We start from the raw sequence: 288,358 nt of genomic DNA on the forward strand, positions 1-288,358 counted from the left end.
AATGTAACTCGCATGTTTGTCGTCAGCTGAAGGTTCTTCACATAGCGCCACAGAGTCAATGATTTGAGGCAAGCATTTATTTCATCGGCAGCGGTCGATCTTGGAATGACTGGTAGTGTTTGGCAGAAATCGCCAGATAGTAGAATCATTGCGCCTCCAAAACATCTCTCACAATGCGCGTTTGTGCGCCATTCTAAATTCATCCCCGGTGATGATTTTACTTGCTACCAAAACTGTGGCCATTGCTGAATGTTTCGCAATATTGCATATCAGTTTTTCAGTCGTTTAAAGGTTTAACGGCAATTTCAACTCTGAATGAGCCGTTCGGCATCCTTTTAGCAACGTGGCCGCTATCCCGGAAGAAGCAACTGCTACAGCAATTTCGGATCTCGCACGAACAGTGGCCAAAATCAATGACATGAGGAATGTCTTCCCAGTTCCACTGGGCGCATAGAGGAAAAATAAGCCACCATTTCCATCATCAATTGCCTTCATTAACGTATCGTACACTACCTTCTGTTGGGGGTTCAACATTAGTACATTCGTTCGAACTAATTAGTTCAATGCATCTCGATCATTTTCACGTTCACGTTCCAATTCTAGATTGAAAGCGTAATTCACTCCACGATGTGGCATTGGCATTCCTAACTTGACTAACAAACTGCCGCACATGAGGTAACACATGTCTTCGATCAAAAGGAAAACCTGGTTATGTATCTCCTTATTCACCTCGAGATCAGGATTCCCTGAAATGACACGAATTCGATGTAAAATGTCTTCTGACATGTCATCCTTGTAGTTTTTCTACAGTTCAGGTGGATTCGATGGGAAGCATGTCGAAATAATGATAGCAAATAATGTGCGTATCTGACTTGGAGATGCAGAAACAAATGCTTTAGCGATTGTCATGTCCCAATGAGTATCGTTTTCAAGCAAATTGAGCTTTTGACATGCAGCACGAAATGTTGGCCACACTACACCATTGACAGTTCGAAGTGATTCAAATGATGTCGGCCCACGAACATTTACCAGCAACAACCGCAAGTAGAATCATTCGCCATTCTTCGGATGAACTGTGTAAATGCGACCAAGAGCATCAGTAGAATGCACATCCGGATGATCAGGAACCGTATCACCTTGCTTCTGACGTTGAAATTTCTTCGATGAAGCGTTCCAAGTGTAATAACGTGGCATCTTAGAGTAGAACAACGTTCGTGCAAACGGATCGCTTTGGCAAATCGAAAAGAAACTGGTCAATGTTGGCGCTGGAGATATTTCAGCACGTTGAGCAACATTCAATGCGTTGAAATAAACTTGTTGACCATTCTCCAGATGCACCGCCAAATGTACAGCAGTGGGATGACGTTCATGAATGGGGAATGAGAGAATACGCCAAATTGCTTCATTGCAGCTCACATATCGACCAACTTGATAGTGCGTGATTTCATCGTTGTATTGGGAGTTTGAACGCCAAAAACTACAATATCGCTGCCTTTGCTGACATATTTGCAGATGTATTTGATGGATTTCACTGAATTGCAAAACTCCACGTTGCAATGCGCCTTGAATGTTTTGGAAAAAAGTGGCGAATACGGAACAATCCAAGTGTTGTCGACCACGTATTGTTTCACTTCATTTTCGTTGTGATAGTTCTACCGTTATCATTGGGTGATCTTCGCCGATACAGTGGATAACCATCATTGGCAGTGATAGTTTCCACCGTTAAACTTCATGGATAACGCTTGGAACACTTGCCGTCGACAATGCACGCTGATTGGGGGGGGTTGATGGCGCCACACTGTCCATGAATCATTTAAGTAATTACAACATCATGCAGGTCTGGATCGGTTTCGGGATTAGGAATCTCGGCACATATGATGTCATCTTTTTGCTCTGGTCGAATTCTTTCGTCTAACCAAATAAGAATGTGTGTATGCGCAAGCTTCGTTTTTGTCATTCAATCGAATACATCCAGCATCGAGTTTCCCAAAGACGCGATGCTTAACAATGTAGTTCATCAGCGACAGGATTTTTTGTTTGAAGACACGTGCCGATCACTTGATGTTTGTCCGGGGGTAGCAGTTGAACAATTTCTATTCATTTCGGATTTCATGTAAAGGTGATGAATAGATCTGGACGACCGTAATGACGAACATATGTCATTGCATCTTGCGCATATTCATGCATATGACGTGGGCTGCCAATGTACATCGCCGATAGAATAGTCAATCGACCAACATTAGCTGCATCTCCTACGGTGCTGATTGCATCGCGTAAATGAATATACTCCTCCGATCGTAGTTTGGCTTGGGTCAACCGAATGAAAGTGATGCGCTCCGTCTCGATTTTAAGCAATCGACGAAATCGCAGCAAATAGTTGTCAGCATTTTGACGAATCATCAAATGATAAACAGTGGAAAATTAATCACATAATTCAAAATTACATAATGAAGCAGTTATCGATGCACACACAATCATAAATTTGATAACTTCACAAAGTGAACATCTTCGAAGGCAACTTACCGTTTGAAAATCACGATCGAAATAGCTATTTGCGCACCTAGCTGGTAATCGGCTCGATTATTCACGTAGATCGATTGTCGAATGAAGTTCGAAGGATGGATTTTGAAATTGGTAGGTAAATAATGAGCAATACCAGCAATGAGATCATGTAATTTTATCCTTGGCTTTATTTTTGGACGCTGTCGAAGAAGTAAAAGAGATTCAGGCAAGACAACTTCCTCCAAAATTCACCGGAGTATACAACAAAGTCTTTCGGGATTGTCTGAGGCTAAACTGAATCAACTGTCAAAGGATAGATAATGCACACAACGCCTTTCATTTGTTTCTTGTTTATTCTTTCTGTCATGTATCGTTGTATATGGATTTAAATTTTTTGTGATTTTCTTTTATTTTCGAATGCGCGAGGTCATTTTTCAAAATGTCAAAATGTATGAGAAAATGAATTGTCTTCATAATGTATTTTTTCCGTGATTTATCTGATATTTTAACAGTTATTCTGCTATTCGGGGCGGAGACAAATCTAACAAATCAAAGATCATAAAAATCGGTCCAGCCGTTCTCGAGTTATAAATGGTGTAACTAACCCGACTTTGTTTTATATATATATATAGATAGTAATCTATGGAAATTAGTAGCCTTTAGGTAATTATTCAATAAAAAAAAGTGTGTGAACAGCCACAAAGTATTTAAAAAAAATCAAATTTGGAATACAATTATGTTATCTATGGAATTAAACCAGTGACAGTGCTGGCAGACTATGCGAGGATTTAGAATCGTTCCATAATTATAGTTTTTTCACCGCAAAAAAATTAAGTGCGCCAATGTGTACATGAATAAAAATAATTAGTCTGTAGTAGTAATCTGTCAATAAAGGATTAGAAGGTATTAAGCAACGAAGATGTAATTTTTTTAGGCGTGAACAGTAAATATGGCGATCGTATACGGTATGTAAGAAAATATCAGATATAAACGTCACGTACCTGTAAAATCATGGAAAATTTCTGAAATGTGTTCAATTCAAACAGTAGATAATTCGGTAGCGCACATAGCGAAGTAAAGATGTAAAAATAACAATAAAATGTTGCTTAAATGAGCAGTTGGTGCGTTCCACTTCTCGCAACTGTCAGCGGCGCCAAATTATAGCTGTTATTAGTATATCCAGGGCTTTTTTTTAAAAAAACAAAGGTGCCGGAACTCACTTCTTGAGAAACTTCTTACCTACTAAAGAAAATTATATTCAAATATCATTTAAAGCAACTTTTCCTATGCCACTAAGCGCATAAAAAATTAAACAAACAAACATATACAAATAAACAACTAAAGTTGTAAAAAATTAAATTGTGAAAACACTATGTAAGCGTGAACATTATATCGTCTAATTGCTTTTAAAATGTTAAAAATACCATGAAAGAAGGTGCCAGAATGCCGTTCCACCGCGTTACATTACAAAAAAAGCCCTGAGTATATCTTTAGAAGTACATAGTTATATATATTATATATAGTTATATTGCCAAGAAACCGATCCATGTGGTGACATGAAATACTCGGCAAAATATGTTCGATTACCCTGATCTAATTGAGAAGCACGTTGATTCGTTGGGGGGATATTCAAAAAAGGATTATTGCGATCAATGTTCTCATTGTCTTCTAGTTGTTTGCCGTCATGATACCTTACAAAGTTATGGAGCACAGAACAAGCTTTTATAATGCTATCACAAAATTCTGGATTTGTGTCTAGTGGTCGGTGAAATATTCTCCACTCATTGGCTAAAATGCCAAAGGTACACTCTACCATTCTACGAGCTCTAGACAAGCGATAATTAAAAATTCTTTTCAGATACATAAATTTTTTTTTTGCATAAGGCCGTAATACATGTTCTGATAAACTGAACACTTCGTCGCCAACAAACATATATGGCATTGCAGTTCCATCCATGTCACCTGGTAAACGTCTTTTCTCTGGAATAAGTAAAAGATTACGCTGAAGTAATTTTGAAAAATTGGAATTTTTAAATATTTGCGAATCACTGGCACATCCATATGCTCCTATATCTACTGCTGAAAAACAATAGTTACAATCTACAACTGCCATTAACACTATTGAACAATATTGCTTGTAATTATAATATAATGATCCTGTGTTATTGGGTTTTTTTATTCGTATATGTTTTCCGTCTATAGCCCCAATACAATTTGGGAAGTTACATCGTTGATAAAAATCTTCTGCAATTTTCAACCAATCGTCTGTTGTTTTCTCTTTCATATAAATAGGTTGAAGACATTTCCACAATTTGTCGCACATATCTCTTACTATTTCTCTTATAGCAATAGCACCAAGTAGATATTCGAAATGTAGAGACTGAAAGCTGTTTCCCGTAGCCAAATATCTGAAAAATAAGACTTTTATAGAATAACATTGCTCGGGCGGGCTCCTACCATACCATTCTAATGATAAAAAATATTGACTAATGTGGCAATTTGCTCCAGGCACGAAAATCCAGAAACGGTGGCAGAATTTGAGAACTTCTTTCAAAAAAGAATATAATTTACAAAGAGATGTCAAGTCAGGGTAAGCTGTTAAGAAACATAAGTACGAATTTTTTCATCAGCTACTTTTTCTTATACCGACTATCATGACATGTCAGTCATGTTCGATTGCTCGCTTCAGGGCTTGCGCAGACAGAGAGCGGTCGGAGTTCTGCGTTCAACCGACCGTTGACCGCTAACGTTCAGGGACAGCAGACAGGTGGCGGTCAACAATAAGCAAACGTTGTACTGACACAAGCGCTGCATAATGCGAGACCGCTATATTCCGACTGCGAGTGGAAGTGAGAAAGCACCGCTGTTGCGTACTCACTCCCCCGTGTGGTTTCGCTCGATGTTGTGTGACTGCTCAAATTCCTATGACGGGACTGGACGGGAGGTACGGCGTTCTTTGTAATTCCGGGCATAGAACTCCAGAACTCTAGCGTTCCAATTGACCGGCGCGGTCTGACCGCCGGCTGTGTACCCATACAGTATGAAGTCCATACAGTACAAAGAACGCCGAACTCCGAACGCGGAACGCAGACCGCCTGACCGCGCTCTGTCTGCGCAAGCCCTCAATGAGGCAAATTGAGCATAGAGTACAAGATTATATACTAATATTAGGTCCACTGCGAAATCACTTCATTTATTTAAAAAAAATGTGAGGTGGCTGCTTGTACAAAAAAATGCAAAATTATAGGTACTCAGTAGGCGTAATAACTCCATTTGACGGTACACAAACAAACATACATTACATATTCTAATATTTTTACTAACCTTAACGTTACTAAAAGCCTTTCTCTACTTGGGATAGACTCGCGTACGATGTTTTGGTATGTTATGTGTGGCGACATTATAACGTCATGGAGTTTGTCAAAGCTGTCAACAGACATTCTCGCATAATTAAAAAAAATCTCAGGGTATGTTCTCAAATCCTCGTAGGATTTGTGGAATTGACCCTTTGATAGTCGACCACTAATCAGTGGATGTACCCAGTATCTTCGTTTCCGATTGTTTTAGCGCAATTTTAGAAGAAGGGCACATATGCACGCAACCTCGACGAAATCAATTTTGAGTTTTGAATTTTGACCATAGACTAATATTATGTTTTGACGTTTGTTCGCGTCGCAGTGTTGCTATATTTTGAAAGTGGAAATAGTAAAGTGCCTTCAAAATTATAGTATTTCGGCAAAAAATATAGTACGCTTTGAGTGACCAATAATTTGCTGCATTTTCAAAAAATTAAACGTGGAGTAATTAACGTCTTGTTTTTTTAGACAAAATATCCATGAAGGGTAATTAACGTCTCGTTTTTTTAGACAAAATTCAAATGTTAAGTCAGTGGTTTCCAAACTTTATGTTACTACACCTCCCTTTAAAAAAAATCTAATCTAGCCGCCCCCCCCCCCCTTATTTCATTAAATAATAAAGACACCTTTTTAAATAGTCATCAATGTACCTACTTACGAATACAAAAATGAAAAAAAATGAACAAGATTTTACTACTTACATTACATTAATTTTTGACGAATGTGCCAATTTCAATAGTAGTCAATCCAAATTTATCTTCGTTCATTGACAAATGGATTCTATCATGGACCCCACATCCCGAAGCGGACCCCTTTAATAAAATACCTAATGTGAAAAGTGCATTAGCAAACTAACCAAGAACTCAGTAAATAGATTTTTGTTTGCTTCATTATATCTGGCGTAGAAATCATTTAAAAGTGGAGACATGGCGAATTTTTTTTGTCATTTTGATTTCCTAAGCTCCAATTTTTTATGAATGCCTTCACTTTGTCGTTTTAAATCAGTGAATGCATTAGTGATCCTTGGATTGATTTATTCACTCAATTTTTTTTAAAATTTCAACCAAATAGACCAGTTTAACAACAAAATTATCGTTCCTAAACAAATTTGCCTCAAATTTCAACATTATGATTAATTTGACCCTTTTATTTCATTTTTTACGGGATAGCCATTGCGCACAATAGTATAGAAGTGAGGGATTATAAAATTAGTTAGTCTCCATATTCGCAGAAAGGTTTGCAAACAACCTTTTATAGGACTGTTTTTTTGTGTAGTTTATAACAAGCGGCCGTTTTATAAACTATGCATTTGCAAACTGCAAACCTGTGGCTACATTAATTGTGTTAAACTTTTCGCGCCTCCCTTTGCAACACTCCCCGCCTCCCAGTTTGTAAATCGCTGTGTTAGGTAATTAACGTCACCTTTTTTTAGACATTGGGATTTTTTTTTGCTTCTTACGGATTATTTTGGCGTTGTTTTTCTTCTATTGGCAACTTTTTTTCTGATTTCTCAAAATTATAGTATTTTGGGCGTACTATACCTGTTTTATATCGTACATAGTACGCAGACGAAAATTATAGTACAAATACTATAATTATAGTACGGTTGGCAACACTGTCGCGTCGGCAATAATTTATTCGGTGCGCACGCATACCAAGCGATGCGTGCGCATTGCCTCCGATTTGCCTCCGATATAAATCGGGCCATGCGCGCTCAACATGCCGGCCAGTAAAAAATTGGATCATGCGCGAGCAAACCAACGATTGTCCGAATGCGACCGGCCGGTTATGTAATCGTTCATGCGCGGTAGGCCTAATACTATCGACCAACTTAGTGGAATTTGAATTGATATTCTAATTGATTTAAGTTTTATACTTTTCCATTTGAGTTGTTTTTTGAGAATGGGTTTCGTATTTTGGCATCTTCAGGCGCAATGTGCACTCACCAAGGGTAAATGCACACTGTCAACGAATACAGAGGTTTTTTTTTTTTTTGACCATGTCCGATCCTAATAGGATCATATGGGCCTCCACAGAGTAGAGGTTTGTATTAACAGATTTTGTTTTTTACGATAAATGGATGTCAGCCACTTGCTCAACCTATTAGGTCCATACCCTGACTCACACACAAACTGAAAAACAATATGTGTACTTGCCAGACCCAGGATTCGAACCTGAGACCCACAGCGTGATAGTCCAACGCTTATGCCGCGCGGCCACTACCGATCGACTGAAATCCACAAGAACTTGTAGATGGAAATGGCCCATAACGTGACCTCGAGGTGTGACAAAGGATATCTCCAAAAGGCCACCTTCCGGTGATGGCTGGATATACTGACAGCGTCACCGTACAGGAGATCTGCCGACGCCAGCGACAGGAGGTAGGTAGTGGTTGATAATTTAATTTCCAAGACCTAGACCTGAACGAAAACAATATGTTTACATATTGTTTGTGTTAAATTTTCTCCCAGAACACACTTTAGAAGGTGTATTGCATTCCTTGCGTTTGCCACAAAACCTATAATAAAAAGTAATTAATACCATGACCGATCGTGTTCTTGATTTCGTGAATTGAAAGCACGACGGAGAAACAAAAACGAGCGAGAGCCCACTCATAATACATTCCATTGAATTGGGCCGCCTTAGATGGCTGGACCATGTACATAGAAGGAGTTATGCATACCAAAAAAAACTGTTAATTACGAAGCTGGAAGGGAAATGAAGTTTTGAGTTAACGTCGCCGTCCATTATGTAGGTATATGCAACCATGAATACAAACAAAGAGTTGGATGTCTACTTTAATTTAAAGTTGGTGCCAAGTCGGATTTGAAAATCTTGGAAGTCAAAAAGGATGGCCAAAATCATCGTCAACATCTGAGATAACACACAAAAAGAAGAAGGGAGTCTCGAAATGTTTGGACATAAATGAATGTAGGCAGATGCCGGAGGAGGCCAAGACCATGGCCCCCACAAGGGAGGGGCTGATAAGGCTCTAGCCTGGGGGCCCGGGCTAAGAGGAGCCCGGCGTGGCAGGTCGACAAGTTAAGTGACATAAACATGCATCACAAATTTTTTCCAACAGTAAAAAAGTTTTACTTGACAACCTATTAATATTTACAAATATGTGTCTATGTGATATGATGATTGATATAACCAAATGATAAATCATCTGCAGAAATTTATTTTAAGTATTTTTAGTGTGTTTCCAGACTAATAAAAATGGCTATTTATCGAATATATTGAAGGGTCGCATGTTACTTGACTACCACAAAAAGGGATCGCGATCAGTGCTTCATAATAGAATGCCGAGTGCTGACAATTCAATAATTCAAGTAGATTTATTTAAAAATACTAAAAATCGCTAAAAATAACGCCTGTAATTTTACCTTTTGGAACCCTGGGGTTCGATTGGAGACTACCATTTAGGGTACACTACTGTAGAACATAACGCTGTCCTTAACTTTAGCGATATGTATGGGGGCCCACTAAACAGCCTAGCCTGGGGGCTCGCTTCAGGATGTGGGGGCCATGGCCAAGACACACATAGAGTAACAGCGCCAAAAAAGATTAATTTACCATTTTCGCTCCTAAGAGGAGTATATTGGAGTCCACAAAGTAATCGTTATATTAACATAATGATTTACGGGAAATGGCTGCAGGCCATTCATCCAAAAGATTGGGTCATTCCACTGGATCGAAAACAAGATACATTTGTTTTGCTAGCATTGGAATCAGATGGCTATTCTTATTCTAGCACTACTCCATTAGTTTATGGAATATTTTTAATAAACTATTTCTTTCATTCATTGAATAAGACACGATTTCAGAATGTAACATTCTATATACCTACTGAATATACATAATTTGAAAACATCTCATGCATTTATACACAAAAAATTGTTTTGTAGAAAGAAAAAAAATACGACACACGACGTGTCTTTTGTTTTTTCATATTGTAATCGATATACAAAAAGAACATATTACTTCCTCTTCCTCTTGTATGGTAATCTTATATTCTTACTCTGATTTGAGTTTTTATGTTCCTACCTGGACTAGTATGTATACTTGCTATAGGATAGAAGCCGAATATTAATTATTCCTATTCTTTGTCGAGACCTCATGGCTGAGGATCGTGACCTGGACAATTTGGTCGCAGAGCAGCCTTCACCACCACTTCTGGGTCCATCTCTCTTGGCATTTTGTGGCATGCAAGCCCTGTGTCGGTAGAAAACTTATAACATTCTTAATTTATCATCATTCTCATTGAATTAATAAATCCACCTAGTTTTTCCTCGTCCTCTCCGATCTTTGACCTGGCCAAATGCCATTAGATTAAAACTCTTTGTTCATTTGACCATCCACGGGACCCTCGGCATCGCCTCCAGGCAGTATCTCCAGCTATCTCCAGTATCTATTAGCCTCTCCCCCTTAAACCTATAGCCCGACAGATCATGGCTTGTCGACTCGCATACGAAAGAAAGCCACTGTATAGCGACAGACTGCTATTAACGTTAATGATAGGTAGGGGGGCCCGCTTCAAGATGTGGGGGCCATGGTCCCAACCATAGATTTAATATAACTGTCCCAATGTAAAACCCCCTACTTAGCGTGTTACAATATCGTTAAAATTTACCACTAATCCTGTATTAAGAATCACAAATCAAACACTTAGATACATGCCTACTATTACTATTTCATCCTTTACACACAATAATAATCATCGAAATAATTGGATTTTTCACTGCTATTTAATTAAATACCTATTATGTAGAATGAAAAATATCTTGACAGAAAATAAAAGAACACTAATTTAAATTTGAATCCAAATAATAATGTAAACTCTATCTGCCGCAAAAAATCAAATTCGGCTTTGAGCAGGAAATATGATTTGAACAAACAAATTTTGTTTTTTTTATACTCATGTCCATAGATTTAACTCGTGTCACGTGGGGTCAAGTAGGGAAAAGAAATCAATCAATCAATCAAACAAACATACTTTGACATTTATTAATTTTTTTTTTTTTCAATTTCAATTTATTTATTTTACATATTGTGGACATTACAAATTATAAGTTTAAGACGTTCACAACATGACATTTAGAAACAAAGAAATATTATTAAAACAGTTTTATGTACATAACACAAGAGATAGATCAGTATTCAGTTATTCTACAGTATAAATGTGTAAATACAAAAAATATTAAGTATATAGGTACAAGGAAGTACACCGGATGAGTTAAGCAGACCCAAAGAGATTGGACTAGTCTTTCAATCTCTTTGAGCAGACCCTATTTTAAGAATTTAAAAAACAACGTCCACCTAAATTCACCCTCACGTAATTATATCCTCATATAATTATTAATTAGTATATTAACATATTTTGGTATGTTTAGGTACTATTATATTATGATTAATAATTGATTACACAGAGAATCATTATCATATCGTCGTTGATTCTACAATACCTGCTATGAGTACAAAGCCAAATTGTTCAGGAGACAAATAAAACTGCTTTAAAAAATAGGTAAATATCACAGAACAAATAATAAATAGAATACCGATAGTCTATATTCAATATGCCGCATCTTGATGCAGGGTTTTGAATGTGTGAGTGTCCTACGAAAATGAAGCACGCATTATGCACGTGCAATAGTGTGTGTAATACACCAACATTAAATGAGCGTTAATGCATAAACCAAGAGCAGTTTTAAGTATTCGACGTAAAACGTATTCTTAACACGTGTGTAAGTTTAACCCGGATTCTTCCTTACTCGAGTCGGTTACCTGCTTCGCCTTACCCGTTATGTATTTCAGTTCCCATTATTTCTGAGTTCCCTGGTAAATATGTTTGAAGTCGGTTGACTATACAATTTGATGACATTAATAGTTTTACATTGATTGAATAATAGAAAAAACATTAAAAAGGAAAGAAATAAACAATAAACCTTGTATTTCTTGTGAACAAATTTTTATAATCAATTTTAGAAAAATGAAAATATTATACATAGTATTTTATAATTAAGTTTATAGAATATAAAATGAATCAATTAAAGAAAATATGTATGACAATCAAAATTATTTTTATAATAATACTAGCTGACGCGGCAAACATTGTTCTGCCATATAAATTATTTCTAGTGAATATTTTGGTTGTTAAATAAAAAATAACGAATGTATCGTAAGTGTGTGGGGATGGGAGCTATGACAGAAAGAGGAATGGAGCGCTGTAGACGATGACCGCCGATAAAAACAAAAAAACACCAACCATTCATTTTCTCAATTCAAAATGAGTAATGATGTTCATAATTTTCAATTTCAATTTATTTATTTTTACATAATTTGGACATTACAAATTGTAAGTTTAAGACGTTCACAACATGACATAAAAAAAGAGATAGGTAATATGTTATTAAACAAATATGTACATACAAAAATATTAATTATATGGGTACATGGAAATACACCGGATGAGTTAAGCAGACCCTATTTTAAAAATTTATAAAATAACGTCCACCTATACTCATCCTCACGTAGGTGGAATATATCAACACCCGAAGCAATTTCGTTGAACATAGTTAACGCCCTCCCAATTGGCATTACCAGTGGCAAGTTGGTTCTGCACCTTGGGAGAATAAACAACTGATGTTCTCTATTGCTAAGATAGTTATCAAGGACACACAGGTCAACACTGCCCAGAATGGCAGAGTTATCATTTATACCTCGTATAAGTCGAAAAAAATACATAGCTAAATAAAGATTTCTTCTAAATTGCAAACTGCAGTATGTAAGCATGCCTAAGAGAAAGTCAGTTGGATAAAGCCACGGATAGTATCCGTACAACCTCAAATAAAGGAGTCTCAAGAATTTCTTCTGAACCCTCTCCACCATAAGGCCATACTTCAACTGATGCGGTGCCCAAACAATAGACCCACTCTCAAGTCTGCTTCGAACTAAAGAATTAAATAAAAGTTTTAATACCGTAACATCCGAAAAGACCCGGGAAGTACGCATGACGAAGCCCAACATTTTAAGCGCCTTGTTACAAATGGTAACTATATGGCTAATAAATGTCAGTTTACTCTCAAACGTAATGCCAAGATCCCTTACAGATGATATTCGTGACAGAACTCTGCCATGCATCGTGTATTGGAAAAACAACACTTTTGAGGCTCTGGTAAACGACAAAAGATTGCATTTATCAATATTGAATTCTAGTTTGTTACGCCTGCCCCAATCTAATATATTATATATATCAAGTTGGAGCTGACGACAATCGTCCAAGGTGACAACTTCCAAAAAGAGTTTCAAGTCATCAGCGAACAACAAAAACATAGCATTTTTTATTACCAATGCTATGTCATTTATAAAAATCGTGAACAGCAACGGCCCTAAGTTTGAGCCCTGAGGGACACCAGAAAATGTGTTAAAGGTCTGTGACTGATAAAGGCCGTACGATACGTATTGTTGACGGTTCCTAAAATAACTCCCGAATAGCTTCAAAAATCGATCAGACAATCCAATAAGTTGGAGTTTTTCCATCAGGACATCATGATCGACTTTGTCAAATGCTTTCGAGAAGTCATTGTAAGAACAGTCAACCTGGTGACCTCTATCCAGGGCCGATGACACATAATTGGTAAATACCATCAGGTTAGTTTCCGTTGATCGGCCTGCTCTAAATCCATGCTGTTCATTTATTATAAATGACTCAATTTTTGGAGAAATCATGTTGTGCATGATATCTCAAGAACTTTTGCTGGTGCAGAGAGAACAGCTACCGGCCTGTAATTTTCCACTGATGACTCTGTACCACTCTTATGGATTGGAGTAACCTTCGACATCTTCCACGTTTCCGGAAAGATACCTGTCTCCATTGTAAGATTATAAATATATGCAAGTGGGCCTTTGACAAAATCAACACTCCCCTTCAAAAAAAATGTAGGGACGTTATCAGGTCCCAAAGAGTGAGTATTTTTTAGTTTTTAATAAATTTTAACACATCACTCTCATCAACTGGAAAAATATCAATGGACTGGGCACCGCATGATGGCTGTCTTGACGCAGAGGCAACATCCAAATAAGGAATACTACTTGCGTAGACAGACCTGAAGTGACCAGCAAATGCTTCTGCCACTCCATGTCCGGTCACCTTTTCGCCTTTCCAACTCATCGAATCGGCATACCCGCCATCCCTTCTTAATGATTTAATATAATCCCAAAACGATTTGGGATTTTCACGAATGCAATCTTCTACCGATTCCATATATGTTCGATAGGCCATTCGAACAGCTTGCCTCACTCTCAAGCGATAAAGGCTAAACATTTCATAGTCGCGTTGACCATGCTCAGCCTTCCAAGCTTTGTGATAGCAATGCTTGATCTGAATGTCCCCAATAATCTCTCGAGAAAACCACCTCGGGTATCGCCTTCCACCACGACATGGCGACTTCCTTGAAAACATTCATCAAACACATTATATACAGTATTATAAAAGAATTGTACCGCCTCATTTACATCACAAATCCCGAGCAACTCACTCCAATCTACTTCACTCATTAATGAGTAAAGTAGCTCGAAGTTTCATAATGAATGAATTACCTGAGATAGGATCTCGTTGTTTAATGTTTATGCAATAACCGTCTTGTCCCTTCCAGAAAATTAGCGGATATTGGAGAGCGTCGTATGAACGGTGTGTGTCAGCGATGAACTCCATATTATTGTTTCTTCTTCGAATCACGATTTCTCGCGTCGATGTGCTGTCGCCAACCATGATTCCAGCAATGTTGTCAACACCAGGCGCATTGAATCGACGCACGTGCTCTCCAGCTGGTGTTTTATCAGGATTGATGACAATAGCGTGATTGTCACTTTGCAATTCGTGCATGTGTGCTTTGAAGAATTTCAATAATTCATTGTGCTCATTCAATACGGCGTCCAGTTTGCCGACGATTCGCCTGGCATTAGGCGAATTGAGGTTATTGTAGCCGCAACGTGCATCCACACGATTGATGTCCTCACCGCCCATGAAGTAGATTTGTATAAATTTATGTGGTTCATTTGGCATTGGCAGCAATGAGCCTACTTTGTGGTATACTTGGCCTTTGATTTTGAATGTAGAATGGAATTGTTGACCATTTGCCGCAGTATTGTGAACTATTTCTGTTGCTCCAAACGAAGTCATTTGGTAGTATGAATTGAATGTGCGAATGGACTTCAGGAGCAGGTTTGAATCTGGAACCGTGCCGATGAGCAAGCCGTTCAATGGTTCTGGTGGTATCTCAATTTCTGGTAGTTGCACTTTTCCTGATGCGCAACACATCCCGGCTGACTCATGTTTGAATTTGAGCGCATGACAATGGGGACATTCTTTGTCCATAGCATCAATCAGCACTTTCAGATGAGCGGAATATTCAATATCTGGCTCGTACTCGAATGCGAGATGAAGGAACGAAGCGGATGTAAATGCTCGATGTACTTGTTGGCGTTGTCGGTCATTTGCTCTGCGTGTGTTAACTACGAACCGGCGTGCTTGGCTCCGTTCCAATTGTCGTTGTTGATTTCGTTCAGCTCGTGCCTCTTGTGATTGAGATGCACGCAATTGCGACATGCTCACACGCACGTTTTTGTTATCTTGTTGGATTTGTTCGTCTGTTTTTTCTGCTCTACTATTTCGCATGTTTGTTGCTTTATTCGTTCGACGGCCTAAATGGCCCCCTTGCGTCTTGCTGGCATTGTGCACTGTAGTACACACACACAAAAATAGATAAATGTAAATTAATCATACAAAATTTTTCACACACTGCATTGTGATATGCCGAATGAAATGTCAAAATGATGTGACGCTTCTCTTGAATTCTTCTCGGACGTAGCACCATCAGAATCTGTCATTCAACAACATAAATAATTTCGTTCTGTTTGAAATACGAACGACGGTTAAATTTGTTCATACAAAAATAAGAAAATCGCGATTAAAAAATGGGAGGGTGGGGGTAGTGAGATCCCCGGGGTTCCAGCGGCTAGCTCAGGTGTCCATCGAACCCCGGATTCACAAAAGAAAAGTACGATATATTTGAGGGTGGAATTAAATAAAACCACGTCTGTCTCGTGTAACTTGGTAATCCTTATATTTTACACTTTCTTTACATGTTTAGGTTTTGCAATTAGTTACGCAGGTCCGTATATGTCGGAAAGGGGACGCTTACTTACTTCCTTTTCTTTTTTAAATTTCGCGTACCGACGCCGTCCAGCAAAAACGACTCTCGTGATTGGCCAAATTTTTTCGCATGATCTTTGATTCGGCGAATCACGAGCCTGACCCTGGCGCCGGCGCGCGAGGATTTCACGCACAATGCGCGGCAAAATTTATTATATTTAAATACTTATATTTAGTCTTAAAATTATCGCTTTCATCCATCATCATTTATACTTTTTAAATTAAATTAAATTTATCTTAATTACACCTCCGCCCAATATGCGATTTTCACACACCGGACGAAGGCCTTTACTTATGATTAAAAAATACTTACGTGGTTGAGCAAGGAATCAGATTAGATGTTTTATGAAGCCGTTTCTAGAGGTCAGGGTTACGTTTCGACTTATAGCTACTAAATGATTATTTTACACCGAGAGAAGCCCGCCTGTAACAGGGGTGTATCAGTAGGAGGGTGAAAATTTGGGGTTATAGGTATTTTTTGATGCAAAATAATAAAAAAAATACAAAAAGAAATTTTCAAAAAAATAAAAGAAAAATTTTTCTGGATAGAGATACCCTAATCACCTTGCGGTATGAAATATACTTGTTGACCTATTCTCATACCTAAGAAATATACATAAAAAAATTCATAAAAATCGGTCGAGCCATTTCGGAGGAGTGCGACCACAAACATCGTGACACGAGATTTTTATATAATATATAGAGATGTTAATCAATTCTTGGAATCTGACGTAAACTGCAAATTGTCAAAGAATAAGTGATTGATCCTTTTCAGTAACGTTTTTTAGCTCTTGAAGGTGACGATATTTGGATGCAGAAATCGGTATATCCTCGATGTATATTTTTTTAGGCACACTATTGCTCATAGACATATTATCGCCTGATTTTTTTCGTTGCAAAAAAGGTAGCCATTCACTTGAATAGCACAGACAATAGTTGATAATATCACCATTCGGTAAATATTTAAATTAACGAATATCATTGATAGTAGGGTCTCCGGCTTTCTTGCCTGGTCTGAGTGATGTGAGATTTGTTTGTAACTGATCATATTGTAAAAAAAAAATTGTACTTTCACCTTATATGATTGCTTCTGTCGTGCTAATCTCATCCGTGCTATGTAATCCGATGGTGAATTTATTGGTGGTTTAAAATAATGTTCCAACGTCGCATGAACACTGTCGGCCTCCATCATAGTGTGTCCTTTTTCCAAAATCTGTTGATAAATTATTGTTATCGATTTTTTCTTAGCCATATCGCTAAGAGCACTGGCTAACACCTTATTGTGATTCTGGTAATTACATCCATCAGATATAAGTACCACTTCTTTATAGCTAGGGGGTAGATTTTCTAAGTAATCCATAATGCATGACGTAAACTCATTACTTGATACACCCCCATTTGCTTCATGCCATACGTATACTTCTTATTATTCAATTCATATATGGTGAAGTTATGAACTTGGAGTTTTTGCTTGTAATGCATGGCAGAAGCATCTGTTCTGGGGCACAAAAGTATACTTTGGAGATCCATTGTCAATACCAGTTTTTCAGAACTAGCACTCTCTTTAGAAGCATTTTGTGCAGCCCTCACTTGGTTTTTTTTATTTCATGGATTTTATATTCTTCAGCATTTACCATACCAGTTTTAAAGCTACAACACGCGTCGCAGTGGTCTTTTCTTGGATGATGTAAATAGAAATGTTTAGATTTTTTAAAACGCGTGTAAAAAGAGCTCTTCCAGCGTATGGTACTGTCATATCATTGCACCACTCTTTATATATATGTTGTACATAATATGTAGATACGAGAGAAATAAAGACTAAACATAATTTTTTTTAGAAGATATTCGACAATAATGACTGGGAACTTTTGGCAATAAATAAGCCATTCTTTAATCTTCTCGACTTTATTCCCAGATTTATTCTGTTGAGAAGAGACTTCAAATTCCTTTACTTCTTCAATGTCATTCATAGTGACATTCAATGTTATTTATCCAACCCAACGAAGATACGTGTCACGAGCGAGATCCAATGTATTAAGGAAAAGGGTGCGACAAACCCTTAATTTCTCATTGTCTTCGTTCATCAAAAATATGGAATGACTTTGATTTTTTTTGAAAGTTGTTCCATTATTTTTCTTTCTTCTTGTAATCGTATTAGGAACAGCAAGTAGTCCAATAATATATGGTTTTTTCTCCTTCCAAGAGGGTAGATTCAAGCAAAAATTATTACAAATGGTTGTTCTGACAGAATCAGAAAATTTCCCGTACATAAAAAATTCGTCAGATTTTTAAAATAGAGAATATGTATGAGCACAGCGATCTCCCACTTTTCTAGAGTTTTTTTCGCGTTATGTGTAATTTTCCCGCTTGAACTTATTCTGTTATAACCAGCATAACAATCGCACCTGGGGAATAATAGTGGCACAAGTCCAAATTTGTTATTTTTGAGCTAAGTATGCAGAAATGTTCCAAGATATCATTTCCATCTGCACAAATAGCGGCATAATTATTAAAAATATAATGGTGGCCTTAAAAGCATTTTTATCATTATCATATTATAACATTCTACTTGAATTAGCAGAAATAGTGGCACAATGATCATTGTGCCATTGTTATTGTGGATAACATTCAAAATGAGATGACTCAAGTGTGCCAACTTCATGCTATTATAAATTAAATTTTAAAAAAAAACTGATTTAACATACCAAAATAAAATATTTAAACTGCTCTCCTGCAAAAACAAGTTTTTCAAGTTGTGCCACTATTATTCCCCGGGTGCGACATATACCTTGAGCTACTCTTGAAGATGCTTCCTTTCTTTTCCCTAAAAGGGTTTTTTTCGAAGAGTTTCAACTGAAGGTTCCAACAACTCAGCTTGTTCTATAATATCTGAAGACACGAATGTCGTTCCAACATGTCGTTCTTGGATTCCAATATATTTTTCATTGACGACCGTAGACGGATCATTATGTGTGTATAATATCATGTTGTTCACCTGAACGGAATGTTCTATTTAAAATATGAGTAAGTCCGTCGTCAGGGGGTAGCAATGTAATAGTATAATAGTCTTAAAATTCAACAGTATCTGCATCTGAATTTGTGAATTCATTTAAATTTCTATGAACATCTACGAGAGTTAAAATAAGATCTCTAACATCGCTGTTATCAATGACATTAATATGGACGAATCATCTGGGAATAAAAATGACACTCACTTTTTTGTCGGGTCTGCCGAATGGCATAATCTGTTCTAACGCCACTGCAATAAAGGTGATACTTCTATAAACTCCCGATGCTTTAAGTCGGGTCTGCCGAACGGTTCGGTTCGAACGAGTTCGCTCGAATGAACATTGGCACTAGAAACACTATTCTAACGCCACTACAATAAAGGTGATATTGCTATAAATTCCCGATGCGTGATATCACTGATATCGCATAATGGAAATTGCGTGACGTCTACCTATACATGCAAATGCGCAAATTTACTTGCTAGCTACTGTATTGAGTGCGTCGTCCATTAAAAATGTCATTGGCTGTTATCCGATGGAAGAGCTTCATTAAAAATCTGAAGGAGCTTCTTATCAGAGCCAGAAGCTGTAAAATTATCTAAAGATACAGAAGCATCAGATTCTTGACACTTTTTTTTAGTGCTACAATGGATAATTACTGCCATGCGACTGATAAGTATTAACTTGAGTCATATCAATGTTTGTTTGAATTGCACATAACTGTTATTTCATTTAGTAATATCTGCCATGTGATTGATGTCATGAAGGTGATCTCAAGTTAATTACTGCTATGTGCACTTATATCACATAGCAGATATTACCATCACTGTATTCAACACCGACAGATGACAGCTTTCATTTTTATTTATTTAGAATATTTTGGTAATTTCAATCACATAGCAGTTATTACAGATGGGTGGAGAAAAAAATAACCTATCCAACAATGTAAATAACTCAAAACTGACAAAATGTGCGTATAGCAGGTATTGAAGAATCAACGACGAATTATAAATAATTACATTGAAATTCCAATGGATTTAAGTTTTGTACTATTCTATTTGAGTCGTTTTTTTGCGACCCGGGCTTCGCCTTTCGGCATCTTCAGGCGCTGTGTACACTCACCAAAGGCAAACATACATTGACAACAAAAACACTCTTAACTCTAGCTTATCTTATAATAAATCAATACAATAAAGTAGAAAAAAACTCCATTACCCACTGAGATATCCTGGGTTCTGTAGCTAGCTCAAGATGTATTAGAACCCGAGATTCACAAAATAAATTGAATAAAATAGTCTTTTTTTTGGTAGCACGTGGCCTTATTGCAATAAGGCGAGAGAAATACAGGGGTAAATTACACAGAAGTATAATACAGGTTATATAATGGCAATGGAACATCAAATATTTATTAACAAGTTCTTAGTCTTATAAAAATTATACTACAATTCAAACTTATTCACTAGTGGTAATATATGGCTCTGCTTGAGGTTATTGGGTCAGAGAGACCCAGTATAACAACCACTGGTTGAAACTTTACCGTCTTACCTACCCAAAACCACTTCTTAACCCCTGAATATGCCACTCACCAAGGAGAGTGAAGCCTTCAGGTGTTCTGTGAGATATATTTTTGTATAGGAAGGCGCTATGTTCAATGTTGCTAAAGTGAGCAACAGATGGCAGTAGTGTTTTCGAATAACTTTCTATTAATTTAAAATGAGAGTTAAGAAGCCGTGGAAAGCTTTCTAGTCATGCAAGCGTGGTTGTATTGATTATTAATACAATCTGCAGCAAACAGAGGCATATATCTTACAATATTCAGTACTAAAATTACGCGAGAAGACTTAAAAATAATTGGTCAATTTATTCTATTATTTGACAGTTTGCCGAGTGAGACGCGGGTTGCAGTCTCTCACAAATCTCTTTAATATCAAAATCATATTTCTTCACTTAATAAATAAACAATAACATGTAAATAATTCACTTAAATATATCATATGTATAAAAATATATGTATGGCTCTCGAAAAAAAATTTTACCGTCATGCTACTCCTATTTGGCTCTTTTGGTTCAAGAGTTTGCCGACCCCTGCCTTATACTAACATATTTCATTAATAAACGAAAGTGACGATAATAATAATTATTTAAGCCAACCAAAAGGATCGAAACTCAATTGACTACTCAGACTAGAAAGAAACTAATTAATCTCTCTCCCACAAAGGTTGCCAATCCAATTTTATGAACATGTTAAAATAGGTAATAAATTATATAAAATAATCAATACAAAAAATTGCAATCACGATATTATTATATTATTATGAAATCAGGAACTTCTTTGTGTATTTTTATCTTTATGTACTCAGGTTTACTTAGGTTTAGTACCTAGTATATAAAATACTTGTGTACCATTAGAGAAAGATAAAAGAATCCTTTATTTTTAAGTGAGACGAAGCTTACTGCTGGCATTTACTGCATGTGACGTTGCAGACGTCACCAACGGCCTAATTAGTATTTTAATTAGTGCAGAGGTTTTTCTCTCGCTAGCAACATTCAGATGCTGCGGTTGGTACTTCCAGAAAGCGTTCGGGTTTGATAATAGTGGTGGGGGGATCTATTGTTTTCTGATCGATATCCGCTCAGATTCTTTCTTCTTTCCTGTTGAACTTCGACACGAGCGGACGTGGGATCGCTGACCCCGGTTTGTAAATATGTTTAGTTTTATTGTTAATAATTATAAGTTGTTTGTTTAATTATAGCCTCACTCACATGTGGATGTTAAGTTTAAGTAAGGTTAATTGCTGAGGATTTATTGTATAAATATTTTAGATTGCAGACGGTAATGCGACATTTGTCTAACGTAATTATTCGTTTTTATGATATAAAACAAATTGTAATTGTAGATTTGCAAATTCTCCTCGGCATTTGTCGAATTCAAATGATTCTGATGTTTTTCCGTAATAGGATGGGCTTTCACCCATCATTTTTCATCACCCGGCATTTCACACACAATTTTTTTCAATTATTTCACTATTTCCATTTGGTGAGGGTCAGGCTTTCTTTCATTTCCTAAAGTTTACGTTCCCAGTGGGTGGTTTAATATTTATTCATCATTTGATAGTTTTGAAATTTAATCTCACATCAATAACAATTTTTTTGGTCGATGGCGCTCAGCTCTAGTTTTTCGCTCAAAAGACGTGATAAATCGTTCAACATTCAATTTCTCGCTTGACAGAATTCACTGCAGTGACACATTAGATGGTAACACGAAATATTTTGTAATTAATTTCTGTTAGTTTATAGTTCATTTATGCCATGACTATTTCTATTTGAAATTAAGTCATAGTATTTTATAAATAGTTAATTTCGTTTCTGATTCGTGAATAATTCAGATTCAATTTCTATTTAAATATAGCTCATTTCACTACTAGATAGTTGAGAGTTAAATTTTTCACAGCTAAATCTGTGGAATGTTCATCTAACTATTATTGTGGTGACCTAGCAAGCATTACATTTTTGAGATGTTAAGCTCTTTCAATTTAAGATTTTCCAGTAACGTCTGTTCTCGACTTTTTCACACGAACTGAGATATTGGAGATTCGGGATCTTCCGTTTTCCAACATGTTAGTTTACTTTTTAAAGTCCTAGAAAGATGGAGCGCTCAGGTGGTTTCGTTTTATTAAAAGGGAGGATAACACTTGAGTACAATTCGAAGAGGCGTTATACGTTCAATTTGAGTTTAACTGCTTCTCTAGTTGAAGACTTATTAGTCTGGCGGTCAATTTTAGAATGGCCCCACAGTTCTCTTAACCTACAAAAGTATAAAGGCTTACACAATCATTCAGTGTAAGTCATTCTGTAGCTTTCCTGAATGCATTTCAATTCACATCAGGATACCGTTTAACATGCTAAGAGGATTCTTGTAATTTGTTAAGACTTAGGTCTACACCCGTTTATATTTTCTACTATTTAAGGACTTTGTGTTTGTCACTCCTTAAGTATAGTCTTCTAGTAATATTAAGTCAACAGACTGATTAATTCCACTCCTTTAACTGTTATCATTTTGACATAAGTCCTTGGACGTTCAGTTATGATCAAGGAGGCATTTATTTTAACATTTCTTCCTCCTTAGCATGTATGTTCCATAAATGTGGAATACCTCATTCCTGTGAGAACAAGGTGTTTGCACGGCTCAATGATTCCATGTGGACAGCGCATGCAAGATTACTTCTGCATTCAGCTGTTTACGTCCATGGTTGGTGTGATTTTCCAATCATCTGACAGATGTTTTCCTTATACAGGAATGCCTGCGAGTTATAACGGAGTAATCATGGTGTCTTTTCATAATCATAGTGCGCAAACACTGATTTGATTTTCTTTCTTACCATCGATTGCTTCATTTATACACCATTGAACGGTATACTCAGATTGTACCTTTGTCTTGTGTCTTGTCTTTGCAAATCGGCATCGCAGCCACAATTCGCAGCTGATTTCTGATTTGTAAAAGCAAGATAAATGTATTCCTTACACAGGAATTCCTGTGAGATAAGCGCTAGTTCTGCTTATCTTTTGACGACTGAAGGGGTGATACGTGATATGTGATATCACATATGCTAGATGATTATATCAACCAGTGTTTCCTTTTGCGCTCTGTGTCACACTGACATACGCAAACTTCGACATGTTAGTACATATTTTTGTAAGTACAACCATTACATTTCTGTGATAATCAATGTGATATAATATCATGTTAGATTAAAATGTGTAATTTATTTAAGATTACATTAGGTTAACTTGTGCTGTCTCTCTAATACACCACACTATGTTAAAATTAAGCTATTTGTTATATTAATAAGCAGTCAAATAATTAAATGTTATATTAAAATCTTTCACTGTGAAAGTATATTGACACATGTCAATTAGTTAACAATTGCCAAAGCTTATAAATGCAAGATGCATTGATCTATTTGCAATATAGAAAAATGTGTTTGATTAAATAATTGTCAAATACAAGAAAACAATCTATTGATTTCGATTCATATGGGATCGTGATAGATTTATCACCTACATTGTTGTAAAGCAGGTTCACTACTGTCTTTGTATACATAAAATTGTTTTAAGTTTCAGTCGCTGTATTCTATTGTACGTGTTGTCTGATGCTGGGACGCCGTGCGGAGTGCAGTTGCTGTCGAGGTCAACAGGAGTTTGTCTGCAAGTGACCATCGGCATGGCAGCCACATTTGTACGCTCCACCTCCTGGTGACTTCGGCACACTGCAATCCGAAGCGGTGGTGCACGAGCCTATTAGAGTTAAGTGTTTTGAATTGTAATGTTACCTAGTTATTGTAAGCAGTGAGCTTATGTGTGGACCTCCACAACAATGTTTTCAGTTACTTCTGAAAAAGAATATCCGTTTCTTCCTTATGAGAAACGTGTAACTGTTTGATACACCCCTGTTACAGGCGGGCTTCTCCCGGTGTAAAATAATCATTTAGTAGCTATAAGTCGAAACGTAACCCTGACCTCTAGAAACGGCTTCATAAAACATCTAATCTGATTCCTTGCTCAACCACGTAAGTATTTTTTAATCATAAGTAAAGGCCTTCGTCCGGTGTGTGAAAATCGCATATTGGGCGGAGGTGTAATTAAGATAAATTTAATTTAATTTAAAAAGTATAAATGATGATGGATGAAAGAGATAATTTTAAGACTAAATATAAGTACTTATTCAAATCTAATAAATTTTGCCGGCAACGTTGAAGTCTCCGCGCGCCTGCGCCGAGGTGGTCCTCGTGATTCGTCAAATCGTAAGGATCACGCGATAAAATTTGGCCAATCACGAGAGTCCTTTTTGCTGGACGGCGTAGGTACGAGGAATTTAAAAAGAGAGAAAAAAAGAAGTGAGCGTCCCTTTTTCAACATGTACGGACCTGCGAAACTTATTGTTAAAACAAAATATGTGAACGTTTAAAGAAAATGTAAAATATAAACAATATCACGTTACGAGCACGAAGGACTGTGTTTTATTTACACTCCAATCGTTTATATCTTTTTTTTGTGAATCCGGGGTTCGATGGACACCTGAGCTAGCCGCTGGAACCCCGGGTATCTCAAATGGCGCCCAACGTGGGGCGTGAAGAATCGCATTAATTCTTCCGAACCCGCGAAATAAAATTTACGCCCGCGAACGCTAAATAAAAGTTTATGATCCAGGAGCCGGAACAACCATGAAATGGTTAACTAAAAAGCGGACTCCGATGTGACCCTTATCGAAGAAGAAGTGCTGTCTCCAACATCAAACCGGGAGAGCCCTCTGGTGTTCGAAGACAGTCCACATACGGAGCTGACCGCGCCTAGCGTCGTGCTGGAGACCGTAGCACCAGCGCGTCTCCAGTACGACGAATGGCTGCACAAATCCCACCTATGGAGACCAGACACATCATCGACGGTATCCAGCGAGGAGGGCTCGTAGAGGCCACGGCCCACTCGCGACGAAAAACGGCGAGCAAAATGCCGATTTTCCTAGGGTATCACTAACATGTCGTGTACCCTAGTCGACCACGGGATGTTCGGTGAGGAGAGAAAAAGGAAACGCGAGGCCAGGGAGCCTCACAAGAGGGCTGAAAAGGCGCGCAAGCTGAGACGAATCGAAGCTGTGCGGGCGCAGGCTCGACCACGAGGAGATGAAGCAGGACCAGTCGCCAACCCTCGAGTCAAGGGTGAACGCCGAGTTGCTGTTGGAAGTGAAATGTGTAGATTATACGAATAAAACATCCGGAAATTCTTCTAATTACGGATACAATGTTAATTAAGGACCAACTTTCTGAGCCTTGTAATCTTAAGTTCATTAGTACGAAAAATGTACATTCTAGTTTTAAAAATAACGCTTCGCAAAGTGACGCCAATTCTTTCCGTTCAAATAAAGTAAATATGAATGAATTAGAAAACATTAACATTGAAAATCGTAAACAATTTTATAAACGGGAAAGAAAGGATATTTTACAGTAGCGCGAAACCTGTTTCAAAGTTACGCCGTGTTAATAATTTGAATCCAAAGAGAAACGAAGAAAATAGTATACGACCGTCACTATTATTTCTTTACAAATTACCAATCGTAAATTTAACACAGCGAAAACGGAACGGGAATAATACGGCATCACTCGACGAAGTGTATATTATAGTTGATAAGTGAAATTTTAATAATAAGTTAAAATTAGGTATAAGAGGATGAAAGTAGAGATTGTATGCTTGTGATAAAAAAAAAAAATGTTAATAATAAAACGTGAGAGGCACCGCAAATCGGCGCGCCTTTGGAATCGGATGACATGAGACTTAATGCGATAACGCCGGGATCGGGCGCGTAAAACGAAACAACATTTTTTTTTTTTTTAAATAAAACGGGTTTCACTAAAAATAAAGTTAATTACACAGTTTTAAGTTTACTGATTCAGAAATAAATATAATGAGAGGGTGGAATATTTCAATTTTTAATATCAATGTTATTTATACAGTCAATACAATGTTGCAAAATATTTATGGGTATTAGGGTAAAATATTAAATGTGATAGTAAGTACCATAAGTACAATGGGAAGATTTTATATAAGATTAGTAGCTATTTAATGTATGGGGTAGGAGTAATTAATAAAGTAAATTCGAATAAATTTAAAGTACAGGAAGTCTAATGAACGAATAAATTACTAAAGAAAGAAAAATAATAAATACAGATGAAGACAATTTGGAAGCACAAAGGGAGCCACCTCTCGAAGTAAGCGCATCCAAAGGCAGCGTAGCCGAAAATTCATGATACCAAAGCTTGATGGTGTGGAGAGTGCGCACTCTCCTTTCTCGCGCAGGTTCATGGAGAGACTAGGGACGTGACGCCTGAAAGATATCGTGAAACAACAAGAGGTACCTCCGAAGTGTAACCATCTACAAAGAAAAGAAAGGGAAAAAGATACTTATTGTGAAAATCCATCCTAGTACCTGTGAGAAAGCCGTGCCGCCGTCAGCGAGCCTAGCCGTTGTACCGCTATACGATGCCTTGCCCGCAGTAATAGGAACAGATGGAGACACAGTATCTGTCCGTGAGGTGATACTCCAGAGACCAGCAGATGAGTGGAAAACTTTCCACAGAAGGATATCCGCTGCTCGAAACGAGCCTGGCTCAATAGTAACGCCACTACCACGCCCTGGTTGCAAAGGCAGACGACGCCAAACGAGGTACGCTCCTATTGCACCAGAAGAAGAAAAACGTAACACGAAATAATAATTCCGAACGAGGGCCAAACGTCTACGAATATAGCCCCTAGGAATACAAAAGAAAGATTGGAAAGCGCGAGAGTCAAAGACTGCAGCTTCGCGACCCCTCCGCTGACTAATAAAAACGAATAAAATAACAAGAAAACATTACGAAAACAAAATAAACGCACGACATTACAGGAGAAAAATAAAATAATAATAAATTATGACAAATGATAATAAGAAAGGAAAATAAATCAAACTCTGACTTATTCAGGAGCATTGCTTTGAGCAGGAAAATAGTAATTAAAATAAATATAGAAACAATACGTAAAGTTAGTTGTGTAGAGTTTTTTTTTTTTTGTTAGAATAGTTAGATTGTAGTTGAATTTTTTTATAAACTGTTATCATGCCATGTACTTAACGGATGAACAAGGAATTGGATGGGTGGCCGATGAGATCAGGGCGTACCTTTCGACTTTAATCCAGATGGGGCGAATTGATACACCCCTGTTACAGGCGGGCTTCTCCCGGTGTAAAATAATCATTTAGTAGCTATAAGTCGAAACGTAACCCTGACCTCTAGAAACGGCTTCATAAAACATCTAATCTGATTCCTTGCTCAACCACGTAAGTATTTTTTAATCATAAGTAAAGGCCTTCGTCCGGTGTGTGAAAATCGCATATTGGGCGGAGGTGTAATTAAGATAAATTTAATTTAATTTAAAAAGTATAAATGATGATGGATGAAAGAGATAATTTTAAGACTAAATATAAGTACTTATTCAAATCTAATAAATTTTGCCGGCAACGTTGAAGTCTCCGCGCGCCTGCGCCGAGGTGGTCCTCGTGATTCGTCAAATCGTAAGGATCACGCGATAAAATTTGGCCAATCACGAGAGTCCTTTTTGCTGGACGGCGTAGGTACGAGGAATTTAAAAAGAGAGAAAAAAAGAAGTGAGCGTCCCTTTTTCAACATGTACGGACCTGCGAAACTTATTGTTAAAACAAAATATGTAAACGTTTAAAGAAAATGTAAAATATAAACAATATCACGTTACGAGCACAAATGACTGTGTTTTATTTACACTCCAATCGTTTATATCTTTTTTTTGTGAATCCGGGGTTCGATGGACACCTGAGCTAGCCGCTGGAACCCCGGGTATCTCATGTTGCTACCTTGCGACACATCTTACATAGCCACTGAGGGCGACATACAGTCTCTCAGTTGTGCGTGTCAGATCTTGATAAGTCTGATACATCCAGTTCAAAATGGATGGATAGATGCGGTGATTATCTACAGACTCACGCAGAGTGAAGTACCTTGCATTGGCCAAGAACTCTAGTAGAGTCTGGTTTGTGAGTGGAGATGACCGCAAATTAGATGTTTATTTTATTTTAAACATAATAAAGCTAAGAGAATTGCAGTTGTGCGAAAGCCAACGAAATGGGATTCATGCTTATAAATCATGCTTGGTAATTTTATAATCGTATGCATGGCGTTGGACTTTGGTTCATGCATACGATTGACAGACGATCCAGCTGGGAAAAGCAGTGTCCTGCGCTTCGGTATGAATTTTGTCGTGTTTCTTGTTTTTTTTGTGGTGATAGAGACCATCAAGTACTCGTTTATTGTGGTATCTTGACGGATTTCATACCAGCAGCTCTGAGTAGCGGTCCCAGATGCAATCTCTAATATAGCATAGTAAATTAAGTTTGGTTCAACGGGACTTGAACAAACGGGGGTACCTAACCTGCATTTTCTGGAGGCATGTAGTGTCATTTATTTCAGAAAACAGCTTGGCATAAAGATCGGGCAATAAGATGATGTCAATCGACACATCGCAAAATTTTATCCTAAATTCAGATGCACATCTGAAGGAGGCTCACGTCAGTGGCAAACCTGACCAATCTCTGTTTAAATTCTTGGTAATGTCATGTTGTTCACAGGTAGTGCGCAACCCTTGCGCATTAGTATAAGATCATTTTAGTTTTAAGAAGCGCCAGGGGAGCGTACGCTCGAAGAACGCATGAAGAACTCTCAGCTTGTCTGGAGGGACTTTGCAGCGTTTGGGGCGGAGTAATTTATAAAACTAGCATGTAAGCACACACATCACACAGGAGTAGCGTAGTTTCGAATAAAGAGCCTTGGGTGCTGTCGGAGTCCCCACCATACAACGCTGATTCATAGGGTATAGAGTCATGCGATTAAAATAACAATATAAAGCTTCCGCGCGATTAATCGGAGGTACCTTTTCAGGTGTAAAATATTTAAGCCTACGTGGCAATAGGATTTTATTGTAATGTAGTTTTCTTGCAGGGAAAGGTTTGAAAGAGTCGCCCGCGACCGCCATCTCCAGCTGCATCATATTTCATATGTTTCTCTAGAACAAACCCCTCTTACTGTTATTGCTTAGGGGCAACAGTAAGAAAGCATGATGAGTTAACAACATCTTGCATATTTCAGTATTTAATATTAAGAATTAAGGTAAGCTTGGGCTTTGCCCATGCAGCAATACCAAGGAAAGGTCACTCCACGAGCAAACGAGAATGATTTGATGTAGCTTGCTTAGGCTTAGAAGTCTAAGACGGGGAGCCAATGCTCTCAAATGATCAATTTAGTGCGTGGGATCAATTTAGTCCGACACTTTTGCCTGAGAGGAGTTCTATCATCCGATGTGGGATGACATTTTCAGGCAGTCGGATTGATGCGCGAACATAAATCCTATTGACTGCCATCTGAAACAATTTGGTCATTCGATCGGCTAAATTTCTTGGAGATGTTTGGGAGAATTATATCCCAGGTATTGTAAAGCTATACTTTTGTTTAACAATATTAATAATTTATCTTGTTTTAAAAGAAAAACATTATTCATTTAGACTCAGTAATAGGGGTTCACATACAAGGCCAGCGCAAGGTGACAATAGCATAAGCGATATTGTATTTAGGTGTTAGTAAACCCTCATTGTTCGAGGATGCGCAATAAGTTTCTTGTATGCTCAATATTGTGTGAGCACCTCATTATTGAGAACACTCACATCCAAGCATGTACCTGAATGGTCATGTGAGCTTTATTAATTATATATTAATATGGGGTATTGTGACGTTGCAGACGTCACCAACGGCCTAATTAGTATTTTAATTAGTGCAGAGGTTTTTCTCTCGCTAGCAACATTCAGATGCTGCAGTTGGTACTTCCAGAAAGCGTTTGGGTTTGATAAGTGGTGGGGGGATCTATTGTTTTCTGATCGATATCCGCTCAGATTCTTTCTTCTTTCCTGTTGAACTTCGACACGAGCGGACGTGGGATCGCTGACCCCGATTTGTAAATATGTTTAGTTTTATTGTTAATAATTTTAAGTTGTTTGTTTAATTATAGCCTCACTCACATGTGGATGTTAAGTTTAAGTTAAGGTTAATTGCTGAGGATTTATTGTATAAATATTTTAGATTGCAGACGGTAATGCGTCATTTGTCTAACGTAATTATTCGTTTATATGTTATAATACCATTGTGTATGTACAATGGTAAATTCTCTTCGGCGTTGTATCGCTGTTTTTGTAGGTACTTACGTAACTATTTGTTGTTATGTTACAGTACCATTGACTATTAATTATATTTTGTATTAAATGCAGTGAGGTTAAGTTATCACGGTGTTTCATTTAATTTAATTGTTCCCTATATTATGTTCCTTTACGTTCTTTTTCTTTCAGAAATTCAGATCGTGTGGCGCCCAGGACTTTATCATGTACATCTTTAACCATAGATTTCACGCGCCTTCAGCCGTGTAATTCCTTCTTGTTTTCTAACTTAATTTTTACAGTTGTCAGTTGCGAGGTTGCGGAAGTAATTATTGGTCGTCTTGAAAGGGATGCAGGTAACCCATGGCCCTTCCTTGTTTGCTTATGTCTCATGTTCTCTCTTCTCTTTAACTTTACTCTATTTTAATCCTATTTAGAAACTTTCTCTTTTATTTTGTAGTTGTGACGATAATGTTCACAACTACAAAATACTAATATATCATTGGCAGATATCCTATTTTTTTAATGAATAATGAATGCATATAAGTACTTACACGTACTTTAATTTTTATTTTATTGTTAGAAGTAATATTAAAATAGGTTAATCTAATTAAAATAGTCTAAAATAATATTAAAAGAAATAGTTGTTGCGAATTGTAGTGTATCATTTTACGTAGAAAATTTTACATAATGATCGTTACCTATTCAATTGACTATTATATTTTTTAGCGTGGTATTGGATAATATATTTTATGTTATTTAAACTTTACTTGATTTACCATTTTGATTTTTGGCTCTTATTTGCTATGGTGAAGAGGGTTCAGAATAAATTTATTAAACTTTTTACGTTAATCTGTATTGACACTTTACATGCCTTTATTCTGTTCATAAATGAGAAAATGTTTTTGTTTGGGAACATATTTACGCTTACGATGGCCGAGCGGCTTAATCATCGGCCTACAGCATCGTGGGTCCTAGCTTCGAATCCTGGGTCTGGCAAAGTACACATTGTTTTTCAATTTGTGCATGAGTCCAGAGTAAGTATGTACCTAATAAGTTGAGCAAGTGGCTGACATCCATTTCTCGTAAAAACAAAATCTTTTAATACAAATCTCCACCCTGTGGAGGCTCATAAATGATACTATTAGGATCGAGCATGGTCGGAAAAAAATAAATAAGAACATATTTATTTACTTATCCATGGTGGAAATAAAACCCCCAATATTCTTTATAGTATTGATTTGTGTGTCATTGATAACTATCTAACAACAAAATTATAGATTATTATAATATCATCTGTTGTGTGTTCTCTTAAGTTGTAGTATTCTGCTATCGGTGATGTCAATAAGATGCAAAAAAACTGTGTTCAACCAAACCGCTTCGGATATTGATATATTTTGCTTGCGTGAAAGTAGGATTAGAAGGATGTTTTGGAGTCTCAAAAATGTTTTTGAAATGCACTATGCCGTTTTTTTGGATAAGTACATTATTTAGCGCGGACTAGATGACTGGTGAAACAGGTGGTTTTGGACAGCCTCTAGAAAAGCTAGAACTGAGGAATAGCGTCGGCGTGTTGGAGTGACCAAGTGTAGATGATTACGGATCCCTGAGAGTAGCAGAGGACCGTGAAGGGTGGAGAGCTTGATTCGGTTAGAAGATGACTTTATTTTGTGATGCTCATGATCCTTACCCATGACGAAATGACCATAAATAGTGGGAAGATGTATTTACTTAGTTAAAATAGTGTATATTTAGCCAACTTGACTCTTACTTCATTGTTTTACTGTGTTGTACTTCTATTTTTTAATAATAATTACAGGTAGGTACCCAATATTTTAATGTTTTCATTGTGTAACCTATTTTGGTAATTGTGCCGCAGAGGTAGCCATGAGCTTTTATAATTTTTTTTACGAAAACATTAAGTTTATTCCATGTACCTAGATAATTATAATAAATACTTTTTTCTGTCGGCGCGTCGGCTTTTCGATCCAATAATCGTTAATTGAAAATTTGAAATTTTCATACATTTTGATGCACCATTATCACAAACTAAGATTATATGAGGTAATATTAGGTTGGGGTAGGTTAGATTAGAATAGGTCAGGTTTGGTTTGGTCTAAAAAGAAAGTTGTAAAATCTCATGGCCACCTCTGCGGCACATTTACCCCTATTTTTTATAATGAGTTGTATGTCATTTGGTGAACGTATAACGGTTCGATTGTTATTTTTTATTTTCAATTTATATGTATTATTCATTCATTAAAATAATAATATCTAGATTGGTAAGTATTAGATAAATATGCAAATTAAACACATATCTGCAAACTCCCGAATCTAAAAAGTGAAAAGTTAATTACATAAAAGCAAAACCACGTCACGGCTGAAAAATTTCACAATACATTTCGAACACTTTAGCCTTTTAGTATGAGATAGTAGTATGCGAATTGTCAAATCGGGTTTTTCCTCGCAAAATTCGTGAGACACGAATGTCTCGTAAGGGACATCTCGCCAGCACTTTTCCTTGAATCTTCGTTACAAAACCAGGGTATTGTCGAAACAAAACATGACATACTTTGTACTAATCAAACACTGACACGAATAAATAAAACAAAAGCACTTTGCATGTAGCTGTATACTTATCACACAGAACTAAAACACAACAACTTAGGTATAACGATGTATATTTCTTTTAAAAGTTTTAATGAATACTTGATTCAGCTAACACTTGTATGATTTTACTTCACTGTAAGTTGGTGAACCTGACACACGCGTTCATGTCTAAGACAACTTTCACAAAGTATCATAAATACTTTTCTACAATAATCACTACATTTCAGTTATTTAAATGGTAGTAAATTGAAAACGGTTAATATATATGTCAATTAATAATAGTTCTGTATTCACGATTGTCTCAATTCGCGTGGTGAGGTTAGGTTGAAATTCAGCTAATTGACTTCAATTCGCTCCGATTTCAAAACTGCATCACGTCTCTATTAGCCATTTTCCATGCACATTTTCGACGTCGCGTAAATTAAAAAAGTGTACTTTTCGAAAATGGACCAAAAGTATCCCGGAAACGGCGATCGCGCATGCGCAGTGAACGGCCGTCTGATTCAACTTACGACCGAGCTATACTGAGACCGCAAAACAATGTGCCCTCTCTTTCGCGCCTCGAACTGACAACGGAAAATCTTGAGGCAACTTTAATACCGGCTACTATAACAATCACCGACATTTTATCTTCTTACCCACTTTATTACCCACCCACCTATTATTCCTACCCACTTGCTTTATATCATTGCGCTGCATCATAACATTAGAATCTTACTCTTAATATATTTTTTTCCTCTCTTTAAAATCCTAAATTGATTATAATTAATTATACCGTCTCATACCTATACGTTACATATACTTACCTTTTTTTATATTTTTATATTTTAAACTTTTTTCCTTCGTATAAATAACTAACTGACTTTGATTTAAAATTTGAATTTGCTTATAATTTTGAAATTAGTAACACATAAATTTCACTAAATCTTAGCTGCATCACTATTCTCTTTACTTTCCTATTATTTTCCTTTGTATAACTGACTAACAAATCTTGATTGTATTTGAATTTTTTCTTATAATTTGAAGTTAGTAACTTTCTAATTTCACTAAATCTAACGCATAGTTGTATCACAAAATTATAACTTTATTCTTAAAAAAAAAAATCCTTTTAAAATATTTACCTCTCTTTAAAAATCCTAAATTGATTATAATTAATTATACCGTCTCTTACGTATACGCTATATATACCTTTTTAAAATATAACTAGCTAACAGACTTTGATTTAAATTTAAATTTTTTTTTATTCACTTATAATTGAAATTGTTGATAATTTTGAAGTTAGTGACTTCAAATCTCACTAAATCTAACTCAAATTGCATCATAATATTAGAATTTGACTCCGTACAGAATTTTTTATTTTCTTACTATTTTCTTTTGTATAATTGACTAACAAATCTGGATTGAATTTTGTACATTCTCTTAAACTTTTTGAATTTGATAGCTCGGATTGATACGAATTGATACCTAACATTAATCTTATATCTACTTACTCTACTAACTCTAACTATACCTAATAACTAAAACTAAAATTCTGACCCCAATCATTAAAATCTTCTAATCACCACGGCAATGGCATCCCCAAAAACCACCCTCTCCTTGAGGAAATGCACGGAAGTACTGGCCCTCATTTCCAGCCCCAATTTCACTGAGGATCTGCTAAACACAGACACTGAATTTCACAGAATAATCTCAGACCTCCAAACCTATGCCGACAAGTATATGGCCGTCAACAAGGAATACGTCATCCTAGAGGACACGACAACAAGAATTCAAACAAGAAGCATCTCGCGGACAAGACAACCTCCCAAATCCAAGCAGATCCCGGCCTCTCAACAGGCCATCGCTCCCGAAGTCTCCAGCTCGGACTCAGAAGACGACTGCGACCTTCTGGACTCCTCCACGTTATCCAGCCATTCCACTACAATACTCGACAAGACACGCCAACCGTTTGGCAAGAACATCCTTAACACGGTAGATGAAGACGAGACTCCCATCCCGTCCAATCAATCAACACCGAAATTCCAGGAGTTCACTCTTGTGCCAATAAAAAGCCAACGAGCAAGGGCCCATAACATAAGCAGGAGCAACTCGTCAAGATCCTCGCAACCCTCGCCCACAGGCCCCAAGAGTCTCGGAACCCTCCAAAAACCGCCCACAAGGATCTCCAACGCCCCCACACCGACGATCTCGCAACCAAAATCACAGCCGGGGACACCCAACACCACTAGACCAAATCCGCCCATTCCTTTGTGCTCCAGCTCCAGCACAAATTCATCTCCTCCAAACTCTCCACCAACGGTAACCTCAAAATTGCCCAAAATCCCGCCCATCATCATCCACGATAAAAAGGCATACCGCACGCTAATCAATGGCCTCCAAATCGGCGGCGTTTTTGACGTATCGTCATCTGACCAGCGAGACGGGATAAAAGTCGCATTCCCAACCATCGCAGGTTACCGCATGGCCCAAGACTATCTCGAAAAACAAAATGCGTAATATCACACCTACCTACTCTCCGAGCAGAAGACTTACAAAATAGTGATCTGAGGCATCCCACACGAATTCTCCGAATCTGATATTCTCGAAGAACTTACGACGACACTCGATTACTCCGTTCTAAGAGTGCAGAGAATGCGCAAAGGACAAAACCGGACCCCCATGCCCCTGGTCCTGTTGGATGTGGAGAAATTTGAACGAACACAGGAAGTTTACAACCTGAAATTGATCTGCCAACTCCGCATCCAAGTCGAGCCTCTCCGACGAAAACCTTCCGCTGGGCAATATCATAATTGCCAAGGGTTCGGTTACTCGGCCATGAACTTCCACGCCTCTCTGAGATGCGTCAGATACGGTGAAGGACATATCACTGCTTCTTGCACACATACAAAACAGATGGGACCGGCAACATGCACCAATTGCAATGGTCCGCACCCCGCTAATTTCAAGGGATGCAGTTGCAGACCCGGAAACCAAAACCACAGATTCGCCCATCGCCAGCCCCCGCAACCTCTGATGAGCTTGCCGGTGCAACGCTCCAACGCTTGAGCCACACGAAGAACAGCACCCCCGAAAACCAGCGCCCCCCAAGCCCAGGACCTCCTCGGCAAGAAGCAATTGCCGACGCAACCCGCCAAAAAGGTCGCTGAACCTCACCCCTCCTTCATCACCCTCCCTCAAAAGTATCCAGGTACAGCACTTATTGATGCTATCCCAAAGGATGAAGGCCCTGATGGAGGACATCCATTCCACTCTTGAGATGATTTTCCCCACCTTATATGGCCGGTAAAATCAAACCAACATCACTTCAGACCGCATTCTGGAACACACGAGGATCCCTCCTCAATGACAAACACGAAGTCCGACATTTCCTTCAAAAGCACGACATTGACTTACTTTTTGTCAATTAGATGTGGCTCAAACCTTCTCATCAATTTAACATACCAAACTACACTACCCATGGGACCGACAGACTTACTAAAGCTGGCGGAACAGCCATCCTCGTAAAATCTCATATCGAGCACTGTTCAACACACTTACAGCCACCCGCGCGCACCACACGTCCAGCAATAGAATCAACCTCGATATTAGTCACCACTAAGAATTACAGCTTAGTTAAATTCATAGCTATCTACTATCTTCCGAAACAGAAACCCACCAGGTCAGATTACGATAATTTACTGGACACAAATAATACTCCCACAGTCATAGCCGGCGACTTCAACGCCAAGCACTCCGCTTGGAACAACCGTAAGTCAACAGCTCGCGGAGTATTACTACTAGATTTCATTCAATCTAGCCAATCAGTTATAGTCGCACCTCTAAAGCCCAAATTCCATTGGCAGATTGCGTCTGGCCCGATCGTCTGCCACGACTGTCAAACTCTATTCTCTTTGGTTTTCAAGGATCGTGAGCAATCGGGACGAAAGTGGAAAATTTTCTATTATTCCATCGTGCGATCCATTCATTATCAAGCGAAGATTGCCGAAAGCGTACGAAAATAGCCGAATACGCGCCTGCTCGCGAGTCATGCAAACGGTCGTTCATTTCATTCTACTGGTCGATTTCAACTGAACAACTACAAGATGGCGAAAACTCAAAAAATATATAATTATGGAGTATCACCGAGGACACAGTCCTCGCCCAATTAATACACGCCAAAGATATAGTGTGGAACGTAAAAAACCCGCTATAGTCAATGGCGATCACGCTGTTCTTCAGTTAGCCAACTTTTGACCCAGTGTTTTCGTTTACGGCGAATCCTGACCGCCTGAGCCAGTTGAAATATAGCCATACTCGCTACAATAAATTAGTCTTTGGATTATTCGATTTTGATACTCGAATTACTCAATTGGCTTGGAGATTCAAGCTCGCCTAGTTATTCATGATGTAAATATTGTAAATTAACAATAAGTATACAAAATTTATATAAAAATGTCAAACGGCCGCGTAAATTTTAACAGATGCTCGCTAGGTTTGACAGCTGACAGCTCAGTTTTTTTGACGTAAAATTGCGCGGGAATGCGTTCAGTGTAGCTACTAAAGTAATATCTAGTTTTCGGTCAACCTACATTTTTAATAATAGCAACACTATGTTTATTTTAAACCAATCAAAAGTAAGGACAACGCGATTGAATCGTTGCGTGTAATTGCAAATAGTGTAAAAACGTTGGCGACGACGGTCAGCGTAGATCGATGGATCGGGTTGGGTCTGCGCGTCTGTCAATGTAATTAAGCCATAACGCCCACCAATTTCCCGACCAGACGTATGCATAGTATTTTGACTTCGCCATCATCCGCAATACAAACTATATACGCATCATTCGCACGGTAGATGAACTAAACTTAGATCACAAACCAGTCCTAATGTTCCTCGGGGATGCATTGGGCCCGCTAGTAACGTCACCTGACACCCAAAGATACAAAGTATCTTTGGAGGATTTTTCAACTCACTTGGAGGAACACCTCTCAATTCTATTAGATCTCTCGTCCACACCTATAATATAGATTCCGCAATAAGGGACTTAACAGCCTCCATAAATGAGGCTGTCAAAGCCGCCTCCACGCTGATCAGCACGCCTGACACTCATAGATTAGACATACCAAAATCCACCATACTAAAAATCATGGAGAGAAACTGAGCTAGAAAGATCGCCCAAATCCTGGGAGTCAGCCTTCTATTTCCAAGTTTAAGAAACTAAGGAAAAATATTAGGAAATTAAACGCAGAACACGCTGCTGAGAACTGGAAAATCAAACTCACAGAGCTACTTAAAGGTACTGACCACTTCTGGAAACTCTCTAAAGCGCTGAAGACAAAGAAATGTCTAATAAAAATAAAAATGGCAGTACCTAAGTCATAGTGTACTCCGAAAGAATGTCGATGGAAACAAAACAGTATATTAAGAAATTTAACCATTAAAAAGTATGCTGGAATCAATAAAAAAAATTGAAATTTTTTCGAAACTGAAATTAATTCTCCTGCAAAATGCCAAATTTTGACTTACTTCCGTCTCACTTGGAGCAGTCGATTTGTTAAATGAAAACTTTACCGGCATCATGGCACCATTTTCATTCCGAATCACGGAGATGGTATGTTTTTTCCCCATATCGACTGATACGAAATGTGTATTTACTTTTATAACCTTTGCAATAATATGTAATCCTTTTAGTCGTGCACTTCCCACAATTGTTTCAATAATAACTATAGGTACTTACTTGTGTGCGTATGTCGCGGAGTAGATAAATAGATGCATTCCTCAAAGTTACACTGGCAGCGTAGCGTTATGTAAAGCATTTTCCACGACTCTTGTGTATAGTTTGACTTAATTATGTGTACCTAATATAATATATTATTGTTGCTTCGTTTGAGATTACAATATGAGACCATTTGCTTTGTTTTCTCTAGTAAGACGAGACTTTCTATATATATAATATATATATATATATATATAGTTAGTGAATCAAACCGTCCACAAATTACCGGAGTTACCTGATCATTTCGACTTATTGGCTCATTTGTCACTTACTTGATCATTGTCAGGTATAGATTTATATGCAGTTGTGACCAGCTTGACGAGCTGGTACCGTAGGTACCTATAACTCAATTTGATAAGGTAAGTGATAATTTCGAAGGCAGTAAATAGGCTCCTATATACTTTTTTATCCCTGAATATAGAACGTGACTTCGTTGATTATTTCCGTTCATTATTAATCGCCTTTAGCTGATCGGAAAGTGCGACGTTGCCACTGCAAGGAAGAGGTGATAGGAAGGTGAGACGGAACGGGAACGGTGCGTGAAATTTTATAATTTCAATGATATGCGAAAATATCCTTTGCGTAAACTGCATAAGAAATATTTTTTACTGTAGGTACAGGTGCTGGAGACGGGTCCATTGTTTACATCTGAATAAAGTGACACCATTATCAAGACTATTCAGATAGGCCGTTTGCCTTTGCTTAAATACTATACGTATAGATGAAGACAGAATACATTTTCTTATTCGTTGAAACAATATTATGACTTTGTATACTTATTATTAATTGTAATATTATAAATACTTTGAAAACCCTAAGTAGGTTTTTAATGGATATCAAAATACTTTTAGTATTTTGATACTTTTTTGCTTAGTATTTGGACTAGAAGTCATTTCAAGCAACGTTTTGATTCTGAATTGTTGTCTTTCACGATATTGAGAGTATCCACCGCTCCGGAACTTGCCGCAAGTATACTATACTATATTATTTTATAGTAATTAAACGTAAAATAATACATATGAATCAAATAAAATTGACTTAGCACGCCGCGTTCGAACACGCGATCTCCGGATTCGTAGACGAGAATCTTAACCGTTCGTCCACGGAGGTCGTCAAATGATTTGAATAGCAAAAAAAGTGCGTAATAATTGTATAGACTACATTTTAGTAGATATGTGCTTAACTATAAGCATACTATTAAAGTTGAAATAAATGGCACGACCTACCAGATGTTTTATTTTTTGCTTGCTTGTATTGATCCAATATGAATACACAAATACACTCAATAAATAAACATCTTTGAATTAACCATTTCTTTTATTCAATGAATAATTCACAAGATTTTGAGAATGTAACATTCCATATATTGAACATACATAACTTGAAAACACCTCAGATATATACCCACTAGAAAAAATCATATTTGAAAACAAATACGAAACTCGACGAGATTTGAACCCGTATAACCATTGGTTAATGGATTTAATGCAACTTGGCGCGACATGGAAATTTCGAAAATTATTTCCGACGAAAATAATTATATATTTGTAATCAAAATAATACCAATCACTTTACTTACACACACGCATCACTAAAAAGGTATTTTGTTTTTCACTTGAAAAAACAAAAATTTTACAGTTCGTGCAATATTGAAAAATGATGTGAAAAATGTTTTGTTTTGGTACCTGTAAATTTGACTGTATTTAGGGTTTTTAAGAAATTTTGGCTCTCATGTTTTTTCAAATATTGCATATTGGTTAAAATAACAAAAAATATAACTATTGATAAATAATATTATAATCTCTTGTTTTTTAATGATTTGGGTTCTGTAGGTAGATACATAAGCTAGATAACATTAAGATCTTCGTTGTTTTTTTAGGTTTGCATTTATCAACAAAATAATAGTACAAAACAGGCATAATCGTCACTGTCTGGAAAGCCCACGAAAATACTCTTGGTATTCCTCTGGTATGTATTTAGCGTTGTCACTAAATCACGATATTTTAATTTAGAAATAGGATTTCTTTGGATTCTTAATTATTATAGGTATATCTGGAACAATAACAGGAATTCTTTCTATATTTCGTCGTTAACCAACTACCATAAAATCATTTTCTTCAAATGATGTTTATATAAAAAGAGTCTCTCAAAATCATCTCTTCAAACGTGAAACCACGCCATATTGTATATGGGAACTATTTTACCACACAATGTTTTTTTGTAATATAAATTAAATGGTGCGTTGGGTTATCATATTTAGATGCGAATGATTTAAAAACCTGAAACGTCATTGATACAATGAATTTCCGCATTCTTTGACAAAATTACACCAGTCATTGAATGTGAAAATTCTCATCGTAGACAGTTTTTTTGCTTTATTATGCTTTGGCCATGGTCCCCACATCCCGAACCGGGGCCCCATGCCAGGATGTTTGGCGTGCCCCTTTACCTATCACTGAGGTTAAGGGTAGTATGATGTTCTACAGTAGTATTCCCCATATTATCCCCAAATGATATTCCGTAGAATCCCTGGGTTTGGCGAGGTAAAATGAATGGTATTCTGTGTATTTTTTGTAATTTTCAAATAAATCCACTTGAATTATTGAGTTGTTGGCTTATTATGAATCGTATATCGCGACCCCCTTTCATGGTAACATAGTAACATGCGACCCTTCTACATATTGGATAAATAGCCATTTATATTAGTCAGGAAACACACTACAGATAACTATAAAATAAAATTCCAAATGTGAATTATCATCAAATTTACATAATTTATTATATCACATAAAATTGCATCACATACATACACATATTATAAAATCTTGGGTCAAGTTGACGCTAAGGTACAGATTTGGATTTCGCGTTATACACATTTTTATTTATCTAAAAAATCAAAAAAATGAATTATTCAAAATCATTTGAATTTGTGCTGCACAAGAGAAAAATCAATAATCATAGGGTGAAAAACATAACCATAAAATAAAAATTAATAATAAGATGGTATCATTTCACAAATTCAAATTGTATGGTTATTTTATTAATATGTACCTTTTAGGTGGAGAATTTATATTAATAAGTAAATAGTTGGGGTGCATCGAAAAGATTAACAGTAGGCATAATAACAGAATGATTTAAAAAACGCCAAATATAAAATTTAATACAGTTCTAAAATCTAAAAAGTTTTTATGAATAAACACGGTATAAAATGAGAATCTCGTAAAATGAGTAATTTTTCAATTATTAGTAAACAAAAAAAGGTAGCCATTGTTTAGTGGAAAAAAAATAAGCCCAAGCAGTACAGTGGTCATAATGCTATGTATTGTTTTTACATGCACTTCACAAGATAATTTTATTCATACAAAATATTATTTGGTAGTATGGGTGCCACTGGCACTGGAGACATATTTATAATTGCCGAAAAACTAATTAGAATTATTACAGTTCACACCTTCATCTGTCTTCTCCAATAGTATGTACATATCCCTGGTGTGGACGAATTATTTTTTTGCATGTACCTACTTACCTTAATAATTAAGGTACACCACACCGTACACCACGCATGTAAATCATTCATTTAGGTACAATACCTATCGTCTTAATCATTTCTAAATACTTTTATTCATGATTTTATCAAGATACCGACTAAACAGATATTTTTCTTATCGATAGTCAAATTTCATTTTTCAAAGCAACAAACTCATTCCAAAATAATATATCAACTTGATTTTTTTTGTAATTGTCAAAATACTTATAATGTTAGTACACAAATTTTAATTTTATTTATTTTTCTAATATTATTATCTTGTAATTTACATTCAAATATAAAATGGTCTTAAAAACTCTCATCATAACAATACAACAGCTGTAAACATTAGTTGAACAAAGCTAGCTCTCAGTTCTGTGTATTCTGAATTCAAGATAATTTGGCAACGTTGCATGAACGATTAAGTGTGTTGATCAAAATGATCAATGTAGCGACATTAAAAATAGATGATATTTTTTTGGGTATAAACATAATATTTATAGTTAAGTGATAGCTGACCATGTTTTAAATATAACGAAAAAGACAGCAAGTTGCTACCTCATCCATGTCATTATATATGACATGTGAAATAGTGATCGACGAAGGTCGTCTATTCACACATGAGCCGCTAAATGTGGTCGGATATAAATATATATATATATATATATATTCCAGTTAAAAACGAGTTGTTGTATGGTAAGGAGAGATCCCCATTAAAAAGGCGTCGTCAATAATTTTAATTAGGTACATACTCTAACTCTTAAACCCCATCCGTTGATTACCATATAACCGGCTCTCATGAAAGAACCTTACACACCGCGCATATGGCATACCCATAATTATTAATGTTAACATGTTGTCAAGTTTTTTGACGAGATAGGGGACTTTAACAGATGCTGGCATCTCCCATATGGACTGTAGATAGCCGCTGTATTATTTATTAGTCTACCGAATTCTTTCAAAACATTGGTTTCTATTTTAGTTAGTAAAAATGACAATAACTTAAATAAAATAAAAACCGTAAATTTTAAGTGGTACATATTTAAGGCTTTGAAAACAGTAGTCTCAACCTTTGCCCTGCTGTTATCGTTGACCAACGTCAATGCGTTGTCAGCGCCGTAAACTGATATTTCAATCTGTTGGAAACGAGATTTTAGGTAATCCTGAAAATAGACATCACAAAGAAGTAGTCTGAGCTAGTTAGTAGTCGACAGCTAAATTATCAATCAAGAAAGCGTTTCTAAAGTAAGAAATTTCTTGTACCTATCTATTTTTAGTAGGTACATACGTACATTATTATGGTAATATATCCTATTTTGTTCACCAATTATCTCCGATCAAGGATCCAATGATTATAATATAAGTAACTAAAAAAATCAAATACTCTCATAACCGAATTAATAATCATGTCTAAAATTTAAATCCTTCCTTTGTGAAGGTCAAAATGACCCTTCGTAGACATAACTTGTATACAATGATAACATAAATTGTATTAAATTCTACAAATTAATTATATTACTATTCGATAGCTATTTCTTTTGATACTGAATTATTATACAGGGTGGGGCGGGGGAACTTCCTTTTTTGAAAATAAAATAAAAAAAACTGTACGTTTCAAAATGTTTTATTCTTTTTTTGCCTGTCATATGACACATGATATTTGTTTTGACACCATTTTAAAAATAATATCTTGTAAATATCGCCCTCCATTGTCAATACACCGATTGATTCCACCGAAGTCGGAAGATTCAGTTCACTCTTACAAGCATGCCGACCAGGACCAGTACATTGGCAATTTCAGCTCGGATGTTGTTATGTAGGTCTTTCTGAGTCCATGGACGATCTTTATAAAACTAAGGATTTCAGATAAACCCACAGAAAATAATCACAGAGGGCTATATCAAGTGAGCGCACTGGCCAGTTTACGGCCCCTCTCAGGGAGACCAGCCGCCCGGGGAAGGCTTGTCTCAAAAAATCTATTGAAACCCTGGCGGTGTGAGCTGTAGCCCCATATTGCTGAAACCAGACATTGTCCAGTTCCATTTCTTCAAGACCAGGCAAAAAAAAAATCCTGGATCGTTGTCAAATAACGGTCTGAATTCACGGTAACATCACAACCGTCTTCCTGAAAATCTAAGGGCTGATGATGATCCCTACTATTGAAATTGCACACCGTACCGTGACACGATCCGAATGAAGGGGTCTCTCATGAAGAACCCTGGAATTTGTTTCACTCCAGTACCGCATATTCAGTTTGTTAACACACCCACTAAGGTAAAAATGTGTCTCGTCAGAGAAGAACACAAGTACTTCGTTAGGTAAGGTGTCAACAAGCAGCTTACACGATGTTTGTCGGGTTACATAATCACACAAATACAAACCTTAAATCCAGCCCCTCTCATTGAGACCTTCCTCTCCCCTCTGTGACTCCACTAACTTCATCATGCCGTAAATGGAATTATAGTAATTAAAAAAGACAAGCGATTAATAAAGATTGGAGTGAATAACCTAATTAAAAAAATTTGTATTATATCAATAATATATAAATAATAATTAATATAATAATCAATGGCCGTGTTCGTTTGAAATATGTACACTAATAAAGAAATAATTTTATTATTAAGTATTGTAAAAGGAATGACTACTTGTAACACCAATTATTCTGCATAGCTATATTATAGTAAGTATACAGACTTTGACACAGCGTACAAATAACTGTGATCATTTATGGTGTTTATTGTAAGTTTACATTCAAATTATATACTTATAGAATTATTTCAATTTATCTCATTCTAAAATAGTGGTCATACCCTTCGACTCAATGATCTTAGATTAGCAGAATTAGAAAATTGTATATTTCTTCTTACTTATAAAATTGGTGCACATATAATATAATTATGGATAGTTTTCTTCATAACGAATATTGAATTTTATTTTTGAAGAGCTAATTCTGTAGCTAAATATAACGTAGTAAAAGTGTAACTTCACAAATGTATAATGTTTGGTCATTTATATACGTACATAAACCAATTTGAAAACTAAAATAATATGAAGTCAACAATAATAAAGATAAGATTTACATAAAATATATATAAATTCCATGTACAACCTAGCCAAGTAAATAGTTACTTTAAAGCACTATAACAAACATTAAATATTAGTACCGCGAGGACATAGCACACATAGGGTAGTTTTATACCGTAAGAAGAGCTTAGCGTAACACGAAGCTTCACTACTGGCTTTAACACGATATATCTTTTGAAAATAGCGGCATATGACGTAGAAATAACGCTAATTAATGCTAAGTACGCGTTTATGGAAAACATCTAAAAATAGTGAAATAAAAAGTTAAATACCCACTCGTGTATTTTCCAAAGTACGCTACAATAGATACTCGTGTTGAATCTCAGCTTCCTTTCAGATATATGAAGGTAGTGTAGGTATAGAATAATTAATACATAGTTACACTTTATTTATTTTAGTTTAATGTTTATATTTTGTGAGTTACCAGCAAAGTACATGATTTCACAATAAATTTTAAATTACAATGAATTATATAAAAATTATCAACATTATTTCAGCAGAATTAAGGCTTGCCTCATGAAAATGGAGTACGCAGATGACCCAGTCGTTCTTGACACGATGATTGGATGTGTAGTTTGAGGTTACCAAGAACAGTCTCGCCGGAAACTCGAACTCTTTGGTTTTCATTTGAATGCGGTAAAACCCGTAGGTATCTATGATGTTCAGTGCCGCAAGCATTCCTGAATACACTCCTTGAAAGGTTATGTATTCAGCCAACTTAGTGTCGTCGTGGTCGATCATTCCGTACCCTTACTACAAAATCGATCTATGCGCTGCAGGTTTCATATTGCAGGTACTTAACACTATGCTAGCCATATGCTCTGATATTGGAGCTTGATAGTGTTAAGGAGTAGTACCTACCTATATAGGAATAATTTCAAGTTTGCAGACAAATTTAGACAAGACATTTCTACTAGTATTCTGGGAAACAAGGGCGACAGACTGCTAAAAAATAATTTAAAAAAATAGTGTATCTAATTATTTTAACAATCTTTATAAACAGTGTTTTTGACTCCAAACCATAAAATAATACCGACCACATATGAGAATTCTTTCGGACTTCCCTGATTGACCAAAATACATACGCTCAGGGATTACTAAGATCATAAGCTTGTATTTTTTCATATTTTGTCCCCAAATTTAGCATACCGATTTTCTATAACCAGAAGATGGCTCAATTTTTTTTTAAACTATTTGACTAGCTCTGACTTGGGAGGAAATGTCAAACAGAGATTAGTTAAAAAGGATCCAAAACATTCGAAAGGAACATTTATTATAATATATTATATTTTACAATGTAAGAACCATTAGTTAAAATTCATGGCAATTAGATTATATACATATAGCATAGTTGTCAGTGCACGTGGGCGCGATTGCCGAGAGACTCAGATTCGAATCTTGCTGGATGTCGTTTTTTTCAAAAAAATGGTTATAGACTCTCAGAAGTGTTATCAAATTATGTATATTTTTATTAACTGTTTCGGACAATAAGCCCATCTTCGGAACGGACGATAATTTGCGAACTATAACTTTACTAAAGTTTACCATAAAGATATTTATTTGAATCCCACTCGATCCAATATTTTTTCTAGGCTGAGGCTTTTCAATGTTCTGTATTTTCTATTAAAGAATTATACAATCTTAAATGTTGTTTCAAGTTTTAAGTCTTAAGCCAAGAATAAAAAAAGAATTTACTCTAAAACGTCGGTTGGCCGAATCTCGATTATCCAGACTATATTCATCCCCAATTCACCGAGATTTTAATAGAATTAAAAAATACACTTTTTATTTACTAAATTCTCCGTTCTTAATCACAAAATGAAATTTCTATAAGTAATAACTTTTAAACTAGTTTGTAACTTTTAAAGGGTAAAACGTCTGTAAAATTCACCTGATCTCGTTTCAATAATATCTCTTTATGAATTAATTAGAGATTTAGATGTCAAAAACTAAAAGTTCCGTCGTTATCGACGCCAGAGAAGTAGCTAAAGCTTTACTTACGATTACAAGCAAACTTTTGTCAGAAGTATCGTCTTACTTTGAACTTTTATTTAAGTAAACCGCGCCGGACAGCCTTAAATTATTGGGTAATTACAAGGTGAGCACACAAAAACCAGATCTCTATGTCTTGACATGCGCTTCATCTTGGTACAATTTATTATTTACTGATAACGTTTCGTTAAGTGTAATATTGCGATACTCTTAAACACTTTTTTGTAGGCGTTTTGTTATTACACTTAGTAAAAAAGTCACAATATAATATATAAGGATATTTTATAAATACATTTTTATCATTTTTTTCTTAAACTTCAACAGGTCATTATGTCTATATCATAATTAATAATGATTAAATCATAGAAAACACGCAAGCATTTAGAAAATCACGTAGATATATTGTGATTTCGCTGGAAGTGGAACCCAGAGAACTTGGATGAGAAGCAAAATAGCATACGAATTCTATGACAAGAGCCGCCAATAACGCCATGGCACAAATAGCTAAATTACAATATAAGACATGAAATATTATTTTTTCTGATAATATGTAAAGAAAGAATGTATAAAAATTAAAAGACGTCTAAATAAAGCTCATAAAAATCCATTTTGAATTAGATGACCAATACTTTTCAATTTGTATCATTTCGCCCCTAAGAAGATCGTATGGGCCTCCACAGAGTGGAGATTGTACTAACAGATTTTTTGTTTTTACAAAAAATGGATATTAGTTACTTACTCAACCTATTTGGTCCATACTTTGGGTTCAAATGCACATGTGAAAAATAATAATGTAACATTTAATACTAATAAGAATTTTATCAATACCTACAGCTTGAAATTTGAATGTTCGATCGACTTTTCTACTATCCTTGATAATTTAAATAGTATTATTAAATTAAATAACCAAAACTTTGATATTTTTCACTTAGGTTTTTATTATACATTTCTAAGTAACTTTTACATTTAATCAAATAGTTGGTGCAAAAACAATATTTAAAAGTTTAGTTCAATTCATCAAAATTTACTGATAATATTAAAAAAATGTTAAATAAACGTAACAACTCTTCTATTCAATTTAAATGTTTAAAATTTTATGAAAGTAAGAAAATATTATTTGGATATAATTACACATAAATGTTACATGAATATTTTAATAACTGTCAACGTGGTGGAGAGATTAACTCGTTTTACCGTTGATTAATCCTTCTGGTTATGTAAAACTCACATGTATTTTTAATCCCTACTATAAGCTATGTATGATTTAACTCAATTTATTTTATATATACGTTATAGAAAGTCTCAATAATCAGTTTGCTACAAAAGTCACCAGATAAGATACAATAAATACTTATAGATAATTAGAGTTTAGTTTTTATTACAGGGAAAGTAAATGATCATAACCAACCGGATTGATATAATATGCGGCGGAATGTGGTAATGTATATAGACCAAGAGAAAAAGGAGCTAATCCTCACGTGGATACCAAGAAGTAGAACGACCCTGACTGATAATGATGGTGAATTTTTACATTGTCACACTCATATTGATTCGATAAAATATTCATTATATTGAGTGCTATACATAATATTACCCAGTTGTATTGTAAACTTCTTCAACACGCAAAATTTATTGTCCGTGGTCATCTCAAATACAAATAACCGGATCGAAAATTTCTATATTTATCCTGTATTCCTAGCAGTGTTTACAAATATTTTTTCCATCGGGACCTAAATAAACATATTATGTTTACAGTGATAAGTTTTTGCGCTTTAGCTGATTACTCTTACCTCTTTTATCATGTAGTGACACTCATGTGGGTAGACAATGTCTACTAGACATTGAACATTTATTACTAAGTTTGCCACCCCATTTTTATTTGTAATCAAAGCTACTTTATTCGATGTATTCTGTGTCTAACATTCTATAGTATTATTAACCATTTATTAGTAAGCGAATCTAATTTTATTTCTAATTTTATTTCATGTTTCATTTCACTCATTGAATTCATGTAAAAATCAACGTATTACTTTTAGGGCATTTTATTGTATTATTTCCACCCCATCGAAATCAATAAATCGATTTCGATATTTTATTGTATTGATCAACCCTAATGTAATCCCATAACCTAACACTTGTGATATCTAACATACACGTGTTCAACCGCATCACTGATACTTACAAGTGTAATTATTATATAAAGAGAGTAACCCCTCTTATCAGGGACATTCATTCTTGACATTTAATTCAAACACCATCTGATCTCTGAGTCTGTATTCCTGTATTTCATACTTCATAATTGTGCACTTTAGTGATGAATAAAATATAAGTTCTTAATAATCTTCAAAAGCCTTTGATTGATACACCTACCACTCCTGTTGCTAAGATAACCACATAACAAATTAATTGACGCAGCCGGGTAGGATATTGTCGGTGTGACTGATCATCACATTAAGTTCCAACTTTTAACTGACAACTGTCTAACAGCAACGTGGTAGAAATCAATCTGATTTGGACGGCGACGTGCTTCCAAAATCACCGATTTGAATAATCTGGAAAGGACAAGATCTTCAGGATCAGGACTTCAGAAATCATCACATCATCACAGTAAGAGCAGTGAAGACCTCGTGCGTAGCAGCCGAAGACTTCGCCGCATATTTAAGTAAGAGCAGTGAAGACCTCGTGCATAGCAGCCCGAAGACTTCGCCGTGCATATTCAAGTAGGAGCAGTAAAGACCTCTTCCCCGTGCAGCTACTTCTATCGGAGCAGCAAGGTCCTCATCTTGGCAGCAGACGTCATCAGTAAACTCCACGTCCGTGTGAGTAGCAGCCAGAAGACTCTTCGCCCGCATATTTGGTCGTCACGATGTTCCAGCTCATAATCATCATAAAACTGTAAGTTTTTACATAAATTGTCTTTTGTGCCATTTGTTTTTTTTTATTTATTTATTTATTTGAAAAAGACACGTTGAGTACATAACTGAGGGTGGAAGTAGTCCGCAGACAGTGCAATGTGTAGATAGCAGTTAAAACCTAAAAATTACAACATTTTAATAATTCAATATTTTAATAATCAGCAAAACACTGCCGTGCGAACGGACATATGATCGCCTCCCGCCGGCTGAAGAAATGCTTACGTGCCGGGTGTCAGTTGTCGCATCACAGGAATGAACGAGTAAACAGTGCATTCCTGTCATTGTGTCGTGTGAAATCCATTGTTGGATTGATAACGTTTGTACCTTAATCAAATTTCGCAGACAAAATCCCAGGAATCAATCCGCAGTGTGGGAACAAAAACAATAATTTACCCACGCTGTGGATAGCATTTTCTTTGTCTACTTTCAATATAAAACAGACGTGGCAATCCAACAAGAGAATCAGTACCTTAAATTCGTTCGTCTTAATCACACGCTTCTCGCTTCAACGTTAAAATAATTTGTATTACAAACACTATCGTCGTAAATCTAGTTTATAAACTTTATATTGTACAAGCTGTAAATTGAATTTGTAATTTGTGTTAAGGGATAATAAATTTGGGGAATTACTTTTATACGCATCAAAACCTTCTGATTCTATTCATTACCTACCCCTCATCACACCATCCCTTGCCTTAATTCCTTAATTCCTTAATTCAGAACGTTCACAACATGACATTTAGAATAAAAATTACAAGTAATCAGTTCGGAAAAAAAGAAAGCAAAAATAGTTGTATACAAAAGAAATAAAATTTAAAAAAAACAACAATGATTCAAAAAGTAAAATTTAAACAATAAAATAGAATTTAAAAAACAGAATATATAATGGATCGCCAAAAATATCTACATCTCTAGGGAGTGCATTGACCAACCGCACAGCCCTCGCTATTGGTGCCTGGTGAGCCTGACATGGGGAAACAGCTTTCACCCAAAATAGGTCATGGCTGCGACCACGCATGTAATTGACGGGTGTGTAAAAATTTAAATTTTCTAGAATATCGGGATTGAAAATGATACCACGTGAGAGCAGGGAAAAATGCTTTAAGAGCAGAAGTGACCTACGAGCTTCAAGAGAATGAAAAGCGAGCATGCCTTGAAGAAAGTTAGTCGGAAAATACTCGTTTGAGAAGGTGTCAAAAGGAAAATATTTATAAACTTTAAAATAGAGATGACGAAGAAATTTTTTCTGAACACGCTCTAAAACAAGCTTATAGGAAACTTCATAAGGACTCCAGATGATGGAGCCATACTCAAGAATACTCCGTACTAACGATACATAGAGTGTACGTAAAACAGTTGGATTCTTGAATGACTTGACTTGTCTCATGACGAATCCTAGAAGCTTGCTCGCACGCAATGCAGTAGAAGTGATGTGCGAGCGAAATGATAAACGTGAGTCAAACAATATGCCAAGGTCTTTAATTTCTGATTGACGCTTCAGTAATCTATTTGACATATTGTAGTTGAAAATAATTGGAGATCTTGATTTCGAAAAGCTAATACACACACATTTATCAGTATTAAATTCGAGTTTATTTTTTTTCCCCCAAATTTCAATTGAGTTGAGATTATTTTGTAATATGTGACAATCTCATTCACTGTGAATTGAGGCATATAATTTTAAATCGTCTGCAAAAAGTAAAAACTGGATTCCATTTATAACATTCACAATGTCATTAATGAATATAAGAAACATAATTGGACCAAGATTTGATCCTTGGGGAACACCTGAATAAGTTTGAAAGACGTCGGATCTACACCTTGCATACTCCACATATTGACAGCGATGCGAAAAGTAAGATTTGAAAAAGTTGATAAAATTTATAGATCCACCTACTGCACTTAATTAATTGTTAATGAGAATATCATGATCTACCCGATCAAAAGCCTCTGACATATCTGTATAAATTGCGTCCACTTGACAATTTACGTTCAGCGAATGAGATATGTACTCAGTATACGTCATAAGGTTTGTAACTGTTGATCGAGCTGATCGAAATCCATGCTGAGCGTCAGTCAGTTGACCGTCTACATGTTTATAAATATACCTATGCAAAATAGACTCAAATAATTTAGCTGGTGCAGATAGAACAGCCACCGGGCGAAAATTTATTATTTCAGAGCGCGAGCCTTTTTTGTGCACCGGACGAATACAGGTTAGGCTCCAACAATCTGGGAAGACAGAAGTACTTAGGCTGAGATTAAATAAATATAGTAGGGGGTCAGTTAACAACTTATGACAGCCCTTTAAAATCCAAGGGGGGATACCATCAGGACCTACTGAGGATTTTGGATATAGTCGAGAGAAAGCATACACCATGTTAGTCTCATCCAGAAGACCAATATCTAGTACTGGCCAGGAAGATGAAATACTATCCGGGTGAGGTGTGGGCAATATCGAAGGAGCTTTAGAATATGCAGACATAAAATATTGAGCGAAACCGTTAGCAATGGACTAGGAGCCACTCAAAACACTCCCTTCCAGAGACATAAATGATAATTGAGCAGTAGAGTCGCGCGTACTTCTAACGTAATTCCAAAATGATTTAGGATCTGACGCTAACTTCCCCCCGATACCATCAATGTATAACTTATACGCAGCACCGATGGAACGATGCACACTCCTACGCAGATTAGAAAATAAAAAACGTGTTACACAGTTTAGGTACACATCACACACAATTAAATATGTCTACTCCACAACTTGACGGAAACAATTTGTCGTTAGACACGTTAATGAAGTTTATCCCTATATTCAATGGAGAGATAAAAAATTTATATCCTTTCATTAGAGATTGCGACTTTGCAATCCAATTAGCAAACGAGGCATTAAAGCCTATTTTATTGAGGTACATTATGAAAAATATAATAGATAAAGCTCAACATACTGTAGTTAATTTTTTTTTTGACACTTGGTTAGAGTTAAGAACATTTCTCATTAAAACTTATTCGGAAAATAAGCATACTTCGCAGTTAGAACTAGAACTAAGGTCATGTAAACAACGCTTTAATGAACCAGTTATCAATTTTTTGCAAAGAATAGAAACTTGTATGAAAAATTTATTAGATTCTAATAGGTATACAACAGAAAATAAGTCAGAATTAAAAGGACGTAATGACGCGATTCAAGAAAGCGCACTTAATACTTTTATATTAGTTTCTATGCCAAGAATTTCTTCTGCTATCAGGTATTCGAAAGCCTCTACATTAACCAAAGCTGGTCATGTAGCTATGCAAGAAGAGAAAACTCTTAAGGCAATGGATGAATTAAGTAATTCGTTTTCCAAAATGAATAGACCAAGTCACACGTTATCTAATTATTTTCCAAACAATAGTCAGAATCGTTCAGCAGGTAATCCAAATAAATTCATTAAGAAAAATGAAGGTAGAGTTAGTAATTTTAATTCAAGTAAAAATAAGCCGAATCACAATAATAAATTTTGTGAATATTGTAAGCGAGCAGGTCATGTAGTTAATGATTGTCGTTATCGACAGTGGGATAATAGGCCTCAGGTTAAGAGGGGGCTCAAGAGAAGGAGATTGAAATATAATCTAGTATCAAAAGGACATCGGCGTCGTTAGGACGTTAATTTAAATCGATATTTTCGCAAAAATCACTAATCATCGGAGATTTTATTAAAAAAAAAAATATTATTGGCATTGTCAGCCTTCTTACACATTATTATTTGATAAACAACTGCACGTGTCCGCTGATCAGAAAACAGGGTTGTCAAAATATTATATGGATTAATATTTTTAAAATGTTAATTTCGTCATAGTTCTTAATCAAACCTGTAAGTACATACTGATAACTTGGGTGGATATCGTAGCAAACATACTATTGATATATCTACGGGTATATTATTATTATTACCTAATTCAAATTGAGCATAGGTTGATACTCAAATACTATTATAGTATGTTTATGATTTCGAGAAAATAATACGATGGTATATTATAATCCATATCAATTATTTGAAAACATTACATTTGCATGTAGGTACATGTATAATATAGTGAAAAGGTCAGATACCTGTTTAATTTGCAAGATAACATCAAAATTTGTATATACTTACCTAAATGAAGAATGACATTCATGAGTGAGCACGGCTCAAAGCTAGGAAAATGTGTTTTTTTCAATTTGAAAATATTTTAATTGTGTATTATTTTATTACTGATTCATAATACATTATATAACTAATAGAACATACTGTTTTTTTCTATGAATAAAAAAGACTGGAAGGAACATATTGTGTCACGGCAATCACGAAAGACCGGAAAATATGGCCAACACATGATACACAAACATAATAAAAAAAAAATTACCTATTTAAGTTTACCGCACACGTGCAGACCACGCGATATTTGTTTACGCAAAGTCGTCGCTTTCCAAAATGGCGAATTTGGTTGCCAGTTTTTATGGCGATGAATCAGTATGTTCCTTCCTGTCTTTTTTTATTCGTAGGTTTGTTTACTATATACACCGAGAAATTTCCATTTATAAAATCGGAAATGAGTTTTGGAATATAATGCAACTAAAACTGGAAAAATTCTATCATGGGTGTTTACTTCTTGAATTAGTTGACCCCAGAAACAACAGGTCCATTCCACTACGTGAACCACAGTGGATATTATGCCGGGTCCACATTGGCAACATGTCGCCGGCAACCTCGTTAAATTTTACGATAAGTATGATAATTATCGTAAAATTTCTTAAGCCATTATGATAATTATCGTAAAATTTATCGAGGTTGTCGCGCGACATGTTGCCAGTGTGGACCCGGCATTAGATGCACAAAACTTGAATAAAATATATTATAAATAAAATTTAAAAAGTACAATTGCGTCGACAGCCCTGGCGTCGCCCGCCAGTCGGATGGACTAATAAATAAATGATGTGTCTAGTGACTGTATGTTAATAATTATTTTTAGGCACTCATGATATAAATTATTTCGCCCATTGGCTTTACATACAATAATGCTTCTTCCTACCACTTGTTTCACTAGTATAAAAGTGAAGTTGCGCAGCCAATAAAAAGTCACTTTCTTTTTATAATAGGCAGACACTAAATTCTACGTTTTAAAAAATATGCATTAGAATTAAACAATACCTATTATTTTTAATACGTAGGTCCTAAACATTACAAATAAACGCTATTCATTAGTAATGTTTTTTGGATAGCACATGAAATAAAAATGTAGGTAGATATGTATGTCAACATCCTTCGTATATTTAGTTCTCGGACAATTTCAGGTTAAAAAGTTATTAATATATTATTAAGTTTATATCGTGGCTAACACATAATCAAAAAAGTTATCATATCAATCATATCAGTTGCAATACTTCACACCAAAGAACTGATAAACATATTGAATTTAGTAACAGTTATTAGAAAGTACTATTTTTTGGTCACCCCATAGCTTCACTTCACAAGCTTCACTTGGAGGGATTTTATTGAGACAAACATTGGCGGCAACCTTTTTATATTAACTAGTAGACCAGTTATTATGGACCACATGTAAAAAAATCATATTTTCAAATCTCAAGGCCGATTCTGTAGAGCTTCCCCTTAACACAGCGGTTTCCAACCTGGGAGGCGCGCCTCCCAGGGGAGGCGCGATCTATTGCCAGGGGAGGCGCCAAAATTTTTGAATAAATTATTTTTTATACCATAATATCTACAAATAAATAAAAGTTCATATCTTAACGTAACAGTGAAAATTCAGTGCATGAATGTTTATTTTAATATATAATACATATATTTAAATCCTATTAAAAAAATATTTGGAGCGGAGAAATTTAAAAATGGCGCTTTTGCAAACGCTCTGCTTCGGTAATGCACAAAACGACCGCTGGTTGCATGAAAACAATAACCTCAAATTTAAATGTCACTCGTAGCTAAAGTGTCAACTGAAGCGTGTAGGCAGGGTGTGATATTTTTTTTTTAAATTGTTTTTGACGTGATTTCTTTAATATAATATAACAATAATACATGTCTCCACTTTTAAATGATTTCTACGCCAGATATATTGAAACAAACAAAAATCTATTTCCTGAGTTCTTGGTTAGTTTGCTAATGCATTTTTCATATAATTTTATTAATAGTAAAAAAAGTCGCCTGCGGCGCTGCTTTGTTTCAGAGCTATTAAATATTTTTAATATATGGGTGAAAGATCCTGGCCTGTGGGCCCTATTCACTATGAGGAGCTCATGATAGAATCCATTAATTTTTGTCAATGAACGATGATGAATTTGGTTGACTTCTTTTAAAATTGATTGTGGTAATAAACAAGCTCATTCGTCGCATGAAAAAAAAATTAATTAAAAAATGAATTTGATATAAGTAAGTAGTAAAAACTTGTGTGTTAAAAAAGTGTCTCTATTATTTAATGAAATAAAGGGGGGGGGAGGCGCCAAGATTAGATTTTTTTTAAAGGGAGGCGTAGTAACATAAAGGTTGGAGACCACTGCCTTAACAGGAATAATCTTGTTTCTAAAGATTCTTTAAACGGAGTGAATTCCGGAACAACTGCCGTGTCTCGGAAAATAAGCCTAGCAATGGCAGAATATTAAATACTCAGTTAACCAGTGCTTATATAAATATATCCGCAATAGAATCGAAAAATAATTCGTTAAAATTATTAATCAATTCCGGAGCAGACGTGTCATTAATTAATTGTGATTGTTTATGTTCTAATGTACTAATATATAACGAAGAGCAAATTAATTTAAAAGTAATTAATACTTGCGATACATCATTAACAACATTAGGTTATTGTTTTATAAATCTTAAATTTAACAATTTCAATTACATTCATAAAATGCATGTTCTACCAAAAGAACATAATGTCCCTTTAGATGGAATCTTAGGTGAAGATTTCCTTAACAAGGTTGAAGCCGAAATTAGTTATAAAACTAAATGTTTATCATTTCAAGAATTAAGCATTCCATTTTATGTTAGAGACGAATCTTCTAATACAAATAATGGATATATTTTTATGCTTCAACCTAGCTCAGAAACATTCGTCGAATTTACTGTTTTAAATCCTGAAATTAAGGAAGGATTCGTTCCGGACGTAAAAATATTAAACGGTGTTTATATATCTAGATGTATGACGTCAGTCAACTCTAGTTCGAAAGCTTTTGCAAGCATTTTAAATACTACAGAAAAAGTAGTGAAAGTAAAACATTTATCTCTTAATCTCGAGCCAATAAATAAACATTCTATATTTAGAATAGAAAATTGTCATAGGAATATTCGTAAGTCAGTAGATATTTCCAGAAATGATAAATTAAAAGAGGTCCTTAGGACGGATCATCTAAATAAGGAGGAGGCCAGATCTGTATTAGAATTGTGTTATAAATTTAATCAAATATTTTTATTAGAAAATGATGCACTGACTTTCGCGAGGTCAGTACAACATGAAATAAATACTGGTGACCATCCTCCAATCTTTACCAAATCGTATAGGTATCCTGAAATACATAAGGCTGAGGTTTCTAAACAAATTGATAAAATGTTACAGGACAAAATAATAAGTCGATCTATTTCGAGTTGGAGTTCTCCATTATGGATAGTAGCGAAAAAATCGGATTCATCCGGGAATAAAAAATGGCGTATAGTTATAGACTATAGAAAACTTAATAGTATTACGGCAGGTGACTCGTATCCACTGCCTCTTATCGCCGATATTTTAGACCAATTAGGCCACTCAAAGTATTTTACTACTCTAGATCTCGCATCCGGATTTCACCAAATCCCAATGAGAAAAGAAGATGCACATAAGACGGCATTTTCTACGCCTTTTGGTCATTTTCAATATAATAGACTTCCATTTGGTTTGCATACAGGACCAGTGAAATTCCAGCGTTATATGAATAACGTCTTGTCAGGTTTACAAGGACTAAGTGCTTTTGTATATATGGACAACATCGTAGTATATGCAGATAATATTGAAACGCACACTCAAAAATTAAATGAGATTTTTAAAAGGTTAGATAAGTTTAATTTGAAACTTCAACCAGATAAGTGTGAATTTATGAGACGTGAGGTAGTTTATCTAGAAAATATTATTTCCAGTGAAGGATTGAAAACCAATCCCGATACAGTTAAAGCGGTTAAAGAATATCCACAACCGAAAAATGAAAGGCAAATAAAATCATTTTTAGGTCTCACCGGTTATTATCGTAAATTTATTGACAATTTCGGTGACATTGCAAGACCGTTAACTTCGCTTTTAAAAAAAGATGTTAAGTTTGTTTGGACGGACAAACAAGACTATGCATTTAAAACTCTTAAAGAAAAGCTCACATCAGATCCCATATTACAATTTCCAGACTTTACAAAACAATTTACTTTAACAACAGATGCTAGTAATTATGCAATTGGAGCAATTTTATCGCAAGGTCCATCTGATCTTCCAATTTTTTATAGTAGTGGTACATTAAATAAAGCAGAAATGAACTATTCTACAATCGAAAAGGAACTTTTAGGAATCGTCTGGAGCGTTTGACACTATAGACCATATTTGTTTGGTAAGAAATTTAAAATCGTTACAGATCATAAACCGTTAACATGGCTATTTAATGTTAAAGATCCAGGATCGCGCCTTCAATTTCAATTCAATTTCAATTTATTTATTTTTACATATTGTGGACATTACAAATTATAAGTTTAAGACGTTCACAACATGACATAAAAAGAGAGATAGATAGTATGTTATTAAACAATAGAAATAAATGTACATACAAAAATATTAATTATATAGGTACATGGAAATACACCGGATGAGTTAAGCAGCCCCTATTTTAAAAATTTATAAAATAACGTCCACCTATACTCATCCTCACGTAGGTGGAATATATCAACACCCGAAGCAATTTCGTTGAACATAGTTATCGCCCTCCCAATTGGCATTACCAGTGGCAGGTTGGTTCTGCACCTTGGGAGAATAAACAACTGATGTTGTCTATTTCTAAGATAGTTATCAGGGACACAAAGGTCAACACTGTTCAGAATGGAAGAGTTATCATTTATACCTCGTATAAGTCGAAAAAAATACATAGCCAAATAAAGATTTCTTCTAAATTGCAAACTGCAGTATGCAAGCATGCCTAAGAGAAAGCCAGTTAGATAAAGCCACGGATAGTATCCGTACAACCTCAAATAAAGGAGTCTCAAGAATTTATTCTGAACCCTCTCCACCATAAGGCCATACTTCAACTGATGCGGTGCCCAAACAATAGACCCACTCTCAAGTCTGCTTCGAACTAAAGAATTAAATAAAAGTTTTAATACCGTAACATCCGAAAAGACCCGGGAAGTACGCATGACGAAGCCCAACATTTTAAGCGCCTTGTTACAAATGGTAACCATATGGCTAATAAATGTCAGTTTACTCTCAAACGTAATGCCAAGATCCCTTACAGATGATATTCGTGACAGAACTCTGCCATGCATCGAGTATTGGAAAAACAACACTTTTGAGGCTCTGGTAAACGACAAAAGATTGCATTTATCAATTATGAATTCTAGTTTGTTACGCCTGCCCCAATCTAATATATTATCTATATCAAGTTGGAGCTGACGACAATCGTCCAAGGTGACAACTTCCAAAAAGAGTTTCAAGTCATCAGCGAACAACAAAAACATAGCATTTTTTATTACCAATGCTATGTCATTTATAAAAATCGTGAACAGCAACGGCCCTAAGTTTGAGCCTTGAGGGACACCAGAAAACGTGTAAAAGGTCTGTGACTGATAAAAGCCGTACGATACGTATTGTTGACGGTTCCTTAAATAGCTCCCGAATAGCTTCAAAAATCGGTCAGACAATCCAATAAGTTGGAGTTTTTCCATCAGGACATCATGATCGACTTTGTCAAATGCTTTCGAGAAGTCATTGTAAGAACAGTCAACCTGGTGGCCTCTATCCAGGGCCGATGACACATAATTGGTAAATACCATCAGGTTAGTTTCCGTTGATCGGCCTGCTCTAAATCCATGCTGTTCATTTATTATAAATGACTCAATTTTTGGAGAAATCATGTTGTGCATGATCATCTCAAGAACTTTTGCTGGTGCAGAGAGAACAGCTACCGGCCTGTTATTTTCAGCTGATGACTCTGTACCACTCTTATGGATTGGAGTAACCTTCGACATCTTCCACGTTTCCGGAAAGATACCTGTCTCCATTGTAAGATTATATATATATGCAAGTGGGCCTTTGACAAAATCAACACACCCCTTTAAAAAAAATCGAGGGCTTAGTGTCAAACAACACTATCTACAAAAGTGCAACTTAACAGGAGAGCCAAAAATCATTATTTTAGATTCTTGTAACTCAACAAGGGAAATGTTTATTTAAAACCTAATGTTAATATTTTATAATTTATTGTGTATTGTACATTTATCTTGCTTGTGATGATGTTAAAATTTATAGGGATAGTTTTAAAAAAATATGAAAACAAGGGTAACTTATATAGTTAGCGTTAAACTTTACTGACGATTTAATAAGAAATTAGAAAAGATTGACATAACGTTGTTTGATTATCATGTAGCCGTAAATGTATAATAACGTTATCTCAAAAAAAAAAAAAAACACTTTTTTGTAGATAACGTTGTCTGACTTTAAGCACTCGAAATGTAGGGACGTTATCAGGTCCCAAAGAGTGAATATTTTTTAGTTTTTTAATAAATTTTAACACATCACTCTCATCAACTGGAAAAATATCAATGGACTGGGCACCGCATGATGGCTGTCTCGACGTGGAGGCAACATCCAAATAAGGAATACTACTTGCGTAGACAGACCTGAAGTGACCAGCAAATGCTTCTGCCACTCCATGTCCGGTCACCTCTTTGCCTTTCCAACTCATCAAATCGGCATACCCGCCATCCCTTCTTAATGATTTAATATAATCCCAAAACGATTTGGGATTTTCACGAACGCAATCTTCTACCGATTCCATATATGTTCGATAGGCCATTCGAACAGCTTGCCTCACTCTCAAGCGATAAAGGCTAAACATTTCATAGTCACGTTGACCATGCTCAGCCTTCCAAGCTTTGTGATAGCAATGCTTGATCTGAATGTCCTCAATAATATCTCGAGAAAACCACCTCGGGTATCGCCTTCCACCACGACATGGCGACCTCCTTGAAAAACATTCATCAAACACATTAAATACAGTATTATAAAAGAATTGTACCGCCTCATTTATATCACAAATCCCGAGCAACTCACTCCAATCCACTTCACTCATTAATGAGTAAAGTAACTTGAAGTTTCCACCTTCAAACTTCCATCCTCTGCACCAATCGGTTTCATGTGAGGGTATTTCAGTTCGAAGCGGGCAAATCGACCGAAACCTGAGCACAAAAACCAAAGTAGGATGATAGTCATCCTCCCGTACAAGAGGGGATATGCATCGGGAAACTGACAAATTGATGTTGCTGAATACCCTATCCAGAAGACCATTACTAGAGTTAGAAATATCATTGTACTGAGAAAATCCAAAAACAGCGCACATAAATTCCAGGTCACTATTGACCCTTTCACCGTTGCGCGCTGAAGTTATATTAAAGTCTCCCGTCACAATAATACTTCTGTCTCCAATCAAGTTGACACTAGATAGCATATTCTCAACAAAACATACACCTCCACGTCACTGGCTGGAGGAAAATATACAACACAAACGTAAATAGTGACTCCATCACAGGTTAGTTTCACCCAAAGGTCCTCATTTGGAGTCTCTAAAGCATGGACACGTTCGGCCTTCAACCCCTCCATGCTTCTAACCCCCAAAAGACAGCCTCCACCCTGCCTGTGGCCTGCGCCGGAATCTCGATCCCTCCTAAAGACTAAGTACTCACTTCCAAAATATTCGCGATTAAAAACACTGACATTAAGCCATGTTTCAGTTAACCCTATGACATCATAGTCGTCAGCCAAAACATTTCTCAAAAAATCGACAGCTTTTGTCTTTAAGCCACGTACATTTTGGTAGTAGAACAATAGTTGCCTTGGGCAATTATTATTTTCATTGTTAAGTCAGCTGGTTGGCAGCCGTGGTGTTTCAATTTTTGACACCCATTCTTTAATGAATGAGTAACGTGGCCAATTATCAGGCTTTAGAATCAACGTACTCAGTTTAACAGGGATCCCTATCTTAAAAGATGCGTAGTCCCCTTTTGACTTTAGCTTTGCAATTGTAAATTCGGCGTTACAATTTGCAAGTTTTTTTTAAATAATTAGACATATCCGCAGCAGACGTCTCTGGGTGAAATGGGTAGAAGTGGTAGTTTTTAACTACATCGCTCCCCTTCACTCCTCCGCCTAAGATGCCACGGACAGCCGCTGGTCGCTTCTTCTTCGCTACTGTAGACCATTTTCCGTCTTCAGTAGATCGTCCAACAGCCGAAATGTCTATGACGTCACGCTCTGGATTAGAAGTACTTTCCCGCGTTTTTGGGATCTCGGTCGTAGACTTTTTATTGATGTTATCTAAAACCTTCTGTGACCTGGTTATTCGGGACGTCATCGTATTAGATAGAGTCGCAGTTATTGTTGTTGATTTCTGTTTGACACTCGATTCCTTAATTGGCGTATTACCGCTAATTACCAATTTGGATTTTGGCTTGCTCGGTAAAGCGGCGGGCGGTGCATCGCGCGAGGCCGGAGGGGGGCACACCATTTGCCAGGTACACGTTTTATTCAACCGTTCTTCTAATTTTTCAACTTTTTTTAGCAATAACTCCACAATCACTAACACACGATTTGGTGCAGCAGACACGAGATCTTCACCATTGCACTGAACTGCTTTGCTTACAGTCGACATTTCTAAATTTAAATGAATTAAATTCAGTCAATTTTAAGGATAAGAGGAGAGCACACAAAAACAGTCGTCTCACGTCGGCGGTTGAAGAAGTGATTTTAGATGGCGTTTAAAATTAGAAGAATTTGATTATGAAATTGTTTATAAACCAAGATAAACTCGAATGCAGATGCACTGTCACGTATCCAATTAGAAAACAATATTTTACAAGTTTACTCGTCCAAAGACACATATAAAGATTTTATAGAAAATTATTATATGAAAAATAAGTTAAATAATTCTAATATTAATGAGATTGATAAATCTATATTTAGTCAAAATAATCATTTGGCACATTGTATTTCAAATGTCACAGAAAATAGCGTTTGAAGTTAAGGAATTAATTGATAATTATGACGAAATTATAGCGTCTGATTCTAAAGTAGGCGATGTTTTAACATCCCCACATAAAGATAATATAACCATATATCATGTTATAGTTAAGCAAAATTATTGGGAAAAAACAGTTATCACGAGATATTTCTAGGTTTAAGAAATTTACGAAATGAGTTATTAAAAAACTCACATATTGAGGTATCATTACCACGAATAGGGAGTGGTTATGATAATTTGAATTGGAATAAGGTTAAAGAAATAATCGAATACGTATTTAATAATACCAACATAAAGGTATTTATTTGTCATAATATTATTATCAATCCGAGTATTGATCAAATACCTCAGATATTAAGAGAAAATCATGATCTGCCAACAGGCGGACATTCAGGGCTACATAGGACAATTAATCGTATTAAACTTAAATATAGATGGTCTCATATGCATAGAGATATTAAAAAGTATGTACGTGAATGTGAATCATGTCAGAAAAATAAGGTTAACCGTCAATTAACACGTCAACCGTTAGAAATAACTACGACAAGTACCACAGCTTTCCAGCGTATAGCTTTGGATATAGTAGGTCCACTTAATATGTCAGAAAATGGAAACAGGTATACCCTAAGCATACCCTATACCTTATCATGAAGCGCAGAAACTATTGCAAAACAATTGACAGAAAAATTTATATGTAACTTTGGTATTCCAACTAGTATACTTACCGATCAAGGAAAAGATTTCACATCAAATTTACTAAAGAATGTAGCAAAACTATTTAAAATTAAGCAGATCCAAACAACAGCATATCGACCACAGTCTAATGGCGGAATGAAAAATTTCACGCTTGCTTAGCTGATTATTTAAAACATTTTATTTCAGATAAGCTAAATAATTGGGATGAATGGGTCCCATTTGCTATTTTTTCATATAATTCAACCCCACACACATCTACAAAATTTTCACCGCATGAATTAATATTTGGACAAAAACCTGAATTACCAACAGCATTAAAGCATACAGAATTTAAATATACTTATGATTCTTTTCTCGATAATCTCAAGCTTCGATTAACCAGATCACACGAAATTGCTAGCAATAATTTGATTAATCAAAAGCATATATCTAAAAAATATTATGATAAGAAGGCAAAAGTTATTAAATTTAATAAAGGAGACTCAGTATATTTGTACAATAACAGTATTACTAAGTCTAAAAAATTAAGCCCTAATTACCAAGGACCTAATGAAGTTATGCAAGTACATTCTCCTGTGAATGTTAGTATTAAGATAAAAAATAAGTTAATAAGAGTGCATACTAATAGGTTAAAACATGCTTTTTCAGATTGATAGCATCTGCGTGCACTGTGCAGTCAGCATGCCGACTACGAAATTGAAACGATTTCTACGTCACCAGGTATATATTTCGATAGTTTAGGATTTCTCAAATTTTATGATTCTTCATGGAAACTTGTGACATTTTATGACTATATATCAACACTTAGTGCAGAAATTAAAATGGTAGACAATATTTACAAAAAGACTTCTTACGTTTGCTACTTAACAACTAAGAAAATGGAAACTCATATATGTAAACAAAATATAAAAATACCTAACCAAAAGGCGTTAGAAAAATCTTTGTATAATTTAGTGGGTCATAGTGACCAAAATCAAGTTAAGTCTAGACAGAAAAGAGGATTGATTAATGCTATTGGAGCAATTTAAAAAACATTATTTGGAACTCTGGATCAAAGCGATGGAGAGTATTATGAAAAAGTAATAGATAAAGTAATATCTGACGATAAAAATATTCTAAATGTAGTTAGAGATCAAACTCAAATCCTGAAAACTACGATAGGCAATTTTAATCATTCCATTACACACATTAAGATAATTGAAGATGCATTTAATAAAAATATTGCATCGTTTAATTCGTATTCTTCAAAATTAGGAGATCGAGTAAACACTATCACTCTAGTTGAAGCCGTTTTAGAACACATTTCTTCTTTGTTTTATTATGTTTCTCAATTAGAGATAAACACAGTTATTGATTGTATTTTATTTGCGAAACAAAATATATTGCACCCTTCAGTTATTACGCCTACTCAGTTTATAGAAGCATTGAAAGAAACAATTTCTAAACTTCCGACATCGACCTCTTATCCTGTCACCGTAGATATAAAAAACGCTCACGAGTTGTTTTCTATTGTAGACATTAAGACTCTATATAGTAACTCTAGACTAATTTATATTATTTCTATTCCTTTAATTAGTAATACTATATTCAGATTGTTTCACGTTATTCCATTACCAATAAAAAAAAATGATGCATTTATCGATTCACCCAAATATAAAATATTTCTTCTTCTTCTTCTTTGCCCATATCCGCCCCTTAACTGGAGCATATGGACACCACGCGGCGCCTCCAAGAATCCCTGTCGCTCGCCAGTCTTCTTGCTTCGTTCCAGGTCAAACCAGCATCCCGTAGCTCCGCCGTATACACTCTGTAGATTGTATTTAGCGGCCTTCCAGGACGCCGGAATCCGGTCGGCTTGAAGAACAGGTAAGCCAGGTTAAAGTTCTCTTCTGGCATCCGCAGCACGTGGCCGAGCCAGGTCCAACGTCGCCTCTTCACTTTCAGCGTGATGAGAGGCTGCTTGGTACGTTCTCTTATCTCCTCGTAATCCTCGTAAAATATTTAGCGATCTCTAAATCAAAACTCGAGTATTGCAGTCTTCCAGACTTAAGCAATTACAAAATACTAAGCGATAAATCGAGATTGTGTGAACAAAAACATATTATTTATTCGACACACTCTAAACCGACATATGAAACAGAATTATTGTCAAATACCAATGTAATACCTTCAATATGTAACACCCAAAAAACACTCAAGACACTAAACATATGGCATAAATAACAATCACCGTCAGAATGGATATATGTTCTTCATAATAAGGATATGTTAACTTTAAATTGTAATGGTAAGATTTATGATGAAAATTTAATTGGAACAGGTATTTTAAAGTTATTGTCAAATTGTAAGGGTTATTCTTCGAATGCAATATTTACGTCAAGTATCGAACAAAAAAGTAATTTTACTGCAATTATTCCAAAAATTGATATAATTAATGACAATTGTTGCAACGAAGAAAAACTCAATGACAGCATTCATATTCCATTGTTAGAAAACATTCATTTTTAAAATACTGGTTTAGAAGATATAAATATAATATCTCATAAGATTACTTCTTTTACTAAAAATATTGATGAATTGCTTGAAAAGCCACAAATGAAAAGGCATATAACATTTTATCAATATCTCATTTATATTATAAGTACTTCGGTTGTAATTTACGTACTTTATAAATGTATAAGAATGTATTTTTACCTTAGGTTAAGAATGCCAAGAGCTAATAGATCCGACGCAGATTTATCAAATGTATTTAATATGTGTTCGGGAAATGTTAACCGAAATAATCAAACTGAAAATGTTGAAATGTCTTTAACTCAAGAAACCGAAAGCGCTGCCCCACTGAGAAAGAGCGCGAGATTGTCAACACTTGCTAATAATTAAGAAAATTATCTATGACTAGCTGAGCCAGCTGGCTCTCGCCAGTCTGTCTCACTAGGTCTTGCAGACGGCTTGGCGGTATTGTATATTAATATAATTGTGAAGTATGCATAAACGGCGCCATAGTTTTCCCTTCGGGATGGATTTTCATTTACGTCAGACATTTTGACATTTCGCTGATTTGTCAGTTTTACGATTTGCATCTCGTCACTGCCAATACAAATTTGGAGTCATATGCGTAGTCTATTCTGGAGTCAGGCCTTCACAATATCACCTGACACCACTTCAGGCTGCTAGGCCTAGCAGAACAGCTAACAATCGCCGATTTCTACCAATGACATATTAATTTTAATACAATATATGTGTAGGTATGTGCATTTAAATATGATAAATAATTATACATCTCATTCATTCCAATATACAGCAATATTATGTGATTATCATAAAAAGCGACCCATTATATCCAAATATTAATCTCTTTCGGGTCCTATTTTCATAATAGAAAAAGATTAGCAGCATAAAAAACAAATTTTTGTTTTGTTTCATTGTCTATAAAAAATAAATGTATGTAAAAAATAGAATATTATTTACAAATCAAATTTTGAATTCAAAATTAACCTTAGCCAATATAGTTTCCCGGTGCGGGACATTCATATTGAGACAAATGTTAATAAATAATAAAGCAATACATATTATATCTGAGAGGAATAGACCAATTCTGATAAAAACAGGAATTTATAAAACCTAAAAATGTGGAATCAGCTTAAAGAGGCCTTCATTCAGCAGTGGATTGATACAGGTTGATGACGATATAAATAGGTAGGTATATACTCGTAAAATCACAAATTTAAAAAAATTTGGCAGTTTATGTGACTAAGAAGAGTAGAATTAGGTTGGGATAACCTTCATCCAGCAGTGGATTGATCGTGGTTGATGATGATAATGACGATATTATGAATGGGTAAATATAATATCAGCAATTTTGATAAATATAGCAATTCATATGATCGACAGAAATACAAACAAATTAGTTCTAGGCCTTCATCCATCAGTGGATTGATTCAGGCTCATGATGCTAATTGCAATATAAATATATAAAATATCACCAATTTTGATACATACGGCAATTCAAATGACATAAAAGAGTAGAATCAGGCTAGGGAGGCCTTTATCCAGCAGTGGATTGGTTCAGGTCGATGATGATAAGGACGATAGAAATATGTATAATATCACAAATTCGTTAAACCTATAGTAGTAGAATCAGGTAGCGGAACCCTTCATCCAGCAGTGGATTGATTGTGGTTGATGATGGTGACGATATGAATATGTCGATAAATATAATATCACCGATTTTGATAAATACAGCAATTCATATGACAGAAAGGAGTATAATCAGGCTATGGGAGGCCTTTATCCAGCAGTGGATTGGTTCAAGTCGATGATGATAAGGATGATAGAAATAAGTATAATATCACAAATTCGTTAAACCGATAGTAGTAGAATCACGTTACGGAACCTTTCATCCAGCAGTGGATTGATGATGATGATGAAATTCAAGACTGTCAAGAATACAATCAACGTAGAGAAGCCATTATCCAGCAGTGGATTTATTGAGGCTCGAGATAATAATGGCATTATAATAATATAGATAGGTAGATAATATAATATTACTGGTTTTGATAAATATAATAATTCATGTGTAAATAAGGAGTAGAATAAGGCTAAGGAGGCCTTCATCCAGCCATGGATAGGTCCAGATTGATGATGCTAAGGATGATAAAAATAGGTAGATATTATACAATATCACAAATTTTGTTAACTATAACAATTCGTATTAATTTATTTCATTGTTTGCAATGGCTACTTAATATGACTATATTACAATCTATGGAAATTAGTAGCCTATGTAATTATTCAATTAAAAAGAGTGCATGAACAGCCACAAAGAAGTATTAAAAAAAAAACAAATTTGGAATACAATAACGTTATCTATGGAATAATTGCATATCATCATACCATATAATCAATAAAATTCTCTATGATTATTAATTAATAGAAAACTCATCTTACAATAAAAATGTCTTGATTGAAATTGATTATTTAATATGCTAATAGAAATGTCACATTTTTTCGACTATTTCTGCAAATTCTAAATTTGAATTCTGATACGTCAAATGAACTTGTTTATATCACAAAAGAAAACAATTGAAAATCAATCAGTTTGACAGATAAATAGCAGTGACATGGTTTTAGATTATATTTTCGTAGTAATTAGTGAGGAAATATGTATTTATTTCTTGTTCGTACGCCAATGTGCCGCTTATAGATTTGAATAGTTTTATGGAATATTAATTTAGATATTTTGCAATATTGATTATATAGAAATAATTAAGCGACATTATAATCGATTTGCGGTAGACGAAAGGCAAGATGCAAAAATGTATGGTGACGGATATAAAACGCGATTTAAAAATGATTTTATCTGTGATTGTGTCGAGTTTTATCAGATTGTGTCCGATTCAAATGGAAGTAGATTCGGGACTCTAAAAATTGAAGTGAATTCCTTTAATAATCAACAAAGTGGTATTTAAATAAAAAAGTTGACGTATTTTCCAAAATTTCTTAGGATAATAATATATAGGAGACTAGCTGAGCCAGCTGGCTCTCGCCAGTCTGTCTCGCTAGGTCTTGCAGACAGCTTTTCGTTATAATGACATGGTGTTGGATTTTAATATAATTGTAAAATATGTATAGACGGCGCTATAGTTTTCTCTTCGGGATGGATTTTCATTCACGTTAGACAGTTTAACATTTTGCTGATTTGTCAGTTTTACGATTTACATGTCGTCACTGCCATACAAATTTGGAGTCGTATGCGTAGTCTATTCTGGAGTCTGGCCTTCACAATATCGTCTGACACCACTTCAGGCTGCTAGGCCTAGCAGAATCGCCGATTGCTACCAATGACATTTTAATTTTAATACAATATATGTGTAGGTATGTGCATATAAAATGATAAATATTTATACATCTCATTCGTTCGAATATACAGCAATAATATGTGATTATCTTTAAAAGCGATCCATTATATCAAAATATTAATCTCTTTTGGGTCCCATTTACATATTAAAAAAAGGTTAGCAGCATAAAAAACAAATGTAAACATTGTTTTATTTCATTTTCTATAAAAAATAAATGCCTGCTGCCATAGAATAATATTTACAAAATCAAATTTTGAATTCAAAATTAACCTTAACCAATATAGTTTTCCAGTGCGGGACATTCATATTGAGACAAATGTTAATAAATAATAAAACAATACATATTATATCTGAGAGGAATAGACCAATTCTGATAAAAACAGGAATTTATAAAACCTAAAAATGTGAAATCAGCTTAAAGAGGCCTTCATCCAGCAGTGATACAGGTTGATGACGATAATGACGATATAAATGGGTAGGTATATAAAATCACAAATTCAAAAAAATATAGCAGTTTATATGACTAAGAAGAGTAGAATTAGGTTGGGATAACCTTCATCCAGCAGTGGATTGATCTTGGTTGATGATGATAATGACAATATTATGAATGGGTGAATATAATATCAGCAATTTTGATAAATACAGCAATTCATATGACCGTATGACTGACAGAAATACAAACAAATTAGAAAGGCCTTCATCCATCAGTGCATTGATTCAGGCTCATGATATAATATAAATAGATATAATATAATATCACCAATTTTGATAAATACAGTAATTCAAATGACATAAAGGAGTAGAATCAGGCTAGGGAGGCCTTTATCCAGCAGTGGATTGGTTCAGGTCGATGATGATAAGGACGATAGAAATAGGTATAATATCACAAATTCGTTAAACCTATAGTAGTAGAATCAGGTTGCGGAACCCTTCATCCATCAGTGGATTAATTCAGGCTCATGATATAATATAAATATATATAATATCACCAATTTCCATAAATACAGCAATTCATATGACAGAAAGGAGTATAATCAGGCTGTGGGAGGCCTTTATCCAGCAGTAGATTGGTTCAGGTCGATGATGATAAGGATGATAGAAATAAGTATAATATCACAAATTCGTTAAAACAAATCCTTCATCCAGCAGTGGATTGATGATGATGATGAAATTCAAGACTATCAAGAATACAATCAACGTAGAGAAGCCGTCATCCAGCAGTGGATTTATTAAGGCTCGTGATAATAATGGCATTATACTCGTAAATATAGATAGGTAGATAGTATAATATCACTGATTTTGATAAATATAATAATTCATGTGTAAGTAAGGAGTATAATAAGGCTGAGAAGGCCTTCATCCAGTAGTGGACAGGTCCAGATTGATGATGATAAGGATGGTAAAAATAGGTAGCTATCGAAATTAGTAGCCTAATTATTCAATAAAAAAGAGTTCGTAAAAAGAAGTATTTAAAAAAATCAAATTTGTTATTAATTAATAGAAAACTCATCTTACAATAAAAATGTCTTGATTGAAATTGATTATTTAACATGCTAATAGAAATGTCACATTTTTCGATTGTTTCTGCAAATTCTAAATTTGAATTCTGACACGTCAAATGAACTTGTTATAGGCGAAAACAATTGAAAATCAATCATATATTTTAGTTTGACGGATAAGTGGCAGTGAAGTAGTTTAAGATTATATTTTTGTAGTAATTAGTGAGGAAAGATGTATTTATTTCTAGTTAAAACTCAATAGTACGCCAATGTGCTACTTACAGATTTGAATAGATTTGTGGAATATTAATTTAGATTTATGAAATTTCGATTATATAGAAAGTATTAAGCAACGTTATAATCAATTTGCGGTAGATAGACAGTAAAGTAGCGAAACTGTATGGTGACGGATGTAAAACGCGATTTAAAAATGATTTTATCTGTGATTGTGTCGAGTTTTATCAGATTGTGCCCGATTCAAATGGAAGTAGATTCGGGACTCCAAAAATTGAAGTGACTTCCTTTAATAATCAACAAAGTGGTATTTAAATAAAAAAGTTGACGTATTTTCCAAAATCTCTTAGGATAATAATATATAGGAGATAATTATTCTTAAATCTTAGGGGTGAGATGTCATGTAGTGACGACACTCATGTGGGTAGACACCCTATTGTATTGAACATTTATTACTAAGTTTGCCACCCCATTTTTATTTGTTATCAAAGCTACTTTATTCGATGTATTGTGTGTCTAACATTCTATTGTATTATTAACCATTTATTAGTAAGCGAATCTAATTTTATTTCTAATTTTATTGCATGTTTCATTTCACTCATTGAATTCATGTGAAAATCAACGTATTACTTTTAGGGCATTTTATTGTATTATTTCCACCCCATCGAAATCAATAAATCGATTTCGATATTTTATTGTATTGAGCAACCCTAATGTAATCCCCTAACCCAGGGGTTCCCAACCCCGTGCCCGCGGGCACCATGGCGCCCGCGGAACGATTCGTATGTGCCCGCCACTATTCGACAGAGACAGAATTTTCACGATATATTTTCACGGTATTTTTAAACGATAAAAAGGATAATTATGATGAACTAGCTGACTCTCGCTGGCTGATTGATTTGGGATTTCTCACAGACATCATGGAAAAATTGAATTCTTTAAATTTGGAGCTGCAGGTGAAAGACAAAAACATGGCAAAAATGATAAGCTCTGTAAAGTCATTTAAAGCTAAATTGGATTTGTTGATATCACATCTGCAGATCAATTCTCTCGTGCATTTTCCACATATGAATAAAATGCTAGGTAACAATGAATTAAACGGGTCAATATTTTTTAAGCATCTTCAAGTGTTAAAAAAACAATTTGAAGAGAGATTTTTGCAATTTACAGATATCGAGCCAATTGTTTCCTTCTGTATCAATCCTTTTACTTGCCAAATAAATGTAATGGAAATGGCCGCATGTATTGCAGATTTTGTTCAAGGTAAGACAGAAGAACTAGAGTTAGAAATTTTGGAGCTTAACAATGATATTTTGCTTAAATCCTTAATATCAGAGGACTTTTGGAATACAGTGGACAGAGAAAAGTTCCCATTTTTGAAAAAAGCGGCATATAAAATTGAATCATTTTTCGGTTCGACATATTTATGCGAATCATTGTTTTCAAACATGAATTTAATAAAATCAACATGTAGATCTCGACTCACCGATAAGCATCTTTATGATTGTTTGCTAATAGGATTATCGCCATACTCTCCTAATTATGAAGCACTGGCCAATGATATGCAATGCCAAAGATCACATTGACATATTGATATTCTATTTTTTTATAAAATGTTTTCTTTGTATTTGTGTTTTTTGTTCACTTTGTTTACGTTTTGTAAATACATTTCTCTGTGTGTATGCAATTTGAATAATAGTTTTATTATTTTGAAACATTTTTGTTTATTATTTATTAATAAATTATGAATATAAGAAAATAAATTATGGGAAAATGAGAAGTTATGGAAGGAGTTTGTCGATTAAAAATAGGTGATGCCCGCCACCCTACCGATATTTTAGAATGTGCTCTAGAGTACAAAAGGTTGGGAACCCCTACATTAAAGAAACATTATGCTTATTTGACCAGTCTTGGAGTTAAACTCGTGACGCACTGCATCGTATTTATACATAGACTAACGCTTTTTTGCATAAAATAATAATTATTGCATAATTTCAATTGTGTTGTATTGTCATTATTTTTTGACTTGATCACCAATTTGGTTTGGAAATGACGACAAAGGCCTGAACAAAAACGAATCATAAGGGCGAGTGAGAAAGCATTTGGCGAGCTTATCTGCAATATGCGTTAAAGTAAGATATAATTTCTACGGCGAATTAAATATCTTTTGTAAACGTAAAATTTATTATTTTTGTGTTAAATAGGTATAAAGTTAGTTGTATTTATGATTTATGTTTAGTTAATTTAGTAGAAAATACAGTTAACTATGTTGTGTTTAATTAAATTAGTAGTCTTGCTGAGAAGCAACATGATGGTATAACGTTTCATAGTTAAGTCAATAATAATTATAAAATTGAGGTTCTATTGTGCGATATAGGTACGCAAGAAACACGGCTTCATTTTGCTGGACAATAACTAGGTACTCTCTTCAGTCTTAATAATATTATTACTCTGAGCTCATGAAAGTTTTTTAAGTGGCACAGGTGTCCATATGGACACATAAATTTTGTTGTTGGTGTGACATGAATTTTTATTTGTTTTAAAAATTGTTTATTTACATTTTTATGTATCTGTAATATAACAGAGAATTAATAGTGAAAATAAATTTTTCATATCGTTTTTGAGTTTTGAGATAATAGCCGTGTCCATGTGGACACGGGTGACACTAACGTGAGCAATTGGGTCTGGCACTAAAGAGTTACACCAAAAACCAATAACGTTATTACATAGATGAGGTGAAAAATAAAATGATCCCTAACCGCATACATTTTAGGCTGTCAGATTTTTTCCTAGAAAATAAAAATAAATCCATAAATCTACATGAAAATGATTAAAAAATTGAGCTATAGTATATTTTTATAACTGTATTGTAATAATGGTATATGTATTTGTAAACAGCATTAAGCCATGTGTTTATTGTATAAATTGTATGTACTTAAAACTGAATTTTATCTATACTTATTGCCAGTCTTGACGACTTTCTGGGTTGTGGGATTTGGTCATTCATTATTAAATATACATACCTACCTACTTTCTCATATTATACATTATGTGCCAAGCTACTTATAATTATCCGAGTCTTTACTTAATCACATCTAAAAAGTGTATGGACTTTCCATTATCAGTTTTGAACGACGACATACAGCGAGCGTTTTTAATCACCATGTGGTTATTTGATTATTTGATATGGGCTCCCCAGTATGCGTATACTAACGTTAGTGCATTCACATCTTTACAGAACGAGATTTATATCGTGGCGACGGGTTGGGGCTGAGTGACCCCGGTAAGCTTTCTTAATTTGTACATAGGTGTCAAAGTGAAATAGGGTGTATTTAATTAAATCATTTATTTTAATACGCCATAATCATCATTATGTTATGTATTACATTATTTACAATAATATATTTATTTATTTTTATAATAATAATAAATAACTCTATAAAATTTCGACGGGTTTAGATGGATAAAATAAATTAAATAGTTTATAATCATGTTGTTGGTATATTATAACAATTATACAAATATCGTACGTGTATTTTTGAGATTATAACGATGTGGGGATGGTCTCTACGAACCCTTAAGGTAGAGCTGCCCCTGCTTATTGCAATAATATGATCGATTCTTAAAGATTGTTGTCTATATAAAAAGTACTTTCTCACTTTTTGTTGAGAAATTATATATTTGTATAAATAAGTTGCTGAATTACCGGGCTTCGCTTAAGGTCGCTTTGATAAATTTAAGTACATATATTTATTTCTTGTAATTACGAAATCTTTATTAAGTTTGTCAGAAGAGTTAACTCTGCACTGTTTTGTAAGAATCCTAACTAATGCATACTATTATTTTAAAACTTCTGTTAGTATATATTATACAACAATGTTCTAATGGATCTCGTCGAGATATGGTGAGTGGGTCGGAGCACGCTGCGTTGCAGCGTTGGTGACCCGGGCTGGACACATTACCATCACGTTACATGCTGTCACACTGAGATAGAGATAGAAACGTTAATATTTAATAATTTAGTGAATTGAGTCCGAACCATAAACGTCATCAATCACGTGAATTAAAAAAAATACGTCGTTGTTGTTTAGGAATATATTAAACAGCGAGATGTACTATTTTATTTAAACTGTGGGAACGAGAAAAGAATAAATTCAATATTAATTGTTCCACTTAGGTAGGTCCCATCTGCTCGATATAAATGCTATCATTATTCATTAGTATGCGGATCATTATCTGACTTGGTGACTGGCATCTCCAAATGTTTGTCTTTGATGCCATTGTCAAAAAATTCCATGCTATGATTACCATCATAATTCACGAAGAGTATAATAATTGCCATCTACTGGTTATGTGGCAATGTGTGCCTTTTCAACATTTTATAAAAAAGACATAATATATTCAACATCAGCTATATAAAATAGTTCTAAATTGTATACTTACTGCATCATTTGCAAAAAATAAAATAATATAGCTCTACCCGATGTATCTATAGTCAATGCTCTACCCTCAACTGCCTACAAAAAGATTTTTTAAGTACCCAGAAGAATCGTTGCTTCGCACGTGTCTATCCTTAAATAATAGGGAAATGGTCTGTTTTTAAACAATAATTATTCCGACCGTAATAATGCGTTGGATCACAAATCTCTCTTTATGTATTTCTGAGGGGTATTATTTTTCTGACAGAGTTGTCTGCCTTGGCAACGCCCTACTCAAGAGCATTTCCGTAGTTACCTATATACTTTTACCTGCCTCAATGTAATCGATGCGATGCGAAAACAAACAAAAATAAATAATATGATAAAATTTTACTTGGAATTTGTATCTTTTCATTATAATATTAATTTGTACGATATAGGTACCTACCTAGAATATTATCATAAATAAAATAAATGTATACTTAACATAAAATTGGCCTTTGACTACAGAACAAAATAATAAGATTGAACTGTGAAAGTGAGTCGCCATGGACCAAGGCTTTGAAGTCAAATTCGATATAGGTACTACCTTTTCTAAGTTCCCTGGGTACTACTTTAGTTAAGGTGCCTTAGGGTAAGGCGGTGGGTTTTTAAACAGAACGAACACAAAGCGCGTTAAGTATCATCAAATATTACCAATATTAAATGCGTGTTTCGCATACGTAACAAACTCTAATGAATATTAATATGATATATAGGTAATTATGGAAAATAACATATTAATTTATTCTTACAACATGTTTCAATTTATTCCATATTTCTCTACACTCGAGAATTATACTTTCTTACAGTCTTACACAGAAGGTAACCCGATTCCCTTATTTTCGTGTTATCTGGTTGGGACATTGTAACTGGAGATCGTGACCCGGAGCCGCTGGAGGATGGCTTAGATTTAGCCGGTGAACAGTAACAGTCACCACCACCTGGCACCACCTATTTCAGTATCCAGCACCCGGTTTACCCGCCCATCCGTGTGTCATTCGTTATTAAACGGCAATCAATTAATACCATTTTGAAATGTTTATTTTTTGGATCTTTTATTGTTTATCGTGTTCATTATTTTAAAATGTGAACAGTGCATGAAAGCAATGCAATGCATTATGTAATTCTTAAGCTTAGTACCCACGCAAGTTCTTTCTCGACGGTTTTGCTCGATCGAGCATGATGACTTGGAAGCATGCTCGTCGTTGCATTCATACAGTCGAGCAACTCGACACAGGACGCTGTGAGACATGTTGGAAATGAAGTAAAACCACCGAGCAAGAACGTGCGTATGTACTTACCAGGGAACTCAGAAATAATAGGAACTGAAATACATAACGGGTAAGGCGAAGCAGGTAACCGACTCGAGTAAGGAAGAATCCGGGTTAAACTTACACACGTGTTAAGAATACGTTTTACGTCGAATACTTAAAACTGCTCTTGGTTTATGCATTAACGCTCATTTAATGTTGGTGTATTACACACACTATTGCACGTGCATAATGCGTGCTTCATTTTCGTAGGACACTCACACATTCAAAACCCTGCATCAAGATGCGGCATATTGAATATAGACTATCGGTATTCTATTTATTATTGGTTCTGTGGTACTTACCATTAGGCACAATGTACACTCAAAATCTATTCGACTCCAAGATGTCCATAAATCATAGCGATCCATAATACATAGTACATTATTGCCTTCTGCGTACACAGCCCAATAGCGATGTGACGCGATATACTGTCAAAACGGATAAACTCCATTGTAATACATTCGACAAAGAAACAGCGATTTTGTATTGGCGGAAAATAACAAGGCGTAAATATACATTCATTTTATTGTCAATTAGAAATATACAATAATACAATGCAGGGCCTTCCAATTTTTGGTAGGTATTTTGTAACCTGAAATCTGATTTCTTTATGATCGCCGCGCCGCGGTTACATGTAAATTGTACGTAAAACATTTCACCGTGGTACATTTTGTCGTGAGCTTTCTATCGTAAAGACATTACCGTATACTATACGCCACAGTCTCTAATTTAATTAGATTCACAAATAACAAATAATCCAGTATAAGTATTGGCAATTTTCAAAATTTGTTTGCTGCTGGCTTCCTGTAAAGCGTAAACCAACAAGAACCGTGTTTTATTTATGCATACATTTTATGTCAGTACTATACGACTCAAAAATGTTAGACGGTCTTTAATATACGGCCATATATTTCCGATAGACCATTTCACGGTGAAGTGTAATACGGCAAACTGCATACGTACAAGTTTCCGGACACGGTGTGTAGGTACTAGGTTGGAAAGTGACTGACGCATTGTAAAATAGTATGGAACTGGCGTGATAGCCAGTGGCGCGTTTAGTGGCGTAGAGGCCCAACGCACTGACCGGTTTTGAGGCCCACTACGAAAAAATAAGCAATGTCATGTTCACGCTATACTATAAAATTTTATTACGCATCGGCTTTTAGTGTCGTGAGTTCCAGGTTCGAATCCACTCTGTGGAGGCCCATGTGATTTTATAAGGATCGGACATGGTCCAAAAAAATTTAATATTATCAATCACTTTTTTAATTTTCTGCTCTTTTAGCAACGCGAGATCTGCCTAGCATTTGTTCTGTGAAATTAAAATCAATAATATTTTTAAAATATGATCATCAATATGTAAGAAATACGCATTTTTATAAATTTTGGTATAATTTTATATTTTTATATCCCGTGTTTTTGCGTAAAAAGTCGCCACATCCAAATGTATTTATTACATCTGACAATAGACGTTCTTTTCAACCAAATAGTATTTTATGTACTTGTGAGATTAAAAATCATTGAGGGCTAAGATTCTTCGGGACACTTAGTTTATTTATTAGCGCAGCTAACCGTTCTGCCAATTTTGGCAACTGTCGTTAAACTGACAAGACTTGTCAGCCGGTCAGTTAAAGACAATATACCTACCCCATCTTTTTCATGCGCACGGTGTGAGAAAATATGGTCCTCCGTTTGTACCTAGATAATAGCTTCCACATCCCGAAGCGGGCCCCCAGTCTTTGGTGGGCCCCCTACTTATTGCTAAGGTTAAAGGCAATGTGACAATCTGCAGCTGCATATACCAAATGGTGTTCGAGGTAAAATTAAGGGTATTTTTAGCGATTTTTTGTATTTTTTATACACCCACTTTTACGTTGATATGCACAATTATGTATATGTTAAATATCGACAATACTCAAACATTTTAAGTATGGCAAACCTCATATTTTTAAATGTTAGTATGGTTGAAGCGAAACAGCGCCGCAGACGACAGTTTTTACTATTGGTGCATGTTTGTGATGTGTGTTTATCTCATTTGGCTGGTCGATCTCTCACGCCGGGCCCCCCGTAAGCCCAGGCCCCCAGGCTAGAGGCCCGTCAGCCCCCCCCCCCCCTTGTGGGAGCCATTACCTATCTAGATACTTGACGTCATAAACATCAGTGGAGATTGATCATCACTCGCCTTTCAATATGAAGTAGATTCTTTAATTATTTTAGTTTTACTTCTACTTAGCAGAAAATATTTAAATGTGTTGCAGTGTATAAAATCTTTCCAAATGGTCGCGGAACACTTATTTAGGTTCAGCAGAACACTGGTGTTCCGCGGAACATAGTTTGGGAAACCCTGGAATAGACCATGGCCCCACATCTTGAACCGGGCCCCCAGGATAGGATTTTTGGCAGGCCCCCTACCTATCACTAAGGATAAAGGCAGTGTAAATGGTGTATGCGATAAAATTAATGTGTAGGTATATTTATTGTGTTTTTGTATATTTTAATACATCTATTTAAATTATTGAGTAGTCGAGTATTGATTAAAAATTGTATCACTACTACATAATTTTAAATAAATAATTGTAAAAAAAGTCACATGTGGTGCTATTGTGGCTGTGGGGTTTGATGTGATATGATTATTGATATAATTAAACGATAATTCACGTCTAGAATTTTGTTTTATAATTACTTTAAATGTGCTTCTTACTTACAAATGGCTATTGTTATCCAATATGGCGAAGGGTGGCTACAACAAAGTCACAAGGTCGCGATCACTGCTTCATATTTTTATGCCGAGTGCCGACAACTCGATAAATCAACTGGATTTATTTAAAATTCGCTAAATATACATGGAATACCCCCATAAATATGGGTTCCGTGGAAACCACTTGGGGAACACTGCTGGAGAAAATCACACCACCCTTAACCTTAGTGATAGGTAGGGGGGCCGCCATAGATCCTGGCCTGGAGGCCCGCTACAGGATGTGGGGGCCATGACCACCACTGTTCAATATATTACTATGTCGATGTAGCATATTTTTTCAAACATAATTAATTTTTATGGTTTATTAAATTAAATTACTTATCCAGTGATTACACAAATTTGGCTGTAGGTACACGACGTGAAATGATTTGAAAAAATTGTTTAAATAAAACACGGTCCACAGCAAACAAATTTTGAAAATTGACAATTGACAAAACCGAAATTCTGGATTATTTGTTAGGTTAGGTTAGGTTTTCATTCTTAAATTCATGAATTTTGCCAAAATCAGCTATGAAAATTGAATTAATGTTCATATTGAATCTAATAAAATTGGATACCGTATAATATGGTCATCTCTTTCCGATAGAAAGCTCACGGCGAACTGTCCCACGGTGAAATGTTTTACGTACAATTTACATGTAACCAGAGTGTTAAGCTCAAACAAGTCTCTTAACCAGGACGCTCTTCTGTTGCCAGGGCTTTACTTGCCGGAAAATTTATTTTGAAAATAAATTTGCCTCATTAGGATTTTATGAAAAAAAATTATCCAAAAATAGAATATAGCTAAAAAATCTTGAATGTTTTCTTTATATTTTATCAGGCATGCGTAGGCGGGGTAAATAATAATAGACATAGATAAAATAATAAATTGTTTACACCAAACCTGTCACTTGTCTCATTAAAACATTACTGTAGTCACTATTAATATTATAGTGTTCGCCGAGCTTTCACATAAAAAAACACGATTATGTTTACATGCGTTGTGTAGCGTCACTGTCTCCCCTCATTAATGGATTAATGCAAATTTTGTGGAATATTTAATGTTGAATAAATCCATAACTAAGTCAGCGTCTGACGTTAACAGCATATACTTATATGGAAATGTATAGATACCGCTAAAAAAGAAGTGTCGAGTGTTTTTCTCGATGGGATACTTAAGTCGTAATAAAGTAATAAATTGTAAATTGATGAGATGTAATGTGAAGTTTAATGTAAGATTTTAAATAAACAAAATAACAAATACATATTTTGAAAATATCTCATGCACACTACTATAGAAAATCATTTTGACTTAAACCTGTAATTAAAATCGTCGTAATTAAGTAGAATACCCGTAACTTAATTGGAAAAACACACTGTTGCAAATCCAGCGGTTACAGATTCAAGTTCCGTCGGGTGCCGGAGATTTTTTCTATTAGGGATATAGATGAGATGTTTTCAAATTATGTATGTTCAATACATAGAATGTTACATTATCAAAACTTGTGAATTGTTTAATTTGTTTTCGTATTTATAGATTTCTGAGTTTTCATCGTGTGTAGGTACTTCTATTTTCTTTCCTCGTTTCGGGCTCGTTTCAGAGGAATTCAAAAATATTTCAGAATTATTAACATAAAATAACTTATAAAATGAATGCGGGTAAGAAATTTAATTCAGTCATCATTTTGTATGTAGCTTTCATTTCATCTGTACAATGCATAAATGGACAGCATGTTGATTTTCAAAGAAATCTCGTATAATATTCTAGCTCTATTTATTATACGAAGTTTTTAACTATGTGCGGTGTCGAAAAATGATAGATATTCCATACGCCAGATGCAGATTACAAGCTATTAAAATGCTAGATCTGGCAAAAAAACGCTAATGCTGATGCCATTGACTTAAGATTTGCTATGTTATAATTTAAAAAATGAAAGCTTACAAAAAAGAAATTTTGGTAGGTACCTATTCATATTCAATTTTTTGATTCATGCATGCAATCTTGCAACTGCAGGATAATACATGTCATGTTTACACGCACATTTCCTTGTTACAGCCGCGATAATACGTATTTTCAGCAGTAAATCCATGCACGTGTAAACGGGGTATTATGCTACCTCTTAATATACTATAATATTACATTTGGAGTTTGAATAAATTTTAATTATCGCATTATTTTCCTTCTGTAGAAAGTACTACACTGGTGCTGAGTGACATAACAATATTGCCACTGAAGCTAAAAAGTTTATACTTTACAGCACCCTTACTCTATTCTATGAATATCATTAGCATTTTTTAAGTCCTAGACTTGAAAAGTCTCTTACCACCGGGGACAAAATAAAAATAAATATCGATTATATTGTATTACTTACATAAATAAATCTATTAACATGACGGTTTCAAGTTATGTGTAGTTTTTTATCGCAGGTTTTTGCCTAATTCCGTAGAACCCCAGTTAGAAACTACTGTTCTAAAGATACATTGCCAACTAATGAAAAATACAAATTGGTTGTATCATAATACCGTTAATTGATACGCCGTGAGTATCATACTACATTTTAATTGATACATCCTGTAATTGGCATTATATTTAAATGATTTTATTCCATGTAATTATTTGAAAGGTCGACGTAGTGTTTAAGTAATTACCCATTTAATTCGTTATTAATACCAGTAACCAGTAATAAATAGTAAAGTTAGTCAAATATTTTTAGATAAGTAATCTCATCAGATGAAGAGATTAGTTGATTAGTATATCGTTGATGTGCGATTTGTATTTTCAATCTTAATTTCAATTTATTTTTAATAACATATTAAGGTATACATAGAGTTTGCTAAGGAGACTCTATTTTAAGAATTTATAAAATAGCGTCCACCTAAACTCACCATCACGCAAGTTGAATATATCAATACCCAAAGCAATTTGGTTGAACATAGTTATCGCCTAATTGGCATTACCAGTGGCAGGTTGGTTCTGCACCTTGGGAGAGTAAACAAATGATGCTTTCTATTTATAAGAAAGTTATCAGGGATACACAGATCAACACTGCCCAGAATAGCAGAGTTCTTATTATTTATACCTCGTTTAAGTTGAAAAAAATACGTAGCTAAATAAAGATCTCTTCTAAATTGCAGACTGCAGTATGTAAGCATATCTAAGAGAAAGTCAGTTGGATAAAGCCACGAATAGTATCCATACAACCTCAAGTAAAGGAGTCTCAAAAATTTCTTCTGAACCGTCTCCACCATAAGGCAATACTTCAACTGATGCGGTGCCCAAACAATATACCCATCTAGTAACGAATTACTAAATACGTTGCTTTTAAAATTTATTATGTTTTGTGTAAAGCTCTACTTGATTTATGAAGCTATCACGGCCACTTATAACGTATGCTTTATCAACTATCTTGCTATAATTAAATCTTTAATATGAAATTATTCACGGGTTATTTAATTATTTTCATTGTAACACTTTTTTTCCATATATAATCTCTGAATCTGAAAAATTTTATAGCCCCGCAGTTTTAAGCTCATTTTTGTATTCTTAATAAGCAGCGTAATAAATAATGTCTGGTGAAGCATTTGATAAAGATTTGCTTTATCGCCCTTTATTCTTATTAATCTAAACGTCTAATATGCAACACATCTATATAGCTCATTGTCTCAAACCTTTTTTCCAACGGATATTGTTTTATATTCACTTTCATTATAAAAATAAACGTCTGAGAATGCCATGCGTAATATTTATAAAGTTTGTTGCATATAGAATCAAAATAGCTTTTCAAATCAGTATTACGTCAACCTTAAAAATGGACGCATCGACTGCATTCAATCAGACTGTTAACTAGTTATTGTCTAAAATATAATATAATATTATTTCCTATATATTATCGTCACTGTTCTGGCAGAAGACACTAATTCGAAAAAATGACATATTGAGTTAGTTATACCAAAATGTTCCTTATTTCAAACTTTACCGTCTGGAAACCTTCTTAATAAATATACAGTCTTTATTTTAAAGTCATTCTTTTTACGTTTACTTAATAAACTCACATAATAGACCATTTCAAACATTTTAACAACTTCAAAGTCAAATCACTCAAAACTAGTATTCTCCAGTTAGTGTGTTCTGCTAGAACAGAGACGTTATTATCCTAAGAGATTTTGGAAAACGCACCAATTTTCTTATTTAAATACCATTTTGTTGATTTTTATTATTTATATTACTATTTTAATTCATTTTTTAGAGTCCCGGATCTAATTCCATTTGAATCCGGCACAATCTGATAAAACTCGACACAATCACAGATAAACGCACGCTTTTTAACACGCGTTTTATATCCGTCACTATACATTTTTGCGTCTTGCTGTCCGTCTACCGCAAATTAATTATAATGTCACTTAATACTTTCTATATAATCGATATTTCACAAACCACAATGATAATTCTAGAAAACTATTGAAATCTGTAAGAGGCACATTGGCGTACTATGAGTTTTAACAAAAAATAAATGCGTATTTCCTCACTAATATGTATTACGAAAATATAATCTAAAACCACTTCACTGTTTTTATCTGTCAAACTAATAGACTATTGATTGTCATTTGTTTTCTTTCGCGAACCGCCTATAACAAGTTCATTTGACGCGTCAGAATTCAAATTTAGAATTTGCAGGAATTATCGAAAAAATGTGACATTTCTATTAGCACCCATAAATAATCAATTTCAATCAAGACATTTATTGTAAGATGATTATGTTATTGTAAATTACGAATATTGTAAAAAATAACATTACGTATCATTTATTCCTTATCACCTGTAATATCGCTGACTGGCAAATAATATTAAAATAGTCAATTATTACTATGTTACGCCAGAATTAGGTAGGTACTATAATTAAGTAGTTAATACTTTTCCATTTTTGTACGTGATAAAAATAATATCATTTTTATTTCCTCACCCAGATAATTTGTTAAATAATAAATTAAGCATGTTGGAATTTATTCAGTAGTATTTTAAGAACCTACTAATTTTAAAATAAAATGCCATGTTTGCTCCTAAGCAAAGCATGTTAACATATCCCTTCAGAGTGGTTATAATTATGAGTATCTTGAAAGACTTATTATATCAATCTAATGGGATCTTCCCCCATTGAATAAATAAAACGTATTGTAACGCAATAATCTAAATTTATGAAAAATTAGACTATCCTGCTGTGGCGATGGGTGGAGGTAGGGTGGAGCCACCATAGATAGTACACACTTAGTCTAAGCTTTGTCAATTATACGTATTTTTTACATTCAAACAAGAAAACAATTTACAGATGTTGTCAGTTAGTTTTTAAAATTTAAATAAACCCTGGGAAAACGAAACCATAATACGCATATGTCCATAAAATATTTAAAATAATGCCATTAAATCATACATCATTTTGGATTTTTAAAACTCATTCACCGCGGAGTATTTAATTACCATTATTAATTACCACATTTAAATAACATGCTAATTATATCGAATGGCCAACTAATGTGGACACAACAGTTGTGCCGTCAGCGCTGTAAGGATTTTAACTCATTTTCTGACTATGTCCGATCCTAATAGCATCATATGGACCTCCACAGAGTAGAGGTTTGTTTTAACAGATTTGTGTTTTTTACGAGAAATGGATGTCAGCCACTTGCTCAACCTATGAGGTCCATACCCTGACTCACACACAAATTGAAAAACAATGTGTGTACTTGCCAGATCCAGGATTCGAACCTGGGACCCACGGCGTTATAGTCCAACGCTTAAACCGCACGGCCACCGTGGGCGTGACTCATTTACGGGGTGTTTTACATTGGTGAAGTCGGCGCGCGCAACTCAAACGTATGACCGTGTGTGAAAATGTTCGTAGACAGTGTTTTTTTCGTTATACGTTTATACGGTTATATGTAGTTGTGAGCGCCACTTCGCTCCGCGCCGACTTCGCCTACGTAAGACATTGCGTTAGTGCTAACACCGCGACTGGCACGTTTGGAGTACTTGGCCATTAGATATAATTAACGTGTTATTTAAATGTGGTAATTAAAAGGTATTTAAAAATTAAGCAGTGATTGTGTTAATAGATAGAAGAATATTTTTAATTACTATTGTTTGGTTTAGGCAGTGTTTAATGAATTATAAAAAACTAACCAACAACATATTGTGTTCTTAATTCAACGAAAACAAATAAATATGAATGAAAAAGTGCAATATATAAACCTATTATATTCTATTAAAATGTCATTGGTAGGAATCGGCAATTGCCAGCTGTTCTGCTATGCCTATCAGTCTGAAATGGTGTGAGACGATATTGTGAAGGCCAGACTCCAAAATAGACTACCCATATGACCCCAAATTTATATTGGCGGTGACGACTTGCAAATCGTAAAACTGACAAATCAGCGAAATGTCAAACTGTCTGAGATGAATGAAAATCCCGAAGGGAAAACTATGGCGCCGTCTATGCATTCTTCACAATTATATTAATATTCAACACCGCCAAGCCGTCTGCAAGACCTAGCGAGACAGATTGGCGGCCGCCAACTGGCCCTGCTAGTATATATTAATACATTCTAATAAAGCCAGTTTCAATATAAAATGTATTTATATGAAGTTGATCCAGCCGTTCCATAACAACAAAAATAAAGGTATTTTTTCATTATATTTCATAGAGATTTATTAGTAGGTATATGGAGCATGGCCTCCATATCCCGAAGCTGGGCCCCAGGCTAGGATTTTTGACGGGCCCCTCTACCTATCGCTAAGGTTAAAGGCAGTGTAATGATATACAGTGGCATATTATTGCAAATAGTGTTCGAGATAAAATTAAGGCTATTTTTAGCGATTTTTTGTATTTTTAATACCTACACCTACTTTTATGTTGTTATGCACAATTATGAACTTGTCAAATACCGGCAATAATCAAAAGTTGCATCGCACAACCACATATTATTAAATTTTAGTATGCCTGAAGTGAAATAGCGCCACAGGCGACATTTTTTGCTTAAATTGTGATGTGTCTTTATCTCACTTGGCTAGTCGATCTGCCACGCCGGGCTCCCTTGTGGGGGCCATGGAATAGACCCATATGAACATTTGGCGCCGGCACAATAATAGGGCGCTACGCAATTAAACGAAATTCGAAAATAAATAGACTTTCAAGAATTATAGGTACCTAGGTGATTTAAAAATATAATGTATTTAGTATTTATTTATCGTATTTAATACTTTTATTTAAATATCCACACGTAAATAATGATTTAATTGTGCATTTCGTCACCGTACTGGCAGAAGTTGGTAGGTGACAAAATTGAGAAAAATGAGTTAAGGTGACGCATCAGTGAAACGGCAAATAATTTTCAACTGTAAGCGCGACGAAATTTTGGACTCGCTCGCATTCACTGAGAGAACGTCGAGCTAGAAACACGTCACTTTGTTTCGTGATGGCGACGGGCCAATTAATTCTTAAATCGTGTAAAGATGACTAAAAACGTTACCCATTTACTTTAAAAAGAAAACATGTCAATGAATATATTATTATTGTTACTAATATAACAATAAACAGAACATAAAATGGACGTATGTTGGATTTATATGACAAATAATATTTCGTTTGACAGGCGTCATTTGCACCCGCGACCCGCAATCCGCGCATCGCCTAGCAACGATCTTTTTAGACCGTGCCTCAACTGATGTACGCTCTTAAGTGTACAGCGAGATTTTTGTGTATCAAGTCTTCGTCTGGAATAACTCAGTAGGTGCAATTTTTATTCCAGTTTGTCAAAAATAGCAATTTATTTTATCAGTAAGTACATTAATGCAAATTATACACAAACAATTGTTGGTAAAGTCACTTCCCGTTAAAAGCAATCATAATTTTCTTTATTATCAAAAAAATAGACTGGAAGAACTTAGTAAGTGTGCACTTACTGATTTGTGCCTGGCAGTAATGTGTCGAATGTTAATCTTACGTAGATGTCAGTTAGCTGTAATTGTCAGTAATTGGGCAGTCAACATTAATAAATCCCTCCGTAAAAATGAATTACCATACAAAACTAAGAAAGGAAGAGATCATGAAATGCCAGGCAAATTGCCTAAAGAAGTTAATTGTGATACATGTAGATTTCGATGCACAAATATATTTTCTGGAGATGAGATTTGTCGATCATTTTGGAGTTTAGATTATTCAAGACAAAAGGATTACCTTAATAATATTAATGAAAATTCTCCTATTTGAAAAAAAATTGCGGATATTAGACTGAATCATAAATTATCCGGATCGACTTATCGGAAGTATCAACTTCGAAAAAATATTTGGATGCGTCACTCTCTATCGCTAAAGTGAACGAGTTCTAAATGTTGCTGAATGTAAGGACGAGAAAGTTGTCTCTCCTATCAAAATCTCTCGTTTTATAAACCAAAAAAAGATATCTGTACTCTTTGTCAAAGGTATCAAAATGCAATTGGCACAAAAAGAGCTTCTTTAGAGGTTGAATATCAATGTCATAAGCAGAAATAGGTGGAATGTAATGAAGCAAAAGAAATTGATAAAAGGCGATGCGAGACAGATCGTTATTCCATGTCTGCTACATTTATTTTGACATGCAAAGTGTTTTGCAAATTCCTTCTGATTCAACATCCCAAATATATTATTCAAGGAAAATTAATGTTTATAACTTGACTATCTATGAAGCTGTTTCACCAAACGATGCATATTGCACCTCTTGGACTAAATTGAATGGAAAAAGAGGATGTAATGAAGTTGGAAGTGCTCTATTTTATTGGATTAAGCAGCTGCTTTCTGAAATTCACTACTTGAGGTTATTCTATGACACATGCGGCGGACAGAACAGAAATCATAATATTGCAGCACTTCTCCTACATATCGTAACTACCACAGAAATATCCATGATCGAGCAAATATTCCTAGAATCAGGTCATACACATGATATTATGGAGGTAGATTCTGTAGACAGCGCAATCGAACATAGAAAAAACACTGGGTATTCCATGATTGATTTGCTGAATATTTTCCGCTCTGCCCGTTCCACGAGAAATCGTAAATCTGCTCGCCCTCATAATTAAGACAAAGCAGTTAGATTTTTCTGAAATTTTCGATTTTGCCAGCGAACCAGTGAGCTGGATTTTATTAAAGGAAAGATCTTTGTTGTTGAGTACTCAGCTTAGGTAGGTATTTATATATATATACCGAATGATTCACCTTGATTTGCCGCCCTTCGAGTAACTGCCGCCCCCAAGCGACGTTCGATCTGCCTACCCTCACGGGACGTCACTGTTTTTATAGGTGTTATATACAGGTAGATATTATATGAGAGTATAAGATTTTATTTAAGTATTGCGTAAACATATTTAATACTGCCCTGGGCGCTAAAATATTGGGTTCCGCCCCTTCGTTTTTCGATCCATTACATCTTACTTGCGACTACCGCGTATGCCGTATGCCGTATACGATGATCACTTCAACTATGGCTAGGGACGTGCAACAATTAATATTAATACTTGTTAACCAATACTTTTTTTCTGATACAATGTTAATATTGATACTTTTTTATCAATATTGGACAATATGACACCTTTTCTCTTGTTGAAGTTTTTAAATGTCGATTGATAACCTGCAAACCTTACAATTTTTGATATTTTCCACGTAGTATATTATTTCGTAGTGTATCATCTTTAATCCAGGTGGAGCCAGGGCTCGAAATGGAACGAAACGCACCGTAGCGCCGTTCCGGCTGGTGAAATTTGTAAAATTATCGCTCCGTCTCGTGGAAAAAATATGTTGACCGTCTGATCTAGATAGGCCATAGAATAAAAAATCTGACACACATATTTTTATAAAATACACATACGATTTGATGACTATGTAAATATCTTCAGAAAATTTGTCGAGCGCTCCGGTTCGTAAACTTTTGCATTTCAAGCGCTGGGTGGAGCATAGTAGGTGGTGAAAGTGAAATGTCTTCTTGAAATTTCATCTTGGGTTACCTACCTATTCCCCTCGAATTTTGGAAATTCGATTAAAAACCTATTTTTTAATAAATCATTTCTTTTATACAACGACTACCTAATTCGCAAGATTTGAGAATGTAACATTCTATATTATATTGAATACTATTTATCATTTGAAAATACATACCTTTTTAATAAAATATGACACCCAACGCTACTTGAATCTGTAGGAACTGGATTCGCGCCAATGTGCTTTAACCATCTAAGGTACGGTTATCCTATTTTTTTCAAAATTTAATTAGTAGTTATTCTATGGCATGCTTATCTAATTGCAGTATTGTTGACCATCGCTTTTTGTTTTTAACTTAAGGTAGGTAGATATCAATAATTGCCCTAAGTACTAACCGCCGGCTGTCTTATTTTTGATAATAATAATAATAATAATAATTCCCTGTGCTTATTTAAATACTTTCTCATTTATTATTTGAATACTTACCATTGAGCATTTTTTACTTGCTGCTGATTTTAAATTATTCCCAAAGATTAATAAAATACTTTTATTTAGCTAATAATTTTGAGATATCTATGTTTATATATTTTTTCCATGAAAATATGAGCTGACAAAATGTTAGAATAAGAAGTAATTTTCTTTTTTCTCTTCCAATTCTTAAAAACTGTGTGAAAAGAAATCAGTCACATCGTGTCATATTAACGAAATCTTTAAATTTTAAATAAGAAAGGCGAAGTTGTACTCAAATTATGAGAAAACTCATAAAGTGGCGTTGAATAAGAAAGTTCAAATTACAAAATAAAGTATTTTTTACCAGATAATATCAAGACAACACAATGAATGAGTTATTTGATCATAATAAATAATATTGCTTATAACATATAATTGTTTTATTATTAAATTATTAATAAATAATATAATAATTAAGAATAATATTTTTTGTATCTTTATTGTATTGAGTGAATTCAGGAGAATTTTAGGTAATTGATTCATTTGAAATTTTGGTATCAAAGCCAAATACTTTGATTTTCTTGGACAAAACACGAGAAGTACCAATTAATTAACTCAGAGTCTGGATATTATAATGAAGTGGCTGTTGACTTTCTACAATATTTCTAGAAAGTTTCTTGTCGTGAACAAAATATCTGTATTGAGTATTCTTCAGGAAAATGGGACGGTGTCAACGCCTGGAGCAACAACAAGTGGAGTACCTAGTTTACTGATGACAGCATTCATTTTACCATGAGATTACTGAGAAAAGATAATTATTCTAATAGTAGTCTTTTACAATATTTTTGTTTGATCTCTAGTAAGGATTTATACATATTATAAGTAATCGATATTTAAGTACAAATATATTTTAACATTTTTGAAAAGAATACATTTCACTGACTTAAAAATATATAACATAGTGTGTTTATTACGATAATAATTTGTTAATGGCTTTGATTTAATTTTAATCTATGAAAGTGATACCCAATATAGGAAAAATAATATACATTTTTATTGTCAATCCACCGAATTAAAATTGTATATATCATTAAATATTTTTTATTTCTCAAAAATTATTGTAGTCATTGATACCACCATTTTATAGATATCATGAATGGCACTGCTTAAATTATTAAAAATATTTTAAACTTATTTTTGATACTTTTATTCTCATTAAGTTTTATTTCAAATAATTGAAATAGAAACGATGTTTTTTTATTATTATTCATGACTAAATTTTCTTTGCATGATTGCTGCTCGGTGAATATTGTAGTGATTGCCAAGAATAATTAATGCTTGATGAATATTCAATTTTAAAATTCAGCAGCAAAAATGTTTCGCACTGAATTTTGAGCCGAAGAAGACACACACATATGTATACATATTCTAAAATGGTATTCATTTCGCAGTTTCGCAGTTCAACACGTAATGTTCTAGCGGGTACAACGTATTCCTACTGTAATATAAATTATATGGCGAAGCGAGATTAGAGTTAGACAACAATATACCCTATCTGTAAGGTATTTTAGCTATTCAGGGCGCCACCAAACTTTTAAAACTTAAAAGCCAATTTTAGACTTATTATTATTTTAACTATTAAACCTAGATAAGTTTATTTTTGCTGTATTTTTTTACCTTTATATTTATTATTATTTCCAAAAAATCTTAATAATAAAAACAAACTTTATGTAAACATACAAATTAGAGTGAATTATAATTATTTATTTGCCTTGTTAAAAAAACAAATTTACAAACAAAGAGTACCTTTTTGTTTTTATAAAAATAGCAAATATTTTTATAAAAGCATGTTTTTGTAAGTGTTGTTCTTTAAATATATCAAAATTATATTTAACCTCAACGATTATTTAAAATAAATAGCGTTGTTCGGATTAATTAATAATAAATGATATTTATAGTGATAGTGAGTACCATTGTCCAATATTCTACAATCTACATGCACCAAAAAAAATCTTCGAGCTATGTAAGTCAAAACACCTTATATTTAACGAACAAGGAATAAAATGAGTTTATACTCTTAGAGAATAAAGTAGTCGATTTAAAAAAACGTATCATTTTTGTTAATGTTCATGTCCGTCACTTATGAGGACCGTGACTTCTCTCAAATTTATTTGTATGTCTCTCCAACTATCCCTGCATTTTGCTATCTGCGTAGCTAAGGTATTGAGAGACCGGTAGCATCCTTCACTTAGTTAGACCACCATATAGGTGACCTCCCTCTTCAATCTTCGATGTTTCCGTTAAAGGTAAGCTTTTAAAATATACTGTTTTCAATCGGGCTACATGCGAAATAACTGCAAAACTATTTAGAGAGCCATTGTATTACTTCTTTTATTCATAATTAAGACATTAATAATTGTCGACCTTACCTTCCACGACATTTTAACATGGAAGATGTTTTACTGGTGGCCTCCAACGCAAAACCGTTACGAAAAATAAACCTAGAAAAACCTCGCCTCGATTACTTACGCGCGCCGATTATTTTTCATTTTACGTTCAGTACTTAGCCCATCGGTCCCCAACCGGTGGTCCGTGAGAAATTTTGGTGGTCCGCAGGGTAATTTGAATATATTATTTGCAATTTTCGTATTTATTAAAAAGTTTCAGTATATTCTTATACTAAATATTTTTTTTGCAATTTTAGCCTTATTATATCGTCAATCCATATTCAATGTGTTAAAGAAGAAATAAATTGAAAATCAAGTTTGTTATTCGGGTTAAAATAAAATGCAACGACCAAGCGATACTTCGGCGGAAGTAACGTTGGCGCAGTTTGTATCCAAGTAAGTATTACAAAACTAAAAAACTAAACAAGGTCATTATGCACTGAGAGATGCCCCTCGAGTGATGATATCGCGGCAGTATGACATGGGGGATGTGACGAAATACAAACGAGAAATGATTACTTAACACTATCCTTTCTTCAACGAGGAGATTGATATTCTAGATGGGAACATATTCTTGAGTATTTACAACGCCGTCGAAGATGCCATTTTAAATCGACGAAAAGCGTTTGAATCCGGTATAGATATTGATAAAACAATGGAATATTGTAAACAATAATTGTGTACCGGAACTGACGAGAAAAATGAGGCTTAAGAACAACAAGACAATTACGTGAAAAGCTTCGACTTACGGACTTACGACTTACGTGAAAGCGAACAACTTCTTGCAGTCTCTTTCGGCCAACAACGATGAGATAAAATTACTGCGGATGTCAGACTTATCCTCCGTTATTCGAAAACGAGAGAATGTACGGTCGTCCGAAGAGTACTACCGAGAGATGAGAATGATAAATAAAGAGCAACGAGAGTTGATATTGGAAGCGATTCATAGATTGCACAACAATGCCGATTTGGACCCCTTCAGATATTTTTAACTGGGCCTGTGGGTTGTGGAAAAACGTTCACAGTGAAACTATAGATGGAGACGTACAACAAATTCAGTCAACACCATAATTCTGCTTACAATTCGTATGTTGCTTGTGCATCCACTGGTAAAGCGGCTACTGCATAATGAAATATCTGTACATTCGGCTTTTCAAATCTCTTTGTCCAGAAAGAATCACGGGTTGTCTATCGAATCTTTGAATTCATTTCGCAGTGGTTTCAAAAACATCGATATTGATTTCATTGTTGAGGTTAGTATGATTGGAGCTGAGCTCTTGGAAATTCTCAATTTGCGGCTTCAACAAATTCTTATGGAATTCGATAAGGTTGATAACGAATCCGGCTCTCTCGACTACTCGTGGTGGGTCGTGATGATTTGATCTTTGCTCGCCACATCGACAAAATTCTTTTTTAAAATTACATAACTTATTTCAGCTATAAACCCATATTCTCCACTACTTGTTCATAGATTTTAATTTTCAGAAAAATTAAATTGTTTTAATCCTTTGGATTCGATTACTTTCACCAATATTTTTTTTTTCGAATTTGAAAAACCAGCATTCAGAGATTCAGAGATTCAGTAGGTAGAAAATCAAATATTTGGCAGCCAACACGCTAAAGTATATTCCATGTTTCATAATTTTAGCCGTCAGGGTTTAAGTAACCATCATCTGTGGGGTTTGGGGGGCGGAGCGGAGAGTTTTCTTGAATGAAAATCTAATAACAGATCACAATAAAATTTACTTTAACTTATGTATTTTGTAGACCAAAGCTAATTTATAAAATTAATGTTGATACACCATTTTAATTGGTTGTTGAGATAAAGTGGAAAATTTGTCTGTAGCTCACTCGGTAAAAATAATTAGTAACGTCATGCTTATGCCTATTGCTTTTACCGGGATTCAATGAGCAAATTTAGCCGTATTGTAAATTGTATGATGTTGTTAGCTTGAACCGGGCTACTAAGTGCACTGTGTTAATTAAAATTGAAATAAAGGCAGTATGTGGTACTCATTTCACTTTATTTATTAATTATCACAACCAGTTCAGGCTTCAATACGTCATTATCAACTGACAGTTGACAAGTCTTATTTTAACGGATGAAACTCATCTTGATGATTAATCAACAATTAGTGGGTACCTAGTACCTAATACATAGAATTGACTGGTATACAAGTGGAGTAAAAAATACGATGGACCAATTTAACATTGAACGTACGCAGATGAAATTTCTTCTAATTCGCAGGATATTGGCAAGGCAAATGTGCTTGTTGTTACGGTTGCACTTTTTGACTGCACTTATAACATGCCATTGCATCGCTTTCTCTCGTTTATTATCACTGTGTCTTGATTTCTGACTAAATTATCAATCCGCACGTCCGTCATTTTTAACCCCTATGGTGATTTATTTTATTTATTCTCTACTGAATTTTTTTTAAATACTATTATTTGTAGTAATCCTTTCGTAAATCTTAATTTACTCTTATTATGGGTTTGTGGAGAAAAATATACTTACTTCGTAATATGTTATTTTTAAGATATTAATAAAGACTTGATGATAATTAGTATTAAATGTAAATTAGTCAAAATATATCTGCACATTTTTTTATGTAGAAATAATATGTCCACTATAGCAAAAATTGTCGTACCATCGCATAAAAAATAGAAGTTGCCATTATGTAAAAAAAATACAAAATAACCTAATTGTTAATAATTATTGTTTTTTGTTTTAATTTAAGATTCTGTGTGTTCTATTTTTTTAGATACGAAGTCTCATCTAAGACTTATATAGCTTTACGTTTATATAGTTATATAACATACACTGTTATTACATAAATACTATCATCAACTAGAGACATCAGGATGCCGCGACATTACAAATATGGTTTTAGCTGGTAACGCGCTTTCTCCATTCATCATAACGCTCCATCTTTAACTCTGCAATCTGAAGAAACTTCTTCAGACATTCGGACATCCTTTCCTTCACGGGTCGCTTCCGTTTGCAGGATCCACCAGCGGATATAGATAATTTATCATAGTACTTAATAATTTTAACTCAACAATTTTTGTAACTTTTATTACGTCAAGTAAATGAATAAACCATGCCCACCCTGCTAAATATCGTGTCTTGATTCTATTATTATACGTTTTCTTAAAAAAAATTGCAAACTACCATGGCAATGTGATAACACTACCTCAACCTGTTCTCTTTAGGAGTATCTAGGAAGAGAATTATGTATAGAATATATACATGCTATGCTGGTAAACATAATTTATTATATTACTGTTTAGTAGTAGTTAGTAAAACTATTTCTCAACCAATAATCGACTAACCATACCATTTAAAAATATTTTTTTTAAATAATACACAATGATATTAGTATGTAGCTGCATGAGATTTTAAAAATATCTTGGTGATAAGTTTAGTATTGGAGTGGAAACGAACTTTAGTATACGACCTGCCCTCAGGGCTCGATATAATAATTAATATAATATTATAAGAATACTGATTTTCCTATATTTAAAGCTAGACCCTCTTGTGAAAAGCTACGCTTGAGAATTCGGACTAAGTATTGACTCGTGTAATATGGTTTGCCCTAGGACTTTGAAAAACAGTGACACGTGCCGTGCATTTGGGAAGTTATTAACGTTGCTGTCCAAAATAAAAAGGAGGACAATTCACCATATAATTTATATTACAGTAGGCATACGTTGTACCAAGGTTGTGATCTATGGTCTCGACAGGGCTCGAAATGGACCGGAACGCACCGGAGCGCCGTTCCTGTTCGTTAAATCGGTAAAATTATCGCTCCGTCTCGTGGAATAAATAATTTGACCGTCTGAGCTGGATAGGTCATGTAATAGAAAATCTAACACACTTATTTTTATGAAAAAACACATATACTTTGATAACTTTACTATGTAAAAATCTTCAGAAAACTGTCGAGCGCTCCGGTTCGTATTTTTTTCCATTTTGAGCGCTGTGCGTATTGCAAAAAAGATTAAATATTCAAACCCATAAGGATAAGCCAACAATCATGGACCGATTACGCTAACATAATAAATGTTTTTCAATATGCGAAAATAATGTTGTGAATATAAAAGCAAATATACCTACCTAGCGGGGCGTATTCCTGGGAGAAGACATAAAATCCGGCCGTCTCGAAGGCGACATCGTAAGTGGTGATGATATTTTTGTGGGCACCGAGATGCAGGCCGTAGTGGAACTCTCTGTAGAAGTCTCTGAGGGCGATGTAGGGCTTGGGGAGAGCTTTGAGGACCATCTCCGTGTCGGTTCCTCTGTGCTCCACGAGCAGGATCTTGCCGAACTATCCTTCCCTGACTATCTGAAGAATGTCGAACTCCTCTGCAAGACATACCTTTAATTTTTAAAGAAAAAATAAAATCATCGAATATCATTTTAATGGCGTTAACTTTTGTTTACAAAACTTTGATATTATATTCATAAGACGCTGATCTGATCAATATTGACCAGCGGGTCGAAACTTTTGACTATCACCAAGGTCAAGAGTAAGGTGCAGTGCAAGATATATGGGTCCATATTAGAAGGAGAAGAATCGCGACAACATAACCCGAAACAGTGACGTCCCTAGACAAAATACCGCCCCTAGGCAGCGCCAAAATGCCGCCCCATTTTTTTTAAATACAGTATTTAGAATTCTTTCACGACTCCAATATCTAAGAAATGTGTTCTACAGGGCTCGAAATGGACCGGAACGCACCAGAGCGCCGTTCCTGTTCGTGAAATCGCTAAAAGTATCGCTCCGTCTCGTGGAATAAATAATTTGACCGTCTGAGCTGGATAGGCCATATAATAGAAAATCTAACACACTTATTTTTATGAAAAAAAAACAGAAACTTTGCAATGTAAAAATCCTCAGAAAACTGTCGAGCGCTCCGGTTCGTAAATTTTTCCATTTCGAGCGCTGGGTCTCGAACATTTGTAGACGAATGCGTTTGCTCGCCCACAAACCAAACGCACGGCACGCGGCTTCATTTAGCAATGCAACGGGTGGCGTCTAGATGTATCTATAGTCTATGGTTGTACCCGCTAGAACATTACGTGTTTGCTATAATATGGCAAAGTAATAATTACTAATAGGATGGCCAAATACAATATCAATATTTAAATAATTTAAAATAAATTTTAATATTAATGCCGATATAAAGTAAAAATATGGTAGCGAATATTAACAAAATTACAGACTACGCCTCGGACGTATTTATAGTGGACGTCATTTAGTAATTACAAATGGCGTATTTCATCAACTACATTAACCGGAAATTGATAAGACTTTAAAATCGTCAAGAGAAATGAAAAGAGCTTGAAGAGGCATTCGTCCAGCAGTGGATTGATATCGATTAAAGACTGATAATAATAATAAATCATCACCCTCAAAGGTTATGAAACTCAAAAGAAATGAAGAAAATTGTTATTGAATTATATAGGAAACAATTGGGAGAATATTGGTAAAAAATATAAAAATATAGATGACATTGCTACAACACGAAAAGAGACCTCTCCAAACCAACCTACCCCACATTACACTCTTAATCGAACTTAGTGAAGTGGGAATAAATAATCAGTAGTTTTTTTCGCATGTGAATGTCTCAGGAGCAGATACCCTAGACTGAGGTCATAACGCACTCAAGTGTTTTTTGACTAATTTTACTGCGAGACATTCTAATAAAAATTGGTGAGAATAGAACGGTGAACTAAAAACAAATAAAATATGACTTTATTTAATAAATATATATAATTCAAAAAAACAAAGATAAAACAATACCGACAGCCATAGCTATGCGAAGAGATCTTCATGTCCTCAGTAAGACACCGCATTTTTTTAAAATCCATAAAGTTGGCCTTTGTGTGGCCACCGAGTCGGACGGTCTGATGGGCCCAACAGCTGGTTGGACCGACTTGGGTATCTCTTTCCTTCTTGTACATATTTTTGGAGATTTTCAGGGCATATTATAAGAAGAATTTTGTTGGTGACTTGAATGGTGGACTTTGGTGATGCTGAAAAACTATCACAGAGAAAATGGAGCGGCATCAAACAACTGGCAGCAAAAGTGGGATGACTCCGCCAAGGACAGAAACACACAATTTCTTTTTTCTAATGTGCAATGGCGAATGGAGATTACCGCTTTTACTCCTGACTAATATATTGTATACTACTAAAGTAAAAAATTGAAAACCCAAGTTTTAAACTACCCTTTCTCTTATATTATGTAAATTTATTGTATTGTTTTGACTTTAACTCTAAATAGACAATGTATATTATTTTAGAATAAGTAAAAATACTGTCTTTTTACTTAGCTGGGCAGTATATCAGTCAATTTGATGTAGGTAGCTACTGCAATAAGTAAGTTATTAATTAAGGTTATACCTCAGTTGAGGCATGGTCTAAAAATATAGTGACTAGGCGATGCGCGAAATGTGCAAATGACGCGTGCCGAACGAAATATAATTTGTCATATAAATCCAACATGCGTCCATTTAATGTTCTGTTTATTGTTCTATTAGTAACAATAATAATATATTCATTGACATGTTTTCTTTTTAATTAAGTAAATGGGTAACGTTTTTTAGTCATCTTTACACGATTTAAGAATCAATACCCCCGTCGCCATCACGAAACAAATTGACGTGTTCACAGTTCGACTTTCGCTCTCCAATTTCCGGCGAGTCCAAAATTGTGTCGTATCTATAGTAGAAACCTTTTTGCTGTTTCACTGAAGTATGCTCTTAATGTAGTGCAATAATATGTGAGTAAGTTTCTACTGAATACTTTTTTTTGTTTAAAAATGTTTCTGTTATTTTGAGAACAGTAATCTAAAAGGCTTGCTAAAAACAAAACTTGAAGTACACTTATAAAAAATATACCATCGTTAAAAAAACCACATCCATACTTACGCACGTAGGCTTTTGTCGTATTTGAATAAAATCAGCAAAATACGCAAACCATACAACACCCGCCTGCGAAAATTTGCTAAGTAGGCAAAAGGAAAAATCTCGCATAAAAAAGACGAAAGGTAAAGAGCGCACTTTTTAAGCCGTGCACTGTACGTGGAAACTTTTTAACACCAGTATAATAATAATAGAAAGATGTTATATTATAAAGACTTGTTCTTCTCATTTACGTAGGTAAGGTATTTAATAAAATTGTGAATGTTAAAAACCCACTCTATTAAATTTCCCTCCAGAATCGATCAAGCAAACGAATAAAAAAACTAAAAATTTATATGTTTGCGTAACACATTATTATTATATCGAATAATATAACTCAAAATAATTAAGAAAAAAAAAAAAAAAAAAACACGTTTAAATAGTATAAACCAGTGCTCCGCAACCGGTATGCCACGGTACATCACTGTGCCGTGAGACGATGCTAGGTGTGCCGCGGAGCATTACTTCAAAAAAATACAAATACTTTTGTATATTATACAATTACAAATAGCCAAATTTGCGTTTGGCTGGTAATATATTTGAGCACCTGTATATACTTAATAAAACAATGCAAGGTAAGAATGAAAATATATTGACGTGTTCTGATAAATTAAAAAGAGTTAAGACAAGGATTTCTACAAATGTACCAAAGCACCTACCAGACCACCATTGAAAACAAACAATTAATATTGCATCCGTCTCAAAAACATTTAACTTTGCTGTAAAAGAAATTTCATCATTACTTTCATACAATCAATACGACTGGATTTGAAACCCTTTTACAACCAATGCCGAAAATTCTATAGAATCGCTTTCCCTATAAATTTGAGAGCACTTGGTTGAATTTAGAAACTAGAAAGGTCGCTAAAACTGAACTTCGCCGATGTTCCATTGGCTATTTTCTGGATTTCGCTTAATAAAGAATATCCTCGGATTTCCGGCAAGGCTATCGCAGTTCAGCTCCCATTTTATACGACATATCTAGGTGAGAAAAGTTTTTCAACTCAAAGTTATAATTAAAAATAATAAGCAGTCTTGCTTGAAGAATCTTGACCGAGAACTTCGTGTTGCTCTTTCAAATATCAAGTCAAAATATTTAAAACTTTTACGTTCATTGAAACAAGCTCAGTTATCACATTAATTAGTTATTATATTGATAATACAAATACATGGAAAGATGTACATTTAGTTCTTCGTCGTGTGTTATGTTGTTTGTATCTAGCCTGGGGACCCAGGCTCAGGGGGAGCGGCGTGGCAGGTCAACCAGATAAGTGAGATAAAGAGAAATTACAATTTTGCTCTAATAGTAAAAAAAAGTCGCCTGTGGCGCTATATTACTACGCTGATATTGATACTTTCAAACATGCAATTGTAGGATACAATTATTTAATATTATTATGTCAATACTCGACAAATAATTATTCGTAACCCGATAACTAACCATAATTCAAGTGGATATATTAATAAATACAAAATATCGCTAAACATACAATCAGTACCATTCATTTGACCTCTAAGACCATTTAAAAAACGCTTTTTTAGAGTATGTGGGGTCCATGTTTTGGTTTATAAATTGACGTAAATTGAAGTAAATAATGCTTTTTCGGTAACATATAATATTCATGTAAAATTAAAATACTTAAACCATCGGAGTATATGGGAAAGACGGAAGAAAATAAGTAGGTAACTAAATTATAAATACTTTCATATTGTAATTATATTTATGTAGTTTCAACATTAAATTATTTAAAACCAATAAAGACATCTCATAAAATTCGTATTGAATCTAATTGGAAAAGCAAACTAGCGCCACATGTTGTAGAATACGTATTCCATGGTGAAATGTTCAACGAAGAACTCGTCATTTGATAAAATGTTATACGAACTCATGTTTCACGTACTGCGGCGCACGAATAAGTGTCCCACGAAGAACTGCATACGTACAACTTACATGTAACCTTGCTGGTCGGGGATCTGATCAAATAGCATCGTGCTTTGTACAGCATTTGCAGAATCTTCCAGAAACAGTAACTAATATAGTAGCCTATTCAGACTCCTGTCCAGGGCAAAACAAAAACATAAACTTTTCTTCAGCATTGTCTTATTTTGTCAGTGAATCTGAACACGTGCATTCTATATACCACAAATTCTTGGAAGTGGGACACACCAGAATGAAATGCGACACGGATCATGCCCGCATAGAAAAAGCTAAAAAATCTATTGAACTTAACATTAACATCCCACAAGACTGGTACCAATTCGTACGAACTGTACGAGGCAAACATCCGTTTAATGTGGTGGAAATGTCAGCAGAAACTTTTCTCTCTTATTCAGACTTACTGAAAACCACTTTTATTAAGAAGTTAAAGTGTGCTGAAGGGCAACCGATCAATTGGCACAGTATAAAGTGGCTACGGTATGAAAAACAAGTCGGTTATATAAAATTCAAATACTCTCTGAATGATGAGGAGCCCTTCAGAACAATGCAGTTATTACGGAATTCCAGAGGGCGTCCACATATTCCTATAATACCAAGGACTCATATGGCACCTGCCCCAATAAATCCTCAAAAAAGGAAGGACTTACTGAGCATGATGTATTTGATAGATCCCGTGTATAATACTTTCTATAATTTACTTGAAACGCAACCTTCTGTACCCAATTATGGTGATGCTGGAACCAACGAAGACGATTAAAACCTGGATGTTATTTTTAAGCTACCTGTAACTTTAAAATAATAATATGCCTAACCTAGATATGTGTGAGATATGGTACATTATTTTTAATATTGAATTTGCCAAAACCTGATATGTTCTTTAAAGTGATTTTTAAGAAAAACTGTACTATTTAAATACACATGCTTATAAGTGATTAAGACTCAGTTCATGTCTTCATAATATTTCATTAACTTTCCTTCATAATTAAATACATAGGATTTATCACAAGACACACAACATTCAAATTGCTCCCCTGAAAAATAGGTGAAATGGTCATATCTGCTTCTGCCAAATAGCCACAGAATTAATAATATATTTTAATAATTCCAACCCATAACATAAAATTGTTGTCAGGAAGTGTGGATAAAGCTAAATAACGTGAAATAAATTAACGGTGAATTCAAATTCTTTAAAAATAGCAAGAATCCTAAAAATAAAACACATAATAATATTACGTATAAACTAATTGTTTTTTTTAAAGTAGGTACATCGTTGTGAAAAACGAACGGAAATTAAAAATCTAATTAATAATATAAAGTTGTATATTCTCCTAAATCTTCAAAATCATTAAATCAAGAATCTTCTATATCTTCAAATCTACAAGAGAAGTCCAACAAACTCCTGTCTCCAAGAGTCTTCAAATATCTTCAAATTCCTAAATTCGACGAATAATCTCCAATTCTTCAAAATCAAAACTCGAATTCTTCAAGCTCCAACTCCAATTCTACAAACTCAAATCTTCAATTCTTCGAACTCCAATCTCGAATTCTTCAAGCTCTAACTCCAATTCTTCAAGTTCCAGCTTCAAATGCTTTAAGCTTCAAGCATCCATCAGATCTACAAGTCTCCAAGTCTTCAAATCTTCAAAATCTTCAAAACATAATCTCCGAGTGTCAAGTGCTTAGTGTCTGTAACAGTGACAGTGTAAAGTGTAGGTATTTATTCTCCACAACAGAACGGTAAATTAATTATTCCTTCATTTATATGAAAATTATCAATCACTACAATAATACTATGTCGTCACTAAGTTTAGATACCCTGATGAAATTTATTTCAACCTTCGATGGAGAAAAGAAAAATCTTTATCCATTTCTTAATGACTGTGATACGGCTTTTGAGATATGTCCGAGTGAATTAAAACCCGTCCTGTTAAAATACATGATTCACTGCGTAGTAGGTAACGCCAAATATACAATTTCAAATTATAAATTTGAATTATATGAAAATTTCAAATCTTTCCTAAACACTACTTACGGTGAAAATAAACATACATCTCAATTAGAATTAAAATTGCAAACAGAATTATAAATAACCTATTATTAAATTTATTCAGCGTGTAGAGAATTGCAGAAATAACCTCATCAACGCAATTACACTTATACATAAGGATGACGACGAGTTAAAATGTCGCATTAAACAAATTGAGGATAGCGCTCTAAATACCTTCATGCTAGGAATCCATCTTCAAACGTCTATGAACAACATTAACAGAAGCAGCAAACGTGGCTATAGATGAGTATAAGATTTTAAACGATTTCAAAAGTATGCACATAAACTCTAAAAATAATTATCATAATCAGTCGCATCATTTCAATTACAATAATCAAAACATAAATCAGTTCAAAACTTCAGTAAATAAAGTGTGCAGATATTGCAAAAAATCAGGACACTTAATCGAAGAGTGCAAAAAACGACAGTACAATAATCGTTTTAAAAATAATTCAAATCCTTCTCAGCTTCAAACTAATCAAGCAAATCCAAATGTTTCTTTCCATCAATCTCCGCAAAATTCGCAAGATTCACAAAATTCTCAAAATTATCAACTCCCACCACTCCAGGAGACCTGCCTCCTCCTGGTACGTGCAAAGCATTCAGGCAGAATATTTTCATTAGAATCAAATACAGCATATTATGTTGAATTTCCGTATACAGAGAAAAAAAATCTAAAATTGTTGATTGATACGGGCGCCGACATTACATTAGTAAAAATAAGTTCCCTAGATGGAAACGAACTTGTTAATGAAACTGAATTTGTCATGCTCAAAGGTATCGATAACTCTCCGAATCCAGTAAAAACTATCGGAACAGTTAATCTGACATTTCCTTTAAAATGTAAGCAACTTCATCATACTATCCATGTCATTTCAAACCATGTCACTAATATTCCTTTCGACGGATTACTAGGTCATGACTTTTTCGTCAATAATAATGCAAAGATTGACTACGAAACAAATACATTACATATATATAATGAAATTATTCCTATATTCACTAAAATCAATCCTATCTATACTTTAAAGCCTAGATCTAAAACTAGTGTCATATGCATAGATATAGTAAAGAAACCAATTTAGGTGATTCTATACAAAAATGCTACTAAATAAAATAATTTAAGCCAAGGAGTATCCTAAGAATCGATAATTTTGAACACATTGCACTACCCGCTATTTTATTTTTTTCAAACGGGACGAACCGTTCTACGACCATGCCGACGGCATGGTACAATTATTGCATTTTCAATCAATCCCTGATTCGGTCATGGTTTTATTGAAGAACTCAGAACAATTTTTGGTGGGTTATAAGAAAAAAAATTAAAACCTAAATAAAAAAAAATTGACCACTAATATCGTCTAGCAACATCGACTTTATATATCTTTGTGACCCCTAAAACCTATTCCAATTGTCAGAATGCGTTCCGCATATTATGTATACGAAAAGTCTATGGGATCCTGCACTAATTCATACAATGACTTCATCGAGAAACAAAATGAAAATGTCAATGTCAAAACAATCGATTGGACACTGTATTTTAATTTATATTCAAGGAAATAGCTTCAGAAATAAGTACGATAACTAACCCTAATCACAATGAAATTCCACAAATACTTAAAGAATATCATGAGTCTCCCATAAACGAACATTCCGGATATCACATAACCTTAAATCGCGTACGTCTAAAATACAAATGGACGAATATGAAAAAAGACATCAAAGATTACATTAAGCAATGTGAATCTTGTCGGAAAAATAAAATCTCTCGACAGAACCTTAATCAGAACTTAAGAACAGTTGAAATCGATGATAAAATATATTTAACCAATAACGCCTCTAAAATAAATAAATCACAAAAATTATCTCTCAATTTCCGAGGACCTTACGAAATTGTCAAGGTTAACAGTCCGTTAAATGTTAAAATTAAGGTTCAGAATAAGTTAGTTAAGGTTCACACAATTAGAATTAAGCAAGCTAATTTAGATCCCTCACAATAAATAATCTCATTCAAAGGATTATGTTATTATTTACTTTATTATAATATGTATTAATATTAAGAATTGTTTTTTCTATATGTAATATGACTTCATTAATTGTTCTATATCTATTTGTCACACATCACAATCTATTGTTCACAACAAAATCTATTTTCGAAAACCAATGTACTAATATGATTATAATTTCTCTCTCTAACCAAACTCATGGTATAAATTGTATACCATAAGTTTATTTTTTTGAAGGGAGGTGTTATGTGCCATTCAAATTTGTAACTATTAGTGAGTCAGCCAGTGGATTCGACTGGCTGAAACAATGAGTTCATTATTATTTTTACATGTTAAATCTTGTTCATTTCTTAAGTTTGTTGCATCATCTTTATTGTTCCTTTTTAGTAGTATTCCAGTATATAAAACACTCTTCAGCCGGACTTCTAACAAGAAACACATATTGTACTTAGTAATATTCAACCTTATATTAGTATACCAGTAATAATATGTTATGTGATTTTGTGTTATAAATCGGAAATAAAGGACAACATTAAATATAATTAATAATATCTTTTAATAATTCCAACCCATAACATTGTAACCTAACAGAAAAACAACTCATAAATTTAAAATATTATAATAAATGGGACTTTTCGACAAGCGAAGCTCAGCGTATACACAGTCTGAGTTCCCTGAGCCGATACGTATTTAAAAAAAATAATAATATGGAGTTGGTTTTAGTTTCAGTCGAGTATGAAACTTTTATCGCATACGCACGCCAAACGATCTATATAGTATTCCAAATAGGTACTAGTAAGTATTTTGGAACAAGTTATATACTAAGTATTTTTTTATATATACTTAGTAAGTATTAGTATACTCTCATCGACCGTCAATTAATTATTGGTACCAATTTTTAATTAAACACAACTATTCTATAATTAATAAATAATAATATATTCTATAACACGATATTCTTATTTGAAACATACTGCTTTCCAATCTTGATCTTGTCCACTTTACTTACGCTACTCCAACTACTTATCGTGGGTACTGAGCAATGACTTAGTATACTTGTCTTGAAGTAGACTAAAAACTATATGCTATAGTGTAAAGCAGAACGTTAACTCAGCAACGTTAATTAATTAATATAAACTAAGGAAGTATAGAAAAGAGATTAAAAATACTAAGACAAAGAAAGTGCCGTAAATACAAGTTAAAGTTCGATTGCATGTCTTGTCATAATAATATACAAGAGCCATCTTTATAAGTTCAGTGGCAGCCTATCGCCTTTCTGTTACTTCACTGTACCATATTTACATGTGATCTTAATTACACCCTATCCCACATAGTGTAGGTACTTGCTTTTCTATTAAATTTTGCTATTAAATATATCAGATCAAATCCGACGAACTAAGGTTTTAATCAAATGTGTTATCATCATCGTCAGCCTGAATCTATCCACTGCTGGATGAAGACCTTTCTTAGCTAATTATCCAAGGAAATATGTTATACCTAACGTAAATATTGTTTATTGTCACTTTATTACAGTGATTATTTTATGTTGAAAATAGCAACTGTTTTTTTTCGTTTTATTTTCTCATTTTGGTATTGTTGACTACTTGAGTTTTTGGTAGTCTCTTCTTCTTCTTCCACGGCGCTACATCCCGGGGTGGGATTTGGCCTCCTCCACAACCGCTCTCCACTTACTCCGGTCTCTCGCCACACTTCTACAGTTAGAGTTTTTGGTAGTATATTCTGCTTATACCTAATTAAAATAATTGGCGGCCTTTTTGAATTAGTGCCAGTTTTTCATACTATTTAGATATTTCCAACTGTGCGTTTTACCAAGAAAATAACTAACTGTTATTTAGAAATGACGGGTTTTTATAACAAAAAAAGATAACGACATTTTTGATATAGTTACATAGATACTATTTCGAAATGAAAAAGCCTATAATATAAATTAAATAATCTGGATACCTTTTGCTTATATTTTATTATGTTTGAATAATTCATTCTTGTTACTTTCTATAAGACTGTAAATATAAAAACATAAGCATACATATTATAAAACAAAGAAAACACAAGTTAATTGGAAATAGCATTAGGCTGAGATTTAGTAGGTATATAGGTACACAGCTGTTTTATATTGAATATATTTTTAAAGTAAGATTACTTATATTAAATTTAATAAAAAATGTCTTTACACAATAATTTAAACTAAGTAAATACAAAACATAGATTATCTACAGGAAACCAAAAATACGCCCGTCTAGACTCTAAATTTCTGAATATTTTTTATTTATTTCGTAATTTTATGTTAGCCAGTTTTAATTCAATTCCAATTTCATATATAAATAATGAAACAGACTATCTACGTTTCAAAAAAATATATACTACTTATACTAAAAGATGTCTTGTTTTATAAATAATATAATACAATATAAGTTGCTACTTGTATTATCATTAACAAACAATGTGCACATAATATTATGTATCAATATTTTTATACATAAAACACGTTGATTTACGTCGACTATTATTACTACTTTTATTAAAAATGCTACCTACGTAACCACAAACTATTATATCATTTATATCAAATTGAGCTTAAATATTGGGACCATACCTAAATAAGATTTCATACAAATAAGAAGGATTTCAAGTTATACACATTTATATTTTTATAAAAATTAATGTTTTTTTAAAATAAATATAAAAAAATATTTAAACTATAAATTAGTCAAAAATGTGTATGATTAAAAATAGAAACCTTAATAAACTAAATTTTAATAATAAATATAACCATAAAATATAATGTAATAATAAGATGTGGTCATGATTCACATTTCATAACATTTTTTTACAATTGTAAGTTTATTGTTGACTTAAAAAAAACATATAAATTAATAAAGTTGAAGTCTTAAATTATCAAAAAAAAATTCTCAAATTGCGAGCTTCGTATTTTTTTCACTAGGTGCCTCTGCTGATATAAGCATCCCCCTTAAGCGTCGGTCTATAGCGTCGTGGGTCCCAGGTTCGAATCCTGGGTGTGGCAAGTACACATATTGTTTTTCAATTTGTGTATGAGTCAGAGTATGGGCCTAATACGTTAAGCAAGTGGCTGACATCCATTTCTCGTAAAAGACAAAATCTGTTAATACAAACCTCCAGTCTGCGGAGGCCCATATGATCCTATTAGGATCAGACATGGTTGGAAAATAAAACACTGAAGCGTATTCAAAGTTGGTTCCTCTAAGCCTAAGCCAATCCGTTCCTTTCTATACCCGATTTTCATCGATGTCACTAATCAATTACTGAGTTGCTGTGAGTTACTGAGGTTTCTATGTACTGGTTCTTATGCATATGCTTTGATTGAGTTAAAATAGACAATTACTATAAAAATTATAAAATATTATTCAAATTTTCTTGTTAGCTGTATTAGGCGATTTTTTTCGCTGAAGTAATAACATTGGTCTTTGTAGCAACCTAATAGCTGGAATTGCTGACTTGAGCAACTCTTTTCTTTCAATACGTATTGCAGGACCTGTGTTTTACATCTTGCACATAATATCCACTACATGAAAATATTGATCGGGTAACAGGTCTAGCACTCATAAAGCTTGTCAGTGAAGCTTCCAAGCTCAGTAAAAATATTCTGGTTTAATATTTAGGTGTCACTGCAATTTTTGCCAATCGCTATTGTATGTACATTACGGAAATATAAATAAGTTTGTGTACCATTGGTGACATCCCACCAAGTGTATAATATTCGTATTACTTTGAAACTATAAGTTTCGTAATGTGTTTTCAATTAATAAGAGTATTTTTATTTTTTTAATATATACCTTGTCAGTACAGCACGCCAACAGTTGTACTACATTTGGATGAGGACGATGAGGTTGAAGAGTCTTCATTACTTGCAACTCGGATATTAAATCAATTAGTTCTTTCTCGCTTACGTTTTCCTTCAAAGTTTTCACAGCAACTGTAGATGCACCAACTTTACCTGGAAACGTAATTGAATGCTGAGTAAACAAATAAATAAATAACTTAATCGATATTTCAATTTGTAATTTCATTAATAACATAACATTATTGTGCCAGAAAAATAATTGTATGACATATAAAATCAAAATTTCCTAAACACCCACAATGGAATTTGGTAATAACGGTTGTCTATAAATAAAGGAAACGGGTATTTTGTATCACAAATCTTTATTTTTTAATAACTGTGTATTAAAACTACTGTCTGTTTATTACTACTGAAATTTCAACCATAAACATTATTTTTTCAATCTTCTTCATGCAAAAAAAATAAGTCCGAATTTCGCGTTATCTCAATAATTGTGTTATATAATAAGATAACAATTATTGTAAAATCTCTTTTTGACCGGCTATTGATTGTTGTTTGAACCTGTTGATTATTTTATCTACTAAGCTCTAAATCAATTATCACAAATGTCTCAATGATAGCAAAACATTGTCACATCGTGAACTCGTTATTTTCAATTTAACACAAATTATATTCATAACATTGTATTTGTATTTTAAATCAGTCAAGAAATTAACCAAATAATAAGGGCGGACGTGCTCAGCGTGGGTCAAAATGGAGCTTTTATTCTATTTTCAAAGCATTATCATGGACATTCCTTGAACGTTGTAGATAATCTATTTATATAATTTTGAAGCCTTATTATCCTTTATATTTATTTTGAACATTTGATGACTGCATAAAGTATTTTTATTACATAAAATAGTATTCTTTTAGACCTCTCGCTCTATTTTTTTTAGAATATAGTCATATTTCAGTATATAAATGTGCAGTGGTGTTTTTTACATTTATTAATTTTTAAACGCATTTATAAAACCATCAGTATAATTTATGTCGACATTATTATAGTGAAATATTTACGATAAAAAATTATATTGATAATCTCTGTGATCCCAAATTGGACAAGAATTAGGTAATTTATTATTCAAAAAATGGGCAAGATTAACACATTTGAAGATACTTCTAAAGATATTAATTATAAGCTATATCTTTGACCATTCAAATGTGATAAACATCTTACGAATAATGATTGCTGTATAATAATTATTGACCTAAGAATAAGGTAGTGTTTCTTTTAAATACGCCATTTTTTTTGGCATTCCCCAGTGGTTAAGCTACAACATACGGCCGTAGCCATAAATCAACAAACTAAAACTAAAGTAGGGAGTAATATCATGATAACGCGCGTGTTTAAACATGTACCGTTTAAAAAAAATCTGGTTAGGTACATGTTCAAACACACGCGTTAATAATGTGTTATTTTTTGACGTGAGGGGTGCATATTTTTTGATACAACAATTTGAAAAGTAACATTTTAATTAGTCTCGAATCTGATAGGTAGGTACGTAAACATTTTATTTTTTAATATCATTCAATCAATTACATCACTACCTATCTCTCGCTACGAACTATTGCACAACTTATTTCGGTCATCATATTATTTGGCTTTTCAACTACTGTTCTTTTTCTTCAGTTTTTCATTGCCACCGACCGTTGTTTTTGAGTACAGTTATATGACTTTTTCCAATTTTTTTAATTTTCTAAAAATATTTCCACCCAAAAGCCATGCTTTTGGTTAATTACGAAATTTCTTCAATACACAAAGTTGGCGTTTTCTAAAAATAGTTATATAAAATATTTTTTTAAACTCGTAATTCGTTTGCACGTTGGATAGCTGTGTATTAAATTTTAACGCGTAACAATTACGAAAAATGCTTTTATGAATTATTTTTAAAAAATACGTTGGTTTTTAAGAGAAAAAGTAAGTATGACACAATGAGGTATACGAAAAAGTTTCAACAAGAAATACGTTGTATAATATACATTTTTTTACTTTTGACTTTTCTATTATTAACAGAAAGTTCGTTTGATTTGGTCACGCAGAAGTTTGACAAAAAATTTTATGGACATAAAATAAGTACGTGTTCCTAGATAGTAAAAACAAGCATTTGTTTGTGGTAACAAATGTGAAAATATTTTCAAATGTTTTCTAAAAGAAAATAACAAGAAATTATTACGAGCTGTGAAAAATTTTCCATGTAGGTACCTACACACTTATTTTTGCAAAGCTTTCATTCAACGGATAATAAATATTATTACAAACACGAGCTGACACGCTGTCAACAATATGCTATAAGGTCTTTGCATATTATTTTAGAATTTTAAAAGGATTATAAAATATTTTTTAATGTATCAATAATAATTATTCTTGTATTTTAGTTAGGTACTTTAGTTCAATATATTTATTTAATACAACTTTATTGATTCAACTAGTGTTTAAGGAGTAGAATTCCACTATAAATATAATAAAACCTTACTTTGTGAAACATTAAAAATAAAATAAAAACTAAGCAAATATTCTAAAATTACCTAAGATATTATTTTACATAAATAACTTAATATAGCATCACTTCACAGCATTAACCACCACTATCTTGTGTAATAAATCTTTGTACCAAATTATTTATAAGTAAGTACGTATACCTACTACGAAAAAGGATAAAACCATTTGATTAGTTTCTTGTTGTTTGCCTGATTAATAATTTATTTATATTTATTTATAATATTAACTCATAACAATATGTTAATATCAGTCTATTACATTATTTATTTTACTATCCAGTATAAGGGCTTGTTTCAGGTAATTATAGTTGCTTTACTAAATTTTACAAACAGTTATATACAAATCTTCTTCTTTCGACCATGTCCGATCCTAATAGGATAATATGGGCCTCCACAGAGTAGAGGTTTGTATTGACAGATTTTGTTTTTTTACGAAAAATGGATGTCAGCTACTTGCTCAACCTATTAGGTCCATACCCTGACACCAGGGAACTCAGAAATAATGGGAACTGAAATACCCAACCGGTAAGGCTACGCAAACAACCGATCTCGAGTAAGGTAAACTTAAAACGCGTGTTCAGAAAACGTCACTCTAAGCTTGTGCGTCGGCCTGACAACTGCTTTCGGTTTTATATTCATTTAAAATTGAAAATGGCAATCTGTTCAGTAAAAGGTTGTAGTAATGATACAAATATGGAAAATAAAACAAATAGTGCAACTGCATTTCACAATTAAGCATATTTTTATTGTTATTTTGAATATATATGTCAATATCGTAACATGCATTAAAATTTATTTTACGCTTGGAATTTGACATTACGCGCACACAATATTAGATGTATTTGGAAAGTGCTACGCACACCATCGGATGTATATAATACGTGTGTTTTGTTTCAATAACAGGGCCGCATTTCAGACAGGAAATATTAGATAATATTTATAACTGTTTTCGTTTATCATTATGATTTATACAGTTGCATATGCAATATGCATAGGTAAATGTGCATTTATTTACTGTCAATATTCATTTTAATCATAAAATGAAGAGATAAACACAAATTACATAGTACAAAGTTTAAGGATTTCAAATAATTAATGATAGATATTATAGTATTGACTGTTGGCATAATAAATTTCCACGAGACCAAGTACGGCGTACGACTTGGACAACAGCAATTGGTCGTTCGAATTGGAAGCCATCAAATTTCCATATCGTCTGTTCGGTACATTTTGACGATGCGTCATTTATATATATTAAGAGCGGTCTGAGGAGGGTAACTAGCACGGCGATTCCGTCAGTTGCGGAGAATTCTTCGCAGTCGTCAGACTCAACGGTAAATAAATATAAATAACACCAATATAGCATGTAATAGGTATATTGAAATAATTTAAACATTTTTATCAATATCTACTTACCTATGTAATATTTCAGAATGTCTTCAATACCGAACACACCCCAATCAAAAAGCTGAAAATGACTTGTTTCCGATCGCCAACTAAAAAAGATGATGCCCTGGTTTCGGAATTTGAAACTCCGCGTAAAAGGCAGCTGAGGAAACAGGTTGAAAAATTTAAAAAACTGGCAGAAGCGAGAAGAAAAATATTAATTACATCTAATCAGAGAGTTCGACGGTATATGAACTAAAGAGACAAACAGCGAAAATAGCTTGTGAAAGCTTTTTCAAAAACGTCGCGTCGTAACAAATAATCAGCAACTCAGTCTTACACTCAAGTAGTAAAATCGCCTGCCTAAATTACTTTATTAATTACTTACTCTTTAAATGGTTTACTTTTATTGTTATTGATATAGTGTGCGTCAAATTCTATAGAATAAATAATAGCGCGGCAGTCTTTAAGGATTACGCGTGGCTCAGATATGCCACGGCAAATCTATACAGCTGTGGGATATCGACAACTGCCTTTGGTTTTTTGCTTAATCCCCTAAATGGAGTAGGTACTTGTCTTGTCTTGCCCGTAAATAATTTTGTTTGTATAAAAATATATTGTAAATATGTCAATGAGCAAACTAACCGCTAACTGGATAGTAAGTAATTTTCCTCTGGTTAATAATAATTGGAAGCCCTTCTTGGGTCCCATCATTTTTGTTAATTAGATTGATTTTTTCAACCCACACCATTAATAAAATGTGTATTTGATGGATGACAGTAAGTTAGGTATAAGATAAAAATGTATACTTTCTGTTAATATATTATTATAAATGCGATTAATGTTATACCTATTTAGAATTACCTGTTGTTTGTAAATATTGCTGTACTTATCTTGTTAATACCTAATCTTATATATTATGTGACGTATAAGTTTAATGAGATTTTTATAATTATATTTAATATTTTTCATAATTATTCTGTAAAATGTGTTATTTATGTTCATTCATTTCATATAAATATACTTTCTACAAAATCCAGTTAATATCCTTTTTTCGATTTCTAGAAAGTATATTCCTAACTAATTGTGTGTGAAAGTGTAAGTTAAATTAATAATTATGTTTGTTAATTTAAAAAATGCGTCAAAACACCAATATTAGTAATATGTATTTATAATATGTTTCGTATGAAATGTTTCTAATGAAAAGTAGTCATCAATTAATAATGCGGCTCTGTGCGTGATTCGAAGGTCATTTTTTGTGCGCCCACTTATTTACTCACACTTATATAATCCTGCTTCAGTTTGAAACGTTTCCAGGATAGGGGATGAGAGTTCTATTTATTTTTCTTTTCTGTGTCTGACACACACAAATTGAAAAACAGTATGTGTACTTGCAAGTACCACAATATTAAAACAGGAAATACACGATGATAGGTAATAATAGTTATATATAATGGTCGTTCCAGACAACTCAAAATTTCTAGCATTGATTCCTAACTGCATACTGAGGAACCCTTGGGTTCCGCAAGTAGTACCAGATGCATCACGATAATTTGCATTAACTTTTTGATAATACTTGTACAAACAATTCATGTAATATACTGATATTAAATACTTTGTTTACAAGTAACAGTTTAAGATAGCCTTGCAAAAATAAAATACATAATGAAATTACTTTACATAAAATTTTACGCTATCGGGCGGCAATTTTAGTTTGCGTATGAGTATGTGGTTCTTTGCTTATGTAGGTATATCACCGGTTACAAATTTACACAATTTTTTTTAAATTTATTTCTTTGGATCGAGTCATCTAGCTATATTGTGTTTCTTTAGATTATGCCAAATGCTCTGAGGGTTACGCCAACCAAAAAAACTTAAAAAAAAGCTTTAGATTGTCAAGAAATATGAACTACTGCGAATATATTAATTATTGCAGATACCAGTTTATTAAACAATGATAAAATTGTAATACATTCCAAAAACGTAGGCATGCAATTAGTGATTCCCAGGAGTTAAACATATTTCAGTATGGAAAATTCAGACAAATGAAATGGCACCGGACAGCACTAGTAAAGTAAGTTGATTTATTTGTAATTAGGTAGAACGCAGAGGACTAAATTGGTACAAACCATTGGTCAGAATCCGATGGTATCCACAACCATCTAGTTTTTTTCTAATGGGTACGTGGGTGTTCTGCGAAAAAGCACTAAGTCAAAATTTTGCTAGAACAGATTTTTGACTAATATAGTTTTAATATTTTTTATATTTATTTTAAAAACATCAATTTTTATAAAAATATATATGTGTATAACTTGAAATCCTTTGAAATTTTAAATTATCAAAAAATGTCTCAAATTGCAATCTTCGTATTTTTCCGCTAAATGTCTCTGCTGGCATAAGCATCACCTTAAAATGCTTAAACCAAGCTTAAACCAAGCTTAATTACCCGAATAGCTGCAAATAAGATATTAGATAAAGAATTTTGTCTTTTGAAGAAGAAAAACTACCATGAGTCGCCTCACTAAGATATTATGGAAAACGGCAGCATCCCAAAATGTGAATCATGGTCTTTTTTTCTGGGAATTGGACTTTCAGAAACTCGGATAGTGTGTTGCTAGTTGATGATGCTCAGCATTCTATTGACTGATATGGTTATTTGTGTACATAATATGGAAAAGCTTTTCACCAAATTGCTAATAGGTACCTCTTAAGGCCATTGGACCCGTTTTTTCCTGTCTTCTCGGAATCGCGGAAATGATAAGCATGTTTAAAACGAATTGATACACAATAAACTCTTTATTTATTTAAAATCTAATAAATAGTATTCAACTAAAACGTTCTGTGTCATTAAAATTTTTCGAATCGCTTTACTTTTAAAATAAATGACAAATAGTAAGTCCTGTTTTCGAAATTGGTCAAAACGACTGTCACGCCACAATGAATGTTGAACTTAATAATAGTTTTTCAGGTATATATTGTATGAGAGAAATGGGCAAAACAATACATTTCATTGATTAACTCAAGTACTTTTTTTAATTTCAGAAAAATAAAGATTTTAAAGCCATTTTAGTTTGAGTATACATCAGCCAATTTTGAATGATTTTTTCTCACAAAATAATATATACTGCACAATAAAAATATTTTTTTATTATAATATAACATTTCCGTAATACTATAAATAATAATTTATAATAAAAAAATAAATAAAACCCCATAAATTCGGTACAATTAGTGACGCTATTACCAAAACACGTCGTACATTTTCATGTATTTAACCTGTTTTCAGACAATTTAGAAATATAATTATTTTGCAAAATTAACAAAAAGAGACCATTTGATCGATTAATCCATACAGTTTTTCTAATTTCTTATTTCTAACGTTAGTACATGGTTACGTACGATCTGGAATATCAACGGGTAAGGACGTCTTTTATTTCCCAAAATTTAGTCCGAAGCAATATTATTTGACTCATGGAAAAATGACCTCTACTCTCTTTGCAGTAACAATCAAATTGGCAAGTCGCAATTATTTGTATCGTTCTATTCCGAACACAGGACGCATGCCAGGTGTTATAATTTGTGTTGACTAAAATATCAAACATCATTATAGTACCACTGAATGTCAAACTGAAAAAAATGTAGTTTTATTATATTTATTATCTTGTAATTGAAATGGTTGCAGCATGTGAGATATTGTAAGATAATTGAATCTAACAACCACGATGGCTACAAGGAAGTACTGAAGGTATTCGTTCGGTGACCCATTTATAAAAAAAAAATATTTTGGTCTTGAGCAGTTTAGATAAAATATAGGTGGACTTTAATTGTTTTGATAAATATGTACCTACTTGGTTAGGCTTTAAGCGATTTGAAAAACTTTGCATGTACTTAACCTTTTCAATACCGGCAAAAAATAAATAGAAAACCCTCCCACACCGGCATGATTTCAGAAAAATCTTTCAATACATAGTGTTGTACTGAAATGATTACAAAAGATATATTTATGAAGACATTGGAATAAAACTCAGATTTTTTGACAATGCAATCAATATTTATTTATTGTGTGGTATTTTTGCCAGCATGATCCTTTGTGAAGAGGCACATTGCACTCTTGATAAAGGTATCTGGTCTCTCCTCGCCTCTTATGCGCAGCACATACTTGGCAGACTCGCGATGGATACTGTTTTTTTGCAATCTGTGGAATCACCTTCAGAGTATGTCTGCACATTATTCCAGACAATCTATTATTGCGGGTGAATTCATTTAATTCGGGATTCGGAGTATCCGAACTGTCTCCAAGTGTCTCCAACTCTCGCCAACTGTCTGCAACTATCTCCAACTCTCGCTAACTGTCTCCAACTCTCGCCAAATGTCTCCAACTGAGTAAAACTGTCTTCAACTCTCTCCAACTTTCGTCACCTGTCTCCAACTGTCTCCAACTCTCGCCATCTGTCTCCAACTGTTTAAAACTATTTCCAACTATCTTCAACTGTCTCCAACTGTCCCCAACTCTCGCCAACTGTCTCCAAATGTTTCCAACTGTCTTCAATTGTCTCCAATTGTCTAAAACTGTCTCCAACTCTCGTCAACTGTCTTTAACTCTCGCCAACTATCTCCAACTATCTCCAACTGTCTGCAACTGTCTCCAACTCTCGCCAACTGTCTTCAACTGTCCCCAACTCTCGCCAACTGTTTCCAAATGTTTCAAACTGTCTTCAACTGTCTGAAATTGTCTAAAACTGTCTCCAACTGTCTTCAACTGTCTCCAACTGTCCCCAACTCTCGCCAACTGTCTCCAACTGTCTGCAACTGTCTTCAACTGTCTCCAACTGTCCCCAACTCTCGCCAACTATCTCCAAATGTTTCCAACTGTCTTCAACTGTCTCCAATTGTCTAAAACTGTCTCCAGCTGTCTTCAACTCTCGTCAACTGTCTCCAACTCTCGCCAACTGTTTCCAAATGTTTCCAACTGTCTTCAACTGTCTCCAACTCACGTTAACTGTCTCCAACTCTTGCCAACTGTCTCCAACTGTCCCCAACTCTCGCCAGCTGTCTCCAACTTTCGCTAACTGTCTCCAATATCTCCGATTCGGAATTCTCCGAATTTTTCAGAAAACAAAATTTTTCAAAAAATTCTATAGATAGCTGAAAATATTAAATTAATTACGGCCAGGAAAAAAACCGGAAATTTCCGGGTCCAGTATTAAAAGAAATAAACATTAATCACGGAAATTTCCGGGTCCGGTATGATAAGGGTTAATACAGTTTTTATGTACCTGGGTGGCCATGTTTTGTTATTTTCAAAGGGACGTACGTATCCAGGAGTATGTTTATTGGCATTATCAAAATGCGTTTTTTAAAGTAAATTAGTAAATTTAAGTAGTAATTTAAGTAATTAGTAAAAAAAAGTAAATTTAATTTAAAGTAAAATACGTTTTCGAATGCTGTCATCGTAATGGCCACTGAAACATGTGTCACAATTTTATTAATCGTTAAAATAATAATAAAAAAAGTCTTTTGGGGCACAAAATCACGTATATGTTTTATGATATATGTATTTTTCAGATGGTTTGTGGTAAAATCTTTTTTTTCATACTGCCACAATTCAACTATTCATAATTAATTGTTTGTTAAATTTTTCATAGTGATCTTTGACTTAATAGGTAGGTGATAAAGTTTTTACCTTACTTTATTGTATTAATTTATTGTTAAGTGAGAATTAGCTGCTTTCGTTGTCAGTGTGTATTTGATGAGTGCGCATAGTGCCTGACGATGTCGAAAGGCAAAACCAGGATCGCATAAAACGACTCAAATGAAATAGTACAAAACTTAAATCCATTAGAATTTAATATTTTAATGTCGAGTTGAATTGAATGGAATCACCTTAGGCATTTATTAGTAATTATTTAACACAAGTAAAAAATATAATGAGGTAAGAACCTAGTTCATTGAATAATAAAAACAATATTACTCTTAACATCACAACTGACAAGATTTATATGAATTGTATATTGCCTGAACTCGTTGATCCTAGACTAACACGGTTGATGGATATAAGAAACCCTCAATATAATAATTATATTAGATGCTATCAATAGAGAAGAAAAAAAATTTAAAAAATAATAATTTATAATAGTTATTCTAATACATTACATACCGTTAAGCCTGTACACTAATTAAAGAACCAATTATCAATTTTCTATACACTAATGCTCCGAAATCCTCCGCGGCGACCAAAACCTACTGCCGTCAAATACACGTTATTATAATAATGGTTTCTTAAATCTTGATTGTTGCGTACTAAATTTTAAAAAAATTGTGCCTCGACAAATATTCATTGAATTGCTTTCTTTTATGAGTCATGTTTTTATAATTCAATAAAAACGCAATAATAACAGACATCTTTTATGCCATCTTGTGAATGTTTTAAACTTATAATTTGTAATGTTAGCTCATGAAAAAATGAATAACTTTTGTATTCATACACACCGATATATATAAATAATATACCAATTTGAAACACCTCAGAAACATACATAAGTATTAGATTTTTTTTTGAAAAATATTTGGACTGAATTTGAACCTACAATATGATAGGTTCAAGAAAAGGTGTCACTTCACAAATTCAGCATATCAATAATATGAGGTTTTTATTTGGAGGTCTACTATTTTTATTATTATAATTTATTCTACCTACCACAAAAATGTTTATAAAATATGTTAGAAAAAAAAATATTATTAATTCAACACTTTTAAAACCTCTGATTTCGTATCTACTCCCGGAGACGCCGAGCGAAGCATTTTTGTTTTTTTGCTTTGATATGCGCTGAAGCTTATGGCTAATTGTTGAGGCGCTTACGTCAAATTTGATTCTTACGAATGAACCTACACTCAAATAATTCGTTTATTCTTTCATCGGCCGTATTGCTAAAATAAATATGGGCAGTGTATTACTGGTAATGTTAAAATAATGAGCTCAAAAGATCGTGCGCTCACGTGTAATCGCAAGAGGATTTTGCTGCGGCCACCAGTGCTTTATAGAATAATATTTCAAAAATTTATTTATAAAATTATGAAATTGGTCGCATACATATGACTTGTCTTAAATTTCTTTCCACACTCAAATGATCCATAATGTGTTTTTATGATGAGGTGATGTGTGAAATAGTCCGTTTCTGACTTCTGCTGGTATACAATTTCACGCATTTGTTTTTTGTATCAGAATTGTGTCAGAAGTTGAAAATTACTGTGAAATTGTTCTATTTTATCATCTTTTAGCGATTTCGTAGATAAAATTACGAACACAACCTCTAAATTAAAATTAAGCCTAAAATAATAGTGTCTTCAATCTCTGAATCTGGATGAATCAAAGATGAATTGAATTTTTTTAAACTCTTTATTTCGTAACTTCGCCTTTTCAGATGATGCCAAATGAAAACTTCATAGGACTATAAAACGAGATTAATATCATTTTCAGTATTTAATTATATAACTGGGCTAACGTTAAATATTCGTTATTGGAAATGAGTCATGACCAAGTACTTAAAAACCATTTTAATAATACCACGGTTGAAAAATTATCGTCGAAGTTATACGTTGACCAAGAATCAAGTCAATTCAATGAATGTGCAACAATTGCTTTATAAATATTGTCGAATTTTCCTACCACTGTTTACTGTGAAAGATCATTCAGTGTAATTCTATTCATAAAAAACGAATATCGAAGCCAGTTCACAGTTGTAAACTTAGAAGCACCCATGCGGCTCGCATTGAAAAAACGGTGTATTGAGGAATTTCCACTTGCATTATTTAAATAGATATATACTAAAATGTTCAAATGTATTTTATTAATTGGACTTGCCTATAAATAAATTGATCCATTTTTTTCGTATGTAAGTAAACATCACAACAAAAGTGAAATTTGGTGCGGCCACCAGAAATTTTCATAGAACTGTAAATGTCAATTGTGCGGCCATAGTTAAATTTCACGTGACAACCACTGCTCTAGAGTCAAGATGGTGCAGCATCATTAAGAGAGCGACTAAATTAAATAAACAAATCAGCACACGATTGCTCCACATTAAAATTATTTGTTGTCAATGCCTATGAGTCCTATGACTCTTTTGTTGTCAATGCCTATGCCTATGACTCAGTAATGAAACAAAGACATGAAACATAATTAAGTTTTAGTACCAGAGCCGTAACAGGAGCATCAAAAATCCGAAGAGTTCAGGAAGAAATGACGGAGGCTCTTTAAAATTGTTTTAACTAATCAATACACACATAAATTAATAATATTTTATATATGAAATATTAATTCTAATGTTAACTCATAATAAAAAATTGATAAAAAAGAAATAAGCTCAAATGATTATAATTGCTTTATTCTTTTTTGTCTACAACCTGTAATTTTATAAATGGTCTACACTATAATATAATCGTCCTATTAGCTTATAATATTAGGTATATTAATGTATTTTATGTAACTAAAAACATTGGTTTCACATATTTTAAGCATGCAATCATATTGTGCTGAGTGAAATAATATTAATACACTTTTTATTGGTCCAATACTTTAATAGTACATAATATTATTATTCTTGAATCTCTTAGGACGTAACATACTAAATTCTTATCTAAGCGACACTTTTAACACTTTTGTATATGAAAAAACATTACTAATGAGATAAGCGAATAAACAGAGTGCCAAAGTGGGCCAAAGGCATAGATATATTATTCGAAATAAAATAAGGCACCAGTTGCAAAGTCAGTTAAATTCAAAAAGTCTTATTTACAATAATCGCTTAAAATATTATTTATTAAGCAATAATAATTATAACTGTAAATATCGAAATAGAAGAAATTCAATTTATGGGCGATTATCCGCTCATATTAATTTAAATAATAAAGGTACCTACCGAATATAAATAAAATATATAAATTTCATTAAGGGCATATAATTAAAATCAGGGTTCATATATTATATTGAAAATATTGTCATAGTACCTACTATCGAAACTGAGAAGGACTCGAATTAAATAATCAAGATTTTCAACAAATATGCGTGTGATATGTCAATTCATTAATATTGGCCATCATCTTCGGATCAATGTATTTAAAAAATATTGGATTACCGTGAGGTTCGATAGTTTTAAAACAAAACAGAACGATGTCGAAATCGATGATTGTTAATTCAAGTAAGTATAGAGAGCCATGTTAATTCAAGTACCTAAGTATAGAGAGCCATGTTAATTCAAGTACCTAAGTATAGAGAGCCATGTTAATTCAAGTACCTAAGTATAGAGAGCCATGTTAATTCAAGTACCTAAGTATAGAGAGCCATGTTAATTCAAGTACCTAAGTATAGAGAGCCATGTTCTAGTATATAGTATAGTAACTAGGACTAAATAAAAATATAAAAATGATCAATACATTATTAGAACAATCCGAAGATGACAGCCGGTTTGGTGTATTTGAAAATAATTAAATATACTTGCCCAAAACATTGACAATAATAATTTATTCTCATCAGAAGAAAATATACCCAACATCTGAATAGAATAGACCCATATCTGCTGGGACTCAAAACAGTACGTCGAATTTGTTGATAATTTGTTTTGTTTGGCATTCACAAAACATAATAATAATAATAGGTATGTAGGCAGACACACTGCAGGGTTTATTTGAAACGCATCCGTCAGTCGCGCAGGTACCTATAATAATAATCCCAAAATTTACCTACCTACTTGGGTCATTGAAATTTATTTTGTCATGTCATTGGCTTAATATGTCATTGCTGGCTGCCATCAATGCTGGCTGAATTGGCTCGGACAGGGAACTCAGAAATATTTTTTTTTCTGTGGTCTCGGACCATCGCAAACATGCAATGTTTTGATTTGTGACTAGGTATAAATATGCCAGTCGAGATTATTTTTGGTAGGTAAATACTTCTGATTACTTATACAAATATTAGAAACTGGTTAAGTAAAACCAAATAAGGGCTGATCTAATTAATTAAATCTGAATATGTATATCCTAAATTAATTTTGACATTATGTCAATAATTTTTAACAAAGTTACAAACATTGTGTCAATTTTATTTTCGATGAATATATATTAAGTATGTTAATTACTTATTAACACATTGACTGCTGACTAGATCATTGCTTTTTAATTACCACATTTAAATAGTATGCTAATTATATCGATTGGCCACCTAATCGTTATGCGCTAGGTGCGTATTTAGTGTCCAAGTTGATATGCCTACCCAGGGTTTAAAACGGGAAAATCCCGAAGGCCGAAATCCCGAATGCTGAAATGGTATGCCAGATTTAATCAAGCTACAGTTAAAGTTTTTTTTGATAAACTTCAGACATCTATGGATATGCATAACATTAACGATCTCGAAGAAGATCCCTCATCTACGAATTCAGAACTATCGGGAGTTGAAGAAACGGCACATATTCTGCCAGTACACAATAACATTAATTCAACAGAAATAGTTGCTATGTTGGAGCCAGTTGTGGAGTCTAGTAAAGATCAAACTAATGTTCACCAGAACCAACTCCAGGCACCAGTGTTGAGTTTCACTTAGGTGATATAATATCTCCAGGCGCTAAAAATATAGTACAAAAATTACGAGAAATAAGTCGTAAAACACAACGCACAACGGAATTGACATCATCACCGTCAAGACACCGAAACAAAAGGCGAAAAAGTTAAAAAAGACTTCAAATCAAAAATGCAATAAAGATATTGAGAAATGGTTTTGCAAAATCTGCCTCCAGTGTTCTGTAGAAGATATGATACAATGCCTAATGTGTCAAGCCTGGATCCACGAAGTCTGCGCTTGCGTTAGTAAACGTGTAAAAATATATCTGTCCTTTATGCAAAACATAAATAATAATTATCTACATGTATTATTAATGCAATTATAATATACGATACCTTACATTATTAAAATGTGCTTTTGTTTCATTTTTATAAAATATTATTATAAAGTACCTTGATTGGACCACGTGTGTAAATTATTATTATTTTTTCAAAGCCCAATGATGGAAACCTAGTAGTCCAATCAAGGAGCATGAGGTCCAAAGACGGCAACAAACAAAAATTTTGTTTTCCTGTTAAATCTCGAAAATGGTTCATTTTATTGGACTGATGATAAGTGTATACATAATAAAGTAAATAATACATTGAAATGAACAATTTGCTTATTTTATCAGTAATATTTGATGAATTACCCCATCACAAAGTTAAGTGGTCCAATCATAGCAATCTTACCCTAATTTAATAATGAATTATAATGAATTTCTATGCGTCTCCCCCTTAAAATACAGATTTCCCGCTAGTAGTGTAATAGGTCTCTTGAGAGGGCCTTTATTTTTCCTTTTGTAGCACAACTTGTGTCGACCCGCTTGAATAGAGTTATTTTCGAAAAATGAGGGTATCAGAGCTACATTATCCAAATTCAATTTAACAAATTGCCAAAACAGCGTCCGTATAAAAAGTAGATAGTATTTCTTGGAAAATTAACCTGAATCTCTGATTAGGTAGCTATTCACGAACTCGTTAGGTGTGCAAACGGTATTATTTATACAAATAAATTGCAATAAGAAGGTTAAAAAAATATATACATATCTGTATAATATATAGATATCCAACATGTTACAAAACCAAATGTCATTTGGATCAAATATTTTATCAAATGTTCGTAAATGTTCGGATAGAAAATATTCGGAAACAATTTTGTTATAGTTTTCTTAAACTTTCTATACATTATTCAATATTCAGATGCGATTTATTCTGCTGCGTACGAATTACATAGGGTAAATTTAATTATTTTTACTGTTATTATTTCCGACTGCTCTTACTTGAAATCTATTTCATCGATTTCTCCCACTCGGTGTCGCTCTAACTACGTCATATTTTCTGTTAAAAATATCAAATTTCAAGCGTATGTTTATAGGTATTAGTAGTTTCAATTAGATTAGATTGTCTTACATTCTATAATACTTTTTATATACTGGTTACTTATAATTATAAAGCATCAGTCCATTAAAATGTACAATAGTTTAACGAACATAATATTATTATAGTTGTGTTTTCAAAAATATTTTATCAATTGCATTAATTTTGTTTTCTCAAATCGCTCATTAATACATCACAGTTAACAGAGTAAATCACTGGCATTTAATTAAAAAAAGTGTTCAAATCTCCAATATGCAGAAATATTTATTTAAGCATAACCTATGGAATGCAACATTTGTCTGCTTTAAAACTATTCTCATTCTACGAAATTATGAAAAGCGTTATGGAAAACCTGTTGTAATAAATGTTAAGTATTTAAAATGTTACATGGTTATAATATTACATTTTAAATATTGTTATATTTAAAATACCGACGCAAACACAGTAATATGCAATATTTAGTTAGACAAAAATTAATATTATATTCTCATTAAATTTGTACAATAACCTCATAGTGCTTGGTATAATATTTATTACATAATACTATATTCCGAATGTAATGGAAAAGGTAATTAACATGCAGGTTAATTATTATTATAATACAATAATAGTGTGCTGTAACAATCCAATAATAATATATAATAATATTGTATTATAATCGAGATGTATAAGTTCCATTTTGACATCATCGGTGTATTATTAGATAAAAATGAATTGATCAATATGCACAAATAGTTTAAGTTAAAAACTATATTACCATTTTTTTCTTAAACTGAAAGCGTCTGTATACATGCATGGATTTACTGGCACCAATAGTTTGTAAATTCAACTTTCGCGATATTAACTCTTTACGTGTTAAAGTGCCGACTGTTTCGCCAATTTTGGAGATTTTATGAACCGGAACGGCGCTCCGTTCCATTTAGAACCCTGCACGCACCCTATCTATCGCAAAGATTAGGGGCAATATGATATTCTATACTGTAGTCTTTCCCAAATGGTATTACGTGGAACCCTGATGATATGCGAGGTAGAATTAGAGGTATTTTATGTGTTCTTAGCGATTTTTTGTATTTTTAAATATTTCTTGAATTATTGGAGTTGTTATGGGTTGGAATTATTAAAAGATATTATTAATTGTATTTAATGTTGTCCTTTATTTCCGGTTAATAACACAAAATCACATAACATATTATTACTGGTATACTAATATAAGGTTGAATATTACTAGGTACAATATGTGTTTTCTGTTGGAAGTCCGACTGAAGAGTGTTTTATATATTGGAATACTACTAGAAAGGAACAATAAAGATGATGCAACAAACTTACGAAATGAACAAGATTTAACATGTAAAAGAAACAATGAACTCATTTCAGCCGGTCGAATTCGACTGGCTGACTCACTAACAGTTACAATTTTGAATGGCACATAACAGAGAGTTTCTTTGCATAATAATACTATGAAACACTGATCACGACCCCCTATTATATTAGTCAAGTAACATGTGACCGTACGTCATATTAGATATAAAGCCATTTTCATAAGTCAAGAAATACACTAAAAATATTTAAAAAAAATATTTTTTTATACTCGAATATTTAACTATATCAATCATCATAGCCACATATTTTTAATTGAAAATATGTGGGGTGTGTTTATCTCAATTAACTGGTCGAATCGTCATACCGGGCACCCTTTAAGCCCAGGCACACAAGCCAAAGCTCTTTTAGCCTCCCCCTCCCCTCTTTGTAGGGCCATGGTGATATTAACACAATGCTTACGGGCCCTTTTAATTAATTTTGTAATTAACGTTTTAATTTGCATTTGAAAAGTAATTAGCAAAAGCACAATTTTGTGCGGCCCGTAAGCTATGGGTTAACATTATTTTGACAAGTAATGCTTGTTAGCTAATAACTCAACAAATTGATTCCTTGCTTTGTATCAAACTACATAATGTGAATTCGTGAAATGCGTACAATAGTATGTGTAATACACCAACATTAAATGAGCGTAAATGCATAAACCGAGAGCAGTTTTCAGTATTCGACGAAAAACGTTTTCTTGACACGTGTGTAAGTTTAACCCGGATTCTTCCTTACTCGAGTCGGTTACCTGCTATCGCCTTACCCGTTATGTATTTCACTTCCCATTATTTCTGAGCTCCCTGGCACTTACCCTGTAGAAAATATTACACATTCTGTAGCGTAAAATGAGACAGCGTTGGATTGATTGTGTAGGCTGGCCCAAAAATATTGAAGAAAAACATTTTATTTCTTCCCTTGTCGTTTATTGGTCGAAATGTTAGGAGCATACTCCTCCCACTATACGTACCGACGTGTAGTGGGAAGACACTAGCTTTGAAATGGCCCAGCGTAGCGCTATCAAGATAAAGATTTACTTTGCCGTTGCCGACTCAAGTAGAAAGCCAATACATTCACAACGACTGGTCCTACTTTTTCCGCCCTTTCCATTGTTGTCTAAGGATGACCTGTCATTGCCAGTCATTTTTTTATAGAGTGCTCATACTGACGCGTCTGTCGTGTTTACACAGGGAATGGTTTGATTTGAATAGATAAGTTACATGATAAAAATAATACACTAGCATTGACACACCTTCTACAAATGTAATGCATAGATCAAAATTACATATTTTTTGGAAATCGATATTACCACCGGTTTGGTACTGTTTGGTATCAGGAATATAGCGGAAAACACATTTTGAAAATAGCCGATAAACTGGATTATTTGTTAGGTTAACCTAACCAAACCTAACCTAACCTAAACTAACCCAAACTAACAAATAATCCAGTATATCGGGTATTTTAAAAATGTGTTTTCCGCTGTACTCCTGATAACCGAACAGTACCGTATATTATTTATTAATTAATTTGATTTGAGAATTTTTTATTATTCAATTTGAAACGAGAAAGGGCGAATCAATATGTCAAGCAATCTGGGATCTGATTTTGACAGCTGAACAGTGGACCACTCGTTGCTTGTGCAAAAAGATATGCTCGGGCTTTATTTATCTAAAAATGGCTTTGCCCAACGCCATCTCGGCTTTGAACGCCCACATTAAAATTACACCTACATTTGAAACAAACTCATTCTAGTAACGTGCGTTGAACAGGCAACATGCTTTACAATAATTATCAAAGAGATAATATAATGCTGTATTACAATTTTATTAAAAACCGTACCTAAATAGATATCGTGCGATCATAAAACCAATTTTTTCGTTGTTTCAAACAATGCTTTATAATATTTTCCGTCGCAATAAGTAATTAATTTTATAAATTAAATTAAAAGTGCCGTGACAAACCTAAGCATAATACACGCCGATATCTGCATTTAGTAAGTTATCTTTTAACTTAATAAAATATATTGTATTTTATTTATTGTAAGGAATCTAATCTTGATTATTTAGATAGATACGTATATTGTAAAATATCTTGTTGGGAGCCGGTATTATTTTCAAACTTTTATATTTCCTACTGTTTATTTAAATACGGGATACGATATAATAAAATCATTTCTACTCATTCGTGTTGAATTTTCCCTGCACCTGCACACTGTAATATTACATAGCTACTACTTACATCAAAGAGATTAAAAGACTGGGGAGAGGGAACACGTCATCATTTATGTACTAAAAATACGAATCGGAGAAAGACAGTTGGTAATGTTGGCATTCTGGAGCTAGTACTTCAAGTTCGTTTGGTAAAACAACATGGCGGATATAATATTGTTATATCTCGATTTTGAAAGAAGTAAGATATTTTCGTCGACATTTTAAGTAAAAAAACCATGGCCTGTTGCAGTGCAATAGGATGCAAAGCCAAGAGGAATGCCGGCGTATCTTTTCACAGGTATTTATAATAATAATATTACATTTTTCTCTACGTTTATTGACAAATAAGTGTTGTATTATATGTCATTGGTTGTATTACTATACGTTATTATTCGGTAAAAAAATGTTTATTAATGGAAGAATACAAATGAGTAACAGCATTTCGGAACAATATGCATACTATTAATTATTTATACATTGATAGTTTTTCCTAAAAGATCTTTTACAATAACAATTCACACTTTTACATCAAACGTCAAATGGTTGTTTATTGCGAAAAATCCAGGGCCGTTGCATAATATTATTTTGAACCCAAAATATACGATGTGTTTTTCAAAGTAAAAACTGTTAGTGCTAGTTAATGACATTCATTATTTGCATAGATTTTATATTTCATTTCAGAGTTAAATATATTTTTAAGAATACCAAACAAAAAATTGTATTTATATGAAGTATGTAATGGAGTATGTGTAGCAATTTTATAATGTTATATAAATTAAATTGTTTCAGATTTCCGAAAAATGAAGTTCTTCGGAAATCGTGGATTAATGCAGTCGGGCGGGAGAGCTGGGTGCCATCCAAATATTATACTTAGGAATCAATAGTTTTTCAAAATATTATTTTCTCAACGCTGACTTTCATACATTATATTTCAAATAAAACCATTTTCGTTTTAAATAATCGATTTTTTGTATGAATTCATATTATATATGCAGGGCTTCTCTGAGTGATAATAATATTATGTTAAATAGATAAAATATTGTAATTAACTATATAATCAAATGTTCAACATACCTACCTGTATTTTGTGTCTAATAGGTTTATATAACCAAGTAATTTTATATACAATATGTCAAAAACGAACCCATGTTATATTTTTATTTCATAAAATATTTTAAAAATACACATGTGGTAGGTAGGTAATATAAAAAACTTTTTTTTTGTTTGTAATTAACTGTAATTATTTGTGTTTTTGATTTAACCGTTTTATCTAAACAAAAATGCTATGTCATTTTATATAGAACAATATGTAAAAACAAGACCATATTTCTTATTCCAATATTTAACCATTTGCTATTAACTGATTTGTGTATAATTTTTCATAATATTATTGTGTTTTTTGTGTTATTAAAAATAAATTTGCATTATTTTTTCTTACCCTGAATCCTAATAAAGTTTTTATTGCGGGAACTTTTTATAATGAAAATACGTTTATCATAAATTGGTTGTAAGCTTGTGTTGATAAAAAAAATACTCAGTGGGGCGTTTTTATGTCCGAGTATGGCCCATTTGCAGCAAAGTGTACCTAATTTCAGAGAGGTAGAGCTTTCTATCAGAAAACGAGTACACACTGACATTTGTGTGCTACTTCTGGGGGAGGAGTCCAATCTCTTTGACTGACATACTATTTCAATATTAATTATGAACGTTGCCTGAAGCAAGATTCAATAAGGATAATATATTATAAGGCCCTTCACACCAAAAAGAAAAATTATTGTACATATTTTTTTTATTATCGTAATGCATATTTACACAATGAAATTGTAATAACAATGTGATATTGTGTAGCTGAATCCAGTGTAAATTTATATCCTGGAAATAATAATGAGTATCATCTCCAATATTATTGATTTAAATGCAGAAGGTTTTATAAAAGACCAGACGTGAATGGTAGATACAAAAAAACTATCAAGATGTTAAATCACAAAGTAATTTATTTAGAAGAGTTAAAATTTTACATATTCCTATTTAATGTAACTTTTACCATAAATTAATATCTTCTTCCTCTTCTTCATCCACCCTGTCACGTCCCAACATTGGGGCATAGGGCAAGCACAAGTTGGCGCCACTTTCCTCGGTCCATTGCCAACTCTTGGGGCTCCCGCCATGTCAGACCTGCAGCACGTAGGTCGCTTTTGTAGCACCGCTGCAGGGTGAGGGAGGGCCGGCCACGGCGACGGAACCCTTGAGGCTGTACCACAAGGGTACGAAGTGCCGCACACTTTGGCGGCATCCGGAATACGTAATATCATAAATTCATATCAATATAACAATTATAAAATTGTGCATAAAATAATAATTGTTAATTGCAAATCCGCTTTTATACAATAAAGGGATATTCAAGACTGAAGAGACTTATCGGTAGCACGTTAATGTAACAACACAATATCTAAACCTAGAACTTCATTAATAATAATATTTTCAATAAAAGAAGCGATTTTATATAAGTACCTACTTATCTATCTTTCCTTTAGTCCATCAACCATTAATCTGCAGTAAAAATGATATTTCTGAGCGTACTTTTGAACAATCGACAATAATTAACATATAATTTTATTGATCGTGGTTAAAAACAGTTCAGAAAGCAAGAGAATTTTGTTCTCGTGACTTATATAATATTCTCATTGAAACTGTTTCCTCCTCGTAATAAAAGGAGTGGTGACAATATCTGAACATTCTACCTAGTTCTTGAAATTCGTGGATTTAAATTAAGTTTGCCATGTTTTTCATCAGTTAATATTAAATTTAGGTATTTCTGTTTGAATATTTCACTATGACTCAATCTGTTACATAATTCACATTCTTTTAAAAAGTTTCGTAAGACCATAGAAATTGCAAAAAATCTTCTTCGACCATATTATATCCACCCCTTAGTCGAAGCATGTGGACACCACGCGGCGCCTCCAAGAATCCCTGTCGCTCGACAGTCTTCTTGCTCCGTTCCAGGTCAAACTAGCATCCTGTAGCTCCGCCGCATATACTTTATAGATAGTATTTAGCGGCCTTCCAGGACGCCGGAATCCGGTCGACTTGAAAAACAGAAAGCCAGGTTGAGGTTCTCTTCGGGCACCCGCAGTACATGGCCGAGCCAGGCTGCTTGGTGCGTTCTCTTATCTCGTCGTTGCTCCTTAAGTCATAGCACCGCACCGCACACCCAGTATCCGTCGCAAACATCGGTTTTCGAAGCTCAGTATACGATTGCTCTGAGCCTTCGTAAGGTACCTACCATGATTTTGCAAAAAAACATGTGTTAGTAATCTACTTGGCTTGCAACTATTTAATAGTTGAATCAGGTAAATCAACTGCTCGATTAATCCCCGTGACTCTCTTCGTGTAACTATTTATTAGATTAAACGTTTCTCAAGAATATTATCTTTATTCTATTCACACACGTTTATCATTTTTGGGAACAAAATAGCTTTTCTATTAAACAATGAAAATTCAGAAACCTTATACCTAAACATCATTATACAAACAATACGAATGATATTTCAACATATTAAAATGTTAGGTGTCATTATACCTATATTACTTCGACTCCTTTTCGATATGAGGAAATTGACTAGGTTCTAAATCTACTATTACGTGAATTTAATCTGACTGCCGTATTTTTTACCGTATGAACGTCATATGGATGTTAACAAATTTTTGTTTTTACGAAAAATGTATGCCAGCCACCTGAGCCACCTGTTATTGCAACATATGTATTTGCCAAACCCAGGATTTGAATTCGACTCTTACGATATTATAAACCGAACCTTTATCTGCTCGGCCGTGCGGATAACTTTACTCACTTTGTCATATCTTAGACAGGATGAACAGATATTAAAAAAATCGGTACAGTATTTACGCTTTTACCGGATACACTTGGGATGTAGCCCTATCATTGACCAATCATTGAGTAATAATAATAATAAATCACCATCGGGTATTCTATGAAATCTGTGAAAAAACAACCTAATCGCAACAGCAGATGTTTTTTCACAGTTTTCATGGTTCCGATGGTGATTTATTATTAGTGATCAGTAGGTAGTGTCACCAAAAGAAAAAGGAAGGCCCTGGTGCCCGACAGTTTCAAATTCCAGATCAGCGATTTAATCAAAAACACCATTGCCCCTGACGAATGTTTAGAATCTCTGACAAAGCTAAGTAAACAATAACACCCTCGACGGGCGAACAAAATTGTACCTGCCGACAGAAAAGATCACCGTTAGGTTTTGACTTGACCGAAAGATTCCCTTCGTACCCCTCCCCGCTGTCTCACCACCGAGAGGATCGTTGCAGATAAGAGCATGAGACAGTACTCATTCTCCCGCCAAAGTGGAAGCGGACATCCGGGGTTGCACTTTCGGTGTGGCCCGGGGTCTTTACGATGTAAACTGTAAAGTTGCGCTCGTTTCATTATTATAAATCAGTGAATTCCTTTCGTGTAAGCGGCCCGATAGTAATCCCTATAACCACCTAAAAACCATGTGTCGCGTCCTCGATAAAACACTTTCGCGCCGATTCGGCTAATGTGTTTAAACACGTGTTCCCATATAATGACTGTGCGATAGCTAAATCTAAGACTCCTGTGCAAGTGTAATTAATGATGTAATCCAACCAATGTCTGAAAAGTTAATGTAATTAAACGTCCCTGCGCAGGGAAATTGTCAAATCAAAGACGTGTTTTATCTTGAATTATATGTCCTGATGTCCACACAACCCTCAATCAAGGTGATACTCGTGAAGAATGCTGCCAGCATACATGTGAGTTCTCCACCCATTCTTCCCCGTATTAGTAGGTACCTACCTACTTACTGATTGGTCAATAATTTTGTCACAACGGCCAAGGACATGCCCTCTTACGCCCACTGTGTTCTTTCTTGAGAAGTTGAGGGCTGCATCCCAAGTGTTTCCGGTAAAAGCGTACTGTACCTACCAAAAAATCGTATGTGGAGCTATTCTACAAATACATCTAAATTAGTTGTATGTGAGCAAAGTTTCACATACGATCATTTCATTTCGCTTAAAATCCGCAGCGCAAGGCACATCTGATATATTCTTCACTGTCGATAATTTTGACAGATCTTTACAATACATTTATGTGAACATTAATGTCATGGTTTTTAACTAAAAACATTCGTGTTTATCAATATTTATTGATAAAATACCTTCATCCTTTTAAGAACTTGATGTAAGTATTGATGTTTTATACACTCCAAAATATCCATTAATTGAACTATTCTACAATTCAGGGGGCCGACAGTAGCCTCGGCTGCAATTTGCGAGTGATGAATCATAATGAGGGGAGAGTGGAAACAAAAACAAAGCAGAAGAAAATTTCTAAAAAATATTCGTACATGATTCATGTGTTGTGTAAATAACAGTTAAATAAAAGTGACTTCTATATTTCCCAAATAAACACACAGCATTATAACATTGATATGTTTTATTTTCTAAGTTATACCGATATGGCAGATACTCACACTTTATCATGGATTATGGGTATTTAATTGTATTGTTGTTTTCATTTAATAAAACGCATTTTTTGTACTTATTCCGCTTTTAATCAATAGATTAGGACCGGTTTCGTCCGCCTCAGAGGGACATTTTTAACCAAATACATTTTTTTAAAACAATATTTATCAAACAAAATCCAAAGCGACAGACATAGTATAACAATAGCTACATAAATAATTATCCGTGCAATAATACCTCCCAATAACAGATTAATTTAAAATTAATGAGGTTGGACATTAATATTTCATACTACATCAGGGGCATTAAACAAATTATTTTAAATATTAACAAAATTAAACAAATCGCATTTAATAACGGTTATGACTCACGTTTGATTGATCGCATTTCGGCCAACAAATCTAAAAAAATAGCTTTATTAAATGTGACCTCTGGCTTGGTCATAGATGAAGCAGCGCTCGAAATGAAAAAATTTATGAACCGGAGCGCTCAACATTTTTCTGAAGATTTTTACATAGTAGAGTTATCAAAGCATATGTGTTTTTTTCATAAAAATAAGTGTGTTAGATTTTCTATTATATGGCATATCCAGCTCAAAAGGTCAAATTATTTATTCCACGAGACGGAGCGATAATTTTACCAATTTCACGAACAGGAACGGCGCTCCGGTGCGTTCCTGTCCATTTCGAGCCCTGAGATGAAGCCAGTGTTAAAAAACGCTGGGTTAAATTATGTTTCCTAGGAAGAGTGTCTGAGGATATTTCAAGAAAAATAGATAAAAATATTTTCAATGTAACATTTTACAACACACAAAATTTGAATTCAATACTGGTGAATACTTTACTACTAAGATAGATTAGATAAACTTAGTAGATAAACAAAGTGGAATTTATCTATTAAGTTGTGACTCTTGTGATGCCAAATATTTTGGACAAATGGGACGATCTTTTAACACTAGGATCAAAGAACATTTAACCTGTGCCAAAAATGGTAATGAATCTTCATCTTTTGGAAATCATTTAAGTTTAAATAATCACTCTTTTAATATCAGTAAAAATTTAAAAATCCTGCATTTGAATGAGAAATCTATAAAATTGGATAAACAGGAAATCCTAGAAATTAGGAATATTGCCCAATTCTAATTTGTTAAATGATGAATTATATTTTGTGTCTTCTCCATTATTATACCCTATTTAATATTTGGGATTGTTATAACATAACTTTATATATGTACATTATTTATTATTTAATTTCGGACAAAACAGAACATGACAAAACAGAACACGACAAAATTATTATTATTGGACGGGTAATTATTTATTTCAATTTTAATTTCAATTTAAATTTATTTTACATATTGTGGACATAACAAATTATAAGCTTAAAACGTTCACAACATGACATTTAGAAACAAAGAAATATTATTAAAACAGTATTATGTAATACTGTAATTATGCAATATTAAGTTATTCTACAGTATAAATGTGTAAATACAAAAATATGAAGTATATAGGTACAAGGAAGTACCCCGGATGAGGTAAGCAGACCCTTTTTTAAGAATTTATAAAATAACGTCCACCTATACTCATTCTCACGTAGATGGAATATATCAACATCCGAGGCAATTTGGTTGAACAGAGTTATTGCCCTCCCAATTGGCATCGCCAATGGCAGGTTAGTTCTGCTCCTCGGAAGAACATTTATGTACCTTTCCATTTATGTACATTTATTTACCTATTGTTATATTATTTCTGTCGCTTTGGATTTTGTTTGATAAATATTATTTAAAAAAAATGTATTCAGTTGAAAATGTCCCTCTGAGGCGGACGAAACCGGTCCTAATCAATTGATTAAAAGTGTAATAAGTACTACAAAAAAATATGTCACCGCACACCACTGCTATATAGGTAAATCATATCGACTTTAGAAAGGAAAAAGGACTTTGCGTTTTATTAAATAAAAACAACAATACAATGCAGTTCCACCATGAATTGACAGCTAACAAAATAAAAAGTATTTAATTGCATTTCCTCGTCATATTCAGTGGAACGTTGGTTCAGCGCGGTCGCAAAAATAGAACCGATCATTAATAAATTGGTGGCAGCACATCAGGTTCGTCCTTCTCATTAGAATTATTTTTATTGTTATTTGCCATTTTAAATGCGAATGTTACTAAGGTTGATTTTAATAAATATGTTTTCAATATAGTCTTCATCTTATTTGTATCACCATTTTCCTTTACTATTTATGTTCCGTAGGTAAAAATATAGATGTATACCCAAAAGAACATACCTAAATTTGCCGCAGCATCTTTCTGTTTTCTTACTTGTATAGATTTCCATGATTTTTTTCTGAAAAAGGGGCAGTGGACCAAATAAGTTTGGTAATCCATGCTATAATGTTGCGATAATTGTCAAGCATGTCTTTTGGGTAATGCACCAACTGCGTGGGGAATATCGTATTAAGGGGGGACATGCTCGTCGAAGGTCAAAATTGAGTTTTTATTGTATTTTCAAACCATGATCCTGGACACTCCTTAAACGTTGTAGATAATCTATTTATATAATTTTGAAGCCTTATTATCCTTTATAGTTATTTTAAACATTTGATGACTGCATGAAGTATTTTTGTTACATAAAATAGTATTCTTTTAAACCTCTCGCTCTAATGTTTTAGAATATAGTCATATTTCGGTACAGAACTGTGCAGTGGTGTTAAGATTTTTTACATTTATTAATTTTTAAACGCATTTATAAAACCATTAGTATAATTTATTACGAGATAATTTTTGTAAAATATTCACGATAAAAAATTATTTTGATAATCTCTGTGATCCCAAATTTGACAAGAATTAGGCATTTTATTATTCAAAAAATCGGCAAGATTAACACATTTGAAGATGATTCTAAAGATACTTATTATAAGCTATGTTTTTGACCATTCAAGTGTGATAAAAATCTTATGAATAATGATTGCTTTATAATAATTATTGACCTAAGAATAAGGTAGTGTTTTTTTGAAATACGCCATTTCTTTTGTCATTCCCTAGTGGTTAAGCTACAACATACGGCCGTAGCCATAAAATGACAAACTATAATTAAAGTAGGGAGTAAAATTATGTTAACGCGCGTGTTTGAACATGTACCTAACCGAATTTTTTTTTATTTTTTTTTAAACGGTACATGTTCAAACACGCGCGTCAATATCATTTTACTCCCTACTTTAATTATAGTTTGTCAATTTATGGCTACGGCCGTATGTTGTAGCTTAACCACTGGGGAATGACAAAAGAAATGGCGTATTTCAAAAAAACACTACCTTATTCTTAGGTCAATAATTATTATAAAGCAATCATTATTCATAAGATGTTTATCACACTTGAATGGTCAAAGACATAGCTTATAATAAATATCTTTAGAATCATCTTGAAATGTGTTAATCTTGCCGATTTTTTGAATAATAAAATGCCTAATTCTTGTCAAATTTGGGATCACAGAGATTATCATTATAATTTTTTATCGTGAATATTTTACAAAAATTATCTCGTAATAAATTATGCTAATGGTTTTATAAATGCGTTTAAAAATTAATAAATGTAAAAAATCTTACCACCACTGCACAGTTATGTACCGAAATATGACTATATTCTAAAACATTAGAGCGAGAGGTTTAAAAGAATATTATTTTATGTAACAAAAATACTTCATGCAGTCATCAAATGTTTAAAATAACTATAAAGGATAATAAGGCTTCAAAATTATATAAATAGATCATCTACAACGTTTAAGGAGTGTCCAGGATCATGGTTTGAATATACCATAAAAACTCAATTTTGACCTTCGACGAGCATGTCCCCCCTTAATAGAGATGTATTATTCTTGTTAAGCATTATTTGTAGGTATATCTTTGTTCAAATAGTGAGTGATTTTAAAAAAAATTTCTATATTTAAATAGTTAGTAAAACATCAACATAACGTAGTAGGTATTCACATTTCATACCGCGCACTAGTAAAGTAAGAAGTAAATTAACATGCATTGAAATACTATGATATATGTTTCTGTGCAAGTATAATTATTAAATTATTAAAAAATATTTATACAAAAAGTTTAGTTTATTGAATGACCTTGGAAAAACAATAATTTTATTTTATTTATTACCTAAATGTTATTAATGAATTCTATTTTGGTGTATAAAGCCATATGCGTGGAAGCTTGGTTAGTAAACACCCGTTTCTGAGCAGTGGGCCGTGGTTGGCCAAATATACATGTTGTTTTTTAAATGTGTTTCATCCAATGCGAAGACACAATATTAGGTAACAACCATTATCCTAAATAAAGTCTGTCAATATTACCTTCACTCTGTACACATCCATAATTTGCTCCACGTAGGACAGAAAATATTTTTTTAGTAGGTTAGTACCTAGGTACTTATTTTAATATTATAATATACACCATCTTATTAAAATTGTAACAAATACAATATCCGTGGTCAAAAGGAGAAGCGGCATATGTCACAAAAGTATTATTTTGCAGGAGAATTATTTTAAACTTAAAAGTTGAATATCAAATCAGTTATTTATATTTTTAATGGAATTTTTGTTTTATACATTATTATAAAAAAAATTTTTTTTTATGTAATCTGCATATTTTTTGCATTTTTATTAGTAATTTGTCTAAAAATTTACATATACCTACCTATTCTCCTGAATGAAGTTCGAGCACTTAGCTGACATAATACTATTATTATCAATTATTTTTCATAATTTAGTATGGACTAGGACTTAAATAAATGTGGAATAGACAGTTTATAAGAAGATAAATTATTTGTGTCACTAAAGTGAAGTGAAGTTACAATGCAATATCTTAAGTAAAACAAACAAATAAGATGATTACATCTTACAGCTACAGTTTTTATATGACTAAAAATAATGAAACTTGATATGATATTTTATATTTTACTATTTCACACACTTGAAATATTCAGAAGAAATATAAAAATGATCACTATAAAGTACTTCCTACCTACATATCCACTACATACCTAATATCCATCCGTTTTACCTTCATTTTATTGTAAAATTAAATCTTATTAATCCAGTGGCTTCTTTTCAAAATCTGAATCGAATATAACTAATTTTTCTTAATAAAGTTTCCGTATTCTTAGCTGTTTTGAAATAAATCATTCCAAATTCTTTTCTCTATTGAAACCATTTCGTTAGCTGAATTGGAACTATTTTAACTCACATTTGAAATATTTTACAGGAGTAGTTTTTGAAACATCCTATTAATATTATTTATTATTTATAATATATACACATCATACATCATTATTTTCATTATACATCATGTCAGAAAAAATATCAGTAAATACAAATTTAATGTAGAGGTAGGTATAATACTTTTAAAAAAATGAAACAAACAGGTGCAATTTACCCTCCATGTAACTCCATGAATGCCCATCATCATAATCGTAGATGGTTAATTTGAACGTACAAAGTAGGCGTTTATAGAAGGCAACATTAAATGCTAACATCAGGGTTGGCAGGCACTGCCAGAGATCTAATGAAAAAACCCTTTTGGTTGGATCCAAGTTGGCTTCCTCTTTATCTTACTTTTTTGTATTATAAGTAACTTGAGCGGATTCTTAATGTTTTTTAATTCTGCTAAAAAATGACGATCTTTATTTTTACCATTTTGTATATTAATCATTGCAATAATCTACTATTACAAACGTCAATAACATGTCAACGTAAAGTAGAATGAACGCTTATTATGATACGTTTTCTGTGTTGAAATGTCACTCATAACATTGCTCATAACAGTCATAACTTATGATTTTACAGGAAAAAACATTGATGTTACAAAGAAAGAGAATATGTTCAAGTGTACATAATTTCATTGTAATAGAGTTTTGTTTGACAAAAGTGCATCAGACTGGCATTTTTATGCTTTCTCTATAGGCAATGTCCAACCTAATTGGGTATATGTCGCTGATTCGAACAGCACTGCAGTATTAATTCACCCTACAGCGAATTGGGAGTAGAGGTATAATAAGTCTCCTAACACTGTTTTCTTAACAGCTTTCTGTATAATTCTTTACTATACCATATCAAAATATCTAAAAAGGTATAAGCAATTTTTTTTCATGACACAAGTCATGAAATTGCAATTAATACAGGAAAATCTGTAAACCGTTAAAATGTTAATTTCATCATAGTTTTTAATTAAACATGTGCAAGTACATACGATAACTCGGGTGGATATCGTAGCAAACATACTATTGATATACCTATCTACGGGTTTATATTATAACCCAATTCAAATTGAAGATAGGTTGATTCTCAAATAATATTATAGTATCTTTATGATTTCGAGAAAATAATACGATGGTCTATAATCCATATCAATTATTTGAAAACATTACATTTGCATGTAGGTACATGTATAATGTAGTGAAAAGGTCAGATAACTGTTTGCAAGATAACATCAAAATGTGTAAGTATACCTAAATGAGAAATGGCATTCATGAGTGAGGCTGAAAACTTGGAAAATGAGTTTTTTTTGCTATTTGAAAATCTTGTACATTATTTTATTACAGATTCAAGGTCAACTTCATATGACTAGTTGAAAATACTGTTTTTTTCTAAGAATAAAAAAATACAGGAAGGAACATGTGTACAAATCACGACAATCAGAAATCCCGGCAAATATGGCCGACAATGCGTGATATACAAACATAAAATACACAAAATTACGATCCCATACGAATTTTACCGCACACGTACCGACCACGTGATATTTGTTTACGCAAAATCGTCGCTTTCCAAAATGGCGAAATTGGTTACCAGTTATACTGCGATGAATCAGTATGTTCCTCCTTGTCTTTTTTTATTTGTACATTTGTTTACTATGTACACCGAGAAATTTCCATTTATAAAATCGGAAACGATTTTTACGGATGAGTTTTGGAATATAATGCAACCAAAAACTGGACAAATTCTATCATGGATGTTTACTTCCTGAATTAGTTGACCCCAGAAAAAACATGTCCATGCCACTACGTGAACCACAGTGGATATTAGATGCACAAAACTTAAATAATATATTAGTATTATTAATAAAATTTTAAAAGTATAAATATTAATAAATTAAGTCGTCGACAGCGCTGACGGAATAAATATGAAATATGAGTCGATCGAGTCGAGGAGCAAGTTTATTGACACAACTTTGACTCGACATTTTTATATTAACTAGTAGACCAGATATTACCGACCATATGTAAAAAAATCATATTTTCAATTCTCAAGGCAATTCTGTAGAGCGTTCTCTTAAAATGGGTCACTCCTCGCTACTGATTTGTAGTAATATCTATTTGCGAATCGAAAGGTTTCTATTCCTACATCCAAGGAGGTCTTCGGATCGGATCGAGACTAATCACTATCTCTCTGGCCATGAAAAAATGCTAAAAAAATAAAATAAAAATACTTAACGTAGGTAGATAATTTTCAAGCCAAAAACAAAAATCTAGGTTAGCTGAGTTGGCGTGCCTACACCCGGATACCGAGAAAAGCGGATGGAGTTTGGAGAGGCCTTCAACTAACAGTGGATAAACCCTGTCTGAAAATTATGATGATGATACAAAATCTATTTCCATGCAAAGAAATTTTTCGGCATGTTTAAAATGGAAAATTTTATCAAATAACCGGAAAATCGAACCTCTTGTTATACTTAAATTGGCTTATAAATATTAGAATTATATCATATTTCTGCTTTTCTCATTATTTTATCCCGCATAAAAATATTGTCGCCTGCAGCACAATCTTTTTCGCTTATAATATTTCACAAATAAATCGTGGGTCGGGATGTGTAGTCAGGTAAGTCACAAAACAGCAAAAATGAGATATGAATGCCACTATAATAAAAAAAAAAATCTTTCGTTGTGTGTAGTCAGGTAAGCCGTACGTCTCACCATTTGCGAGATGCAGTTTCAGTCAAAACATATTTTTTATTTTACGGGGTGTGTACACAGTTAAGTCACATGAGTAGTCAGATAAGTCAACATTTTGTGTGACTTACCTTACTACTCATAGTTGGCTTACCTTCAAACGTCATACTTACTCAGTGTTGATTTTGGTGAATCTAACGTATTTTTAAAGATATTTTGAGAAATTTTGAAAAAAAATAACAACAGAACGTAAGTAAAATAGTCATATTATAATAAATTATGACTTATATAAATAAGTAAGTATGTGTATTATTTGTAAATAATACAAAATATACCAAATTTATCGAATTTGATTTATTTAAATTTAAAAACACGTACACAATATCCAAACAAATAATCTTGCTACTAGGTTCAACCACATACTCCAATAACTTATATGTTGACGATTCATTGATGGCATAAAAGATCCTGATTTTAGTATTCAAGAATTATTACAGTCTAATTTACCGACATTGAAGAACCACACCCTTCATGCTCAACATCAACGATGTTGTAACCTTTTACCCTCGTTCTCGATTGAGAAGTAATAATCACCAAAAATGTAACTTAAGGGATGATACAAAGCTTTCAGAAATGATAAAAATGTTGCACGAAATACTGGCAAAAGTTACACAACAAGTACCTATAATGGAAGTTATGAATACGAAAAAAAGTCGTATCAGACAAAGCGAACAGGAAAACAACATTTTCGCCAAGTAACAGTTCAATAATTCTTGACTGTTGAACTGTTACGGAAACCAATTTGTAAAGGTTGTGCACTAAAAACATTACGTGAAAGTCACATTTTTTTTGAATATGTTTTAAGAAAAAAACGTGCGACTACTTCCGGTATACTTATTCAAGAAGATGCAAGATGAAAGATATCTCTACAAACAAAGATAGCGAAGAAGATAGGCAAATAGCAAAGACACATATACTCTCAATTCCATCATTATGAGAGTCATTACTCTAGAAGGGACTGTCAGAAAATACTTACCGCCACATTTGACGATAACTGTGATGTATTCTCAATATTTGAAGAGTATTTTAGCTCTAATCCCATCAATATTCGTTTATACGCAGAAATATTCCATGGCATGAACTTAACATTCAAACAGCCAAATAAAGATACTTGCCAAAAATGCGATAAACTTAACTCAATTAAGAATTCCACCAACAATGAAAAAAGAAATAAAAATCGTGAGGAATTGCAAGAGCATCATGACGAAGCTGACTTTGCATATTCAGCTAAAAGTTGTGATAAAGAGTACTTGCAATATTCCTCTTGCCAAATTGTAACATTTGACATGCAGCAAAGTTCCCTGGCCTTTTACAAACGACATTTGACAGTTCATGATTGTTTTAATAACCAGGGATATTGCTATGTATGCCATGAGACTCTTGCTAATAGAGAAGCTAACGATATTGCTTCATGCCTGTTCAAATACCTAACCAAGGGGATACATGATAATATTAAGCATGTGATCATGTATTCTGATAGATGTGCGGGTCAAAACAAAAATAGCCACGTAGCTGTAATGTGCATGATAGCAGTAAAACATTCTGAGACTTTAAACAAAATTGATCACACTTTTTAGTCCCTGGCCACACACATATCGTCGCTATGGGATTTGTTTCCCGGATATCCATTTTTGTCGAAATCGACATTTTAATGCAGTTCAATTTCTTTTATCGAGCTCTACCGAAATCATTTATAAAATCAATATATTTTTTTCTAGGAACAGAGATATTTTTTTAAAAAACCCGAATACGCCATGTTAAGTTACAATTACTCCGTGGTGTTCTCCCGAATGTCCAACTATTCGTACCTGAATATCCAAGTTAATTTCGGTCGAAATATATCTCTGGCTGAGTGTTTATTTCCCGAATATGACTTTAACCAATCAAACCGCGCTCACGCCGTGCATCTCGCTCCCACATTCACGCTGTCTAGCTCTAAAACAATCACGCCCACTTTCATATTTTTCGGCCGTCCGGAGACTTCTTTCAAATTTCGTCTTATTGATATTGTTTTTAACGTTACTATTGTTTTAATAGTGAATTCATCAAATTTGAAGAGATCATTCATAGCTGATACATCACCAGTTCGCCCTGAACTTACAGTAGAGTTGTGGAAGTGAGTATTTTAACCTAAATAACTGCATTTTGTTTTGATAAATGACACAAAATCCCAACGGTTATATGAATTCTACAGTATGACCCGGCAACTACTATGACGTAAAAAATAATTATTATTTCAAATTATTATTAATACTTTGGACGCGGAAGACGCACACGGTGCGTAATGACCAGGCGGCCGATCGATGTAATTAACGTGCATTTTAAAGGGGGCAATTAAAATCTCATTAAGCCTTCAGCAGCGAAAGCGTTAATCAAACATTGTCTTTATTTTACTTTTAATCTAGGTATTTCTATGAAAATAAAGGCGATGCTATTATTTATTTTTGAATGCGCTGATAGTTAATTTAATTTAATATGTATGTTAGTAACTATTTATTTGGTGGATATCATATACTTAGGATATTGGTACCTACCTAATATTAGCAGCCAATGGTAATTAATTTATACATGCTATTATTTTGTGTTATTATTCCTTACAATAGTAAATATATAATATTTATTTGGTGGTTTGTAATAAGTTTAATTGTCAATTGTAGAAATATATAGATAAAATAATATACAGATATATATAAATAGATTTTTTTTTTTTTTGGAAAAAGTATTAATATAAAATTGTTAGCAAGTACGAGTAAGTACCATCATAAAATATTGGAGAAATTACCGTGACGTCGGTTAGTAATTAAAGTAGTAGATACCTTATAATATAGTTTCTCAGAAGTGATTTTAAAAAAGTATGTAAGTATGTTCAATTATTAGAATGGTACATTCTTAAATCTTGTGAATTATTCGTTCAATAAAATAATAGTTAATTACTTAAAAACTATTTCATTACTTAATCCGAAAAAAGTCAAAAAAGCCATTGCCGCATGTTATTATTACATACGAACTTGGGTAATTACGATCATTAAGTATTTAAATAGTATAGGTAATTATTAACAATTATCGTGTAAATAAATATAACATTTGAGGCGCGTACTTTTTGACCACTCAGTAATCTGTGGGCCGTGCAGCAATACGCTACGGTTTTAAATCCCAAACGTCCATGTTTTGTCCCGAATATCCATTATTCTGAGAGAGCGCTAAAAAATTCCCGAATATCCACAGTGAGTACCTGTAAATAAAATGTATTTTCTGTGCATTTAATGATTTATACCAGTATATTATTCTTGGAATCCATTTTTAGATAATGTTGCAATCATACAGTATAGAAAGAATGATTGATACATCTACTGATATTAAAATATACGACAATGAAATTTGTTTTTCGTCTCCTGTAAAATTGACATTTGGTCTATTCGGGAAACAAATCCTATAGCGACGATATGGAGTGCGATAGTGACCATCGCATAATTGAGAAGAAAAAAAAGACATTTAGTGGAACGATCGAGCATCCTCATGATTGGGCCAAATCAATGTGTGAGGTTGCAAAGAAAAATCCTTTTATAGTCACTGAAATGACTCATGCAGATTTTTTTAACTACTCGAATCGATTAAAAGGACCATTGCCACTCAGAAAAATAGACACAGATGGGAAAAAGTTTGTTTGGAGAGATGTTTTGTGGCTTCAATTCAACAAACACGAACCGGGAATACTGAAATTTAAAAGAACTCTCGACGAGACGACTGCATTTTAACAAATTTCATATATAAGACGAGACAAGATGAAAGATTTGATAGACTTACTTCCATACATTTCATCGTATTATAGAGAATTTTGTGAGTCACTTGAGACATCTGAGATAGTCAGTGATATTTAACCTGATACCATTGAAGAAATCCATACTGAAGTTTAATGATAACGATGAACCTTTATAATATTCAGGTTTGTGTGCCTTTTCACTACTAAATAACATTAAAGTAAAAAAAAAGTTATAAAAATGCTACTTTTAAATTTATATAATATTTTGTTCAATAAACCAATAAGATTTATGTATAAAATGTGTGTTTTATTGCTAATATTAGTCAGATTAACATGAAAAAATAACAATATTACTTTGTGCGTAGTAAGGTAAGTCAATCATTTTTTTTTTAACCAATTAAGTTTTAATGAAACAAAGTAGTTAGAATACTTCTAGGACATATAATTGAAAGCCAATTACATGTTCTTTGATTTGTTACCCATAAAAAAACATAACTATGATTAGGGGAATGTGGGGAATTTTTTGAACTTTGTTTTTGCTATATCTCAAAATGACAATTTGTGACTTATCTGACTTCACATCCCGACTTACGAAATATCTGTTTGCACGTGATACGTCATTGTATTATTAAAATATGTAACATTAATATTATTTATCAATATATTCTCAGTTTTGGACGGGTTAAATATTACAATCCATGCTCACACTTTTCAAATATTGCCTATTATGCCTATACCTGAAATAAATGCAAGCATTAAAATGACCCCTGATTTTCAGCGACTCGGCCAACTGGCGAAACTTACTGTTTTAATATCAGTGGATTTAACTCGATGTACGCTCAATTAATAGATATTTGCCTCGCAATCCGCCTGGCGATACAAAATTCAAATTTATTTATTTTTACATACCGTAAACAGTAAAAATTATATATTTCACACGTTCACAGCATGACATTTAAAAACAAAGAAACAGTGTAAAAAAGAAATAAATATAGGTATAGTATAAATAAAGCATGGAAGCACACCGAATGAGCTAAGTTGAGCCTATTTTAGGAATTTATAAAACGTCCACCTATAAGTACTCATCCTCAAATGGGTAGAATATATCAACACCCGAAGCGATTTGGTTGAACAGAGTAGTTGCTCTCCCAATTGCCATCACCAAAGGCACGTTAGTTCTGCTCCTTGGGAGAACAAACAACTGATGACAGATATGACGGACAAGGATACAATGAACTTAGAGAGGCTATCATTCAGCAATAGATTGATACAGGTTGATATCGATAATGACGATATAAAGGGATAGGCATATAATATCGTCAATGTTGGTAAATATAGGAATTCATGTGACCAACTTTCATCCAGCAGTGGATTGATCCAGGTTGATGATGATAATGACTATATAATATCAACATTTTTTTAATTTTAATAATTTAATAAACCAAGAGGAGTAGAATCAGGTTGGGATAATCTTCATCCAGCAGCGGATTGATATTCTATCGTTATAATTTAGAATACCGTTCATTTAGTTAAGTTTCAAATCAAAAATAATTGCCCACAAGCACCGTCTGTTTTCAACCGACCGACTGAATTAACAAAGTAATAATCCAACTCGAGCTTTCTATAGCTGCGAGGTCACATCTCTTCAGAAATGTCTGCAAATTTGGTCTGGATTTGTAAGCGCCTCAGATTCAGCTTATACTCTTTATGCAAATGTTTATTGTCGATGGCTGCCGATTTAAACCAATAATAAATAAATGAGATGATTTAAAAAAAAAAAATTCTATTGGGTTCAATCAGATATAATTATTAATTGTTTTTGAAAATGAAAAAAAATGGTATATCGTGATAATTATTTAGGTTTCTTCAATAATGCTGTCATTCCAAACACGGTTATAAGGTTTTATTGTGTAAGACAAAATTCAGTGTATTATTGTGTTCTGAAAGTAGATAAATTATCTATTTGTCAGTACTTTAAATATAAGACATGTTTTGTTAAAATGTCTTGTTATCCTATTGAATTTGAAAATTGTTGTAGTGCAGACCAAATTTTAAGAATATTTTTATTTTCGAGTTTGACGTTTGTTCAAGAATCAGATATTATCAAAGCTAGAAGATCAACGGTTCATTTAAATTTGCATGCACAGCAAAAAAAACTTATGTTAGATATTTTTACAACAATTTATATGATACATATTCGTTTTGAACTGAGAGTTGTAAATTAAACAAACTTTATTGTTGGCCATGTTTGTTGTTTGCCAAAGAAAAGTCTGCTTGGAATTCTACTGGTATAAGTGATTTAAATGTCAAATTCAGTGGTGAAACATATGACCACAGAAAAACATTTAAGTATATTCAATTGTAAATTTAGAATCTTTTGGTAAAACTAGAATCTAATTTGCCGTTGACAAACACCGCCAGATAACACAATGAGAAAGTCGATAGGAACCTTAAGACTATACTTCAGTTGAGGCATGGTCTAAAAAGATCGTGGCTAGGCGATGCGCGGATTGTGCAAATTACGCACGCCAAACGAAATATAATTTGTTAAAAAATCAACATGCGTCCATTTATTGTTATGTTTATTTATATATAACTAATAAAAATAGTAAATTCATTGACATGTTTTCTTTTTCAAGTACATACGTAAAGTTTTTTAGTCATTTTTACACGATTTAAGAATATATTCCTCCGACGCCATGACAAAACAAATTGAACTGCGCACACCTCGACTATCTCCGATTGGCGACGAGTGCAAAATTTCGTCGCACCTACTGTTGAAAATTATTTGCCGTTTCACCGATGTATGCTCTTAATATAATGCGTAGATTGATAGATACAACTGTATTTTTGGGGAAACAAGAATTATTATCTTTTCGTGCACACCATGAAAGTGAATCGTCGAATAATCGTGGAAACTTTACTTTATAGAATCTCTTCAATTTTTATCATCTTACGATTCTGTAATTGAATAAGGTTTTAATTCATTAAAAGCTTCGTGCGCTTTTTCTGGACTATCAGGTAAGATTCAGAATTATTTAATTTCTTCAATATCATTCGTAATAATTTCAGAAATTAAGGCAAAAATTACGGAAGCTAGTTTTGTTTCTATAATGATAGATGAAACTCCAGATATTAGCCGCCGTGAACAGTTAACAACCATTTTACGATACATTTCAAATAATTCTGTAGAAGGACGATTTTTAGGTTATGTAGACGTCAGTACAGATAGAACTGCCATTGTTTTGAGTTCACATATCGTATTCTCCATATTAGAAAAATTTAATTGTAGTAAAAAGTCGGCAGCCCAAAGTGATGATGGGGCAGCAGTAATGTCGTCAGAATTAATCGGAGTTCAATCAAAAGTTCGAGAAAAATATTCCATGGCTATATTTGTACCGTGCCATGCTCATATTTTAAATTTAGTTTTATCTAGATCCGTTGAAAATATTACGAAATGTAAAAAAAAAATTGATCTCGTTAATAAGTTAGTGAGTTTTTTAATACCTACATCTACAAAGAGAAGTGCATTGCTCATTGAAATAATGTATTGCCGTCTTTCAAGTACCTATTGCATTGACAAGGTGGCATTATCATTCTAGTATACTTAATACTTAACGTAATACATGACCATAGATCTGATTTCATAACGACATTCGAGACAATTCAGAATAATTCTTCTATTGGGATGAAGATTCTTTAACCTTAACTTATGATAGTAAATTTAAAGAATTTGAATTTATCTTTAACTAAGGAATATTTTCCGAAATCTGTGCGCAAACGGATGTTTTATTTAAAATTATTCAAAGTAAAACTTTGAACATTGGTTATTCCATTAAAAAAGTTAACGAATTTAAAAAATGGTTAGAGACCGACTACCAAAATAGTTTTAGTAATTTATAATATGATATATTAAGTATATCATATAAACCTTTGTGAACCACCAAAATACCGTCGCAGAAGTGAATTAATTGATGAGCAATATTTTAAAATCATTTATATGAGATTTGCGATAACATTTTAATGCATATGAACGACAGATTTTTTTCATTTGAAATTATTTTTTTTAGAATTACTTGAACCGACGCTATTTAAATCGTTCATACGAAAATTTCCAGATAAACTATTTGATCCATGAAAAACAGTTATTCTGGAGTATTTGATTCAAGTCTATTGAAAAACGAACTTAAAGTCATTTATTCTTCACCAGAATTTCAGGATTCAAATTTAATAGAAATTTTCAATTATTTTTAAAACAGAAAATGTCTAGTGGAAACTTTTTCACAGACTTATAAACCAGTTAAATTATTTTTAACTCTACCGACTATGCAGCGACGGCAAAAATGAGTTTTTCAACTCTAAAACGTGTTCACACATATTGTAGAAATACTATAAAAAAAATTAAAATATGTTACCAAATCTTGCAATTTTAGCTAGCGAAAAAAAATTACTAATTAAATTAAAACGTGGGCAAACATCAAACGGGAGATGGCATTTTGCAGAGAGAGCTCGTTATCCGAATGGAAATAGGCGGCCACAAACGTACAGTTTTCGTAGCAGGTTGAACATGGCACAGACAATAACTGTTCAATAACTGTACGTTAGTGGCCACACCACAGATCAGTTTAACTACCCCATTTAAATCTGTCGAACTGTCAACAGACGTGCCCATATACGTACAGTTATTGTCTGTGGCAGAGCAAGTGTCAAAAACTATGGAGGTTAGGTTCGCGGAGATATTACACAGGAGTATTGTTTCAATTAGTTTTAGGTAGAGTATACTTGAACGATATTGATACACAAATAATTTTACTTTGAATTTATTATGGTTATAATTGTTTTTATTAGAAACAAATTGACATAAAATACACACCTATGACGTTGGTAAAATAAATCATGATTTCGCTAGTGGATTGTGTATTTTATCGATTCACCGAAACAATATTATACACATTCGTGTAAATATAAAATATAATCTTTTCTTTTGAATAAATTATTCCCTTTAATGGACAGTATTAATTAAGTAAGAAAATAGTAATATTTATAAAGGTATTGATTTTATATACAATAAATTTAAGCATGGCACAAAATTATATTTACATCAATCATCAGTATAATAATTAATTACTATGATAGGTATTATTAAAATATATTCATTCTTAAATTTTATTTAGATTTACCGACATTGTCATTCACAATTAGGTATATTAATTTATGCTGTGAACGTCTTTAATTAATAATTTGTAATATTCACTACATACAATAAATAAAATTTGAGTACTGAGTTATTAGTCTATATTTTCACAATAACCTAATTAATAATGCTCTCTAAAATTTTAACATTTATATTATATTGTATTAAATAATATGTATACATAAATAACTATAACTTTGTTTTACTCTCGTAAAAATAAATAAAATATTATATTTGCGATCTCCGCGTACATAATATTATTACATTTTTAATAATAAATGAATTTGTATTTTATAACAAGCAACACCAGCCGCAGTTGGATCGCGCGGTATATTCTACTTTACGTTACCAACATCTAACGTCACCCGAGAACTTTCGGCTAGTTGAAATTCCAACAGTTTTACAAAAACACGGGAGTAGGAGGTCGCTGTCAGTTTGAACCTGGCACACATCTTGCAGGTCAAAAACTGTCCGTCTATGGGCGCAGCAGATTATCTACCAAAGATAACTGTATAGCCGCCATTACGTATTAACTGGAATGTTCAACCTGTTACGAAAACTGTACGTATATGGCCAACTAATGGCTGGAGTAACATTCAACTCGATGCGGAATGTCTGGGACTCACAATTGTACTCAGTCAAAACAAAATGCCGGCTATTCGACGTTTGAATTCTGATAGTGTTGCTTTACGCTACGGTAGCGAATCATGGCACCTTACGAAGGATCAGAGCAACCGTATACTGAGCTTCGAAAACAGATATTTGCGACGGATACTGGGTGTGCGGTGGTATGACTTTAGGATCAACGAGGAGATGAGGGAACGCACCAAGCAGCCTCTCATTACGCGAGAGTGAAGAAGCGACATTGGATCTGGCTCAGCAACGTGCTGCGGATGCCAGAAGAGAACCTCTGGTTTGCCTGTTTTTCAAGCCTGGATTCCGGCGTCCTGGAAGGCCGCAAAATATTATCTTTAGAGTGTATACGGCGAAGCTACGGGATGCTGGTTTGACCTGAAACGAAGCAAGACGACTGGCAAGGGACAGGGATTCTTGGAGGCGGCGCATGGTGGATATGGGCGAAGAAGAAGTAACATTTTACGATGATGTTTAAAAAAAATCTGCAGAAAAACAGACGAATTGACTTCGAGTACAAATGATCATAGAGTAAGCCTTTATATTATTACTGAAATATCTTACGTGTTTTGACTTGAAAAAATGACGACAACGACTTTTTTCAAAGCCACCGACGATATATTTTTGGGCGTATGAGATGTATAAATGTTTAGCAAAGAGCTATTGCAATTTCATAGAATTAGTGTGTCGTTGTCATTGGTGTGCACCTGTTCATCAGTAGTAATATCGTAAGTATTATCTTCTTATTTACCTGACAAGTATGCTCTTTTTCTCTGATGAAGCCTACCTCTTTAAAAAAGTCACCCTTTGCCGTTGGTATCCATATAACCTCAAAAAATAAAGGATTCTCAAATTTTTCTTTTGAAGTCGCTCCACCATAAGGTCATATTTCAACTGATGCGGGGACCAAATAATCGACCCAATCTCAATCCGGCTTCTAACTAAGGAATTATACAGGATTTTTAATACAGTAACATCAGAAAAGACCCAAGACCATGCAGCCTGTCGTCACATCGAAAGTGCAGATGGTATATTGGACCTGGCTCGATCACGTACTATGGATATCTCAATAGAGCCTCAAGATTGCTTTTCTTTTCTTTATGTATCCTATGTGAAATGTGGCGGCTGTTTCTCCAGTCTACCGTTGACTGCCATTTAAGTCGATGTGAATGGCGGTCTAGTTTTACACTACGTACAGAATGTATTTGACACAGTTACTAAATACCTACAGATAGGGGCCTGTGAAGACGCAAAGAAGATGGTCAAAATAAAATAAACCACAGGGTAAACGTACTTGCAGTAATGTATGCGAGTATGTTAATTTGAATCATAAACGTATGCATTCCTGTAAGAAATCTTACTATGATATTTCTTCCAACAGACAAACTATTATAATATATTCAAAACAAAAATAAAATCAGTGCTACAAGACATCCTGCTGGCAAAATTCGTATCCACGTAATCTAATACGTCGAGCAAATACCTGACATCAATATTTCAGATGTTATAATATCTACTTGAAAAGATCTTTGAACACACTACAATGCCCAGCGGAACACGGACTTGCACCTACTAAATTTGCGCCAATGTGCTTTACAAATTTAATTGACTGTATTTTTTTCATTTTTTTTCTAGGAGAGATATATTATTATTTGAGGTTTTTTTAAATTTTTTTACCATGTCCGAAGCTAATAACATCATGATATGTGCCTCCACGGAGTGGAGGTTTGTATTAACCTTAGACTATAGATACATTAACAAATTAAGCCGCTCGGCCACCGTTGGCATCGTATGGGCGCTCTCATTACATATTATTATGTAAAATAAAAGAATGTTATATTCTCAAATCGTGTGTATGTAAAAGAATGTTACATTCTGAATGTCAATGCTATTTTTATATCTTCCATATATTATATGACCCAAAAAAGTGAATTTCGTGAATAACTGCTAACTTCATTTTAAAAGTATGTTAGACATATTTACCGATCAATTCTGGTCAGTATGTATCTACCTAGGTATATGCGAGTTTTTTGAAGCGCAAAATTTTATAATATTTATATAATGTTATCATTAAAATGTATACACAAATCAATAATCTGAGAGAATGCAAAGAAGGTAACACTTTTAATTCATTAAAATATAGGTATAATTGTTGGCATTTTATTTTGTGTTAAACATATCTGTATCTTATACCCAGAAAAATAGCTTGGGGTGATTGATCCATTTTGATAAAAATTCTATAAGTACATACAATAAATATGAAAACTGCCATTTTTGTTACTAGAGCTTATCATAAGTAGGTTATATTATTATCAGCGAAAATGTCAATAAACATCCACAAATTCGGTGCGATAAGTGACATGATTGTAGTATTGCCAAGTAGTATGGTACAAAATAAATGTCTCAGTGGAGACATTAAATAGACTAATAAAGTTTTGGTCAGCTCAAAAATGCATTCTGCTGGCAAATGCCGGTATATAGTCAATTGAGTAGGAATAGTAGAGAATTCAAACAAAATTGATCAAGAATTTTTGTCAGCATTACTTATTTATTAATCGTTGTTAATTAAATATATTTGCAACAATATAAATAATATAATGACAAAATATGAATCGGACTTAATAACATTTTTACAAGCCGTAATATTTATTTTGTTCTCCTTATAAACCCTATTTCTGCAGCAACAAATAAAATATACACAACTTCCTTCCTTCCTGCTTTCAGTATTATAAAATGGATAACCTGCAGTGACTTTATTTGGGTACGCACCTACATAAAAAACATAACACCGAAAAAAATAAAAAGAAATGGATATTTTATTTAAGATCTAATAATATTTAAGATCAAACATTTATTACAAAAAATTAATGTTCTGGTTTTTTTTTAAATCTTCAAAACTTTCCCACTGCTTTTCACAAGCTTTACAAGAGGTTCCTTGACCAAGCCGAACACTGCCATTTTTTCTCAATATAACTACGCTTAAATAAAATAGAATAATGATCATTTTAGTTTATCAGCCATCCACGTTTTTAATTTGCAAACACATAGGTACATTTTATAGGTTAGGAATTTTTTATTCCCGCTCAATTTGATAATTCTTCTGACCAAACAATAATTTTGTTTCATGACTATCTCTTAATATTTCTTCTATTAATTATACTCAATACTATAAAATAGTAGTTTGATATGAAACATCTAACGCATAAACAACGAGCTAAAGTTATTAAAACAAATTTAAACAATTTTTCAGTTATGTACGACGAAAATTGCGTGTTTTTTTGTCAACATTGTATGCCATCCGAGTTATTGTAAAACAAAGCCTGGGTGTCAACGTCGAGTATTCAAACCACAATAATAAATATTAATGCAGTGCCAGAGTGTGTGGAAACCTCTTCTCGACATTGAGCACAAAAATTGTGAATATCTCAAATCATACTCAAAAAAGATATGCATATCTTCCAATACGAAAGTCAATTATTGACACACGCACTTCATATGTATAAAGTCTATCACGAGGATAAATCTAATGGAACGATATTTAAATAATTAAATGAATCTACATGCTCCGTGAACTCGATACTAAATTATAATAGAATGTGAAACGATACAGTTATTATGGGATATCCAGACTACTGGTTCATCTCGATGCAGCCACCGTATTTAATGTTCTGTGGTGTCCATTTTTGGAAGTAATACGCCAGACTTCTAGGCAAGTCGGAAGTCCTACCACGGAGATCGAATTCGTCTAAATATGTGAACCAAGAGAGAGATTTTACCTGAAGCAATGTCTTTTATAAACTATGTCCACGGATGTCCACGGAACTATGTCCACATCTCGACTCCTGGCTACTCTCGTCTGCCATCTTGTTCCATTTTCGACCATAGACGTCAGATAGTGTTGCCATACTCAGGAACGGATTTGTAGGTACATATATAGTGATACTTGGAATATGTTTTGTTTTTCAAACATCACACTATCGGAAAATTACCATTTACTATGGCGATAGTGCAGTACGAAGCTGTTATTTGACCACCCCCGACTTCTTTTTTAGAGGTATTTGAAGGAAATATTTATGCTAACAAGGCAAAGACAATCCAAGGCCTAAAAGACAACTTAAAGTTGAAAAATAAAATTGAAAGATAATATTACATACCGCGGCTAGAGGTGGCCACTTGGTCAACGTCATATTCCATACATAATGTTAAAAACCATATTATATTCTATCTAAGTATCACTCACCCACGATGGCCACCCGGCTTAAGCGTCGGGCTATAGTGACGTGGGTCCCAGGTTCGAATCCTGGGTCTGGAAAGTACCCATATTGTTTTTCAATTTGTGTATGAGTCAGAGTATAGACCTAATAGGTTGAGCAAGTGGCTGACATCCATTTCTCGTAAAAACACAATCTATTAATACAAACCTCCACTCTGTGAAGGCCCATATGATCTTATTAGGATCGGATATGGTCGAATAATAAATTATAAAGTATAAAAAATAATACATTATAAATTTGTAGGTAGGTAGGTACTTATTTTAAAATTATTTAAAAAAAAAAAAAAACATTCACTCGGGGAGCTCATTATCAAACACGGCCAAGTCATGTTCACTTTGTTTTTCAGGAGAGGTGAAAGTTTGTTTGACTAACTTTTCATGTTACCTTTTTTGTAAGTATGTATATAATTTAATTATTCATTATTCTTCCGCATTTTTCTCATGTAATTTTCTTATGTAATTTCTTTATATTTAAGTTATTCTTACTCTCTATCTTGTTAGACTTAACTATATTATAATGAATACATGGAAACTTTGCTGCTTGCAAAAACTTTTAATTATTATATTGTTATTGGTTGGAGTTATTAAAAGATATTATTAATTAAAATTAATGTTGTCCTTTATATTCCATTTTATAACATAAAATCACATTAGACTTTTACCGGTATACTAATATAAAGTTTGAATATTACTACAATATGTGTTTCTGGTTAGAAGTCCAACTGAAGGGTGTTTTCATATTACTAAACGAACGTACACGATTTAATGTTCGCTTATGGGAGACTCATGATATTCTTTAAGTATTTGTGGGATTTCATTGTGATTAGGGTTAATTATCGTACTTACACTACTAACTACTAAAGTTATTTCTTTGGATATTGATTTATCATTCTAAATACAGTGTGCAATTGATTGTTTTTGATTTAGAAGGGATTCGTCGATTTCATTCAAGTTGACATTGAAATTTTCATTCAATCAATTAAAAGTCATTGTGTGAATACGAAGGATTACACGTTGAAGAATTATTTATGATAAGATAACAGTACTTTGATTGTCAATTTGAGACAAAGCGTAAGTATTAGAGTTTGTAAAATCAACGAAACTTTCGTGTTCATTAAATGGTTCGAGAGTTATTTGATTTGATAAGATATTGACTGACTTAATACTATTGTTGACGATTGTGGCATATATTCCAAGGAAATAAAGTATATATACTTTATTTCCTGGAAGTACCTTTGCAAAATTACGTAATAAGTATACGTCTGGAAGTATTTGGATATTTGGTATTACACCTTCGTTAATTTCAGGATTTCGTACAACTAATTCTATAAGAGTTTTAGATCTAGGCCTTAAAGTTTAAGTAAGATTGATTTTATTGAATATAGGAATAATTTCATCATAATATATATGTAATGTATTTGTTTCATAATCAATCTTTGCATTATTATTGACAAAAAAGTCATGACCTAGTAATCCGTCGAAAGAAATATTAGTGACACGGTTTGAAATGACATGGATAGTATGATGAAGTTGCATACATTTTAAAGCAAATGTTAAATTAACTGTTCCGATAGTTTGATAGTTTTTACTGGATTCGGAGAGTTATCGATTCCAGGGAACTCAAAAATTAAAATAATGTTGTCCTTTATTTTCCATTTTATAACATAAAATCACATAACACTTTTACTGGTATATTAATATAAAGTTTGAATATAACTACAATATGTGTTTCTGTTAAGGTGATGTCTCTATGTAAAGTTGTTATCGAAAAATAGCTAGAAAAGTTTATTAATCGGTAAATATATATTCAAAAGTAATGAGAAAAATAAAATAAAAAATTAAGATGTATCGTGGAGTTCTATATACCAAAAATACGTGTCAAATTCGGTACATTTCTATCGGGTGGTAAGAATGAATGACATAAGATTTATTATCAAAATTACGATAAAAATGTACGTAAATCTATTACCTAGGGAAACGCTAAACGTTAATTGGAATTTATTATATCCTTATATCTTTTTTTTTCAAATTTAAAAAACATCGATTTAGAGGTTAGAAAGCATGCAATTAAAATCGAAACATCTCGGTTCAGACATAATTTATCGCAAAAAACGGTTAGCGTTTCTATTAAAAATATTATTTATTAATTTTTAGGCTAGTTATTTAAATTTAATCTTGTATTTTTGTATATTAACGAATCGATTGTAAATAAAATGAATATTTGACAAGACTTTATCGACATATGCTGCTAACGCGGAAATAAATCGAACTATTTTTGAAACAGTACTTGCATAGATTAAAAAATACATACACACACACATACATTGAAAATAAAGGTTCGCCAGGTACGAAGACAAAATAGTAGTGTTAATTCTGCTGTCAATAATTTTTGTTTGCGATATTGGAGCATATGTCAATGGACTACATATATCAACCTCCACTTTCTGAAATAGTGTTGTGTAATTATTTCAGATATTTATTACTGTTTTGACGTACCTACCTTTTATAAAGCGATTTTAAAATAAATATAGTTTCATAATAATATAAAGAAAGCATACGAGCGAAAATGCCTAAGATACTTCTGACACACATCAAATTTAATCTTTGTCTAGTAACTGTACAATTTATCCATATTTATGTTAAGTGTTTAAAATGTTATAAGTAAAAAAAAAATCGTCTATTCACGTGGTAGTCGCGAAAATTATGAACAATATACAATGTTAAAAATAATAAGAATTGTTAAAATTTCTAGTCACAATATTATTCAAAGACAAATTAACCCGATCAAAACAGCCTCGACAAACTTCCACTTCACTAACTTTTGTTCTATATGTTTATCCTGGATACAGCGGCAAACACATTTTGAAAATAGCCGATATACTGGATTATTTGTTAGTTTGGGTTAGTTTAAGTTAGATTAGGTAATCCAAACAAATAATCCAGTATATAGGCTATTTTCAAAATGTCTTTGCCGCTGTATCCAGGATAACCGACTTGTACCCTAACTTTAATTACATACATACTATTATACTATAATTGGGCCATCAAACGTTCATTCCTGTCTACGGCCTTAAAATTATTATCTACGTGCCTATATAACTGTATGCCGTCCTGTCAAAAAGTGGAGGTTGATAATTTAGTATGTAGAAAATAGAAGTTATTATTAGTCTCCATAAAATATAGGGTAAACAATTCAGTGAATGAACACATAAGAGGTGAATTTGAAAATAAATTAAATTAAAAACGATTAAATGAACTAAGAAAATTATAACAATAGGTAGGTACAATAAATTGTGTATAACCGTGGTATTACTAATTTTATGCCGTGATGCTTTGATAGTTGAACTTTTCATAATATTTGGATCACTATTTAGTTGCTCATTTATCTGCTACATCATAAAGTCGTAAATATTGTTTTTTTATGAAGCAATCATAAATACAAAAAATTAAGATCTACTTTTCAATCATAGTAGATACCTAGGAATATGGTATAGGTGTTGATAATTTTTAATTATTTATTCGAGATCTTCAGGGAATTACCTAGAAATCACTGGGCCAATAAGGTTTCTTTTTATATCTCCAAATCCATTTCACTTACACATTTATAGGTAAAATAAATAAAACTATCTTTTATTTTATCTTGCACTGTTCTTTAAAATCGACATTAGATTTTTTCAAAGAAATAACGTTCTGTCTTTTTCTTAGAATATTATGTAATCAGTGGTGCACTTACTTCAAATTCTAAATTTTTTTCTTACGTTTTACAATTTTTTTTTTAATTTGTCACTTATTTTGTCCTTGGGTTTGCTTATCAAGATTTGTTCGCATGTTTATTTACGTTTTTTCTTACCTCCAACTTCTTTTTTATTCAATTCGTTGCGTGTCTTACTTTATTCTTATCTCAGATATAGTTAGTTAGTTAATACAAACCGTCCACTCTGTGGAGGCCCATATGAACCCATTAGGATCGGACATGGTTGAAACGAAATGAATTGGGATGTCTATATAATATCGACATTGTCATAATTATAACTACAGTCGAACTCGGTTATTACAATCTCGGACATAGCGAGATCTCGGATGTAATGAGGAAACAGTCGTTGACATTTGGTATATGATTTTCTCCATACATTTTTATTCACTGTTATAACGAGATACTTATCGGATAGACCGAGCTAAAATACTGGTAATGTGTTGATCGTTTAAAGACATTTCGACCCTAAGCAATAAAATCCGATCGGACAGGATGCCGCCGGGGACAGATTACGTTTATGACACTAGTTAAGTGTCTAATTGTTGTTTTCGCCGACAATAAAAATACCTATTCTCTGATATAACGAGTACCGCTTATAACGAGCAAATTCAGCCGGTCCAACCTTCCTAGTAATAACCAAGTACAACTGTATATTCCTTATTTTGTTTAATAATAATTCGAATGGCATTTGTTTTGCTATTCATTTCATATCATTCTTTTATTCCACCTCTAGTAGAAATTCGATGTAATTGTCAATTGTACAAGATTAAACTCAATCTTATAAACATTTGTACTTTAATGTTCATTTACTACTATAAATGAATTTTACTGTAGAAAAATATTTATATTAATTCGTATTGACAACGTAAAAAAATCTGGTTCATTGACTGGACAGGATACCCTTGTATTGCCACTGTAAAAATAACTACGGTAAACAAAATGTAAAAATCATAAACACTTTAAATCAAATCGACATGTTAGAATTGTAAATATTTTATGTGGAAATATTAATTGTAAATATTTTTACATAGGTAAATAAATATATAATAAATTTAAATGCATTTTTATCAAGCTTATAATTTTTAATATGTGGCGACACACAATATTTTATTTTATATTTTATTGCCATCTGGTTGTGATCGACGAAAGTTTTTAGTAACACATTTTTAGAAATTCATGGTAGATGCCTGTAGATGCCTTTAGATGGCGTTGAAGTCACATTTGATCGTAAATTGAGGCAAAGAATTCGCCTTAAGAAGTCCAACTGAAGAGTGTTTTTATATTACTGGATAGCCACGAGGCAGGAATAATATTGATAATGCAAGAAACAAAAAATGAAACATGATTTAACATGTAAAATAATGAACTCATTGTTTCAAGCCACAGTCGAAGCTACTGGAATGTTGACTCCATAGATGTATTAAAAATTTGATTACCAGCCTGTTTCACTATACTTTTTCACCATACTTGCCGGCTTCACCATAATTTCATATACCATGCCGCCCCTAGGTTGACTCCTTAGATTCTCACTATGGTTACGTAATTTGAATGGCACATAACAATATTTTAAATATTTGTAATCAATTCGTAACTGTTTGTTTCTTTAATAAATAAAGACATAAAAAAATGACATTTTATGTTTTTATGCAATCTATACAACAGCTTTCTATAATCCCAATAAGACAATTGAAAAGATAAATCTTATTGAAGATGCTTAGTTTTTTTAGTTAGTAATCAAAAGTAATAGTAATATACCTACTTTGATTTAAGAAACAAAAATCGATTGCCAAAGTAGCTGATTTGGAAGGAACGCTGATGGGTAGGTATAGAAATTAACCAATAGTTAAAATTTGTTCGCTATTAGTATGTCACGGCGTAGCATAATGGCTTAATGCGACGGATGAGGCGTATACTCGGGAGATACAGGATTCGATTCCCCGTCGGGGTGACTTACTTTTTTCAAAAAAGATTTTTTCTATTGGTTATTATAATATACTCTATCAGAAAGTGTTTTTTTCAAAATGATATATGTTCAATAAGTACTATGTTTTAACAGCACCTCTCTTGGCTGTGATAAATTTTAGTCCGAGATAGACAAGTTGACAGTACAGACGGCTAACTTATTGTAATTGTTACAATAAGTGTTAATAATTAGATACTTTCCTACCATATTTAGCTGCCGTAGCGAACCGAAAGCAGGATTATGTATAGAAAAGACCCACAGGGCTACTGAGAATTTCATGTTAAATTATTATGGCTGTAAATACAAAGTAAGAAATATTATTTAGAAGCCCACTTGAATAATAATATGATCTGCATTATTTTAATGACATAGTATTTAAAAATCAAGGGATAAGTGACAAGCAAGTACTTTGTAACACTTTTTTGTGTAAATTATATTTAAAACAAAAATAGGATAAAACCCCTTCAACCTAAAATTTTTCATTCTCATATAATAATTATTATTTCAATAATATATTTGGCAGTAACATAACGTAGATCAGGCACCCATAGAAAAGCTTTCTAAAAAAATATGAGCACCGCATTTTAACTTTTTACATCGGTTCTAGAAGTCACAGTGTCCTAGAATATCGATTTTGCCCTGTAAATTTATAGGCAAATCTTTTTATTAGGAAAAAAAATAAAATACCTCACTAAAAATAATCATAATTCTTCAATAAAATAAAGTTCTGAGCATCAATTGAAAATGTGGCACCAAACTTTTAGCATCAATGATGGTTTGTCCCCTTTAAAAAAAATCATTTCAATTCTAATAGTCCAATGGAATAGTACACAATTTAAATCCATTAGAATTTAAATTCAAATTCCATAAAGTAGCTTTAGTCGATAGTACTAATATTATAAATGCATTTAATCTAAGGTAGCACCTACCAGTGGCGAAGGGTGACTTTTGGAAAGAAGTAGGCTGTAGAGATCTGACAAAAAGAGTACACTTGTCAGATATACTTACGAGAAATAAGAAAATAATACGACATTACTACTAATGAATACGTACCTACCCACCAATGACAACGACATAGTAATTTAATGAATCTTCAAAAACTCACTGACAACATAAAATTGAGCGATTAGTTAAAATGACGTATTTTTCAAAATATTAATACACTTAAAAAATCATTAGATACAATTTCTTTTAATTTTTAAAAACAAACTATATTTTTATTAATATGCAAACCATAATATACTTAAGTATTTTTTTTAATTACTTACATAATTAATAATTATTTTGGACAAAGTGCAGCTATGACAACAATATTATGCGGTAAGTTTTAGGCTCTGCGAGAGGAGCCTACCATATTTTTCATACTGGTTTGAACAGGTTATTCTTAGGTCAATAATTATTATAAAACAATCATTATTCGTAGGATGTTTTATCACATTTGAATGGTCAAAGACATAGCTTATAATCAATCAGTATCTTTAGAATAACCTTTAATCGTTCCCATGTTTGAATATTAAAATGCCTAATTCTTGTCAAATTTGGGATGACAGAGATTATAATATATATTTGTTTATCGTAAATATTTTACTGTATTATAATGTTAATATTATTTTTATAAATGCGTTTAAAAATTAATAAATCTAAAAAATTCTAACACCACTGCACATGGAAGTACTGAAATATGACTATATTCTAAAACATTAGATCGATAGGTTTAAAAGAATACTATGTTATGGAATAAAAATACTTTATGCAGTCATCAAATGTTTAAAATAAATATAGTGGATAATCAGGCTTCAAAATTATATAAATAGATTATCTACAACGTGTAAGGAATGTCCAGGCTAATGCTCTAAAAATATCATAAAATCTTTATTTTGACCTGCGTGGGGCATGTGGGCCCTTAATACTCGTATACGGTTAAACTATTCGAAAACAATTAGGTATTGTGCCTGCAAACATTTTCAAAACTTTATTTTCAACCTCAAGCTTATTTTTTGGTTATTGACTTTCTATTGCCTGCATCAAAGTACGAATGGCTGCTACCCAGTGGCGCACCCAGGAGGGGGGGGCAGGGGGCCTTGCCCCCCCCCCCCAAATATGAATATCATTAGAATGATTTTACACATTGAAATCGAAAGCCAATAAACTATACCTTGGGCTTAGACAAACAACACGGCAAAAATGATTTGTAATTCTCCAGCACCCTTTTTAGTAAAATTTCTTAGATTTTAATTTCTATCACAAAAATTTCGAAACACTGATCTCAGGTTTTTTTAGAAACCCGTTCCCTAATGAAATTCTCGGTGTCCACCTGAATTCCGGAGTGGTATAGGTCATGGCTGGGGAGGGTTTACAGGGCTCTAACCTGGGGTCCGGGCTGTGGGGGGCCTGGCGTGTCGGGTTGACCAGATAAGTGAGATAAACATACATCATAAATTAGCTTTAATAGTAAAAAATTTATACTTCATTGACTATGAACATTTAAATTTATATAATTGTCCAATATATTTTCTGATTATTATGTGTGGATACTTGACAGCTCCATTATTAAAGTAGATGTATTGAAAATCGCCAATAATTCACTGTATAAGTACCCTCAATTTGAACTAAAACACAATTTAAAAAACGTTAATGTAGTATTTCACACTGCCTTTAATCTAAGCGGTGGATAGGGGGCCTGTCAAATACCCTAGCCCAGTGGTCGGCAAACTCATTAGTCAATAGAGCCAAATATCAACAGTACAACGATTGAGATTTCTTTTGAGAGCCAAATTTCTTAAACTTAAATTATATACGTAGGTAGTAAGTAGGTACACTGCTAATTTACTTAATAAACTTTAGATAAAGTTTTAAGTCCTAATTAAATTATAGGTAGGTACACTGAATAAAACTGAATATCATACGTAATAATGATCTTATGTATTAATAAAAATTAAATTGTAAATCAGATATCCATAAAATTAAATCATGACAATGACTGACAAACTCAATGTGAATAATGGCCTTGCATCTCCTTGTAAAGTTTGGGTAAGTCAGGTTCGTATGTTGTTGATTTAATTTTAAGCACGATTCCAGGTTCTCATCAATAAATCGATTTCTTAATTTACTCTTGATTTCCTCTCTTGGAAATCTTTTTACTAACCACAAAACTTGCAATATTAACATTGTTGACAGATTTTATTCAGTACCTCATTAAATACAGAACTTTATTTTTATTGACTCTTCTCCTCAGCTGCTTTCTTCCTTGCATCATCGACAGAATATTTAGCGCAAAATTACGAAATTTTAGTTGTATCTTTCTAAATTTCAATGCGCTAATTTTTCCCGACACATAAATACAGGTCGGTAAGCCATTTAAGTTTTGAATAAACGCGAAGTCTCGGTCTATTCAACATTACATTTACGGTTATCCTCTTCCATTTTCTATGCTTTTTCTTTGTAGCCATGTCAAATATGGCAGAGAGCATCTGTGGCAGAGCCGCACTCAAGGGGCCAAAGAGCCGCAGTTTGCCGACCACTGCCCTAGCCTGAGGGGCCGTTTAAGGATGTGGGGGCCATGGTGTAGGTACACCGAGTGCAATAGACAAAAGATGGATAAACGAGATATTAGGCTGTGTTGTATTGAGTAGGTTGTGTATAATTTAAATGCAATAATACTTTTTTGTCCATTTTTGATTAATATGTTGGAACCTCAATATTGAAAAACCAAAAATCTACGATAAACATTCGGCGAAAAGAACGACTACACCCACTACGGTGGTGGTGTAAATCAAAAGAACATTTTTTTCGGTGGAATTCGGCATAAATATTGTAGCTCTCTAGACCAATGTTCCCCAAACTTTCGACATCTGTGTACCCCTTTTATAATTTTCGTAACACTGAGTACTCCTCGTCAAAGAAAAATGCATATAAGCACTTTAATAACAATCAAAATATATTTATATATTCCTTTTGTAGTACATAAACAAAATAATAATAAACGAAAAATAAAATTCATTCATAATAAAATATAAATAAAAGTTATATTATAAAAAATAATATTCATTGGTGAATCATTCAATCTGAGGTGCGGTTCCACACCCAAAAGACTGTTCCTTTTTTTACGTAATGTATACAAATGCTGAAAAAGCAACTTCACATAGATATGAAGTTGGAAAAGGCAAGATGTATTTCAGGAATGTTTCTGTTAAAACTGGATACACATGTTGCATTTGCATTAAATGATGTTTAAGTACACTCCTTATATTTATTTTGCAAGAATCCGTCTGAAGCTAATAATTCCAACAATTGCTCTTCTTCCGCATGCGATAAACCTTCTAGCATGGATATTGTATTAATGCTTGTTGCACCAGGCGTAGCCATAACCCGGTGCAGCGCATACCCCCACCAAACTCTTCCCGTACCCCAGGGCGTACGCGTACCACACTTTGGGAAACACTGCTCTAGACCAAGCGGGTAGCACAGCCGATATTATTTAAGTAATCTTTTAGCATACTAGGTACACATGTCCCAGCATGGTCACTGTTCACTTCCAATCCGCCAGTCACTGACACGCTCAACGGTTACCGCCACTATGCCTCCAATTTAATAAAAACTAGGAGAAACTGTACAAATATATCACCGTCTATTGTGAAAATAAGTAAAAATATTTATATGAAGAAGAAAAAGAGCCTATGGGACTAATTTACATTCTCCTCCTTGCCCCCCCCCCCCCCCCAATAATAAATCCTGGGTACGGCACTGCTGCTACCCACAGCATTAATGGGTAATGAATTCATGAACAAAAGCATTTTGTGTTTTTTTTATAAATGTGATTACTGATACATGTATTAAATTAATTATGTATATAATAATATGGAACTGGAAATTTATAATAGCATCATGACATAGCTCGTGTGTTAGTTATAATGGCCTTCAAGTATCAAGTCTTATGTTAAACTCATAGAACTGATTCAATTTGTGTTCTCTGAATAAACTTAATAAAGTGCGCAGGTAGCACACCCCCAAAGGGAAATACTTATCCATATCAAAGGGTGTCAGATCGTAAAAACAAACTCTAATTTAAAAAATCATTTAACCGTTTAAAATCTCCCATCCCAGACCTTCGTCAAAAAACGCAACAAATGTGAAAGAACAAATAACGAAAAGTAATATAAAAATAATTATTAGTGTGCGCTATTAATAGTCATAATATAAACATTTCTTGAGATTCTTGTCTGCCAAAAAATCTTATGTGAGATTTTTATTATACAAGTTAATATTTTTTATTATTACTATTGAATTGATTCACGTATTCAAGTATGTTAAAATTTCTAATATTAGTTTTTATTTTATTTGTATTTACTTCAAAAGAAAACTTTACGAGTAAAGAATTTCCCGAAAAGTATAATATACTTATTTCAACCCAATTATGTATTGTTAGTTTAAATATTTGACATCATATTATTATGCCTTAGGCCTTAGGAGAAAGGAAGTAGCTAACCTTTTTTTATTTATCGTGGGTACACAGGCTCGAGTACCAAAATCAACAAAAATTTGATTGCCTACGTAAAACTCCAATAATTTCCCTTACGGCTGAGAATATTATAAATATTTTAAAAATGTGATGTTTTGAGTTTTCTGTTGTTTCGATAAGAAGAGATGCTCAAGTCGGCCCAACTAGCTATTGGGCCCATCGGACCGTCCAAACTAGTCGCCATAAAGACCAATTGTATAGTTTTTTTTAACGATTTTGGCATCTTAATGCAGATGTGAAGATTTCTTCACATAGTTTTTGAATCTCCATATTTTTAGCTTTGTTTTTTGTATTTATATTTATAATTAAATTCTTTCTCTTTGTTTTTCTCCATGCAATTCTTTCGCATGGCACTTTTAATTAATTTAAGTCAACTCAATTTAAATCACTCTAACTTTATTCGAGTGCGTGTGTGTATACTATAAATTGGGTATCTGCTCCTAAGACATTATCAGGCGTAAAAAACTTTTGACGCTTTACAACCAAACGCAGGGCCTCGTGTTACACTCGATTAAGGCCGAGTGCGTGTGGGGTCTTTGTGTTGTTTCTACAAGAATTAAGTTATTTATATTGATAGCCATTTCAGGCTGAAAACATGTCTTTAACCTTAGTATCTTTCTGAAGATGGGTTGATAGCCCGAAATCGCTGTAAACATAAATAACTCAATTATAATAGAATTAACAAATATTTTTTTAACCATTATAAAATAATTTATACCACGTAGCGACCGATTCAATGAATATGACGTATATAATGTTGATTTTACTCGATTCCATACTTTATTGAAGGGTTTCCCAAACTATGTTCCGCGGAACACCAGTGTTCCGCCGAACCTGAACAGGTGTTCCACGACAATTTAAAAAAGTTTTATATACTTTTGCAATATTTTCTGAAAACTAGTAAGGACGATTCCTGGGTACGGAATCCATTTTCCGGGACAGCTAAACCAATAGGCTTAAGCGCAAGTGACTTTGAAAATCTTATTGATTTAATTAGTGACTCTGATTTTAACATCAACCTTTAAATGATTTCTGGGAGAGTTTTTCAGAAGAATACCCCAAATTTTCAAAACAAGCTATTATTGTTTTCATGGCCCCTGGCTGACAGGGCTTTGGCCTGGAGGTACGGGCTCTGAGTAGGCCCGGCGTGGCGGGAGATAAGTAAGATAAACACACATCACAAATTTGCTTCAATAGGGAAAAAAGTCGCCTGCGGCGCTATTATCCTTCATGACTATTAACAGTAGGTATTGCTAATTTTAAATAATATAATTGAACGATGTAATTTTTGATTGTCAGCGGACAGCAGAGCCAGTCTAAAAACAAACATTTTCTTTCTTAACTTTCTTCTTTAAGCACTACGGTGCATGGTTGCAGCATCAGTCCCGTGCGGTTCCGTCTCGGGACGGAATGAGCACTTAAAATCACTTCTTTCAGACACGTTTAAAGCGTCATGGAAAGCGGCCGTGCATATCCACGGTTGTGCATATATGACGGGTGGTGGTGGGCACTTTAACGTATCAATACTCGTCTGATTTTGTCTCTGAAATGGGGGGCTATGATTCGTGGGGACCGCCTTTCCGCGTGATAAAGCTGGGCTCAAGGCCTGGTAAAGTCATGACGGCTATGCGGCGCCCCGATGGCACCTTTGCGATGGACAGCGCAGAGTCTGCATCCATACTGCTGGAAGCTCTAATTCCACAGGACATACCTACGGCACATGAAGATGACCGAACCTGTCAACTAAGACTATCTGCAATCTTGCCGTTGGAGACTCACCATTCTCCTGAGCAAAGCCCCCGGACCTGATGGGATCAGCAATGTGATTGCCAGAAGGGCGTGGCTTCGAGCACCTCATGAGGTAGTCGGACTGTATGCTGACTGCAAGAGCAGGGGCATCTTCCCGGACTGTTGGAAGAAGGGTCTCCTTAGGATTATACCTAAGATGAGCACACGACCACCGCATGACCCAAAAGCGTACCGTCCAATCACTCTTCTGCCAGTGCTGGGTAAGATATTGGAGCGGTTAATCAGCAGAAGACTGGAGGACCACCTTGAAAGAATCAACCCTATCTCGGAGAGGCAATTTGGCTTCAGAACCGACAAGTCTACTGAGGACGCTATCAGATTTTCACAGAAATTTGTTGAGGACTCAGAAGGAGTTATTGTGGCAGGCTTCTTTTTGGACATAGCCGGTGCCTTCGACACCGCATGGTGGCCATTAATTCTATCTAAGCTTCGGCTCCGACAGATCCCAGGGGACCTCTTTGCCCTAGTGCAAAGCTATTTTAATAAAAGGGAAGTTATATACGACTCTAGCACTGAATTGATTTACAAGGAGACCACCATGGGGTGTCCGCAGGGTTCCGTGCTTGGCTTTTTGCTATGGAATATACTTTTTGACGATGTTTTGACGTTACCTCTGCCACCGGGCTGCGCGCTCGTCGCGTACGCTGATGACCTTCTTTTACTAGTTGGCTCGTCGAGCCGTCCGACACTCGAGCGCGTAGCTAAGGACGCATTATCGAGAATCCTTAACTGGGGTAAGCTTAATAAGCTTGCATTTGCACCTGGCAAAACGGAAGCTATCCTCCTAGAGGGCAGCTCAAGGATAAACATAAATAAGCGATCACCCGCAGTGCGCTTCGGCGACTCTGCAATAAGGTTTTCTCGAGAGGTGACCTACTTGGGGGTCGTTCTGGACGAGAAGCAGACCTTTTTGAAGCATGCTAAAGTAATTGTGGCTAAGGCCAACTCAGCTCAGAAGGTTGCTCGCCTGGCGGGCAACAATTGGGCCCTGAGAATCGCCTACGAGGCTATATTCATGGGCATCGCTGGCTATGCCTCCAGCGTGTGGCACACCAAAGCCTCGCTGACAATTGTGAAGAGGGCTCTGCTTAGCGGACAGAGGGCTGCTCTGATTGGCCTTACTAAGGCCTATAGGACCACATCTTTGGATGCACTGGCGGTCCTTGCGGGGGTCTTTCCCCTCGACTTGTACGTTCAAATTAGAGGTCGATTACTCTCCTTATGAGGAGGATCAATACAACTCTCGCCGGTGTCCCTCTGATACCGCCATCGAGAGTGGAGGGCGTGAGCTACAGAAATACTGTATCTGAGCTTGTCTACAAGACCGCATATGCGGCATGGCAGGCGAGATGGGTGGCCTCATCTAAAGGCCGCCAGACTTTTCTATACTTTCCAGATGTCTCGGTGAGACACATGACGAGGAGACTGGTGCCGACCCACTGGACTAGTCAATTCATGACTGGCCATGGAAACTTTGCGGCAAAACTGCAGGGGTTTGGTTTGGCAGGAAATGGGTCGGGTCGCTCATGTGGATACGACCAGCAGGACGCAGAGCACGTCCTGTGGGACTGTCCACTTATGGGCCCCGAACGAGCGGAGTTGTTTGCCCGGGTCCGACCCCATTCGGGCCCAATAGGACACGCGGACATGGTGGCAACCGAGGCCAATTTTGCGGCCTTTACTAAATTCGCCAGAGCGTACGGGCGGCGGGACACTCTCGACTCCCCTTGCGACTCTTCAAACTAAAGTCACTCTGATAGTTGCCATATAAATTAACATCATGCATTCGCACTTCGGTGCAAGGTTGCATCACCAGTCCCGTGTGACTCTGCTCGGGACAAAATGAGGGCTTAAATTCTTTGATCTGGCACACGTAAGGGTTATGTTAGCCGGCCGCGTATGACGTGGCTGCATATACATAACGAGAGCGGAGGTGGGAATTTTACACGCCATGTATCAATACTCGACAAATCTATGATGAAAGTAGATGTATTAAAAATAAAAAAAATAGTTAATAATACACTGAATAAGGGCCCTTAATTTTAACTGTAACAAAATTTGAAAAATGTTAATGTGATGTGTCGCACTGCCTTTAACATTAAAGATAGGTAGGGGGCCCGCCAAAGATCCTAGCCTAAGGGCCCGCTTCAGGATGTGGGGGCCATGATTGTTTGTTTTACCTCGGTTTTCTACTACCTATTTATCCGAAGTGGGATTTTCCATTTATGCTGCAACGAAGTTAAAGTGCAGGAACAGGTTCGACACCACACCAGATATTAGAATTCAACTTACCAATATTGTGCCTGATATCAAGAAGTTAAGAAGGACTAAAAATTATCAAAGTCATTACCTAAGTCCTTTATTTATTCATATTTTTATGTTTATATTATATTACAGTTGTATATTTAAAAATATGTAATTACTAAAAAATAAATAACGTGTTTTAGTAACATTTTTTTTAAATTTTAACTAATAGGAATCAATCTAAAAAATAAGCTAAGTGTTCCATTAAAATTTCCGGGTTTGCGAAGTGTTCCATTGCAGAAAAAGTTTGGGAAACCCTGCTTTATTGGATCTTCAAAATAATATTTATGTGCCGACCTATATGGAGAATCAACTTAAAAGGTGACAAAGTGAAAAAAGTTTTAAATTTGTGGCCAATTTACATTGGTACACTTCTTCATTTCAAATTTGACATACATTTTCTAGACTCTAGAGCAGTGGCTCCCAAAGTGATTCCTACAGATCCCAGGGGTCCTTGTGACCGTTAAGGGGGTCTGTGGTAAATTAAAAATGATTTGACGGTGCGTGGACAACATCGGGGAGGGGGGTCCCCGAAAGGTTTATTTTGTGAAACATTTTCATTATTATGAAAGTTAAAATAAATATCAGTTCGTTGGTTGTCGAAAAGTGCAAATTTGGATCGATTCTATGCACACTTTGATTCAGTGTTGGAATTCCTGTAAAGCAAATACAATGATTTGCGGCTCAATTTAATCAATTCAAAAAATGACAATGCTTAAACTATCATTTTTGCCAAATTTAACGAAACTAATTTGAAGCTACGAGGTGACCATTTAAATTTAGTCAAAACTAAAATAGTATTTGTTGCAAAAAAATCTTTACAAACAAAACTAGGGGAGAGGAGAATGGTCTCGGTTTCCAAATCCTTCAAAATTGCAAAAACGAGATGATGATTTGGTAGCTTATTGTCAACACTTAACGGTTCTTTATTCTGACCTCAGCCAAAGATATGAAGACAATCTTCACTTGGTTATCGCAGATTGGGTGTTGGACCCTTATGCAAGCTGACCCACAAACTCAGATAAATCCATGCTAGTACAGGAGCAATTTATTGAATTATCCACAAATAAGAAACTGAAACAAATATTTGCACAAGAATACCACTAATTCTGGTTACAAAAACAGATATCAATTTTATATCCTGCAATATGGGTCACTGTACAGAGGCCGTTGATCGCTTTCCCGTTTTTCTATCTAGTACCTATAACGTGGATTTAGTACAGTTATGAACCTCATCACGAAAAAAGAAGCCGACTAGAAAATATTATAACTGTGAAATTAGAGCCGAACATAAATTAATAATCTCATAAGGTTCACCTCACTGAAAAAAATGTGTTAATGTGTTTTTGTGTTTTAAAACAAAAGTTATAATTTCAATAACTACAAAAATAAGTACCTACTATATCAAAATGTTTTATTTATATTTTATTTTTACATCACCATTTACCATTCAAGACATTAAAATTTAATTTATAATTTTTCTATTATGCAGTTATGTAGAGTTATTTCACTTGGGGGTTCATGGTCAGGATTTTGCTTTAAGAAGGGGTCTATGGGTATAATAAGTTTGGAGTCTAGAGTCTAGTTTCTTATATTGTGTTAACTGTAAATTCATGGTGGAAATTAATTGTACCTATTATTTATTTAATAATACTTGAAACGAAAAATATTGCATTGTGTTTTTATTCAATAGATTAAAGGTTTAACATGACGAAATCAACAGCGATCAGACGTTTCACTTGTACTTATTGTCTTGCAATATAGTCGTTTCATACTGCATACAAGAGGAACACACAAATGTTTCCACATAGGCTTACAAAGGAAGATCCAGCAACATGTATTAAATTGCAATCAACGACATATTATCTTCCTGATACAAGAAATCTCGCAAATAACATGAAACAAAAAACCTCAAACAAAAATTAGTGTGTTATTAAATGTTTCTATTTTTTTTATATTCTTTCATTTTATGTGTAAGTTTCATTTTACAGTCTCATAGTAGTCCTTATTGTGAACACAGTTATCACAGAATCACAGTTATTACAATATTTTGAAAAATTGTATGTGTGTTTGTAGGGGTTGGGGGGGGGGGGGGGTGGTAAATTCGTATCGTATAAAAATACAATTAAAAATTATATTGGTAATTAAAATAGTCAATCAGTAAAATATAGATAATTAATAATAGAATTCTGGACGTTAAATGGTACTGTTCGGTTAAAGCGGATACAGCGGAAAACGCATTTTGAAAATAGCCGATAAACTGGATAAACTGGTTATTTGCGAGATTTCTTGTATCAGGAAGATAATATGTCGTTGATTGCAATTTAATACATGTTGCTGGATCTTCCTTTGTAAGCCTATTCTAGTACCTACCTATTTGAATGTACATTATTCAATATAGAAAAAAATACTTTCACACAAGTACATGGAATAAAAAATGGCCAACAACGAGATTGTTAGTTTTCTAACATATTATACAAAAGTATCAGGTATACTTTTCCACGTGCGTATATTTTTTTTTACTCAACAAATAATTCACAAGATTTATAAAATGTAACATTTTAATTATTGAACATGCATAATTCTGAAAATACTTCTGAGGAAATATATTATAAACAATAGAAAATAGTAAGGGGGTGCAGGAATCGAACTTGCATCTCTCGGGTATCGCGCCTACGCACATAGACCACTATGCTAAAGGAGTCATACTTAATTGCGACATGTTTTAACTTGTTAACTTAACTTAATGTGTTGACATTCACTAATTGTGAGTTGTAGCTAACTTAATCAGTGGACCATGACTCATTTTTGCTTCAATTTTGTCGTACAGCTAGGCTACATATCTATAAAAGAAGCGTTTTTCAACATCTTTGGTTCCATTGTGACAATAAAGACCAGACGTGTGGGCTATTAATAACAAATATTAAAAAAAATCTTATTAATATGTTTCTGAGGTGATATTTCAGTAATAATGACTGCTATAAATACATATAAGTCTAGTCCTAAATACCTAAAAGGCTATTGCATTACAAATTTACCAAAAACATTGACAAAAAAATTATAGATCGAGAATTTAAAAAAATATATAAATACCAAGCATAATTTACATGAATTTCATGCGTATGTAATTATTGTCTCCGAAAATACTAAAATAATACATAATATCTTAATAATACTATCAACCGAAGGTACTTGATGGAATTAGAATTTAAATGAGAATACATTGAACACAGATAATTTGAAAGCACCTCAGACGTCCGATGCAACCCATGTACGTCGCACATAGCTCAATAATTAGTAAAGCATATTAATGCGAATCTAGTGGTTGCGGGTTATATTCCCGCTGGGCATCGTATTTTTTTCAAAGATTTTTCTAGTAGGTATATATTTGAGGTATTTTAAAGCTATGTTTGTTCGGCAAATACTTATTTTGCGTGGGCCCGTCACCCGTGTGATGGGTAAAACCGTAATTTCAGCGTATGTGAAAATATGTTTTTCATGGCGCTAAGAATCAAATGATGGATCATTGATTTTTACTTGAATATTCCTAAATTGAGAGAATTTGAAGACTATCGATATCTTTAACCCATCAAAACAGTAGGTATGCAATGGATGTCATCAAAAAGTAGAAAGTAGGTATGTTGTCAATAAACTCTACTCAAAAAAAAAAATTGATTTCCAAACTAGTAAAAAAAAATGTAATTTATTTTGTAATATTTTTTGCTATTATTGGAACTGGGGTTTACATTGTAGAACTCCATTATAATGATTTTGAAATAAAAATATTGTTAATTCTACGATATTTGCATTATATGTGTTGGCACGCGTATGGAACAATAAATTTTCTATACATATCTGATTAAAGTCGAATTTTGTTTTTTAGTTTATATGGCAGATATATTAAGAAAATAAATCTTTCTATCACTATTATTTTTGCTAAAATCATTTTTTTAATTCAAAATGTCACTAATAAATCACTGTCGATAGCACCAACCTGTAGCGGCATGCGCGTAGACCCACTTGTTGCTACGCCGCGACGCCTCAACTCTCAAGTGGGGCAGCTCGGAACTGGGGGACGGCGGACGATTCACTAGGCAAAGTTCTCGCGTAGCAAACGGTGTTGTTCAATAAACTGGCGCAAAAGAATTGAGAACATTGCAAACTTAGATTATAGAAAAACGCCGCAGTCAAATATACAAATTAATATATTAGTATTACACATATTTTAATAAATTGGTATTATATTGCACCTTGTTTTAGAGACAATTTTCGATTTTTTTTAACTTTCCAACCTTTTCCTAGTTTCGCGTTAAACACTTATTTCTTATGATACTGCATAAATATTTCATTAACTTTTCATCGTTTGCGAATTCATCTAAGTTTCTTCGAATAGTTGGTACCTAACAACACTTCATGTAAGATTTTTAAAAAACTGTGTGGTGTAGTTTGGTGTGAGACCTACTTATTATTAACAGCGGTGAGTAACACTTTTATCTTATGACTGCTTTTAAAATTAAAAATACATTTTAGAAAGTTAAAATTTATGTTTTATTTTCCGACGTGAATGGAAAACATTGTTTATAATGCACATGTTTTTGGTCTGGACTAGGCTATTGGTTGATTAATTAATCGTATTATGTTATCATAATAATAATTTATCTCAATTAGTCTGAGAAGAAAATAATATATTGCATTTAAAAGTAAGTGGTAAATATTTTCTGAAAATTGGCGCGAATCCAGTGGTTACAGGTTGAAGTTCCGTCGGGCGGCGTATTTTTTCCAGACATATTTTTTCTATATATACAAGTAGGTACATATATATCCGAGGTGTTTTCAAATTAATTAAAGTTAATACAATCTGGGTATTCTAAATAAGACTTTGAAGAAATCTTGATAACCATACTGCCAGTAATGTCCCGTACATTAGACGGGTCATGCGTTATTTAAGGATACCACAATCCAAGGAATGGTAAATTAAGGAAGGAATGCTCATTCCATGGAGATGTCAAAATATTTTTCTGCAGAATAACCGATGTACTGGGTGATTTGGCCGTAGATTTATAGTTATATAATATTAAGATAATTTAACGAATTTATTTGCATGATCCACAATTCCGTTAAACGTAAAAATAATAAAATAAAGTTAATAATATTGATAAATATGCTAACAATATGAGACTTAATAATTACAAGATAAGAAAAACTTTTTATATACCTTTTTTAAATTTTCTGTTGAATCATATAACCTTGACTTGACTGGCTTAAACGATCAAAAATATTTGTACTTGATAGAAATAATACTGAAATGTCATATTGATTTCCATGGTAATGCACGTATATATTAATGTTATTAATTTAGTCGCTAGGACCCACTTAGTAAGCAATAATAGTTTTACTTTTTACGGATTTCTTCCGAAATAACTTTACATACAAAACAGAATTAACTGAAAATGAATTTAATTCTACTTAAAGATGGCTAAAAGTATTAAAAATGCATTGGCATCGTGTTCTGATATATTCTAAAAGTTTCAAATATCTAGCTAGTCGGGAAGTTAATTAAAAATCGAGTGCAAGATTTGTACCGGACAAATAACCACTGGACAAATAAGAATACGACCTAATAAAAACGTTGTAAAATAGTGTAGGGTGCATGTTTGTTGCCCTTACAATATATAGTGAATTGAAGTAGGGTAAGGTTGCTATGATTGGACCACTTAACTTTGTGATGGTGTAACTCATCAAATATTATTGATAAAATAAAACAAATTGTTCATTTCAATGTATTATTTACTTTATTATGTATACACTTAGGATCAGTCCAATAAAATTAACCATTTTCGAGATTTAACAGGAAAACCAAATTTTTGTTTGTTGCCGTCTTTGGACCACATGCTCCTTGATTGGACCACTAAGTTTCCATCATTGTACTTTGAAAAAATAATAATAATTTACACAAGTGGTCCAATCAAGGTGCTTTATAATAATATTTTATAAAAATGAAACAAAAGCATTCTCCGATTCTTCATGGGCTATCACAAATTCATAGTCAGAAAATACATCTTTGTGCAGAGGATAAATGCCTGTCTTCAGAAAGCCATTTGCAGCCGTATCGACAGAAGCAGCCCTGGAATAGGCTTTTCCAAAGAGCATAGATATTTGAAATGTCGTCACACATCTCCCAGGGTTTTGACGAAGCCATTTTTCGGTTTCATCTATGTAATAACTACTCAGCGGCTTATAAAATGACACATCAGTTTGTGGAATGTATATGCTGGAAGTGAAAGTATTACTACACCATATCTCTTCGCATATCTATTGCATCCAAGTTTTTGGTGTGGCTTGTGTGACCGTCCAGTTGAATACACGCCGAGCATCGTTAATGTCATGCATATCCATAGATGTCTGAAGTTTATCAAAAAAATCTTTAATTGTAGCTTGATTAAATCTGGTAGCTCTGTTGAGTGAATTACTCAAGTATGGACGCAGCTTCATAAACCCGTAATACCATTTCTTTCCTGCAATTCGCTTTTCTTTATTAAATCTATTTATATTAATTTGCTCAGCAAATTGAAATGCCAATCGCCTGACATCTACTGGAGTGATACCATACAAACAACTTTCAAGCTCGAGAATGTATTCGCAAAGCTCTGTCTCTAATAATTCTAATGGTAGGTCACCTTCGGAACCAACTATCTGAATTTCTTCTTTGACTTTTAGATTGCTTTTATCTAGTCTTCGTTTGGAACTCCAAACATTCGACTTGCCTTGTTCAAACCTACTTCTTTTTTCCTTAATGCCTGTAATGCCAATGACATGCTGGGCTCATTCCAGGTATAGTATTACCTCTCTTCGCCATTATGGAATGCAAAAAGAATATAATGTGAAAAATGTTATAAAATCGTTCCCATGATTGGACCGGTCCAATGGTAGAGGTTACCCATGGTCCAATGATAGCAACTACGGGTGCTGTCACAAAAACAAGTTTCACAAAAAAACCAAAGTATTAGCGTAACAACTATTATCATAGTTGCAAATAGTAATAAATTACCTAACATAATTGATGTAAGTACAACCAAATATAGTTAATAGAATCATACTTACATTCGTTTTAGTTTTACTTGATTGTTATATTTTATGCACGATGAATACACCAACGAACGTGACTCATTTACCACATCCAAGACGAGACTGAAAGAAGAGAGGCGCGGAAGAGGCATGGAAAGCTTGCTTTGTGAGGTCACTGATGGTTTCTAACGTCTTTTATTTCTGATATACCTACGTGGTCCAATGAAAGCACTGGTCCAATGATCGCAACCTTCCCCTAAGTATGAATCGCATTAAAAATATTATAACAAAATAATTATTTGAAAGTGATATCTATTGAAAAAATCGTTTGACTAGTTTATAAACCTTGCGGGGGGACATGCTCAGCGTAGGTCAAAATGGAGCTTTTATTGCATTTTCAAAGCGTAATCCTGGACATTCCTTAAACGTTGTAGATAATCTATTTATATAATTTTGAAGCCTTATTATCCTTTATATTTATTTTAAACATTTGATGACTGCATAAAGTATTTTTATTACATAAAATAGTATTCTTTTAAACCTTTCGCTCTAATGTTTTAGAATATAGTCATATTTCAGTACATAAATGTGCAGTAGTGTTAAGATTTTTTACATTTATTAATTTTTAAACGCATTTATAAAACCATCAGTATAATTTATGTTGACATTATTATAGTGAAATATTTACGATAAAAAATTTAGACCGTACTTATTACTTGTAGTCTTGCTCTATTGAATAAAAAAACGTATTATTTTTACTGCAATGATCAAATTATAACGATAAATAAAACTATCCCGATCGCGTGAAACTGAACAATAATCCGCTCCAATGAAAAAAAAACATGACCCCACCCCATCCTGAAACTACACACTACATTAGAGTTATCAGCATTTCAACTCAATGGGTTTCATGATTATTATAATTATTTCACCATTCAATTAAAATCCAGGAAATATTAGATTAGGGCGACAAACTACTGGCGGTCGCAACTGGCTCTGCCAGTCATTATAATTAGTAAAATAAGAAATTCACTTTTTCACCAAATTCATTATAATACCTCATCATAACTTTCATAATATCAACATATTATTATTATAAAAGCTGTAAAGTACTATTAAGGTCCAAAAGTTTCCGACTTAAGTATTTAAAGAGGAAATAGAATCAATATATATATATATATATTATATAATCACCATTATTTTATTTTGATACGTTTTTAGATAGAAATTTTCCATTTATGTACAACTAAAATTATAATCTAAATTTTTCTCCTTAAAATGGTCTAAAACTGCAATAATGACTTCTTCATAACTTGTTAATTTTCTTCCACGCAGATACCTACGACGGACCGAAAAACAAGTTGCAAGGGCTAGAACTGGAGTATGAGGTGAATGATTTAATTTCTGGAAAGCACATTGCTGAAAAACGGCCTTCACAGTAACTGTTTTGAGTTGAATTTTATTTCAACCACTCCCATTCAGCCAGCCAGATATCTTTGCAAAGTGCCGTCTCCAGTAATGCACACACCATGGCATATCAAAAGTTTTATAAACTATCATGCTTTGCAGGCCAACAATTATTGATGTGTGACTAGGGGCATTAACGCAGGTACCTTGACGTACCCATAGTAAAGGCCTAGAAATGCCAAACTGCCAGCAATATGTATCTGCTAGCCTCCTCGTGAAAACCCCAGACAACTTCAGCGTCAGCCAACAGCATGAGATAAAGAACAAGTTACCGGAGCTTTTCTAGCAAATAAAACAATCCCTACAAAAAACACGGTTGATCGTAGTTTACGAACTTTCAAAGCTCCGTGGCTTGTTTACCTTGCTTCGATCACGTTTAAGTTAAAGAAAACAACATGGTTACTATTGTCTACAAGACCGTCCATTATATGAATCAATGAAAGCATATTGGCATTGATAACGTTATTCTTTATTTGTTTCAGATTGCAGACAGACAGACAGCCAACCGCATAAGACAAACGAGTCCTTTGAGATGAATTAACACAACAGTTAAACGAGAAAAACTTTTCAATTACCGCCAATCTCTCACTTTAAAACGCCACACTTTGACACAGAATATTATAAAATAAAACAAAAGTCAAAAGTAATACTCTTCAGAAATATTCATTCACATGAATCTACATGTCATAATAATATATATCATCTCATTCAAATATAAAATATGGTCATTTCATCAAAGTAAACACGATACAGTAGTCGTGAATCTCGCGATCGTCATCTATATAGTTCGAGACTGATGCATCCAACCTGACACCGGAAACACCCTTCAACTCCAACGGAACAGACAATGGAAACCGGACGACGCCCATCTTTTCCATCGGAGGCGAATACATTCTGCAACGGTAAGTAATGTTTAACTTATTATTAGGGCCTGATGGCTGAGATTTTTTTAATACATAGAAGTCATGTCACGTCAGTACTATTTCAAATCAATTCCTCATCTTTTTTTTGCAAAAAAATACTGTTTATACGCTATATTTATCTATTTTTTTCTACTACCGGCCGGCGAGCTGTTATGAAGTGAATAATCAGTACATTGGACCGTCAAAATGGTGGATGAGGTGGAGAGGTTTGCCATCGATTAAAAACATAGTAGCATTATTCACTCAAACTTTATATCCACATCCACTGAGATAAAAATTCAGTGAATGAATACAATTTTGATTTTATTTTGCATGGTATTAATAAATATAAATTTAAGATCTACTTGGTCGCTGCATATTTCCGCTCTAGTAAGTAGTGCAGCGACTGTTAATATTTTTTTTTTTTGTAAATTTGATTATGCCCAACAAAAAAACATATTATTTTGGAAGATTTTAACCTGTATTTTGCTGGTATAATTGAATCTGATTAAATCAGCTTTAATAAGTTGTTGGTCGTACGTCATACGGTGGTCAGCGCGTGTAACGAGCCTCTCGTTCCTGAAGATACCTGTCAACCTGTCAATATCATCCTTAAGTTGTACATATTATTATGAAGGTATCTGTTAAACATTCATCGCATTGAAATGATGTGTCGAATCCCCCATTGAAAAGATATACCTAATACGCAATGGAATTCTTCAAATGATTTTTTTAGTGGACCACTGACATGAACGTGACAGTAGATATTTTTATAATATTTTTTTTTAAATAGTCTGGACTCTTGTTATTTTCTCCGGCTTGTTTATCCGCCAAAGTAATCGTACCCTAAGTGGATTATGCCAGAAATTATTTGCAATCTCAAATCAAAAGTAGGTAGGTAGGTACCTATTATGACGCACTGTAGAAAAAAGGGTGGCGTGTTTAGTGTCGTTGAGGCCCGATGCACTGACTGATTTCGCGCCTCTCTACAATAAAAATTAACAAGTAAAATTTAATTTGCCAAATAATTCCATGGGTTAAAACGATTAATTATTCATATTTTGTAAAAATTATACGAACACGGTTTTATTGTGTTATTTTTTTACAAACCACAATAAACTCATACAAAAGTAGCAGCCTACCAACTTAGTACCTATTTGACAAAAAGATTTCATGGTTTTTTATTAAAATACGAATATAGCTAACGTAAGTCGATGAATTACAATAAAATATGTAATTTCGTTTAATCAAAATATTTATGTGTAGGTATACTTCCACTAATGAAACAAGTTGCGATGAAAAAAAATCACGTCTCCGGAGTCTATTATCAAATATGTATGTATAATATTATAAATTATAATATTGGATCTGTCTGCCTTAATTTGCTGCCTACTCCGACTGGACGTCACTTTTATTAGAAATCTAAATTAATACTAGATATTAAATAAGCTACTTCCGGGTTTACTAGAGTTACCGAATTCAAAACGAATAGTTATTACGCGCCTTCTTAATTTTAATCAGACCTGCTAGAACCCCTATTTTTAAAAGGTTCCAGGTTCGATTCCAGTTTAAAAAGTGGTTTGGGTTCGGTTCCGGTTTCATAGAAAATAGATTCCATAGTTGTAAGTATTTATCAGAAATCAAACAAATTAAATTCAAAAGCTATGAGTAGTAATCTATTCATACTAATAATTCATATCCTTTCCAGGCACAGAGCATATTATGCACACCACAATAATTTATAGCTCTTCAACTGCATACAAAATACATTAAATAGGGATAAAATATAGATACTATCTACAATAACTATAACTTTCATGCAATTGCATATTTAACAATTTGCTAATTCAATCGACAAAATTACGAAACGTAGATAATTATATTATTTAGCTGTTATTACTCATGACATGATACACTTTTTCTAAAACTTCTCTCTGCAGAGTGACGCGGCCACTCTGCAGAGAGAAGTAAAGTAAAGAAAAGTATATTAGTCTATGGTAAAGTAAAGTAAAGCTGTAAAAAAACTAGTAGGTACCTACCTTGGCAATTGCCGCAATTTGAAATACGCAGCTCCATTTTATTGATACCGTTCAGCGACAATAATCTCGGCCATGACTAGGGAATCCAATCCCGAGCCAAAATCTTGATCCCGGGATTTCGGAATTACAATTTGACGATCCCGGGATTGGCTTTTTTTTCAATAGTTAATATAAAATTTTTATATACACAAATAACGTTGATAAAATCTGTCACAAATACATATAATACATATAATTTATACTATATAAGACATTTATTGTTAATATTGTGTAAGTACAATCTATATGTACTTGTCAGACCCAGGATTCGAACCTGGGACCCACGGAGTTATAGTCCAAGTGTCTGACATCCATTTGTCGTAAAAAACAAAATCTATCAATACAAACCTCTACTCTGTGGAGGCCCATATGATCCTATTAGAATCGGACATGGTTGAAAGAAGAAAAGAAGTTAAATTTAAATTTGAAATACGAAGGTTTAATGGAGTAACTAATATTGTTGTATAAATAATAATGTGAAAGTAAAACAGTTTTATTTATTTATGAAAAGATAATAGGTATAATAAGATTATTTCTAATGTATTTATATGTTATTAACGCTTTCGCTGCTGAAGAGATAATGAGATTTTAATTGCCCCCTTTAAAATGCACGTTAATTACATCGATCGGCCGCCTGGTTATTACGCACCGTGTGCGTCTTCCGCGTCCAAAGTATTAAAAGTATTTTTTCTGTAATATTTCCGTTTTAATTTTATTTTCCATAAAAATTGATAAAAAAATCAATCCCGAAAGTTTCGGGAATATTTTTACCAATCCTGGGATTCATAGGTATCGAAAATAGTTCGGGATCCCAGGATTGGAATCCCTAGTCATGACCATGAGAAATGTCCATAAATTTAGCGATGGCTAAATGTTTTATGTAAACGCGTGCATGATAAAGGATTTTCAATGGCGTGCCTTGGTACTAAAATTTATGTAGGTAATAATTTTTTTTTTATTCAATGAATAATTCACAAGATTTAATAATGTAACATTTTTTTTGAACATACATAATTCGGAAACACCCCAGAAATATACTATTTCAAAAAATCTATCAAAGAACGGTGCTGGGCGGTACTCGAACTCGTATCCATCGTTTCTGACCAATGTGTTTATTACGTATTATTGCATCAATGCTATCAAACAACACTACTATAACTGTAGGCAGTTTTTCGTATCCATGGTATCATGGTATAATGATTAGCCGACAACAGGTAGTTTTATTTCAATATCTCTGATGATATTAAAACAACACAACAAAATATCACACTTGCAATAATTCATTACGAGTAGGTAAAGTGTTAGCATAGTACCTGGTAAGAGGTAAAGTGGGGGTAGAGGAGCACCCGCATATATCCAATTATTGCTGAACAACGCACTTGCATCAATTCATCACAAGCATATAAATGGTCTTATAGGAGTAGTGCCGAAAGGAGGTGTGAGTTGACTAGTGCAAATAAATGGAACTGCCGTAAGTAGACCGATTGCATTCAAATCAGTAGGTATATTTCTTTGTCTATATACATGTTAACTTGTAATTTCCATATTTAAATTTAGTAAGTTAAATTCAATGTATATCTCTTATAATCAATCGAATAGTTAATACTTAACTATTTATGTGTAAATAAATACCAGTCTACGGTAAGAATATTTTATCTAATTATTCTGCGATGTTTGTTTAAAAGCCAAATAATGTGTTTTTATAGCTACGCCACTGGATATAATCTTCCATTCTTACAAGCACAAAGTTTAGTGGTGGTGTATCATCTCCCATGGACACCAGTTGAGCGTGTAGCGTAAATAATAATAATATCCAGTGGACAGAAAAGAAAGCTTCGAAAATGTAATCGTCGAAGGCGCCGATAGAAATTAATTTCTGCTTGCGATGACGTCACAGCGGCTGCAACAGATTGTTTTTACTCGTTCACGAACACTGCCAGTGCCTTGATGATTTTCCAAAAAAAAAAAAAACAGAATATAAAACTCTATTTTCGAATTGAATATTATTATTAATCATATTCTATCTAGTTACTATTTTATAATGAAATTTGAACGAGTGCAACCCCAATTAAATATAGGTTATATTCATTCATGAATATTTCAAAAGTGCAATAACCAAAAATAATAATATATTATAAAGAGACATAACCTTCTGGTAAATTATAGAATTATACCATTGTCTTTGCAAAGGACCCAGAAAACGTTCATAAAAGAATGCAGACAATTTCAAATATGGCCGCAAAGTAACATTAAAGATAAATACCTCGAAGATAAGAATAATAATAAACTGTTTTGTTGAACCAAAAATGATCTCATTAATGGCACTCAAATCGAGCAGGTTAACTACGTTTATTTTGCGCAATAAGTGTCAAGTGGTATGTATGACAAGATTGCTCGCAGAACCAAACTAACATGGAACACATATGGGTACTGTTATGTATAAAATTCTGTAACCGTGATTTTCAATGTCACAATTACAAAATAAGGAATCAAAAATAACTGTAAAAGCAAACATGAGCATGAGTCATAAAAACGGGCCGTGGAGTTACCTGATCTTTTCCAAGCCGAACTCCGCTACTCCTTCGGGAATCTCGCAACTGATAACTGGAATTTGAATTAAAAAAGGGATTCGCACGGCTGAAGGCTCGTGGAATCCAGAGTTAAGAATAACATAATAAAATATGGGCGCCACACAATCTTACGACCGTAAAAGATAATATTAAACAGTGTGGTATATAGGAACAATAAAATAAAAGAGCGATTGATACTTGACAGAAACTATATTATCGCAAAGAAAAGGAATTTAAAATACATTAAATTTATATTTGGCGGCTCGGTATTGAAATTTGAAAAGTCTAACTTTAAATACACGCGGCTAAGTCTTAAAAGAAATAAAGCAAGCATAGTGAAACAAATAAATAGTTTTAAAATACCCAATTGGAACGAACAGAGACTCTTGACATGACGACATCATCGTGCTCCATTAGGTGACGTCCATGATTACTATTGGGTAGACCCAACCGGAGCACGACTATTCTGGGCGGCAGACAAAATCAAAAAGCCCAGTTTCTTCTGTCACACCATGCGACCTGACGTTGTCGCCGGATATTCTAACAGTGACATTTGTTTATTCGCCAAACGCTCTTCCAACTTGACCATCGATAATAATTAGAGTTGCCAGCGGGTTAAAGTTGGTTATGTTTAAAAATGAACATAACAGTACCTAAATAGTATCTTTGAAAATCACCCCCATTGTGTTTAGAGCGAATAGTGTTCAACCAATGTGTGCTACCAGTGCTTACGTACGCATAAAAGGATACAGTAGCGTAATGTAGCAATTAAATGAGCAAGTTGGACATATTGCGGAAAAACGACAAAATTAACACATATATAAAGATTAAGGACACATAAGAGTATTTATTCTATGTGAGACAGGTCACCAAGTTGATGAAATGGTAATGAGCTGAATATTTCACTCGGCGGGTATCCAAATGACAGTAAACGCCACTTGAACGCCCTAAAACCCATTAGATCTACGAACTCATAAAGTTCCGTGGATGTAGGTAGGTACATGGTAGCAAAGAAATAGGGACCGGAAAGAATAGAATGAGGTATAGTATGGGAGTCCTGTATCCAGCAGTGAATCAATACCCCTTTCAGGGGCAAATTATGAAATCCATTAGGAAAAATTTTTCTCATGACTTTTTCTTTATGCTTGGTGGATGAATAAGACAAAAAAAATTTTTTTTTTAAGTTTATTGAATTTAAATATTAATATTTACTTATGCGGCCTAGTATTTACTAGGTAAAGTATTTGAAATTTCTAACTGTATTATTTCTCATGTATCTAACATAACTTTTTTTAAAACTTCTTATAATTTACTCTTTTATTTAGGATTGAAATTTAATGATTTCTTTGCAAAGTTTATTGTGATTTATTTAGCTTTAGTATAGGTAGGAACGTAATAAATATTTTTTTATTATTTATCTTACTAAATATTTCCATTTAAAAATTCTCTCAGTCGACAATGTTTTTTTTCATTTATTTAGCTAAAATTCTTTTACGAATTGCTTCCATTTGCGTCGCGAGTTTATGTCTTAATAAATTGAATGACAGTCAGCAAAGGTACACAAAGAAGGGTGTGTTTAGGGAATTGCGGCAATTTCTTTACAATCAGATTAATCTAATATGTTACGCATGTTAAGATATTTAGACGTAATATTATTATTATTAGAGTCTACCTGGAATGAATATTATGGTAAAAAGTATTTTGAAATTAAAATCTCTTCCATTTAAATTTATTTTACATAAAGTGAGTTCATAATATTACAATACTTATTTATTTAAGGAATTCGCATTATGATAGATATGAAAGACAAAACAATAAATAACATTACTAAAAATATTTAAATAGAATACGGTGCAATAAGAAGAACACTATTTGAGCTAGGTAGATCCAATTTAATTAAAATTTAAAACATCATTCACCTAAACGCATCCTCACGAAATTGGAATTTATTAATATCCGTAAGGGTTTGGTTAAGCACAGTGATTGCCCTCCCAATTGGCATTACCAATATTAGGTACTCTTTACCTTGGGAGGACAAAGAACTGAAGCTCCCGATTTCTAATATTCAGCGGTCGAAATGGACCGGAGCGCACCGGAGCACCGTTCCGATTCATGAAATCCCCAAAATTATAGTTCCGGCTCGTAGACATTTTTTTACTCTTTGAGCTAGATAAGCCATATTAGAAGAAATCTAACACACTTATTGTTATAAACTATGCATATAATTAGATAACTTTTTAATATTATCCAGCGCTTCGGTTCGTATTTTTTTGTTTCAAACGCTGAATACAGTTGACAAGGACACATAGTATGTTAATACTACCAAGAACGGTTGAATTCTCATTTACACCACTCGCGTTACATCGAATTGAAAGTGTAATACAATAAACAAAATTAGGCCTGAAATGCGTCCGCTGTAATTATATGTGATTGTATATAAAAGACATCGATGTTAGTACTAAGTAGGTGGAGTAAAATGTTTGTTATTTGAGATAAAGTGACGTCACATTTCAGCAATCTCGCGTAAGGATGAGCCTCGCAAGACAAGAGTTATAAATAGACGCTATGTAAACCATGGCAAAGAAAAACTACTGAGGGGGATCATTTTTCATAGACCCAACTATTTATCAAAAAATCTTGAATTTTTTTTCATATGCCTCATCTATTGAGAATATCCCTCGAGTTTATAACAATCTCAATTAAAAATATCACATTTACATATTATTATATTTTCATAAAATCATTCAAATAACTCTAAAAACGAATACGTATACTTCTTGATACCGTTCGTTGTTATTACATAATATCAATAAATGATTTTTTCTTGAGGAATAAAGATCTACAGTCCCGGATCCTAAAAGATAAAGTACGAAACTGTCTAGAGAAAAAGCATTTTTATATAAATCGCACTGAATTAAAAATATCGACAACTTTGGTCAATATCAATCATTTTCTCTACCTCGATTATCATAGTCTAATACAGGGGTGACGAACCGACGGCCTTTAGGGTCTCAAGTGCGGCCATTTGACTGAATCCAAATTTTTTTCAAAAAGAAATTTTGCATGAACACATCCCCCAATTAGCGAAGATCATTGATGAGCAGAATAATTATATATTCGAGTAATTTTGAAGAATACACAGCTGTTATTGACGTATTAAAATATATCAATGCGTATTAATTGTAGAATAGAATGAAGGGTTCACCGATTTTGAGACTCATGAAATTGCACTGAAATTAGCATTTCAGCCTCACCCAGTTGATGTCATCAAAGCACTTAAAGAGCTACAGATGAAATTGTTTGAGCTCTCAGTACATGATATTTTCAAGCCATTGTTTGATGCTTAGAAAGATCTTTTTGAAGTATGGAAAAATGCCGTAGAATACCAACCCCACGCCTTGGAAACACGATCTTAAATACTTTCCTGCTTTTCAACCACATATTTCTGTGAATCTACATTCTCCTATCTAACCCTAATCAAGACACGATTAAGGGCGGACGTGCTCGGCGTGGGTCAAAATGGAGCTTTTTTTCTATATTGAAAGCATGATCCTGGACATACCTTAAACGTTGTAGATAATCGATTTATATCATTTTGAAGCCTTATTATCCATTATATTTATTTTAAACATTTGACGACTGCATAAAGTATTTTTATTACATAAAATAGTATTCTTTTAAACCTCTCGCTCTAATTTTTTAGAATATAGTCATATTACAGTACATAAATATGCAGTGGTGTTAAGATTTTTTACATTTATTAATTTTTAAACGCATTTATAAAACCATCAGTAGGTATAATTTATATCGACATTATTAGTATAGTAAAATATTTACGATAAAAAATTATATTGATAATCTCAGTGATCCCAAATTTGACAAGAATTAGGCATTTTATTATTCAAAAAAATGGGCAAGATTAACACATTTAAAGATAATTCTAAAGATACTCATAAAAAGCTATGTCTTTGACCATTCAAGTGTGATAAACATCCTATGAATAATGATTGCTATATAATAATTATTATTGACCGATTTTTTTAACGGTACATGTTCAAACACGCGCGTTAACATCATTTTACTCCCTACTTCAATTATAGTTTGTCAATTTATGGCTACGTTTATAACTGCTTTTTTTATGACGTCTTTAGTGAGTAATCGAAACACAAGAGCATTGTATCTAGACTATGGATTAAAATTCATGATGTGTTTTTAAACGGCACAATTATTACTGTTTAAAGTTCGTAAATGCTCTACCGAATCGAATCTACAAAATAATGGGCTCTCAATTATAATTAAGTACAATATGTATTACATAATTATATTATAATAATGACGATTCTAACCAACAAAAAAACTTGCAATGAATTCATTTTTGCCGACTCTTTACGTATGTATATAATTATGCTCCTGTCATTTGTGTCAAACTGACAGGAGATGGACGGCCGCCATGTTTCATGTTTCGTGCGCATGCCTACGCGGGTGACGTAATTTCCACTTCAGTAACGGTTTCTCAATACGGTTTCTCAATTTCACTACGTCCCAAAAGAAGTATAACTTCAAAAAAAATAAAAACGTGATTTTTCAATTAATAACAAAAAAAAAAAATATTGGTACATCTTTATAATTTTTATTAAATAAGTAAATTTTAATGAAGCTTTGGTCTTCCAACATGTATTAGCCAAACCTTTTAATGATAAACCTGACAAGGCCCTACATTTTGTGCCAGAATAAAATATAATTTTACTAATGGATAATACTGATTTTACGAAAACATGTTGTTAAAATATTGTATTACAATCATTAAATTACGTCTTAGTCTATTATTTAAAATATCAAATGTAACGGTAGGAACCAGACTCAACCTAATTGGCTAATTGATACATTGGAGTAACAAAGGATAGATCAGATTTCTATCATTAGGCTGTCAATATTATGATTAGAGTATCTTTTTCAATAAGATTTACGTAATACCCGGAAAAATATACCTGACTACTAATTAACTACTTTTCTTGTAAGTATTCAATAGAAACATGATATTATTAAAAATCTACAAAACATTCAATCATGAAAATTTCCTGAAATTTATAATTATATACTTACAACATTGTTTGTTTGTTTTATTACTGTTTCACCTTGGGTAAGTTTCCGATACTTTTGAATATAATTTAAATTATCAACAAGTAGCCTCAGTTAATAGTATTCATAGAAAACGCCTCATCAACTTAGTTCACCTTGTCATGCTTCATCATCAGATCAAAGGGCAAGTAGGTACAAGTTTACAACATGTCCCTCGATCATGCGTCAAGTCCAGAACCTATTAACATATCAGGCATGTAGCGGGTAGATTACTTCCGTAGTATTATAGTATTGCCGTAGGTTGAAAGTTGAAAGTCGGTCGGCCACGATAACGTGCCTCTTTCTAGATCACATGCATCACACTGATGCTTCACGAACTTGAGGGATTGTTTATACCTTATATAAAGCTCTCGACTGATTCCTAACGCAATTTGTGCATAAGTATATTTTTTGACCTGAAAATTTTCAACTACCTAGCTTATTTTGACATACAGTGGCGGCTTAACGACTTTCTAGGTGGTGGGTTTAGCCATTAATAATTAAATACCTATACATACCTACCAAATTTCTCATATTATACATTACCTATGTACCAAGCTACTTATAATAGGGTTTGGGTCGAAATCCCGAAGCCCGGAATCCCAAAGGCCGAAATACCGAATGCTGAAATCCCGAATGGCTGAAATCTCGAATGGCCGAAATCCCGAAAGCCGAAATCCCGAATACCGAAATCCCGAATGGCCGGAATCACGATGGCCGAAATTCCGAAAAATAAAAAAAATACAAACAGCAATAATTGCGCAATCTTGAATTGCGCAATTTTTACCAAGGAAACAAAGCCCATTTTTTCTGAAAACATAAACATCAATAGTTTTTTTTTTTTTTTTTTTTTTTTTCTAGATGCCTTTATGGATACCTCGCATTTACTATCGAGGTTTCTTAAGGACTTTGGCACGCAAACTACTCTACTTGATGCTAGTCAAATGAAAATTGTGCCGGCTGAGAGAATATGCCTTATTGAAAACTGTTCTTCTACCCGCATCGGGTATTGCTAATTTGAATTCGGCCAGGGCCTATGATACCGCCTTGCAAAAACCCTGGAAAATTCTTAGTAGCGCAAGGCGGAGGTGATTCTGATGAATATTTTGTCGTATTCATTGGGAACTGAGGACTGCGATTTGTAGTCGAGTTTCTTCCCGTGGTAAAAGAAATGTCGCATTGGACTAAAAACATCAATAGTTGCGCAATCTTGAATTGCACAATTTTGCAAAAGAGACATTTTTACGGAAAGTGGGTTTTGCAGATTGCGCAATTTTCTGCAGGAAAGACAATTTTGTAGAACGAATGGATTTTGTCTCTCTCGCAAAAATTTGGGCAATTCAATATTGCACAATTATTGATGTTTGTATTTTTATTTTTTTATATTTCCACAAAAAATGGGTTTTGTCTCTCTTGCAAAAACCGGGCAAATCAATATTACGCAATTATTGGTGTTTGTACTTTTTTATTTTTCGGGATTTTGGCCATTCGGGATTTCAACATTCGGGATTTGGGCTTTCGGGATTTTGTCCGGCACCCCTTATAATATAATAATTTTATTAATGAGGAAAATGAGTAATTTTCCAGAATGAATAATATGATTATTTGAGTTGTAACTTACCTACGGGCCATTTGATTCGCTCCCCATTATGCGTATACTAACGTTAATGCATTCACATCATTTGTATAATGAGATGTGTACCGAGGCGACGGGATGGGACTGAGTGACCTCGGTAATACTTTCGCTATAGCTTTCTTAATTTGGATATAAGTAGGTATCGCCGTAAAATAGAGCGTATTTAATTTCTTAATCAAATTATTATTGTTTAATTATCATTGTTATTACTAAGTTTACAATCATTGCTTATTTTATTTGTAGAATAGGTAATAATAATAATAAATGTCTCTATAAATTTGCAACTTAAAACACATTTAATAGTTATTTAATCATATAATTAAGTAGGTGTATTATGACAATGATAAAACTATCGGACGTATATTGTTGACATGATAACGATGTGGGGATGGTTCCCACAAACCCTTAAGGTAGAGCCGCCCCTGCTGGCATAATTACTTTTAAGTATCACTGGGTTAATAATTTAGTGTACTCTATAAGAAGATCTATCACATTAGAATAACTCAGTAAGATATTATGAAGACGCACTTGCTGGGCAGAATGCATAACGATAAAAAAATTATGATTCCATTAGGAAACAAATAAGCATACCTATGCAACATTATTATATCATAGTGTTTACTAAAAAAATAAACACGAACTGGATACATAGCTCATAAAAGAAACAGTCACCGGATAAACCGAATTATCCACTTTAAAACGTTGAAAAATCAACATAAATCAGTGATTCCCAACCGGGTTCTGAACAATTTACAAAAGCTTGCGATAAAAAGTACAACTTGAAACTTTTTTCGAAGATACATAATACTTTTACTCTATTAGAGTAAAAATGGCTTACTGTTACAAATATAAAATTATATAATATAATACTTACGTATATTTGTATGTAAATTAAAAAATATTTTAAAAAAACACACATTTATTATATAACATTTTTATTAGTGGCTTTCTTGGTTTTGAATTTTTTTTTTTGCAAGTTTTTCAACATTTGGTAAATACGTAGTTGTCGAAAACAGGAATCAAGATTCTCTGGTGTTCATCAATTTATTCATCAAGTATTCTGGACACATTTCTTTTGAGAAAATGTTTGCTCACAAGAATATGCAAATGCTGATAGAAGAGCAAATGTAATTTTTTTAAGCATGACAAATTTTGTGGTAATGACGCCCGGCATGTTTTTTTTGAAGTTATACTTCTTTTGGCGCGTTTGGGAAAACAGATCGGAGTGTATTTTTGGCGTGTGACGGAAGTTGCGCGCGCCGATGCAACACAATTTGTTATTATGATTATTCAAGGCTATATTTATGTAAGTATAATTTATGAATAAAATTATATATCAATAAATAAATAAATTTTGTGAATGTTGAGTTGGTAAATAATTCAATCAATGGTATGTCGTAAATTTACAATATTTAGACACTCCATACACAAAAATACATATTTTTATTACAGTTTAGGATAATATTTGTAGCATATCCCATGTCAATTTATTTATTAGCCGTTTATTGAAAATAATAATATATATTATGTTTCATCACAAAAGCCAATATCACGTTTCAGTTAAACCATTAAATAGGCTATATTTTACTTTTGATTTGTAATAAATCATTATTGTTAACGAAAATAGTTGAACAGTCATCTAACACAGGTTTTGAGATTTTTTTCTTCGAAATGAATAACACGCCAATAAAATTTGATTTTTTATTAATTCATCATGGGCTCGACTGAATCAATTATAACCGCTGTATGGCAAAGATGAGTTTTGGTCCAATACAATAATTAAATTACAATTATCATGTGCAATATGAGACAGATGAATCGCGTACGTTTTTATTAACCTAATACACTGAAATATTATTAGACTCAGGTAACGGCTTATTTTGTTACGCCAAAGAAGTATAACTTCTAACACGCGTACACAAGTACACACACCGTTTTTTTTTATTTTTATTTTATTGAATTCGATGTTTTCTAATTCCAGCATATTTATTCCAAGATATTCAAAATATTTAAGCTCAAGCTCGTTCAAATCCATCTCATCCGGTTTTATAATAAAGCTAAACATTGGACCATACGTCTTTAAATACTCAAATCTCGCGTCAAATTCCGTTTTTATAGCGCTGATATATTTCACAATTATATGCATACCGACATCTTCAATGCCTTAGTGTATTTTATTGATGGAAAATATTCAAATATTTTACTTTTTATATCATTTCAAAATACAGATAATTTCAAACAAAACCCTTTCCAACATTCAAATAATTTTAGAAGAGTGTTGTTTTTACCCTGAAGCTGTGAATTTAAACTATAGAAGTGGTTTGTAATATCTGTTAAAAATTTCAATTCAAGTAACCATGATATGTATTCTAACTGAAAATCAATCATAATATTATGACAACGGAACAATTTTCTTTGTGTGTTGGATACATAGACGGTAAAAATATCAACAAATTTTGTAAACACTTCATTCAATTTGTTTCTGAATCAAACACCACAGGAAAAAGCTTATCTGGCAAAATATTGGAAAGTTTCCATAATTATGGTAAGTATCGATTTGTTTTATTTACGTGGACAAGGTTACGACGGTGCCGCATCAATGAGCGGGAAGTTTAATGGTGTCCTATTTTATATATCCGGAAAAAAGTATCTTATATATCCGCCATTATATCTACAAGCTTTATATTATATTCATTGTGCATCACAGAGTTTGAATTTGGCAATTCAAAATACTGCTGTAACTGAAATAAGCAATTTTATTGGCATTATTGAAAAAGTATATAATTTCTTCAATACCACTAAGAAACAGACAGTCCTTGTTGAAAATATTGACAAATATTCACCAGAAACTAAAAGACAGAAACTACGTCAAGTATATCCAACTAGGTGGGTGGAACGGCATGAACCCATCATGGCCATGGTAGAACTATTTGATGCAGTGATTCATAGTTTAGAAATAATTACTTGTTGGGAAGATAGAGATTCGTTTTCTGACGTAAAACGTTTGAATAATTCGTTATGTGTGTTTGGTTTCATATTATCATTACTATGCATGCAAACTATATTTGCGTATACCTTGCCATTGTTTCAAATATCTCAAAAATCAGACAGTGACCTTTTAACTGCCCTAACTTTTGTTTATGTGGGTGAACTAAATACCGTTCGCAAGAAAACAGAATCTTTATTTAAAGTTTTTTATGATGTTGATGAAGCTTGTGCAAAAGCCAATAACTATAATGTTGAAATAAAAAAAATCGCGAACTACTACATCGAAACAAACATTGAAGTGTGAATGTTCCAGGTGATTCAGTAGAAGAGTATTTCAGAAGAACTATCTTTGTTCTATTTATTGACCAAATATTAAATCAGCTCGATGAAAATCCTCATGCAACACCGCAAAGTACCTACTGTAAAGCACGGAAAATTCTACAACAGAAAGTGCATTGGAAGAATTTTGTGAGCTGTGCGAATTTTATGACCGTGATATGCCTTCTATAAATCTTGCAATTTTGAACGCCGAATTGAAATTATGCTATAAAAAGATTGATAAATCAAATTCAGTCACTCCATGCAGAAATGCTGTTGATAAAATTTCAAAATGCGACAAAACGATTTACTTAAAATATTTGGAACACTTTCCGTCACAACATAGCGTCAGTGTAATATCATTTTCAACCTTACGCCTTTTAAAAACATACCTAACGTCTAACATTAGATTAAATGAACTGGCCTTACTTCATATACACAGGGAGATTAAAGTAACAACGGCCGAAGTAATTCAAGAGCTTTGTAAAAAAAAAAACTTGATTTTGTTCTGTGAATAAAATTTTCAAACCCTACTAAATCTTTTTTTTTCATTTTCTTGAAAAATATATTTAACCCTCTTACTTGGCTCCCCCCTATATTAAATCCTGAGTGCGCCACTGTCGCCGACCCTGGTAAAATAGGTGACTAGTACCTACTTATGTTTTTCGAATCAAATATTTTATATAGAGTCTTTGGTATTCCTAGTACTCCAAATTGGATATTATTTTTTAAGTACCTTGTAATTAATATTTATGTAAATAACAAGATTGCAACTATTACCAATTGCCGATTAGCCTAAATTATTTTAAAAATAAATCAGTATATTTTATTAAAAAAAACATGTACATATTGTGTATTTTAATAATATTTTTATTATTTCTTGATAAATTATAAATATAAGTGAATAATATTCAATTCACTTACAATTTCAATTCGCTTAATTACATTTTTCTAAATTAACTATTTCTTTTATTGAAGGAATGCAAGATTTAAGAATGTACCATTCTAATTATTGAACATACATAATTCTGAAAACACTCATGAGAAATATAGCCAATAGAAAAAATCTTTTTCGAAAAAAGTAAGACACCCGGTTGGAATCGAACCAGCGTCTCTGAAGTATCGCGCCCTGTGCATTACCACTAAGCTACGACTGCCATCAGTGGCGCACCCAGGATTTAATATTGGGGGGGCCCAAGGAGGAGAATGTAAATTAGTCCCATAGGGTCTTTTTCTTCTTCACAGCCTAATTTCTCGTTGTCTATTGCACTCGGTGTACCTACACCATGGTCCCCACATCCTGAAACGGGCCCTCAGGCTAGGATATTTGGAGGGCCCCCTACCTACCGCTTAGATTAAAGGCGGTGTGAAACACTACATTAACGTTTTTCAAATTGTATTTTAGTTCAAATTAAGGGTACTTATACAGTGAATTATTGGCGATTTTCAATACATCTACTTTAATAATAAAGCTGTCGAGTATTGACACATAATAATTAAAAAATATATTGCACAATTATATAAATAATTGAAAATGTTCATGGCCATGAAGTATAATAGCGCTGCAGGCGACTTTTTTTACTATTAAAGCTAATTTAAGATGTGTGTTTATCTCACTTATCTGGTCAACCCGACACGCCGGGCCCCCCACAGCCCGGGCCCCCAGTCTAGAGCCCTGTCAGGGTTTTTTCTATAAATGTTCAATGTTTTTTTTTAATTTACTGTCGACTGTGGTGGGCATGCCCCCCACATCATGAATGTTTGGCGGGCCCCCTTACCTATCACCAGGGTTAAGGGGAATATGATGTTCTACAGTAGTGTTCCCAAATGGTATTCCGTGGATTTATCTATATTGTTAAATAATTCACTTAAATTCTTGATTCGTCGGACCTCATATCATATTATCGATCGTTATCATACTATGAACCACAGGTCGCGACCCCCTCTTGTGGTAGCCAAGTAGCATTCGACCCTTCGATATCGGATAAATAACCATTTTTATTTTTCTAGAAACATTAAAAATAATTGTAATATTGAATTATTATCATGTAGTTACGTATATCATATTTTCATCATACGTCATACATAGGGAATCCAATCCCGAGCCAAAATTCTGATCCCGGGATTTCGGGATTACAATTTGACAATCCCGGGATCCCGGGACTGGTCCCGGGATTGGGATTTTTTTCCATTGTTAATATAAAATTTTTATATTTACAAATAACATTGATAAAATCGGTCAAATATAAATCTAGTATAATTTATACTATTTAAGACATTTATTGTTAATATTGTATACGTTAAATCTTGGAAATACACAAGTTTAATGGAGTAAATAATATTATAATATAAATAATAATGTGAATTTAATATGAGATTGCTATTTCTGATAGTAAAGACATAATGAATAGATCAGCGAGATTTAAAATAGTAAAGCAAATAATCATGGCGTACTTATGGCCTTTCTGCTTCATAAATCTAATTAGTCAGCCAAATATGAAACTGCCGTAAAACGTATGATATCATGGTGGAATTACTTTGTTAAAAGTGCGAAGCATTGTTTTTTTACCAATCTTTCTCATTTTTAATAATCTATGTGAAAAAATAAAATGAATCGGCAACCTACACATCAAACTTCATTCAAACTCAGTTTATTTCTAATGTAGTTATTTTGTATTAAAAGTATTTTTTCTGTTATATTTTCCATAAAAATTGATAAAAAAATCAATCCCGAAATCCCGGGATTATGTTTATCAATCCCGGGATTCATAGGTATCGAAAATAGCTCGGGATCCCGGGATTGGATTCCCTAGTCATACATCATAAATTGGTGAAGTAGTATAGCGCCACATGCGATTTTTTTTTATAATATAACAAATTTCTGATGTGTGTTTATCTCATAATTAGACGAGCCGCCACGCCGGGCCCTCTTAATCCCGGCCCCCCAGGCTCTCTTAAGCCCAGCCCCCCAGGCTGTAGCCCTGTCAGCCTATGGTGGTAGGTGTAGTCGTAATTTTCGCTGAATATTTATCGTCGATTTTAGGTTTATTAATAGTGAAGTTCCAAAATAATAATTGAAAATGGAAAAAGAGTATTATTGCATTTAACTTATAGGTACACAAACCTACCCAACAGAACACAGCCTAATTTCTCGTTTATCGGACTTTTGTCTATTGCACTCGATGTACACCACCCCGGAATTCGGGTGGACACCGAGAATTTTTTAACATTTCCATTAGAGATTGAGTTTCTAAAAAAACCCGACATTAGTGTTTCGAAATTTTTGTGTTAGAAATTAAAATCTAAGAAATTTTTCTAGAGGGTGCTGGAGAATTTCAAATCATTTTTTTGCCGTGTTTTTATTTGTCTAATCTATTGGCTTTCAATTTCAATGTTTTCGGGGGGGCAAGGCCCCTTGGCCCCCCCTCCTGGGTGCGCCACTGACTGCCATGCTTAATTGCAATGACAAAATATAGCCAATTGAAAAAAATTAGATTTTAGACAAGAGACGCTGATTCGATTCCAGCTGGGTGTCTTACTTTGTTACTTTTATCGAAATGGATTTTTTCTATTGGCTATATTTTCTCATGAGTGTTTTCAGAATTATGTATATTCAACATATTATATCTTTATAAAAAAATAGTTACCTAAGCGCAATATCCTTCATTACTTTATAGTATTGTGTTCGTATTGCATTCGCTAAAACTATTATTACTGTAATATTTGTGGCATAACATTATCTTTTAACAAATCAATGACAATCCAACTCGTATGACTTTTGGTTGTGTATTATCTGGAATACGACTAGAATTAATAGTACTTACCATTTTTAATTTAATGAAAAAATAAACTAGCTCATAATGCTACAAGATTTTGTAAGATATACAATTTTTGAAAAGTCATCAAATAAACGAGAACAATTTCCTTTATAGACATTTTCCATTATTTGGATCCAAATAATTTGTTTATTTTTCAAGCGTGGAATGAACCTGGAACTAATCTTAGAGGTAGATATTTTTCCAATCGCCCAACGATTGGAGAGGAAAGTTATTATTTATTGGCATACAATTATTTTTGAGAACATAAATATGAAATTTAATAAAGCACTCGTAGACATCACGTATTCACATAAATTAATAGCATGGCGTTTAAGGGTAAAAATGTGCCCCTCGGCAAAATGAATACAATCCGATTAGTACCTTATGTCAACCGAATGTAAAAAAACAGGTTATCATAAGGTTAATACTGTCAGGTAACCTGGATATTATATGAAAATATTGTAAGATTTATTTTCAGTAATCAATAGACATCCACTCATAGTCATTATTTGAAGATACATAATATATAATAGACTCGGCTCTACATATGTATTTCATCATCATCATCAGTCTGAATCCATCTACTGCCGAACAAAGGCCTCTACAAGCTGATTCCACATTTCTCGGTACTGTGCGTTGCATTAACACGTACTTCCGCAGAACTTAATCATTTCATTGATCCAGTGGTCTCTAGGTCTACTCTGCGGACGTTTTGTACCTCTTGGGTACCGCTGGATGACTAGATTTTTCCAGCGATTGTCCCTTTTTCGAGCTAGGTGTCCAGCCCATTTCCATTTGAGCTTTTTAGTGAACCTGTTTACCTGGAGAAACTCATGAGTACTGTGCTATTTCAAAAGTACCGGTATTTTATAACAGCTTAATACAAAACATTAATTTATAACTAAAAGTTGCGACGATCGAGTATTGAAAAAACATATATTTTTCGCATTTTCAGCGTTATACCAAGGCAACAAAATCCATGCTTCGCTTTTGATAGCAAATCTACTTATTTTTAATTGAATAGGTACATGATTGTAAATTTTTATCCGTTATTCTGCTTCTAAGTTTATTTTTTATTTGGTTCATAGATGAGAATGTTTGTTCGCATATATATAATGTAGAACCAAAGATTGTGAGAATACCAAAAGTAAGTTTTTTTAACGCATCATAAATGTTTCAGACAAACTATTCCATATATCAAATATTATTGTTTCTATTGTGCAGAAGTAAAACTAGGTACTCGCTATCCATTTAATCCAAGAATACCTTAAATTGGTGATGATTTATAGTCTATAGTGGTTTCGCAAAGATGCTGTTAGTTACTTTGATTTATTCGGGAAATATTTATTTTGGTAATGAAGCAAAGCGATTCTTGATGTGTTACGCAGTGGAATGTGAGAATTTCATGGTTAATTTTTATTCTTAACGCAGGTAAAGAATATGAGTAGAGTAACCATACGAGTCTAAATTTGTTTGGCGGCTCTATCTCATAAACTCTTAAGGCTATACCTCAGCTGAGGCATGGTCTAAAAAGATCGTGATTGGGCGATGCGCGGAATGCGGGTCGCGGGTGCAAATGAAGGAAGCCGAACGAAATATAATTTGTCATAAAAGTTCAACATGCGTCCTTTTTATGTCATGTTTATTATTATATTCGTAATAATAATAGTATATTGATTGACATGTTTTCTTTTTTAAGTACATACGTAATGCTTTTTAGTCATCTTTACACGATTTAAGAATATTTTCATCCGACGCCATGACAAAACGAATCGACGTGCAGACGCCTCGAATATCGCTCTCCGAATGACAACGCGGTCGTAATTTCTTTCTACATACAGTTGAAAATTATTTGCCGTTTCACTTATGTACGCTCTTAAGTTATAAGGCTGCTTGAGATGATGTTAAATTGGAATTAATGTCTAAGTGTAATATGTGTCAATGTGTAAGAGCCGCTTCTGTCAACCCCTGACATAGAGCAATGGTGGCGAATTTATTGCACGTGAGATGATTTTGCATGGCACGCGTTTGACGAGAAAAAAACGTATAATAATAATAAATGACAGATCGCAAGGTAGGTATATATAATTATTGTTGGACGAGTAACGAGCGTGATAGTTATCTCGGACGAGCTGAAAATGTGACAAAAGCATCACTTTACCAGCTTGCTTGCTCATACACGGTCACATAATAATAATATTGACATGCCCCCTAAAATCAGGCATAATGTTAATTTCTTTGTACCTAAAGTTGTAATTATATTGAACTGCACGTCGCGTACTGTCACGGCGATAAATTCAGTTTATGCTTTCGTCATTTTGCAGTATATTTTGAACGATCACCACCTCTGTCGATTCAATGATGGCTAGTGCCAACTCTAATGTATTAGTATTATGAATTATTATTCATTATTCATGCTAATTTCAATTCATTTTAACAGTTTCTACGTGTGCGTACGTTAAAATTACTTGCGATATTATTAAATTATAGATAATATTTTGAACAGAACCCAACCTGTAGACCATAAATAATAGACAACATTCTTATAGAAGATACATAGTGCCAACCGCTAAAAACAAAAAACACGCGTTTTTACGTATGTCAAAAATGTGTAGGCATGTAAAATTGATAAAACGTTTAAAGCGTCATGCAGGTGTCGATCCAGTGCGGTTCAACGCGAGGTTTTGGTGATTTCGGCAGATTCTCCCAACTGACAATGTTCGTTTAAAGTAAGGATGGCCAGTGCATCGATTGCAATCGACCAGATCGATCGCGAAGGTATTTTTGGTCGATCGCGGTATATTGTACCTACTAGTTCTTGTTCAAACGGGTCAAAACTACTCAACGTTCCAGCTCTAAGAATTCTTTGGTAGTAGCAGATATTTTAATGAATATATATGGAAATATGAAAAGAGGATTTTATTAAAGCCAGGGAGGCAATATTGAAAAATTTAAAAAATAAAACTCAAATAATGTCTTCAATCAATGACATAATATCATTATCAAGAAATACAGTCATACCAAGAACAAGTGATGAGCTTAAACTTGGAAGAAATTCTACAGAAAAACATTAATAAATGTAAATTATTCCTATCCTTGCATTTTGACGAGTCTGTTTACACGAATATTGCACAACTCTGTGTTTTTATTCGATCGGTTTTTCAAGATATTGTCTGCTTCAGAAGAATTATTAACAGTTTTACCACTGAAGGAACGAACCAGGGGAGAAGATAATAATATCATCTAAATATATTATATTTTATGCATTTACGTCGTATATTAATCGCAATCGATTTCCTATTCATAAACTAGTACCAGTAAGGACTGATGGAGCTCTTGCTATGGCTGGGAATCATGTTATTACTTTATGTAAAAATGATGAAGGTAATACCTACTTTTATCAGTTATCACTGCATTAATATACACCAACAGTCGTTATGTTCAAAAGTGTTAAGCCTAAATCACGTGATGGATGTTGCTTTTAAAATTGTGAATTCAATTCGTGGTTAAGCTTTACAAAGAAGGCAATTTCGATGATTATTAGAAGAATGTGGATCGTAAAATGGCGAACTTTTGTTGCATACATATTATGTAAGGTGGCTTATTCAGGCTAAGTTTAAGAAAAGATTCAGAGATATGTTACCTGAAATTAAACGGTAGGTATTTAACAAAGAAGGGAACAGAATATCATCAACTAGATTACAAAACGCGGTTGCTTGATCTTGCCTTTCTCTGTGACATTACAGAATGATGGAAATATGGATTCGGATGAAAATAAAAAATATATTTTAAGATCTCTAATATTTGATTTACAGGTAAATTGTGTAACTATGTCGACATTACGGCACTTTTAGAAATGAAATACACAATAATTATATTATTGTCGTTAATTCGATTTTTTGTGTCGTTATTTTTTATATGTATAAAAAAATATCTGATTTCAAAATACATAAATACATATTTGAATTATAAAAAATAGGTTTTTTTTGTTCTCGCATGATATCAGTCGATCGCCATAAATAATTTTATCAACTAGTCGATCCTAGAAAAAAAATTGTGGCCACCCCTGGTTTAAAGGTTCAAAATGTGCTATGGGATGGGAGCATCAGTCTGAAAACATTTTAAACACTGATAAAAACGATATTACACACTTTTTTCCCGTAGCGGTTCTTACTGTGACGTCGCGTGATAGTCCGCGACATGCACCATAATATTATATTTCGCGCTTTATTGCATCGTTTTCTCTCGCTCGCCGTCGCACCATGTTCTATTTTCTGTTAAAACCGTCGAAATTCACGTTTATGTAGTATGTTTATAGTACCTACCTATAACCAGGGACTCTGAGGCATCGCCATAAACTTTTTTATAATTCTAAATTTTGAAGATAAATAAAAATTATTTCTTATAAATAATTCGCTTTATATTAATATTTCAATCGTCTCTATGGCCATTACCAGTGTAATAAAATATTCGAAATCATAATTAGCGTTGGCTTCCTATTTATTGTTTGGAAGCACTCTTCCAGATCCGGTTAAATAACTGCATGCTTTCTTTGTGCACAACTTTAAGTAGGTGGTACCTACCTACCTACTCAAACTATTTAATAATATTCAGATAGGTACATTTATCGAATGCACACAGCATGGATTATTATCGTAGATATTATAATTAATTTGTATGTATTTTCTTGTATCAAATGTCGTATAAATTGAATCGAATCATTAATAATTCAAACATAATAATATCGATCAAATCTGGTTTTTCTTTTAATTAATCTCAGTTTTGCAATTTTCAGTTAAATATATTTTTGAAGTTATACTTCTTTTGGCGCGTTTGGAAAAACAGATCAGAGTGTATTTTTGGCGAGAGGCGGAAGTTGCACGCGGCGATACAACGCAATTTATTATTATGATAATTCATTAAGATTTGGGGCTATACCTATTTATGTAAGTATTATTTATGAGTACAATTATATATCAATAAATAAATAAATTTTGTGAATGTTGGGTTGGTAAATAATTCAAACAATGGTATGTAGTAAATTTACAATATTTAGACACTTCATACACAAAAATACATATTTTTACAGTTTAGGATAATATTTGTCGCGTATCCCATGTCAATTTGTTTATTAACTGTTTATAGGTAATAATTAAAGACAATAATAATTATTATGTTTCATCACAAAAGCCAATATCACGTTTCAGTTAAATTATTAAATAAGCTATGTTTTACTTTTGATTTGTAATAAATTATTATTGTTAACGAAAATAGTTGTACAGTCATCTCTTTAAGTAAAGATGGTCGAAATAGCGATTTGCTAAATTTTTCAAACACAGGTTTTGAGATTTTTTTCTTCCAAAGTAGGTTCATTCTGCAATAATATTATTTATTCGCATACATAATATTATTGCTGACGGTACCTATATCGGTAAAATACCCTTGAGAATGTAGGGTTTTTTTAGAAACCCAATCCCTAATGGAACTGTCAAAAAATTCTCGATGTCCACCCGAATTCCGGAGTGGTGTAGGTCATGGCTGGCGTGGGCTGATAGGACTCTAGCCTGGGGGCCCGTGCTGTGCGGGGCCCGGCGTGTCGGGTTGACCAGATAAGTGAGATAAACACACATAATAAATTAGTTTTAACAGCAAAAAAAATTGGCCTGCGGCGCTACTACACTACATGGCCATTTTAAATTATATAATTGTGCAATATATTTTCTGATTATTATGTATTGATACTCGACAGCTCCATTATTAAAGAAGACGTATTAAAATCGCTAATAATTCACTGTATAAGTATCCTTAATTTGAACTAAAACACAATTTTAAAAACGTTAATGTAGTGTTTTTCACACTGCCTTTAATCTTAGCGGTAGGTACGGGACCCTCCAAATATCCTAGCATGGTGTAGGTACACCGAGTGCAATAGACAAAATACCGATAAACGGGCTAAAAAAATAGGCTGTGCAGTGTTGAGTAGGTTTGTATATAAGATAAATGCACCAATACTTTTTTTGTCCATTTTCAATTAATATTTTGGAACCTCAATATCAAATATCAATTTTCAAAAATCGATGATAAACATTCGGCGAAAAGAACGACTACACCCACTACAGTCGGCGGTGGTGTAAATCAAAAGAACATTTTTTTTCAGTGGAATTCGGCATAAATCTTGTAGCTCTCTAGACCAAGCGGGTAGCACAGCCGATATTATTTGAGTAATGTTTTAGCATACTAGGCGCACATGTCCAGCATGGTCGCTGTTAGTCACTTCCAATCCGCCAGTCGCTGATGACACGCTCAACGGTTACCACCACTATGCCTCCAATTTAATAAAAACTAAGAGAAACTGTACAAATATGCCGCCGTGTATTGTGAAAATATGTAAAAATAATTATATGAAGAAGAAAAAGAGCATATGGGACTAATTAACATTCTCCTCCTTGGGCTCCCCCCAATATTTAATCCTGAGTGCGCCACTGCAACATGATATAACAATTTAGGTAATTTAAGTTTCAAGTAAATGAAAACAGTAAGCACTAAATAGATCTGACATTGGATTGAGTCTGCCATGTATTGTGCTCTTCTCTTGTTTTTCAGGATAACGAATCTAACTTGTAGATGAACCTGTCCCATCTGAATTTGTATATTATACTGACACTAGGTTATTATAGGATAAGGCAGGCATATTTTGCTCGACAAAGAATTGTCGACAGATATTTTGGTGCCAATATTCAATTAAATAAATGCGGCGTAATAAATAACTAACCTTTTATCCAATATATTATCGAGAAATTATTGAAATATGCCAAATTTATCATAATGCACATAGGTACTATTATGTATGCTGTTTTATACTTTTTTATATTGTATTATATCAATTATTAGTAATGCTTTTATATTTGGATTCTTTTATTTACAACACACCATATACATAATTTCTTCTGATACAATACTCTCTTTTGATCAGTGACGTCCCTAAAATTCCGCCCCGTTTTCATACAGTTTTTTATCATCCTATCCATGACTCCAATATCTAAGAAATGTGTTGTTACTAACAAAATATATACCACTAAATCTAATTAAAATGGCATCTCTACTTCAATACACAATATTACGAGTTTCCACGGTTTCAGATACGTACATTTAAAAATATGCCTGACAAATTTGAAACTAGTGACTAGCAAAAATAATCAACAATATTTGGATACATTAATTAGGTAAGTATGTACCTACCTATAATTAGCAAATCTGCACGTGTCATTGCTGGTTATCAAGGACATGGCGTCCGAGGACAACGGAATCTAGATCTAGATATCGCGAACCCGACTAAAAAATTACAACCCTGTTAAACCTTTTATGTTAATTAACTTAGACTATAGATACATCATTAATAAATTTTGTTTCCAACCAGTAAGCTGATTTTTTTAATGGAAAGATATTTCCGTTATTACTAAATTTAATTATCGATTTCTATATATTCCTAATGATTCTCTTCGATTTGCCACCCTTCGAGTAACCGCCGCCCGCAAGCGACGCTCAATCTGCCTACCCCCACGGGACGTCACTGCTTTTGGTATCGTAGTAAGTGTGGCCCTCGACTTAAAAATAATTCATTATTTCGTACATTTCTTAAAATGTAGATTCTTGATGATAATGCAAAAACTGTGCTCTTCCACGCAGTTGCTACTCTCTCCTCCGTCTCCGTCACCTTCTCAAATACGTAAAAAGGTGGTATTCAACTATTTATATATATAGCAAGTTTCTAAAGAAAACACCCGTTAACTTTATTACACCCATTGATAAATAAATATTTTAATGTACACTATGAGCAACCAATTACGCGTGAAAGTCGAGGGTCACACGTATTCAGTATAGATATGGCAGGCGTATGTACTACTTACTTACTAAATAAATATTGTTTGTTTACATACTGCATACATAAAAAATATTATTATATTAGTGTATTTAGTCAATCAGTCACGATGACCTAGTCTAGATGAATGCTATTTTGATATTATAGTTAAAATATATAGATATTATAGGTATAATGAATGTATGGTAATAGTACCTTCGTCTGGCTATTCTCCAATAAAAGGTTGGAAACATCCCCATTCATGGCCGGCAACATTGCGGAAAAAACTGCTGCAATAAAACAAAAAAAAAGTGGTCACATTTCCACAAGCGGTATGTTTGTGGTGTTTTTTCAATCATTTTCATGTTTGCCAGGGTCCGTCCTCACATGGGCCCAATTGGTCATGGAGATCTGATAGCAACCGAGGCCAACTTTGCGGCATTCGAGAAATTTGCAGCGTCGTGTGGGGAGCGGGATAATCCCGACTCTTCTGTAGACTCATCCATTTCAATTCGTGACACTCAGTACCGGTATAACCGGTAATCACGGTATACATGCATAAGGTTATTTTATTTAATTATACATATTGCTTTCCACCAACACTTTACAATTAACTTTACATTAACATGGAAAATAGTAATTAATTATTAGATATTTATTGGTCGTCAATTTGGTTGTTATTTAACCTGATGTGGTCAAATAAGATGCTGTCTTACTAACACGAAATTATTTCTTGTGTTTGCAGAAAGTTGAATAAGCAGCGCGAGAAACTTTTAATCCACACTGAAGAAGATATCTTCACCGCGCGACTGCAATTCGTACAACATGGCCCAGTCGGTACGAGACGAGAACGCCTCTTCTATCTGGGAGTGGGTCAACGCCACCGCCATGATCTCCAACGCAACTATCTCGGACGAACCACGCCGGTGCCACAAGTATTGACTAATTTATATTGACACTTCTTGTACCTAATTCAACACTATTTTAGTACTCTTCTTCCTAACGCTTCAATATTATGTATTATCCTCCTTCAGTACCCGCCTTCATCCACATCTGCCCAAAGCTGCTCTGCTCTAATTTTGAACTCCAAAGATATTTAAACACAATTTGCCACTATCCGTTTATAATATAATTATTATGAGAGAAAACAAAGATATGGTCAATACATCTTTGTTTTTCTTCCGGACTCCAAATATCAATTTTTATCATTCGTGACTCTCCCATTATATTTGCATGTCCCATCCATACATGGTCACCTTATTTGATGGACTACGATTTGTGAACTCTTATTTAAAGCATTTCGTTTTAATATCTCCATCCCTACTCCAAGTGTGTGCCATTGATAATTCTGAACACACCACCCAGCATGCTTCGCTCAAATTACCCCAGCACCCTTTCCATGTGTTCGGTCACGAATCAGGTTTCCTAGCCATATTGATAGCTGCTAGTTTTATTAGCCTAATTTATAAGATACATTATCAGTTAAAGGACCTGTAACCTGGAACATAACACATTGGTAATACTGTAGTTGTATTTTTTGCCTTCCACAATAAATATTTTTCTTTACTTCTTCTTATCGTGCCATCCCCTAGCGGAGGTCGCCACCATCGAGGCGATTTTATCTCTGTCGTCTGCTACCCAGAACAGTTTGGTGGAGCTGCACTAGTACCAATCACGAAGGTTCTTAAGTCACGAAATGGGGCGCCGTCTTCTGCTACGCTTACCATTGATCTTTCCTTGAATAACAAGTTGGGGAATGCTGTATTTTTGTCATCTCATAATGTGGCCGAGGTACTTTAGTTTCCTGGTTTTGATACTATGTAGAACTTCTCGGTCCTTCCCCATTCGATTGTGAACTTCAACATTTGTCACCCGGTCAGTCCAAGGAATTTTGAGGATGCGTCTATACAGCCACATATCGAAAGCTTCAAGTCTCCGTGACATCTCTTGGTTTAGCATCCATACTTCCATACCATAGAAAAGAATTGAGAGCATATAACAACGTACCATACGCAGTCTCAGACCTAGGTTAAGGTCTCGATTGCTAAGGAGCCGTCTCATTTTGAGAAAGGCGCCCCTTGCGATCTCAATTCTAGTTTTTATTTTCTGAGACTGGTCCCATTTCTCATTGGCCTATGTACCTAAATATTTATAATGGGTCACGCGCTCGATTGGTTCGCTGTTAATGACAAAATTTGTGTTCGTGTCTGGTGTCGATATTTTTGATACTAGTAATAGTTTTGTTTTCTTGGGGTTCATTTTTTAAACCATAAGAATTACTGACCTCATTAACCTTTTCTACCAGTTGATGTTAACTCTTTAAACTACCAGCAATAAGCACAGTATCATCGGCATATCGTATATTATTAATGTTTACATTAACCAAAATACCAACCGATTCACCTTGTAAGGCTTCCTTGAAAATAACTTCTGAGTACATGTTAAATAGCAGAGGTGACAATATGCACCCCTGTCTAACACCGCGACAAATTTTTACCTCTCCACTGATTTCGTTTTCGATCTTAATATTCGCTGTTTGATTCCAATAAAGGTTAGCTATCAGTTGAATGTCTCTTGCATCGATACATTTCTCCTGTAAGAGTTCGATCAGTTTAGGATGTCAAACATCGAATGCTTTCTCGTAATCGATGAAACACATATAAACTTCAACATTAATATCTAGGCATCTTTGCACTAAAACATTCAAGCTGAAAAGTGCTTCGCGAGTACTCAAACCACTTCTGAAGCCAAATTGTGTGCCTTCTTCACATTTTCGAAAAATCGTATTATGGATGATTTTTAATAAAACTTTTAACATGTGGCTCATCAAACTTATTGTTCTAAACTCGCTGCACTCCTTTTAATACGCCTTTTTTGGTATAGTGATGAATGTCGATTTCAACCAATCATCGGGAATTATGCCCGTTTCGTAAATTTTATTAAACAAATCAACGAGAATTTCTAATTGATCTTTTTTTAATAATTTTATCATTTCGTTGTAAATATTATCAGGGCCGACAGCTTTACCATTTTTAGAATTTTGTATTGCTTTTAATATTTCTGCCCTATTTATGCATGGGGCTTGTTCACGCTCATTAAAAGTATAGCCAGGTTCCCTATCATCATCAAATAAAAATATGTCAGAGGATGTAATGACTGAAGTTTTTATTTGTTCTATTTCTGTGTTCAGTGCACTTTTCACTTGTTGTTTGTTTTCGGGATCTTTCAGTTGATTAATGTCAACACGTTGAGTTGCGCGTGGTTCCCTCAGTAATCTTTTTAATCTAATTTTTACTGTAGCTACAACATGATTGTGGTCAGATGAGATGTCAGTTCCTGGATAAGTTTTAGTAGATGTTACGCTATTTCTGTAATGATTGCGAATTAATATAATATCAACGGTCCCTACATAAACTCGGACATCTACCAAAAACCTTTTTTTACTTTTATTTGCCAAAACACTTAAAATAACTTCCCGCTTGATATAAAATTAAGAGAAAAAAAATCTCACTTAATTTCGAAAAAAAATGTACGTAAAAACGGACAAATACTGTAATTTTATTAAATGAACCGCGTAAACACGGATATGTTAATATGTCCGTATTTACATAGGACACCAGACAATCACTTAAAACCACATAAACACAAAATCACATAAACAGATAAATGCCAGTTGTCTTTATGTACGTCGTGCAGGTGGCCAGTTGTCTTTATATACTCCGTGCAGGTGGCCTAAACAAAGTACGTTAGAAACGCACGTGTTTTATTGACTATTTTCGTTTGTTATAACAGAGAATAAGTCATTTTAAATGAGCGGTCACATAACAAAAAAAGTCGAAAATAAAAAATCTGAAAACCATCGTAAAAATCCCCGAAACAAGCATAGCCCTCATAAACTACAAAGAATGTTGTTTATTCTAATGAACGTTGGTATATACCTATGGACTTCACAAACCTTGGATTTTTCAACCATATGCGTGGATACTTTTTCATTATTGTCGGCGAAAACAACAATTAGGTAGGTAGTTAGAAACTTAACTAATGTCATAAACGTAATCCATCCCCGGCGGCATCCTGTCTGATCGGATTTTATTGCTTAGGGTCGAAATGTTTTTAAACGATTGACACCAGTATTTTAGCTTGGTATATCCGATAAGTTGCTCATTATAACAGTGCATAAATGTAAGTATGGCGAAAATCATAAACCAAAATGTCAACGAATGTTTCCTCATTACATCCGAGATCTCGATATGTCCGAGATAGTAATAACCGAATTCGTCTGTAGTGTGATGATTGTTTTATTCGCTGAATGATACCAGTCCCACTGAGGAACAATCCAAATTATTTAATAGTCATCTTCAGAATGAAAAAATCACTCACCATTAAAAAATGAGGATAAAACAGATAAACATCTACATTATTATTGATAAAAGAAGATTTTTTAAATAAAAAATGTTGGCTTAGGAAGATAATATTATTCTAAATAGTTATGAGGATTTCAATTGTAATAAGTAAAGTTGATAATAATTGATATGAATTCTTTCCCACGTAAAGTGAGATGTGGTAGTTGTCTCATTAACGGATGTTTGGAAGTCGACGTAAAGTCAGACATCTACAGTTCTACCAAAAGTATATACTTTAGAAAGAATACAATAATGAGTAAATAAACTGTGTATAGTATTTATATTACTCCCTGAATTTCAGGTGCCTAGTAATAAAAACATAGAAGTTCAGTAGAAAACAAACTATTTTTACTTCAAATAGCTCTCCTGTAAAATTACGTTTTTGTAGATGTCCGAGTTTACGTAGGGACCGTCGATATAGTCTATTTGATTTCTTACAATGTTATTGCCATAATCTTGTGGGGATTTCTATGTATACAATCGCTTTGCTGGAAGTTTGAATAATGTGTTACAAACAATCATACTCTGTTCCTGGCAAAATTGTAGTAATCTTTATCCTCGATCATTACTTTGTCCTATACCAAATTCTCCTTCTAACTCTCCACTTTTACCTTTAGCAATCTTTATGTTGAAATCTCCTATAAACAACTTCATTATCTTTCGTCGGTTTTAGAATTTCATTTATCTGTTCATAGAATTATTCTATAACATCGTCATCTTTGTCGGTAATTGGAGCTTTCTAAAAATATAAAACTTAGAAATATAGTTTCTTCAGAAGATTTATTTATAAAATATTTTTATACGATTCTGACTGGTAATAATTATTGATGATGTAATGATTGGTAATAAATAATTATTATGTATCTTATAAATTAGGTAATTTACGTGTAATTGCAAATATGAAAATGTAGATATTGTTATTGTCATAATTATTAAAAATGCAGATACATGCTGTTGCAGATGTCACTATGGTACTCGTACAAACAATTTAATGATATAATAATCTTCTTTAATATTAGTAATATATAATTATATTTATATAGTAAAGTTTTGGTACCATACTCTCCAGATAAACTCGATTGTGCTTTGGTCTTCTTGGTAAAGTGGCATAACCGTTATCAAAACTTAGCTTGAACAATGTCTCTTCTTTGACTGATCATATAGTAGTCCTCTCTTAGGTAAATCTTTGACTTCTGATTCATTTTTAAATCAGCCAGGTCGAATTGAATTACAAAATTGAAGTTGATTATCAGCATGATTTAAAAAGAAATCATGTTGTATAGCAATGGCATCATAAGAAAAAAGATGCACTCTAACTTCTTTTGTAAACCTGACGTAGTCTGAAGGCAATTAAACTTGTTTGTTTTTTATTTTCCTGTCAATTAATTGTGCTATGAATACTGTCACATTTCATCTACGTGTGACCTTTGATCAAAAATTTTTGTTCAGTTTTATATGGTTTTGCACAGCAAAATTTAGCAGAGCGTTCGACAGAACAGAATTACGATTCTGATAACCGCACTGCAGCCATCAGAATATAATATTGTTATCGGTAACTTGTGCTCAATACAGTGTGATTCCCAGTATAAAATTATGATGAAGACTTTGGTCGTCGCGCGTCGTTTAATTGGTATTTTTAGTAAAGTTGTTAAAAACGCATACTGTGAAAATCATTTTCTATAAAAATATATATCCACTTATCATTATAATTTTATTGTACTGTTTTTTCATCACTTTTAAATATTCGGTCACATTAAAAACAATAATTTTTCGTGTGTCTTTGTAAAGGTTTGTTGTAATACCCTGATCGATATGGTTTTCGTTATAAAATTGTAAATATACTATTGCATCGTATAAAACAGACTTTTCATTCCCAGACGCAGCGTTTACGCTCAAATATGCCGCTTTTACACAATATGCGCACGAAAGTAATTAATGTGCTACTGCGCAGGTCCGTTTTAAAGTTATTTAGCTTTATGTCGTTTTTCCCACTTCACTTTCTTCTTTTTTTTATACAAAAGAATGCTAGCTAAATTTACATAATAAATCGGCATTTGCAGCCTACATCATTCATGTACCACGTTATTATGCTATAAAATCTATTTTGAAAAAGGAGGGTGACGCCCTTTTTCTTTTCTATAGTTGATATGACTTGAATTTCCGGTATATTTCTATAATTATTTTGACGTAATTTGCGTTGCCATACTGTTTATTTTATATTAATGTGAAACCATTACAACTTATTAATTGTATTTCAGGTTCTACCTCCCTTCCTGCCGTGGCAGACTGTGTGCATTGCTCTTCGCCTGGCCAGCCGCTTTTATTGTCCTCACATCGTTATTAGAAATTCAATATCGCCCATAATTTGATGTTTTTCAATTTATTATACAGTATTATTAGAGTAAAACAATTTGTTCATAGATGTAATAGATTATGCAAGAATTTAATCGTCATGTCATCGTTGTTTCAAACGTCACATATTTTCATATTTTTTGTTTCCTTGAGCTAACTATTAATTAATAAAAAAACTTTTTGTCGATTTATAAATTTTATAAATCGACAAAAAGTTTTTTTTATTAATTAATAGTTAGCTCAAGGAAACAAATATGAAAATATTGGACGTATGAAACGACGATGACATGACGATTAAATTCTTAATGTAATTACCTATCTATGTAAGCTAACTAGATATTTTCGATTTGAGCCCATTCGAAAATTGACAGTTACCTAACACATTTTGCCCATTTATGTACATATTATATTCATAGGTTTTAATATTATAATGCAATTTGTTCATAGATGTAATACATTATGTAATAATTTCCATTAATTATATCGAATAATAGAATAAAATAGTACCTACCTATAGCGAGAATAATTAATGTTTTCATAGTTCATGTAAATTAGGTAGATATTTGTAATTTTAGTTAGGATTATCTGACCATAGCGATAAAATACAATTACTTATACTAAAAATGTATGCTAATATATATATTATTATAATAATATGTTTATTATTACTGTACTAATATAAAATTTTATTTTTATAAGAATATTAATTGCTACTTTTTCTGACTGATAATACTATAGGATCACTTTATTTCTTATATGGTATGTTAATTATTTAAACTGAATTACTATCCTGTATTTAGTTCAATTATTATATTTTTGTGCGTAAAATTATTGGCAACATCCCATAATAATTAGCATGTAAGTTAAATGTGGTAATTAAAACGTAATTATATAGTCAGCAGTCAATGTGATATTATTATTAAAAAGGATTGCTTGCGCAAATGGCCTTGATGTTTATTATCAGCTGTAAAAAATACAGATTATTCGTTCATTATCCAGCAGTTTTAGTTAAGTATCATGTAGTTTTATATTATGAACTCTACATTTAACATTTGGTTAATCCAACCGCCCGGTATAACCTTTTTAAAGAATATTGAGATACCTTGTGAAAGAAAAGTGGCAGCAGGTACCTACTTAGCGCTAATTTCGCAATGTGACTATTGCGAACTATTTTATATCTACAAACCACCAGCTTTCTAGTTATGTCAGTTTTCAGTTGTGCATGTGTTGATTGTTCCATTGATTTAATCAAATTATTTCTTCAGTGAAAATGCGTTATCGGACTTCGGTGATGATTATCGCTGTTACAAAAACAGATTTATCCAAAACTTCAGTCATTTACAACGAATGAAATTAATAAATTTAGAGCAAGCCGATCAACGGAAACTTACCTGATTGTATTTACCGAGTATGGTTTGTTCATATAATCGTACAATCCCATGAATTCCATGCGATTTGCCTATTATAGCTTCAAGCGGCTTTAATTTTCGATCAACATGTTTATTAGATGTATTCCATTTCAGTCATTTTTCGCGATACAGTTTTCGTAAAAAATGACTCATACATTCGAATAATAAATCTAAAAAATTGGATTAATATGATATCTTAGAAATATGTATGTATAAATTTATGCCTAATTCACAATTATTGTTGAATGATCAATTAAATTGTGTGTTCTCTCAGTTATTATATTATCCGATATAAAAATCGGGATATTGGTTTATTGGTTAAACATAATTACATACACAATTGTTGTATTGTGTATTATTTATTTGTATATTAATTCATCTTTATAAATTGTTCTGTAAGAATTGATACTGTTCCACTATTTAAGTACAATATTAAATTTTATTGTAAATTAATACAGATTATTAGCCTAAATATTATCATGTTTTTAATTAATATTGTTTAAATAATAAATAATAAAAATTGTCTTGTAATATCAGTGGCGATGACTCCATACTAGGCGATTATTTAAAGCCTAGATACCTTAAGAAAAATATTTTTTAATTGCATATTGACATATTTAAATACTTAATCACTTCATTATTTTATGTTCTATAAAAATAATTTATTTTCCCAACGAGAGATGTCGTATATATAGGAATGTATTACAGTATTACACATTTTACAAAACAATCTGCAAAGTATTAAAAAATATACCACAGCACGCCATCTATCTTGACGTGAATAAATTTCCGATTATGTGTGAAATAATTCTGAATTTTTTTCGTATGGACTTTACGTCTCGTAACCTCAGCAAGTCTGTTGATTTGTATGAAATAAGGTCAGCTCCTATCGCAGAGCCTAACACATTCGCGCATAATTTTGTTGTCACGACTGCGCACTTTGTCCAAAATCATTAATAATTAGATAAAATAATTTCAACGGCGTTTAATCGAATATTAATAAATAAGTAAGTATAGATTGTTTTTCAAAATAAAAATAAATTTTATCTAATGATTCTTGATGGGTATGTTTTGAAAAATACGTAATTTAACCCTTAGACTGCTACGCAACGATATATCGTTGTTTTTGATATTGGCCACAACGATCGTCGTTTTGCATTTGATGCCTGAAATGTTAAGTTAATTTTGGAACATACTACTGCTTCAGCGGTATGAAACATTTTTGATATATTTAGTTTTATTGTTGTGTAATATAACTTGATTTATGTATGTTTTGTGACTGGGTAGGGTTAGAACTTATAACAATTGTATTTTTGTTCATCCCATCAGCATTTTTATAATAAAAACATTAATTTCAAATACAAATTTCAGTTTACAATATAAACAAATTTCGTTTTTTATTTGTTTACAGTCGAATTCTGGGTGGAATGACAATTTTTTATTTAATATTATACATTTGAAACAGTGGGAAAAGTATTTTAGAACAGTGTTTCCCTAAAAATACTAAAGATTATACTAACTTAATTAATACTAACTTACTTATTTCTTATTTACTAAAGGAAAATACACGGATCGTGACTCCCTGAGGGGACCGTAGATTTTCTATTAAATTATAAAAACAATTTCATTTATAAAAAAAATAATGAAATAAAAATTAAAAATAAAGTGAGTAAATACGGATGTAGAAGTTATATATTGTTGAGCATATCGATTAGTTTCCAAGACGATAAGTTCCCACAACTCTTCCGTTAAAAATAACTCAAAGTATGATATTGGCAACGCATCAGTCGGTGGTGGATGTTTTGGGCCCGGAATTTCTTCAAATGGTGGTATATGAGTATTATAGGCAAAATCTTCATCAAAAAAAACTTCAAAAAATGCTTCTTCGATTTCAGGTTCACTATCAGAGTCATATAAAGTGTTGTCACTATCACCCATGAGTTGATTATTATCCACAAATTCACTATCAGAATCGGTAGAGCTGCTAATTTTATTCTTCTAGTCCCTCAAAAAGCTGCCATTATTTCGCTATCACTTTCGCTGTCTGTAATCATTTTGCAGGAATTCAAATTATAATCCAAATGAGGAATTATTTTCTCAATAAGATGTTATGGAGAGTACGTGTCGTTAGCTAACGGAATCGAATGGAATTAAAATAATATTTTGAAGTAACCAATTGTTTTCAATAGCTGTTAAAAATAAAAACTCGATAGTTCGTTTCACTCGCACACGTGGTCGTCAGTATGATAGAGCGAGAAAGAGAATTTCCATTAATTTTAAAGGCAGACTAAGCGGGGAATATCTAATAGCCTCATTATCTATTCAAAACTTTGGGTTAAACACTCATTAGGGTTAAACACATCCCTCATTTTTATGTCGTCAATGAGTTTTTGAAGTTTCATTGAATTAGCGTGTCGTTGTCATTTATTAGTGTACACCTATTCATTAGTAGTAAATATCGTACTATTCTCGTAAGTATACCTGACAAGTGTGCTCTTTTTATCAGATCTCCACAGCCTACCTCTTTCCAAAAGTCACCCTTCGCCACTGTGTAATATTTATTATACGAAACGCGTTAGTGATTAAGTTGATATTTCTTGATAATATTCTTGGATGTTTTATGTTAATAATTAGAATTTTTGGTTTTAGATTTCTATCAACAATTTCATTATGAAATATTAATATTCATTTAATTAGGTATCTGAAATTGATTGTACTATTGTTTGATACGATAGTTGTATTTGTGAATGTTTTTGTTTTTTTTAAATTTGTGTAGTATAAAGACAAAACCGGTTATATTTAATAAAAGTGGAATCAGTACAATACAATTTGCGTTTTATTATAAATAACAGCAAGTACTCTGGGTCGATGGTGTCACATTGGTATTTTGATTTTCATAAAGTAGTATGGAACAATAAAAAAAACACAGAAGAAAACCCCTTGGAGAAGCTGGGTGCAAACGCTAGTCTATAAATGTACACATAAAATACGAATTCTGTCTGTTTGTTTCTTGGTTAACATTCCAAATTTGAATCTTTACCAGTGACGTCCCTAACAAAGTGCCGCCCTTAGGCAGACTAAGAATTCCTTCCTCTTTCATGTTTAGTCTCAGATTATAGCAACAGAATTCTTGAAAAATACATACTTACTTATTATTATAATCTACTAAGGATTATACTGATTAGAGCATGTCTACGAAATCTACTCCCAAAGAGCGGTGTTTTTTACATGGAGGTCTATGGCACTGAAATGTTTGGAGGCCCCCTTACGTTTTTTTAAACTAAGATGTCAGTAATTTCTAATGGAGCGACCGTATCGTCTGCTTCATGGAAAACTGCCACTGCTTTCAATCGTTCATTGCTTCATTTGCCACCCCTGAGCAACGCGTGGCCTACCTACCCCCACGGGACGTCACTGATCTTTATCACAGATTAAGATAAAGTTTTCATATTTTTAGATTCGATTCAAATTTGATTTTCTCCTGTTTTAACATTTTATTGTGTGTTAAATAGGAAAAAGTATGAAATCAGTTAGAATAATTTTATGTGTAATGCCAAATCTATTATGGAAATATGATCATATTAGACCACTATCGGAGCCAAGATTTCTCAAACTCCACAATTATTTTTCAATTTAGAACTCTGACAGGATCTATTTTTAGTGAAACTATTGGATAAGACTGATAAGAGTAAATAAGGCATACCTACAATCGCTAACAAACTGGAAACTAAGCAAACATAATATTTTGTATAATGTACTTATAGCTACATTTCACCGGCAAGGCCGTAGTATTAACAGATAAATAGTAATTACCATGGCGATAATTAACATTCTTCAATACCGCACTGCAAGGCTATGTACCTAATAGTTTTTAAGGTACATTACCAAATAACATAGGTACCTAAGCCAGGTGGGAACCATTGACATGTCCCTCTCAACTTCGTTAAATCATCTACACGACGTGACGGGCTAAAGATGCACTAACAGATTAACAACATATACATTTAAAGACTATTACCTTGTTCTAAGGTTATGAAACATGGTACCTACTTGATGATGGTCAGGCCATAAAATCCAATTTAAAAAGCGCGCTGACTTCTATCAAATATTGCATGCGCGTTACATTTACGTGACAAACTTTGTGCATATTATTATGTGTTCCCTGGTAAAAAGCCTTCGCCACTAGAGGATCCAGAAAATAATCAAGAGATTGGTCATTCATTTTGGAAACGTAATTGACAAAATTTACTTTCTTAAATCTTCTGAATTATCCTTGAATAATAAAATTAATATTAGGTAGCAAGTGTATGTACAATATAACAAAAATGTACAGTGGTCCTGATACAGGTTAGTAATTAAGGTAATTATAATACTTACTTTGATTTAAAATACAAAAGCCGATCCCTAATAAGTAGCGCAATTTAGAAAGCTCTTCAGAGAGTATTTATTTATTTATTAAAAAAAACATATTGAGAACAACTTATTAAATGATATTTAGAATGAAAAGAACAGATAAATCAAGACTAGAGAAAAAAACAAGCCCAAAATAATTTTATAGCAAAAAAATAAAATAAAAATGTCAATAATTCAATAAAATAGAACTTTAAAAATAAAATGCGTCTCTAGGAAGTGCAATGACCAATCGCACAGCCCTCGTTGTTGGTGCCTGATAAGCTTGATACGAGGGAACTGTTTTCATCCAATAGATGTCCATGGCCATGGCTGCTACCACGCTTGTAATTGACGGGTGCATATAAAATCATTTTTTTTTCAAAATATGACTGGCAACTATACCACGTGAGATTAGGAAAATATCCTTTAAAAGTAGAAGTGACCTACGAGCTTCGAGAGACTGAAAGGCGAGCATGTCTTAAGAGCCCACATGTCCCACGTAGGTCAAAATTATTGAGATTATATGGTATTTTAAGAGCATAAGCCTTGACATTCCTGAAACGTTGTAGATAATATATTTATATAATTTTGTAGCCTTATTATCCTTTATATTTATTTTAAACATTTGATGACTGCATAAAGTATTTTTATTAGATAAAATAGTATTCTTTTAAACCTCTCGATCTAATGTTTTAGAATATAGTTATATTTCAGTACATCCATGTGCAGTGGTGTGAAGATTTTTTTATTTTATTGATTTTTAAACGCATTTATAAAACCATTAGCAAGATTAGTAAACACGATTTTTTTCGGTTCCGTACATGTTCAAACACACGCGTTAACATGATCTTACTCCCTACTTCATTTATTGTTTGTCAATTTATGACTGCGGACGTATGTTGTAGCTTAACCACTGGGAAATGCCAATAGAAATGGCGTATTTCAAAAAAAAATACTACCTTATTCTTAGGTCAATAATTATTATGAAATAATTATTATTCGTAGGCTATTTATCACACTTGAATGGTCAAAGACATAGCTTATAATTAGTATCTTTAGAATTACCTTCAAATGTGTTAATCATGCCCATTTTTTGAATAATAAAATGCCAAATTCTTGTCAAATTTGAGATCACAGAGATTATATAATTTTTTATCCTAAATATTTCACTATAATATAATGTTAACATCAATTTTTCTAATAGTTTTATAAATATTTCATAAAATTAAAAGTCTGGTTATAGAGAATGTACCCAAAAATGTATGGCACCAGCTAGATTTAGCTAACCCCCGTCGTCGCCGTCAAACATAATTCAATAATTTATCATATTATTATGGATATTTTTGTGAAATGGAACCCCCATACCATTTTAAGTGCAAGAAGAATATCGAATTTGATGGTGACTAGGAAATTCGACATCAATTAACATGAAGTAAATTCCACTGAAAATGGGACCGTACATAAACAGTGACACAAAGTGTATTTTAAAATAATGATAATGCGATATTGTTGCATCAGGTTTAGCTGGCGTGGTTTTCTATGACTTTCTGTGATACCCTTTAGTGTTTCTGTGTTAGACTACACACAATCCTTGTAGGTATCATTAATAAGCTGTCGAAATATGAATAAAATAATATATATGTATATGATAAGACTGATAAGCTTACCGAGCTATTTAAACATATATTATTATAAAACAACGTTCATCGAAATTCACCTTATTTTTTATAATATCTATCTGTTTCTTATTGTTTTGGATGAATGTGGCAGACGGTCGGACCAGATGGAATCGGTCAATGTAATTTGAGCATATCCATACGTTAGCAGATGCAATAATACAACGGCTAATTTAATGAGAACTATTACCCTAGTAAAAATTTGATGGCTTAGCTTCAAACTAGGGTGACAAAATAGTGCAAACGGCGTTTAAATGTAACGCAATATTATGCATTGAATCAACTTGTATGTGCCAAAACATTTTTATTTGGGCTTTCACAATTTTCAATTACCTACCTTACTTACTTAATGATGAGATAATTTTATTTATCTCATGTACATTAGGTAAATACTAAAATAAATGTAAAAAAGCTATCTCAACATACTTTTGGTGCAATCGTAATTATTACACTTAATTACAACCCCTACTACCGAGGGTTGCCGTGTTCGCTCACGAACTCAAGTGTTTTTAACGCGGTCGTACCAGTTTACCCCTAAGATTCAGACATGACAGTACTCGATGATTGAGGTAACCACGAAGAGATGCTTCACGTGGCTGGGACATGTGTTCCGGATGCAGCCAGAAAATGCGACACTTCGTACCCTTGTGGCACAACGTCATGGATTCCGTCGCCGTGGCCCTCCTTCACCCTGCACCGACGCTACAAAACCGACCTACCTGCCTGCAGGTCTGGCATGGAGGGAGACATACGAGTTGACGATGGATCGAGGGAAGTGGCGCGAACTTGTACTTTCCCTACGCCCCAACGCTAGGGCGTGACAGGGTTGAGGAAGGAAAGACAACCCCTACTATAATTAGTTATTATATTGATAATACAAATCATGGAAATATGTACATTTAGTTCTTCATCGTGTGCTACGAGTATGTTGTTTGTAGGTATATTTAATTATATTGATCAAATAAAAAAACATAAACTAATGTAATTTTGGTGCATGGCTGACATGGCTCTAGCCTGGGGGTCCAGGTTCAAGGGAGGCCGGCGTGGTATGTCAACCTCAACCAGATAAGTGAAATAAACACAAATTACAATTTTGCTCTGATAGTAAAAATAATTTTTAATAATATTTAATTTAATAATATTTTAAAACATGTGATTGTAGGAAACAATTTATTATTACCTATGTCAATACTCGACAAATAATAAAATTATTCTTAACCCAACAACTAATCATAATTCAAGTGGATGTATTAATAAATACAAAAAATCGCTAGAACATAAAATCAATCCTCGAACACCATTTGAACAACGCAGTATCACACTGTTTTTAACCACCCACCAAAGATCCTGGCCTGGGGTCCCCCTTCAGGATGTGGGGTCCATGTTTTGGTGGGTAAACTGTTTTACGTGCGGCGTGCCATGGAATTCTGGGAAGACCTTTGGTGTGGTTATTTTTATATTTTGGTTATGTTTGTCTATTTGGTTCATATACTTATTTATGTAGATACTAAGAAGAGCGGTTAACCATGTGAAATTACCCGGTTATCGATTAATTTAAAAACCCGCGGTTACCCGGTTAGCCGGCTTCGGTTATAATCGGTTTGGAAGCTCTACAGGTATGTAATGGTAGTATCGACATTAAAAATTGGTTGTCTGCATATCATTTTCAAAAAATTAGATCTTATGATTAAGATAAAAGTAGGTGGGTCCCTATTTAAATTATTATTAGTATCTACATAATAGTACCGTCACGGATTAGCATACATTTTTAATATTGTAAAACTTCAACATTGCAACCTGCTGTCAAATAAATTGAAAGAATGAGTTTGTAGCACTTTTTTTTCGACCATGTCCGATCCTAATAGGATCATATGGGCCTCCACAGAGTAGAGGTTTGTATTAACAGATTTTGTTTTTTTTTACGAGAAATGGATGTCAGCCACTTGCTCAACCTATTAGGTCCATACCCTGACTCACACACAAATTGAAAAACAATACCTATGTGTACTTGCCAGACCCAGGATTCGAACCTGAGACCCACGGCGTGATAGTCCAACGCTCAAGCCCCGCGACTAGCACTTACCAAAAATAAATCATCTTTCATATTATGTTGAGTCAGATAAAGATAACGAAAGACATCCCTTTGCTTTAAACTGAGTGATCTACTGATTTTTTTTAAATATTTTTTTCCTTAAATACTAATAAATTGCAGTACGAATAATTATTGATTTCAGTCAAAATATTTTTTTCGGAAAATTTAAATAAAAATGTTAAGTTTAAGTAACAAGACACAAATTTTACCACTAGGAAAAAGTTATAAATACATTTTTTCTATTTTGGAACAAAGGGTTATATAGGTAATAACATGCTGCTTAAGATTTTTCAAAACATTTTGAATTTAAGGTTTCTTCGTGGCAGCAAGGTGATCTAAGGATTGGGTAAATATAAATAGTTTAGTAGCTTCGTATAGGTTGTAGAAAACGGAAGTAAAACAATAATAGCCTGTTTTGAAAAATTGGGGTACTCTTCTGACAAACTCGCCTAGAAATCATTTAATCATTTTAATTTTTGTGTCACTTTCGCTTAAGGGGGGGCTGAAGAGCGCGACATTCAAATATAATTTAGTATAAAAAGGACCTCGGCGTCGTAAATACGTTAATTTAAATCGATCTTTTTGCAAAAATCACTAATCATCGGAGATTTTATTTCAAGAAACATTATTATTATTATTGATATTGTCGGCCGCTGAAAATCATTAATATTTTATAAACACCTGCAAGATGTACGCCGATCAGAAAACAGGGCTGTCAAAATAATATTATGAATTAATATTTTTAAAATGTTAATTTCATCATAGTTTTTAATCAAACCTGTGCAAGTACGTACTGATAACTTGGGTGGATTTTGTAACAAACATACTATTGATATATATACGGGTATATTATTATTATAGCCCAATTCAAATTGAACATAGGTTGATACTCAATTACTATTATAGTATGTTTATGATTTCGAGAAAATAATACGATGGTATAATTAATCCATATCAATTATTTGAAAACATTACATTCGCACTTTGCAAGAAAACATCAAAATGTGTATATACTTATCTAAATGACGAATAACATTCATGAGTGAGCACGGCTGAAAGCTTGGAAATGTGTTTTTTTTCTATTTCAAAATCTTTTAATTGTGTATTATTTTATTACAGATTCAAGGCCTACTTCATATCTAATATATAAAAATTAATATTTGTGTGTTTGTTTGTTCGTATTTAATGCGCAGCCATGCCGTTCATTCATCCGATTGCAATGACATTTTGATCAAGTGTTGTGCCCTTGCCCGCAAAGGTTTCTGAATTAGTACAATCATCTTTTTCTTCTTCTATTTGTATGTGTTCTTATGCCATTCATCCGATTGTGATGAAATTTTGACCAGTTGTTGTGCGCACGCCCGCGAAGGTTTTTGAATTAGTACAACCATCTTATTATTCTTCTATTCGTATGCGTTCCTATACCATTAATCCGATTGCAATGAAACTTTGGTGAGTTGTCATGCGCATGCCCACAAAGATTTCTGATTTAGAAAATCATCTTCTTCTACTATTCGTATGCGCTCCTATACCATTCATCCGATTGCGATGAAACTTTTGTCAGTTGTTGTGCGCACACCTGCAAAGGTTTCTAAATTATTATTATATAAAATACAAAGTTTGTTGTTTGTTTTTTCCATCCAATTTTGATTTTTTTTTTTACTACATATTAATAACATTAATAACGTTTTCATATTTTGGATTCGATTTTAATTTAGTGTTCTTATGTTTGACCTTTACTCCTATTAGAAATATTTTCATATTGCCATATTGTATTACACAGATATTTTAATATTAAAAAAATAATTACCTCTTATTATTTTTCAAATATCTAAGATCAATATAACCACGAAGCGACCCTGTGCGAAGCCGGGTACTTCAGCTAGTAACTAATAAAAAATACTGTATGATTCTACGAATAAAAAAAGACAGAAAGGAAGATGTGTACAAATCACGGCAATCAGAAAGGCCGGAAAATATGACCGACAATGCGTGATACACAAACATAAAATACACAATATTACAAACACATTCGAAGTTTGCCGCACACGTACAGACCACGTGATATTTGTTACGCAAAATCGTCGCTTTTCAAAATGGCGAATTTGATTGCCAGATTTTACTGCGATGAATCAGTATGTTCCTTCTTGTCTTTTTTTATTCTTAGGCCATCCTCCCACGGCGCAACTTATGTCCGTCGGAACTGAAACTAAAATTCCAGCCAGTATCTAGCTAATGTATTTCAATGGCGGCTCGCTGACGGCGAGACTGGAATCTCTCAGCTTCAAAACGGTCGCGAAGAGATGCGACATGCTAGTCGCGCGGTCTCTGAAGTTTCCAGTCACCGTAAAACAGTGGTACCAACATCATTAGATTTCGGTGAAAAATCATATTTTCTTACATATAAACACTGCAGCGCGCGTGTTGTCAGTTTTTGTACAACACGGTTGATAGTTGAGTTTGACAGTTTGAGGTTATGTGATTATTATTTCAACTGGGTTTCAGTAGCGCCGTGTGCGAAGCATCACATTGGTCAGTTTATGAGTTCCTTCGTAAACCAGTTCCATCAGATTTCAGTTGCGCCGTGGGAGGATGGCCTTAGGTTTGTTTACTATCTACACCGAGAAATTTCCATTTATAAAATCGGAAACAATTTTGTTGTGTAACAACGGACGGAATTTTTACAGAAGAGTTTTGGAATATAATGCAACCAAAACTGGAAAAAATTCTATCATGGGTGTTGACTTCCTGAATTAGTTAACCCCAGGTCCATGCCACTACGTGAACCACAGTGGATATTAAGCCATTTCCACACTTAACGCAACTTAACTTGTTGCCAGTGTGGACCCGGCGTTAGATGCATAATACTTAAATAATATATGTATCTGGGATCACAGAGAATATACCGAAATGTGTAGAAATTTCGCAATTTGCAGATGATATTGGAATTTATACAAGTATCACACCTGTCGAATTAGGTCGAGACACTATAGAAAACTCGGTCAATAAAATTAAAAAAGAACTTCATAACTTAGGCCTGGAACTTTCTCCGCAAAAAACGGTATTGATTCACTTCAATAAAAAAAAACATTGAGCCTGGGAAAATCGGCATCAAAATTGATAACTGCACAATCAAATCTTCTGAGACCGTCCGCTTTCTAGGCGTTATTTTTGATCATAAAATGACTTTTATTACTCAAATTAACCAAATTCAAAAGAAATGCAATCGTGCACTAAATATAATCAAATTCTTGTGTGGCACTTGGTGGGGCTCCAACCCGGAAACATTGATATTATTGTACAAGAGCTTCGTTTGCTCCATAATTGACCATGCTAGCTTTGTGTACTTTCCTACTCGTAAAGATTTAATTGACAAAATAGAAGGAATACAATATACAGCTGTGAGAGCTGCACTAGGATATCGCATTAGTACGCCAAAAAATATTTTGCTTGCTGAGTCTAAGCTCACCCTTATTTTAGAGCGTACAAAATTTCTGTGTAATTGCTACTTGAGTAAAACACTATCAAATAGCGGTTCACAAACGTATGATAAAATTCGCAATAGTTATAATCTTTTTAAAAAGAAAAAGCACAAAAGAAAAATAAAAAGGGTCTCACGCTGTTGTATCGAAAATATAATGGACATTAGTGGGCAGATAAATATTCAAAATAACTATACACCGTACTGCCATGAATACAAAACAACATTTACTTCGATTGACATAAATACTGAGCTAGGCCACAGTCTTAAAAGTTCCAATAATCCAAATTTAGAAATAAACAATATCATTTATCGGGGTGGTTTGTGTGCAATTTATACAGATGGCAGTAAAGTTCAAGATTCCCCTTCAGTTGGAACTGCATGTATTTGTCCGGAATTGGATATTCAAATAAAAAGAAGCATTAATCAAAATGCATCTGTATTTACTGCGGAATGTATTGCTTTGAATGATGCACTTGACATAGCGCTCAAACACGTCAACAAAAATATAATCATTTTTACGGACTCACTCAGTGCTCTCCAATGTCTACTTTTTCCAAAATTTGGCGTAAAAACCAATTTATATATACTTGAGATTAAAAAAAGGTTTAACAAATTTATACAAACAACTTCAAATAACAGCAAAATTACATTCTACTGGATTCCTTCACACGTTGGAATTCTGGGGAACGAGAACGCAGATAGCCTTGCAAAAACAGCAACTCTTGAGAGGAGCAGTGATAAACTCCCCATACCGTATACAGACGTTTTTGAAACATTCAAGAAAATAGCCAAAACTGAAACAGATAGTTTATTAAAAGAACAAGGTCTAACAAAAGGGAAAAAGTACTTTCAAAGTTATTACAATCCTGAAACCAAACCATGGTATACCAATAAAATGCTAAATAGAGAAACAATCGTCACAATCAATCGCTGCAGAGCAGACCATTATAATCTTGCCTCATCCCTGGCTCGCTTGGGTATAATAAATGACCCTGGGTGCCGGTGCGGAAGTGAGACTGAAGATGTTAACCACGTAGTTTGGCAATGTTCTTTGTATGACACCCAGAGACAGCGGCTTCTTAAAGATTTAAGTAAACAAAACTACCAATTGCCACTGGATCTCACGATATTTTTGGCTCGGCCGAATATCAAGGCGTTCCAGTGTGTCCAAATGTTTCTGAGTGAGTGTGGCCTACAAGTCTAAACTTCTTTTCTTTTTCTCTTTTTTTTTTCTTCTTCCTCTACCGTAAATTTGTATTGTAATAACTGTATGAGAAATTATTGTAATAATGTGTATATATAGTGTATGTTAAAAAGTAAAGCTAAATAAGACTCAATTGAGACTTCAGAGCTTAATAAAAAAAAAAAAAAAAAAGAGCAAATTTATTGACACAAACAACTTTGACACGACCTTTTTATATTAACTAGTAGACCAGATATTATGGACCACATGTTAAAAAATCATATTTTCAATTCTCAAGGCCAATTCTGTAGAACGTCCCCTTAAGCCTACTGGTTTAGCTATCACGGAAAATGGATTCCGAACGCAGGAATCGTCCTTACTAGTTTTCGGAAAACATTGCAAAAGATTTGTTTTCTAATTATGTAGATGATCTAAAAATATTTTGGAATTTTTTTCATCTACTTTTAAATTTAATTCATTCAAACATTCATCTAAGGCAGGAAAACAATCAAAATTATTAGATTCAACTGATAAAATAAAAAATTGTATTTTTTTAACAAAAGATGCAATTTTATCTCTTGCATTAAAAATTGTAATACTTTTTCCTTCTAATGAATGATAAGTTAACTTAATTTCTCTTGGTAAAAATATCTGCCGAATATGCAAGTTTTATCAACCATGAAGGATTTGTTAAAACTTCAATAAAATTTTGTCCTGAATTATTTTGTGCCTTCAAGAAGACCAGTAATCAGTTCGAAGTTCATAAAGTCTTAATAGTGATTTTCTTCTGGGTAGCCATCTCACTTCAGTATTCAATAAAAGTGCTTTGTGTCCACTACCCATTTCATCGCACAAAATTTTAAATAATCTGGATTGAAGTGGTCTTGATTTTACATAGTTAATCACTTTTATGGCTTCATTCATAACATAATTTAAATTTGTGGATTTTTTTGTCACCAGTGCTTGCCTATGCAAAATACAATGACTGATGGTTGCTCTTGTAGCTACTTTCTGCATACGTGATACAACACCTTTCATCTTTCTTACCATTGCTCGAGCACCATCACACTTCTCCCAACCTATCTCTTTATTTGTAATGTAATCATTAATACAGTTGAATATATCTTCTCATCTAGTTTGTCCATATAAATATGCGCACATGAGTAAATCTTCTACAATACTTTCATCATATGTGTAACGAACAAATACTAGTAGTACAGCTAGTCCTGCGACATCCGTAGATTCATCCATTTGCAATGCAAATTCACTGCAAAGTTCAAGACGATGAATTAAGCCTTTCTCCATACTAGTAGAAAGATCTTGAAACAGTATTTTTTTTAGAATTATTAATAACCATGTCCTTGCTTTTTCGTACAAGGTGGTTGTTGGTAATTTTGAACAATCACAAACACCCAGGTTTTGAGAAAAACACATAAATATTGTGTGTCCTGACCGGGAACGGGAATCGAACCCAGGAACTCTCGGGTGGGAGGCAAGCACCTTAAGCACTGCACCACGAGAGCCGCCCGCGAAACCGTATTATATTTTTGATAATAGTAGCCTGCTCGTTATGGCTATACCTCAGCTGAGGCATGGTCTAAAAAGATGTGACTAGGCGATGCGCGGAATGCGGGTCGCAGGTGCAAATGACGGAAACCGAACAAAATATAATTTGTCATAAAAGTTCAACATGCGTCCTTTTTATGTTATGTTTATTATTATATTCGTAATAATAATAGTATATTGATTGACATGTTTTCTTTTTTAAGTACATGCGTAAAGTTTTTTCTTTACACGATTTAAGAATATTTTCATCCGACGCCATGACAAAACGAATCGACGTGGCTTATTGAGTGTCTTACGTATTTTAGTTTTACTTCTACTTAGTAGAAGATCTTTAAATGTGTTTCAGTGTATAAAACCTTTCCAAATTGTCGCGGAACACCTATTCAGGTTCGACGGAACACTGGTTTTCCACGGAACATAGTTTGTGAAACTCTGCGTTACATAATATGAGTAAATGCTTACACAATACCAAACAAACTATGTTAACTATGTAGTAATAATATTGTAATAAATAGGTATGAACTTTTTGGGGATCACCGCAGGGTGCATACTACAATAAAGAGAAACAAACCGCTTTATACAAATACTATACATATTACATTCACAAGTTTTCATAACCTTACCGGACACAGATGACACCAACAGCATTAGGTATTCTAAATTGTCTATAAACCAAGTATCTGCCTGTTTTTTCTGATCCTTTTTATTAAGGTTATTACACTCATTGTATCACGGTCTTAGAGAAAACGGTCTTGAAAACGTCTTGAAAAATCATTTATTTAATGGCGCTTTGGAAATAATTTTTATCCGCAAACTATGTATGGCTGTATACAATAATATTTTTTGTCCATATTCAACGGAAAAACTGATAAGGATGAAATTATCCATCCCTTTTTAATGGAACGGAACGTTTAATTCAAGCGTATTCTAGAATGCTGAAAAAAGGCCACCGTTAGCTAAATAAATAAATATTATGAATATGATGCTAATAGATAGATTACAATACATATTCAAATAGCTTTTCCATTTTTCCGAATTATTAAACTCATTATTTCGTTGTACCTAGTCACCCAATCATTTTAAACATTATTAGATTAATAATTAAGCGAGATATACCTAAGCTTGCCGGCAACACCGAGTTGAGTCCCATTTAATTGATGCTTTCCAGCGATTAGGAATGCAGAAATTATATAATTTGATTTTTTACGGCGTATTGAAAATCTGTGCTATTAAAAATCTATCAACATAATAGAGATACGATAATTTCAATAATAAATGTTATATTTTTCTTGAAAGATCATAAGTAATAATTATATTTATCGCTGTTCTGTTTCGTCACTGTTCTGTTTTGTCATGTTCTGTTCTATCATGTTTTGTTTTGTCATGCAACCCTAACTTCTACGTATCATTTCAGACATCGGCATATGATCAACCATTAAAAATGAATACCTCCCTCGTAAACTATTATTATTACGATCTAAAAGATTTTGTTGTCAGAGGATGTTAGATCAACTCAATAGTTTTTCTCTCCTACGACCAGTTTCCTAAAGAGAAAGCGGACGCCTCAGTAGGTAATAAATAATATATACGATATTGTGTCCTTGTGTCAAACTACCTGTTGCAATAACGGCTAGCGCAACAGGTGTTATAGCTGATCTACCATCGTAAATTGGTATTTCAAGAGTGCGCTAGTCTCACATTAAGAATGTTGCCATACCTAACTAAAAATTGGCTATTTATAAAATTTTACTAGTAATTTGTACCTATATTATTGAATTAAAACGCATATTTTTTTTTATGAGCACAAGAAAATAATGCATATGTTTGAAAAATCAGAAATTGGAAAATATAAAGTAATATTGTGTACCTATAGCTTAGTCTTGGATTAAAAAATAGGTATATGTAATAATAAAGCGAAAATAGTTTAATTTAGTAATACTAAAAAACATTAAAATAATATCAAAACGATCTCATCAATGAACTATGTAATGAAAAATAAAACTTTACAGAAGACCCACTACACGATGACTATAAACTACACAAACATATACACCTGAAATATAGAGTATATTATATTTCACAACCATGGGGTTACTTCGGCATATTAAATGTATGCCGATGTAACCCCATCACAAATGTTTAGGCACAGTAAACGGATCTAGTGTTAAAAGATTGTTTAAAATATAATGTTTATTATTCTCATCATATACTACGTAGAAAATTAATTAAGAAAGCAAAGTACATACATATAAAAATATTATTTTCGATAAATGAATAAGTAAATGGAATTTTTATTGAATATTGAATTGTTGAAGATTAAAATTAAACATAATTTCACCTCTCCTTAAAATTAAAGGTTGCGGAAAAGTACAAATTATGTCTTCATTGAGAACATCAGAAATGTCAAGAATTGGAAATATAAAAACTGTTTGCTTTTTGGAGACCATATTTTTTAATAAAATCTTTCTCCTGGTAAACCCACGGGTTTGTCTTCTTTGTTGAAACTCAAAATTTTACCAACAAAGTGTTTGATGGTCTTTTTGGTTTCAAACTTGACTAAAATCCAGTCTTCAATATTTTTTTTCTCTTGAGAATCATTTACAACTTGTACTACAATTGCATCATCTATTTCTAAAGGGTCATTAAAATTCTCTTCATCGGTGACCGGCAACAAGTCAGATATATTTCCAGTATCAGATGATGCTGAAGTCAAGTATTCGTCATTTTCAGAGCTTGACGTTGAATATAGTTTTTTCGCTTGGCAAAGGCTGTAAACAATCTCTCTATGGAATGCCATTTTTAAATGGAATTTTTATTTTATTTATTTGAACATAATGCCCAACTAACTCCATAACTTCCTTCCTCGATAATCCAAAACCATTTCGCTCCATTACGTGTAGATTTTCTGCCAAATTCCGTTCTAGATCAAGGGATAAAGCAGTTACTTTGCCCATCGATGAGGATTTATGCCCATGTGTTTCATTGACGTGGTCCATGAGTGTCATTCTTGGAATTTTAAATAGTTTGGATGCTTGATATCCACTCATTCTTTTTGATAACACTTCATCAAGAGCATGATTCAATTGCTCTTTTGTGTAAGACATGGCTCTGTTAGACTTTCTTTTGTAGGTTTGAGGCATTGTCACGGCTTTTTTATCTGTAACAAACCAGACATTATTAGGTTTTTAAAACTGAGTTTTTATTGGTAAAAATAAATATATTTCATCTAAGTATGTATACTCGTACGAATTAACCCCATATTTAAAAAAAATACGGATATAGATCGTCATACATGTGACGAACTTAACTGCTGTTAACCAAGCTAGTGGGGTTAGTCCGTCAGCAGTCAATAATAATTGAAGGCACATGTAAAAATAAAAAATAAAAGCTAAAATAGAAAGTGGTATAGGTAAATTAGGTACATACCAAAAATCAGTTGATTTGGGCATTGGATTATCGAGATATTTTACGATTTGACAATCTAACCCCATTTACAATATAAAAGTTGAATCACGACAAAACTTCTCTCCTCTGCCACGTAAGCTAGACTGAAGCTAATTGATTGCAAATGTGGAGGACGTTGAGTATGAATTTTGGTAACACGGATACGAAGCGGCACTCACCCACATCGCTGCAATAAGAAAATAAAGGCACTGGACGAACTAGACCCGTTGACGATCTTGCCCCGACTCACCTTACATAATAATTATGTTAAATTTGTTTTCATATATTTTAGTATAAAATTATTCTTTTTGGGTAGGTACCTACCTACCTACTTCAGTACCTATTAAATTTATAAATTTAATTTTTTAAGTAAAATAATATAGTCTCGTCAACAAAACACACGTAAAATCCTACGTAAATATTTATGTAAACCTTGTAGATATTTCATTTTGACACGAGACGGAGCAGTAGTCTCGAATATTTCAAATTTGTGTGTATTGTTTATTTCAGGGCGATTATAATAATATTGGTTGCAATAATTTCATAGATATATACCTCTATCGGCCGAATTCCGAAACATACATTGCACAGAATTTTTTTAGATATAAATAGAAAATACTATGTAATTACCTTTACGACATCCATACTAGATGTCGCTGTGCTCAATTATTTTTCTGATGAATATAGCAATTTATTATAACGTAATAGTTATGTAAATTTAATGATTTATTGACTGACATGTGACACGATCATATTAATGTATAATATAATGTGTCATAACTCATAACATAACAATGACGATTACAAGACAATTTCAATAAGTATTAGTGTAAGTATTAATATATGTGGTTATTTATTATACCTACTTATTACTATATTTTATAAACTCGTCCTATAATAGGTTAGGTGAATCTTTTTATGTTTTTTGAGTTGTTTAGTTGTTTGTTGTTTTATAATAATTGAGTAATGTATATTTTATTATTATTGCATCGAATAATAAATTAATAATAATATAAAACCGTAAAATTTAGCGTCATCTCTTGGTGGATCGTTAAAGTGAATTTTCGCAAAATGTAACGCAAGAATATTCCTACTACTTATAGCTTTTAAGTATAGATGTCAGACTCTACTAATAACTAACATATTTTTATTGGTAGATATGCCATATTATAACAAAAAATCAAACACACTTATTTTTATAAAATTAGACAACTATGTTTATATTTTAGGAAAATTATCGAGCGCTCCGGTTCGTAAAATTTTCTATTTCGAGCGTTAATAATAAAATTATTGTTAATAAAAAATATAAATTAGGCAGTTACAATGAAAACGTACAAGATTAAAAAGCAATTACTTAATAATATTATTGTATATTATTATCTATCATGTTAATAAAAAACACAAAAAAACCTTATAAACACTTGCCCCCGAGAAAACAATACACCTATTGGTCCTTACTCTGATTCCAAACACAAATTGAAAAACAATATGTGTACACAGTGGCTCACCCAGGATTTATTATTGGGGGGGGGTCAAGTAGGAGGATTAAATATAGTTTTTATGGAAATGAAAAAAAAACGTTTAGTAGGATTTGAAAATTTTATTTACAGAACAAAATCAAGTTCTCTTTTCTTTTTACAAGGCTCTTGAATTACTTCGGCCGTGGTTACTTTAATACTAATAATACTATGTTACTCTGTGTACCTATATAAAGTAAGGCCAGTCCATTTAATCTTGATTACGTCATGGTATGTCACCTTATGTATCTCACCATGTGGGTACACCTTATATTAGGTATAATATGTTTGTTTTATGTATGTTTTTAAAAGGCGTAAGGTTAAAAATGATCTTTCACTGACGCATTTTGTGACGGGAAGTGTTTCACATATTTTAAAAGATATTGGGGTAAATGGTAAATCGCTTTGTCGCATTTTGAAATGGCATCAACAGCCTGCATATAGTAACTGCATTTGATTTATCGAACTTTTTATACCATAATTTCAATTCGGCATTTAAAATTGCACGATTTGTAGAAAGCATATCACGGTCATAAAATTCGCACAGCTCACAAAATTCTTGCAATGCACTTTCTGTTGGAGCATCTTTTCCGTTTGGTAGAAGGGTTATAAACTTCTTCAGTACTTCGCGATGTCACATGAAACGTCCATTGAGCTGATTTAATATTTGGTCAATAAATGGAACAAAGATAGTTCTTCTTAAATACTCTTCTACTGAATCAGCTGGAACATTACACCTCAATGTTTGTTTTGTTGTAGTTCGCCGCTTTTGGCTTTTGCACACGCTTCATCGTTATTGCCAAATTCAAACTGTGTGATGCACAATGAACATAATATAAAACTAGTGGATATATGGCGGATATATGAGATTGGACACCATTAAACTTCTCGCTCATTGGTATGGCACCATCGTAACCTTGTCCATGTAAATATGACAAATCGCTTCCATAATTCCTCAAGCTTCTTTTTTCCTTTTCTTTATTCCTTAAGCTCCTGTGGTGCTTATTACAGGAACAAATTGAATAAATTATTCACAAATTTTGTTGTTATTTTCATGGTCTATGTATCTAATACACAAAGAAAATTGTTGCGTTGTCAAAATGTCATAAATTTTGTCGGCAAGGATTGAAAAATATTTTTATTAAATTGGGGGCATAGTGGCGGTAACCGTTGAGCGTGTCATCAGCGACTGGCGGATTGGAAGTGACTAACAGCAACCATGCTGGACATGTGCGCCTAGCATGCTAAACCAGTGGTTCCCAAAGTTGACTGGGCTCCGACCTATCTAACAAAAATTTCCCAATCTTGGGACCGACCTCTTAGCTGTCTTAGAGAAAAGAGGGCATAAATATTGGTAATGCTCAGATTCCCTAGTGGCGAGTCGTGGAACTACCTAACGCTGTCTTATTTGTTATAATTGAAATAAAGAAATATTTTTTATAAGTGTTACCAATATGAATGAAAGACTGTTGAAATAAGAAACACAACTTAAATAAAAATAAATTGTTACTAAAATACCTACACCTGCAAGGTTTTTTTTTTACAAATTTATTTCAATGGGAAGGATGTATTTGTTTCTTATTTTTCTTCATTACAGTTTTAGCATCAACTTCAACTTTAGTTACTTTTAATCGCAGTGAGTTTGATAGGTATATCCAATTTATTTCGGAATTTAGTTTTAATGTTAACCATAGCCGAAAATCCGACCTCACATAGATATGAGGTAGTAAAGAGGATGAGGACTTTCATAGCTTCATCAAACAGGCAAGGATAATTATCAGCAACTGAGAGCCGGAATTTCGTTATCTGTTTACGATTGAAACTATTTTTCAGTGACGTATCTTCTGATAAATCAACGAGTTCTTCACTTGCTTTTGTCGAGATACTAGTTGGTAAATCATCTTTGAAATGGGTTACAAATCCAACGCATCGAATCAAACTTTTTCATCTCTTCCCCAAAATAGTCGTCAAAGTTATTTATTAACAGTGATAAATGACTGGAAATTTCAGACAGTACGTTCGTCTTAGGCTGCACTTGGTTTTCAATAATAAAAGTTTCAAGTGTTTCAAAACAATCATACTTGCCATTCTCAATACAACTTTTCCTCAACATAAGCTTTTTCATGAACGAAATGAACTTCGCAAAAACAATAGACATCCGTCTCACTCGGGACGTTTCGCTAGGGACAGGCTCACGATATGTGTTTCATTCGCCGCGCTGTCGCCGACTGAGCTGTCAGTATGGCTGGCGCCAGCTCCAGCGCTAGCTGGCGATATTCCGCGACTGTGGATATATTTTTTTATCGTAAATATTTCACTATAATAATGTCGACATAATTTATACTAATGGTTTTATAAATGCATTTAAAAATTAATAAATGTAAACAATCTTAACACCACTGCACATGAATGTACTGAAATATGACTATATTCTGAAACATTAGAGCGAGAGGTTTATAAAAAACTATTTTATGTAATAAAAATACTTTATGCAGTCATCAAATGTTTAAAATAAATATAAAGGATAATAAGGCTTTAAAATTATATAAATAGGTTATCTACAACGTTTAAAGGGTGTCCAGGATCATGCTTTGAAAATAAAAAAAGCTCCATTTTGACCCACGCTGAGCACGTCAACCCTTAAAGGTGATAATTAAAAAAATCATTATCTGGTCTATTAGTCAGGTGTGTATCGTTGTACGCCTCCAATCAATTGGCGAAGTGTTTAACGCTTCTGGTTCACAGTAAAGTTCTAACTTCACAGACTTCTCCCGCGGCACAAAATTTAGAAGGCACCCCGCACGCCTACATAGGATACCCGCTAGAGCCTAATGCACAATCCAATTTTTCGATCTTAAGGATAAGTTGCCGAAAAGGATGACTTATCTATAGAGTTAAAGAATCCTCAACCATAGACTACTTTTGTTATGAACACGCCCCCTTCTGTATTACCATTGACAGATGTCAAAATAAATTTGCGTGTCTATAGAACAGTCCATACACACAAATTCATTTAAAAATGTATCTCAATATGGATATTGATAGTGTTAACTTGTTTATCATGTACATGCAGAATATGCATATACAGTAGCCGTCACGTAACCTTTCCATTTGGAATAGATTTTTAAAAGTAAAACGTGAGTATACCGATTACAATTATACGGCGTACGTGAGTAAACCAATCGAGTGCCTAGCTTTTATTAATACAACTATACGGTTGCGTATACACACAAATCCTTGTCACTGTGTACAATGGCAAGGCTACGTAGAGGATACTCTACCAGCGTAACTCGGTCAGACGGTCGAGTTCAACTTGTCAATTGAGGGTAAATTTGTCACAAACGTGATTTTTATAATCATGGATCTCGCTTGCGATTATTTCGCTCTCATGGCGTCAACATAATATTGGATATTAACCAAAACACATTTTATTTAGTGTTTATAAATAATATTATATAGGTACAAATTTTAAAAGAAAATCAACAAATAATAAAGCTCTTCCTTTCAAATAAGAAATGAATCTAATGTATAATTTTAAATTATCATCATCAGCCTGAATCTATCCTTTTGTATACTATACTATACGATACTTTTGTAACAAACACTACTTTTATTAAATAGTATGTTTTATTCAACAAATCTAAAATATATTAAAAATCTCAATTACTAATTCCGTAAAATTAATTTAAAGTCACACTCTTCAATTTGTATGCCGATCTTTAATCAAAATCTTTATTTAATTTCAGTGAATGCTTTCTTATGCTCGTTATTATAAATATCTGACTCTGACATGCAAAAGTATGCTATATTATAATGGTTGTTATCCTCGCTGACTTTGTATACCTATTGACTATTGAGCAAGTTATGAATGATGCGACCGATCTTTTTTGTACCTAATCTTTTTTTAGACAAACCAAAAAGTCGTCCGATTTGTCTATGCACTGCTACTGACAGAATGATTAATGAACGAGTAAAAAAGTCGAGCATCAACAGTTTCGATAGTTTAAAATATCGTAATGTCTTTAGATAATCCCGAAGTGTTTACATAAGAGATTTTCATAAAATAATAGATATAGGAGTGAAAACAACGCAAATTTAACGTTATCTTTAAAAATTGTATAAAGCCAAATAAAAAAATAATTGATAAATCTTAGTGTATACAGGGTTTTTCGGTCCGAATGATTGCGTATTAGTGTCAAATCAAATTTATGCAGTGATTGAAGGACGAGTTTGGCAACTTGGAGAGTAAAATATCAAATATGTTTGAAATCCAACGAACGTATGCGGTCCGCAGACTAAGGGTGCTCCATGCAAAAAAAAGTCCGAAGACTGTAAATCGTCCGACTTGCGTTGCCCCTCCCACTCACTTACTTCATTACTTCTTCTTTTTCGTCAAGACCTCACTAAAGGAACTGGCCCTACTTCTCTCGGTATTCTGCGACACGGAAGGTCTGTGGCCGCCAGTAGATTGTGGCACTTATAAATTTTATCTGGGCCAAATGTGTTTCATGATCGAGAAAATACGATCCAAAGCTGCGGACGTTCCTGGTTTCTGGTCAACAAAAGTACCTACCCAATTTGGGTCATCGTTGAACTTCACTCTTCATTATTTAATGCAAGAAAAGTTTTTGCTAGTGACATCTCATCAAAAAGACTGTCAGTATTAATTTTTTGACGATCATCTGAAGCGTGTATTGCGTTTATAGCTTCAACAGATCGTCTCGTCTTCAGTCTCATCCCATTTCAGTACATGATGAAGTCCAACTCATGCGAAGTACTGCGTACTTATTTCTACGATCACATTTAAGGGGACGCTCTACAGAAATGCCCTTGAGAATTGAAAATATGATATTTTTATATGTGGTCCAAAATAGTTAGTCTACTAGTAATATAAAAAAAAGTCGCCGCCGATGTGTGCCTCAAAAGTAATGGTCACTAAATTAAATTTAAAACAAACAAACTCGCTCCAACTAAGCGAGTATGGGGTGACCAAAAATAGTATCTTCTAATATACTTAAATATTACTAAATTCAATATGTTAATCAGTTGTTTGGTGGGAAGTATTGCAACCAATATGGTGGATATGTTGACGACATTTTCAATTATGTGGTAGCCATGATATAAACTTAATAATATATTAATAACTTTTTAACCTAAAATTGTACGAGAACTAAACATACGAAGGATTTTGAAACACATATTATTTACCAACATTTTTATCTCATTAGCTATCCAAAAAACATTATTAATGAATAATATTTATTTTTAATGTGTAAGACCTACATAATTATTAAAAAAATAGGTAAGTATTGTTTAATTCTAGTGCATATTTAAAAAAAACGTAGAATATACCTAAAAAAGAAAGTGATTTTTTTTTACTTACCCGATTGGCTTAAGTTTAGTCTGACACTTTTACAAACTAGTAACGCAACTTTACTTTTATAATATGTACTAGTGAAACAATAGGTAGGTACCATTATTGTATTTTGTTGGTTGAGTAAAGCCAATGCACGAAATAATTTATAACGCCCAAAAATAAATATTATCATACAGCACCCCATACACTTTTATTATTTTTTATTAGAAGCCAGTCGCCATACAATACAATAGTATATTCATTCCCGTTAGGGCTGTCAAACACGTAATTAGTTACTTAAATAGAAAACTTTATAAAAGAATATATTCCCATGCTCACACTGCACGTTGACTGTTCTAACAGTTATTTTGATGTTTTGGCTTGGCTGGAGTTTTTTACGCTTAATTAAGTTTTGTACATCTAATATCCACTGTAATTCACGTTGTGGCATAGACCTGTTTTTTCTGAGGTCCTACTAATTCAGCAAGTAAACACCCATAAGAGAATTTTTCTAGTTTTGGTTGCATTATATTCCAAAACTCATCATCCGTAAAAATCGTTTCCGATTTTATAAATGGAAATTTCTCAGTGTACATAGTAAACAAACAGTATTTTATATTAGTAATATGAAGTTTACCTTGAATTTGTAATAAAATAATACACATTTAAAAGATTTTCAAATAGAAAAAAACACAATTTCCAAGCTTTCAGCCGTGCTCACTCATGAATGCCATTCCTCATTTAGGTATAAGTATACAAATTTGTATGTTATTTTGCAAAATAAACAGTTATCTGACCTTTTCACCATATATCGAGCTTCTTCCATGGCTGCTGACGCTTGGTAATGTGTAATTATTCCATCTGTACAGTTAGGCTTCGGCCACATAGGCAGGTGCTTCGCTAGTCCTGAGCTAGATCCTATGCTTGTCTACTAAAAACACTACTGCTACATTGCAGGCTACGTGCTTAGGTAGGTACAAATTCATTTGACATTTGGGAGCGCTCAAGTCAACGATATGTCACTCTCAAAACTAACCAGAAAGCTACTTCTCAAAGAGAATTTAAGTTTAATATTTCGAAAGTCTCAAATTCAAACTTGTTGGATGCAATCATCCCATGCGTCATTATTCATAACCTCAAAATATACGGTGTTTGACGTTTGTCATACTGAAGAAACATCCGCCATCTTGAAAAATCCATAGACAAAATCACCAGGTGACACAATAAAAATAACCAACACGTTCGTTCGCCGGGAGACTCACGAGGTGACTCATAATCATGTAGCGAGGCGCGAAGCGTACAGTGTGGCCATTGCGATAGAATAGTGTGCGTTCGTTCACTAGGATATGTCACCTAGCATGTAGCAATCTTCGATGACCAGGGATTTTGTTGTAAATTTGATTTAAAATGACGTGCTCCTCGCTCTGTGGACTCTCTTCGACTGAAATATGAATCACATGGTCTGTTCTCGGCCTTCTTCGGGATTTCGGCCTTCGGGATTTCGTCCGGCACCCAGTACCTAAGTAGTTTATCTATCAAACTACTGAAACATTTATACTTAGCAGATAACTTACTTAATATTTTGTTTGTTATTTCATACTGTCTTAAAATACGCATCTATGCATAATAATATACATGTTTAAGCTTTATTATAATATTAAGTCGATAAAACACTGAAATATAATGTAATTTTCATTCTAACATCGAACATTATTTTTAATATTGGTTGTAAATATAAATAAGTACCTATGTAAGTATGTATAGACAATAAATTAATTGATTTTGCACATCTTTAAGTTTCAACGAGGGAAGAATTATTTTCTTTTAATAAACATCATAAGGCATAATAATTATTCTCAATCTATATTAAAAATGTGTCAAGCGCGAATTGTATAAGGTACGACTACTGAGAAGATAGAAGCATATTAAACTGGCTTGCTTATTTCCTCCAACAAATCGTAACGTACGTCTATTCCTTTGCGCATTTAATTCAACTGTGCGGCGTCCAATCCTCCCGGAGGCCAATTGGGTCGGCGTCGAATTGGGTCGGCGTCCAATTGGGCCGGCGTCCGATTGTACCGGCGGCCAATTACCGGAGGCCAATCGGCGGAGGCCAGTTCGCGGTGCCAAATCGTCCTAGACCCTATATAATTGGCTTGGCTAAAGATGTTTTACACATAAATTTAATACCATTTAATTATGTAATTATCATTTCTAACTCGGTGCAAAACCCGCTATGTCTAAAATACACGTTAATTAAAATCCGCTATGTGCTGCCTCTACCACAAAGCGGATTTAAAGACCCACATACAACCAGCTATGTGCCTTTTACCCACAAATATTGTATTATAAAATATATGTAAGGATCTAATTTTCAGTTCATTTGCTTCGTAAAAATGTGAGGCATAGCTGAGTAAATCAGTTTTTTCCTTCTCCTGAAAAGTTGTGTTTTTTTACATAGCGGATTTTGAGATTCCCGCAGCATGCGGCTGAGCTAAGGTCAAAGTGTCCCTTCTCTGCATTCGATATGATGAAAGGCTGCACATTCCTCTTTCTTGACCCCCCTTACTAAAAAAATGTAAACAAATAATAACAACTTACTCCGAATTAAAAATCGTCGTAAATACTAAGGAAGAAAAAAGTGACGCGTAGAAGTGATAAAATGTTTCGGAAGAACCTTGAAAATGGCTGAAAGTTTTTGTAATCTGCGAAATGCAAGTACCTACTAACAATTATGATTGTAGAATAAAAACTATTTGTCAGTATATAGGTACATACTATGCACCTCCAATCATATTATTTAGGTAGGTACAAATAAGGGTAACGTCCACAGGGTGGATTACAGTCTCTAGTGTGGGATTAATTTATTTAGCTATCAGAATCGGGTATATATTTAAATGTTTGAGTTAGTCAACAAAAGAATGCATTTGTAATGGACTACAAGGAATCGTCACGTCAGTAATTAAAGATGGTTTAGAATGCCTCTAAGTACAATCATCGGATGCATTACGAGGATTAAAACTTATACATAAATAAAATACAATTATTGTTTAAGTGTCAGCATCATCTTCTTGTCTACATATAGAAGTACTATCTGATAATAGGGAATAAAGTTTTGATAATGACATACCACACATTCCTGCTTGCTTCCGGAGTAGTCTGTTGGGAGAAAATGATTTCTGCATACTCCCGCCGTTGAAGGTACATAGTTTGTTTAGCAGTTTAATTTTTCTATTCACGATTAAATGAATCGATTGCCGCCGTTCGTGATCTGCCTTTGGTGGAAATTGACAAGGCACCTTATCCTGTCACCCAGCAGCTGCGAGACATTTTAAAATTGAAAAGAATGACAATAGGATTATCATAATATAGATAACATATAATTGGTAATTGGTTTGGAGTAAACGTTTCTATTTTGGTATGACATAACAAACAAAAAGAGAATGATTACATTATACATTAGCATGTATTAAACAATTACACGACAGTTAGGTACAGTGGCGCACCCAGGATTCAATATTGGGGGGGGCCCAAGGAGGAGAATGTAGATTAGTCCCATAGGCTCTTTTTCTTCTTCACAGCCTAATTTCTCGTTTATCGGTCTTTTGTCTATTGCACTCGGTGTACCTTCACCATGGCCCCCGCATCCTGAAACGGGCCCTCAGGCTAAGATATTTGGCGGGCCCCCTACCTACCGCTAAGATTAAAGGCAGTGTAAAACACTACATTAACGTTTTTCAAATTGTGTTTTAGTTCAAATTAAGGGTACTTATACAGTGAATTATTGGCGATTTTTAATACATCTACTTTAATAATGGAGCTGTCGAGTATCGACACATAATAATCAAAAAATATATTGCACAATTATATAAGTAATTGAAAATGCCATGGAACAGAATGTTCATGGCCATTTTCATAGCGCCGCAGGCGACTTTTTTACTGTTAAAAGCTAATTTTAATGATGTATGTTTATCTCACTTATCTGGTCAACCCGACACGCCGGGCCCCCCACAGCCATGACCTACATCACTCCGGAATTCGGATGGACACCGAGAATTTCTTGACAGTTCCATTAGGGATTGGGTTTCTAAAAAAACCTGACATTAGTGTTTCGAAATTTTCGTGTTAGAAATTAAAAACTAAGAAATTTTTCTAAAAAGGGTGCTGGAGAATTATTACAAATCATTTTTTTGCCGTGTTTTTATTTGTCTAAGAAAGGTATAGTTTATTGGCTTTCAATTTCAATGCTTAAAATCATTCTGATAATTTTCATGTTTGGGGGGTGCCAGGGCACTTTGCCCCCCCCCCAATGACAACTTAGTGAAAGTTTTCGATTTAGTGTCATACATTTTATTTCAGTGAATAACAAAAAAAACCTTCAATTGCATAAACCACGTAATTCTTGATTGATTCCTTGATATTAAAATAACTAGCGTATCATTATCATTGTTATATCATGGTCAAATTAATAAATATAAGATATTGTTTCGTAGTATTTTGTAAGGATAGCATATTATATTATCGGTCGTTATATTATTTTATTACAATAGTCAATATGCCAAACGTTTTGTCACGTAGGTATAATAAATATTAACAAGCACAATAACAAAATACATACTAATATAATATTAATTCTGGACAGTTGAATACTTTAATAACACAGTTTAATTGTACTGATAATAATATTATGTCGAATCATATCTGAAGTTTCTAGCTAGCTGAATGACAGTTGTTATCAGTTGTCACTTGTCAGAGTATGGCATTTGCAAAGACTTCATACAGATCAAATACGTTAATTTGATTGGCTCTCAGTAATCTAAGCATCGTACTAGCAAATCATAGGGATGGGCGAAATTACATATTATGAGCGAACGATATTTACGGCCGTCATACAGCCATCTATGAGTTGTACCTTGTACTATAGACTGATGAGCGGGAATAATTGTTGAATGGCTCTGATGGCTCTTTCGCCAGGTCCATTTACCTGGATCACCCAATGTTAAAACTCCAACTTTTTTTTCTTTCGCCCCCTTCCCCCGAGACTTCAGTGATATGAATCGACATAATAATATTATTACTTATTAAACTGTGTTATTAAAGTATTCGACTGTCCAGAATTAATATTATATTGGTAGGTATGTATTTTGTTATTGTGCTTGTTAATATCTATTATAGGTCACAAAACGTTTGGCATATTATTATTGACTATTAATTTTATTGTAATAAAATAATATAATGACCGATAATAGCTATCCTTGCAAAATAATAGAAACATCTTATATTTTTTTATTGATTTGGCCATGGTATAACAATGTAATGATACGTTTATTAGGTATTTTAATATTAAGGAATCAATCAAGCATTAAGTGGTTCATGCAATTGAGGGTTATATATTTTTTATAATTTACTAAAATAAAATGTATGACTAAATCGAAAACTTTCAATGAGTTGTCATACCGGGGTTCGAGGATCATAAGGGCGACATTACAGTGTTCGGACTTTTTTTCGTGTGGAGCACCCCAGATCTGCGGACTTTTTAATCCGCAGACCAGTTTCGTTGGATTTCAAACATGTTTGATATTTTACTCTATGAGTTGCCAGACTTCGTCCGTCGATCACTGCGTAAATTCGATTTGCATATAGGTACGCATTCACTAGGACCGAAAAAAATCAGTAATTATTGTTTTTTATTGATTGATTTGTTAATTTATACATTAGAAAATGATCTATCAATAAAAGATCCATAAATTATTTTTTTATTTGTATTTATGAAATTCATAAAAGAAAACGTAGGTAAAACTTGTGTTGTTTTCATTGCTCTATTATTTTATGCAAGTCTACATATAAATAACACAAAATTGTAGGATTATTGGATGACTTTACGATAATCACAACTTTTGACTTTTGGCAGTTCGACTTTTTTATTCGTTCGTTCATCAGTAGCAGAGCATAGACAAATCGGACATATAGGCGAATAACCTCTTACCCCCTTAAGTCACTTTTTACATATTTTTTTAAAAGACACTTGTGAGATTATGTCAATATACACGCTTTCACCAAACACAATCGTTGAATTTCATACATTTTTCATTTTTGTCAATCTACTGATATTTTGAAGAAAAAACCAAAAACTCTACTGAATTTTGAAAATTATAGTTGGAAACACTGGTTTGGCGTAAGCTGTCACTTTGATTTGAGTGAACACTTGCTATCGGTTCATATTAATTGTTATCAACAATGATTTCAAGAGGTAGAATGATTGTGGAAATGTTAAAACAGAACCAACGTATAAGCATTACAAGTAAGTAATTATTTATGTACCTTTATTACAGTATTATGGCAGTATTAAAGTTTTATGGGTTATGTTTTTTCAACTCCTAATCGGTCGCATTGTTTTTAAATGTAATCTGATTAGGTATTTACGTACCTTCTTACAACGTCATTATAAATCTTTCTTTCGCAGATAAAAATACAGAGTTGGAAGATGAAGAATCGAATGTTTTAAATTCAAATCATCCACCAGATAATACACCAACTAATGATTATAGTTTCATGGAAAATAACTCTGGTAAACAATAATTAGGTAACCTTAATTAAATTTCAAAATGTATTGTTCATTTTGTTGATATATACCTATATGACTTAAAACATTAGCCGCTTGCATTAAAAATATGATTTTTTTTTCTCAGACATGCAGACCATTTCGGGGGTTACTTCATGGTTGCAGAGCTCAAGAGAATATTTTCGAGAATTTTTCCCTGGTACGTTATCAGGATGGCGAACAGAATTACCAATGGAAAATAATGCAGAATATTCACACGAATCATCATTAAAGACAGAATTGAACTACTATGATAAATATTATGTAATTAATGATAAATAAAAAAATTAGAAAGTCGTGACTCAAGACATCTTCTTCTTGTATTATATAATTTCTTAGACATGCAAAACATCCCAGAAGTTACTTCATGGTTGAACAGCGAAACAGGATTTTTTGAAGAGATTGTACCTGAGCCATTACCAGGACGTTCGAAAGAAATTTTGTCAGTGGAAAATATATTAGAACCTACTCATGAACCACCATTCTAAACTGATTTTAATCCTGGTAAGTATGTACTTAATAATATTGTATTATGAAAACAAATTAAAGTGACTTAATTCATCGGCTTCCTGTATAACAAACTCATTTTTTTCAAACATTCACAACATCTCAGGAATTACTACATGTCTGAATAGCTCAACCGGGTTTTTTGAAGAGTTACCAGTGTGTTTAAAAGAAATTACGATTGGAAATACTGTCGGTGATGCCCAATCATGTTCAATTCAGAAAGAAGATGGCATTTTAGATGAGTTGAATAGTAAACGAAAATCTATTGCAAAGCCTCAGGGATGGAAAAGAAATAAACGTATAATTAATAGACAGCACGGACAATCATATGTTTCAGTTACAGGTAAGCAAATTGAAGGAAGATATCTAGCCCAAAGATTGTTCTAAATGCCCCAGAAAGTGTAATGAAAATTTGACTGAATCTGTAAGACAGACAATATTCAAATCATATTGGTCTTTAGGCGATATTGAAAAACAAAGACTTTACTTGAGTACACTGATTGAAATTGGTGCTAAAGTAATCTCAAGAACTTCAACCGTGTTATCAAGAAGGGCTAAAACCAACAAATATTTTTTAGTGAAAAATGATGAGAAATATCAAGTTTAGTGTCTTATGGCAATTTTTCACAAATTTTACAAGTGCCCCTTTTCTGCAATGAAATTATTTTTTTTATACAAAGACCCTTACTCACTTTTAATTAATTATACTTGTTACCTTTTTTCTATATTATTTTCGTAAACATTGCACATATGTAGTTCCTAAAATCGTATACTATACATGTTACCTTTTTCCTATACATTAAATGAAGATCAGTTTACAAATACACAAGTAACCTTTATTTTCTTTGCTCAATTGTGAATTCATGGGTTTTGCTTCACAAATGCTGTTTTGCCCATAATTTAGAGAAAAAAATTATGAAGAAAACTGCATTCATAACTCAAAACCGTCAAAATTGCATATGTGCCCTTTTGATTTTGGGGCGACGATTTCATGCCCCCAAAAATGATTGGTATGATACTTGTTATAAATATTCGCATATAGATGAAAATGAGAAAGTTATAAATCAATTTGAACAGGATGCCCATATTAAAAGAAAAGATATGGCAAGAAATAAGAAAAATGATGTGAAAGCTGAGGCTTTACAAAATAATTGTCATTTAGCTGAGTTTGATTTGCAAGCAGTTTGCTATTGTCCAACGACTAATCGTCGCTATAGAATTGGTTTGTCGAATATCTGTTTTTGTCGAAATCGACCTTTTAATGCAGAATGATTTTTTGTATCTAAATGGACCAGCGGGAACCATTTAAAAAAATGTATATTTATTTCTAAACACAGAGATATTTTTTTAAAATTGTCGAATAAACCTTGTTTATCACTAATGATTTCGTGTTATTTTGTCGAATGTGTGTCAATTCGACAGATCAGCATGCAGAAATGATTTCAAAAATACTATGTCAAATAAGTTATTTCTGTCGAATATCACAGTTAATTTCGGGATACTCGAAGAATCTCATTGTCGAATATCACTTTAGCCAATCTATTTCGCGGTACATCGGCCATCTCACTCCGTTATTCGCGCTTTCTCGTTCTACCAAATACGCCCATATCTAATCTTTAACTGTCGCTAGAGCTTTGTGTCAGACTAACATCCGTTTAAATTTTATTTTTTAAGTTTACACGGTTAATCTAACGTTTTTTTCAAATTATTTTACTTCAATCATGGCTAATTCATTACCGGTTCGCCCTGAACTACAGAAGAGATGTGAAAGTGTGAATTTTAACTTGAATTACTATGTTTTGTACTGTCAGATATAGACAAAATCCCAATGCTCGACTAAACTCAAAGACTGCCGTGACTTAATATTTATTTTTCTTTATAATCATATTACTTAACCTAATGCTTACGGGCCGCACAAAATTGTGTTTTTGCTAATTGCTTTTCAAATGCAAATTAACACGTTAATTACAAAATTAATTAAAAGGGCCCGTAAGCATTGGGTTAATATAGAATCGAACAAATGTATCAATTATGTTTCGTATTTATTTATTACAGTATATTATATTATTTATTTGTTGGCTGTATGACGTAAATCTACAGGCTGTTATTATCGTTAACTATATTGATGTTAAGTTTAAAAATGTGAATGTATTCCTTTTAATATTTTTATGATTACAGATTGAGAAATAAGCCATAATTATATTATTACTTATACTTAATTTCAGGATAATTACTATTATTGATATTTAATGAACAATCAGTTCTCAGTTCATTTAACAGACCAATATTTTTTTTTTATTAATTTATTAAGGAAACAAACAGTTACATATTGATTACAAAAAAATAAAATAAGGTGAGTTAGGGTAAGTGCGGCATAAAAATCGATTAGATGAACTTTAAGTGGATGGTGATTCTTAACGGATTGTAATATCTCTTTGAAATTTTTGTTGACTTCTAAACAATTTATCCCTTTTTCAATCACTGTAACCATTACATTAAAATATTTAATGGTTAATCATAATTCAAACGTTTTAATGTAACAAGGCGAATAGACGCTCTTACCCCCCCAGTTGGGGTAAGAGCGTCTAGTTTCATTATCTCTCAAAATATTGTCAATAAACGAAATATGACAACATAAGTATTATCGAATGTTTGAAGTACAATATTTTGATAGTTCATGCATGTAAATTTCATTAAGAAATAGAATATATTTAATGAAATCAAAAAAGTTGGGTAAGTGCGGCATACTTTTTACACATATAAAATTTACCATAATCGATAAAAATAGTTTTGAAAAATCTTGGGTTTAGGTTTTATCAGTCCATTCATCCCATACATACTTCCCCTTAAATACGATCAGGGGTGAAATTTTATCCCCTTTCGCATTGCATCCTAATAATACTGTCGTATTCTCTTTTCCTGCAGAACTGATCGTCCTTGTGGAAGGAAATCCAATTTCACCCAGAACTTTGGTTCTACTTGGGTCTTTTGAAAAACTAGTTTCATCAATATTATATATATTTTTTGGTCTATTTTGAAGGCACAGGTTTGTAAGTATACCTTCAAGTAGATCATAGTATTCGTTGATAATAAAGGGATCACAAATTTTCTTCCTTGCATATTCGACGGCTTGAGGTTTTTTTCGGGAATTCCATTTTTGAATGGTGTTTTCAAATTATTTTTTTACAACATATTGCGAAACTAGTTCAATAACTTCTTTTTTCGTTAAAGCAAATCCATATTTCTCCATAACGTGTAAATTCTCTGCAATTTTTCCTTCAATTTCATGTGATAGAGCTGATGTTCGTCCCATAGTTTTTGACTTTGCACCTCGCCTCCCAATTATGTGAGACATAATGGTCATCCTCGGTATTTTATATTGTTTGGAAGCTTGGTAACCATTTAGACGACCACTTTTTACTTCTTTAACTGCTTCAAAGAGTTCGTTCTTTGTATAAGAAGCACCCCCTTTTGTCTTCCGAACATAATTTTCTGGGAATTTGGAATCTGAAACAAATTATTCTCCAATTTAACTAAAATATTGATAAAAGTGAATTTGTCAATATAAAATATAGTGACTATATGCGAAATTAAATTCATTTATTACATGTCGAGGAAATCAATGTGATAAAAAATATCTCCGCCCCACAAAATAAAAAAAATTGTATATACCCACTGAAATCGGTTATGTACATTATTACTTATAGTATTGTACGTAGGTATAAACTATAATTTGAAATAAATAATAAGTACTAAATAAAATGAGGCGTTGAGTTACAAAACCTGCTCTGGGCCATTTAAAAAAATAGTTTTGAAATTGTATCATTCGTTAATATGAATGACAATAAATTTTAATTCAATTACCTATGTTTATTAATATATCGTACTTGTAGATTAGCTTAGCTGTAATAATGATACATAGTTAACAATGCTGTGCTACGAGGGTGGGTCAATAATTCCTTAGAAAAAAGCATTAAAACAGTTTTTATTTTTGTATTTTTTTTTTATTTCTCAACATAATCTCCTTGGAGCTCAATACACTTGGTTAGACGTTTCTCAATTTTTTTTAAACCGTCAGAAAAATAAGTTTTCGGAAGGTCCTCAAAATAAGCATTTGTCCGATCGATGACTTCTTCATTTGAAAAAAACGTTGTCCACTTAGCCATTTTTTTAAGTTTGGGAAAAGGAAAAAGTCACTGGGGGCTAAATCTGGCGAATACGGTGGGTGGTCGACCAATTCGAACTTCAATTCTTCAATTTTAGCCATTGATCGTAAACATGTGTGAACACGGGCATTGTCCTGATGAAAGAGGATTTTTTTCCTGTTTAAATGAGGCCGTTTTTCTTCAATTTCGTTTTTTAGCTGGTCCAATAAAGATGCATAATAATCCCCTGTTATTGTTTTTCCTTTTTCCAAATAGTCAACGAAAATAATTTCACGTGCATCCCAAAATACAGTAGCCATAACCTTACCAGCTGATTTTACGGTTTTCGCCTTCTTTGGAGATGGTTTGTCTTCGCAATCCACTGCTTTGACTGTTCTTTCATCTCGGGAGTATAGTGGTGTATCCATGTTTCATCTACAGTCACAAAGCGACGAAAAAATTCATCCGGATTGCGTTGCATGAGCGACAACAGGGCTTTAGAGGCCACCACCCTATTGCGTTTATTGTCGACTGTGAGCAAACGCGGCACCCATCTTGCAGAAATATTTTTCATGCCCAATTTGTCATGTAAAATAGAAATGACGCTACCTTTTGAGATCCCTGTAACCTCAATTATCTCACTCAACTTTAATCTTCGGTCACTTAATACCATATCGTGGATTTTATTGATTATTTCTGGTGTAGTCACCTCTACAGGACGTCCTGAGCGTGGTTCATCCTTTGTTGATGTACGACCACGTTTAAATTCATTTAACCAGTTATAAATAGTTGCAAGTGACGGAGCAGATATGCCGTGAACTAAATCCAACTCATTTTTTATTTCCTTTGCTGTTAACCCTTTTATATTAAAATGTTTAATAACAGCTCTAAACTCAATTTTCTCCATTTTCCATTTTTCCATTTTCCACAAGCATTTTTTTTTTAAATGTACGAGAAACACACAACAACCAGACCAATCTGATTGAAACTTCGCAGCATACTGAATCGGTAGTGCCGCTGCATGAAAACAAACCGCTTACAGTACTAGTCGCGCCACTTGTCGGCTTTTCTAAGGACTTATTGACCCACCCTCGTATCTTGTAGAAATTCCGTTACATTTATAATACGTTTTTACAATAAATTTAAAAAAATCCCACTATTACCTATTTGTATATAAAAAGTAGACTTTATTTGTCGGATTTGGTTTTATGAATTTAATACTATAAAATAACTAATATACCTAAGTATATTATAAATAATATTGCTTAAAAATATTATCTTTTTATTTTTACATTTAATAAATAGGTTGGTAGGTAAGGTAGGTTTCCCACATTCATGGAATTTGAGTGACATGTAATGGGGTGATTAATTATTTAAAGGCAGGTACTTAATTCCGCTGGGTTTTTTCATTTATGCTATTGATATTATTAAATGTGTTATTGTTATTCTAAATAAATAATAATGCTTTATATCAACACAAAGCATTTTATTTCCAAGACAAGTACATACCTATTACTATTTAAAAAAAATATTACGTACCAATACAGCAGCCAAATATGTAGGTGCAATGCGAAAATTATACAGCTGCCAGTAGGTAAGGATGGCTACAAAATATTTTCTAGATAAAGTAAATTCTAAAATATATTACATACGTATTTAAAATAAATACGGACCTCTACTGAACTATCATCTCCTGTCGACAATGTACCACTGTGCACCAAACAGGGCTCTTCTTTAAAAATTCCGCGTCGAACGCCGCTCTGTCAGGTAGCGACTGACAAAGACCGCTCTTGGAATAATTAAAATGCATTTATTTAAATAAATACGGCTTATACATTGGAATTGACATTTTATTATACTTATACCGTATGTAACGGAAGAAATATAACATCTAAAATTACACTTAAATTATCATAATATCCCCAAAACAGTTTTTCGTGATTTACTTAAAACTCAAAAAAGTCTCTGGAGCGGGTCTACGCCTCAAATTAGAAGTTGTGAAAAAATGCTACACATTAGTTACAAAAATTAATATTTTATGATTGCATGGCACATCACTAGCTAAAACTTACCCATACAAAAATATAACAGTGCATGGGGGAAGAGCGTCGGACGCTCTTACCCCAATGATATTTTTTGGTGGGGGAAGTGTGTCTAGTTTACTAAAACATAATCATTGGCAATAATTGCAAATATTAAATTTAGACAACAAAATACCATTTAAGGTAAAGGTACTTACCAAAAATCACTTGTTTAGGACGAAAGATTGTCGAGATACAGATCGATTAAAAAAACATGTCGATCTCGGCCGTTGACTTCAAATAACTGACAATATTTGAAATGTCATACTGACCTTAAACAATGCTATTAAACTGCCATCTTTGGATGGTGTGTGTGTATTTACATGTGTAATAGATACCCACAGATGTCACAACTTATATTTAAAACACTAAAAAGTTATTGACTATAGACGCTCTTACCCCGTAGACGCACTTACCCTAACTCAATAATAATAAAAAGTTATTGCAACCAGCAAAGTTTCCATGTATACATTATTTATATTTATTTCGAGGCTAGAATTGAGAATATTTTAATGATGATAAATTTTCGAACGTCGGGCTAATGCGGTGAGTAGGTATAATATGGTATATATTTATGTATAAATTACGAAAATAAGTACTATTTTCAAAAATAATTAAATTACATTTTGCATAAAGATGTCATCGCCTTGTATTTTACCATGCATACTTATGTTTTTGTGAAAATACATTAAACTTATATAGTATATCAATGACGCAAAAAAATATAAAACTTTTAATGTCTACCTATCAATAATTAATATTTCATTATTAATTATGAGTATTAATTTAAACATTCAACGTTCATACTTTTTGACCACTCAGTACTTCATGGCCATTGAAACAATTCACTCAGGCTTGAATGTCGAATGTCCGAAATCTGTGTCGAATATCCACTATTCTCAGAGGGCGTTGAAAATTTGTCGAATATCCACAGTGTGTATTTGAAAACAAAAGGTGTTATCAGTGAATTAAGTGGTTTATACTGGTATCATTTTCTTTAAATCACTTTGCAACAAATACAGCATTCATATGCTGCAAAAACAACAATTCAAATACCTCCACGTATTTAAATATAGGATAATGAAATTTGTTTTTCGTCTCCTGAACATTTGACATTTGGTCTATTCGACAAACCTATCCTACTGCGACGTAATGCTAAAGCTCTATTCTATAAAAGGCGATTATAACTTAACAGTTTACGATGCTAAGTCAGGGAAAGCTTCATGCTACATGTGGCATGAAGGAACTGCCAAACGAGGGTCTATAGATGTAGGTTCTTGCATTTTTGACTATCTGAAAAAATATTCAGACGGTAAAGAATGGAATTTTTTTTCTGATACGTGCAGTGGCCAAAATCAGAATATAAACATGTAAACAATGTTAATGCATGCAGTACGCAATTTAGCTATTCCGATAATTAATCAAATGTTCTTTGAATCCGGCCACTCGCAAATGGAATGCGAATCCGTTCATGCGAAAATCAAAAACCAACCTAAGCATTTGGATATATACCATCCATCCGCATGGTACGAGTACTCTGCTGTTCAGATGGCACATAAAAAATACACTGTAATTGAGATGGATCAAAAAGATTTTCTTGATTTTTCTGAATTACAAAAATGCATATTGAAGAATAATTGGATTGATACAGATGGAGAAAATGTTAATTGGTTCAAGATTAAATAGTTCCAATATAGAAAGGACAATCCAGACATAATCTTTTTAAATATGGGTTTGACGAGCCATTCAAAATGCTCCAAGTCAACTATCTCCGATATTAAAAAACAAAGTGAAACTATTATGAAGTTAACTAATCGTTTAATTAATGTCTATTTATAAGAGTTAGTTATTACTTGTTTTTTTTTTAGTAACGGGAGTTCAGAAGCGATCCATGCACCCTTTCATCGCACCCAAGCAGCTCATGCAGCCTCATCAGTCATCACTCCAATTGGTCCTGACTCCACTATGCATTACAGTTGCATCAACTCTCCATTGATGCAAGAGTTAACAGCTGGTCCGCATTTAAATCAACCCGAACGGACTCCATTTTCTTTTTTTACTGATAAATACTATTCGCACTATTTGTATAATATTATGAATATGTTTAATATTATAATAATAAGTAGGTTAACTATTTATGTCAATCAAAAAAATATTTTTTCTAATAGGTGAGTTTCTGAGATGTTCCAATTGTATGTTAAAAATATATGAATTAATTTAAATAATCGTCTTTTATTATTTTCACTGCTATTATTTACTTGAAGACATTGTATTAGGTATATTATAGAATAACATACAATTAATTAAGTATGTAGTTATATATTTTAATTTTTCTTACTTATTTCCGCAAGTATATTAATTAATATCGGGATTGTCTTGAGACACTCAATTGTTATAAATATGATTGTAGAAATGAGTACTAAAAATAAAAATAATTAAGTGTTTGTTATTTTTATAATCCAGTAATTTTTTATTTCAATATTTTTTTAATTTTGGCGGCTTTTTCGATAGTCTCTGAGTTAAATCTCAGAGATGGCGTTGTTTAGCGGGATTAATTTTGTTGCGAAATATACTAGGTATAATACTACAGTACAGACCTACACAGTGCTCGAAATGGAAAATTTCACGAACAGGAACGCTGTATAATTTTCCGAAACTAAGTACTTATGCTAATCCTTTCTTTACGTACGTACGTACTTTTGATATAAAAATGCAACAATAAACTTTAAACTTCTTACGTAGATCTATATTGGGCAGGTTGGTAAGGATTGTCAGCGCCGCAGGCGAAATAATCTTGTTTTAACAAAGTATACCGTCAAAAATTGTATTATTCTTTATTCTTACTTTATCTACCACTATAAACATGCATGATACCTTTACCACCACTCGTCACTGATTATAACTTATATTACTGTCTCATTTGGGATAGATAAGTTTGTAATTAATTAGTCATAACAAACAACATATCCACATAAGTACCTTATAGATTCAAATTAAAAATTTATTTACGTACTTATAGAAAATTTTACAAATTCCATTTAAATACGAGCACAGAATATCAAACATCAAGAAATAGTATTTAATGTTTAAAAAATAAAGAAATAGTATGAGAAAAAACAGTAAGTGCCTACCTATACCAAGAATTTATAAAACAACGTTCACATAAACTCGTTCTCACGCAGGTGGAATATACGATTATCCGAAGCGATTTGGTTGAACATAGTTATTTCCTGCTTAATTATCATTAGCAATTATTGCACCTTGGCAGAACAAACAACTTAGATTATCAAGAAAGTTATAAATTAATATATAATAAAATCAATACTAAGTACCAATAATGGCAGAGTTCTCATTTGTACTGGGTAGATATAAGTTGGAAAAAGTACGTAGCCTAAATACCTAGTTCTCTTTTAACTTTCAGAATACAGTATGTAAGCATACGTCTTGAGAAATCGGATAAAACCATGGATAGTATCCACTATCCACACAGCTTTAAAGGATTCTCAAAGATTTATTTTGAACCTTCTCCACTATAAGGGGGCATAAGGCCGTACCTACATCTAAAAAAAATTTCAAGTCATCCAAACAACGTAAACATAGCATTATTTGTAATTAAATTACCAATGGTGTGTCATTTTCATTTATATAAGATAAAACATGACGGAAGGTGAAACTCAGGTTGCTAAGCGCGATTCTTGTAGAATAATATAAAATTTTCATTAATTAGTACCTACTATATTCAACATTATAAGGACTAATATTGTATTGTATGCATGGTATGTTACAATGGTGATGCTTTGGTTACCATTATTGTAATATACATCTACCACCGTATTTATTTAATAATCTATGACTTAACACCACCTAAAATAATTAGATGTCCGCACTGGACACATAGGTACCTAATTTGTTAGTACCTACTTATTCTAAACGATTTAATCTATGTTGTTCGTCCTTCCCTACTCACATTATTATTGCCATGGAAATGATAATAGGTACCTACATACAATACAGATATTATGATTGTCGTACATTTTTATTGCAGGATATTCCTATTTTTTTTTTTAAACAAATTTATAAACAAAAATTAAGTAAAAGTTCTCTACACACTACCTATGTATTATTTCTATTATTTTTAAAGTCACAAGCTACAATGCATGTAATAATAATTGTAATACAATAGGAACGTCCCAAATAAATAAACTCTGCAGAAGGCTATTCAATATTTTCTGCCCAAACCGTCAATGGCCCAAACACATTTTTGTAGAAAAAATCATATTATTCATTGTAAAAATTGGGGTTTACGACTTATCATAAATATTTTTTTTAACACGAGTCAAGTTGTTGAGATGATAATAATTATTGAATCACAGAACAGATGTTGCCACTGTATTGTCCACCGGAAAGAATTCCTAATGTTTTAGCAGATTTACACGAAGTACCTACTACGTAATTAAGCCTTCATTATTTTTATAAATATCCACAAAATTATCAAATTGTGCATGTGGCCAGAATTATCTTAAATCAGATACCAGCGACAATAGTATATAGGTATATAATAATATTATATAATAATATAATTATGTAAAAATGGCGAATTTGTATCCCACAGGAAAGTAATTATTAAAAACGATAATTGTAAGGGTGATTATCCACTTAGTGTTACGAATAAAAAGCGAATTTAACATAATAGACTTTTTAAAATATTATATTATAAAGCCTATTATAAGGACAGTATTCATCCACAGGTAATTAATAAATAAATGTCAAAGGTTAAAAATCCTCCTCCTGTAAAATAGTAATTTGGGTAATTCGCCCATTTTACAATACACCGACGATATAAAGGTATTCCTATCGCCTGCTGAGAATTTTAACCAACTTTTAAGACAACAAATTGTTGTTAAAAAATATGTTTAACACAAAGTTAAAATTAAAACACAAAACTTACCAGAAGCAACAAAATTCACTTACAAAAAAGTATACTCATCATGACCTATGGCAAATAAATGAATGAATGTAGTAGTTATATCACAAGATTTATTGTACTATAGTCGCAATTCAACAATAATGTAAATTACAAAACAAATGTTTTAAAGATCGTAAAAATAGGGGTTTACGACACGTCATAAACTTTTTTTAACAAAAAAGTCAATTTTTGAGATGAATACCATCTGTTTCCACGTCAATGGTTATTGGAGTGAATTCCTAATGTAATGTGGTTTTAGCAGATTTACACGAATTACCTACTACTTTATTATACCTTCATTATTTTTATAAATAACCACTCAATATCATTTTTTAAATGATCAAATTGTGTAGGTATGTGGCCAGCGTTACGTTACCTGCGACAAAATATTTTTCAATAGTTTCGGTTAACACGTTTCGCCTGATGACATTTTTGACCAACTTTTAGAACCATTTTTTATTAAAAAATCAAGTTAAACACATAGTTAAAATTAAAACACAAAACTTACTAGAATGCAGCAAAAAAACACCAAACTAATAATATAAACAATTTTGTTTAGAAACGTATTTATATCTTAAATAATACAAAATATTTTAAGAGGCAACTAATAGGAATATTATAGCGTAATTGCACGAGTCAAATTATCAAACTTTTTTGTATTAATTTATACACCGAAAACACAATTCATTCACCCGAAAATAAATGGCGAAGTAATATTTTTTGTCACTCCGAATAAAATAATATAATAATATAATATAATAAGGCAAGTAAATTAACAATGCGTAATAGTCAAAGGCAAGATTGTATTGAGATTTGAAATGTTTCATCCTTTAGAAATTATTAAACAATGTATACTTTATTTTTTAAGAGTTTTCAAATAGTGTCGGCACAATAGGCACATTTTTTTGGGTAATAAAGTAATTTACGCTTGCAGCTGGTTGTTTCTTGTTATTTAGACAATGCATTTAGGCATGGACATATCGACACAAAATAAGAAGGTTGAAAGAAATTTAGGGATGTCATTATTTTTATTTTTAACCCTTGCACGCCCGGCATAACATAACTTTGTTAATTTTTAATTTTGAGAAAAACTTTAAAAGATACATTCATATATAATTATCTCAATCTAACGAACCGCAACGCAATTTTAAATGAATCCACGAGCCGGAACGGTATATTTTGGAATTCCACGAACCACAACGGCGCTCCGGTGCGTTCCTGTCCATTCCGACCGCTGGACCTACAACCTTATCTAGAGAATGGCCAAAATTGAACTACCATAGGACGCCATATTGAAAAACGTCATTCAAATGTCAGATTTTGCCATTTACGAGTCGTGATTAAGTAGTTTTCAACAGTGGCTCCCCCATCTCATTCTCCAGATAAGTTTGTAGGTCTGTATTTGTATAATATTATCCATAGACTAATATACTAATATTATCTATGAACCTCAGAAGGATTTTTCTATTTCTCATATTATTATTAATTTTATAATTACAAACCTTCACACTTCTAAAAATTATCGGCTTACTGCCGTCTCGCGAAGTTCTGACCAAACACACAACTGAAAATTTGGTTGTATGGAACTTTCGCCCTCGGTTCTCTGGGGACCATTGAAGTTAATCCCTCCAAACCAAAACCCGCCACGCACCACACCCGGTCTTAATCGGGCGTATCACGTGACCCTACATTGGCGATGTGAAGCATCTAGTTAAGTTTTAGACCGGGAATGCCCTAGGAGGAGATACCCAGGACTAAGGTTGCTACGCTCAGAGTGAGCTCTGACTGAGTTTAAAGTTACTTTCTAATGCAAAGTGCCGGGGAGAGAAGAGCACAGGGAAATTATCAAAATAAAAATGATTCTAGTGTATATAAAACAAAATAATGAAGCTAATCATACGGACAGCAAAAATTATGTGAAGAGATCTTCACGCCCGCAGTAAGACGCCGAAAAATTTTTAAATGCAAGATAATTGGCCTTAGTAGCAACCAAGTCGGACGGCCCGATGGGCCCAACAGCTGGTTGGACCGACCTGAGCATCTCCTCCCGTTCGGAGCACATTCTAAGACATTCCCAGAGGATGTGGTTGGCATCCTGAATCTCCCCTCCGCATGGACATGTCGGACGGCTTACAAGTCCAAGCTCAAAGAGCTTGCCAGCGAACCCACCGTGTCCAGTCACAAATTGACTGGTGTGATGGTCAGGAGTCAGATATTTGGTTATCTCCAATCGCCATTTAATATTTGGAAAAAACATATATGTGTGCCGGCCCTTGGTTGATTCATCCCACCGTCGCTGCCAGGTCTTCCACGCCGCGTCAAGCGTCATGAGACGTATTGTCCGCTTCAACGAGGTTACTTTTTCAGCAACAAGCCGAGGAGGCGGGGCTAGGTGAAAGTCACCAACAACGGCCTCCTCGCCTTTGAAGAGCATCGTTGACGCGCCGCTGACCTGTATATGCAGATCTAGTGGGAGAATGCCGGCCAGGACCGGGAGCGCGGCCGTAGAAGTTGTTCGGTAGGCCTTGGTTATGGAAAGCAGCGCGCTGCGCTGTCCGCTTAAAAGAGTGCTTCTAAGTTTGACACTTTTCGGGATACGCAAGCACCACGCACTAGCAGCGTAGGCGGCAATCCCCATATAAATGGCGCCATAGGCAATCTTAAGCGCCCTTACTTTTAAGCCCCATCCATCACCAGCCATACGGCCTACCCTCTGGAAGGCCCTCCCAGCCTTATAGACTTGGGTAAAGGCATGGTGATGGAAATTTAACATAGTGTCCATTTGGACGCCCAGGTAGGTGACGATCTTTGACACTTTCACTCTCGTATCACCGAAGCGGACTGTGGGTGGCCGCTTACAGTTTAGTCGTCCCGGTCCTTTCAGGACAATGGCTTCTGTCTTGGAAGGTGCGAAAGATAGTCTGCTTACTTTACCCCACGCCTCAATTGACTTTAAGGCTTCGCCGACGGCACTCTCAATCTTCGCCCTGCTGTCGACCTCCACCAACAGCAGCGCATCGTCAGCGTAGGCGATGACAGTGCAATCGGTTGGAAGCGGGATCCTAAGGAGATCGTCGAAGAGCACGTTCCAGAGGAGGGGCCCGAGGACAGAGCCCTGGGGGCAGCCCATGCTGGTGCGCCTCTCTATTGTGGTAGAACCAACACGAAACTCGATCGATCTATTCGTGAAATAACTCTGAATCGACGCGAACAAATTTCCTGGTAGTCTCTTGAGCCAAAGCTTTTGAAGTATAAGAGGCCAGGATGCACTATCAAACGCACCTGCAATGTCCAGGAAAACTCCTAGGACGTATTTACGGCGAGAATTTTCAGCGATGGCAATCACGTTTCTTATGGCGTCTGTCGTTGATTTGCCTCTTCTGAATCCAAATTGCTTTTCAGAAAGCGACGCATGCTCTTCCAGGTGGGCTTCAATCCTGTAGCACAGAAGTTTCTCCAGCACCTTACCGAGAGCCGGCAAGAGGACGGTAGGCTTTGGGGCTTGACGGTTCTCGACCGCCGGCTTTGGGGATTACCTTCAGTAAGCCCCGCTTCCAGCAGTCGGGGAACGTGCCGCTCTTGATGCAGTCACTGAAAAGTTTGGTAATTTCTGGCGCGGCGATGGCCCATGTGCGTTTGACAAGTATATTGTCAATGCAATCCGGGCCTGGGGCTTTGCCAACAATCAACGTTCTAATGATGCGATTGATCTCCTGTTCAGAGGGCAACGATGAATGGTCCGTGTCGATAGGAAGAGAAGCCTCAAAGCGGACCATACTCATGGTGGCATCGTCCCTGGACTCGTCATCCAGGGGGATGAGTGCCTCGAGCAGGACCGCAGCCGTTTCAGACTCGGTACTGGTGTATCCGCCACCCGGTTTCTCGATACCGCACAAGAGGCTCGTCGGTCTGAGACCAAGCTTCAATGCACGGTATGGAGGACCCCAAGGGTCCGAACCCCCCTCGATGGTGACGAAGTTCCTCCAGTAGTCCTTCTTGGCTTGAGTAATTGCTTTCTTGTAGTCGTATCGGGCGGACTTAGCCATGGATGCAAGAAGATCAATAGAGGCAGGTGGTTGCTTGAGTCGGCGCGCACGTTGATGGACCTTGCGTGCTTTCCTGAAAAAGTCGCGCAGGTTCGAAACTTGCTGCGTCCACCACGGCAACTGGCTGGGTGGCTTGGGCTTGCAGCGTCCGAGTGAAGCTTCGGCTGCTCCGGTGATATCTGCAGTCAGTCGTGAAGCGGTATCTCGAAGTCCTATCAAGCTTTTTGGAGAGCGCCTTTTCAAACTTTTCCCAATTCCCGTCACGCGTTCTGAAACGCGTGGGCGGGGAAGGGGATACGTCAGAGACGCCATCGTGCGAGGAGTCAGCGGCCAGCTCAAAAGTGATCAACCGATGATCACTCATGGAGGCGCTCGCATGGACCCTCCAGCCCCTGATACGTCTCGCGACGGACTCAGTGGCAAGAGTGATGTCGATGTGAGTGCTTCCGGAGTTTGCATGCGACGTGAAAGTCGGCATGCTATTCGGATCATTGAGGACGACCAGGTTGTGCTGGTGCACCAGCTCCTCGATGACGTCCGCGTCGCACAAAGGGAGATCCACGGGCGCCCAGAGGGGGGACTGCGAGTTGGCGTCCGCACAGATGATGACATCCCTGCCAGCAACTGCGCGGAGGATGCCGTCAAGCAGCGATACCACGTGTTCCTTTGTACTCTTAAAGCTGAAATAGGCGGAAATAACCACCACGCTGCCTCCTCCGGGTAAGCTGATGTCTGCACACGCGACCAGCTCAGTCGACAGATGCGAAAGCGACAGCACGCCAAGGCGAGGGTCAAGAGCGAATATACAGGCCTTTGGCTCTGTACAACTGGCGCTGACAACGAGGCCCGCGCACCTTAGTCCCTTTTCAGCGAGCCTGGGGCCCTTTTCAGAACCCCAGTGGTACGGTTCCTGCACCAGCGCCAGCGACATGCCGGCGGCCTTCATAACCTCAATCAACTCCGCAGAGCCGGCGTCGCTCAAGTTCACGTTCAACTGGGCGAAGGTGATCATCGAGCGGCAGTGTAGTCCACCATAGCCCTTTCGCGCAACTCGGCGTGGAGTCTTGCAGGGCATTCGAGGCTATTGGTGGGATGGTCATGCGGCTGTTTGTGCTTGTAGCAGGCTACGCACTTGAGTGGGATCTCCTTGTGAGGGCAGTCTGCGCGATCGTGGCCGGAAGCAGTGCAGTGGCTGCATGTGGGAGTCTTTGAATTGCATCCCTTTGCCATATGGCCGTAAAGGTGGCACATGTTGCACTTCACTACCCCCACAAAGTCCTTCAATGGGAAGGATTCCCATCCCATATACAGCCTGTCCTCCACCAAAAGGGCAGACCAAATTGCACCAGGGACGAAAACCACGAAGTGACATCTGCCGGTCTTCGGGCCAGCTTTGTGGCTGAGTCGAATATCCCTGTACGCCAATTCCGGCAGACCAGTCTGCTCCTTGGTGGAGGTGTAGATGGCTTCCCGGAGCTGGGGTTCTGTAAGGGTTGAAGGGAGATTAAAAATAATAACCCGAGGCTGTTTTTTCCCGGCGAGCTCAGCTCTTAGGGCAGCCTCCGAGGTCTCCATGGCCTTAACGAGGGCCGTGGCCTCGACTTCGGAGCGGGGGTGAACAATAATTCCTCCGTTTCTCACGTTTCGGATCCCTGTAATTTGGACCCCGATTGATCTGGGGTCAAATGCCTTCTTCAGGAGGTCCTTTGTGGCTTCCGATGTTTTTTCCCCAGAGCCGGTCGGGAAAAATAGGACGCCCGGTCTGGGGGCTAAAGGCAGGGACGGGAAGTTGACGGTGGCCGGAGGTGGAGCGAGTATTGTGGAGGTTGCAGTGGGAGGGCGGCTTCTTCTGCCGAGGGCTGTGGCCCATGATGTGGGCGCTGGCATCGTTGCGGCGATGGTGGTGGTGGTGTGGAAGTTTGCCGATGCTGTCGGTTTTGGTGAATGAAGCGTCTTAAGGGTTTTGGTTTGCGTGTGCAGGTCTTTGATAGCCTTCTTTTGCGTATTGAGGCCAATTGTCCTGTCCTTTAGTAGCCCCTCTAGGTGTTTAATATTGGCTTCTTGGGCAATGGTCTTTTTTTCTAGTTTTGCCATGGTCATGTTCTGCCTGCCTTGTGCTTCTGAGAGGCTCAATAGGGCGTTATTGATGCGTTCCTTGGCTCCTGCTTGCTTGCCGCGGAAGGCCGCAATTACTTCATTCATATAGGTGGACACGTCTTGATAGACGGATTCATATAAGTCCGTGTCGACGGCAGTGTATTCCCCAGTTTCCTCGTATTCGCTGCCGGAAGACGATGAAGAAACGTCGTTGTCAGCATGCCGAGGGGCTGGTTGGTGGTTCTTGGATTTTGGTTTTTTGGCTTCAGGTTCGGTGATAGTGTCCGGAGATGTGGCTTTTGATGATGATTTCTTCCCAGGTGACTTAGGCGAGCGCGTCTTGTTTTTTGACGATCGTATAGTCGTTAATGGGGCGTGGCCAGATGTGGATGCCGCAAGAGATGGTGTGTTGTAAGGATCAGGACCTTCCCGAGGAGGTGGAGTACGCTCCATGTTAGGCATTTGGGTTAGATAGCAGAATCAAAAGTAATTAGTAATAATTTATAAGTTGAGGGTCTTAATACACTAACATAATAATATGGTCTTTCGATCGATGCACTGGTCGTCCCTGCATATAATATATAGCAGTTCCTACACTAAAACAATGTCAAAAATAGTTCCAGCAAAAACAATTTATCACGCAATAAATATTATATTATTACAATAATTAATTATTATTACAATACTATTATTAAATGAAGGAATGGAAATACTTATTTTAAAACACCAAATCTAACAACAACAACGCTAATTACATCTGTTTATAACTTGTAATGATAATTAAACTAATTAATTTAATGGTTATCAATTACACGGGAGCAATAAATTTATACAGAAATATGATTGTTCGCGAGTTCATTGCTGGTTGGCAAGGAAAAAGGCACATTTACCGGGAAAGTCCTAGGGGAAAACACACAAAAGTTTCACAAATCGTATTCCATGGGCAGGCGAAGGTATTAGTTAAAAAACGGGATCAAAAACTTGTGAATAGCATTACATACATTAATAGCATACAGCCTTATCTGTCGTAATATTATCTAATTGTTTGATTGAATGCCGCTTGATGTTGTACCTATATACCAGGGGTGACCACACTTTTTTTTTAAGGATCGACTAGATTATTTATGGCGATCGACTGATTTCGCTTATAATGTAAAATCATGCGAGAACAATAAAAACCCATTTTTTATAATTGAATTTTGAAAATAGTTATTTTATAGATACATATAAGTATAATATAACAAAAAAAATAAGTAGGTACACATTAACAGTAATTTCGACATAGTTAAAATATTTACCTGTATATCGAATATTAGAAATCTTAAAATTAATTTTTTATTTTCTTCCAAAACTCGATTGCAATTTTCAGCAATTTTGTCGTATTGTACGTGATATGAAGTTACCGCTAGACGTAAAGACGCAGTCAAGTTATTATAAGTCAATCGCGAGCGTGAATGCTTCATTTTGATTTCATTCATTGAAGGGAAAGCCGATTCGTATTCATCCATCGTAAGTAAGTAGAAGTAGTAGAACCAAAAAAGCTAAATATGCTGCAACGTTCCAAAGATGTGGATATTTCGTTTTCACACACTTCAAAAATTATAAAAACTTAAAGCTCTGGCTTTCAGGACCACATCGTATTTTAGTGTCAATATTATTCTCCTTCAAGTATGGCAAGGTGTGTAGAATTGATATTTAACAAAACACTAATTTTTATGGTTATTTCTTCCCCGTTTATACTATCATTAAATGGGAACGATATAAGTGTAGCAACCAACATCTTCTAATTTAGAGAAATCCTTTAATCTCACGTTTAACTCCGTTAGCTACGTTAATATGCGATTGAAATATTGACTAACCATTATATGTTGCATATCTTTACATTCGGACCTCATATTATAAACATTTTTAAAATCACACTCCTTTAATAAATTGTTGTTCATACAGTGAAAGTTTGGTTTTAAATGTATTCACTGCACCAGTGGCGCACCCAGGGGGGGCAAGGGGCCGTGGCACCCCCCAAACATGAAAATTATCAGAATGATTTTAAACATTGAAATTGAAAGCCAATAAACTATACCTTGGGCTTAGACAAATAAAAACACGGCAAAAAATGATTTGTAATTATCCAGGACCGTTTTAAGAAAAAAATCTTAGATTTTAATTTCTAACACAAAAATTTACAAACACTAATGTCGGGTTTTTTTAGAAACCCAATCCTTAATGGAACTGTCAAAAAATCTCGGTGTCCATCCGAATTCCGGAGTGGTGTAGGTTATGTGGGGGGCCCGGCGTGTCGGGTTGACCAGATAAGTGAGATAAACACACATAATAAATTAGCTTCAATAGTAAAAAAAGTCTAGCGCTATTATACTTCATGGCCATGAACATTTTAGATTATATAATTGTGCAATATATTTTCTTATTATGTGTCGATACTTGACAGCTCCATTATTAAAGTAGATGTATTAAAAATCGCCAAAATAATTCACTGTATAAGTACCCTTAATTTGAACTAAAACACAATTTGAAAAACGTTAATGTAGTGTTTTACACTGCCTTTAATCTTAGCGGTAGGTAGGGGGCCCGCCAAATATCTTAGCCTGAGGGCCCGTTTCAGGATGCGGGGGCCATGGTGAAGGTACACCGAGTGCAATAGACAAAAGACCGATAAACGAGAAATTAGGCTGTGTTGTGTTGAGTAGGTTTGTGTATAAGTTAAATGCAATAATACTTTTTTTTGTCCATTTTCAATTAATATTTTGGAACCTCAATAAAAAAAACCAAAAATCGACGATATACATTCGGTGAAAAGAACGACTACACCCACTAGTCGGTGGTGGTGTAAATCAAAAGAACATTTTTTTTCGGTGGAATTCGGCATAAATATTGTAGGTAGCTCTCTAGACCAAGCGGGTAGCACAGCCGATAATATTTCAGTAATGTTTTAGCATACTAGCACATGTCCACACTTCCAATCCGCCAGTCGCTGATGACAAGCTCAACGGTTACCGCCGTTATGTCTCCAATTTAATAAAAAACTAGGAGAAACTGTAAAAATATACCGCCGTATATTGTGAAAATATGTAAAAATAATTATAAACCTTTTATCTTACTCTAGCGCGTATCGCAGAGATAATAAGGGTGCCGAATACTTTCTCACATGCACTTAGGTATGCATAATTTTTGTTCAGGCCTTGGCTGAAACAAGTTACCTGATCTCAAAAATCGTAGGCTTAACAAAAACATGCCAACCAGCTCCTTAATAACCCGTTAAGATTTTTATTCTCGATGAAGTCCTACGACTCGCATATTGACACTGATATGCGGGCCGTATAGGAAAAAGTGAGTAAATTTGGAATGGAGGTTGCTTTAAATAATCATTTAGTAGATTAAATTTTAACGTTGTACTACTTTATACAATGTTTTAAATATATAAACTGTATTGTATACTATAAATAATAACTTGTACCAATAATATGTAAACAGTATGAAAGATGCAGTATGTAGGTTATACCGGACGAATGGAATGTTGAATAAAAGATTAATCGTACAAAGGTAATGATAGTATAATCAGATAGGCCACAGAATCTTTAATTTTGTGTAATTTTCTTCGATTAATATGCTTATAATAATCATACCTATCACCTAAGCTAAAAAAAAATAATAAGGGAATTCGCATGTTTGAAAATCTGCATATAAAATTCGTACCTCATAGAATCACCGTCATAGTTTTAATGAAATAAATTGACTTGACTCGGGATATGCCTATTTTTATGGGGCACATAATATTATGTTATGCAATCGCGTCATCCCCTTCATCTGAGGTTGTTGATCTGGATTATAGGTTTTTTTGAGTTTACTGTGTGCGATTTTAATTTATTCCGGCTTTCGAGGAAAGCCGGGAGACGGTTTTCCTCTGCAGTTTCTAGTGGTGTTGTTTCAATATTAGATGTTAATTTTTAATTTATAATTCGGTTTGTCCGTCTCTTCTCAACCCCGTCTCGTAACATTGTCGCCATTGTCGTCTCTACCCTCGCTTTGTCTGGCCTCGTGTTCTCCCGCGTCTGATCCAGCTTTGCGTGAATAAATAATACTGTATAAAATAAACTCTCGCGCGTTATAACGAAAGCTTTTGTAAGCAATTAGAATATTCACGTAATAAAACCCTAACGTGAAACCAGCGCTCGGAATGGAGCGGAACGCCCCGGAGCGCCGTTCCTGTTCGTGGGATTTCCAAGGATGGCGTTCCTGTTCGTTAAAACCTCGAAAATGGCGTACCGGTTCGTAAAATATCCGACGGACAGCGAGTCGTCTAGTAAAATCCTCAAGCGTCATACTTAATATTATTACGTTCCGGGTTAGATTTAAAATTTACGAAAATGAATTGATAGGTACAAAGGTACAAAAACATAAATATTTTTTTTATTAAAAAATAATTTTACTGGTTTAGAACCACTGAATTTTCTATGACCCGTACATAATGTACTTAAGTTTTTTTGAAATAGTGATAGAGTAAATGTAAGACAACGTATTTGAGAACTAACCTTTTTCAAGACAATACTGTTTTCAACGAATTTGGCATTGAATGCACTAATAGACAGACCCTTCTGCGTCAATGGTGATAAAACAATAAAATTGTATAAGTACAAAGAAATGCACTGGGTAAGATTTATTGCATTGTCGCGCGTTATGGGACAATAATGTATTTTGAAAAAAAAATGTTTTTATGATTGTAAAGAAAGGTTGGAAGCTATTTTACATTGGAATGTAGATTTACTGTAGTATTAATTTATAAAACGAGACATTTATTTTTTTGCAAGTTCATACATATTATTTTAATACAGTTAAGGTTAAGGTACATGCCTAAATATAGTGAGTTAATAACGTAATAGTTATAATGCACACTGGAACTTTTAAATTTTTAAATGAAACACATTAAATACATGTATTATCTTTACTCTACAAATGACTTAATTAATTTGTTAAATATTGCACAAAAATAACATAGTAAAAATAGTGTGAATAAAACTACGTGCCCTACCTAAGTATCTACCGAGATAGGTATACTATATCTGTCCTACCGAGGGTTGAAATTCTTGAGCACGTTTATGGTAGCCAATTGTTTTTTGGAACGAGACAACCATAATTGACCGAATTGTCCATTTATCATATTATTATGTTAGCGAAATTTACATGGGTTTGACGCGTTCATAGTTTTTGTATTTCATAATGCAATCGGGGTCGTTCATTGGTCGTTTATCAATATTTATCCCAATGCTTACGGGCCCTTTTGATTAATTTTGTAAATAACGTGTTAATTTGCATTTGAAAATTAATTAGCAAAAATACAATTTTGTGCGGCCCGTAAACATTGGGTTAAGTTGTATGCAGCCAATGATAAGCATTTTCATCAGAGGAAGCGACAAAATTAGACTCCTTATTTTTCCAAATTTAATCATTTTAAGTTGTGTTTTTTTGGTTTCCCATTACCTTACCCCCATGCTTTGCTGCTCTACACTAATTTATTTTTTATATTTCTTACATTATTGATGAATTGATGAAGTTCAGCGGAAATACTTTGCAGTGAAAACTAAGTAGGTACCGAGAGAGATGGAATAAAATAAGGGAGGCCTTCATCCAGCACTGGATCGACCGAGGTTGATGGGTTGGGTTCTAAACAATTATTATTGCATACATGAAAAAACCTAACTATTGCAGCTGCTTTGCTAAATTTTTAAATTTCCGAAAAACTTGTGCTCTGACATCGTTTAAAAACTTTTTGTAGGTACTTAATAGCTTAAATTGTTGTTTAATAATTTCTAAGGGGGTAAAATATTTCATATTAAATAGTAAATACAGTCATGCTTTTCCTTGTGACCAGACCATACGTATTTGCTGTTTTACCTACCTACTCAACGTTACGGAATCGCCAGATAATATTTATTTTTCCTAATCTATTATAATATTTTACATTGAGTGACAAAAAAAAATATCATTTCCTCATATATTTTTATTGTTTTAATTTTATATGGATATTTTTCGGGTAGAATGAACTGTGTTTTTGATGGTTAAACTAACAAAATAATGCATTTAATAACTTAAATCAAATAATTCCATAATTAATAAAGATAAATATTCGTGAACATCGTATGCATGTTAAAAAATTTTGTATTGTTTAAGGTACAATACGAAATAAAAATATTTAAATAAATCAATCAGAATCCAACGGGATAAATATATGAAAAATTTCCCTGTATATAACAATTTCTATAACATTGGAAACCTATTAGAATAAATTATCTTACATGTCCACATGACGTAAATATTTTTTTTTTCTAATAATATGTACCTACACTTCTGAGGTTGTTTAAAATGATTCATATTTAATAAAGAATGCTTCATTTGTAAAACTTGCGTATTAGATATTTTTTTAATTAATTTATTAAGGGGGGACATGCTCGTCGAAGGTCAAAATTGAGTTTTTATTATATTTTCAAACCATGATCCTGGACACTCCTTAAACGTTGTAGATAATCTATTTATATAATTTTGAAGCCTTATTATCCTTTATAATTATTTTAAACATTTGATGACTGCATAAAGTATTTTTGTTACATAAAATAGTATTCTTTTAAACCTCTCGCTCTAATGTTTTAGAATATAATCATATTTCGGTACATAACTGTGCAGTGGTGTTAAAATTTTTTATATTTATTAATTTTTAGACGCATTTATAAAACCATTAGTATAATTTATTACGAGATAATTTTTGTAAAATATTCACGATAAAAAAATATATTGATAATCTCTGTGATCCCAAATTTGACAAGAATTAGGCATTTTATTATTCAAAAAATCGGCAAGATTAACACATTTGAAGATGATTCTAAAGATACTCATTATAAGCTATGTCTTTGACCATTCAAGTGTGATAAAGATCTTATGAATAATGATTGCTTTATAATAATTATTGACCTAAGAATAAGGTAGTGTTTTTTTGAAATACGCCATTTCTTTTGTCATTCCCCAGCGGTTAAGCTACAACATACGGCCGTAGCCATAAATTGACAAACTATAATTGAAATAGGGAGTAAAATGATATTGACGCGCGTGTTTGAACATGTACCGTTTAAAAAAAAATTAAAAAAAATTCGGTTAGGTACATGTTCAAACACGCGCGTTAACATAATTTTACTCCCTACTTTAATTATAGTTTGTCAATTTATGGCTACGGCCGTATGTTGTAGCTTAACCACTGGGGAATGATAAAAGAAATGGCGTATTTCAAAAAAACACTACCTTATTCTTAGGTCAATAATTATTATAAAGCAATCATTATTCATAAAATGTTTATCACACTTGAATGGTCAAAGACATAGCTTATAATAAGTATCTTTAGAATCATCTTCAAATGTGTTAATCTTGCCGATTTTTTGAATAATAAAATGCCTAATTCTTGTCAAATTTGGGATCACAGAGATTATCAATATGTTTTTTTATCGTGAATATTTTACAAAAATTATCTCGTAATAAATTATACTAATGGTTTTATAAATGCATCTAAAAATTAATAAATGTAAAAAATCTTAACACCACTGCACAGTTATGTACCGAAATATGACTATATTCTAAAACATTAGAGCGAGAGGTTTAAAAGAATACTATTTTATGTAACAAAAATACTTTATGCAGTCATCAAATGTTTAAAATAACTATAAAGGATAATAAGGCTTCAAAATTATATAAATAGATTATCTACAACGTTTAAGGAGTGTCCAGGATCATGGTTTGAAAATACAACAAAAACTCAATTTTGACCTTCGACGAGCATGTCCCCCCTTAAAAACTATGCCCTTGCTTTTTCGTATACGATGGATTTTAATTTGATTAAAAAATAGTTTACCTTAATCAAAATATTTCGAATTTACGAAAAATCAGAGCTTTGAAAAAAGCGGCATGTATTTTGTTTAAGCCGAAGTATCTTCACTCATATTTCTATCCACTCTTAGTTGCATATTGTTATTCAAACTGCTAAAGAAACCAATGGAAAATTGTGATTAGTTTGTCTATTATTGCATGTATTTTAATAATGTTTCCCACTCCAATTAGATTCATATACGTTTAGTTATTTATATTTGTATAATTATTAATGTATTTTTTAGAAAACGATTTCGTAAACTAAAATGACTCTATATTTCTATGTTACCACTAATTATAGCCGATAGCGTATTGGGCGAAGATGATGATGAAAAAAGTACATCATGTAAAACTAAAAGATATTGTTATGTTACAGATATTATTATATCTAATATCACACATTTTTGGAAAATTTTCGAGCGTTCCTGTTCGTGAAATTTTCCATTTCGAGCACTGCGTGAAACAAAGTGAAAGTAAATAACTTATTAAGAAAAACTTAAAGTAATTAAGAATTCAAACTTTGAATGTAACTTTTATATAAACAACAACTGTGATGCAAATATAAATACCTACTTACCTGCTAAATAATGTGCTTTAGTATCGATATGATGCGTGCTCTTTTACAGACAATTTGAACTTAAGCAAATAAAATTTAAACTACAAATTAATTTCTTTGACACCTCGGGTCCAACGACTGAGCTGGTCCATCATCAGACCCCGAGGATATGTCAATATCATATTTATAAATAAAAAGGAAATAAAATAAAACATATGAGTCATCCCACTTTTATAATTAAGCTAGGTACCTAGCGACAATTAAGTTTTTGTACCTACCTTTTCACAGGTTTTATTGTATAAATCACAGGTTCTCAAACTTATTTCGACCACCGCACACTTTGAGATTAAAAAAAAATCTAGTGCCCCCCATATTTTATAACTTACCTTTTTACATTACCATATGTTGCGTAATTATATTAAAACAGTTATTGCAAATTTAATTTTTAAACATGCATTATTATATGGATGGGATAGATAGGGTGTGACCCATATCCTATTTCTGAGATCAAAGAATGTTTCAATGAGAGGAAATAAAACTCATATTTTTAATTTTATTTAGGAGTATTTTTATTAATAATAAAAGAAGGCTTAGATTTTAAAACTTATCTAATGTGAAGGATGAATCTGATGCATTTCGACGAGTTTGTTAATATCAGGCTCGAATTTACTTAAAAAACAGCCGCAAGTCGCGTTCAGTTAGTACCTCGCAGTCGATTTCTCTTTTTAGTTAGCAATGTTGCTACAGCACTAAATCCACGTTCACACAAATACGACGTTGGGAATGCTATCAGAAATTGTTGAACAACCGACCATAACCCAGGGTACAGTTGAGAGATTTGCTTCTGCAGCCAAAATTCATGGTAGCCATTCTTTAATTTAATTTTTAATTCTTCGTTTGTTGTCAGTTCTATAAGTTCTTCTAACTGGGATGATCCTGATGTGTTGACATTTGAAAAAAGATCCAACACCCAGTCTGGTATGTCCAACGCACCCTAATTTTCATTGAGCCTTCTACTGCCCCCCTGAAAGTCTCCAGCGCCCACAAGGGTGCGTTATCGCCCACATAACCCCTGGTATAAATCGAGACTGGTCGCATCGCTAATTTAATTTCGGTTGATAACAGAATGTTTAAACTCACTACATACTTTACTTTTAATTATTTAATTATTTTATGACGCCCACGATGGCCGAAAAATACATAGAACTTATGCACATTATACCCACTTATAATTTTAATAAGCAGTTTAGCAAGTGAGCAGGCAAACTATGAATACATCAGAATGTGCTCGAAATAGAAAATTTCACGAACAGGAACGCTCGATAATTTAAAAAAATGTGTACTATTAAATTATCTGTAATATAAAAAAATATCTCTTAGTTTTACATAATGTACCTACTTTATAAAACAATCTCATCATCATCTTCGCCCAATACGCTATCGGCTATATCTATAACAATCAGTAGTAAAGTCATTTACTAAAAAAATAAACTATTCATATTAACATTAATAATTATACAAATTTAATATAAATACCTATATGAATCTAATTGGAGTAGGAAACATAAAAATATATAAGTAATGGACAAACCAATGCAATTTCTCATTAGTTTCGTCAATGTAACTAAGTGTCGATGAAAACATGAGTCGTGATACCTTGGGTACATGCTGTTTTATTCAAAGCTCTGATTTTTCGTAAATTGGAAAATTTTGGTTAATTAAACTATTTTTTTATCAAATCAAAATCCATCGTGTACAAGCACGTGTAAAAGCAAGGGCATGTTTCGTAATAAATTAATTTTAGAAAAGTTGGTTATACTCAAGATTTACGAATGTAGCATTATTTATTAAATATGCATGATTTTAAACAATCTCAGAAGTGTAGATACATATTAGAAAAAATATTTACACCATGTGGGCATGTGAGATAACTTATTCTAATAGGTTTCTGATATTGAAATTGTTATTTGAATTCTTCATTGATTTTATTTAATTTTTTTCCATGTACCTATTTACGTATTTTTATTTCGTCAACATTTCTAGCATGAATTTTTGCAATGTATTATTTGCTCAATGCAATAATATATGGACTAGCTACCTAGGTATATATTTTATGAGATTGTATGAAATGCAATTAATAGAGAATATTATGAGAAATATACCTGCAATACTCTCCGTCACGGAACACGAGAAGATGTTAGCAAAACACCGGTTAATGGTATTGACAAGGTGTCATTGATTTTTCTAAAATTTAAAAATATTATTACATTATCAATAACAAGTGCTGGATAAAGGTCTCTCTTGGTTCCTTCCATCCCTCTCAAATTTAGGTACCTAAGTACCTACTTATTTTTTCACTGCAAAGTATTTCCGCCAATCAATTCATATGTAATGAAAGCAAAATAAACAAATAAGAGTAGCTCAGCTTGATATGAGTGACACTATTGAAGTTTAAATTTGCTCGATGTCTCTAAAGAAGACGCCCATATACGAAAAAATCGTACAGAGACCATTGATATTTTAATTTACTTGCACTACACGATTTAAAACCTCCTTGTATGCATACCACTCCATACCAATGGGGCAAAACGTTATTTTTTGCATACCACCTAATAACGACATAAGGTTGACCAATGAGTGGCCTCGATTTTCTAATATACCTAAAGTCAAAACTATGAACACGTCAAGCCTACCTATGTAAATTTATCTGCTAAAAAGCTATCCTATATTAATTTATGCTAAGTTAATCGGATAGTTATGGATTTTTCTGTCTCATTAATTTCTCTCATTTCATTCAAAAAAATATTGTGACCACTTTCCATCACATATTGATTACAAGTGTGCTCAAGATCAAAACTGGTTGGGAACCCCCGATTTACACTTCTACGCAAGTCAGCTGAGTTATATGGTTGACACCAAAGATTCGAAATTCCAAACCTTGGTAGATACCTACACGTAGGTAAATTAAGTATTCACTTATATAATACTATTCATATTTTACTATTTTTGTATTACAATCAAATAAATTATTTTTTACAGTATGTCAATGTAATTACATATTACATGTGTTTTAATTGAAAAACCAATCCTGACAGTATGGATTATTGTACGCTATTTAAAGTACCCTTCATAAATGAATTCTTTTGTGATTTTTTCTGCAAGTAAAAAAAACCTTGTTGAACAGCAGATACACTATTATCTTAGGGCCGTATGTATGAGATTGCCAAATTCTTTATAAGCTATTTAACCGATTTTCCATCGAATAGCTTATTACACTCTTTGTGACGTAAGCGATCTGACGTCACGCGCCATTAAAAATGGCTGCCTCAGCTGTCACTTTCAAATGTCATTTTAATTTTGCATTCATTGCAACAAACATTTGGTTGAGGCCCTTATTCGTTTTGTAGATTCTGTAAAACATTTGCGAACTTTAAAAACAGTTCCTAGTCGTGCTGTTTACAAAATACGTATAATTTTGATCCCTAGTCTATAATCTAGATAGTAGGTAACTGATAAAATGCCTCGCTTATTTCGCTTGCAATATTTCTCACGGAGACATAAGATGGACTTACGTAAGATTACGATAAAATATCTCCGCTAAACCACCGCAAAAATATGTATCTACTGCTGTATCTGGCATTAAAATATACAATTGTAAGCATTCTGCGTTCTTCAAAATATTACGGTACCACCTACCTACCTAGTTAATTATTGTAAGATAACTGTAATAAACAAGGCACAACTCTCAAATACACTGGAAACATCAATAGTATCATACGGTGATTGGTATAAATGATAATATTATACAGAGATCATTACATATTATTGTCTTAAATCATTTGCATTTTCTGTCATTTATTCTTATTCTCTTTTGACATCTCAATAATTGAAGTGAAGTTAGTCATAATAATATTCAGTGTTGCCACCAAATGTATTCAGTGTTGCCACCAAATGGAAAAGTTTACTGGCAATACAACCTTTCGTACAGTAGAATAATTATAAAATACATGTGATAAAATAGCTGATAAATTATTTAAAGTTCATAATAATTATTCATGTATAATTATTAAATTTATATGGTACCGTTCGCACACTTTCAGACACATTTACAATTTCAAAATTTTGAATTATTTATCGGGGAATGAAATTTTATAATACGAACACCATGACACATGATATGTCACATTCGTGACGTCACTTAACAGCTAATTACGTTTTTACTCATGCATACAAACGTGCAGTATATAGCCTATAAGGTTTTTGGGAATCTCATGCATACGACAGTTAGTTAGACTGTCTTAGAGAATAAAATAAAATACTATTATGTCATATTGTTTTATTCAGAAGACCGAATAGAGCCATAAATCTAACCTTCTAAAGGGTGTTTTCTTTAAAAAAAATAGAAATGCATTGATGGAAAAAAATATACCTAGATGCATTTCTAAGAACAAACTTGCCTTGCACGTATTTGTATCAACATATTATTGTGTATGGCCCATTCAAAAATGCAGGGATCCTCAATCTGTAAAATTGTTGTTTAAACTTTTATTTAATTTTTTTGATTTTTTTTTTAATATTTTTATATACCAATTCATATTCCTCAATTTCAACACAATCTGAACCGGAATGCCATATTAAATATTCTGATAAGGTTCGAGAATTCTAGAAGGCACGCTGTCCTCGAGGATTCCACGAGAAGGAACGGTATCCTCAAGGATTCAACGAGCCGGAACGGTGTCTTTGAAGAATCCACGAACCGGAGCTGCGCTCCGGTGCGGTCTGGTCCATTTCGATCGCTGCATCAGATAAATGGACAAAATGTCTGTGGATATCATAATTGACATACATTATTGTAAGGATATTAATGACAATTATATGGTTAGATTAACAAACTATTGAAGTGATTACAAAATATATTTTATTTTCGTATTTATGTGAGTTCGCTTCTGTAAAACTTACAATACAACAAAAAATGGATCTGGGAGCGAACAGCGAAAGTTGTCATCGGCGCACAGGCCACAGGGCTGATCATAAAGCTCCCTCTAGGTATACGGCGAGTTTTAGTAGCAGGTTGAACCTGCCGGTCAACACGTAATAACTGGGCATATACCTACAGCGAGTTTGACCTCGAGGTTGAGCTTACCACGGGCGATAACTTTACGTAGTGGGCACACCACAGATCAGTTCAAACTTCCGTATTAAAATCTTTCGAACAATGGAAGTGTCCATATACTTAGGTACCTAAGGTTTACCAATCATCATAAATTGTGGAGGTTAAATTCGCGGAGACAATATAACATAAGGGTAGCGTTTAAATTGGTTTTAAATAGGGTATACAGTTCCCGTGGTGCAGTGCGCAAGGCGTTGGTCTTCCATCCAGGAGCCCTGGGTTTGATTTCTGGTGAGGACACAATATATTATTATTTATGTTATTTTCTTAAAGCTTGAGTGTTTGTGATTGTTCAAAATTGCTAATAACCACATTGTACGAAAACGCAAGGACACGGTTTAATAATAAAAAAGTAGGGTATACCTTTTTCCAACCATGTCCGATCCTAATATGATCATATGGGCCTCCACAGAGTAGAGGTTTGTATTAACATATTTTTGTTTTTTACGAGAAATGGATGTCAGCCACTTGCTCAACCTATTAGTTCCATACCCTGACTGACACACAAATTGAAAAACAGTATGTGTACTTGCCAGACCCAGGATTCGAACCTGAGACCCACGCCATGATAGTCCAACGCTTAAGCCGCGCGGCCACCGTGGGTATATCTACTTGAACGATTTTGATACACGAATAATTTTACTTTGTCAACTATTTTGACTATATTAATAGTTTTTATTAGAAACAAATTGACATAAAATACACACCAATGACGTTAATAAAATAAATCATTCTTTCGCCAATGTTTCACCGAAACAATATTATAGTCGTGTAAATATTATATGATCTAGATTAGCGGTCCCCAACCGGCGGTCCGTGAGAGAATTTTGGTGGTCTGCAAAGTAATTTGAATATATTTGCAATTTATAAAAAATATTAAAAAGTTTCAGTATATTCTTAAAATATTTTTTTTGCAATTTTAGTCTTATTACGTCGTCAGTCCATATTTACTGTGTTAAAGAAGAAATAAATTGAATAAAGTTTGATGTTCGGGATAAAATAAAATGCAAATATCGCTGATATTATTATTTGTAATTGTTGGATAAGTGGTGTCAACACACCAGTAAAGTAGAAACGCTCGATTTTTCATGTTTGGTTGTCACATAGACTATAGATACATCGTTGTCATGTTTTTCATGGCAGGTATAAAAAAGTAGAAAAGTAGTAAAAAAAGTAGTATACGAGGGTGGGTCAATAATTCCTTAGAAAAAAGCATTAAAACAGTTTTTATTTTTGTATTTTTTTTTATTTCTCAACATAATCTCCTTGGAGCTCAATACACTTGGTTAGACGTTTCTCAATTTTTTTTAAACCGTCAGAAAAATAAGTTTTCGGAAGGTCCTCAAAATAAGCATTTCTCCGATCGATGACTTCTTCATTTGAAAAAAAAACGTTGTCCACTTAGCCATTTTTTTAAGTTTGGGAAAAGGAAAAAGTCACTGGGGGCTAAATCTGGCGAATACGGTGGGTGGTCGACCAATTCGAACTTCAATTCTTCAATTTTAGCCATTGATCGTAAACATGTGTAAACACGGGCATTGTCCTGATGAAAGAGGATTTTTTTCCTGTTTAAATGAGGCCGTTTTTCTTCAATTTTGTTTTTTAGCTGGTCCAATAAAGATGCATAATAATCCCCTGTTATTGTTTTTCCTTTTTCCAAATAGTTAACGAAAATAATTTCACGTGCATCCCAAAATACAGTAGCCATAACCTTACCAGCTGATTTTACGGTTTTCGCCTTCTTTGGACATGGTTTGCCTTCGCAATCCACTGCTTTGACTGTTCTTTTGTCTCGGGAGTATAGTGGTGTATCCGTGTTTCATCTACAGTCAGAAAGCGACGAAAAAATTCATCCGGATTGCGTTGCATGAGCGACAACAACAGGGCTTTAGAGGCCACCACCCTATTGCGTTTATTGTCGACTGTGAGCAAACGCGGCACCCATCTTGCAGAAATTTTTTTCATGCCCAATTTGTCATTTAAAATAGAAATGACGCTACCTTTTGAGATCCCTGTAACCTCAATTATCTCACTCAACTTTAATCTTCGGTCACTTAACACCATATCGTGGATTTTATTGATCATTTCTGGTGTAGTCACCTCTACAGGACGTCCTGAGCGTGGTTCATCCTTTGTTGATGTACGACCACGTTTAAATTCATTTAACCAGTTATAAATAGTTGCAAGTGAAGGAGCAGATATGCCGTGAACTAAATCCAACTAATTTTTTATTTCCTTTGCTGTTAACCCTTTTATATTAAAATGTTTAATAACAGCTCTAAACTCAATTTTCTCCATTTTCCATTTTTCCATTTTCCACAAGCAATTTTTTTTTTAAATGTACGAGAAACACACAACAACCCGACCAATCTGATTGAAACTTCGCAGCATACTGAATCGGTAGTGCCGCTGCATGAAAACAAACCGCTTACAGTACTAGTCGCGCCACCTGTCGGCTTTTCTAAGGACTTATTGACCCACCCTCGTAGTAACTCTTGTTCGACAGCACTTACAGTTGCTCACTGACTCTTTCTGTCGCTTTTATCCAAAGGAAGAGGATCCTAGACCCGGAAATACGTGGATAATATATCCATTTACGGCGAAAATCGATAATTGTAATTTGGACATAAAAGAAAAAGAAAGGCTAATTATTGATCTATCGTCCGACGATGGTCTCAAAAGTAAATTCCACTCGTCTGTATCAAGATCTCATTTTTGGCTTTCTGTTAAAAATGAGTACCGAGTGTTGAGTGAAAAGGCCTTAAAAATTTTGATTCCATTTACAACTACATAATATTTGTGTGAAAAGACATTCTCATCAGTTACGGCAATTAAAACCAAGTACCGTAGTCGGCTTGAAATAAAAACGGCTCTCCGTGTTGCGTGTGTGGATAAAATACGTGGTAGTGGTCCGCGGGATTCAAGATTTTGAGTTTAGTGGTCCACGAGGTCCAAAAGGTTAGGGACCACTGATTTAAATTCTTTTATTTTGAAAACATAAATAAATTATTCCTTTTATAAAATAGGGATAGAGTCAGGATTAATTTTCTATCTGGTCTGTCATATTTTTAGAATAGGTATATATTTTATATATTGATTTTATACACAATTTTTAAACATATCAGAAAATTATATCTACATCAATCGTTAGTATAATTATATTATGTATAGGTTTTAAATATACCTAAACGTAAATTTTAATTAAGTAGATATTGTTCTTCGCCCTTCGCGATTATGTATATTAATTTATTACTCGAGTTATTACATATTTGGTATACAGTCTATATTTAGCCTTATAGTTCTCAAGTTTTATTCAAAAATTTTATACATAAATATTAGTATGTATAAAATAATATGTTTACATAAACAATTAGGTATTATTACTTTGTATTATCTTCGTAACAATAAATAAAATATGTTTGCAATTTCCGTGTACGAAAAAATTACATATTACCTAATAATAAATAAACTTGTGCAATACAAAACTATTTATATTTTATAACATGCAACACATCTGCATTGCTTCCAAAAAAAAACAAATAATTCTAGCCAGATAAGTACATAGTAATATATTTGAGCACCTGCATGAACTTTATAAAGCAATGCAAGGTCAGAATGAAAATATGTTTGTATATTGACGTGCTCTGATAAATTAGAAGGAGTTAAGACAAGGATCTCTATAAATGCACCAAATGACCTACCAGACCACCATTGAAAACAAGCAATTAATTTTGGATCCGTCTCAAAAACATTTAACTTTGCTGCAAAAGAAATTTCATCATTACTTTCATATACCATCAATACGATCTTTTGCTAGCAATGCCGAAAATTCTATAGAAGCGCTTTCCCTATAAATTCGGGAGGAATTTGTTGAATTGAGAAACAACGGGACGCTAAAACTGAACTTCGCCGATGTTGCATTGGCTATATTCTGGATTTCGGTTAATACAAAATATTCTCGTATTTTTGACAAGGATATCGCAGTTCAGCTCCCATTTTCGCGTGTGCAAAGTTTTTCAACTCAAGTTATAATTAAAAAATATAAACAGTCTTGCTTGAAGGGTCTTGACAAGAATTTCAGGTTGCTCTTTCAAATGTCAACTCAAAATATATTAAACTTTTACATTCATTGAAACAAGCTCAGGTATCACATTAAATAATTTTATTGATAATACAAATCCATGGAAATATATACATTTGGTTCTTCATCGTGTGTTATGTATATTTAAATACTTATCATTTCAAATAAAATAATGTAATTTTGGTGCATGCCCCCCACAAGGTGGGGGGGGGCTGACAGGGCTCTAGACTGGGGGCCCGGCGTGGCAGTTCAACCAGATAAATGAGATAAAGACAAATTACAAATTTGATCTAATAGCAAAAAAGTCGCCTGCGGCGCTATTTTACTTCTCTAACATTAATATTTAAAAACATACAATTGTGGGATACTTACAATTTATTATTATTGTGTCAATACTCGACAAATAATTATTTTTAAGCCGACAGCTAACCATAATTCAAGTGGATTAATAAATACAAAAAATCGCTAAATATACAATCAATACCATTAATTTTACCTCGAACATCATTTGAAAAACGCTATTTCAGATTATCACACTGTCTTTAACCTTAGTGATTGATAGGGGAGATCGCCGAAGGTCCTGGCCTGGGGTCCCCCTTCAAGATGTGGAGTCCTTGTTTTGATGTATAAATTGTTTTACGTGTGGTGTGCCGCGGAATTTCGGGAAGACCTTTAGTGTGCCGTAGGTAAGAAAAGGTTGCGGGGCACTGCTTTACGACACCCACATCTAATAAATGTCACCCAAAAACTTTAAGCATGTCGAAATTCCAATAGTTTTACAAAAACACGGGAGTGGGGGTTCGCCGGCAGTCTGAGCCTGGCGGTCGAACTGTATTCCACTACTGGTCATCTATGGACGCAGCAGATTTATCTACCAAAGTTATCTGCAGGTATGACAGCCATTACGTGCTACTCAAACTTGCTGTGTATTGTGTATGGGGAACTAATGGCCTATAGTCTGATAACTGACTTAACTTCCGTAAGCGTCATCTAAGACCAAGTTAATATATCAATGATAGCTACTTAGCGTCAACTTAAAACAAAAGCGCAAAGATTTTTGGACGCCTTCTTAATTTGTCGACTTTATTCAATGCGGCTCTGCCTCATTGTAATGAACGTATACATTTCCCGTTGGGAGAATGACGCTGAACCAACAATATTGTTTGCCCGTAATCGTAACGTCAAAGAGTCGCCGGTCGTCCCTGCACACACTCTATTAGTCTAAATACCGGAGTAAAATGGATTTAGTTTGTAATAGTTTCACAGTGTCGTAGTAGAAATTAATTGGTTTGGACTGCATCAAAGAATCCATCAATAAAAGCATCCTTAACCCCTAAATGCATCCTGTACAATATTATTATGATTCAGTTTACATTATTTATTTTATTTATTAGCAAAGGGTTTTATGGCATTATAGTTATTTGCCAATGCGCTATAATACATAATATAACACAATACATACAAAATTATAAGCAGTATGAAAATAATAAAATAATTATAACTTATATTTTATCTTTCTCATTCAATTACATACCTATAGGTAGTTTTGTTTTCAAAACGAATGTGAACGTACGAGTACATACTTTAGTACATATTTAATTAAAACGTATTCGTCTCGTCTGCAATGTGACGAATTCGTCGATGTGACGTCATCGTTATTCACAAAACACACGTTGCCAAATGGAGCTCTGCACATTGGTGGAATGCGTCATTTTAGTTTGAAAAAACAGCTGGAGTCACATGAAATTATTTTCGCCCGACATGCATAGGTACATAATCCCAAAATGTCGCACTTCGTCATTCATTTTTGCTTGACGTGTGACGCCACTGCCCTCGCACTGCCGTACCTATACGCACATAAAAAAGTTGCATGTTGCTGTTAGCTTTGATTAATGACTATTATACCAGTCGAGGCGATTTTCAATGTGAGACTGGGTTTAGAACTACGGCTGGGGCTACCGAAAATTTCTTTGTCACCATCTGGTGCTTCGCCCTGCCCTGTTGGTAGGCTATAAAAAGTTGACACAAAAAAGACTACGTACTATATAATTATTACGATAGGTAACAAACTAAATGAAAGTCTCTAACATTATAGGTATTATGTCATAATACTAACAATAGTGGCGTTTACCCGTTTTTAGTGTGTTTACTAAAATATTTGAGGATAATAATAATTTCAATTGTATCTACTTATAGGTTTATGTAAAAGTATATCATGCATTTTAGGGTTAATATTTCCATCGTCAGCCAATAATCCGTATTCCATCATTTCAACTATCAAAATCCATATTGTCAATTATTATTTTCACGTCTTCCTACTACATTGTCTATAATCTGTTTTGTGGCCTGTAACAGTGTTCTTCAACCGGTGGTCCGCGGACCGGTCCACAAGAATTTATTACCGGTCCGCGAAAGCTTTCACCATGCCATCAACCGACTATATCACTATGCTACATTTAAAATCATTCAAATCATTTGCTGATTAAGCTGTTCGCCAAAGGAAAATCTGGACTGACTGTTTTTTAAATTTTCTAGCCTTTGCGTTTTTAATTTATTTTTTTGCAGAATTTTATAATACCCAGTGCAAAAAACGGGTAAAAATTAATGAATTTTATTATGTTTCCCGACGATATAATGTGAAGCCGAGGGCGTTGCAAGTCGGGCAAGAAGGGCGGGCAAGCCGCGTTTTGGTGGTTGTGTAGGTACTGACAAGGGCGAATTAGTAAAATATCGAAGAATTAATACCACATAATATATTTTAAATACCTGGTAATCATTCTAATTGTAAGTTTAAGATCTCTAACCTATGTCTAGTCCACTCTAATGCTCAAGCTCTATAAAAATACTCAAAAAAATCTCTCAAGTCACAATAGACCTTGTCCAATACTCGAAAATAGTCTACTCTAAAATAATGGGTCAATGAGAAATGGGACCAGTCTCAGGAAATAAAAACCAGAATTGAGATCCCAAGGAGTGCCTTTCTCAAAATGAGACGGCTCCTTAGCAATCGAGACCTTAACCGACCTAGGTCTGAGACTGCGTATGGTACGTTGTTATGTTCTCTCAATTCTTTTCTATGGTATGGAAGTATGGACGCTAAACCAAGAGCTGATGTCACGGAGACTTGAAGCTTTCGAGATGTGGCTGTATAGACGCATCCTCAAAATTCCTTGGACTGACCGGGTGACAAATGTTGAAGTTCTCAATCGAATGGGGAAGGACCGAGAAGTTCTACGTAGTATCAAAACCAGGAAACTACAGTACCTCGGCCACATTATGAGAGGACAAAAGTACAGTATTCCTCAACTTGTCATTCAACGAAAGATCAATGGTAAGCGTAGCAGAGGACGGCGCAGCATTTCGTGGCTTACGAACCTCCGTGATTGATACAAGTGCAGCTCCACTGAACTGTTCCGGGTAGATGACGACAAATCGAATATCGCCTTGATGGTGGCCGACCTCCGCTAGGGGATGGCACAATAAGAAGACGAAAATTATAAGCAACGTTTCCTCAAAAATGTAATTTTTTGTACGGCAAAGGGTGCCATAAATAGTCATAAAGCTATAAAATATGAAGGGGCAAATTTTTCACTATTGTGATTCATGGATATTAGAAAAATGTGCAATTTCATTTTATTACAAAAAACTGATAATCGTTATTGTTCAAAAATACGAGATAATTCTTTCTATGACTCAATTAACTTCAGGTTTCTTTTATTATGTTACTAAACATATGTAAGTATTATATTAAAGGGGGGGGCGCTAATTTTTTGCTGGTTTGGTAGGCGACATCCATCATTGGCGCGGCACTGATTAGGTATAAGTAGGTATTATCGACTTGTCTCATTGATATAAAACTTTGTGTGAATTCTTAAAACCAAATTTATCAAAAACATCGTTTATTATTGCCATTAGAGCAAGTCATGCTAAGTGAATAAGTGGCGTAGAAATAAATAAAAAATAAAATAAAAATTTCCAAACAAAAATAATTCTAACCAAAATGATAAAGTAGAATTTCAAAATCAAAATACATAGCGTATCACTTAGAATGTATATTGGAAGCAGTGACGTCCCGTGGGGGTAGGCAGATTGAGCGTCGCTTGGGGGCGGCAGTTACTCGAAGGGTGGCAAATCGAGGATAATATATAAAGTATAGTACAGTAACAGTACCAAAGTATATATAGAAATAGCTACCTACTTAAACTTAGTTATAACGAAAATATCTTTCCATTAAAAATTCAGCTCACTGGTTGGAAACAAAATGTATTAATTAACATAAAAGGTTCAACAGGACTGTATTTTTTTTGTCGGGTTCACGATGTCTAGTTTACTTCCGTTGGCCTTCGACGTCCTTGGTGACCAGAAACGACACGTTCTTGGATGATGAAAAATACTGTATACAAAAATGTTTCGGCATTTTGGCGCTGTCCAGGGGCGGCATTTTGTCTAGGGACGTCACTGATTGGAAGCCCACTGACCAACCGCACAGCCCTCGCAATAATTGGTGCCTGATAAGCCTGACACCCAGAAGATGCCATACTATGTAAAAATGGGCGGAATCGGTAACATACAAATTCAATTTTTTCGAACATCAGGATTGGAAAATATGATACTACAACTACGTGAAAGCAGGGGAAAATACATCGAAGTAGCCACATATAAATAATGAATGCAACCTGCCTGTCGTATTTAATCGAGAATAATTCCAGGTTCCAGGTATTAGTATTAATTCCTGATTAATATTTTAATCCTTCAAAGCTAAAATAATACATTTTACAAATGAATGCATGCTGTATGCAAAGTAAAATA

Source organism: Rhyacophila brunnea, unplaced genomic scaffold (genome assembly GCF_057557595.1).
Source record: "Rhyacophila brunnea isolate RB1 unplaced genomic scaffold, BYU_Rbru_1.0 scaffold_9, whole genome shotgun sequence".
Classification (NCBI taxonomy): Eukaryota; Metazoa; Arthropoda; class Insecta; order Trichoptera; family Rhyacophilidae; genus Rhyacophila; species Rhyacophila brunnea.